This window comes from Tasmannia lanceolata, unplaced genomic scaffold (genome assembly GCF_043159265.1).
Source record: "Tasmannia lanceolata isolate RefF3 unplaced genomic scaffold, GAP_Taslan_0.1 ptg000013l, whole genome shotgun sequence".
Taxonomy (NCBI): Eukaryota; Viridiplantae; Streptophyta; class Magnoliopsida; order Canellales; family Winteraceae; genus Tasmannia; species Tasmannia lanceolata.
In genome coordinates, this window is record NW_027518690.1 from 12,279,801 (window position 1) to 12,551,358 (window position 271,558).

The 271,558-nt window shown below is 38.7% G+C and overlaps 12 protein-coding genes, 4 long non-coding RNA genes, 1 other non-coding gene and 2 pseudogenes across 37 annotated transcripts; 10 read left to right on the top strand and 9 right to left on the bottom strand.

Moving 5' to 3' along the window:
- Window positions 1-6,819: 6,819 nt before the first annotated feature.
- LOC143889800 (uncharacterized) lies at window positions 6,820-35,245 on the top strand. Of its 2 annotated transcripts, none has more exons than XR_013254937.1 (4): window positions 6,820-7,680; window positions 33,144-33,207; window positions 34,099-34,177; window positions 34,292-35,245. It is a non-coding gene; the product is annotated as an uncharacterized LOC143889800 (long non-coding RNA). The 2 variants fall into 2 exon arrangements; XR_013254936.1 differs by having other exon boundaries at window positions 34,297-35,245.
- A 2,529-nt stretch (window positions 35,246-37,774) lies between these two features.
- On the bottom strand, window positions 37,775-39,945 carry LOC143890815 (CRIB domain-containing protein RIC4-like). Of its 2 annotated transcripts, XM_077395497.1 has the most exons (4): window positions 39,617-39,945; window positions 39,209-39,337; window positions 38,975-39,115; window positions 37,775-38,156 (listed from the first exon to the last, which is right to left on the bottom strand). In XM_077395497.1, the coding sequence occupies exons 2-4, from the start codon at window positions 39,333-39,335 to the stop codon at window positions 37,909-37,911; spliced, it is 516 nt and encodes a 171-aa protein (XP_077251612.1). In that variant the 5' UTR covers window positions 39,336-39,337; window positions 39,617-39,945; the 3' UTR covers window positions 37,775-37,908. The 2 variants fall into 2 exon arrangements, with proteins under 2 accessions (XP_077251612.1, XP_077251613.1); XM_077395498.1 differs by lacking the exon at window positions 39,617-39,945 and having other exon boundaries at window positions 38,975-39,091; window positions 39,209-39,579.
- Window positions 39,946-46,922: 6,977 nt separating this feature from the next.
- On the bottom strand, window positions 46,923-59,515 carry LOC143889801 (GDT1-like protein 4). Its single transcript, XM_077394155.1, has 10 exons — window positions 59,359-59,515; window positions 58,773-58,899; window positions 58,571-58,639; window positions 57,405-57,554; window positions 57,208-57,306; window positions 56,881-56,953; window positions 53,279-53,364; window positions 51,166-51,249; window positions 50,816-50,875; window positions 46,923-47,388 (listed from the first exon to the last, which is right to left on the bottom strand). The coding sequence occupies exons 2-10, from the start codon at window positions 58,884-58,886 to the stop codon at window positions 47,200-47,202; spliced, it is 924 nt and encodes a 307-aa protein (XP_077250270.1). The 5' UTR covers window positions 58,887-58,899; window positions 59,359-59,515; the 3' UTR covers window positions 46,923-47,199.
- Window positions 59,516-60,917: 1,402 nt separating this feature from the next.
- On the bottom strand, window positions 60,918-79,797 carry LOC143889803 (MICOS complex subunit MIC10-like). 4 transcript variants are annotated; one of them, XM_077394157.1, is made up of 4 exons: window positions 79,598-79,797; window positions 66,440-66,588; window positions 61,106-61,158; window positions 60,918-61,004 (listed from the first exon to the last, which is right to left on the bottom strand). In XM_077394157.1, the coding sequence occupies exons 1-3, from the start codon at window positions 79,725-79,727 to the stop codon at window positions 61,144-61,146; spliced, it is 294 nt and encodes a 97-aa protein (XP_077250272.1). In that variant the 5' UTR covers window positions 79,728-79,797; the 3' UTR covers window positions 60,918-61,004; window positions 61,106-61,143. The 4 variants fall into 4 exon arrangements, with proteins under 4 accessions (XP_077250272.1, XP_077250274.1, XP_077250271.1 ...); XM_077394159.1 differs by having other exon boundaries at window positions 66,455-66,588; window positions 79,598-79,796; XM_077394156.1 differs by having other exon boundaries at window positions 60,918-61,158.
- A 4,292-nt stretch (window positions 79,798-84,089) lies between these two features.
- Window positions 84,090-105,448, bottom strand: LOC143889805 (DNA-directed RNA polymerases I and III subunit RPAC2-like). Of its 2 annotated transcripts, none has more exons than XM_077394164.1 (4): window positions 105,317-105,448; window positions 93,758-93,872; window positions 88,536-88,612; window positions 84,090-84,434 (listed from the first exon to the last, which is right to left on the bottom strand). In XM_077394164.1, the coding sequence occupies exons 2-4, from the start codon at window positions 93,856-93,858 to the stop codon at window positions 84,295-84,297; spliced, it is 318 nt and encodes a 105-aa protein (XP_077250279.1). In that variant the 5' UTR covers window positions 93,859-93,872; window positions 105,317-105,448; the 3' UTR covers window positions 84,090-84,294. The 2 variants fall into 2 exon arrangements, with proteins under 2 accessions (XP_077250279.1, XP_077250278.1); XM_077394163.1 differs by lacking the exon at window positions 105,317-105,448 and adding an exon at window positions 104,152-104,587.
- LOC143889804 (vacuolar protein sorting-associated protein 45 homolog) lies at window positions 105,182-129,805 on the bottom strand. 3 transcript variants are annotated; one of them, XR_013254938.1, is made up of 14 exons: window positions 129,550-129,805; window positions 126,707-126,902; window positions 126,473-126,552; window positions 122,184-122,411; window positions 121,851-121,976; window positions 121,663-121,743; window positions 121,424-121,565; window positions 121,115-121,293; window positions 113,213-113,368; window positions 111,092-111,199; window positions 110,892-111,013; window positions 109,877-110,008; window positions 105,438-105,649; window positions 105,182-105,347 (listed from the first exon to the last, which is right to left on the bottom strand). XR_013254938.1 is itself a non-coding variant. In XM_077394161.1 (13 exons), exons 1-13 carry the CDS (start codon window positions 129,637-129,639, stop codon window positions 105,592-105,594), a joined length of 1,698 nt encoding a protein of 565 aa, XP_077250276.1. In that variant the 5' UTR covers window positions 129,640-129,805; the 3' UTR covers window positions 105,182-105,591. The 3 variants fall into 3 exon arrangements, 2 of the variants coding, with proteins under 2 accessions (XP_077250276.1, XP_077250277.1); XM_077394161.1 differs by having other exon boundaries at window positions 105,182-105,649; XM_077394162.1 differs by lacking the exon at window positions 113,213-113,368 and having other exon boundaries at window positions 105,182-105,649.
- Window positions 129,806-141,469: 11,664 nt separating this feature from the next.
- Window positions 141,470-164,146, top strand: LOC143889806 (zinc finger CCCH domain-containing protein ZFN-like). 5 transcript variants are annotated; one of them, XR_013254939.1, is made up of 8 exons: window positions 141,470-141,859; window positions 150,226-150,383; window positions 150,790-150,852; window positions 153,896-154,015; window positions 154,301-154,597; window positions 156,834-157,163; window positions 162,492-163,418; window positions 163,602-164,146. XR_013254939.1 is itself a non-coding variant. In XM_077394165.1 (7 exons), exons 1-7 carry the CDS (start codon window positions 141,781-141,783, stop codon window positions 162,816-162,818), a joined length of 1,374 nt encoding a protein of 457 aa, XP_077250280.1. In that variant the 5' UTR covers window positions 141,470-141,780; the 3' UTR covers window positions 162,819-164,146. The 5 variants fall into 5 exon arrangements, 2 of the variants coding, with proteins under 2 accessions (XP_077250280.1, XP_077250281.1); XR_013254940.1 differs by having other exon boundaries at window positions 163,697-164,146; XR_013254941.1 differs by lacking the exon at window positions 163,602-164,146 and adding an exon at window positions 161,672-161,812 and having other exon boundaries at window positions 141,475-141,859; window positions 162,492-162,631.
- A 4,991-nt stretch (window positions 164,147-169,137) lies between these two features.
- On the top strand, window positions 169,138-169,600 carry LOC143890816 (histone H4-like; annotated as a pseudogene).
- A 345-nt stretch (window positions 169,601-169,945) lies between these two features.
- Window positions 169,946-171,476, bottom strand: LOC143890817 (uncharacterized). Its single transcript, XR_013255251.1, has 3 exons — window positions 171,024-171,476; window positions 170,724-170,819; window positions 169,946-170,441 (listed from the first exon to the last, which is right to left on the bottom strand). It is a non-coding gene; the product is annotated as an uncharacterized LOC143890817 (long non-coding RNA).
- Window positions 171,477-173,641: 2,165 nt separating this feature from the next.
- Window positions 173,642-174,745, top strand: LOC143890818 (uncharacterized). The gene is made up of 2 exons (XR_013255252.1): window positions 173,642-174,001; window positions 174,104-174,745. It is a non-coding gene; the product is annotated as an uncharacterized LOC143890818 (long non-coding RNA).
- Window positions 174,746-186,054: 11,309 nt separating this feature from the next.
- Window positions 186,055-188,697, top strand: LOC143890819 (PLASMODESMATA CALLOSE-BINDING PROTEIN 1-like). The gene is made up of 3 exons (XM_077395499.1): window positions 186,055-186,422; window positions 186,561-186,594; window positions 188,135-188,697. Exons 1-3 carry the CDS (start codon window positions 186,125-186,127, stop codon window positions 188,394-188,396), a joined length of 594 nt encoding a protein of 197 aa, XP_077251614.1. The 5' UTR covers window positions 186,055-186,124; the 3' UTR covers window positions 188,397-188,697.
- On the bottom strand, window positions 186,671-186,778 carry LOC143891481 (small nucleolar RNA SNORA17). Its single transcript, XR_013255363.1, has one exon. It is a non-coding gene; the product is annotated as a small nucleolar RNA SNORA17 (small nucleolar RNA).
- A 1,072-nt stretch (window positions 188,698-189,769) lies between the features above and the next one.
- Window positions 189,770-198,883, bottom strand: LOC143889808 (uncharacterized). 5 transcript variants are annotated; one of them, XR_013254943.1, is made up of 10 exons: window positions 197,963-198,233; window positions 197,070-197,191; window positions 193,878-194,019; window positions 193,524-193,787; window positions 192,411-193,422; window positions 192,067-192,302; window positions 191,916-191,969; window positions 190,966-191,074; window positions 190,392-190,462; window positions 189,770-190,032 (listed from the first exon to the last, which is right to left on the bottom strand). XR_013254943.1 is itself a non-coding variant. In XM_077394167.1 (10 exons), exons 2-9 carry the CDS (start codon window positions 197,114-197,116, stop codon window positions 190,430-190,432), a joined length of 1,917 nt encoding a protein of 638 aa, XP_077250282.1. In that variant the 5' UTR covers window positions 197,117-197,191; window positions 197,963-198,231; the 3' UTR covers window positions 189,770-190,032; window positions 190,392-190,429. The 5 variants fall into 5 exon arrangements, 4 of the variants coding, with proteins under 4 accessions (XP_077250282.1, XP_077250284.1, XP_077250285.1 ...); XM_077394167.1 differs by having other exon boundaries at window positions 191,916-191,989; window positions 197,963-198,231; XM_077394169.1 differs by lacking the exon at window positions 189,770-190,032 and having other exon boundaries at window positions 190,111-190,462.
- Window positions 198,884-199,336: 453 nt separating this feature from the next.
- PYR4 (pyrimidin 4) lies at window positions 199,337-214,630 on the top strand. 3 transcript variants are annotated; one of them, XM_077395500.1, is made up of 9 exons: window positions 199,337-199,604; window positions 200,524-200,649; window positions 200,836-200,981; window positions 201,131-201,312; window positions 204,267-204,403; window positions 205,367-205,532; window positions 205,614-205,730; window positions 207,069-207,229; window positions 214,208-214,630. In XM_077395500.1, the coding sequence occupies exons 1-9, from the start codon at window positions 199,575-199,577 to the stop codon at window positions 214,403-214,405; spliced, it is 1,263 nt and encodes a 420-aa protein (XP_077251615.1). In that variant the 5' UTR covers window positions 199,337-199,574; the 3' UTR covers window positions 214,406-214,630. The 3 variants fall into 3 exon arrangements, with proteins under 3 accessions (XP_077251615.1, XP_077251616.1, XP_077251617.1); XM_077395501.1 differs by having other exon boundaries at window positions 200,542-200,649; XM_077395502.1 differs by having other exon boundaries at window positions 207,130-207,229; window positions 214,208-214,379.
- A 7,517-nt stretch (window positions 214,631-222,147) lies between these two features.
- On the top strand, window positions 222,148-233,415 carry LOC143889811 (protein MEI2-like 4; annotated as a pseudogene). Its single transcript, XR_013254945.1, has 9 exons — window positions 222,148-222,366; window positions 223,248-223,523; window positions 223,673-224,087; window positions 224,188-224,346; window positions 225,316-225,432; window positions 225,513-225,645; window positions 227,820-227,918; window positions 230,249-230,692; window positions 231,231-233,415. The product of XR_013254945.1 is annotated as a protein MEI2-like 4 (transcript).
- Window positions 233,416-236,703: 3,288 nt separating this feature from the next.
- On the top strand, window positions 236,704-238,609 carry LOC143889812 (uncharacterized). Its single transcript, XR_013254946.1, has 2 exons — window positions 236,704-237,493; window positions 237,784-238,609. It is a non-coding gene; the product is annotated as an uncharacterized LOC143889812 (long non-coding RNA).
- Window positions 238,610-250,874: 12,265 nt separating this feature from the next.
- Window positions 250,875-253,253, bottom strand: LOC143889810 (Tetratricopeptide repeat (TPR)-like superfamily protein). The gene has a single exon (XM_077394171.1). It carries the CDS (start codon window positions 253,145-253,147, stop codon window positions 251,822-251,824), a length of 1,326 nt encoding a protein of 441 aa, XP_077250286.1. The 5' UTR covers window positions 253,148-253,253; the 3' UTR covers window positions 250,875-251,821.
- A 1,694-nt stretch (window positions 253,254-254,947) lies between these two features.
- Window positions 254,948-265,285, top strand: LOC143889813 (uncharacterized). The gene is made up of 9 exons (XM_077394172.1): window positions 254,948-255,023; window positions 255,534-255,623; window positions 255,744-255,856; window positions 258,711-258,786; window positions 261,094-261,122; window positions 261,477-261,570; window positions 263,877-263,966; window positions 264,136-264,322; window positions 264,568-265,285. The coding sequence occupies exons 5-9, from the start codon at window positions 261,094-261,096 to the stop codon at window positions 264,984-264,986; spliced, it is 819 nt and encodes a 272-aa protein (XP_077250287.1). The 5' UTR covers window positions 254,948-255,023; window positions 255,534-255,623; window positions 255,744-255,856; window positions 258,711-258,786; the 3' UTR covers window positions 264,987-265,285.
- A 4,207-nt stretch (window positions 265,286-269,492) lies between these two features.
- LOC143889631 (uncharacterized) lies at window positions 269,493-270,653 on the top strand. Of its 2 annotated transcripts, XM_077393907.1 has the most exons (5): window positions 269,493-269,648; window positions 269,943-269,978; window positions 270,068-270,145; window positions 270,250-270,320; window positions 270,521-270,653. In XM_077393907.1, exons 1-5 carry the CDS (start codon window positions 269,561-269,563, stop codon window positions 270,599-270,601), a joined length of 354 nt encoding a protein of 117 aa, XP_077250022.1. In that variant the 5' UTR covers window positions 269,493-269,560; the 3' UTR covers window positions 270,602-270,653. The 2 variants fall into 2 exon arrangements, with proteins under 2 accessions (XP_077250022.1, XP_077250023.1); XM_077393908.1 differs by lacking the exon at window positions 269,943-269,978.
- The last annotated feature ends 905 nt before the right edge of the window (window positions 270,654-271,558 follow it).

Below are 271,558 nucleotides of genomic sequence, written 5' to 3' on the forward strand. Positions count from 1 at the left end.
TGCCGCAGAAGGGCTTGGCCTGTTTTTATGGGGAAAGGGCTCCAGGCTGTGTAGGTGGAGGTTTTTTTTTTTTTGGGAGGAATTCTAGACTGAAGGGAGCCCTTACGAAAAAGAGGTGAATGGGCTATCCTATTGGCTACACGTCACTATCACGCATTAACAACGGCTGAAAAGTCAAAACATGACGGTGATGTGCAGCAAATGGGGGAGCCCTTTCACCTCTTTTTGCAAGGGCTTCCTTCAGTTTAGACTTCCTCTTTTTTTGGCATTGATAGGATGTGATGCTCAACTCTAACTCATTTTGACTGTGTTCCCGATTCTGCTATACTTTTGGGTAGGGCTGCAACTCGGGTCGGGCGGGTAGGGTTTTGGAGAACCCAACCCTACCCGAGAAATATCTCGGGTCGGGTCGGGTCGGGTTTTTTTTCGGAAAACCCACGATTCCCAAACCCGGCCCTACCCATGATAAATCTCGGGTCGGTTCGGGTCGGGTCGGGTTTTTTCACGTTGACGCAAATTTTTAAGGAAAATTCTTGTTTGGCAAGGCAACTCAACTCATAGAAGCAGAAATTACACTCACATTACACTTGAATCAAACAATGATGTAATTACACTCACATCACACTTGAATCAAACAATGCTGTAATCAAACAATGTTGTAATTACAATCAAACAATGCTGAATCAAACACTTGAATCAACTCAACTCATAGAAGCAGAAATTACACTCACATACAGTAACAGTGGGTACGTGGGTTTTCACTTTTAACTTTGGGATAATTACATTTACACCCCCTCTAGTTTCTGACACGTCCACTTCCACCCCTATAGTTTAAAACGTGACAAATACACCCCTGTAGTTTCAATTTGTTTAAGGTTTACCCCCTCAGCTGAAGGTTCGTCCATAGATTGAAGGGTTAGGATGATCTGATGGAGCTGATTTTTTGGGCACACCATATCTATGTCAAGACCCATCAAATGAACGCTTTGGATCATCCAAATAATGTGGGCCCCTACCCGAATCCAAACACTACCAAAAAATCATCCAAATAATGTGGGCCCACATTGTTTGGATGATCCAAAGCGTTCATTTGATGGGTCTTGACATAGTTAGGGTGTGCCCAAAAAATCAGCTCCATTGAATCATCCTAACCCTTCAATCTATGGACGAACCTTCCGCTGAGGGGGCCTACCTTAAACAAATTGAAACTACAAGGGTGTATTTGTCACGTTTTAAACTATAGGGGTGGAATGATGTGTCAGAAACTAGAGGGGGTGTAAATGTAATTATCCCTTTAACTTTTAACTAACAATAGAAAAAAATATACATACTATAACTTATGTAACTCGGGTCGGGTCGGGTCGGGCCCCTTCAAACCCGGCTCGACCCGAGATTCATGCGGGCTTTTGAATGCTGAACCCGGCTCGACCCGAAACCCATGAAACCTGAACCCGACCCAGGCTATTTTCGGGTCGGGTCGATGCGGGTCGGGTTTTACCCGGCTCGAGTTGCAGCCCTACTTTTGGGGCTGCACATGAATTTCGTTAACGATGAAATATTTTAGAAGTGGAAATTTGACCCAAATAAATTTTGATATTAATAACAATTTATAAAGATATACGGTGACATTGGCATGCAAGGAAACACACCCTACTCACTAAAACTCCACTCAATTGCATTTGAGTGGGCTTTTATTTAATTTGGATTTGGGGGATCAATACATATGTTCACGGTTATTCCATAAAATCAACAATTTACTGTTTGCACTTGCATGCAAAATAAAAAACAAAACAAAAATCTGTTTTTTTTAGGCAAATGATATTGGCAGAACCATATTTGGATAATTGCACTAACTCATCATTTTGTGTTTTATTATTTAAAGTTATTACATTTAAATTTGTACAACTATTAAAACATAGTACTGCCTCGTCACCTTTTCCACCCTTAAGGCAACATCTTCACCTTTCCACCTACCTTTTAGGGTGAGATTTTTTCCCTTAGGCAACATCACTTTCATCACCTTGCGGTGTCCTTTCTGATGTCACCTCTTTTTTTACTCTTCTGCAACTTGAACCCTAGTCACAATTCCTGCAAGTCCACAACATTCAACAACCCGAGTTGCACCCTTCTCCAAGTGGCTAAAAAAGAGGAAATAAAAACTCTACTCAAACTAGGATCAACCGGAATAAAATCGGAATCTGGCCGGAAATGGTCAGATTTCGATCGGAAAAGATGAATAAAAGAAAAACAAACTTTGAGATCCGGGTGCTCTCTCTCTCTCTCTGCTTTTCACGAGAAAATGAACAGTTTTCTTTATTTCTTTAATTTTTTTATATATATATAAACAGAGGCCGGGATATTGGCACTACCGCAAATTGATGGGCGCGCGGAAATTGATGAGGCGCGCCCACTAATTTTGTCTTATTCGACTTGGGTGCGCCCATCACAGGATAACTCACCCCCCTTCTCACCTGGATACCCCCCTCTGCAGATAACTCACCCCCTTAGACATTCATACCGCACCTCTTTCTTGGCTCGCCCTATTTGTAATATCTGGGCAGATTTTGCCGAAATTTTATGGAGACCTATGGGAGACCTTAAGCTATCGTAGGATTCAATCCGGGATCCCAACTCACTGATTTGATGAGGCCTTGCCCAAACGACACGAACTTGGGTCTGGTCAAAATGGGGTGTCTACAGCCACGTACAGTATATGCAATTCAACGTATTCTGGAAATACGTATATTAGCACAATTCCGTCGAATTACTTTCCGATCACTCTCACATGTGTATATTTTCACATGCTGTGTGAGTACATTCCTGTGTGAGACACATTAACACATGATCCACATGTTTCCTCAAACACATAGAGCCTTCAGTTGTGAGGAGCCGATCCCTTCGAATAGGCCCTAGCGGAACATTTTAAGTACCACGTTTGGGGGTTTAATTCCATCGGCAGGTCTCATGGTCCTATCACCACTGCCCTGTGTATTATGTGATCTTGTCCCGGCACCAATTTGGTCAATACACATTCCTGACACCCTGCTCACCATGGAAATATAGTTCCAAACCGGCTAAGAGGATTTTCAAGATTCCATCATTCACATGATGTACATTAGAGTACAATGGGAGGAAATTAGATTATTGGCAATGAAATGGTCTTACAAGGCCACACAAAATGCCATAAATCCCAACACAAAGGTCACTTTTCATAGAGGAATGTTGCTTGGTTTATCTCACCTGTAGTTGTATGCTTGTCTCAAAGTGTAGGTCATGCATGTTTGTTTGGTATCTTATTAATGGAAGGCATTATTCAATTTTGAATGAATTAGCGACTGGATAATGCAAAATACACCAAAAAAGAGTCTCTCTAGAGCTTGAAAAGTTGTCCCAGTGATTGTTGTACTGCAGGTAAATCCCCAAGGTATCGGTGGTGTAACTTGTGTCATGAGAGAGATCCCTTTGTTACTCTACTTTTTTTTACACAGCGAAAAAAAAAAAAAAAAAAGAAAAAGAAGGAAAAAAGATAGCTTGAATCAACCCTATTTAATTTTTATTTAGAGGGACCTTTGTTTATATCCCTCTAAATTAACCATAATCATATTATTTCCTTCTAAATTTTCATGTGAAAAAAAAAAAATTCACCAAAAATGTTATTCTTGCCACCCAAATTTAGGAATTTCTGTTCTTTTTAACCTTGGAAAAATAGGAGGGACTTGTTTTTAAATCCCGGACTTTTCAAAAAGGGCAGCGATAAATCGACCCCTAATATCTTAAATCGGCCCCCTTGTCTCTCTCTCTCTCCCTCTCTAAGCACTGCCCTATATGGGGTTCGTTTTAAGGTATATGGGGGTCGATTTATCACTGCCCTTCCAAAAATAGTGAACAATCATCTAGTTGTTTTCAAAAGGCTGCAGTGCATTGTTTTGATAATTGGACTAACGCATCTTGTCAAAGCTTATTACAATTTCCAAAAGCTCTCAGAAGCCAATTAAAAAAAGAAAAGCCTAGACTTTGTGCAATTATTAAACTTAAACTATGGTACTACCAATATCATCATCCAATTAGAGTTATAAAAAAAAAGCTAGTAGTGCCATTATCATAACAAGACAGTGCGGATATCAGTCCCCTTTGAATATTCTTGATGCTGTTTGATGCATGTCAAATTGTCAACCTAATCTTCTGCACCATGTACCTATGCTATGCTAGTACGACCACATGAGTGGGCCATAATGGTTACCGGGTCATCTTAACCGTTCATTGAGCGGCCACCAAATGGTTAGTTTGAAAAGATCAGGAGAGCAGACGCGCAAATATCAACATCCATTGCAGTGACACTAAAATCCAGTTTGTTTTTGGATTTTGAGAATTGATTTTGAGTGCAAAACAGATTCTCGGGAAAATTAGATGTTAGGTTCATAGTGTAGAATTGATTTTAGACTCAAATCAATTGTACGTTACAATACAATAATATGTGTGTTTTTATTGAGATTTAGCATTGATCCGTGTATAAAATGATTCTGCTGCCAAGAATCATCTTTCGGCTCAGAATCGATTCTCAAAATCCAAAATAAACATGTGGTTAGGACTTAGGAGCCATTTGATTGTCCTGATTTTAAACTAGACCATCTATGTGGTATTCCCACCCCCTCCCCCAGCATTTCTGCCTCTTTTGTTGGGTGCAAAAGATGAAAAAAGGGGGTGGGAATATCATTTCCCAATAATAGGTTAACGTCAGCCATTACAAACCAGCCCTTAGTTGGAGAAACTCCATTGTTAGGTTACTTCTTTATTATGAGAAGCACTTGTGTGAGAAACACACGGGAAGCTTCATCCGAGCTCACTTAAATGATGTTGTTGAATCTAGATCGTTCATTTGGTGGGGGCCCATCATATAGATGATGGCAAGTTTTTCTACATAGCTTAACTAACAAAAAAAGTAATGAAAAAGACTATGCAGAAAGTCACTTTTATTACCAATGGTAGAAAGTAATTTTTTAGTCCTACAAGTTGCATAGTGGGGAATGTCTTGATAGATCGAGGGCTGAGGATCATTTGATCAAGGTATTCTTCGGTGGCATTTGGCACATGTAAATTTAATTTCTTTTTAACATTTTCCAAAAGTAATATAAACCAAATCTTCTGAGCCGTTTGGTTGCCGGAATTTTTTTAGTTCTTGGGATTTCTTTGGAACAAAAAACTCCCAGGGAGATTGGTGGAAAAAAAAAACTCCCTGGAAGTAACCCGGTAAAATAAAAATCCCATGTTTGGTTGACCGGACTATGGTGGGAAAAAAAACTTTGTTTGGTTACTTCAACTATTGATTCTGCAAGCTTATTTTTGGTTCCTGGGAGTGTATTTTTTTTTCCAGGGTAGGGTTTCGTGCGGGGGTTATTTTGGTAAGCAAAAAAGAGAAGATGCTATTCCTGCGTAGGTCTCATAACTCGTTAATGAATGTGGCTAGTCTCCACAGACCATCACTAACAACACCCGGGCAATATAGTTTTGGCTGAATCATACTACGTAGGGTGCTGTCACCGTTTTGATGTATCAATTATCAGAAGATGCAACATCTTGCTCTCATACATAAGAAGAGTGATCTCTCAGCCTCGCTTACTTGAAACTTCCTCGGTGGTAGTTGATATGAGTGCTCCCAATCACCCAGCAACCAAACATGGGTTTCCTGCGGATATTCCACAAAAGTCCCAAGACCCAAAAAAATTCCGGCAACCAAACGAAGCAGACTCCTGGTTAGGATTGTATAAAGAGTATGCCCCACCAAAAAATGATTGTATAAGAGAATGCCCAACCCTTTGATAAAGGTTTCGGATCAGACCAGATCACGCCAATGTCATGCAGTTGGGCCCACTGCCCTATTTGGATCGTAAGAAAAATAAAATTTGAGGAAATTTTTTACCTAAGAAAATTATTTTGTTTCCACAATTTAGAGGGAAATAATAAATTTTACGGCTATAATTATAAAAGGATACTGATATTGACACCACCATGTCTTAATAATTGCACAAACCAGCTTGTGTTTTCTTTTTTAACTGGCTTCTGCAAGCTGTTTGGGAACTCAGTTTTAGAGCTGTGTAAAAGAGAAAAGACCAGATGTGGGTTTGTGCAATTATTAAAACATGGTAGTGCCAACATCAATAGAGATATAAGTTATAAACTAGGTTTATTGATATTGGTACTACAATGTTTTGATAACTGCACAAACTCACCTTGTCTTTTTTTTTAATTGGCTTCTAAGAGTTTTTTGGGAATTGTAATAAATCTTTGACAGGTGGTTAAGTAGTAAAAGACAGTGTTTTGTTTTGCAATTATCAAAAATGGGTAATTTAAGCCACTATTTTCATAAGGAAAGGATTATAAAAATATGAAAGGGTACTAAAAGGCATAAGGCGGGAGGATAGGACGTTCCGGTACAGTACCCACTGGCCACTTGACCACTTGTACAAACTACAAGGACAACAGTGGGTAATTTATTTTAAATTAGGGGTATTTTCATAATAGACTTTCATTTCTCGAGCACTACGTGACAAAAACAAGTATCGGCATGTGGGTTGGAAGCCCAACCGAAGCTACCCTAGTGTTTCGACACGTAAGCATATAGATAAAGGCATGCTTAAATCAAAGTCATGACCACGGGAAGTAATAATAATATATTCCCCCCCCTAATCTTTACTTGGGACATCCCCAAAATCGCTTAAGCGTCATTTACAAGACAAATAGGAAATAATTTCAAAGGACTATACTTATAACTCCAATCAATAAAAAGTTAATGCTCTTTGTTCCATTAACCCCCCCCTCCCCCCTCTCTCTCTCTCGACTGCCTTTAATTTCAGCACAGTTTCTCTTGTTTTTTCATCCACATCTCTCTTTTTTCTGCTTCTCTCTCTCTCTCTCTTTCTCTCTGAGATTGCTGTTTTGCTTGTGGAAATCTGTTTATTATTTGATTTTTTTTTTTTTTTTTAGCGAAAGAGAACTGTTTTCAGTTTATTTTTTCTTTATTGAAGTCATGGGAATTTGGAATTTGGAATTTTTTTTTTTTTTAGTTTTTAGCTGCGATGAAATCACGAAAGAGAGGAGTTTCTATGTTTAGTTCAGTTCTGATTTGATTTTTAGGTTTTTTTTTTTTTTATGCTTTTGATGAGGGTTTGGTTCTTGTTTTGTTCAAGATCTGCAACTTCTGAGAATTCTTTTACCGGATCTAAACTCAGAATTCGTAATTCCAGTATATTTTCATGATCATCTACTTGAATTTCATTTTCTTTAGATTTTCTTCAGATTATTCGAGGTTATTTTACCAGATCTGAACTCTTAATTCCATTATCTTTTCGTGATTCTTTACTTAAATCTTAATTTCTTTGTCTTATCTTCTTCTTCTTCTTCTTTATTGAGTTTTTTTCATATTCTTCTTTTTGTTGTTTTAATTTTAGTTTACCTAATTTGTTGCTTTGTCTAGGCATGGATTGACAACGAGAGAGAGCACACCTGTTGACATTCATGCAAAGGACATTACTGTGTACAAGAGTGCTGTCTCCCGTTGTCATTCAATTCACCAGGCAAAGCAGTTTGATTCTCGTTCTCTTTGTTTCCTAACACTTTTTCATTTTAATCTTCATGAAATATTGTTCCTGCCGCCTCAAGGAGTTTGTCGTCGGAGCTCGAACGGTACATTCAAAATCATTCTCTTTATTACTTATATCCTGGATTTTGTTCATCTGTTGTTCCTTATTTTTTCTTGCACACAGGATTTTTTGTTACATGCCCTAATAGGCCCTATCACAAATAAACAAAGTAAAGGACCAAAAAAAAAAAAAAAAAGGGGGAGAGAGGTTGATTAAAGGTTCAATTCGAGAGGAACCATGGCTCTCCTTAAACATAAGTTTCTGTTTTGATTGCAAATTCTCTAGCTTTTCATTACAATACAGCTGCTTAAATACAAACACAAAGGTGCATCCCCAACCCATTTACCTACTTACATGACACATAATAAGCAACTAACACTCACAAATCCAAAACATACAATCCTACAATAACTGCTTTGTAACTACACCATAACATCTATGTAACTAAAACATATAATCCGCACAAAGAAAAATTGACTTGTGTGAGTTGTTTCTTTGGGGGAATTGATTAATTTTCAAAAAGGCTTCGCTGATCTTTGTGTAGTCTAGATTTGCGTTGTGATTTCTTTAGCTGTAGTCGCCGCTACCATGGAAAATTTACCCTCAGAAAACATGGTTTGAGGAATTTAACACTTTTTTTGTTAGTTTAAGAAGTTATTATCCATTACTTGGTTCAAGTGTTATACAGAAGGAAAAAAATTGACTGGTTATGTGTAAAATTGACAAGTGTTACCATTAAAAAAATGTTATACAGAAGAAACTTATATTAGATCCGTGTAAAGTTGACTGGTTATACATCCACTTCCATATCAAATTATTTCTCAAACTTCTAATCTTGCATTTTGAGGATTGTCTCTTATTGATAGATTGATTCATGTTTGTCTATCACCAACATTAGATACTCACAAATAATACGCATAGCTATAGAATCATCATCTTGATTGTCTTATTTACTTGCTTCTTTTGCATTGGTTCTTACCAAGCTTTGATGTTTCCATCTTTATCTTGTTTTAAGAAAGGTTAGTTAATGAAAAACTTGTTCTGATTCCCAAAGCCTTTGATACCTACCCTTAGCTGTGTATCCATCTTCATCCTTCTATGTACTTTTCATCTTCTAATGTTAATGCATCCACCTTAGTCAAGTCATGAAATGGATTTCACATTGATATCTTATGTTCACCTTTCATGCTTTTCTCTTGTTCTTTCACTGATTTCCTTTGCACCTGGTATTTGGTTTATGAGATTAGTACTTGGTCGTGAAATTCCTTTGGAATTTGGTGGTGTGATTCTTCATGAAATATGCTTTTCTTTATATTGGAAATTGTTGTTGTTTAGATGCATTGGAATATATGCAGAGATCAAATTTTAGGATGGAGTGCAAATGTAGCACGTTAGAAGATCCTCCAATAGTGCGGCGGATAGCCTTGCAAGGATAGGGATAGATAAGGAAGGGCTCGAGAATCGAGATGTTTGATTTCCTCCCCCCTTGAGTTGTATCTTGTTTTTATTATCCTTGTTGTTTTTACTTTGATCCCTTTATGTTGCTATTGTATATTTTTGGGGGCTGACCATCTCGGTCCTCCCTTTCATTTGGAATGAAAAATTGCTACCATTCAAAAAAAAGAAAAAAAACGAAAGAAAGAAAGAAAAGATACAGGAGTGCACGGTTAGTAAGTAGATAGATGTTAACTGTTGTTATTAGTTGGGAGAAGATAGGAGAGTGCATGGTTATCTTGTTTCAGTTACTTAGATTGAACATGTGTATGCTGCAAACATTATAAGCATCTTATTAAAGATTGAATAAAAATCGTTTCCACCTTTCTTCTTCTTCCACTTTTGCTCTATGAGAATGAGGTTCCAATCGTGGGACTTGTGTGTAAGTTGGGGCCTGCCTAGGTATGGGACAAGGTGGTTTAAAGAGCCTAGCCTAACGCGTTCCATCAGCTCTAGCAATTTTGGCATATTGGTTAGATACTTAACATTGGTGGGACCCGACCGGATGTGAGGCATTTATGTGTGTTTAGAAGCATAGCCTATGCGAAATACACCAATGAAGATCAAGATAAACTGGTGCAAACCTGGAGGCTCGCAACTTCCTACGGGAAATTTTATGAGCTCATGGGAATCACTCTTCTGAATTCATATAACCATATCATGTCCCAGAAAGCAAATAAATAAACAAAAATAACTACTTTCAGCAAAGAAACCAATTTATGTTTGCCTTAAAGATAGAACATCAATACGAAAAGATGCTACCAAAAGCGATATTGTATATAATGGTTTAAATAACACAAAAGGCAAAGATGTGTGGCTCAAATAGCTGAAATTAAGCACTGATTTATTGCTGTCCACAAAATAAAATAGTAATCTAGGGCCCAAATCTACACCAAACAAGGGTAATGATCCTAAGGTGGTCTAGGCCAAGACAACTAAAAGGTTCCTACAGGTGCTAAAGGGCTCAACAAGGGCTGAAAATAAAGGAAAAAACTCGCCCGGAAAATGCAACAGTCTTTGCACCTCAAATCCACGCTAGCAAAGGGTCCAAGAAGGCGTGGGAGAAACTCGTGGGCGCAATCTGTATTTCAGGACAGCAACGTCGTTCCCAAGATAAGAATTTGAAGGAGAAAAGATGAGTAGGGGGAGCATATAGAGGGTTCGAGGGAATGAGAGAAGGTATGAGGGTACGAGAAAGAGAATAGGGAGAAGGTATGAGGGTGCAAGAAAGAGGATAGGGAGAAGGTATGAGTGTGCGAGAAAGAGGATAGGGAGAAGGTATGAGTGTGCGAGAAAGAGAATTGCGAGAAGGTATAAGGATGCGAGAAAGAGATAGAGAAGAGGGAGATAATGAAAGGTATATCTAGATGAGAGAGAGAGAGAGAGAGAGAGAGAGAGAGAGAGAGAGAGAGAGTGAGAAGAGAGAGAAGTCAAAGAGAAGAGAGACGTGAGGAGATGGAGAGAGATACGATAGAAGAGAGAGAGAGACAATTAGAGGGAGAGAAGGAGAAGAAAGAGGTAGGGAGATAACTTACCTTGGCCGTGAGTCATGCGGGAGAGAAGGAGAAGACGCCCTAGGGTGTGGAGGGAGATAGAGAGGGCCGACGACTCTTTTTTTCTTTCTTTCACAAATTAATCAAAGTTAGAGCATTTTCTCCACTAGTTCTCCCTTTTATATTCTCTTTTAGTGGTCCCCTTGCTGGCTCACTTGAATGAGGTTGAAAAGACTCCCATGCCCTTAAACACAAGGAAGAACATATTAGTAGCACAAAGCCATAATAGGAAAAACTAACTAAACTAATAGGAAAAGGGGAAAAACAGTGTGTTAGTGTATGTATATGCCTATGGGAATATTCGTCTTTTGTACATTTATCATTATATATAGATACATAAGTGAGGGGGAGACTCCCTAACTAACAATTTCTTTCTCTCATTCTCTTCCTCAACATGGTATCAGAGCCCTAGGGTTTTGATTCCCTAGGGACCCCATACCAGCCCCTCACCCTCCCTCTTCTTTTCTCCCTTCTCCTCTAACCCTGACCCCAACCCAACATCCCCGCGCCCCACCCTCTTCCTTTCTCTTCCCTTCTCCTCCTCCTCCCACTGCCCCTCTTCCCTTTCCCCTAACCGCCTCCCCTCCCCGCTACAGTAACCCGCCACAGTAGCCGCTACAGTAGCCACTACAGTATCCGCTACAGTACCTGCTACAGTACCCGCTACAGTAACTGCTACAGTACTCTTGAAAAAAAAAACCATTTCTATACCCTAGAAAATCTGCTCTGCAGCCTCACTTTCTCTGTCTATCTTCCCCTAATGGCTTACATCTCTTTTACATACTTTCGTCTTCTTTTCGCGGCTTCGATCTTATATCCCTAGATCTGTGTGTCTTCATCATGTCAGCAAGGGTTTCTTTCATGCCCTATTTATCATTTGTCTCTCCTCAGAGCCGCGATCTCCATTATTGATTTATCTGCTCTCCGTCTCGACATCGTTTTTTTTCGTCAGTTGATTCTCTCTTTGATTATTTACTCATGGATAGCCACGTTATTGAGGATCCCTCTCTTGGGCGGCCTCCTGTGGCTACTGTTCCTACGGCTCACCCATCCTCCTCCTCTTATAACCCTCCGTCTTCTTCGATGGATAGTTCTTTTCCTCCTATGACCACAGTCAGGCTTGATGGTTCCAATTACCTGAATTGAAAATTGGCTGTGGAGACCTATCTCATTGCTAGGGGGAAGATTTCTATTCTTCGTCGTGACCCCCCTCCTTCTAGTGATCCCACTTATGATAAGTGGGAGCAGGATGATGCCCTTATCCGTACTATCTTCTGGCAGAGTATGTTCCCTGAGATTTCCGGGACCATGATACACCTTCCCACTGTTCGCCAGATTTGGGATTATGCTACTACTACCTTCTCCAGGAAAGGCAATCTCTCTCAAATTTGTTCCACATATTCTCAGTGGATGAACCTTCGCCGCGGAGAGATTCCTCTCTCGACCTACTACAATCAGTTTGTTTCCCATTGCCAGCAATTAGATGTTCTTATGCCTCTTATCACTGATTTGACTACGGCCGCGCAGCAGTGTGATCAGATACGTGTCGTTCAGTTTCTCGAGACTTTGGGTCCTGAGTACATGCATCTTCGTCAGCAAATATTTGGATATGGCATGAGGCCCTTTCTTCAGAAGGTTTACTTGCATGTCCAGTAGTGTATTCTTGGTGACTCTGTGTTGGCTCCTTCGGTTGATATTACTGTCACTGCTGCCTATGGTGTAGGTGATCGTGCTCCTCGGGGTGGAGGAACCTTTGGTCATGGCCGTGGCTGTGGCCGTGACTCTGGCTGTGGTGGTCATGGCGGTGGACGTGATCTTCTCGCAGGGCGTGGTGGCCGACCGTGCCCATATTGCTCGCATTATCGTCGTGATGGACACTATATGGAGACTTGCTATGTTTTGCACCATGAGCTTCGTCCTTCCTCTGAGGCTCGTTTTGGCCGCTGTGCACACCTCGCTGCACCAGATTCTTCTGAGCCCTCCTCTGCTTCCGTTCCGCCCAGCACTGGGCCTCGGGCTGATGGTGTTTTTATGTCTCGTGCTGACTATGATGAGTTACAACATCTCAGGTCTACCAACTATCCCCCGACTGCGACTTTTGCTTAGCCAGGTAGCTCCCCTGCATCTCTTCTTACTAGCTCCAGCTCCTGGATCACTGATTTTGGAGCCTCCAATCATATGACAGGTACTTCTTCCACACTTCGTTCATTTCGTCCACTTTCTGATCAGTTCATCACACTGGCTGATGGGAGCTCCACTCCTATCTCTGGTGTTGGTGATATTTCTCCTCGTGTTGGACTTACATTGTCCTCTGTTCTATGTGTACCTAAGTCACCCTTTAATTTACTCTCAGTTAGTCAGCTTACTAAAAATCTTCACTGTTCTGTCTCATTTTATCCCTCTTACTGTTGTTTCAGGATCTCTTGACTGGGAGGACGATTGGCTCGGGCCGTGAGATAGATGGGCTTTATCTTCTGGACTGTAGCCCTTCTTGTTCCATTTTACACAGCTCCAGCGACGCATATCAGTGGCACTGCCGTCTTGGACATCCCAACCTTGATCGTTTGCGATAGACATCTATAGTTTCTTCTTCTGTTACCCTCTTTACGTGCGAGGCCTGTGAACTTGGGAAACACAATAGGGTGTTCTTCCCGTCTAGACCTGTTAGTCGGGCATCGCACCCTTTTGATTTAGTGCATTCCGATGTATGGGGTCCCGCGCGGACTACCTCTGTTTTTGGACATCGTTATTTTGTCATTTTTATTGATGATATTCACGTATGTGTTGGCTTTATTTACTGAAAGATCGCTCAGAAGTATTCTCTGTTTTTCATACTTTTCATTCAGAAATTACTAACCAATTTAATTGCACTGTCAAATGCCTTCGCACTGATAATGCCATGGGATATTTCTCAAAGTCCAATGGTTTTGAGGAATTTCTTTCCACTCTGGTATACTACATCAATCTTCCTATGCTCACACCTCTCAACAGAATGGTGTCGTTGAACGGAAAATGCGATTATTCTTGGATGGAACTCGCACTCTTCTCTTCCAGATGTGAGTTCCCAAATCTTATTGGGGTGATGCAGTTCTTATTGCTAACTATCTGGCCAATTGCTTCCATCCTCGGTTCTAGGCGGCTCATCCCTTTTCTCAATTTTACGTCCTCATCATGAGCCATTTCATCTTCCTCCTCGAGTATTCGGTGTGTTTGTGTAAGCCCAATGGTACATCCCTCTCTTGTTTTGATGATCAACAAACCCAAATTGATTGTAGTTTGCTAATGGCTTCTCTAGTGTTGTGATTCAGACATGTTTCATTCATGTCAACACTTGAAGCTAGAAGAACAAAGGCTAGTCCTAGAGAAAGTCAAGTCTTGGTGGTTATCCTTCAAGCCGCATAGTGTATTGAAGAATCAAGGAAGCCACAAGTACAAGAATGTATTTGAAGACTATCTCAAGACAAAGGAAGACTTATGCAAGCACCCAAGAAGAATGAAGATCAAGAAGACTCAAGGTTTATATGTTTAGAATGCATAGGAGTCATCTTGGTATTTAATGTTTGCATGTTTTGATGTTTTCAAATCATATTTAAAACTATTTTTCTAAGTGTATTAATGTATTTGAAAACACATGTTTAAAGCCCAAAGACCAAGGCCCTAAGTCCCTCTCACAAATATTTTAAAACAAGGTTTTAAAGCAGGGCCAGTCAACCGGGCTAGGCCAGGCGACCGCGGGATGCTACCTGGAATTCCAGGGCATCTCGAAATTTATCGGGTCGGTCGACCGGGACAACTCGGTCGACCGCCGGATGATTTCTCAAATATGAGAAATCATCCAGGTTGGTCTACGCGGATGACCGCGATACCCTCGGTCGACCGCGATATTGTTTTCAAGCCAAAATATTTTTTTTCGAACAGGTAGCCCTCGGCGGGCGACCGCAGCGATAAAAATTTTGAAAATAAAAGTAGGCGCCCGATAAGGGTGGGCGACCGCGGTGGCTCTGTCGACCGAGCCGATACGACGAAAGAGCCGTTTGAACTTGCCAGTGGTAGGTGCAACTACCCCACCAGTTTTATTATGGTTTTGCCATTGAGGTTTTCTAAAATCAACTATGGGTATTTAAACAAGTAGAAAACCCTCATTTCTCACCTTTTGAGCATTTTATCAAACCCTAGAGCTTTACTCTTTGAAATCAAAAGGGTTCTTCTTCAAATCTCTTGAGCATTCAAACTTGCATTCATTTTTGCCAAGAGGATCTCCCTAAGCTTTTAGTTTCAATCATTGGGAGTTGTGTGAACTTTGAGAGTTGTATAATGCCTACAAGAGGCTTGAGTGTTTTTCATTTTTCTTCATCCTTCTTTCATTTGTTGTTGATATTGTAAAGAGGAGTTTCTTGCTTCAAGGCCGGAGTGCAATGAAGAAGAACATCCTTGGAGGTGGATTAGTAATACAAGGGTGTGTCCCCTTGTTGAGGTGGTGAATGTTGTATACGCTATGTGAGGCGGCGTCAATGAGTCTCATCATAGTGGTGAAAATTTCAAGGAAAGGCGAAGTACTTGGGTAGTGGAGTAGGTCAAGTTGTGACCGAACCACTATAAATCATTGTGTGGTCTCCTTACTCTTTCTCCTCTCTTGTGGTGTTGGTAATCTGTTTCCCTTCTATTTTGAATATAACTTGAACAAGGGTTAGAACTAGTTAGGCTAATCTCCCTTGCCCTAGCTTTTCAAATAGAAAAATTTAAAAACACCAATTCACCCCCCTCTTGGCTGTTGCCCTTTGGGATTTCAGTTTGCTTTGTCCACAATCTTGGACCTGGTTTGGATAAATTAGATCATAAATCTGAACGATGCATTTTCCTCGCCTACTCACGCACCCAGAAAGGTTATCGTTGTTATAGCCCTTGGTTGCGTCAATCTTATGTCTCGGCGGATGTTTCATTCTTCGAGACTGAGCCCTTCTTTTTGAGCTCTCCGGATACGACCCCTCTCTCTCATTCTTTAGATCTTCCTCTGCTGATTTCCGTTCTTCCTGACCCGGTAGTCTGTCCATCTCCATCGTCTCCCTTACCTTCTCCTTCTGTGGTTCCTATTCTAGATACCTCTCCTCCCTTACAGGTACCTTCTCGGCCCCCAGCTCCATTAATTAAGAAGACCTATTAGCGTCGTCATACCTCTGCAGCTCATCCATCTCCAGCAACGCCATCGCCTACCCATCAGGAGCCCCATCCTTCCACATCTGAGGTATCTATCGACTCTGGTATTGCCTCCCTCACTCGGTCTCATAGTACTGTTCATTCTATTTCGTCTTTTGTTTCATATGATGCTCTCACGCCTGTTTTCTGCAATTTTGTGTCCTCCCTATCTTCTGTTTCTTTGCCAGAGTCCTTGGCTGCAACACTTGATCACCCGGGGTGGTGCGCTGCTATGGACCTTTAGATGGATGCCTTTTAAGCAAATCAGACTTGAGATTTAGTTCCACTGCCTCCTGGGCACGCCCCGTTGGGTGTCGTTGGGTCTATACTGTGAAATATTTGACTAATGGCTCTGTTGAGCGCCTTAAGGAGCTCTTGGTTGCCAAAGGGTACACTAAGACATTTGGGGTGGACTATGGGGAGACATTTTCTCCTGTGGCGAAGATTTCTTCAGTGCGTGTTCTACTTTCTCTTGCTATTAATCAGGACTGGCCTTTACATCAGTTGGATGTCAAAAATGCTTTTCTTTATGGTGAGCTCACAGAGGAAGTTTACATGGAGCAACCTCCTAGGTATGTTGCTCAGGGGAAGATGTCATCCTCTGTGTGTCAATTAAAGAAAGTCATTTACGGTCTTAAGCAGCCTCCTAGAGCATGGTTTGGAAGGCTCAATGATGCCATTATGCGCTTTGGTATGAAGTATTGTGCAATTGATCATTCTGTCTTCAGTTGTCAATCTACAGTTGGGTGTGTACTCTTGATAGTCTATGTCGATGACATCATCATCAGTGGTAGTGATACAGCTGGGATCCATAAATTGAAGATGAGTTCTCTACCAAGGATTTGGGTCGTCTTAGATACTTCTTGGGTTTTGAAGTTGCATATTCGACAAAGGGGATTTCTCTCTCACAGAGGAAATACGTCTTAGACCTGCTTGAGGAGACAGGTTGTCTTAGAGTGAAACCTGCCTCAGTTCCCATGGACGCAAATGTGAAGCTACTACCTGAAGAGGGAGACTTGTTAGATGACCCAGGCAGATACAAGAGGCTGGTTGGTAAACTTATCTACCTTCCAGTCACACGCCCAGATATCTCCTTTGCTATTGGTGCTGTCAGCCAACATATGAGTTCACCTCGCAGTTAACACTGGGCAGCAGTTTGTCAGATTCTTCGGTATTTAAAAAGTGCTCCAGGTAGAGGGTTGCTATTCAAGAAACATGGACATCTGAAGAGAAAAGGGTACACGGATGCAGATTGGGCAGGATCTCCAACTGATAGGAGATCTACCATAGGTTACTGCACATTTGTGGGAGGTAACCTTGTGTCATGGCGGAGTAAGAAACAAGATGTTATCTCCAAATCTAGTGCAGAGGCAGAGTTTAGAGCTATGGCACACACAAGTGGAGAGCTCATTTGGTTACGTTCTCTCTTTGTCAGAGATCAGTTTCTCCCCATCATCTCCTTCTCAGTTATATTGCGAGAACAAGGTAGCGATTCACATTGCCACAAATCCAGTCTTTCATGAGATAACTAAACATATCGAGGTTGATTGCCACTTCATTCGGCACTGAATTCAAGGAGAAATATGCACAGTGTTCACTAGATCGTTGGACCAATTAGATATGTTTACCAAGCCATTGAACAAAGCTAAATTGAGTGATAATTGTAGCAAGCTAGGAATGTTTGACATATACATTCCAGCTTGAGGGGGAGTGTTAGTGTATGTATATGCCTATGGGCATATCCGTCTTTTGTACATTTCTCATTATATATAAATACATAAGTGAGGGGGAGACTCCCTAACTCTCAATTACTTTCTCTCATTCTCTTCCTCAACAGTGTGCAAGATGGAGAGAGATCATATAGAAGAGAGAGAGAGAGAGAAGAAAGAGGTGGGGAGATAATTCACCTTGGCCGTGAGTCATGGGGGAGAGAAGGAGAAGATGCCCTATAGGGCGTGGAGGGAGATAGAGAGGGCCGACAACTCCTTTTTTCTTTCTTTCACAAATTAATCAAAGTTAGGGCATTTCCTCCACTAGTTCTCCCTTTTATATTCTCTTTTAGTGGTCCCCTTGCTAGCCCACTTGAATGAGGTGGAAAAGACTCCCATGCCCCTAAACACAAGGAAGAACATATTAGTAGCACAAGGCCATAATAGGAAAAACTAAGTAAAGTAATCGGAAAAGGGGAAAAATAGTGTTCAAGAGTGAGTCCTAGATGATGTGGACATTCCCCACATCTAGGTCCACCAAATAAAACTAAATAAGTCTCATAACCATCAAATAAACTAAAATAATCAAGCGCAAAAGTAATAAAATAACGATCCAATGGTCGGATCACATCATAAACTTTATTAAAAGGCTATAAAGTGCATTATGCTCAGAAAAAGTTGATGCTTTGATCCAATCAAACGTATTTATCAAGTTCAAGATGTCGACTTTGATGAGGATTCACAGTGGTGCCTACAGTCTCAACGCCATTCATACTGCATCAAGAAGAAGATGGAGAGTAAGATTAAGAATTCTCTCCAACGAATGAGGAAGCTGCCCTCCCATCCAAGTCTCCTACTGAAATGTGTTGATATTCGGAATGTGAAAGGTATCTTGTAAAACAACTTACATGTTATTATGTTACAAACATGCATTATGTGCACATGATGCATTCCATAAAGTCACATGAACAAAAATGATGAAGAAGCATCAAATGATCCATGATAGCGACATGCAATGGAAGAAGAAGAAATGCAGGCATCGACAAAAAATGCTACATGGGATCTTGTACCTCTCCTAAAAGGAAAGAAAACCATCACTTGTAAATCGATTTATAACATAAAGCATAAATCTGACGGTGAAATCGAAAGTTATAAGGCCCGATAATGGCTAGGGGATTCTCTAAAACCTATGGAGAGGATTATGATGAGACATTTAGTTTGTTGCAAAGATGACAAGTGTCTTTATTATCATATCAATTGTAGCGGCAAAGAAATGAAAACTTCATTAAATGGACATGAAAAATACATTTTTGAATGACGGAATTGATAAAGAACTTTATATGGTCAATCAAGAAGAAGGATTTGAAGATCCCAAGAGGCTAGCCTGGATACATACGTAAACTCACATGATGATCTTATCATTACAGGGAGTAATCTTGAAACTATTGGAAGAGTTAAAATGCCTTCTCCCAAAAGTTTGAGATGAAGGACTTGGTAGAATTTCAATTCTTCCTTGGGGTTGAATTTAATAAGAGGTGATCATGATGTGCTAATCATGCAGAAATAGTTCACTTTAGATCTACTTATGAAATTTGATAGGCTAGATTCAAAGCCAATGACAACGCCGTTAGAGGTGAACCATAGTTTGTCAAAAGATGATGGAACTGTCATAGATGATCCCCGATCTTATTGTGAGATATTTGGCAGTCTTATCTATCTAACAATTTTTTGTCCAGATTTGGCCTACCCCGTAGCCATTGTGAGCCAATTTATGTAGAATCTAAGAAACCTGAACATTGACGTAGTGAAGCGTATCTTAAGATATGTAAATGGAACAATTAGTGAAGCAATACTACAAATATACAAATATGGAATTCCAATCATGCTATCAGGATATTGTGATGCGGATTGATCCACAGATTCATCCACATGTCGTTCAACATTTGGATTTTGTTTCAATTTGGGATTAGGAAGTGTGTCTTGGATAAGTAAAAAGCAACCCGCTGTGGCATTAACTTCTACTGAGCTGAATATAAAGTCGCCATGCTAGCCATGTGTGAAAGTGTGTGGTTAACTCAATTACTAGAATGCTGTGGAGAAAAGGTTAATTATAACATAACTATCAAAAGTGACAACACGTACTATAGAAATTAACTATCACTTTGTCTGTGAGAAGGTCCTAAGCAACGTGATTGATCTGATTTATATTTCAATAGATAATGTAGCAGATATCTTCACCAAAGCCTTGAATTTGAAAATTTTTAAAATCTTCACAACACACTTTAAGATTTTGTTTGGATTTGTGACACAGTCTCAGAGAGTGTTGGAATAAGAAGTCAACAGTGAAGAGACAAGCATTGGATTTGCCCAGAATTACCTTGGAGAATAGTGGTAAATAGTGTTGATTGCGCGGCATAGACTCGGAGAGTAGGGGAATAAGTAGGGGGGGTTTCTTTACCAATATAAAGAGAGAAGAAAGAGAAGGGGGAACAAAGAGAAAGAGAGAAAAAGGCACAATTCCCAAGATTTTTCAAGCAAAATTTCACCTTTTTAAGAGAATTTGGTTAGAAAGCTATAAGGAGAAAGGAATTCCACCACAACAAACATGTGATAATTTCCTTAGACATGCCGAGGAGTCTCTAGGGAGTTCAATGCAATATATATTTTTTTGGAAGGTAAGCTGGGATCAAACCACTGACCTCTTGGTTGATGAAGAGGTCCTTTTACCAATGAGCTAGAGGCTCAATCCCAATTCAATGCAATATTGGCTACCAAACAAGGAATGACATCCCAAATTCAAACAAAATTCCAACAGCTGCCGAGATTTTGTGCAACCAAACACAACCTTAGGAATGAAGGATGCTGGCACAACTAAGCAATGAGGAGTTAATGCATTGCTTATCTTGTATTTCTATGATTATCTATTTGTTAGCGAGATATGGTTGCTTATCAGTAAATAACAGCTTATGTTGTAACCATTCAAAAAAAAAAAAACAGCTTATGTTGTAGTTACGTAGATTTGAATTTATCTCTTTGTTATTGCCTGAGAAAAGATAGGAGAGTAAGTAGCTAGATGTTATTTAATGTTATTAGTTGAGAAGAGATATATAGGAGAGAGTGGTTATCTTGTTTCAGCTACTTAGATTGAATGTATGCATGCTGGAAACATTATGGGCATCTTATTAAAGATTGAATAAAAATAGTTTCCTTCTCCTTATTCCACTCATGCTCCTTTATTCTTTATACTTGCTACAGATACTAGCATTCAAAACCTCTCAATAGTTGCAGGTGTTGGAATTAATAAATAACAATTTATGATGTCTCGGAAAGAGGAATGTCCTTGTATGTTCTTCAGAGTATTCTGATTGCTATGTTGTGTTATCTAATAGACTTATGGGGAATACCAAGTTGTAGGTTGTGTTATCCAAGATTTTTATGGAAAATATAATAATTTGTTTAATGGGTACTTTGAAAAGGATAAAAAGTGTTGAAGATTTTGTTTTTGTCTATAAATATGTAGTATCTGTGAGTCAAAGAAAAGAAAAAGAACAACAAAAGAGCACAAGTTGTATAAGTCAGAGTTCAAGAGAGATAAGACAAATTTTATAGTGCCCATTTCTGTGTTTGGTGTTGTTCTCTACATGGGGCTCTTGGTCGTGTATCTCCTTAGCTCCATCTTATGTTTTTGTGTTTAAGAGTTACATATCTTATGAGTACAATTGGTATCTGAGCTTGGATATTTATATTCGAGGTTGATATGATCATCATAAGTTGGTTTGTAAATATATTTGGAAATGCTGCTAACACTAAGAAAGAAGCTGAAGAAAGTGCTTAGCAAGTCTCTATTCATTTTTCACCATAATTCAATTTCCATCATTTTCGTAGATGCAAATTATCAAATCAAGTTAAAGATTTGAAGAATCACATCAACTTTATTAAAGATGAGAACATCACACACACACACACACACACACACACACATAGATATATATATATATATATATATATATATATATATATATATATATATATATATATATATATATATATATATATATATATAGAGGTGGCTAGTCTGACGTGAGACAACGAGGTGGCTAGTCTGACGTGAGACAGACCTGCCGCGAAAGCCCTTTTGCGATGGACGCTAGCAATTCCCATATATATATATAGAGGAAAAGGATTGTGCGCTCGAGTGTACCTAACCTTAGGTACGCTCGAGTGCCAAATCACATGGGTCCCACATTTTTTTTGGTCATCTAAACCATTCATTTGCAAGGCCCCATCATAGATAGGGTGCATACCAAAAATCAGCTCCATAGGATCATCCTAACCCATCCATTTGTGGAGGTCAAAATGGACAGACACTGTTTGTCCACAAATCTGCCCATTTTGCCCTCCAGTTTTGGAGGGGTTAGGATGATTTAATGGTGCTAATTTTTGGTACACACCCTATCTATGATGGGACCTTGCAAATGAATGGTTTAAATGACCAAAACAAATGTGGGACCCATATATATATATATACATATATATATATATATATATATATATATAGAGGAAAAGGATTGTACACTCGAGCTTAGGTACGCTCGAGTGCCAAATCACATGGGTCCCACATTTTTTGTGCTGATCCAAACCATTCATTTGCAAGGCCCCATCATAGATAGGATGTGTACAAAAATTCAGGTCCATTGAATTATCCTAACCCCTCCAAAAGTGGGGGGCAAAAATGGGCAGATTTGTGGACAAACAGAGTCTGTCCATTTTGACCTCCACAAATGGATGGGGTAGGATGATCCTATGGGGCTAATCTTTGGTACATACCCCATCTATGTAAGGGCCTTTCAAATGAATGCTTTGGACCATTCTAAAAAAGTGGGTCCACATGAGTTTGGGGGACTCGGAGCGTACCTAAGCTTGGTGCGCTCGAGTGTACAATCCTTTTCCTCATATATATTGTTAACAGAGAGATTTGAGAATGAAATGTTGTGTGTTAGCCTACTTGCCCTAGCACACACATATATATTTATTATGAAAAGAATATGAAAAGACTATAATGCCCTTAGGCTACATAAGCTTATTCTAACACTCCCCCTCAAGCTGGAGTATGAATGTCATACATGCCCAGCTTGTTACATAAATCACTCAATCGAACTCCATTCAACGGCTTGGTAAACATGTCTGCAATCTGATCATTCGTTCGAGTGAACTCGGTTTGAATTTGGCCTGTCTGAATCCTGTGACGAATAAAGTGACAATCCACTTCTATATGCTTAGTTCGTTCGTGAAATACCAGATTCATAGCTATGTGAATGGATGGACTTGTTGTCACAGTAGAGGGACGCAGGTGAGGAGTATCAGAATCCAATCTTTGACATAAACGACCGTAGCCAAATTAATTCACAGCTTGTGTAAGCCATAGTCTAGTATTCTGCTTCTGCACTGGATCGTGACACAACGTCCTGCTTCTTACTCTTCTAAGATACTAGATTTCCACCTATGAAGGTACAATAGCCATTAATAGATCACCGGTCAGTAGGAGATCCGGCCCAGTCTGCATCAGAGTATCCCTCAATTCTCAAATGGTTATGCTTCCTGAAGAGAAGACCTTTCGTGGGAGCTTTCTTCAGATACTGCACTATCTGAATCACAGCTGACCAATGTGATGTCTGAGGCGCACTCATATACTGGCTAACCACACCAACAACATATGCAATGTCCGGACGAGTGACTGTGAGATAGATCAACCGTCCTACTAACCGTCTGGATCGACCAGCATCTTCTAGTGGCTCCCCCTGATCAGGTGAAAGCTTGACATTCGGATTCATAGGAGTCTATGCAGGTTTTGCCCCCAGAAGACCTGTTTCTTCCAAAATATCAAGAGCATACTTCCTTTGGGACAAAGATAGCCTCCTTTGTGAATGTGCCACTTCAATGCCTAAGAAGTATCTCAGAACATCATGGTCTTTTGTGCTGAATTCATTCTGAAGGAAATCTTTGAGGCGTTGTATTCCTGCTTTGTCATTCCTTGTAATAACAATGTCATCAACATATAGAGAATCAAACCATCCTTGCTTCGAGAGTTGAACACAGAATGGTCTACAACACATTGTTTCATACCAAATCGTAGGATAGCCTCACTGAATCTCCCAAACCAAGCACGAGGAGACTGTTTAAGACCATAAATCGCCTTTCTAAGCTTACAGACGGTATGCTGCAACTCCCCCTGAGCAACAAACCCTGGTGGTTGCTCCATATACACCTCCTGCAAATCACCATGGAGGAACGCATTCTTGATATCCAACTGATATAGAGGCCAAGACTGATTCACTGCCAAAGAAATCAATACACGGATGGATGGAATCTTTGCCACTGGAGAGAATTTCTCAACATAATCAATCCCATAAGTCTGAGTAAAGCCCTTTGCAACAAGACGGGCTTTTAACCTCTCAACAGAGCCATCAGGTAGGTATTTGATGGTGAACACCCACTTACATCCGACTACTTGAGCACCAGAAGGAAGGGAAGCCAACTGCCATGTCTAGTTTTTTGCAAGCATCCATCTCTGCCTCCATAGCTGCTCGCCATCCTGAATCAAGCATAGCCTCTCGAGCAGAGCGAGGAATAGAAATCGATGACAAAGATGATATAAATGTGGTATACGAAGGAGATAACCGAGCATAACTTACCGTATCAGAAATAGGGTGATGAGTGGTACAAGAATGAGTACGGCTCGCAATGGGGGCATCAAAAGATTCATCAACCTGAGCAGCATCATCAGAGGATGAGGGTAAAGGACCTGCTTGCTGAGAAGAGATGGCAGGACATGAAGGCTCAACTGAAGTAGTAAAACGCTTGCGAGTATATACCTGGAAGGGACGCTGAACCGAATCCGATGGCAATCTTGGAACCAGATCCGGTGGCAAACTGGGAACCGGAACCGGCAATGGCAACGGAGGAGGAGATACCGGTAAAGAAGAGGAAGCAGGAAAGTAGGGACTATCCTAAAAAAAGGAGACATCAGCACTGATAAATTTGCGGCGAAGCTGAGGACTGTAGCATTGGTAACCCTTTTGGGTTCGTGAATAACCCAGGAAAACACACTTGATTGCCCTTGGGGCCAATTTATCAAGTCTTGGGGTGAGATTCTGAACAAAGCAAACACACCTAAACATCTTGGGAGGTAACAGAAACGGATCCCCAGAAGGCTGTAACACCGAAAAATGGGACCGATTGCTAAGAACTGAAGAGGGTAGACGATTAGCTAGAAAGCAGGCTGTAAGCATAGCGTCAGCCCAAAAAGATTTGGGAACATGTATCTGATACAGAATGGTGCGAGCTATATCTACAAAATACCGTATTTTCTGCTCTGCAACACCATTCTGTTGTGAAGTGTGGGCACAAGACCACTGATGAATAATTCCATGCCTAGAAAGAAACTCTTGAAAATCGTGACGATCAGAAAATTACTCACGGGCATTATCAGTACGTAAACATTTAAGGGAACATGAGTATTGATTTGTAATTTCAGCATAAAATAAACAAAATGTAGAAAACACCTTAGAACGATCCTTTATTATATAAAGCCAGGTCATCCTAGAAAAATCATCAACAAAAATAACAAAGTACTTCCCACCAAACATAGACGGAGTACGACATGGACCCCAAACATCAGAATGCACTAACTCAAAAGGACTACTGACACAACTAACAGAACGAGACGGGTAGGAAACATGATGGTGTTTTCCATACTGACAGGACTCACAATGAAAAGGACTAATAACACCAGAAACAACTGAAGAACGCTGCAAACGCTCAGGAGAAGGATGACCGAGCCGGCAGTGCCACATAAAGGAATCTGCTGAGGTACTAAACGTCGTGGGAGTGATAGCATCATCCAGGTAGTATAGGCCATCTGTCTCATGCCCCGAGCCAATCTTCTTCCCAGTCGCAAGGTTCTGAAAAACACAATAAGACGGAAAAAATGTGACTGAACAATTAAGGCGATTAATGACCTAACTAATAGAAAGAAGATTGCAGGGAAAAGTAGGAACATAGAGTACAGATGATAAAGATAAGTGGGATGTGGCTGTAACAGTCCCAGTGCCTAAAATAGGACATCGAGTCCCATTGGCCAAGGTGACTATCTTAGTAGTAGTACAAGAAGTAAATGAACTAAGAAGTGTACTGTTACCAGTCATATGATGAGAGGCATCAGAATCAATGAGCCAGGAAGCAGAGTGGCTAAGGGAGCAAGATGGGTTGCTACCTTCTGTGGCAAGTTGAGCAGCCGATTATTTCCCTTTCTCCTGTAGGCGCAAAAGTGACTCATACTCAGTCCAAGATACGACCATGGTGTCTGAGGTAGCAGGAGTAGGTGCAGCAGGTGTCTCAGAAGCGAGAAGTGGGCAGCTCGAGCGGGACGCAGCTCGGGATGGAGATCATAACAGAAATCAAAAGTGTGACCCTCCATGTCACAATGACTGCAAGAACGTGAGCCACGTCCCCCATAAGTACGGCCTCCCCCTGAATCTCGGCCAAAGCCACGGCCCTGTCTGTGACGACTGCGACCACGACCCCTACCACGAGTGCCCCGAAAGGAACCAGACTGGGCAGCAAAGGCGGACTGGTCACCAGCAACAGAGATAGCTGGATCGATACGTAGAGCGCGTTGAACGCGAGAAAAGATCTCATCCAAAGATGAGAGTGTGCCTAACCCAAGGATTTGCTGCCGAAGAGGGACAAACTCAGGCCCTAAACCATCCAAAAACTGAGTAGTACAGAGCTCTTCTGTTGAGCCAAGACCTTAAGGTCAGTGGATGGTGGGTGATAAATATCAATCTGCTCACAAAGACCAACAAAATCCGAATAGTCCTCAGCGACAGTCTTATCTCCACGCGAGATACGAAAGAAGTCATTGTAAACATCAGTAATCCGCGTGAGATTGTTGCTGCCAGAATAGAGTGTCTCAGCACGCAACCAAACTGCCCGTGATATATCCAGAAATAGCATGTGGCTCGCAATCTTTGGTTCCATACTCTGACAGAGAAGAGACTGAAGCTGAGCATCCTCTTGACTCCACTTATCATACCCAGCATCTTTCGGATTCAGAGGATCCATCGTGATGAAACGTAACTTGCCCTGACCTCGCAGATAGATGTGAACAGAACGACTCCAGGCAGGGTAATTAGCACCATCCAATTTAATGGATGTCATAGAGGTCACCGACACCGGAAATGAACAGGAGGAAGAAGCTGATGGCAAGGCCATAATAAACACCAAAACTCAAATGGGATGTGGGTGAAGCAAACCAGACAAGACACACCACAACAATCACAGACACCCATGGAAAAGGGCAGCCAAATATAGGCAAGCAAATCACCACGAAGATAAACAATCAGAAGGAAAAACCACAAACATCCGCCGGAAGGACCCCGAAAGAACAAGTACGATGCCTCATACTTGTGGAACTACAACGAAATATAGAGACAAAGCTTAAATCATCAAGTAGAAAGCAAAGAAAAATGTAACAAAGCGGAGCCGCGACCAAAAAGGTGAGAAATGTAACGGGAAGATTTAAAGCATGAACACCCGACGGCTAGAAGAGAAGAACGTTATCCTTATAGGTCAAATAAGATGGGGAAAGATGTTACAAAAGAAGGGAGAATGCGCAGGGGGGCAAACAGGGAAGAGTTGGGTTTTCCAGGGGGGCAAACAGGGAAAAGTTGGGTTTCCCAGGGGGCGCGTAGGGGGGGCAACCAGTGAAGAGTTGTGTTTTCCAGGGGAGAGCAACCAGTGAAGATGGACGAAGAAAGAAAAAAGAAGAAGAAGAAGAAGAAGTTAGGGCATGGGCATGGGCTTCAATGGAAGAAGAAGTTGGGGCATGGGCTTCAATGGAAGAAGAAGTTAGGGCATGGGCATGAGCTTCAATGGAGGAAGACAAGAGGTCTTCAATGGAGGTCCCTAGGGCATCGAGGAACCCTAGGGCTTTGATACCATGTTAACAGAGAGATTTGAGAATGAAATGTTGTGTGTTAGCCTACTTGCCCTAACACACATATATATTTATTATGAAAAGACTATAATGCCCTTAGGCTACATAAGCTTATTCTAACACACACACACACACACACACACACACACACATATATATATATATATATATATATATATATATTATTAAATTTTCTTCTCTCTACTTCATTTTTTTCTTTTTCTCGTTCCCTGCGATGCGATTCAATTGATCGTTTTGAAACCTTACTTTTGATCTTTTTCTACTTTGAACAGAAGGGAAGATGCATGTTTTATGTTCGATTGGTGTTTCAAATATCATTTCCCAAAGTTCATGCCTCCGAGGAAATGCATCTTTACTTGAGACTTTAGTTGAGACAACTGGAAACTTTCTATTTCTCTCGAATCCCAAAGCTTCTCTTATTCAATTTCATTCCAACTTTTCCTCGATGAATTTGCGGATTTAAGCTCCGAACTGGATGTCGTCTCTGTGAAACAACCAGTTACTCCAAAAGCTTAAGCTGTTGGAGAAGGCGTTTCTTTTATACTTTAACACTCCCCCTCACGTGTGGCCCCTCTTTCTTTGGCTTGGCCTACTTGTGGGTTGGCCATTGCATGTGGACTTTTGCTCTCAGGGAGGTTTGAACTCAGGACCTTTGGCTCTAATACCAAGTGAAACAACCAGTTACTCCAAAAGCTTAAGCTGTTGGAGAAGGCGTTCTTTTATTCTTTTATACTTTAACAGTCTTGAGCATCAGCGAGATCGTATCGGATACTCTCATTTTCGATGATGCTGAAAGTTAACTCATTTCATCCTGACTCTTTTTTCCATCATCTTTTTCTCTTGCATCCTTGGCAATTCCTTGAACTGTAGGTTTCTGCCAACAATACCACTGTCAACTCTTCATTCGTTCTACGCATTTGCAGCCTTCCAGTTACAAAGTTTAAGGTGAGAGATTCCTTGAACTGTACACGTGTATGAAATTGTATGTGAACAGAGAACTTTGATAGTTTGGTTGCAGAAAATACCCCTTTAAGTGCAGATTTTCTGACCGGTAACAGTAATCTTGATTATGAACAGAGGTAACAAAATTGAACCATTATCATTCAAAAAAAAGTTGAATCATTAATCTGCATATATACATACTACACATAATGAAAGCTTGAAGGAAAGAGTTGTTATGTTAGTGTTATTCATTTTTCTGAGCTGTAATCATAATGGATTATTTCAGCCAGAAACAAGATTGTTCGATGTATTCGAAGTCCCATGGGGTAAAGAGAAAGAGAAGAAGTGAGAGAGAGAAGTTTGCTCCCCCTCTCATAAGATGTATTATATACGTCAGTAGGGATACATGTGGGAAGACAAGAATACCCCTAGTCGGGTATGTAAATTACACTATTCTTCTAACACTCCCCCCCCCCTCCCAAAAAAAAAAAAAAAAGCTGGAGTGTATATGTCATACAACTCCAGCTTGTTACACATCATTCAACTTTACTCTGCCTAGTGGTTTGGTAAATATATCGCTTGCCTGGTCTCCTGGTCTAGCAAAACCGGTACACATTTCTCTTTTTTGAATCTTCTCACGAATGAAATGATAGTCCACCTCGATGTGCGTCGTCCTCTCATGGAAAACTAGATTTGAAGCAATATGAACTGCAGTTGTATTATCACAATACAATGATGCTGGAGACGAGGAAGGTAAGCCAATCTCAATTAGAAAACTTCAACCAGGTCAACTCCCCACATGTATGAGCCATAGCTCGATATTCTGTTTCGGCACTGGACCTAGCCACTTAATCCTGCTTCTTGCTTTTCCAAGACACTAAGGGGCCATTTGGATACACGGATTTTAGACTTGGATTTCCTCAAAATTGTAGATGGGAGACGAGAGAAGAAAGAGACCAACTGTCGTTGATTTCTCGCCTTTCTTTCCAACAGCAAGAGAGCAGGCGACCATCACATGTTTCCAAGTTTTAGAAATCTCAGGATGGGGGAGAGATTTCTAAAACCTGTATTTCTTTCTTAAAATCCAAGAAACACTATCAGAACAGCATACAACAACTTGATAATGAACTGTCTTTTACACTGTTTTCAAACTAAAACCTGGATTTTAAAATCCATGTATCCAAACGGCCCATAAGTTTCCTCCAAAAGTGCAATATCTTGTAGTCAACCTTCTATCTGCAGGAGATTGGGCCTAGTCTGCATCAGTGAACCCTTCAAGGTTCATGTAATCGTGCCTTTTTAAGAATCGAATTGCAACACACAAAGTATTCTAAACCATTATGCTTGAAGATGGGTCCTTGGTCAAGCCAAAAGGAATCACCAGAAACTCGAAGGCACCGTATCGGGTGACAGAAGTAGTCTTTGCCTCGTCGTCCTCAGCGATTCTGACCTGATGACTGAAGATCTAACTTCAAAAAGTTATATATCACAGAGTTAAATGGTTCCTTGGCTACTCTCCTTGCCCAACCCAATGAACAAGGGAAGAAGAATGCACTATTGGTTGCGTTCTTTCGCGTGAAGATTGAGGGCATGCAGACGGTAGAATTAGCGTATATAAGACGAGAGATCAGCAGCAAAAGAAAGAAGAGGAATTTGATGCCCTAGAACAGCAGTCCCCAGATAAGCCTTAACACACACACACACACACGCACACACCCACGCACGCACGCTCTTTTCTCTCTGTTGCCCCTAAGCAGGATACTAGATCCGGATCCGGATGCTGCAAAGGCGTTCTTTCTCTGCGCGGAGCACATTGGCTTGTTCCTGCGTACATCTAGGCTCTCATCTACGGCCCTCTTACATACTAGGTTTACCCTTCGACTTTCCCCATGCTACCCTCCGGTACGTACCGCATTGAAGTGCTGGAGTCTGATTAGACCACGAATTACATATGTCTGGAAAAGTTCTATTGCTATTTCTCTTCAAAACGCATTACTTTTGTTTGCTGCATGGCTTAACTTTTGCATGGGTCACAGGGACCCTGTGATTGAACATCATAGATTCCTTGTCCACTGGCTTGCTCGTTACAATGTTCTGTCACAGTTCAAGGATCCCTTTTTATCCAAAAGTAAATTCAAGTTGAATTCCACTATTCTAGAGAAGAAGAATATCACATGAAATCAAAAATATATACATAGTCAATATGCCAGAAAATCAACCATGAGCAGGTGCAAGTGCAGTGAACGCTTGGCAAGAGTTCCAACATAGGAAGGTGAAATCCCAATAGGCAACACAAAAGGTGGGGTGAATTGGGTTATTAAAATTTTTGCCCTAATTAAGTATAATGTTAAAACCAATTTTAACAATTAGCAATTATAAGTTCAATTAGGATTTTGAAATCAACACAAGTCTAAATCTAACCCTTGTTCAAATAATTATAAACATAAAGAAAGGTTAGATATTACCAATCACCCGAAGGAGGTAAGAAGGAGAGCAAGGAGACCACACAAAGATTTATAGTGGTACGGTCACAAACGGACCTACTCCACTACCCAAGTACTTGGTCTTTCCTTGGGATTTTTCTTCACTATGATGGACCTCTTTAAACGCCGAGTCTCAAGCTTTACAATGTACACCGCCTCCAAGGGAACAAACCCTCTTTGCAAAACGCTTCCAAGGAACAATCCCTCTTCGCAAAATCGCCTCCAAGGAAATCATTCCTCTTCGCAAACCGCCTTCAAGGTAGTGATCCCTCTTCGCAAACCGCCTCAAAGGGAAAAGCTCATCTTCGCCCCGGATTTACCTTTCTTGTTGGGCCGAATCGTAGACCCCAATTACAATGAAAATGTAAGAATATAAAGCTCACTCAATGCCTCTTGATAGGCTAATACAAACAATCAGAAGCTCACACTCTCTCCAAATGATTACACCAATAAAACCCTATGGAGATCCTCTTGTTGAATGTAAATGTACAAATCAAAGCATGAAGAGGAGAAAACTAAAAAATCTTAGATTTACAAGTTTAGGCTCAAAGGATTTAAAAATGATTTACCAAAAGGTTGCTTAGTTGGTCTAGGATAGGGTATAAATAGCTCAACAAGAAATATGACCGTTTGGGGGCAACCGTAATAAACTGGGTTGAAAAAGTCAACCTGCGCAAGCCCCAACGACTCTTTTGCCAGACTGGCGTGGTCGACCGAGCTACGGCGGTTGTCCGCCCCTATCGGGCAAACCTTTTTAATTTTCAAATTTCTATCGTTGCAGTCGACCAGCCCATGGCGGTCGCCCGGCGAGCGCTACCTAGACCATTTTATTTTTTGGCCAGGTTCCTATCCGCGGTCGCCCGGCCCTATTGCGGTCGGCCGGCCCGACCACGATGAAGTGTTTCTGGATTTCCAGGAACACCTCCGCGGTTGACCGGCCCGCTATGTTTCGACAAGTGCTGGATTTCCAGCCACCTTGCAGCAGTCGTCCGGGGAACCCCGGTCGACCGGCCCTGCTTGAAATTTGAGTTTTACATATAAAAATTTTAGGTACTTGGGCCATGGTCTTTGGGCTTTTGTCCAAGGTTTTCAAACACATTTTAGGGTGTGTAGATGGCTTTCAAAGATGTCAAATTTGTTATGAAAAACCATTTGAAAACCTTTGAAAGTGCAAGTACATTTAAAACAAGAGGACTCCAATACAATCTAAAAGTGTAAACCTTGAGTCTTCTTGATGTCTTGGCTCCTCCACACTTTCTTGAACGTCTTTGACTTGCGAGTGAACGCTTCAACTTTCTTCGGATCATGTGGCTTCCTCCATCTCTTGGACATCTTCAATGTTGCATGAGAAGGCCACCAATGCTAGTTCATCTCCAAGCTTCTCTTTGGCACTTGCTAGGCAACTTGTGGGATCTTTGACTTGAGCTCTTGACTTGAGTATCTTCCGAGGATGATCTCTCTCATGTGTGTAGAAGCACTTTGGTCCATTGTGCATGCTAATCCGCAAGCGATGTGTTGAGTTGAGTGAGTTGTGTAATGTCGATTGACATGTGAAATTCCTGTCTAAGGCACAACACTACAAGCCAACACATTAGTCCATAAAGACTAATCAATTTGGGTTTGTTAGCATCAAAACAAGAAGGTAAAAGTGAATGATTGAACCCATGGGAACGCTAGGGCTTACAGAAAGCACCTAGAGGTTTTTATTCCTCTATATATAATGTGATTCCTTCATGTACATAGACTTCTCCTGTCAACAAACAAGAAAACTGATTGGTATGCTGATCATAGACGGAACCGAGACCTTAACAACTTATTAATATGTTGGTTTGGTTGTCCTCCTCGCTAGCCTCAGTATACCACTATTTAGAACCATTTTCAGAGATAAACCGGTTGGAGACAAGGGATGGATGTCGCTAGGCTAGGTCAACTCTATCATTTGTAATCTCCTCGAGAACTCTCAGACCTTACAATTGAAAAGGCATTGGGTGAAATTCCTTTGTGAGATTCTACGTTCTGCTAACTGTCAGACCTTACAATTGAATCAAACCGATATTATGTATGTGCCGGTGTAGTATCATTCTGTTAGAAATAACTTGTCATATGTATTGCAGGGTTTATACTAATCCCTCAGTTTCTACTACTGGATTGGGCTCAGACGAAGTTTTGAAATTTGAGGTAAACATGTTTTGGAAATTATTGCCCTTTTCTTGCGTTAGGAAACAAGTTTAATGATTCTGAATCAAATGCACGCTGTTATGAATAGTCTCCCATGGCATTTCTAGATGCATTTCCCTTATTAATACAGACTGGTGTCCGCCGATTTCAGATATTACACACTAAGCATTATCATGTACCATCTATCATTTATCTATATTATAAAATCATAGCCTACAAATTATGATTTTGCGTGTCTAAATTGATAATTGTCAGCTAAAATGCATTTGGAATGTAGATGTGACCTTATTATCTAGGGAGTGCCTGTTATCAGTTTCCATGTCCTTTGATGTTGTGTTCTGTTTTTCCCTGATGGAGCAAAATTCTCCCGTTTATCTCAATGCACTGTGTATCTCAATTAACATTCTTCATTTTTTTCAGATGCCCGATCAGTCTAAGATTTATTCAGTTACACTCAGTGTGCAGAATTAGAATGTATTGCCACCATGATGTATGGGTGATTTGATGCACAGATGCGGCATTATTTGTTGCTAATCTTAGAGTTTTAGATCAAAATATTACACTGAAATAGACAGGTTTTGAATTTGGGATGATGTGTTCTTTCTACCTTTTTGTCATCCTATGACTGCCATTCAAAGAACAACCTTCTATACTAGGATCCTAGCATTAAGCTAGGCTTCATGACATTAATTTGCATCAAATGCATAACATTGAGTGTTACTTATAGCAATATTATCTTCTTAGAAATATGTTTTTTGATCTTTGGAGAATTTCTAGACCATTTTTTGATGAATGGCTTGGACTTTAATTACACAAATCCAATGGTAGATAAATTGGTGTTATGTTTAGATTCTGGTGGGGTTGATTGCCTGATAATTTTTAATTGAACAGAACCAAGGATGACATCTGTCGCTTTTCTTTGGAGTGTGGAGTCCACACCAGACTCATGCAGTAGCATTCCTTTAGTAAGGTGTAGTCACTACTAAGTATTTTGGATGGTGATCCATTCAAACTGCATTTCTCTTAAAAGTTTGTCTTTTCCAATGAACTTCTCCTTCATATAACACTTGAAATTCCTCTATAGTGCAGTGAGGGATGAAGTCGAGAATGAAGATTTCCCTCATAATAGGTAAAGGCGCCAATTGTACTAGTAAGTTCCATCAAATGTTTCTTTGTAGAATTCTACAAGTGAGATTCTGTCTTATGTTTCTTTCTAGAATTCTACATGTGAGACATTCATATTCATTTCCATGGGAGGCAGACAGAAAGGATTTCAGGAAAGTTTAATTGGCTGGTGATTTTGCATTTTTAGAAATGCGTGTTCTTTGATTTATTTGTTTCAAGATATGTTCCCAACTAGTTTATTGTACACTAATGTTTCATGTATCATTTATCTTTTGAATTTGGGAGGATGTGCCCCCCCCCCCCCCCCCTACACACACGCCCGCGCGCACAAATTTTTCATCATAGGGCTGCCATTCAAAGAACAATCTTTCATCCTACGTTCCTAGCATTAAGTCAGACTCTGGGGAATTAATTTGCAGCAAATCCAGATCCTTGAGCATTTCTTATAGCCAGCCATATTATCAATTTAGAAATTGATTTTGGAGCTTAGGGGAAGGAAAATTGCCGATGAATGGGTGACTTTCTAGATTCTTTTTGATGGATGGCTTGGACTTTCAATCATGAAGACATAACATGAAAAGAGAGAAAGAAAGAGGGGTAGAGATGAATGACAAAGGAGAATTTTTACGTGGGAGAGGTAGAAATTTTGTGCTTCCTTTGGCCCAAGTCTGGATTTATTTGGATAGGACAGATAATTGCTTACTTTGGAAACATCAAACAATGTAGCTATTTTATTTTACATGCTGTTATTTTCTATGCTTTTGTGACAGTTTCTTATTATTGAAGAAGCTTGCTTTTATTTTTTCATTGAATGGCTTGAAAAGAAAACTCCAAAGGTTCTGGTTCTGGTTGGTTATAAACTTCAATTGCTCCCAATTCAAATTCAAACCATCAGAGGACCAAATTTCTAATACCTTTTTGCACTTTAATATTACATTTATTTTGCCATGATACATTCAATACGAATGTGGTTTTTTGGTTGCTCTTTAAAAATCCACGTCTGCTAAACCCAAACAGTAAAGTGCTCAAATCATCAACTTTCTTGCTTTGTGGATAATCTCACAAGTAGAAACAGAAAAGGAAAGTAATCTATGTAGGATGTATACTCCTACTGAGAATCAGGAGGTACTAGAGATCTAGTGTATTTATGACTACTCTTTTACACTAAGGGGTATCCCAAGTAAAAAATGGGACTAACATATCATTTCCTTAATAAATCATTCCTATTCTTATAGGCAATCCTTAGTCCATTCGGACCCACAATAGTGGTAAGCCTTGCCTTTAATCCAAAGGTAGGCCAAAGGGATATCTTGATTAGAATTGGCTTTTCTACTGATGTTGGCACTAACATGTTTTGATAATTGCACTAACTCATCTTGTCTTTTATTATTTAAACAGCCCTCAAAGGTTAGGTTGCTACCCCTCCCAAAATGCTCATAGAAGCCCAATTAAAGAAGAAAAGAAAAGATGATATTTTGCAATTATTAAAACATGGTAGTGCAAATATCAGTGGCCTAACATTAATTAGAAAAGAAAATTGGAGCATTGACGAGTCTCCTTCAATCACTAGATGGGGCCTCCATGTGATATAAGAAGATGCAAATGTCCCTATGAATGTCACAAATATCTACCTTAGAGGCATCAGTAATGTCAAAAGTACCCACGAATGAGTAAATGAGTAAATGACCGTGGTCACGAAAACAGCCTCTTTGCAAAGCAGGGGCAAGGCTGCGTTGGTCACGAGTTCAAGTCACGAAAACAGCCTCTGTGCAAAGTAGGGGCAAGGCTGCGTACATCTTCCCTCTTCCCTCTTCGTGGGACGAAATGGTTTTAAACAAAAGAACCACAATGATCCAAAACAACTCCGCATCACTACGAAAAACAACTTTTTTACTACTTGAAAGACAGGATTTGGAGAAACATAGCACGTTTGCGGAATGCATTCTTCTCATTTTTTTTAATTCTTCACAGAAAAATGATATATTCGACCCTTTTGTTTACTTAGGAAAGCCCCCTCTAAATGTAAAAGAGTAGTCATAAATACAGTAAAAAATAGGGCCAACATATCACTTTCCCAACCCAAAAAAAAAAAAAAAAAAAAAAAAACCCTAGAAGCACTTCAAAGAATGGTTTCCAATGGCACATAGATTGCGGGCCTCTTTGCCCAACAACCACATCATAAGAAAAATCGTGATTTCATTCTTCATTTTTTTATCTACAAATCATGAAAAAACAGGGAATTCCTTTTGTTTTCTTTCATCATACTCTTAACTTTTTCTTGATTTAATATCAATTTAATTGAGGGTCATTTTCTAGAAGCCAACTAACTCCATTGGAGGTTAGGTCAGTTGCCCACCACAGTCGACACGTGGCTGCATTGTTGTATGATCTTGACTGTTCATATGGTGGGCCCCATTTTGGATGGATAACATTACCTGATTATCCAATCAGAAGGTCTTATTATCCCAGTGATGGATTTCTTTTATCTGCAGAATAATGCTTTGTTTTTATATTCATTCATTTTATATCAATCGATCTGACTGCTCCGATTGTTATGATTTTTGCAAGATCGGTGGAAGGGCCCACCTTATGAGTGGTCTGGATCATCTAAATGTAAGCTGGATGATTGACTAATCCATCTGATTTTAGCAGCCTATCCTGCCATCTCCACCATATATTGAATGGATCCCACCATGGGTAAGGAAGTGGTGCAAGATTGCGCTGATTAGATGATTTTAACTGATCAACGGTTAAGATTGTATGATAAATACGAATTTTTTGGTCCATCCAACTGTAGAACCCACTCCACATGTTGCAGAGATGATCAGTCAGATAGAAGCTTCACATTTCTATACGGAGATGCCCGACCGTCAAAATGTAAAGGGCGAGACAAAACCTGCTGCCTTGGTTTTTTAACCAAGGAAAAGTAAAAAACGGTGCTTTACCTTGGATTAAAAATCAAGGGAGAGAGGGTTTGTCTCTCTCCGCCCTTTATTTTGACGGTCGGGCATCATATAATTTCTCTTCTATATGTTCATTACTAATAAAATCATGCTGGAAAAACAGTGGTTCCTAAACAGCCACTTTTTGGGCTCCAAAGTGATCTATTCCGTTGATCCGACCTCGACTTTGATCTCGGCTCATTGGAGGCGGCCTTTCCTCGATCGGATGATCCTATTCCCTTGATCTATCAAGCCTCATTTAGGTTTCTGACAAGAAAATCCGAACCGTTGATTTTTTAGGCCTTTATCTTATGAATGGGATGATTGTTCCATGAGGGAACAAGGCCATATAGATCGTCTCGTGATGTTCTACAAGATCAACGGTCTGGATTACCCATGCATGTCTGCATTTGGGACCTACAAATTGATTATTAGTTATTAGTTATTAGCATTAGTGGTTACAACGATAGAGATTATCATTGGCCATGCAAGCTTTCAAATGTAGCAAGTAGCCCAAAATTTTCTAAAAAATAAAAAGGAAATAAGAAAGGCCATCATAGGATTGTAATCTATACATTTCACATACACCCATCATCATCATCTCCATAATCATCATCATCATATCATCATCATCTCAAGAAAGTCTAATCGCAGAATCAATAGAGAGAGGTACATCTGCCTGTGCAGCCATGACAAGCTCAAACTGCTTGAGAGAGATAGAAGGAAGAGAAATCAATTGATCAGGAGCTTTAAGGCCATCCCAGTTGTTCAAGGTGGTGGTGGTGGTTGTAGACCCATCCCATCCTATATGTGTCACATGCTTCACATCTGTTGGCATTCCTATCTCCATCCCCATCTCTCCATCACCTTCTTCCTTGTACACTACAAAATCAAACACCCAAACACGTATAAAAAGAAGAAAAACACTATTTTTAACAGAAGTTGTTTAGAAAAATCTAACTATGAAAACAATGATAGTTTTAGTCTGAAAATCTAACTATAAAAACAATGATAGTTTTAGTCTGATAGAACAAAATCAAACACCCAAACCCACAAGAAGAAGAAGAAAATAAAAATAAAAACAATGATAGTTTTAGTAAGTGTTTAAAAACGTGGATGTGACGCGTAATGCGGCAAAAAAAATCCTTGTCTACTCGGAGCGGACGCGGCCAAGAACGCAGTTGAAGCGGTCATAACTCGGGAGAGTGAAAGGAATTTATTGACTCTGTAGGGCAAAACACGGAATCTGGATGTGGTGCAACGCGGTACACAGCCTAGGCAAAAAGGAGTCGACTCGGGCAAGTTCCTTGTCGTGTCAAGGAGTTTTTAAACACTGGTTTTAGTCTGATGTAACAAAATCAAACACCCAAACTCACAAAAAAAAAAAGAAAAGAAGAAGAAGAAGTAGAAGAAAACACCCTTTTTAACACAAGTTGTTTAGAAAAAATCTAACATTGAAAACAATGATAGTTTTAATCTGATTGAACAAAATCAAACATCCAAAGCCACAAAAAAAAGAGAGAGAGCGAGAGAGAGAGAGAGAGAGAGAGAGAGAGAGAGAGAGAGAGAGAGGAAGAAGAAAAACATCCATTTTAACAAAGTTTAGAAAAATCTAACTATGAAAACAATGATAGTTTGTCTGATAGAATCATCTGATAAAAAAATTTCAAGGAAATCCAACAAGTTTCAACTCCACTCACCAAATAACTGAGAGAAGCTTTTGATCAATCTATGCAACCCTGCAGAAATGTTGGATTTTGGAAGGGAAAAGAACCCAAATGAATTCTTCATCTTCCCTCCTGATAAACTCTGTCTTTCTTTAGAAACCCATAAAAAGAAAACTCAATTGTCAAAAAAAAAACCCAATTGTCATGTTAAAAGGAAAAGAAGTAGAAAATCAAATACAGGCAGAGAAAAATAAAAGGGAGAATTACTTGTTGAAGATGGGTTTTGTTCTTGTTTGGTTTTCTTTGGATTGTGTTCACTCACGGCGACACTCGTCTGAGAAACACAGCCAATAGTGAAGGGCAGAACCACTAGTCTTTCCATCCTATCTTTCATCCCTTCATGAAAGAATGAGAAATGAGAAACAGTAATAATGCAGAAGCAAAGAGAGGGGGTTTAAGGACTTGAAAAACCATGAAGTGAAGTGGTTTGTTATATTGGTTCCTGTTGGCTTGGTTTGCAAGTGAAAATGATTTGAAAGAGGAATCCAAGTTTGGTGAGAGGAAGAGAAATAGTATGGAGTGGGTCGCAGGGATCAGTTGGGTAAGCATTGAAATTCAACCTAATTTGTAGATTGGATGTCCAATTTGTAGGTCAGTTTGAGCCCACAAACTAACCTTATTTGCTTAAAATTCTTCTCTGATTATAATGTGGGCTCTTGGATTTGTTTTCCTCCCTTGCAGATCAAGCCACCATTCTAAGATATCCCTTTCCTTTTCTCCCTTCTTCCTTGATTTGGACTCCTTCCAAATGAGGAACTCAAGATAGATTGAGGAGTGGAATTCAAGCAAGTTGGCAGATTATGACTTTGAATGGCAAAGATGAAATGGGATCAACTGTTTCTTCATTTTCAAGCTGTGGGTTGTGTAAATTGCTTGAGGATTTCAAGCAGATCCAGTGAGAGAGAGTTTTGTTCTTTGTAGTTAATCTGACACTCTGTTCTCACTTCAATATCAATGTCCTTTGGATTCTATACTTAAAAAGCAATGATTGAACACTGAGAAAATTATTATTTAATGATATATATATATATATATATATATATATATAGAGAGAGAGAGAGAGAGAGAGAGGAGAAGAGAAGGTACTCCCTGGAGTAGATAACTTATCTACTCCCTACCTTAAAATAACAGTTGGGGCCACATTTTTTGGGTGATCCAAAGCATTCATTTGATGGGCCCTCACATAGATAGGGTGTGCCCAAAAAATTAGCTCGATAGGATCATCCTAATCCTATGAACTGTGGAGGCAAAAAATGGACAGATTTGTACAGGCTTATACACATCCATTTTTGCCTCCACAGTTCATAGGGTTAGGATGATCCTATCGAGCTGATTTTTTGGGCACACCCTATCTATGTGAGGGCCCATCAAATAAATGCCTTGGATCACCCAAACAATGTGGCCCCAACTGTTATTTTAAGGTAGGGAGTAGATAAGTTATCTACTCCAGGGAGTACCTTCTCTTTTCTCATATATATATATATATATATATATATATATGAGGAATGATAGATACAAGGGAGCCCTTGCATTAAGAGCCACAAAAGGTCTCTTCATTGGATCCACATCATCAAATGTAACTGATTTTACATTTTCAACCTATTTTAAAATGTAACTGAAAAAGACGTGAATCCAATGAATAGCCCTTTTGCGGCTCTTTATGCAAGGGCTCCCTTGTATCTACACACTAGCTTAAAATACAGTGGAGGGCCTCATTGTTTGCGTGATCCAAACCATTCATTTGATTGGCCCTCACATAAATAGGGTGTCCACAAAAAATCAGCTCCATAGGATCATCTTAACAGTTCAAACTGTGGAGGCAAAAATGGACAGATTTGTGAAGGTTTTATACACGTCTATTTTACTTCAACAAATCTTAGGGTTGGGGTGATCCTATTGAGCTGATCCTATTGAGCTGATTTTTTGTGGACACCCTATCTATGTGAGGGCCAATCAAATGAATGGTTTGGATCACCCAAACAATATGCCCTCCACTATATTTTAAGCTAGTGTGTAGATAACTTATCTACACTTGTGTGTAGAAACCGTTTTCTTATATATATATATATATATATATATATATATATATGAGGAAATGGTTTGTGTGCAGCTGCACAGATAAGCTATCTGTGCATGGCTGCACAAACCATGGGGGGCACATTTTTTGGGGGATCCAAAACATTCATTTAGATGGCCCTTCCATGGATATGATGTGTACGAAAAATCAGCCTTTTAGGATCATCCTAACCCTGCCATTTGTGGAGGAAAAAAATGGGCAGAAACAGCGTCTGTCCATTTTCGCCTCCAACTTTGATTGGGTTAGAATGATCCTATAGAGTTGATTTTTGGTGCACACCCTATTCATGGAAGGGCCTTCCAAATGAATGCTTTGGATCCCCCAAAAAATGTGGCCCCCAGCATGGTTTGTGCAGCCATGCACAGATAGCTTATCTGTGCAGCTGCACACAAACCATTTCCTCATATATATATGAGGAAAGTGTTTCTAGTCTCTCCCCTAGATAAGCTTATCTACTCCTCCCTTTAAAAAAACACAGTGGGCCCACGCTGTTTGGATGATCCAAAGCATTCATTTGATAGGTCCTAACATAGATAGGGTGTGCCCAAAAAATCAGCACCAAAGGGTCATCCTAGAACTTCATTTTGTTGGGCACATCGTGTCCAAAATGGACGCATATAAACGTGGAGTGTCCAAAATGGGTACCACAAGGCACCACAAAACGAAGTTCTAGGATGACCCTTTGGTGCTGATTTTTTGGGCACACCCTATCTATGTTAGGACCTATCAAATGAATGCTTTGGATCATCCAAACAGCATAGGCCCACTGTGTTTTTTTAAAAGGAGGAGTAGATAAGCTTATCTAGGGGAGAGACTAGAGACACTTTCCTCATATATATATATATATATATATATATATATATATATATATATATATATATATATATATATATATATATATTTGTGTGCAGCTGCACAGATAAGCTATCTGTGCATGGCTGCACAAACCATGGGGGGCACATTTTTTGGGGGATCCAAAGCATTCATTTAGATGGCCCTTCCATGGATATGGTGTGTACGAAAAATCAGCCTTTTAGGATCATCCTAACCCTGCCATTTGTGGAGGGAAAAAATGGGCAGAAACAGCGTCTGTCCATTTTCTCCTCCAACTTTGATTGGGTTAGAATGATCCTATAGGGTTGATTTTTGGTGCACACCCTATTCATGGAAGGGCCTTCCAAATGAATGCTTTGGATCCCCCAAAAAATGTGGCCCCCAGCATGGTTTGTGCAGCCATGCACAGATAGCTTCTCTGTGCAGCTGCACACAAATATATATATATATATATATATATATATATATATATATATATATATATAGAGAGAGAGAGAGAGAAAGAGAGAGAGAGAGAGAGAGAGAGAGAGAGAGAGAAAACGGTTCCTACACATATGTGTAGATAAGTTATCTACACACTAGCTTAAAATACATTGGGGGCCACATTATTTGGGTGATCCAAACCATTCATTTTTAAGGCCCTCACATAGATAGGGTGTCCACAAAAAATCAGATCCCTAGGATCATCCTAACCATTCGAACTGTGGAGGCAAAAAATGGACTAATTTGTGAAGGTTTAAAGACATCCATTTTACCTCCACAAATCGTAGGCTTGGGATAATCCTATGGATCTAATTTTTTGTAGACACCCTATCTATGTGAGGGCCTTTAAAATGGATGGCTTGGATCACCCAAACAATGTGGGCCCCCACTCTACACATATGTGTAGGAACCGTTTTCTCATATATATATATATATATATATATATATAGCAAGTGATCTAACTGATGATTTATAGCCACGGGCTTAGGTCAAAAGCTGTATGAATGTTCCAAGAATTTCAGAGGAATTTGTGTGGATTGGGACTGCCAAGGGTGATGGGGTTTATCTTCATTCACTCTTGCAGGGGCATTAATTTTCCTTTATGGTGTTGTCCATCAGTACAATATATTATATCTACCACCCAAAATCTTCCAAAACACTAGGGTATTTTTCTCTCGAATACTCAAGCTTGTAGGGGTTTCTCTATCTCTCTCTTCAATTTTAGTTTAAGTGGGTTTCCATGAACATTTAGGAATTATGAAAGCAGAGTCGATTTGACCCGGTCATGACTCATGCAAAGTAAACTTGAAACTCGGCCAGTCAACTCAGCTTTGAACCAATTAAAGTTAGCTTATTGGTGAGCTTTTTAACTTTTTATTTTATTTTGGCTTGAATTTTGTGGAGTTGGAAGCAAAATTCAGGATTTTAGTTTGGTTGGGTTGGGCGTATTTCAAAAACTGGAATAGAGTTGAAGTTGAGCCGGAGTAGAGTCAACTCAACCTAGACACTTGAAACTCTACAAAACTCAAGGGGACTTTTTTGTTAAAAATACCTGCATTTCTTAAATTTCTGTGTTCCCCATATATTTCATTAGAGAAATAACCCCATTTTCTGTTAAATCAACTCAGCCGAATTTCGATATGACTGATCAGAGTTTTTGGCGCAAGGGCTTAAAGAGACTAGAGTTGGTGTGAGAAAGTTAGAAAAAATGACCAATTACCAATGGGGGACAAACATTAGGCAAAATTATCAACAGGACCCATGTTTTTCAAAAATTATCAACAGGGGACAAAAGAGGTCTTGTCAGTAAAAGCTGGACGAAAATACCCTTTGGCATTTACAACACGTTTTGACCTTATTTTCTCCTTCTTTCCTCTTCTTTTACTTTTCCATTATCACCTTTTTTTTATTTTTTACCCTACTAGTCATCTTCCTCCTTGTTCAGCCACCATTGTTGCTGGCAAATCTTGAAAACTTGAATGTTGAGTTCTTACCATCTATCTCTTTGTATTTAGGTTTTGTTTTTCTTTCTTTTTTAGGGTTTTGCACTATTTTTCATTCCTTTGTTTCTGATTTATCTTGTTTAGAGTTTAAGCGATTTGTTTTTAGGGTGAGTTCTACTTCACTCACTTTTTTGGTAGACAAGTGGTTGTATAAGAAAAAGTTGATGTAATACATGAATGGATGGCTACACATTTTTATATTTACTTAATTATTATTTTTTGTAATACACAAATTGGGATGTAATACAGGAAGCACATTTAATGAAAACAACATCCATTCCTTTTGTTATTTCTATCATGAGCAGAATTATAATGCCATTAGAAGAGTTGCTATAGGCATGGGGTTTTGTAGCAGAAGGGGTTTATCAACTCTCTGGAAGGGGGTTAGTAACTTTCAAAAGTTCAGTTACCAATTTTTGAATGGGCTTATCAAGTGCTTGAAAATTGGCCGAGGGTACTGGAGTTTTGGAAGAGGGTTTTCAAGTCTCTAGGATTTGGGTTATCTAGTATAAAAAATCGGGTCACCAATTTCCGAATGGAGTGATCAAGTCCCTAAAAATTGGCCAAAGGTACTAGAGTTTTGGAAGGGGGTTTTCAAGTCTCTGTGATTGGGGTTATCTAGTATAAAAAATAGGGTTACCAATTTCTGAATGGGCTTATCAAGTCCTTGAAAATTTTGGCCGAGGGTACTAGAGTTTTGGAAGGGGGTTTTCAAGTCTTTAGGATTGGGGTTATCAAGTATCAAAATGAGGTTACCAATTTCCGAATAGGCTTATCAAGTCCCCGAAAATTGGCCGAGGGTACTAGAGTTTTGGAAGGGGGTTTTCAAGTATTTGGGATTGGGATTATCTAGTATCAAAATGGGGTTACCAATTTACGAATGGGCTTATCAAGTCCCTTAAAATTGCCCAAGGGTATTGGAGTTTTGGAAGGGGGTTTTCAAGTCTCTGGGGTTGGGGTTATCCGATATCAAAATGGGGTTACCAAATTCCAAATGGGCTTATCAAGTCCTTTATGAACACGTTTTTACTCGTTCATTTTCATGTTTTTTTTATTTCTACCATACGATTCATCTTCCTCATCTTCCATTGAAAGGGAGAAAGAGAAATGCAAAACCCTAAAACAAATGAAAAACAAAACCTAGATATTGAGAGAGAGATGGGAATGAACTCACGTTTCAAATTTTCGAGTTTTCCCACCTCCAATGGTGGCTAAATGATGAAGAAGATGACTGGTAAGGTAAAAAACAACAAAGTTGAAAATGAAAAAGTTAAAAAAAAAAAAAAAAAAAAGAGGGAAAGAAGAGAGAAGTGGGAAAAGTGGAAAAGCAAAACCTGTTGCTTAAGAAAAGGGCATTTTCATCCAGCTTTTTATTACAAGACCTCTTTTGTCCCTTGTTGATAATTTCTGAAAAGCATGGGTCCTGTTGATAATTCCACCTAATTTTTCTCCCCTATTGGTAATTGATCCTTAAAAGAAGAAAAAAAAAAAGAGGAATGGGGAAAAGGTGATTTTATCTTATCTGCCAAATAGTAAGCTTTGTACCTTCAATCTTTTTGTTGCATTTTCTAAATCCAATCTTTACACGTGCTCCCATGTGTCTGTGTTGGTGTACTACTGTACATAGATTTGCTTTCTAGCTTTGTGGTGGGCTCGTACTCAACATTAACTCTTTGGTGTGTACAACTACAACTTATGATTGAGAAAATACAATCAAGCATTCAGATTCATATTTTTCTCAAGGAAAGTGTTCAGATAAGCTTACCTGAGCTATAGCTCAAAAACACATGTGGTGGCCTCACATGTTTTGGGGGATCCAAATCATTCATTTTGAAGGCACTTCCACAGATAGGGTGTATACCAAAAATCAGCCATGTATGATCATCGTAACCCAATCAAAGGTGGATGGGAAAATGGACAGACAATGTGTGTCCATGTTTCTGCCCATTTTTTCCCTCCACAAATGGGGAAGATCCTATAGGGCTGATTTTTATTAGTACACACCATATCCATGGAAGGGCCTTCCAAATGAATGCTTTGATCCCCCAAAAAATGTGGGGTCACGTGTTTTTGAGTTGTAGCTCAGATAAGCTTATTTGAGGTATAGCTGAGGAACAATTTCCTCAACTTATGACTTTTTTTAAGTTTTGTTTATTTCGATTGTACAGAATTCGACAGATTTGTGTGTTTGGGACCGCCACAAAGACCAAACATTTATGGTGATCAGGGTTGTTTATCTTGTGGACCAGTACTAGGCCGGTTAAGAATCCCAATGCTAGACGTGAGTGGGGACTTTGCACTTGCCAACTGAACTCAAATTGGCATAAAATGCATCATGAAGGGATTTAACCATGAATCCATTGATCCTTTCGAACTTATTCTAATAGGGCATTTAGGGCTGAGCTCTAAAGCTCCCTTTCATTTTGGGCCCTTTTATGTGATGAAGCCAATCTCTCACACCCCATTAGTCTAGCACCCCTGTTAGCCCCATTAGTAAGTGAACAAGTAGTAGGCTGAGATCTCACATTTTGTTCAACTGAATCCAAGAAAGACCAGGGTGCTTTCTAACCCGCATCTCTTGCATCAATTTCCTCACCTCCACACCCTCTGGCCTCTGCCCACTTCTATGGAAAGTGTACAGCGTGTTTGGCAACCATAAAAAAAATCGTGGAATATTAGCTTACCAAGTGTTGAGAGAAGGGTTGGGAGAGAGATGGGAGGAGCAAATTGAGAGGGCAAGAGTGAGGAGACGGTGTGACATGGCTGAAGAATAAGGAAGAAAGACTTTTTTGAATGGAGTTTTTCTTTTCCATGTTTTTCAGCCAGTTCTCACCGTAGTCACACTCATGCTCTCTCAATTCTCTCTATCTCCCACGCTCGTTCCTCTCCCCCCACCTGATAAACTAATATTCCATGGAAAAAACTTTCCTGGCTGCCAAACATGGCCATAAAAGTACATGCAGATGCCAAATAAACATCAAATCTGCGTCCAATACATATCACTGAGTGTGTTCAATACAAATGATCCGCCAAACCTCACTTGCATTAAGAATGTTATTGAGATGAGATACTTTCCACTGTTCGCAATCCTAGTAAAGAAAAAATTTACCTGAGCGGAAGGGGAGATATAGAATACAAAAATGGGCGTACATTCTTTTGGGGTGAAATGGGCACATACTCAAAAAACAAAAAAAACTCTAGAATCAGTTTGTGTCAGTGTCAGCTAAATTCACTAAGGAAAAGAACACCAAAGAGAGAAAGGATGAGCACAAGAAGCTAAAAAAGAATCAAATATAATACAATCACAAAGGGGGGTAAAAGAAAGAAGAAACAGAGAAGCAGAGGAAGAGAAGGCCCCCAATGGTTGCAACAGTGCCTTGGGAGATCCTGGATGCCAGCATGCTTCCTCCCACCACTGCGATTGATGTACAAATTGTGTGCCCTAGTGTTGCTCCCATTGCAACTCCAACTGCGTTTTTGTGGGTTGCCAGCTGCACTCTCAACAATTCCCACTAATCATCATTTCCACATCTCCCAAATAAAATCCGTAAGTAACACTCAAGTTGATGTGTGCATACTTCATTGACATATGATCAAAATGCATGTGTTTGTGTTCTCGACAAGCAAGTGCATCTATGTTGCATTAGTAAGGGTCTAAGTGTTTGAATCCGACGTGGGTATTCATTCCAGTGTCAGATTCAGAATACCTCAAAAGGAACAATTTCGTGGATTCATGAAATTATTTTGATCAATTATCAAATTTTAATTTTTTATAAAATAATATAGTTACAATGAGTAATATATTAAAAATGTTAATAAGTTAAGTAAAAATAATGATTTACTTCCATTTAAGAAACTTCCTATTTGAGAATGATTTATTTCCATTTAAGAAACTTACTATTTGGGAATGATTTATTTCCATTTAAGAAACTTACTATTTGGGTGGCATTTTGATGGAGATTATTCTATGTTCTCGGCACGGAGTGTAATTTTTCTCTCTTTTTTGTTAGATATGATGGGTGGGCAAGGGTGTCAGATTTTGGGATGATGTATGAGTGGGTAGAGTTAGTCTCCAACATGCTTATCCGAGTATTTGTAGTATAGATAGGGAGAAAGTGCCCCGTTTGTGAAATGCTATGAGACGGTGGAGGGTAGGTTCGTTTCGTGGTGGTGTTTTAGGTGTAAGCTTAAGGAGGATGAGATCGAGTCCTTAGAGTACGTGCTGCCCACTAGAATTTTGAGTCGGGATCCTAAGGGGTCATTTTTGGTCCATTATTTTTTCCAAGGGAAAATGCCCAAAAAAACCCTTTTTGCACGAATATCGAAAAAGCAAAGGACTTTTGTTTTGAAAACAACCCAAAAAAGAGTAAATTCCACTGTTCAAATGTTTGAGAAGACAAGATTCCCTCTTAACCTTTCGACTAAAGTGAATTTTTTTACTTTTTTAAACTTACCTCTGTCGACTAAACTATTCACATCTCTCTAAATGTCTCGATGGAAAAAACCTAATCCGTCGCCGGTGAAGCCTGCAGGTGAAGCCCGCCTTAGCTAGTAGGTTTTCTCATCTTCCATATTACAAATGGGTTTTTTGTTTATGGGTTTATAGGTTCATGGGTTTGTTTACAAATTTCAAAGATTCAACAGCAATGGGCTATGCAAGTTAGGGTTTTGCTTTGTTAGGGTTTTTCATTTATGGTTTTACATAGATGTAGGGTCTTGTTAGGGTTTTGCATTTAGGGTTATGATTTTGTTAGGGTTTTTGTCGACGGTGAAGCACGCCGGTGAAGCATGAAAGGAAAAAACCTGCATTTAGTTTTTTCTATCGCCGGTGAAGCACGACTGAAAAAACCTACTCCGTTGCGGGTGAAGCACGTCGTTGAAGCCGTCGGTGAACCACACCTTAGCTATAGTAGGTTTTCTCATCTTCCATATTGCAATTGGGTTTTTTGTTTATGAGTTCATGGGTTTGTTTACAAATTTAAGAGATTCAACAGCGATGGGTTATGAATGTTAGGCTTTTGCAATTAGGGTTTTGTTGTGTTAGGGTTTTTCGTCTATGGTTTTACATAGATGTAGGGTCTTGTTAGGGTTTTGCATTTAGGGTTCTGTTAGGATTTTTCTGTGAGGAGAACCACTATTGAGAACCCTCTAAACCACTAGTAGTGGTTCAAAGTGTCCATATATTTATTCAAAATGTGAAAATAGGTGTCACAATGGTTTATAGTGAGAAATTAGTGGTTGAAATCTATAATTATTGGTTGAAAGTGGTTCAAAGTCCCCAAATAGTGGTTCAAAGTGTCCAAATAGTGGTTCAAAGTAAGTGTAATAATGGTTTACAGTTACAAATTAGTGGTCGAAATCTCTAATTAGTGGTTAAAAGTGGTTAAAAGTAAGGAAGCAGGATTCTTCCCTGGGAGCCTTCGATTCCCGTTTCGATTCCCGCTCTGGCAACCTTGAGTAGGATTCTTCCCTGGGAACCTTCGATTCCCGCTCTCGATTCCCGCTTTCGATTCCCGCTCTGGCAAACTTAAAAGTGTCTATATAGTGGTTCAAAGTGTCCAAATAATGGTTCAAAGTGTCAGTGAAAAATTAGTGGTTAAAATCTGTAATTAGTGGTTGAAAGTGGTTCAAAGTGTCCTATTTAGTAGTTCAAAGTGTCTATAATGTCCCAATAGTGGTTCAAAATGTGAAAGTAAGTTTAATAGTGATTTACAGTTACAAATTAGTGGTTGAAATCTGTACGAGTATTTCAAAGTGGTTCAAAGTGTCTATAATGAGATATTAGTGGTTGAAAACTGTAATTAGTGGTTCAAAGTGTTTATGGTGTCCAAATAGTTGTTTAAACTGTGAATGTAGGTGTAGCAATGGTTTATGTTGACAAATTAGTGGTTTAAACTGTGAATCTGTGACAAATTAGTGTTTATGGTGTCCAAATAGTTGTTTAAACTGTGAATCTGTAATTAGTAGTTCAAAGTGGTTCAGAGTGTCCATATAGTGGTTCAAAATGGTTCAAAGTGTCCAAATAGTGGTTCAAAATGTGAAAATAGGTGTAATTGTGGTTTATAGTGACAAATTAGAGGTTGAAAACGGCTGGCTTCACCGGCGACAGAGTAGGTTTTTTCTGCCGAGATGTCGAGAGAGATGTGAATAGTTTAGTCGACAGAGGTAAGTTTAAAAAAGTAAAAAAAACAAGAGATATGAATAGTTTAGTCAAAAGGTTGAAAGGGCATTTTTGTCCTCAAAAACATATGAACTCTCAAACATATGAACAATGGAATTCACTCTTTTTTGGTCGTTTTTAAAAGTCCCCTGCTTTTTCGATATTCGTGCGAAAAAGGGCTTTTTTTGTCATTTTCCCTTTTTCCAATGTTTGGTGAAAGGGGATCAAAGATCAATACCCAAGACCTATTGAAAAGGAAGCAATTTCATTTAGCTATTCGTTGTTGTTTACTTCAAGGGAAGAAAGTCAAGAAACAAAGGCTAACCATATCTTCATAGCGTCTTTGCTATGCCAACAGGTTCTTACGCTTTTTGATAACCAACAGATTCTTTTATTTGAGGGCCAATCTCTTCCCCATGTGTAGTTTTTGTTGTTTTCTTCTTTCTTAATAAAGTTCTGATTACCATTTAAAAAACAAAAGAAAGAAAGTAAACACAAATATATGGTTAAAACATTGTGTATCACTTTGTTTCATGAACGCGAAGAAACCGTAACACCCAATTTCAGGGTGTATTGTCAATACGTCCGACATATTTTCCAATACCACTGATATTCTGACCGACATGCACACTTTGAACCTTAAGTGTAACAAATAAAATGATGTGCAAGAGATGTCCATATTCTAATTCAACCATGAGTCCAGCATAAGTAGGAAGTACAAGCTAGGAAAAACAAAATAAGGAGAGGGATCAGCTTACAGCAATTGTTGCTATCTGGCTTCGATCCCCCCATTCAGCTAGAAAGGTTAAAATGAATGACTGCAAATAAAGTAAAAGAAGTATATTAAGATATGATGCCATATAAATGATGTTGAAATATGAGTTTCTAGAAATGCTGCCTAGGATTATACATCAGGGAATAATTCTAACAAAAAAGGTCTCAACTCTAATGCTCCATCATGTGAAGCCTTCTGAAAATCGTGGATAATAATAAAAAAGGGTGACACGTATGGGCATCTGCTTCTCATATGCAGCATAAAACATCTAAAGAATGTTACCTTTAGGAACTCTTTGACATTATTGAAATTAATAATTATTAGAAAATCTACCTCCAAAAATATTGGTGTACAAAATCTTGAAAATATGCGGCGAACTGTACTTTTCCCCTGTCCTGCCTCTAGTTTTTCTTCTACCTGCAACAAATTGATCCAGGAATTTTTTTTTACTTTTTGAATCTAGATCAGTCCATGTAACCTGAACACACATCATGGAGTCATGTAAATATCTAACACGATGAACTTGTAAACTACGGCGAAATCGAGGGACAATATGTCTCACGACCACTCCAGATCCACATACCAAAGGCTAGATCAACTCAATGTATTATGTTCTATTTTAATCACGTAAACACACAAAAAAATGTAAGAAAAATAATATAATAGACTCAACTGGGCGTAGAGTTACTGTCTCCATAATGACACACCAAAAGACAACGGCATATCACAGCAGACCATGAGAAATTGGCATGTTACACCATGACTTGCAGTTTAGGGCCTATATTTTTTTAAACAAATGTTCCACTGAGCTACCCTTGTCTGGCCACAGAAAGGTCTGGAAACAAGTCTATCCATTAATTGCAAAACAACCAAGTAGAAACCCTTACAAGAGAAACTAACGATGGATGACAGAAACGTAAATGCCTGGTCCTCTGGAAAGATTATAATGTACTCAAGAAACTAAAACTTGCAGGCATCAAGCAGAAATTGTTGCAACATTTGGTAAAGAAAAAGAAACATGAAGATTAGCTCAAGGTCAACCTGGTGCAAGCAAGCAATTGGACACAAGGCAGAAAGGTCACAATGCAAGCAAAAAGTGTAATACAAGTACGTAGTTGTAGCAGTAAAACTACGCAAACTCAACTATTACATGTACACAGAGAAACTTTAGTATCAACGTACACCGAAATAGAAGTTGCTGAAACAAACACTGGAAAGCTGACCAAGCACATAAAGATCGATAACATAGAATAACCTCCAACAAGATGCACCTTTTGAATCTACCAAAATGATGGTTGGCTCAAATTTGAACAAGAATATGGAAAGTGATATATCCGCCCCTTTTGATTAGTTGGGACACCCAGCAGCAGTGTACATGGCAATCAGCCCCACTGAATCCTTCTGACGTGAAGTCATCAGCCCCTCTGCAGTCATTGATACACTGCTGCTGGGTGTCCCAAGTAATCAAAAGGGGCGGATATATCACTTCCCCAAGAATATTCCTACCATGATTTTACAATACTTCTCCACAAAGCTAGCGAGCAACAAAAAATGCTCATCAACCTAAAGAGATGACAATAAATCCACAAGGAAATTGATATGTTGTACCATACATTTCTGTGTATGTTCAGATATTAAAAAAAAAAAAAATTCAAAAAAAAAAATTCAGCCAAGGGTAAGTACGGTAACGAATCTCTGCTGCCACAACCAATTGTCTTGAAATTTGCAACAAGGCTACGAATATCTCTTTCTTATAAGTTTTTCATTTTAGTATGCTAAGGGCAAGTTCGGTGCTTTAATTTATTATTCCTCATCTTTCTTCTTTATTGTCATCTTCACCCTATCTTTTTGCCACAACATCCAGTTGCCTTGCAATTCACCACAACACTGACTCAAGGCTGTCGCCTCACAATCAGACCACAACTAGGTATACTCCCAAATAGTTGCTGGCCAGACGATAGAGATGGTTTCTTTCTCCCAATGTATCCCTATGTTCTTGGAGCACAGCTACCTTATCTGGGGGAGGGGGAGTTTTTTACTTGCTCCTACTAAGGCTTAAGTTCAATTTTTTTTTTACGAATTCACTTGCTTACATCTGACATGAGATTATTGGCAACCAATAATATGCCTGAATATGATTCATCATATACCATCAGAGTACCTTAGAAGACAAATAATAAAATCAGCAATTCAAAATCAATTAAAAAAGATAGAATCCCCACAAGACAGAGCAACTGTGATTTTGTATCTAGTCAAACTTGGCCAATTGATCAAAATGTGCAATTCCCCTCATTGCTCTAATTCTTCCCAAGGCAAAAAGCATGTTAACATCCATGCAAAAAATTTAAAACCCTTAAAAAGTATATACGTGCTTAAAAGAATGAGTTACAGAAATTACACAAGTAAAAGCATGAAGCAATCTGACGGTGAGAATAGGAACACATACTTCTTCTATTTCCTTTTTCTGTGATGCCTTTGAATCTGATCTCCAAGCAATATAGAGCAGACGGATCCCAAAAAATGCATAAAGGACTGCATATGAATAGCCAAGGTTACCATAGCCAGGAAAAGACTATCAACAACCACACAGACCTCAACTAGATGGTATCACATTATTTTGCTAGCAACAATTAGAAGGGGATATTTAAAAAAACAGAGATTGGTTATGAACTATAAGAAATTCATTGACCTGATGAAATGTAATAACAATGGGTTGTTAGCACCTTGAATCTAGAAAGGAGATCATCTATAATTATCTTATAGAAGTCAAAAAAAGTAACAAAAGAACAACAATGAGCAGGCAGAAAACTTCCAGTGCAGTACAAGAAGTCATTTCAGTGAAACATGTCCATTCATTTGTTATAGGAATTGAAGTCATTAATGGAAAAAAATCACAACACCAGCTTACAGACAAAACTATACGAGGAAGTTCATTATATCAAAAAAAATACAAGAAAGTGCATCATGTCTACCTTTTCAAGTAATACTAACTGACAGAACCAGAAAAAACCTAGACATGAAATTGAGAACTTCAAAAGCAGAGCAAGCCCCCAAACAACACTATGTGCTAACTCAAATGGCACATAAGAAGCACATGTAGTCAAAGGAAAAGACAGTTGAGTACTTTTACTAAGAGGGACTCACAATTGAAAGGCAATGGAAGCCTAGAAATATCAACTTTTAATTCTAAATCAAACCAGTAGTTAAACGTTATTTTGAAAAAGGCGATTCATATTAACAGAAGTTAACATTATTTTGAAAAAGCAATTGATATTAACAGAAAAATAAGAATTACAGGCGGGTAAAGGTGGGCCCTCATACATAGTTTCCCGGACACCAGATTTAGCCAACAAATCCACTAGCTCATTTGCCTAGAAATATCAACTTTTAATTCTAAATCAACAAGTAGTTAAACGTTATTTTGAAAAGGTGATTCATATTAACAGAAAGTTAACATTATTTTGAAAAGGCGATTGATAAACTCAAACTTACTCAACAAAGCCTTTGTCCCAAACTAGTTGGGGTCGGCTAAATGAATCCTTTAGAAAAATTTCATGAACAAGGAATCTACCCGGCTCTAATCCTCACTCTAGTTGGGTTCTTCTACGTGGATCATTTTCTTCCATTCTATCCTATCTAGTTGGGTTCTTCTACGTGGATCATTTTCTTCCATTCTATCCTATCTAAGGTCATATTCTCTGTTATGCTCTAATCAGGCTCTAATCCTGGCAATTGATATTAACAGAAAAATAAGAATTACAGGCGGGCAAAGGTTGGCCCTCATACATAGTGTCCCGGACACCAGATTTAGCCAACAAATCCACTAGCTCATTTACCAATCAAGGAATACAAGAGACATACAACTAATCCTCTACAACTGTCTACAAATTTCATCAATAAATAATGCGAATATCCATGGCCCCACAATACACCCTAAACCAGAAGTAGACATAGTTCCCAATTACTCTTGATGTGAATGGCTTAGACACTATGTTACATGGATCCTTCTAAATGGATAAAGTACCTATGTCACATATCAGATTTCAACACTTTGGTGTGACACTTCTAGATCTCGCCAGCATGAACCATCAAATTCTCACCTCCCCTGGCATTACCTCATGCTCCCCGATCGGATCAACCAACCACGTATGTGCTTCAAGGAGTTTTGCATTAAATAGATTTGTATCTGTGAGTTTTGTATTTGTGAATGTCTTATTCCTTCCCAATACTTTGTCAAAAACAGATCATATAGTTAATTCCACTAATAGTCTTCATCTTCAGAAATTACAAACTCCCTGAAGCACATGCGTGTAATCAATGCGTTTGCTTTTAAAACCTCCATCTTTGTGAAAAATCTTTGAGAAGGAGTTATTCAGACTCCGTTCTTTTCTGTGCTAAAACCAAATTCAGTAGACAGGAATGGAATTCAAACTAGAATTGCCCAAAGGAAAATTAAATTCAAATTTTCTTATTCTGAATTATCATTTCTTCATCAGCCTAAAAAAGTTGTTGAACATAAACAAAAATTTATAAATGGAAGCTCACAAGAAATTCAGCATTAAATCAGATTTTAGAAAGCCCTCTTCTCCTCAGAGGCCATTGCAAACAATGATATCAGAGAGATTAGGTTGTCTCATCATCTATCTTCCCCAATCATTATTATTCTTTAGTTTCTTCTTCATAGGAATCAATAAACAAAACATCATTAGAACCTAATGGGTTTAGCACACATTGGTGTTCTTAGTTTCCATGGAGTATCTGCCCATTTTACAAATACAAAGATATTTACCTCCATCAACCGCACTCTCACAATCAAGAACTTTAGAAAGCCCTCTTCTATGCATTAACTTTTTTTCATTATCATCATTGCTCGATATCCCACACAAAACTTTTAGCACACATTGGTGCTCTTAGTTTCCATGGAGTATCTGCCCATTTTACAAATACAATGATATTTACCTCCAACAACCGCACTCTCGCGATCAAGAACTTTAGAAAGCCCTCTTCTATTCAGGCTTTTCAATTACATCCCACACAAAACTTCCTTATATAACTTTCTAATGATGTCTTGGGCCTTGACCTTTGTTTTGAAACACCTTTTACCTTCCTATTGGTCAAGTTGTTGGACCAACCTCGATACTCTATGCTCTCTATTCCTTCATCATCTGAGCATTTTTTATCTTGCATTAGACCTTTTAATAGTTGGTTGGATCACCTTCTACAAGTGTTGGATCTGCCTCGAGAGGGAAAGTAAACATACTACCATGTAAAACACCTCCATTCTTTAGTCCTCCACTAACCCTAAGTCATATTTCCTAATCTCATTCTTCTACTTCTTATTCTTTTTCACCCTTCACATTCCCCTTGCTACTCTGATTTGAAGTGGACAAATTATCAGTCATGAGATGTCTTGAAATCTAAATCTTCAAATTGATTAGCTCAGCTTGCTCAAAAGAGGCTTCGGTTTGGATAACATATTATTCAACTCTCTTAATATGTTGGTATTCTCAAAGAATAAGATTCTCCCTTAATTACTTGGTACTTTGTGATGGTATAAAATATTATTACCACATGATATTTTAGCAAGAATACAAATTTTTCTATAGATTTTAAATTTTGCATAGTTTATTCTTTTAATTAATTTTTTTTTTTTAATTCTGCAAGATTTTGTCAATAGTATTCCATTTTACAGCTCAAAAGTTAAAAATTTTCTACCGGAATTCCCAAGAATGGTATTTGCTACTAGAATTGCATCCTCAATTCCAGAATAATAATTTTCCACGAGAGCTAGCCAACAAACACAACTCCAATGAATTTGATGCTCAGATATCCCATTTATATCAATTGCAAAATTTGCACAATTAAACATCCAACATGAATAAGAAAACTTTTGCTAAATGTCCAGAAAGCCTAGTAAGTAAATCTACTACTACAAGCATTACCTGGCAGGATGTTTAAAAAAACAGAGAAAGTTCAATTCAAAAAACAATTAGCTTCAGTAGAAAATGATAGTTTGGTAATTTAGAAGCACATTTAGTGACAAGGTACCTGTAGCAGCACTGTTTGTGTGCTTTCTTGAGATCAAATTGGGCACGATTCTTCCAAGTCCAGTTGAAAGTACCTAATGTGAAAGTAAAATATGTTCGAGTTGGATGGCAACATTGAAACAAAGCTTATGAGTCAGTTCCGAGAATGGCTACTACGAGACCTTACAATGGACAGAACCTATCATAGTTACCTACTAGACAGGGAAAAAACATGATAACAGTGGATAAGAATATCACAGATGATAAACACAGAAGTGAAGAGTGGAGACCTAAAGAGAAAAAATATATCATTTAAAAAATATGAACCATGCCAGTTTCACACACTTACCGTCATCACAATAAGGGCAGTGAGTGCACCAGATAGAACAATTGACTTTGGATGGCGCATAGCCATTAGTGCTGCTATTATAAATGTCTCATCCCCAATCTGAAATATTTCCATTTGATGGCATTCATATCAGATCAAGATATAACAAAATATGAAACCAGCAAAATGATCAGTACTTGAAATTTAAGTGTGCGAACCTCGCTGACAATGATCATTGACAAGCTTGCGAAAAATGCATCAAAAAGACCAAGACCCACTTCTTCCGCATTAAGACCTGTGCTCTTAATACTCAATCCCCATTCATCATTTTGACTTGTAGACTTGCCTTTGAGAGAGGACAGATCTATCTGTCCAAAGAAATATATAAACATATACAGCATCTATAGAAAAGGAAATGTTTTTATTTTTCCATTAAAAAAAAGGTGATTCCAGTAAAGTTCACATGGAATTTACAGTCAAGCAGGGGTGTAAACGAGCCGAGCCGTGCTTGGCCAGGCTCGGCTCGGCTCGGGCTCGAACCAGGCTCGGCTCGGCTCGGCTCGGTCAGGCTCGGCCAGGCTCGCGAGCCTTACCGAGCTCAGGTTATATTAAGTTCACACCCTTCTTCTTCCCTGGACAGCCCTATCTAGTGTAATTTGACTACTTTTTTTACACTATGGGGGGTGGTCCAAGTAACAAATGGGGTTCCAAAAATGAAGTGACATATTTTGCCTCCCCCTTTCACTCCCTGGACAACCCTTTTAGCGTATATATTAATATATAATATATATATTTAAATATATTAAATTCTTAACGAGCCTTAACGAGCCGAGCCGAGCCTGGCCTAAATCGGGCTCGGCTCGTTAAGCTTAACGAGCCTGGCGAGCCGGCTCGGCTCGGCTCGTTAAGGATTCGAGCCGAGCTCGAGCGAGCTTCCGAGCCCGAGCCAAAATTGACACCCTTACAGTCAAGTGACCAAACAACCCAGAAACAAACAGAGCAAACCAATAATATACATTCGTGCAGCACACATTTTAATAACAGTTTCATATTCCAGGTGCAAAACACTACGGCCCTGTTTGGATTGCAAGAAAAACATTTTTGAAGGAAATTCTTTTCCTCGGGAAATTTTTTTCTTTCAAAAGTTTAGAGGAAAATAATATGATTATGGTTAATTTAAAGTGATATCAATATAAATTGTTGGTCCCTCTAACTAAAATTTGAATAGGGTCAGTTCAAGTTACCTTGTTTTGCATTTAAAAAGGTAGAAAATTTTAGAAATACCTTTCGTCTCCAAACTTTTCCAAAAAATTCCCACAATCCAAACAAGGCCTAAAAGAAGCAATTTGAAGAAAAAGAAAGAGTGGTACAGAAATTTACTCACTTTACTACGCCGATCAAGGACTCTGACAGATTCTCTAGACGAATTTTCACTGGTCTCATCCCCAATTTCCTACCATTTAAACCAACAATAAGTTAATAAACAAGCAATTCATAGTGGAGCTTTTGAAAAACCAGATCCATCTACACTATACGTCAACGAGAGGGAAACGAATTTTACAAAGAAAAAAAATGAATATATTTACCTGAGCATAAACGGGCAAAACGAGAACTGATGACAATGCGATAATGAGGAGGAAGAGAAGAGCGCGACGAGAAAATCCATCTCTAGGGCTTGTAGATAGATTCATGATACGCATTTTCAAACCCTAGCTTCAGATTCAAAACAGAAACAAGCAAAATTTTCAAACCCTAGCTTCAGATTCAAAACAGACACAAACAAAATCGTCAAACCCTAGATTCAGATTCAAAAAACAAACAAAACTTTCAAACCCTAGCTTCAGATTTAAAACAGAAACAAACAAATGAGCAAGAAGGTTGGTGCATCAGCAGAAGAAGAAGAAATCACAAACCCTAAAGATAACTCGTATGCTAAATCACTTCAATCTAGGGTTTTTTTTTTCAGAAAAAAGTAATACAAGAAGAGGAGAGGAAGCTCAAAGCCTCTAATTTTTTTCACAAAACCCTAAGAAAGTCCTCCATCAATTAAAAAGTCCACCAAAGTCACAGACGTTTTTAATAATCAAGATCAGAGGATTTAGCCTTTAATTTGAAAAGGAGAGAGATTGAGTTCCTGAGAAAGAGAGGGGATTTGGATTTTGGGGAACTTACAGAGAGATAAAGATTTGGTGAGATAGAGAGAGAGACTCCTCATTTTAAGCTTCTTCGAATTTCAGACTCCCAAGAGCTTATTTTAAGATCCTGGTGCTGTATGGAAGATGTGATATTACATAACTAGTCTTATTTAGATAATTAAATAACGAAAGTGCCACTCTGTCGGTACTAATCTTAAATCAAATATCAAGGGCTGTAACGTCAGTACCGATCTACACGCGCATTTACGCGCTATAATAGGTCGGGAAACATGAGGTGAGACGGACGTACTGACCTTCAGGTGACTACTGATTTGAAACAAAAAACAAAAGTGCAAGTTATGAGGAGTTTTTATCCGGTGTGTGTGGGCTTAGAGTCCAGTATTTATAGATGGGATAGTTTTGGATCATTCTATCCTATGGAAAAACTTATTTACTCTGTGTAGATCAGAGGGTTAAGATCAATCATCCTATAGAAATCATTTTTGGGATATAACCTATTTATGTTGTGGACTAACAAATGGATGGTTTGGATCATCATAGGGCCGTACAGTTCCTTTTGAAAAATACTGGACTACAAGGTCACACCATATAAAATCTCAGCTTCTTTAAGAGTCCTCAACTCAATTCTACTTTCAAGATAGTTATACTTGAGAAGAATCTCAATCATGTAAAGCTTTCCTTGTTTGAGAACAATCTCATTCATGTAAACCCAATATCAACAGGGAAATGATATATTCTCCCCTCTTTTTTAATTGAGACACCCCTGCCTAAGTGTAAAAGAGTAGTCATAAAACATGGTTTGAAATTTCGGATTTTGGTCAACACCGACACCGAAACGACCAAAATCCGAAATATCCGAAACGTACAATGTCAACGAAATTTCATAAAAAAAAACATTAATTTTTTATTCCTTTACAAAATTTCAACCGAAATTGAGCCCAAAAAAACGACATTTCGAGCATCTTTACCTAATTTTGGCCAAAATTTCAAGATTTTGGCTGAAATTTCAGTTTCAGCTAAGACCGAAATATATGCCGAAACCGAAAATTCAAACCATGGTCATAAACACTATTGGGGCTGCCCCAAGTAATAAAAGGGGGTAAATATAACGCTTCCTTATCACCCGGGTTGCAACTTGGGTCGGTTTGGGATGGGTTGAGCTTTTGGTAAAAACATGAATTGAAATCAACCTGAACCCAACCCGATTTTAAGGTAAAAGCTCAATCCGAATTCCCAAAAATCGACCCCAGTTGCACCCACGCCAGATAATTCGGTGAGATAGTACAATGAAAGGGCCCATGTAGCTGATTTTTTTTCAAGGCCGCCCTTCAGTTTAAAAAATTTAAAACAATTCTCAAATGCTAATTTTTTAACATAATAATATGGTTATAACAAGTAATATATTGAAAATTAAAATTGTTTGAAATGGGTAAATATAATGTTTTATTTCCACGTAAACAACTTATTATTAGAATGGATAAAACTCAAAACATGTGATATAGAAGTATCACAGAGAGAATCCTGGAGTATTGGAAACCGACACGCACTCATTCAGAAGAATCTATAGAACATGGCTGAAAATCAACAGAAACAAACATTGATTATTTGCTCTAACATCATCTGAAAACCCAAAGGCAAAAGGATACAGTTTACACCATGCATCTGAAAGGAATAACACTATTAAACACGCTGAAAGCTGTCGCATATAAAAAAAGAAGCAACAACATAATCTCAATTCAAAAATTCCGATAAGACGTTGGGACCTTAATTTCTTCTGGATCCCATTCAGCAGAATTCAACATCACTCCTTTTCTTCCTAGGAGAAAGAAAGAATCATAATTAGCTTTTCTCAGAATCATAATCAAATGTATACATAGAACAGTCCCCATTTGATACAGATTTGAAAAGTTCAAAACCAAAAATATCAACCATGAATCAAATTATCTTGGATTAAAAAAGGTTACTCTATGTTTGCTAAGTTTGTCATCAGAGGCACGTGTATTAGGGAAGTCCACTCTGCCTTCGATGCATGTCCAACACTTGGATGCAAGGCATATAAGCAAATACATTCTCTTAGCGGTGCTGTTATAATTTAACTTCATCAGTCATTATCTGGGTTTAAAAACTGGAACTCAACTAAAATGTAAAAATTGAAGATGACCTGAATCTGAGTCACTTGGACCTCGATCAAATGCTCAAGTCGAACTTTAGGAATTCAGTGAGCTTTTACATCACCTGATCAGTGAAGTACTTTAAATACCTCATTTGAGTTATACAAATACTGAGTTGGGTTTTAAGAACTTCAACAGATTGTTCAGGACAATCAATCATGAAGGATCCAACTCTTTCTCGAACAAATAAATTAAAGAAAGGTCTTTAATTAGATTCTCAACACCGTAACAGAATAAGTCATAACCAAATAAGTCATAACCAAATAAGGTGCTGGTATTCAAAATCGTGACTTATCTATTATATTGTTCAATACGGTCACGGATAATATTAATAATTTCGTCGACTCGAAGGGTTACCATTAGTGTCTCTAGTCAACATGAGCTTTGATTGTCAAGTTGACTCTGAGTTTTCAACTATTTTATTGAATTTCAAGTACTGGTTATTAGATATATCTGCATAGTGACCAGCACAATGGTTGATTAGCTTATCGTCAGTAATCAGTAATATTTACTGATATGTGCCGTCCATTCAAAGAAAAGCCAATTACATCCCCGAGAGGACCGCTAGTTACTGTTAGAGTTTGTACACTTTTAGTGATGTTTACATGGGGAATCTCTTATCTTTTACATTTAAGTCCCTCGTTAAGGTCCTCATTGTAATGTCTAAAAGTGTGGTGAATGATAATAAAAGCAGGAAGTCTTCACGCAGGGGATATGTTCTCACGACCTCTAATCCTCTAAAAGTTCTTATTCCCTCTTACTTTATCCTCTCTTCTTTTCTTCTACTATCTTCTCTACGATTACATGGTATCTGAGCCAGAACTCAGAGCCTAAGCAAGTGATGAGAAATGTCTGTACAAGAAAACATGGATAATTTTTCGTTTTCCTTCCTCGGCTAAGATTTAGGAGGCATTAAGTATTTGTTTGGCCTGAATTTTAAGAAGAATTATCTTTCTATGTATTAGGAATTATGTTTCATTTCGTTCTGTGATAGTTTGACTTGGTTTTGAAAAATTCTTATATGGGAAGTTGTTGGATCATTTAAGAAAAAAAATTCTATTTCAGTTTTTTTTTTTGTGGGAGAGAGAAATAATAAGATTTTAATCAAAAGCAAAGGGAAAATGGAAAATTGAGTACTTGATCGAGAGATCGGGAAAAGGAAAACAAAACAGAAAAATAATATACCAATGGTGTCTTCTCCTCAACCAATTGGGGTAAAGGATCACTAACATATTTGGTCCATACACTCGTCAAGCAAAAGAATCAGTCTCCATGTTCCATGGTTTTAATGTCAGAGAAATCTTAGTGAATTAAATTGAGCTTTAGAGAAGGCATAAGCAAGTAATAAGGGTATACATGAGAAAATGGATGAAAATGGGAATATACTTACTCAAAGATAAGCATATACCAACTTTCTTTATGAACATGCAAAAAAGATGGAAAATATGTGTATATTTGAACAAGTCAAGTGAGTTATACTTAGCAAAGGGTAAAAAATGTGTCTTTTTGTTAAATTTGGTTGATGTAATGATTTCTTGTATTTTTAAATATTTTATTATTTTGAATCTTACAACTATTTGTTTTAAAATTATAAAAAAAAACAATGGTCATAGCAACTTTTCCGAAATGAAACACTGAAACAGACAAAACACCAGTACTTCCATTTAGTGAGCAAACTAAAATGTCCATCGGAACAAGATTTTCTCCTACTCGAGGCCATTTGTTTCTTGTTGTATATGTTTCTGTTTTTCTGCTTCTTCTCTTTGTATTGACTATGTTGGTCACGGGGTTTCCCCTCTTCCTTTTCATAATAAAATTCTTTTTTTTGTGAAAGAGAAAAGATTTCATTGATAATGTGAAAGAAACATTGGGGACCAGGGGTCCCATCCTGCTTTACATTAGTATCAATGGGACCAGACCAGGGGCATACCGCTGAGCCAAGGAAAGTAGAACATAAGAGAATATGAGGAAACATTCATGATCGCACCACCTAACATCGAGCCCAATTCTTAACCAGACACTACCGTCCAAGAAAGGAGAGACCTTTTAAACATCCAACACAGACCTCTTTCCACAATCAAACTGAAAAAACAAGCAAAAAAAAACTTCCAGGCAAAAATGCCTCCAAAGCGAGAGACCAAAGTCTCTCAAGCTAACGGAAGATCTATTTCATTTCTTACTCCCCACCTGGATACCAGTAGAGCTTATCGCCTCAGACTCCCACCGGAGAAATGTACTATCCAACACTTCCATCTTCCAGACACGTACAGGGGAAACACAACCCTTCCGCCAGCCATTTTCTTCAAACAACAACAACATCAAGAAGCTGAAAACAACTAATTCCTCCTCCTGAAGACCCAACTAGCAAAAAAACCTCGAACCCCAAAAAACTACAAGCTTACCTTCTAAAACCTAACTAAGAAGCCAACAACTTCCCCCAGGGCATCCAGACTCAAACACCAGACAAACTACAGGACTGATACTCAAAAAGCCCCTAGCCAAAAAACATATTTACATAGGGGAGAATACTCTCTAGTTCTTCTGGGAGGCAGGCTTTCCCATGACCCGACCCAGACTTTTACCTTTTTCCTTCTTCTCGCTCGAATATCTTTCCTCGGCCCCCAAGGAACTCCTCTTTTCCTTCACTGATTCTTCTTCAAAACTTGACCCAAAGACATCACCAATAGCCAACATTTCATTGACTTCGTCAGTTGGGGTGGCATCTTCCTCCAGACTAACCAAACTATCCTTCTCCTTTTTCTTCTCCTCTTCCTCCCATCGCAACCTCCTTTCCTTTCTCTCTTCCTCCAGGGCCCTTTAAAGTGCGGGAGTTTATATACTGGGATGCAAGCACTCTTGACATCTCTTTCTCCTGTTAAGCGAAAGAACTCCTCCACATTCTCTTTGGCTGCTTTTTTGAAATCCTTCCACTCTTTCTTTAGGATTTCCATCTGCCTTTCCTTTGGAGTTGGAGGTCCTTCATATAGCCTTTTCTCCTTTGGACTTAGTTGATTTTTTACTTTCTTCAGTCAGGCCTTCCCATTCTACTTTCCTTTTACCCTTTCTATCAACTCCATCGCCTTCACCAACATCACTTGGATTATTAAGATTATCCATCACCCTTCGAAGCACAGCGACTAATCTTTTCTTTTCTTTTCTTTCTCTTCTCAACCCTTGCTAAACCCTGTAACTTCCTTCCTCTTACTAAACCTTGTAACTTCCTTTTAAAGATGGAAAGACCACCTTTAGAAATCCAAAGCGACAGCAGTTTGTTGCCATGATTATATCCTTTGGGTTTGGGGCCTCCTTGGACGAAGAAAGCTTTCATCTTTAAAGAAACTTTTCAACTTTTGTTCTAGGTTGACAAGTTTCTTGTGATTGTGACTCCTGACAACCTCATCCCAATCAAGTTTCCCAAAATTCTTTTTTAAACTATCCTTATATTTCATTGAGCCAGCCAGGCTTTCTACCTTTCTTCCACTTAATCGATTCCTATTGCCCTTTCTTTGAGCGCCACCTATCCTTAAAATTAATGCTCTCGGATTGCTCTCCAAAGCAAGATGTCCTTTTTTCCTAGGGCTCAACGATCGAGTAACTGCCATCTGAGAATCGCTGAAGGATTTCCTTTTCAATTCAAATTCTTTCAACGGCTCTTTTTTCCTTTTCCTTTACTTTGTCAGGAAATCCCCTTTCCTTTGCTAACCCGGAATAATTTTTCCTTTAGCATTGACCCACAAGAACATTGTTTGTCTTCCTCCTCTCGACGTCTATAACATTAATTTCCTTGTCCACCACCTTAATATTTATTGGATAGCTATTTGATCCCACCTTAAGGCTAATAAATGGAATCTGGTAGTTCCAGTTTGGAGTAAGAATTTTCGATGAAGCATAAGCCATGCAATGGTCATGCCTCCCTGTTAAGCGGACCTCAATCACCTACCCGAAGAATTTTCCCAAAGCCTCAATTGTTGAAGGAGACCGTGCATGTGGCGGAATGTCGTAGAACCTAATCCATTTAGCTCTTATTCCAGTGTTGAGCAATGGACTCCAAGCCTGCAGCGAGGAGAGGTTTCCACCAAGGGCGCCATTTCCTCTATTAAGGATCCCTTTTGCTTGTAGTTCCGGCTCGAAATTAAAAAGGATTCGGTTTTGCTAGCTGAGGTAGCTCCCAAAATATTTTTGCCCATGACCATATCTCTCCCCAAGACCATGAGTTGTTTCTCATGCATCCCACCAAACTTCTTTTTAGGGCCAATTTGTGCTCCTCAACCTGATCCAACGGTATTCTAATCATCGGAGGGCCACTGCTGGTGCTGGTTTCATTATCTTCATCATTTTTGGTGTACATCCTTATCTCCCGAGAGAGTCTGATCTCTTGCTCGTCCCGATCGAGGCACCCGGCACCTCCGACATAGATTGCAACTTCCGAAATTCTTATAACCACAGCCAGGGCATTTCCAATCCCAATGATAAGTGGGTGAACTCCTCCGGCTCCTTTCCTCCCAAGAACCGCTATTACTAACTCTTCCCTGGAATTTCTGAAAGAGGGGCTCCCGCCCTTCCTTATATCCTGCATAAGGATACCTGGTGAGGGGATCCATTGAATCAACAGCACTTTTTCCTACAGAACGTGCTGAACCCATGCGAGGGGCTTCTCTATAGAAGAACCCCATGAGCCCACTCCTTTCAACAAAAAATTTCGTAGGTGGTGATTGTGTTGAATGAAATTTTCATAATAAAATTCTTGATCATTCAAAAAAATAAAATGTCCACCGGAACAAAATTTATAACTATGATCCTCAGACAAAATGATGGCATATTATTCTTTCCCTTCTCCTATTATAGTAGGCAAACCTCAACTAAGTACAAATTACTTTAGTATTGTGTCTTTAAAACCGTGCAGCTCATGTTGAAAAGTAAACAAACCTCCAAGAGTCTTACTTGCGAAGAAGTCGGAGGAGTGCATGAAAGTTTTGGAGGAGACCCATCAAATTTGTAAGAACACTCAGTATATGCTGTTCCAATACCCACACCAGCACCAAAAGCTACAGATGCCCATCGCGTCACAGGAGTCTCTGGGGATGCAAATCAGAAGAAGATGACGAATCAATTACATGAATGTGATAATGCAGATTTAGTAGAATATTCAACATCAAATAAGATGCAGATGCCATGGCTTTTGAGGTGTTAAGAGAAATCATGTCAGAGAATAATTTGCAATCAGAAATCCATAGAAAGCCCACATTTTGTAATGCAAGTCATCTAGTTGCAATTAAATGCTACACAGAATATTGACATTTGTTTGAGAAAAGAAAATTTCAGTTTACAAGATAGCAAATTTAAAATGTATATCAGTCAAAAAAAAAAAGAATGGCAAATTTTAAAAAGCAGCAGAATGCCACCGGGACTGACTAAAATGAAAAAACGAAATAAACACATATCATTTCTTTCAAGTGAATGTTTACTTTCTTAATTCACATAACAGGCCAAAATGTGGAATCACTTCAATTTACGGTGTAATCGGGTTTAATATAATACTGTGCGCAGTAAATCAATGATTATTTTAGTAAAACTCTGTGCAAATCATTCAGATGGCATTTAGAGAAAGTTCTTTCACCAGACTTTGAAGCCTCTGCCTCATTAGCATGAGTTTAAGATCTCAACCATATAAACAAAGAGGACAGGTAACAACAAATAATAAAGCAGGTGAGAGGCAGCTAGAAAAATTAGGTTACTTGGGACAAAAATATATATAAAAAAAAAAAAATATGAGGCATGCATGGATGAAGTATACTAGGATGTTGACTGAGAATAGCCATAACGTGAGTTCGCTGTCTCATGGCGCAAAATTTTAAGGTTCCAGTCAACAAAATTAAATGATTAGGTTGTCGTTTATAGAGAAAACCAGATGATTAACCAGACCCAAGGAAACATGGACCGCAGCACATCATTTAGAGGATATGGGATCCTCAAATCTACATGTTAAAGTTCACTCACCTTTGTTCCCCGGAATTGTGTAAGAAGAAACTTCACAAAATATTTCGAATTAAGAAATTTCATGAATAAGAACTATGGTAGCATTCTTAAGCTTTAATCGAAAGAGATGGAAGAAAATGAAAAAATGTATAGCATGAAATTTTGTGGAATAGAATGACGGCCTCTTTTTCTTTTTTTCTTTTTTGACGACAATAGAAAGTTGACCTCCATGCACATGCATTGCATCAAATTCATTATTTCAAGTGATGTTAAACCCGCTCATATAGCTGCCGGTGCACTATAATCAAGAAGTGCCACGAGACAAGGAACCAAAGAAAACGTTTACCAAGTTCCAAAAATTTATTAAAAATAACTAAATACTCAACTCAACTCAACAAAGGCTTTGTCCCAAACTAGTTGGGGTCGGCTAAATGAATCCTTTAGAAAAATTTCATGAAGAAGGTGAAAGGAATCTACCCGGCTCTAATTCTGGCTCTAGTTGGGTTCTTCTTCGTGGATCATTTTCTTCCATTCTATCCTATCCAAGTAGGGGTGAGCATTATTCGGTTATAACCGAATAACCGAACCGAACCGAATTGGTCCGTTCGGTTCGGTTTTTTTCTTTTCGGTTTTTTTCTTTTCGAAATTCGGTTATTCGGTTTCGGTTTCGGTTTTCTCAAAAAAAAATTCGGTTAACCGAATAACCGAAATTATGGATGGAAACCATTTTTTTCCAAAAAAAAGTGCTATATGTGCACTTCGTAGGATGATCAAAACCGTCCATTTGATTGATCACAACTTAATTAGGTTGTGCTCAAAAAATCATTTCGATCGGATGATCCTAGCCCTCCGATCCAAACCGAGATTTTGATTTTTTCGCTCTTTTTCTCCCACAATTCGGTTATTCGGTTATAACCGAATTTTTATTCGGTTCGGTTTCTGTTCGGTTTCGGATAATTTCGGTTCGGTTTCGGTTACCGAAATTTGGTAACCGAAATTATTTCGATTACCAAATTTCGGTCTATTCGGTTCGGTTTAAACCGAATAACCACCCTTATATCCAAGGTCATTTTCTCTATTATGCTCTTAGCTATCAAGAATTTCCTCACTGTTTCTACCCAAGTTGTTTTCGGTCTGCCCCTACCTATTTTTACTCCATCAACTTGACACGAGTCGCTTCTTCTCACTAGAGCATCCAAAGACTACGTTGGATATGTCCAAACCATCTTAAGCGGTACTCTCTCATCTTCTCCTCAATTGGTGCCACCTCCACCTTTTTACAAATGTCTTCATTTTTAATTCTATCTACTCTTGTGTGGCCGCACATACATCTAAGCATCCGCATCTCCGCTACACTCATCTTATACACATGCTACTTCTTGGTGGCCCAATATTCTGAGCCGTACAGCATGGCTGGCCTCACAGCTGTCTTATAAAACTTTCCCTTCAACTTGATAGGGATTTTACGGTCGCACAAAACTCCTGAGGCAAGCTTCCACTTCAACCAACTTGCTCTTATTCTATGGTTAACATCCTCTAAAATCTCTCCTTAGTTATGTAGAATTGAACCTAGATAGCAACATATATCCCTCTTAGGTACCTCTTGTCAAGTCATATTTACTACATCCTCGTCCCGCCTCCTTACATTACTAAAGTTGCACTCCATATACTCTGTCTTAGTCCTACTCAGTCTAAAACCTTTGGCCTCCAAAGTAGTTCTCCATAACTCTAACTTAGCATTTACTTCTGCCTTTGTTTCATCGATTAATACTATGTCGTCTACAAATAACATACACCACAGCACCTCATCCTGGATAAAGGGCTTAGAGCTGATCCTTGGTGCAGTCCTATTGTAATTGGAAACTCACTAGACGTGACATCCGTGGTTCTAACACTAGTAACTGCTCCATCGTACATATCCTTAATCACATCAACATATTTAGTAGGCACTTTTTTTCCTTTCAAGGACCCACCACATAACACTCCTGAGAACCCTATCATACGCTTTCTACAAATCAATGAAAACCATATGAATGTCCTTTTTTATTTTCTCTAAATCTCTTCATCAACCGCCTAATCAAGAAGATAGTTTCCATAGTCGATCGTCCGGGCATGAAGCCAAACTGATTCTCTGACACCTTAGTCTCTTTTCTTAGTCTATGCTTAATTACCCTCTCCCAAAGCTTCTTGGTATGATTCATTAGCTTAATTCCCCGGTAATTGGTGCAGCTCTGAATATCCCCTTTATTTTTATAAATAACTAAAAAAAACCCTCATTTTCTTTCAAATCACGAAGAGAGAAGAAACCTTGTCTCTGCTTTACCACATGATGTCATTCTTTTCGTCTGATTTGGTTAGCCACTGTGAGCATGGGATGGCGAGTGTCGATGAAGAGCAGAAGCGAGGACATCAGATAGATGGTGGAGGCAAGCAGCAATAGCGAGACAGTAGGGGCAAGTGACAGTTGCAGGTGGCAAGCAAACAGTGCCGACAAGTGGCAACAGCAGCGAGCAGTGCAGCAGACAAAGTATTATTGAGCTATAATAGTGAGCATGATAAAATTACAATAGCTAGAGCAAAGACATACCCTTGCTACTGCATAATGCCCCAAAAAAATATTAAATCCCAAAAGTGAGTTGGATTGGTAGGGGTGTTCTGGGATGGGGGGTTACGGCAATAAGGTAGAGGTTTGGGTGGGCAACGGCACCTTGAGGGGTTTGGGGTGGGTACGACAGCTGGTAAGGGACTTAGCTTGGGTGACTTTGGGGTTGTGTCAAAGGGGGAGGGTTTGGCGTGGGAGACAAAGGGGGTTGGGGTCAAGGTTTCGTTGATTCGACTACATTTCTTGATCAGCTTGCTCTTTGAGATGTTTGGCTTATAGATTTTTTCTTTTTTTTTTATCTTGCCTGTTATTACATTTTTATTGTTGTATTTTCCCATGTCCTTATACTTTCCTGCTTTGTTTTGCTTTTGTATGACCATCTATAGCTAGAGCAAAGACATACCCTTGCTACTGCATAATGCCCCAAAAAAATATTAAATCCCAAAAGTGAGTTGGATTGGTAGGGGTGTTCTGGGATGGGGGGTTACGGCAATAAGGTAGAGGTTTGGGTGGGCAACGGCACCTTGAGGGGTTTGGGGTGGGTACGACAGCTGGTAAGGGACTTAGCTTGGGTGACTTTGGGGTTGTGTCAAAGGGGGAGGGTTTGGCGTGGGAGACAAAGGGGGTTGGGGTCAAGGTTTCGTTGATTCGACTACATTTCTTGATCAGCTTGCTCTTTGAGATGTTTGGCTTATAGATTTTTTCTTTTTTTTTTATCTTGCCTGTTATTACATTTTTATTGTTGTATTTTCCCATGTCCTTATACTTTCCTGCTTTGTTTTGCTTTTGTATGACCATCTCAATCATCGGACCTTTCATGTTTGCATTAATAAAACTTAAATCATTCAAAACACACACACATACACAAATTATGTGGTTCGACGCAACAGTCTACGTCCACGAGTGAATCACATTCTTCCAATATAAGAGAAAAGATTACAAAGGACCTGTTTAGTTAGTAAGAAGGTCAAAGGCCCGTTGGACTCCAATTTCAAATTTGAATTAGGTAATCACGAGGCTGAATCCTCATCGACCGATTTGCTAAGAGCTTGACAGCCTGTTGCAAACGAAGGTCGGCTACATAAGATGACTCAGCATAAGACATTAAATGACTACTCGTAGCATTGCAAGAATGGACACTCAAAGTAGAGGGGAGACGAAACATGGTAGAAAAATCGACAGTATCCCTCTCCGGGTCCCGAGGCAAGATAAGGCTGTCAATTCCCCTACGATTGAAAAAGGATGGCCATCATATGGATCTTCAAAAAGGAAGCCACAGATCTTTTGCTTCACATCCCACTCTTGGAAGACGTGGCAACTTCATTAAGAAGTATACGAAAAGGTTTCGTACTAACCCCGCCTTCAACGTGCACCATGGTTATGGAATCAAGAATAATAATTACTCAAAACACCCACAAGTCAGTCCATTCCTATATAAAAAGAGGGAGAGTAAGCGTTATAGCAAATTCGATATAAAATCAAAAAAGAAAAAGAAAGTTGTTTCTACCCTTCTTGATCTTTTAGAAAACTTTAATATGGATGGAGATTCCAGATCCTCTGCTGAAGGAAGGAGGTTTGAGCACACAGGTAAAAGGCCGGTCGCTAGGGAGGAAGGATTAGGGGTTGAGGAAAAGATGTCCTTCAAAAGACATGGCAAAGGCAAAAGGAGGAAGAGGCAACAATCATCCTCGCGAGGGTAAGTCGTGCAGGCTTTTTTAGAACTTCAGTGGAAGAGACTCCAAGAAGAAGCAAAAGACAAGGAAAATGAGCTAGAAGCCCTCACTGGCAAGAAATTCCTGGGGGAAATTTGCATCCTAACTTCAATGATATGTTTATAATTGTTGGCGATAACATGGTTTCAGGTAGAAGAGCAAGAAGTTGTGGGGAAGCGAATACACACGATAATATTCAAGGCTTAGAATACCTCGACACTCACATTGAATAAAGAAATGATGTGTTAATGATTATGAGATGGAGGAGATAGAATCTTCACCAAATGGTCGTGGTTGGTCGCCTAGACAAAGAACTCATGATGTATTGTCAAGTCCCACAACACAAGTAAAGAAGAAGAAAAGCAATGATGTTATACCCGAAACATTAGTCAATCTGACCAATTCCCTTGATAAGATAACCTCCACTGATAAAAGCTTATTACTAACGAAGGTAGCGAGTGAGCTACAAAATATTAAGAATGACTTAGAGCCTTCGTTTGATATTAAAATTCAATGATTTTTTATGACGAATAATAACGATGCATTATGGTTCTTGAGCCTTGGTAAAGATGAGACATCCATGGATGAAACTCGAGCTTGCAGATTAAGAGAAAGGTATACAGTCTCTAAGGAAAGGTTATTTTTTAGAATTTTTATTGTAAATGAAATGTGAACACCTCTTTCTATTTTTGGTTTAAATATAATCTCAGCAACAAAGGTGTAATGACAGTCTCTCTTACATGAGAGTAACTATTAGTTTTTTGCAAATATTTTGCATTTATATTTGCAACTTATTAGTTTGATATGTTTTAGTTGCCCTTCCATATTAGACCCAATAATATATCAATGATTAGTAACAAGGTGAGTTCACTATTGTATTAATGTTAAGCCCTCTATTGAAGCACCACTAATATATATATATAACTCATTACTATGCATGTAGGGCCCTTTGGCCATTGTCAATCACTCAAATGATGTGCTCCTGTTTCTTTTCGAAACATCATGCATTCAAACGAGAGGAATATCCTTCAAGGAAAAATCGTTCCCTTTCATGTTTGTCACTTTGGTGTACCAAATGACCACAAGGATTCCCTTGAAAGGAAAGGAAAAGGAAAGCCATGGTGGAAAGACCTTTCCTACTAACCAAATAGGCCCTTAAATAATAGTACTAGAATTTTTCTTTTTTCTTCAAATTTATCCTCCTCCAGTACCTGATTGCCGGTGTGTGTGTGTGTTCCTTGAATATTTAAAGGTTTCGACTACCATCTGTCCAACATTTGCCTTGACTAACATTCGCATTGCTTATCCCAGCAAAACTAAAATTTCAAAATTTTCACGTTAAACTTCGAGCAAGAAATTTGCAATTGCCAAACTCAAATCTTTCCAGAGTGTTGAACCCACACTCTCATGAGTCGTGAACAATTTCATTGTATCTACCATATTTTAGCCATGTGATGGGCATGCAAAGATCTTCACTCTCTTATAACACCTTCACCACCATCTACCTAAACAAACTTAAAAATCGCAGGCCTGAATTGGGAAAAACTTCATTCCAACTTAGGCTTAATGGCCCTTCCAAGAAAGAAGACTTTTTTTTTCTTTTTCATCTATTTCACGGGGAGGTCCTTTGCATCATTTCAATCTTTTTTTCTGAAATAGAGACCAACATGTTGGAAAGAATCATATGATTGACCATAATTTTCAAAACATGATTTGATTTAAGTATGTTACAACTCAATCGCAGGAAAGGTTGGGTAACCACCAAGAAGAGAAGGTAACCTTCCTCTTTTTTCTGACTAGGTGGCAGCCTTAAGTTTTGGCAAATTTATCACCACTCATAATCCAAAATCTTCACATTTTCACAAGCCCAAAAAACAATGGGAAAAATAAATGAAGAGCTGACTCAAATGAGAAGCAATGGCCCTAAAAACCCACAAATGCTAACAACCCAAGATTGCATCAAATTATCAACCCTAAATGTCTTTCAGAAATAAAATAAAAACAGATAGAGGGATTCATTTAATTCAAAACCTATTGAAAAGAATGGCATTCAAACATGTGTTCTACATGTGTGTTTCATTTTTCATTACCAGATTAATACATAATAGCATCCACTAAGATTTATTCTACTAATGCTTCTCTATTTCTTTTAAAGCATGGAGTAAGAGATAAACAATGAAACGACGATTCAGACTAATGTAAATCAATTCTAAATAACTCGAAACAAACCAATGCATAACAAAGAAAAAATATTAGTGGATGTGTTAAGGCGATGGGGAATCCAGAGAGTCGGTGGATTGTTCGGATAAGCTCTTTTGTTGCTTGAAGCATTTCTCTCAAAGCATCAAAGTGGAATGCTTGGACAGCTGCCCCCAGCCCCTATTTAAGGATATAAATATTAAAGGGATAAGGAGAGAGGAGGTTATGGGCTTCAGCCCATATGGGCCCAGCACCTGGTCCATTATCTATGGGCTTATATATGTGAACATATATCCAACAATCTCCTCCTTATGTTCTACATATAGCCCGATCCATAGATAGAAAGTGTGATGTTCAAACAATATATTGAACTATCCACATCACATTATCATAAAAGATCTGTAATCCAACTGAAAAAACACAAATTCTTTTATGAACAAAACAAGAGTTTTATATACAATAAACTCAACCAAAATGAAGTTTCATATATACATGAACCCCACTGCTCTTAAGAAGAATTCATTCATGGGGTATGATTCTCATCAAGATCCAAAATAAAGTTTCACATATAAGTGAACTCTATATACATACTGAAAGAAAACACTCATTCTTTACAACTTTAGAAGATTTACTCATCAAGTAAGTCATCTTCATCAAAGTCAAAATCAAGATGCGCTCCTCCTTTTTCGCCAATCCCTGTGAATTACCACAATATGGATTTCATGAGAATGAATCCAACCATTTGTGTAAAACCATAAATTACACACATGAATGGCTGAAAAAGTATCAGTATCACTCTCATCATAAGCATCATTATCAAGTTTCAATAAAGAACAAGACCAAAATAGCTTGTTTTGCAAAGAACTATTGTACCATAATTGTCAAGTTTCAATAAAGAACAAGACCAAAAAACTGGTTTCTTTTGCAAACAACCATTTCATGGTTTCATAAAATGTTAAGTCATCTTATCCATATTTGAGTCAAGTTGAATCATCAGGTGTGGAATGTCCAACCCTTCCCAAACAGGATAACAAAGTTTGAGTTAAATTGTATGATCAAATGTGGAATGTACAACCTATCTCAAAAGAGGGTATATCATCAAGTGTGGAATGATATACAACAACTTTAAACATAAAGAAAACATATCAAGTGCTTATCTAGGGCCATACAAGGAGTATTCGAAAATTCAAGTGAACATGGATAATGTAGATTAGTGTCCATAACATGGATAATGTAAGTTAAGTCTTTTCTACAAAGGCGTTAACTTAAGTTCCTTCTGTCTTTACAGACTTTAATCCCATTTCCTTTACAGTTTTGAATGTTCGATCTTTATTCAATCCTTTTGTGAGAGCATCAGCCATATTATCCTTTGATCTCACATCAATCAAAGTGATAATCCCGTGTTCAATGAGATAATTCAGCATGGCATGTTTCAGCCTAAGATGTCTCCTCTTACCATTAAAGAGTGAGTTCTTTACAATCGTAATTGTAGCTTGATTATCACAGAAGACACTTAAGGAATGAATCCTTAATCTAGTAAGTGGAATGTCCATAATCAGATTCTTTATCCACTCGGCTTCAGCTGCAGCTGAAGCTAGAGCATAAAGTTCTGATTCCATAGACGACAAGGCAATGCAAGTCTGTCTCTTCGACTTCCACGCTACAGCAGCTCCACTCAGGGTAAATACATAACCACTGGTAGACTTACTGTCTCTTAATTCTGAGCCCCATGATGCATCAAAATAACCTTCCAAAACAGGAGGATGGCCACCATAACAAAGAGCATAATTTTGAGTACCCTTAAGGTATCTCATCAGTCTCATAAGGGCATCCCAATGCTCATGGCCAGGATTACTAGTAAAACGACTCAGCATGCCAACTGTAAAGGCTATGTCTGGCCTAGTGCAACTCATAGCATACATGAGACTACCAATCAGTCTAGAATAATCTAACTGATTCACACTGTCTCCTTCATTAGAGATCAGCTTCTTGGTATAATCAAATGGCGTCTCAATCGGTTTGCATTCACTGCATCCCCATATAGAAAGTAGTTTTTCAATATAATGGGCTTGGCTAAGGGAAATTCCTTGCCTCTCAAACCTTACTTTCATACCAAGAATGGTGTCAACAACACCCAGGTCTTTCATGTCGAATTCTTTACTCAAGGTTAGTTTCACATCACTCACTACAGAGAGATCGGAACCAAGAATCAACATGTCATCGACATACAAGCAAATAATTGTGACCTTATTCGACACAAAACGATAATAAAGGCATTTATCTGAGTCACTTGACAGAAACCCAAGGCTCTTTACTACTTTGTCAAATTTCTGATACCACAATTTAGGTGCTTGTTTAAGACCATATAAAGATTTGTTTAATTTACAAACTTTATTCTCAAAACCTTTCATGACAAACCCTTCAGGTTGATTCATGTAGATTTCATCCGACAGTTCTCCATTGAGAAAAGCTGTCTTTACATCCATTTGATGCACAACAAAATGCTCAATAGATGTCAAAGCAAGAAGAATTCTTATCGTAGCCAAATGACAGACCGGTGAGTAGACATCAAAGTAGTCTATCCCACTCACTTGAGTATAGCCCTTAGCTACTAAACGTGCTTTATATCGAGCTATAGATCCGTCAGGATTAAGTTTCTTCTTCAATATCCATCTACAGCCCACAGTCGTGGCCCCTTTTGGCAAATCGACTAGCTGCCAAGTTAGATTTTGTAACAGAGAGCTCATTTCATCATCAATGGCTTCTGCCCACAACAAAGAATCTCTAGATCTCATCGCTTCCTTATAGGATGATGGATCATTCTCCAAATGGTAGGTCAAAAAGTCCTCACCAAAATTTTTGGGTACTCTAATTCTTGTAGAAACTCTTACAGGAACTGACTCAGACATCAATTTGGGACAAGTGTCAGAAGTGACTGGTTCAGACTCAACTGGCAATTCTGTAACCGCCTCTATATCGCCTGGTATGGTCAAACCCTGATCTCTGAGAAATTTATTCTCAAAGAAAACTGCATCTCGAGATTCTATAACCATATTGGTTGATAGATCCAAAAATCGATCAGCAGCACTATCTTCTGCACCTCCTAGGTAAACACAAGTGTTTGTTTTAGATCCCACTTTAGGTCTCCTAGGATCTGGTATCCTTACATAAGCAATACAGCCCCAAGTCTTAAGAGTATCATATCTACAAGGATGTCCATGCCATAACTCATAAGGAGTGGAGGAACAGTTTGAGTGTGGCAATTTATTCAGGATGTGATTTGCAGTCAAAGTTGCTTCTCCCCAATAGCAATTAGGCATGCCGGCTGTCAATAACATGGAGTTTAACATTTCTGTTAACGTCCTGTTCTTACGCTCAGCTACACCATTAGATTGAGGCGAGTAAGGAGCCGTAGTTTCAAGTATTATGCCCTGAGAGGCACAGAATTCCTTGAACTCTGTCGAAGTGTATTCTCCTCCTCTATCACTCCTAACTCTCTTAATTTTCAGGTTCAGTTGCAATTCAACTCGATTCTTGAAAACTTTAAACTTAGCAAAAGCTTCATCCTTTGATTTTAACAAATAAATATGACAATATCTTGACATATCGTCTATAAATGTGATCAAATACTTCCGACCACCTCTAGTAGTAAAACTTTTAAAGTCACAGAGGTCAGAATGTATCAATTCAAGAAGTTGTGTGCTCCTAGAAACCTGACGAAAAGGTTTTCTAGTGATCTTAGTTTGAGCACAAACCTCACACTTTTCAAAATCATTTGACATATCTAAAGGTATACCATAAGTTTTAGCAAGTTGGACCATTTTCTTATAGTTTACATGTCCCAGTCTGTTATGTAACAACTTAGGAGCAATCAAAGGTGAACTCACTTGACTAACAGTCTCATTTGCTAAACTCAATCTATACATACCATCTATCAAGAAAGCACATCCAAAATAATAAGAGTTAACTGTTAAAGTTACTCTACCACCCAAGAAGGATGTACACATGCCAGCATTGTCAAGCAAACCAATGGAAACCAAAAGAGCTTATCCGAACAATCCACCGACTCTCTGGATTCCCCATCGCCTTAACAATAATCTTGAAGCAAATTTCTGTTGTGGATGCTTGTGCTGCTGTCACAAAACCCACTTTGTGGATGTTCTGCCGTGGATGGATTTTCTGCCGTGGATTCCTCTCGCCGATTGAATTTCGGTTGAAGATCTCTACTCTGTTTGTGCGCCTATAATTTAGAGGGTTTTGACGCGATCTTTGTGACAAAGATTCTGAACAATTTTTCTCTGTGTGATATCTGTGTGATACCCAAAAGGGCTTTGCGAGCTCTGTGTGTGATATTCATCGATGGAGGCAAAGCAGCGGCAGAATAAAGGGTGAGAAATTTGGAGAATTATTTCTCACCAACTCATCTGGTCTGAGACAGAAAGCCTCGGTCTTCGCCTTGGCTGATTTTCTGCTGGTTGACCCGTAAACCCCAATAGCTGTTTGGGTTTAGGTTATTACCTTGGTGGTAATCTCTTGTGGCGGGTTTCATCTTAGCAATCTCGGATTCGGGTATTCGATTTGATTCGCGGTTTCTTGGCTTTGGGTTCTCGCGATTCACTAATCAGGTGCACTCTTTCTATTTTATTTTTATTTTGTGATTATAAAATGGAAAAGACTGCTATTCCCTTTGACATGGTCAAGCTTCAATCCTTTGGAGGATCTGAGTTCAGTTCCTGGAAGCGAAAGACTCAGTTCGGTTTGAAATATGTGAATGTTTTCTATACTGTTCTGAGTACCTTTGCTGATACGGGAGAAGATGTTGATGAATCTCAATGGAAAAAGGATGAGGATTTCTGCAAAGACTTCCTATTAAATTGTTTATCAGATCGTCTTGCAGAAACCTACAGCAAATTTGGCACTGCTAAAGAAATGCTTCAAGATTATTGTTAAGGCGATGGGGAATCCAGAGAGTCGGTGGATTGTTCGGATAAGCTCTTTTGTTGCTTGAAGCATTTCTCTCAAAGCATCAAAGTGGAATGCTTGGACAGCTGCCCCCAGCCCCTATTTAAGGATATAAATATTAAAGGGATAAGGAGAGAGGAGGTTATGGGCTTCAGCCCATATGGGCCCAGCACCTGGTCCATTATCTATGGGCTTATATATGTGAACATATATCCAACAGGATGCTATGCCACAAATATGCCATAACAAAGAACAACATCATGATTAATCCCGAAAACCAATCAAATGGATTTCATAAAAATTAAAAAACCCTAATCAGCTTCCATTCCGATTAGAACCATCCAACAAAACAATTCTCAAAATTCAAGAAAGCTATGCCACAAATATCAGAACAATAAAAACAATAACAACGAAAGCATCAATAAACATAATCAACTTTTACAATTAAACTGAAATTTCTTCCAATATTTGAAACAGGCACCACGAATCACCCCAGATTAATATAGAAAACAAACAACCCATCTACAGAAACATGAAAACATTAACAAAAGAGACCCCAAAAAGAAGTAAATTTCGCAATTGAATATCAAATAGAGGATCAAAAAATAAATGGAAAAAGAGGATAAAACTAACTGAAAAGGAGGAGTCCGCCAAAGGCTCCGGCCAAGGATGAATACATGAATCGACGGACGCTAAGATCGAGGCAAGAATCCCATTTCGCACTCAGGTCGTACTGCGGAGGGCTTTGCTTGTCTTCTGCCATGAGAGGGAGCACCTTTAGAAAAGAAATTGAGTGATTTCTTGTCACGATAAAAGGAGGGCCTGAGCCTTTGTTTCAACAATTTCTAGTAATAATAAAAGGAGGGGTGGGGAAATAGTGGGCCCCGCACTATAAATAGGTTTTGGTAGAGATGGTGGGCCCCTCCATTAAAAACATGATTGTAAAATGGTGGGCCCACCCATGCATGAGTTTGGGAGGGGAGATGATGGGCCTACTACATGAGGTGTAAAATGGTGGTCCCCACTCATGTTAGGCATGGTTTTAAATGTTGGGCCCAACCCAATCATAGCATGAGGTGAAAAAATAGTGGGCCCTTCCATATGCATGGGTTTGGGTAGAGATGGTAGACCCCTCCATTAAAAACATGATTGTAAAAAGGTGGGCCCACCCATGCATGAGTTTGGGGGGAGATGATGGGCCTACTACATCAAAACATGAGGTGTAAAATGGTGGTCCCCACTCATGCTAGGCATGGTTTTAAATGTTGGGCCCAACCCAATCATAGCATGAGGTGAAAAAATAGTGGGCATGGGTTTGGGTAGAGATGGCGGACCCTTCTATCAATAACATGATTGTAAAATGGTGGGCCCACCCTATGCATGTGTTTGGGGGGAGATGATGGGCCTACCACATCAAAACATGAGGTGTAAAATGGTGGTCCCCACTCTTGCTATTAAATGTTGGGCCCAATCCAATCATAGCATGAGGTGAAAAATAGTGGGCCCTCGGTGGAGATGGTGGGATCAAGAGATCAATTGTAAATGGTGGCTCATAGCATAGGCTCCCATATATGCTATGCTTTTCTTGGGTATAAAATGTTGAGCCCCATCCTATCAAAACAAAATATGAGGTATGCGTAGGTTCAATCCCAGCTCAACCTAAGAAAGAAAGCCACGACTAAACTCAATTTGTATGGAAATTATTTTTCAAAGAGTGCTGCTACGGGAACCGAGAGTGGAACCGAACCAATACCTCCATTCCACATGTCAAAAGCAATAGTTTTGTCATTTCTAGGTAAAAAATGAAGAAGAAAAAAAATAGGAATCAAGATTGTGTGAAAAAAGCTATTTGTTCAGATCCATATTCGGTTCCCAACTCAGTCATCATATCATTTTTCTTTCAAGAAAAATTGCAAACCAACTACTGATCCAAAATTGAGTTTGGATTTTGAAAAATCTAATGGCTCCATTACCACTTGATCCCGGTATTAGACGGACCAGATCTCTGTTATAGTGCAATGACCCGGATCACAACGCCTATGCCGGAGCCAGCCTCCTCTCCAGCTTCAATTTGGCCTAACCAACACCTCGTATCAAATATCCCTCTACTATAACAATACCAAACACAAACGTATTGCTCTTCTTGGTTTTACCTTAAACAAGGAAAGAAAATGAAGAGAGCCACTACGACATCTCGTCCACTTGTATTTTACAAGCAAACAAAAATAATTACCTATTTGTAATGGGAACTAGGGCTGCACAAAATACCGGCCAAACCGATAAACCGAACCGAACAGCGGTTTTTCTAGGCATTGGTTCGGTCACGGTTTAGAATTTTACCGAACCGATCCCATTGGTTCGGTTCACGGTTTTTGAGTTTTAATCCGAAAATTAACCAAACCGAACCGAGAAATGGAGGAGAAGACGAACTGTTTTTGTGTTATTATTAAATCTAAGGCTAGTTAATATCATTTGCAAAGAGAAGAGGGGTGATTTAAATAAGAGAGGTATGTCTATATCAATTCCATGTACTCAAAAGTAATGATACATTGATACATTCACCCCTTCCCCTTAGACCACCTCGTAGAAGTGTAAAAGAATAGTCATAAATACTTAGAGGAGCTATCCAAGAGAAAAAAAAAAGGGGGTGAATATATCATTCCCTTTATATTTTATAAGTCATCGATTTGGGTTTGTGAGGGGTCTTTTCCTTTTTTTTCGTCAGAGAGAGAGAGAGAGAGACGGGGGGGAGAGGAGGAGAGAGAGAGAGAGCCCCTTCTCCGGCAACTTAGTCGGAGCTCCGACTGTTAGAGTCAAGCAATGGTTGCTTGAAGCATTACACCCTAGGTATCTAATTTGGAATACCTACTTTGTTGCCTCAACCCCTATATGTAGAGATACACTAGGGTTATTGACTGGTTAATGGACTCTAGCCCATGTAGACCTACTGCACCGGTCCATTATCTTATTGGGCTTATATTAGAACATATATAGGGTTATACTATATACCCAACACCGATTGCGCTCATTCATCCTCCCCACCATCTCCACCCTACCCTCTTCCTCAAATCCATCCTCAGAGTCTCACCTTCTCCCTCCGACCGACCTCCATTAAAACCTCTTCCACCGACCACCATCTTCTCCTTCATTGAACTCAAATCCATTAATTCCGACCACCTCCTTCTCCGTCCGGCCACCCCGATCTTCTCCCAGTTCTCCTTGATCACCACCATCAAGCCCAATTTCCCTCAATCACTCTCTTCCTCCCCTACCAACAGATCCAATCACCACTACTGTCTACCCCAACCTCCATTGAATCCGGCAATCACGCCGAATCTGGCCATCACAACTTCACCACCACTTTTCCGACTACCCACCCCATCTTCTCATGCAACAACTCCAAATCCCGATAGCTCTCCACAATCCCCACACCTTGATTTGGATCTATACCGGATAAACTGTGAACCAAACCGAACCGGTCAAAATCGGTTCGATTTGGTTCGGTTATACCCCCATCGGTTCGGTTACGGTTTAAATTTTCTCCAAACCGATGGGATCTGTTCGGTTAAAAAAAAAAACTCCTTAAACCGAACCGGACAGAACCATGTGTAGCCCTAATGGGAACTAGTGCCAAGCCAAGGTTACATAAAACATTTTTAAAGAGGAGAAGAAAAGACCTAGAATAACTCTTCTAGCTAATTTGATAAGCCAAACTAATAGCTTTTGCGTGTAGCATCTTATTAGGTAGTTCCCAAAGTTTTGGAAAAACTCCTCTTGTTGCCATTTTCAATCTCACTAGCTAATGAGATAACCATCAACCAATCATCCACTTTTAGCCACGATCCACCCGGATCATGTACCTTGGACTTTTTTCCCATTTAACATTATTTTCGAGAAATGATAAATGCGTCCCTTTTCATCACTTGGGACACCCGGCAGCAATGTATCAATGACTGCAGAGGGGCTGATGTACTTCACGTCAGAACAATTCAACAGATTTGATTGCCAAGTACACTGCAGTTGGGCGTCCCATGCGATGAAAAGGGGCGCATTTATCATTTCCCTTATTTTCAATGGAATTTTCTATACCTCATGCATAGCATTGGTGGGGCCACCATTTTACATTTCATGTTTTAATGGGCTAGGGCCCACCTCCCCCACTCAAACCTATACGTAGGGTGGGACCCACCATTTTACACCAAGGGGCCACCATGTTCACCCAAACTACTCAAATGTTGGGGCCTACCATTTCACACCTATTGCTTTGATGTGTATGGCCTGCCATTTTACATATCATGTTTATATGCGGTAGGGTCCACCATATGCTCTGAAACCCATGCATAGGGTGGGGCCCACCATTTTACACCCAGGCAACGGCCAGGAATGCTAGTAGCAAAAAGAAACTCTAGTTACAAGACCATCAGACATATAATAGTGGTCATGATGATCGAAACCATTGATTTTGTAGGCCAGCATCATAGCCTACTAAGTATGTCTATTACCATGCAAGGCAAAATTCCTATTTAATTGACCAAGACTTGCAACAATGATTTAATTGTAAACACCTTAAAGAACCTTTTTCTAATGGGAAACGATTATACATGCCATTGGTGGAACAATGGGACGCTAAAGAAGTGAGAATCGTGAGATTGGGCATTGGTGGCATCATTTTCTCACTATTATTTTACATTCAAAATTAAAAAATTTCTGTTTTCAAGGGAATATGCAGAGCTAACCAGTCTTGAACCCTAAACCTCATGGCAACAGAGTACTTATTGGCTCTACCACTAGGGCATGTAGGAGATTGATACAAAGCTACAGGACCTTGAAAGTTTTTTCTCCATGAAATATATTTCTACAGAATTTGTTTTCGTAGATCAAATCATTCCCACAATCTCCACCCAAACCCATGGATAGAGTGAGGCCTAACCATTTTACACCTATGCCTAGCATGGGTGGGGCCCACCATTTTAAACATCATGTTTTGATGGGTGGGGCCCCCATGTCCACCCAAATCCATGCATAGAGTGGGGCCACAATTTTACACTGGGCCCATTATTTTATTCCCATGTTTTGATAGGATGGGCCCCATTGCCTGGTTGACAGGATCATAACTCATCGAGACTTGGAATTCAGTTCTTTCAAATAGAATACCAATAGGGAATAAAAATCAAACAGTCTTGAGGCTATATAGAGCCTTATACAGTGTACAATTCAGCAGTCAATGCCATTTTGTACCTTGAGATCACGGGTGGCATTATCATCTTGAGCTGGAGCTGACCATGGTTAATGTCTGTTCCCAATCATTCTCTACTAGTTCGTATCTCCGTCTATGGTTTGATGTTCATTTGCTTAACAGGCTCTGTTACTCTGAAATCAACACCTGCCTTGTCAAAAGTTTTCCTCACATGCTCACACATCACCATTAAGTCCTGGAGTGCATCCTTCAATACATCCTTAGCAGAATCACCTGCAGAACAGAATAAAGGTGGAAAATAAATTAAGGAAATTTAATGTTTCCATTCTCTTAAATTGCTATGTCCAGCACCACTTGCCCTCTAAAATTTACTCTCATAACCATTGGACTGAATGTCTTGCATTAAAGTCAGTATTTCTTCTTTCACCCAGAGGAAACTACGTAATGAAAAAGCAACCCAAAGGTTTGACCCTACTTTCCCAGTTACACAGATGAATACACCCACAGTGAGGCTCGTACTATTTCTAAATTTTCTACACATACATATGGTTTATGTCAGCTTCCAATGGGAGTGTTTTTGCAAAAAAAGAAAAGAAAAAATACCATAAAAAACCTTGAGTTACGATCATTTAGCAAGGTGTTTTTCTTGCCAACATCTGATGATTCCTTTCTAGCTGTCCGTGGACACGGCAGAAAAATGATGTCTCAACGAAAAGCCCATCTCATGGTCGTAATTATGAGATAACAGAAAACCAGTGAGTATGGGCAAAAAGGATATCTGTATTCTTATAGTGCAATCTCTTTCAAGGGAACTGCTAAGTAAAATTCTGAAGCCATTTGGGTTGTGCGGGATATTTCCTAGCACCCTCAATACACAGTTTGAAGGATGGAATCTAACAGGGTTGGGATCTTTAGGTAACTCCTATGGTCCATGGTTCCTTTCGCTGGGATTTGGACTGTTTGGAAAGCGTAATAACAGAGTTTTTTTATTTCAAGAGGACGCATTTGTTATACATTTCGCTGAAGATCAAGCTAGTGGTTATTAGCTGGGCTAGCTGCAGGAAATAATTATTTTTATTTTTTTGAAAGGTAACTATTTCATTTCATATGTATAACTGTACATATAAACACACGGGACAAGCTGTCCCTGTGGTATACAAAAACAAAGACAATTGAAATAACCCCCATGGCTTTGTTAAAAGATATCTCCATATTTGGACGTATTGCACCCTCCTTTGCTAATATGTCAGCCATGGAATTCGCCGTCCGTCTCCTGAGCCTTAATGAAGATCGGAGGTCTCGAATAAGATCCCTTATCTCTTCCACCGAATTCGCTAACCGCCATGGCCCAGCGCGTTTGTTCCCAGCCCAAGCAATGGCGTTTGTGGAGTCCCCTTCCACAAGCAAAGGACCCATATTATGAGACTTGAACCACTTCAAACCGAATAGCAAGCATTTTGCCTCCGCCTCATTTGCATCACAAAATCCAGCCAGCCCTGAATAAGTCATGATAGTGACACCATTCGCATCCTGCACAACACCCCCAATTCCACCCAGGCCTGGGTCCCCCAGTGAACTCTCGTCAAAATTTAATTTAAAATATCCGGCCGGAGGAGCACTCCATCTAGGACATATGGAGCGTGCTACTTTCCTTTCAGAGAACACAATTAGGCCCTTACGCAATACCTGATCAACCGAATAAGAGAGTTCCCCCTTGCATTTAGCCCACTGGATGATGGCAATCTTGATGGTAAGAGAGATATGAGAGGCCACCATGGATTTGCCATTAAAAACTCTATTGTTCCGTTCAAGCCAAATAAACCAAATAATGGCATAAGGAACAAAAGACCACATTGCTTCGCCTATACAACCCTTGTAAGCTCCACCCCAATTCTTCATAATTTCTGAAATACTATTAAAAGATTACCCAGGCCATTCCACAAAATCTCATTATGTCCATCCAGATAGATAACGAGAAAGGACACAATAGAAGAACGTGATCCAGAGACTCCGAGTTCTTTCGGCATAAAACGCACCAACTAGCTAGGTGAACCTGCCTTCTCTGTAATCTCTCACATGTATTTATACAACGGTGTGAGACCGCGCAAGCAAACGCCGCAATACGTGGAGGGATATGTGATTTCCATAAATTCCGCCACCGAGAGGTATTGGATGGACCCTCGTCCAGCTTTTGAAAAAAAGATTTCACTGAAAAGGATCCCTCGGAATCCGGGGTCCAGATCCACGCATCTTTCACATTAATAGACAGATAAGCGTTGGCCAAAGACTCTAGGAGCACCGTGAAGCTATCAATCTCGTTATCCTCGAGATTTCTGCTCAATCGAATATCCCAGAAGCACTCACCGATGTCAGGATTGCGGATCAAGTAGTCTGATATTTTAGCATCGCGGTCCGATGCGATTCTATATACAATAGGATAAGCATCGCAAAGAGTTGTCTCACCAAGCCATATATCGGACCAGAACTGCACAAAATCTCCGATTCCCACCTTGAATCTGACGTGTCTGCTAGACTGATCCCACACCGAGTGAATGGAACGCCAAGCCCCTGAACCTTTCCGCCCCGAGGGGGCACCGCATACCCAATCGCCCCATCCTCGCCCGTATTTATCCCCAATAATATCATGCCATAAGGCATCCTTCTCAGTCCCAAATCTCCACAACCATTTTCCCATTAGGGATTTGTTACGTAATCTGATCTTCCCTATCCCGAGACCCCCATTTTTCTTGGATTGGCACACCGTTGACCACTTTAATAAATGCCTCAGCCTTTTCTTTCCCCCTCGCTACCTTCCCAAAGAAAGTTACGATGGATTTTTTCTATCCGAGACACCACCTTTACAGGAATTTTAAACATAGACATATAATAAACCGGCATATTGGCTAAAGCCGCTTTGATAAGGGTGATCCTCCCTCCATAAGATAGGTATCTCTTCCTCCAGGTGGCTAATGTTCTCTCAATTCTTTCAATTACGGAATCCCACATTCCTACTTTCGGAACACCCAAGCCCAACGGCAACCCCAGATAGGTTATTGGAAAGGAACTTACAGAGCAGCCAAGAATCTTTGCATGTCCCGTCACATTCTCAGGTGACAGATTTATTCCGGCTATTACACTCTTCGATAGATTGATTTTAAGCCCCGTTGCCATTTCAAACCAGCGGAAAAGCCGCTTCAAGTTCCCCATACATTGATGCCCCTCCCATAAAAAAAAACGGTTATTGAAGGATTCTTCCCCTATTTCTCATCTTCAGTTTGCAGGAAATAATTGTGGGGCATCTAGGTGACAGATCAGCTAAGTAACTGGAAGGATTTCCTATGGACCAAAGTCCTGAGAAAGAAGTTGAACCCTATATGGTCACCTCCCCCTGTAGACTGCATCAAACTGAACTTTGATGGCTACTCGATGGGAAACCAGGGCTATGCATGGCTAAGAGGCAAGTTAGAGTCTCCAATAGAAATATTATTTTGTCTTCTCTGGGCCTATTGGTAGGACTGATTCTAACAAGGCTGAGGTTAGAACATTTCTCACAGGGCTGCACGTATTTCACGATACTAGAGAGAGGGATAGTAAGCTAATGATCGAAGGGAACTCTTCAAACATTATTGCATGGGAAAAAGGATGATATAGGTCCTTGCAGATTGGCATCATATATCGATGAAATAATTGTCAGATACAGGGGAAAGGACCTCTCTTTTAAGACATTCCTATAAGTGCAAATGACCTTGTGGATAGGCTAGATAAGAGTGATGTTGGTAGATCAGAAACTTTTAATAGGAAATCTCTAACTGATGATGATGTTCTGCTGTAATTTTTCTAGTTCTAATAAATTTCATTAGGATTTTAAAAAAAGAAAAGAAGATAAAGCTAAAATAAAAATGCCAGATATATTTGTTACAGTCAATCCAGAGATGAATTTCCTTTATACTCACACCTAAATAGATGATTCAAAGAGCCCACTACTTTCAATGGTGTGTGTGTGTGTTCATGGTTCGTATAAAATATAAGCATTTCTCACTTAAACTAAGAAGAAGATAGGCAGCTGACCATTTTCATAGGTAGTAGGACAGAATTTCTATTCTTTCATACAAACTGTAGAGTGTATACTGTCTATAAACTCACAAACCTTGGGCGTGTCATGTACCGTCATCTTTAAATTTCAGGAACTTTCAGATTTTTTTTACCTCAACATGAAATTTTAGAGCTGGTTATTCTGAGGGTGGGTATCAAACCAACCTTCCACAAAAATTCCATGTGCACATATACAAGTAAATTTAACAGTCAAACCTTCAAATAGGGACAGCACATAAATGAACAATATAATAGATAGATACAAAGGAGGTGGTGGCATACCAGTAGTCTGAACTCTTATGTTAACTCGGTTATCTGATGGATGAGGAATGCTGTAACCGCAGAATACTACTCTTGGGCTGTAAAACATTAAGGAAATGAAAGTAAACATAAAAATAACTGCACCAAGTAGAACCAGTATTCAAGAAAGAACAAAAGTAACGGCCAAGACATCGTGTCAAATAGCAAAACCAGGATGAAAAATATAATAGCTTGTTCTCGAGAAGTTATTTAGGCCTTTTTAATGAGAATCTAATTGAAGACTCGTACCTAAAATTCTGTGAATGATACAGTGCAAAGATTGGGGACATGCATTTCCCTCCAAATGTTGTCACTTTTCATTAAAATTGATGCACCAATCCATCATCGATGATTCAAAGGATTTTAATCGGGAAGTAGAAGGATATAGACCACAATTTCCAAGAATACATCATTTTTTTATGTTAGGTCACCGTAGCACAGGGAGGGGACAATATAACCATGGGAGATTATTTATTTTTTGACATAATGGACTAGTAAAGGTCCTGCCAAACTGCAGCTTACAGACCAAAAAACAAACAAAAAAATTCTAATGCTTTACAACCATGATGAAATTCATAGAAAAGTCGATGGTTGTTTCCCGATATAACCTCTGCTTTAAAACTGCTGAGTTAGATGGCATTAAGAAATAGAACATCATTCAACAAATATGACCCAAATTTGGTGGAATAAGCTTCATTCAAATCAGTGTAAGACGGTGCTAACTCTTGATTCAAGATTTCAACGTGACTCCAATGGAATCTGAAAGCAATGTCCAAAAACTTTAGTCCGCTCCAAGTTTTTGGACATCGGCTGAAAGATCAAATGCTCCAATTCATAGTTGTAAATTCCGTTTCGGTCGCCATTTCGTTTTGGCCACCGAAACGGAATTTCGGTGGGATTTCGGTCATTTCGGTGCATTTCGGTCGAAACTTTTCGTTCACACAAAAAATATATTAAAAAATATGAGAAAAATCCAAAAAAAATAAAAAAATCAATAGAAAAAGATGAAAAACTAATAAATAGTCCAAAATATGTGTCCCAAAAGGCATATTCATTACTTAAACACATAAAGTCTTGCACAAGTGCAACTGATAGTCTGATACATAGAAAAACATTAAAAAAAAAAGATACATGAAAATGAAACATAGACAATAGCTAGTAGCAACAACTCTCAGTCATCATAACCCGGATGATCATACTCAATGTCTTCTTCGTCGTCGTCGTCGTCGTCGCCGCCGTCATTACCACCTGGACCACCAGTATGGACATCTTCTTCAAGAGGCATGAGAAAGTCGTCGTTGTCGTCCCCGGCCCCAACCACAACAGTAGGTGCTTCAAGATTTTCCCACCCAATGTCTTCCGGCGTGAATATGACATCTTCTTCTTCTGCAACCCAATCCATCATGACATCCAGATGGTCTATGCTCAAAGGGTCACTAGTGGTAGATGATTTCCTCAACAAGTCCCTGAAAAGGAAAACATTAAGTTTAATCAATGTCAAAGGTTAAACTTAAAAGCTTAAAGTGATGAGGTGAGAGTTGAAAACATTATATTACGTTGTATACCTTTCTCGAAACTTAAGATTGTAATGGACAAACACCAAGTCATCTAATCTCTGGTGCTCCAACCTATTTCTCTTTGCAGAGTGAATGTGTTCGAAGGTGCTCCAATTCCTTTCACACCCAGTCGCACTGCAGGTCTGACTGAGAATTCTGATCGCAAATGTCTGTAATTCTTCCACGTCACCTCCGAATTGATTCCATCATGCAACTGTAAAGTAACAAATAGTAAATCATTATTTGTTGAGAAACTGAAAGTTAAAATGAATTATACTTAATTAAACAAAAAACTCAAATATACCTGGTCCCAACTTCGTTCAGTTGCGGATTGCAAGCTTCATTCCAAACATACCCTTAGCCTCTCGATAATCCTCAATCTGATTGGTGATGAGGTCTTGTGTACCTTCATCAGGTACCAGTCGAGTGATGCATGCCAACAAGCCTCTGGAGACTTCACTGTGCCTAGAGAAGGTAGGAGTGAAAAAGAGAGCAGGGTTAAGAAAATATCCTGCTGCATGGAGGGGTCTGTGGAGTTGCCTATCCCATCTTTGGTCGATGATCCTCCAGATGGGATTGTAATCTGATTTTCTCTTCAACCTCTCCTTGATGTTCTCTTTGGCCTTATCCATAGCCTCATATAGGTAACCCATCGCCGGTTTGTCCTACCGATCTACCAAGCGCAGCACTCTCACTAAAGGCTCGCTGATGTTTAGAATGTACTTGCATTGGTCCCAAAAAGATTTATCCAACACAGTACTAACTACCCCTTCACTCAGTGGGTGTTGGACAAACCTACTAGTACTATACTCATCAGACACAAACATCTGCTGAAGTGCTTTCCGATTCAACACCAGACTTTGTATGCTAATGAAATTTGTAGCAAATCTGGTTGCAGCAGGGGGGCACAACTCCTTCCCTCCTGTGAACTTCTTCCTCATCAAATTCAAGAGGCTTCCATGGTTGTAGATGAACTTTGTAATCGTTCGAGCCCTCTCAATTGTGGTTGCTATGTGAGGAAATACAGTCGGTTTGCACAGATGCTCCAAGATGAGATCTAAGCAATGAGCTGCGCACGGAGTCCAGAAGAATGTACCAAACGCGGCTTCTAGTCTTTTCCCAGCAGCTTTGTAACTTGGCTCACTGTCAGTTACAAATTGCACCACATATTCCAGATTCACCTCTCCGACAATCTTTGCAAAGATATTGTATAATTCATCGGCATTCTTCACTATGCCAGATGCATCAACGGATTTGAGGAATATGACTCCTTTAGGGCAGTACACCAAAAATGTTGATTAGGGAACGTTGTTTGGTGTCTGTCCATTCATCTGCCATAATGCTACAACCAGTGTATCTCCACGACATCTTAATTTCCTCCAAGTAGTTGTTTACCTCATCCACTGTATTCTTCAAAATGGGACCCCTTAAAGCATGATAAGTAGGTGCCTTATAACCCGAACCCACGGCATTCACAGCGTCAAACATAGGTTGCCAGAAAGGTGAATTGGCAACGTTGAAAGGGAGATTGGCATCGTAGCAAAGCATGCCAACCGCCATGTCTGCTCTATCCATTGTTTCTTTAGTAGCCAAAGCACTTTTAATGCTTGGCTGGGCTCCAGGGGTTGTTCGTGCTGCAAAGAAATTCCTGATCCCTCCTGTGATTCCCTTCTTCTTCCTTTTTTGTACCACTCGGTTCTACAAGAACTTCCTTACCTCTTCGTTGAGGGACTTGAGGCAATTGTGTGCCAAGGTCTTCTTCATCCTGCTCTTCTTCTTCGTCTGGTGTGCCATAAAAACCTCCAACCTCTGCTCTGGATATGCTCATCCTAGCCCTTTCTTTTCTCTTTGCATCTAAAAGGTGCTTCATTCGATATTTTACATCTTCAGTCACTTTTCTGCATGATGCTACTTCACCAGGAACAGCCGCTAAATGTTCTTTCAAGCGGGTTATACCTCCACCCGATATGACTTTGCCACAGAATATGCAAGTTATTTTATTTCTTTGACCCAGAACCAATGTATCGTAAGACCATGCCGGGTCATCCGATCTAGCGGGTGCCGAACCAATAGAGGATGCTCCTGCAGAAGGTCCCGAACCCGACCCACTCATTCTGAAATGAAGTAGAAGAAGGGGAAAAATGAATTAGAAAAAAGAAAATTGAAACAAATTACAAAAAAATGAAGTAGAAGGGGACAAATGAAGTAAGAAATAAAAGAAAGGAAATGGAAAGAAATAAAGAGAACCTTGGGGTTGAACTTGAGTTGAAGAGAAGAAGAAAAAATTAGCCTTCACTCACTTGAAATAAGCCTTTGGAAATAGTTCTTGAATTCTTGTAGTGGTAAGTTGAATGTATGCCTTCCCTTTGCTCCAAAATAGACTTGGATTGAGTTGAAGAAGAGGGTAGATTTGTAGGAAATTTAGTAGGATAGATAGTGTAAGTGAAAGTAGAGAAGAGAAGGAGAATCACTTATGTGAAGGTGGAGGAAAAGAAGGTAGGGAAAATGCTATTTATAGAGTTTTTTATTGATTGTGCATTTAAAAATGACTAAAATACCCTTCCCAACAGTTATAAACGGTCACATTTTGAGGTTAAAATGGTCAAAAACCAAAAAGAGCCGTTGCAGGGGCATTGTCGTAAATTCTGCAAGTCAAACTAGCCGTTATGGACGATTTCGGCCGGAATGGAGAATTTCGTCCATTTCGGACGAAATTCCGGATTTCAGAAAATTTCGTCCGGAATGGACGAAATGGAACGAAATTTCGTCCGAAACGAAATTTTGTCAATTTCATTCCGGAATTTGAACGAAACCGGTTCGTTTCGTCCATTCCGGACGAAACGAAACGGTATTTACAACTATGCTCCAATTCAATCCTTGATAATATATTGAATTAGTAAAGTGAGTTAGATAGCACTGCATAGGACAGATCATAGTAGCCAGAAACTCCTTGGGGAGGTGGGAAACTCGTTTCCCCTACAACACATTTCAGAAAGGTGGGAAACTTGTTTCTCCTAAAAGGTGGGAAACTCGCTTTCGAAATGCACGAGAAACATAAAAGAAACTTATATGAAACAAGTTAGAAATGTATGGAAAACCTGTAGAAAACGTATGTGATACATGTGGGAAATATGTGTGAAACTTATGAAAATCATATTTAAAAAAAACACACAAAAAAATCGAGGAATAGATATTAAAAAGGAAAACAACAGCGTATACCGTAATAAAAAGTAAAAGTAAAAAATATCCAAATAGAAATTTGAACTTAACAAAATTTAAATCTACAAAACCTTATATTTCATGTTTTCCTTGTGTTTCACTTGTGTTTTCAGTAACATTTCTCCATCGTTTATGAAACGTTTCTAATGTGTTTCCTAAGATGTTTCTCGTATGATTTTTTATTGTTTTCCTGTTTCTCATTTCCCCTCTATTTTTTTCTTCCGTTTCAGGTTTTCGTTTCCCGTTTAGCTCCCCGAATCCGTTTCCAACCCTGGCAACTATGGGACAGATCAAACAGCCAATACCTTAATAATTAGTTGAAAATGTCAGATAAACAACAATCAATAATTTCAAGGGAAGGACAATAAATCAATCAACACATAATTATAGAATTTGTAGAGCCAAGTTACACCACAAGAGGTTACTGACTCTTTATTCAAGATGAATCTGACGGAATTTGCAAGGGTGTGATCCTCATCAGCAAAGGAAAATGTTGACGAGCTTGGATTTGTGAGGGAACCATGTTCCATTGAAGAAAATATTCCTGAGTCCAAAAGAAGACAGTTTAACACATAGCATCTTTTTTACCAAAAAATGGAATATGATTGAAAATGCCATACACATCTAATTATCAATAACCTAAATTCACCAATTACGTGTAAAATCTTTATTAACAATATAAATATATGCAAGAGCAAGACAGAGAGAGAATTGGTGAACTGATCTGACTTCTCATTTTCACAATATAGCATCACAATGACTTACAAATAAAAAAATGACTGATAATGAAGGGCAGCCGACCACTTCCTAACACTCCCCCTTAAGCTGATATGTTTGTTGGAACATAAGCAGCTTGTTGGTCAATTCAAACTTATGTGATGATGATATATATTGAGTCCCTTTGTGGACACATCTGCGATCTGTTCATGACTAAAAATATGCAAAGAAACCAAAACTTCACTCTCCACCTTTTCTCTGACAAAGTGGTAGTCAATCTCAACATATTACAACCCGACATGATAACTGAATGTTATGACAACTTGATTGCACGATGGTTGTCAGAATAACGAATATGGGGGTCTGATTTGATGTCCTTCTCTTCTTGAAGATGACTAAGCTAGGCTAGCTCTCCAATCGTACTCACGGCCCTGTACTCCACTTTGCAACTGGATCTAACAATCATACATTATTCTGTACTGCTCAGTGGTATAAGACAACCATTGACCACAAAACTATATCTTGTAAAAGATCTTCTTGAATTAGGGTCATCTACCCAATCAACATCTGAACCAGAGTTTCAAAATGCGGTCGAAGAAAATCCTACTCAACTAGCACGACGCGGTCAAGTACTGGGTTGAAGCTATCACAACTCGGGAGAGTCAAAAGAGTTTTTATTGACTCTGTAGGGCAAAAAGGGAATGCGGCCAAGAGAAAAAGGAGTCAACTGGGGGGAGTTGACGATGACGCAGGGTAGTTTTAAAACTGTGATCTGAACATCCGTCAACCTTTAAAATTCCATCCAAGCGTACCACATAAACTAAGCCATTATCAAGAGTGCAGCTGACGTATAAGATGATTCATTTAGGGCATGTTCGGCAACCATCTAAAAAATGGTTTCTCCTGATTTTGTAGGTGCCAAAATGAGTAAAGCGATAAAAATCCCTAGAATCTTGGTCAGAAGCCATGGCCCATCATGACCCGTTTCTAAAATTTCTTATTTTTGCGATGTTATGCGATGAGATTCTACGGATCGACTTGGAGTCGCTCCACAGATTCTCATCAATCCGCTTCTACCGATTCTTTCAGCGAGAATGAGAAGCCTTCCCGAGCACGCCCTTTAGCTTCCTACAAGTGCTCCTTCCTCAGACCATGGAAATGCTGACAGAACTCATTTACTGAATAAGTAATAATAGGTTTGGTAAACATGAGATACTGAGAACCGACAACATAAAGAAAGAGGAGCTACCAACAAAAAGAATAGGCCTAAAAAGTAGAAACGCAGAAACCCTAAGATTACATAGGCTTCCAAAACAAACAAAAAAAATCCCTGCCATAGAACCAATAGAAAGGAAAGCAACTTATCATTGACCCAACATCAATTACACAACCATTAACAGACACTCTTGGCACCCCTAAGCATTCATGTAAGCATAACAACATTGCAGAGTTAGTTAGCCTTCAGACCATCCAAAGATACTGTATGTTATTCATTTTCAGAGATGCTTTTTGGTTCTTCCTCCTTTGTCTCTTACTTTACTACATCATAATCTATGAATGTGGGGGCCTGCCTAGGTATGGGATTAAGTGGGACCCAGCCTTGTATGGGACAGATTTAAAGGGCCTAGTCTAACGTGTTCCACCAGCTCAGAGCTTTTCGCATATTGGTTAGGTACCTAACATTTAGTATTAGAGCAGCCAATACATCCAGTGTTTGAGTCACAGATGTGGCAACTTGTGGAGAGGACTACCTGGAAAGGGCTACCTAGTAAAAACGAGAGTAAAAGCTGCCAAAGTGAAGTTTCCACATAGTGGGCCCCGCAAACGGGGAAACCTGCGGAAAGGGCTACCTGGGAAAAAAGCAAGAGTAAAAGTCGTCACAGAGTGGGCCGCCGAGGACGGCCAATACGTAAGCGTGGTGCAATATTACGGTCCTGAGTGGGGGCTGCCTAGGTATGGGACTAGGTGGGACCCAACCTGGTATGGGACAGGTTTAAAGGGAAACACTTTCAATCATTATTCGGTCACATTTATTGCTCCCACTCATCTTTCAACAAGGACCCTAACAGTGAAATCACAAAACTTAAGAAGAGGTCACGATCGGGCATTAGGTCAGACAGGTTTCGAGCGTATTGAAAACAACCATTCCACTTGCATTTTGTTAAAGGGAAAAATAAAGATAGACCCCCTCAACTATCTGACATTTTTACTTCTAACCCTATAGTTTCGAAGTCACCAACAACACCCCCTGAGGTTTCGTTGGGTTTTTTTTAACATGACGTAATGGACGGAGAGCAGGAAATGACTGTAATGCCCTCATCTTTTTTTTTGAATGGTAACTGATTATATTAAAAGGGAGGACCGAAAAAACCCTCCCGCGCCCCACTGGGCCAAACTTACAAACTGAAGGAAAAGAAAAAGAACGAAACTACAATAAGCAATTAGGGGGGAAGATAATCGAAAAGTTCCAAAGACTGCTTGACCACCCCCGCTTTAGCCAACCTATCAGCGATTTCATTGGCTGATCTTCTCACATGCAGGAAGTCTACCGAGCATCCGGCCGATAAGTCATTTATTTCGTCAAAAATACGAAGAAATCTCCAAGGAGGAGAGACCGAACCCTTAAGCCACCTTATAACGTTGACAGAGTCTCCTTCCACCATGGTGTTCGCTAACCTCTCGCTTCCTAGCATCAAGAATCCTTGATACGCAGCTCTGACTTCGGCTTCGGTAGAATCAGCGACTCCTATAGGCCCAGAAAAAGCCTTCACAACCTCCCCCTCTGAATTCCTTAATACGCCCCCGATCCCTGCTGGACCGGGGTTACCCAAGCTTGATCCGTCAAAATTCAGCTTAGAAAAACCTACAGGAGGTTTGACCCATTGCTGAGAGATTCTAGGAACGGAGACATGGCTGTTGCATACCACTTTCCAACCCGCCCACAAGTCGAAAGTCGAAATAAATTTGAACATCGGCAGCGCCCTTGCCCATGAAATCGAAAAGACAACTACCTTGATATATAAGAAATAGGGAGAATTTGATCGCCCATCGAAAAGCCTATTGTTCCTTTCCGACCATAAAACCCACAGCGTAGCCATTAGTGAAATTGACCACAATACATTGCCTTTTGATTTCCATGGAGAAAAAGCCCACCCCTCAAAAAGATCCTTCAGTTGGGAAGGAAATACCCACTCAATGCCGAATCTTGCCAGGACCCTTCCCCATACCTCACGAGCGACTTTGCAATGTATAAATAAATGCGCGGCGGATTCTCCGTCTTCGATACACATGGCACAATGATTGACTATGATCATATTCCTGTCCCTCAAAAAGTCTACCGTTTGAATACGGCCGAGAATCGCCGTCCACCCGAAAAAACAAATTCTAGGAGGAACCTTCATCTGCCACACTTTTGCCACAGACCGATTTACTGCACACGGATACATTCCTTTGTAAAAAGATTTAACCTAGAAGTAACCCGATGATTCCCACATCCAGATCCTTTTATCGGCCCCCGAAGAACTAATGTAGTTGGCTTCTAAGACCTGAAGAAAAGAGACCAACGAGAGCAATTCCCTGTCGAAGAAATTTCTGCGGAAACACAGCTTCCATATCACCTTATTGGCCCGGAACTCGAAGCAATCTCTGACTAAAGCTTGTTTGTCCCTGGCTACTATATATAAATCAGGGAACATGTCTTTTAAAGGGATGACAGAGCACCAGGCCATATTCCAAAAAGAGATTCTATCCCCCGAGTATATTCTATATCTGATGCCGCGGTCGAAAGATGGACTCAAACGCAAAATATCCCTCCACAGAGTCACTCCTGGTTTCCTAAATCGATTTAGGGATCTCCAATTACCCACGTCTGCTCCATATTTACTGCCTATGACTTTCGACCATAACTGAGACTGCTCTTCGCCGAACCTCCATAGCCATTTCCCCAAAAGGGCGGCATTTACCTGGTTAATTTTACGGATTCTCAAACCTCCGCCGCGTACCGGCTTGCATACATCTTCCCAGGATACCAAGGAGAAACTCTTTTTTCCTGTAGATCCGCCCCACAAAAACCTCCGCTGAATTAGTTCAATTCGCTTTGCAATAGAAACAGGGCACCTGAATAATGATAATTGGTAAATAGGAAGATTCGACAACACTGCTTTAATCAAGGTCAATCTACCTCCTTTTGATACCAAATTCCTTTTCCATGTGTCTAGTCTCCTTTCAATTCTTTCCACAATGGGCGCCCACGATCCTATTTTCGGTCTGCCACCTCCCAGAGGGAGGCCAAGATAAGAAGAAGGAAACTTATCCAAACGACAACCCATTAGATTCGCCAAACACCTTGCTTCCTCCTCCCCCACATTCACGGCATACAGTCTGGATTTTGAGAAGTTCGATCTTTGACCCGTGATGACTTCGTAACACCTCAAAACTGCCTTAAGATTCATTATTTTAGATAAGTGGGGGGAGCTGAATAAAAGAGTATCGTCTGCAAATTGCAAGTGAGACACAGCTAGCCCGCTCGGACCGCATTGGATACCTTCAACTAGACCCACGGTTTTGCCTTTCTCCATTAAGAGACTCAAAACTTCGGCAACGATAACAAACAGGAAAGGAGATAAAGGGTCCCCTTGCCGCAAGCCTCGAGACGATCGAAAAAAGCCTTTAGGAGAGCCATTAATAAGGACGGAGAACCAAGCCGACGATACGCAACTCTGTATCCACCCTCTCCAGCGATTCCCAAACCCCATTTTACCAAGGAAATAGTCCAAACACTGCCATTCAACTCTATCATACGCTTTTTCCATGTCGAGTTTGCATACAACCCCCGCAGATCCCGACTTGATCATCCAATCCACCGTCTCATTGGCCACCAGAGAGCAATCCAAAATCTGCCTCTGGCTTACAAAAGCACACTGATTCAACGAGATAATGGAGGGGAGAACCACCTTTAGTCTGTCAGCCAAAATTTTAAACAGAACTTTATATAGACAACCAACTAGACTAATTGGACGAAAATCCGAGACCTTCACAGCTCCTTTAATTTTTGGCACCAGAGCTATGAACGACGCTCCCGTACCTCTATCCAGCACCATCCCTTCGAAGAAGGCCTTGAAAAAAGAAAAGATGTCTCCTTTAACAAACTCCCAGCAAGATTGGAAGAAAGCCAGACAGAAACCATCCGGTCCAGGAGCTTTGTCGCGATCCATCGAAAAAACGCCAGCCTCTACCTCTTCATCCGAGAAAGGCCGTTCCAGCACACTCATGCTCTGCTCATCTAGGACCTTAAATTGCATGTCGTCTAATACCGGTCTCACAATGTCTTCCGAGGAATATAAAGACTTAAAGAAATCCAGTATTTCCTTGGTGATGACACCCCGATTGAATGATGAGACACTGTCTACCTCAATAGCCGCTATATGATTGTTTCGCCTCCTCGCACTAGCGATGCTGTGAAAATATGCTGTGTTTTTGTCCCCCTCCTTTAACCATACTGCTCTTGATTTCTGACGCCACGATATTTCCTCCTGTAATAGAAGATGTTTATGTTCATCCTTGTGGAGACCCAACTCTGTCAGCTTTTCCTCTGTAGCGATCCCCTCCTCATCCGCCAAAGAGATCTCTCGAATGCGATCCGATAACCACAATTTCCTACCTGACCGTTCCCCCAGACGATTAGAGTTCTAGTCTTTGAGTTTCTTTTTAACCGCTCGGAGCTTTTCCCCTATAACAACATCCGCCGCCCCGTCTGCCTGGTGAGAAACCCACCATTCCCCCATCAACTCCACCATCTTAGGGATTTCCAGCCAAGCCAAGTCGAATCTAAAAGGGGAGGGACCCCAAGAACTCAGACACGGATCCAGCAATAAGGGGCAGCGATCCGAGACCGAGTGAATAAGAGCCTTTTGAAAAGAGTCCGGAAATATGGATAACCACTCTGGACAGAACAAAAACCGATCAATCCAACTCTTCCTGGAGTTTCTAGACCACGTAAATTTAGCCCCTGATAACGGAATATCAATCAATTCATGCCTGGCTATAAAATCTGAAAAGTCACCCATATACTGATTGGATCTGCTACACCCTTTTCTTTCTTCCACCCATCTCACTTCATTAAACCCCCCCCCCCCCCAAACACCACGGGTGATTCCACTTATTCCTGACTACGGATAATTCTTCCCATAACTTGACCTTGTCATGCCTCAAGGTTGGACCGTAAATGGCTGTAAAAGTTACCCAGATAGGTTCCCCCACTTGCCTCAAAACGGTTGAAACTGAAAACTTGCCTAGCCAAGAATCTTGCACTTCCCACCTTGATTGATTCCACATCACTAGAACTCCCCCTGCAGCTCCAATGGCGTCCAAGGCCATGAAGTCCCAATTCGCATTCGCGCCTAAGCTCTTGATGAGAGATCGATTCACCCCCTCCAACTTTGTTTCTTGAATACAGACTACCATTGGTTTATTCACTTTTACAACTGCTTTAACTTGGGCCTGTTTTTCCAAAGACCCCAACCCGTTTACGTTCCAAGAAATTATCTTCATGGACATACCGATTGGATAGGTAACGGACCCCTTGTACTTCCTCTTCTACGGTTTTTCCTACTTGAAGATTTAGTGGTACTGCCGGGAGACCCTTCATAACTCACGTCAGATTTAAGTTTCGCCAGTTCCCTCAACATCTTCTTAATCCCCTCTAAGCTGGAAGGGTCGGAGAACCTGCGATGATCTAACTCTCTGCCCTCTGCAACCCTGAATAGCTCAATTAACTGATCCTCCGATCCGGAGTAAGATAAACCCAAAGCCATGCTTGTAGATATGATGTGGTTTACAAAAACCTCCAAAATCTGATCTTTAGGATCCACCCAGGATATGGGTTTTGGATCAACCTCCGGAGAAATAACCACCGCCAAGTCATTACTCCTGTTTTCGGACCCAATAAAGTCTTCGTGGACCCTAAGATCCTCCCCTCCAATGCCCTCCCGCCAAGCCGGCTGCCCGCAACTAACGGAAGATTCAGTTGAAGAAGGAAGATCCACTATCCCCTCCCCACTTTGCAACAGTAACTGGCCTTGCTTACCCTTTTGCACAACAACATCGCCCGGATCTTCCACCTCGAAGTTACATGCTCCCTTAGAGACTTCTGCGAACTCGTCCAGAAGGTTAGAGATAATATTAAGTTTGCCCAACCTCCCTACTTCTCCTCGGGTCCCCTTACTAGGTGAGAGGCAGGACGAAAAACCCTTGGCTTGCACAGACCAATTGACTAGAAGCAAGGGAGAATAGAAAGAAGGAACTAACAAGTGACTATGGGAAACTTCTGCCCTTTCAAGACAGATCTGATGGTCGATAGAGAGCCCATGGACCGATATATCCATCAAATCCATCAAATCACGTGGGCTTTGGGCCTCCAGACAACTCAGGTTAAAAAGATCCACCCCTCGAGGATCCACCTGCCTTCTCAATGGAGAGGATTCAAAAGGAACTAAAAATTAGGGTTTTTTTTTTTTTTTTGATGGGCAAGCTGGGGTTGGGCAAGACCCCTACCAGATTCATTTAAAGTAATAAGCAGTACAAAAGATTAAGGAGGCTGAAAGGCCAGCAAACAGGGAACAAGCTCCCAGCATAAAAGCAGCCAAAACAGCGGCAATAAGGACATCAAATTACAGAGAGTCTTCATATCAACGATGAATCTTAAACTCCCAATAAGAGATGTCGGAAGAGAGACCATCATGGCATCGAAGGAAGCAAATAGGAGGGAGTACATGGGGGGATGATTACAGCCGAGGGTATAAAGATCCGGAAGAGTCTTTGGCAAGCAACTCTAAAAGGTCATCCGGAGCATCCAAGGGGGGGAGAACTTCTCCTCTGCAAGAGCAATCACCTTTGGAGAGGTAGTCGGCAACGGCATTGGCCTCTCTCTAGATGTGTGAAATTTTCCAAGAGTGAAGGTTAAGTAACTCTTTTTTTATCTTGGAGTGGATGTGGATGGCTCTCCAAGGGCATTGACTTTTGGTTGTTATGATATTTACTGCTAGTAAGGAGTCAAATTCAATCCAAGCGTGGCTGAAATTATGGATTTTTGCGAGGTGAATCCCTTGGAGGATTGCCTGGAGCTCAAGTATGTGAATTGCCCCAGGATCAGCAGGGAGAGAAAACATTGAAAGGCAATCCCCTTCAGAGTTTCTAATGGCTCCTCCAATGCTTCCCTGATCATTTGCGAGAGAAGCGTCTGTGTTGATTTTGACCCAGTGGCTGGGGGGCTTTTCCCAAGAACAAAAGGATTTCGGCTTTACTTTGGGGTTGCAGGGGAGGTTAAACAGGGCAGCGCAACTGATGCTTTCAGCACTCGGAGGGTCACATCTTTGAAGAGCAATTTGCTGTTTGTGCTATCTTTTGTTGTCATGAACTCTGATATTTCTTTCGTGCCAAATGTTATAGATAGCTGCCTGGAATAGAAGTTTAATTGCAGTGCTGAGTTGACCTTTGCCTTTAAACTGGGTTCTGATCCATTCTTCTTCCTGAATAAGACCAACAGATCTTCTTTTGATATTTAGTTTTCTGAGAATAGCTTGCCATATCCATTTGGAGTAAGCACATTCGAAGAACAGGTGGGGAATGGATTCAGAGGATTGAAGGCACAAAGGGCATTCATGAGGAACACGAATTCCTTGCCTAAGAAGCCTATCGCGGGAGGCAAGCCTGAAGTTAATTGCCTGCCAGGATATAAACGAGTGTCTCGGGATATTGCCAGAAAACCAGATGGTTGAGTGCCAGGTTAGAGTTGGATTTTTGACCCTGATGGCTTCCCAGGTAGATTTGATCGAGAACTTTCCATTGGGGCAAGGTTTCCACACTACAGTGTCCTCCCCATCCGGGTCGAACAGAGCTTTGTGCAAAATTTTCTTGAGCTCGGCCAGGTGAGGTAGATCAATGATGCTGTCCCATCCCCCATCAGAGCGCAGATCGTTGACAGTACAGTTGGATGGAATAATTGTTGTAATTGAAGTTTGATGCTGAATTATATCATCCGGGTGCCATGGCTGCTTTCAGAAGTCTATTCCCCTTCCATCAGCGATAATGTAGCACACATGCTCCTGAATCGAATTTCGAGCTGTGAAAATTCCCCTAAAACTCCATGATGGCCGGCTGGGCTGTTTCATTAGCCACACATTTTGATTTCTAATATATTTCTTTTTCACCCATTCAGCCAAGAGAGATTTTTTATCAGAAATGATGTTCCAGAACATCTTCATTTTACTAACTTTATTAAAATCGTGTAACCGACGAATTCCCAGGCTGCCTTCAGTTTTTGGCTGAGAGACTCTTTCCCAAGAGATGGTATAATAGAATTTTTTTGAATCCGAACCCGACCAGAGGAAAGTTCTAAAAAGACGCTCAAGTATGAAAAATTAGGGTTTTCATACTTGAAAACTGAAAATTAGGGTTTGATTGAAACACTCATTTATTTATTAGCACAAACCCTCGATGAAAGGGGTTTTATTTGTCTTCTTCCACATCATCATCATGCTTTGCACATAAACCCTAAATTTTAGGGCTTTTTTTTGTCTTTATCAAAAAAAATTTCTTGAAATGCAGGGTTTGATACTTTGATGTATACATGAAGTGGGGTTTCGTTGTCTGTGATGGGGGATGTCTTAAAGAAGATCCACTTGAGGCCATTGAGGAGGAGGAACTGTCAACTAGGAATAAAAAAAGCTTGGGAGGAAATGGTGTAACCCTAGTCCCTTTGCAAATGGCTTAAAACCAATGAGGAGGGTATTTTTGTCCTCAAAATATTAACCCATGTTACTTTGTCATTCCATAAGGTTAAAGTGATGGACCATCAACGGAGGAGGGGGTCTACTTAAATGTGTCAAAGGTTCAGGGGGTGTCGTTGGTGACTTCGAAACTATAGGTTAGAAGTGAAAATGTCAGATAGTTGAGGGGCTCTATCTATACTTTTCCCTTTGTTATAGCGGCATTGAAGCTATCTGATCGAGAAGCGGTTTCATGGCATGATTTTGGAAGAAGAGACGACCATCTCTACATAATTTTACTAATAGCAAAAAAAAGAAAAAAGAGTACACTAATAAAAATACCTTTAACGAGAGTGCTGGTGAAGCTCCTTCTTAGAGAGAGAGAGTAGCAGGGAGGCCGAAACAGAGAACAGATAAAGTGAGAGGAAGAGTCGACGAAGGATTTTGAGCTTTTGTTACGTGTTAGGATGAAGTACTTCTTGGCTCCAACCAAGTACAAACTCTCTTTCCACCAAGTAATGCCTCCAATGCGGGGCAGGGCGGGGACGGAGATGGGCCCGCCCTCCCGGGCCGGCCCCGTTTCAATATGCAAGCCATTATCAGTTTTAGTGTTTTTTTTGTGAACGTTAAACATTTCTTTTACACTACTGATACTGGCACTACCATATTTTCATAAGTGCAAAAACACAGCTTGTCTTTTCTGCTTCGTGGGCATTAAAAAGCCTTTTTGGAGGCGGGGATTGGGATTAGATATTCCCCGCGGGCGGGGACAGGGATTCCCCCCATTCCCTGAAGAGGGGATGCGGAATTTCCCTTCCGGTGGGAACAGGAACGGGGACATCCAGCCCGCGCTGCCCCCGTTACCAGCCCTACACATGGAGGGACGGGCCCAGCTCCATCCCCATCCCTGCCCAAATCAGGGAATTCTTGCCACACGTGGGGCGGATCCCCATTTTTACAGGTGAAATTGCCTGCCCTACTCCAATGCAAGGCTCAAACAAAGACAGAGAGCTGGATATCATAGGTAGAGTGATGAAGCTTTATATCTATCGACTTTTGCACTAAAATATAGCTCATGGGTATGTTAGATTAACTTTGGGCAACCTTAATGCATTCTTATAAGGAAAAAATATAAGCGGGCAGAAGTACAAGTGGGAGCTACTTGTTCAATGATCCAAACCTTCTACATGGGAGGCTTGCCCCCTACTTAAAGGCCACAAATTGTTCACATATAATTGTCCAATGGTGGTGGAATTTTGCGTGTAACCCATTCATAACAAAGCCTAATAGATAAATGGTTTGGATTATAAGAGGGCCACCACTTTTACTTTTGCCTGCTCATATATTTTCAAGGAAAAATATACACATGTCATACAACAAGTCTATAAACGGTTAGGATCGTTCAATGGACAAGAGTCCTATCAACAGATGAACAGTCTGGATCATTGCAAAAGTGGTCCTACCTGTACCTTTATTTGAATAAATAAGCCCGAACAATATACAATACCTCTTCTTTTTGTAGCATGGGACCCCAGACCCTGTCACCAGTAAAAAAAAGCTTACATTCCTTGATGTGGCAATGAAAGGGATGGAGAACCAAAGGCCATGTACAAACCAAAAAAAATGACCTCTCTCTCTATCTCTCTCCATTCCCATTTCTGTTGAAGTGTGGAAAGTATGAAACTGCACGAGTCTTTGAACCTTATAATGTTACAATAGGGGGTGTATTGAAAGAAACCGCTGCTGGGGAAGGGGGGTTCTCTCCCTCGGGGGATGGTGGTTTCAAACCGTGCTGCTGGACCGAGATATCCTCTGGGCCTCTTCAAGGTCCCTCAAAAACCTGCAATTTGTAACGATTTTAATGGCTCAGCATAGAGAGTACACTAACATCACATTAACAGTCCTAATATTAAAAAGAAAAATACCGAGATGATAACTATGATGCTGAAAGAAAATCATGAAATAAGAGACATGTTTGTACAAGAAATTTATCTACCTATCTATCTATCTATAATATTAACTAAACATGTTTCTTTCCTTTGTCATTCGTTTTCTCTCCGTGGAATTTTGTTGGGAAAACTTTCTCCATGAGAAATTTTTATTGGAATTTTTTTCAAGGGGGTTTTTCATCATTTGGTGGGACCCACCATTTTACACATCAGGTTTTGAAATGGTAGGGCCCATCATCTCTACCCAAACCCATGCATAGGGTGGGGCCACCATTTTACACCTCATGTTTTGATGGGGTGCGGGCCATTATTTTTTACCTTTTAATGGGGCTCATTTGATGGGACCCAATATTTTACACACCTTTGTAGGTGCTGGAGATCAGTCGAGTACATCCATCCAAGTGGTGCTTCTCAATCTAATCCATGCAGGATAGTGAAAAACTGAAGCCCCAAATGCTTGAGAGCTAGCCAATGATTGCTGTCGAAGAAACTTGGTAGAGATCGGAAAGAACACAAACAATAGGAAGGATGTAAAAACACAGGAGGGCTCCCTATTGGGAAAATGCAACTAATGCAGTTGGCGAGGAGGGAAAGACAAGGAGGGATCTGTGTTTTTGGAAGAGGAGCAAATCCAAACACCCCACCTCGAGCAGGAACCAGGTGCTTTAAGGGACTGGTTCTGTAAATCCTGCGGCTACAACAACTTCAAAAGAAGGATGGAATGTAGATGGTGTGGACTCAAGCCGGAGGGTAACAAGCTGTGGAGTAAATAGTAAGTCGGTCTCTGCAGAGGAAGGCGATTACCAGGTAGTAGTCTTGGGCATGGTTTTAAATATCGACCCAAATCCAAAATTTTAAAGAAGTTAGAGATTCCATCTTCAGTATAAACTACGAAGAAGGATGATGGCCCAGGACCCGAAGGATTCCCGATAGCTTTCTATCAGAGGTATTGGCAGTTGATAGATGTACTGGCATTCATGGTTGAATTCCACAGAAGAGGAAAGTTGGGTGAGGAAGTGAACATGACGTTCATTACTATCATTCCAAAGGAGGGGGCCATCAAGCTAAAAGATTTTCGGCCAGTCGGCTTGGTCCATGGTATGTGCAAAGTCTTTGCCTCAGTTCCCGGGAGCTTTTGGGAAGGGAGACATCCTGGATGGTATCCTTATAAAAAGGTGTATGATCTAAACTTTATTTAGGAAAGGAGGGGTTTCAGCATTCTTTGGAGGAAGTGGATAAAGGAGTGCATATCCATGGCCTCCTCCCATCTTGGTTAATGATTCTTCAGCAGGTTTCTTTGGTAGCTCAGGGGCATGAGACAAGGAGACTCCAGTTTTCCGTACTTGTTCATCATGGGGCTTTAAGTCTTCTTCTCTCCAAGGCAGAAGCAAGGGGCTTTATCCGTGTTCGGCAACCGAGTACAAAAACCCAACTGGTGCCACACTTGGGAGTATATTTCCGTACTCCAGTTTGCCGATGAAACTCTTATCTACCTCCAGAAAGACTTGGGAGTATACAAGAAACCTCAAAAGAATTTTTCAGGTCATTTGAAATGGTGTATGAGCTGAAGATTAAGTAGGTGAAAGAAGTGAAGCAGCATGTCCTTACTCTCAGAAGCAGAAGCAAGAAAATGCCCATAAGCTACATGGGGCTGCCATTGGGGTATGGTATTCCCAAAGATGCCCTCTGATGTCCGATGGTAGAAAGATTGGCAAAAAAAATGTTAGCAACATAGAAAAAGCAGTATCTATCCCTAAGGGGTAGAATCACTCTTATTATGGCGGCCCTGGCTAAACTACGGGTATATTACATGTCTACACAAAATCCCAGCAAAGGTATTGAAGAGAATTGAAAACTGCAGAGAGAATTCCTATGAGAAAGGAAGTGAACAGAAAGTTAAAACATTTAATGAGTTGGAAGAAGGTCTGTAGGCTGACAGCTTAGGGCGGGATTGGTATTGGCAAAATAAGGTTAAGAAATTTATCTTTGTTGGGCAAATTGCTCTGAATGTATGGGGAGAAGGCATTATGTCACAAAATCATTGGGGATAAGTATGGGCAGGATTGGGGAATTGGGAGAGTAGGAACTCCGGTCTAGGCAAAGGTTTACATGCATGGAAGTTCAGTTGTGCGTCTAGACCTTTGTACGAGCCTTTCATTAGATTCATAATAGGGAGAGGAGAGGGAACTCATTTTTGGGTAGATCTCTGGCTAGAGGAGTCCTTGTTATGTCATGCATTCCCAGACATATACCAGTTAGCGACTGATAGAAGGCCTACAGAGTGTGGTTATAAGGACAGGAAACGAGATGGAGGTGAATTGAATCAATTGGGTCATGAAAAACCTTAAGGATAGTTCTTTCTTGCCATGACCATAGAATGCGGACCCCTAACACTACAAGATCCTTTTCCGTTCACACTTTTTTCTACAGGTTGGCCAAAGAAGAAGGGGCTGACACCAATTTCTCAATAATTTGGTATTCTTCGCCCCCCACCCCCTCGGGTAGCCGCTTTCGCATGGACTGTGGTAAATAAGAGAATCAAAACATGCAAGCGCCTCAAGAGAAGAATCCTTATTGCTAGCAGGTGTATCCTATGCAAGAGTGAAGAATAATCTCTGGATCATGTCATGTTATATTGCTCCTCCTTTCGGATTTGGAGGTCTATCATCAAAAGATTTGGTTGGTCTTGGGTTTTCCATAGGACCATCAAGCAAGTTATCTTACATTGGAGTAGTGGCCCGTTTGGAAAGGCGGGGCAGAATTTTGGAGATTAGTTCCTTTTGTAGTGATATGGCACATTTGGAAAGAGAGGAACAATTGAATATTTGAAGAAAAAAAGAGAACGGTAGAATAATATTGAAAATAAAAATAATCTCATCATCATATACCATGGGCATATCTTTAGGAATTGGTGGACGGTTATCTTTGAAAAAGGTAAAAATGATATAATTGCCCCTAGATGGCGGCCTCCCCGTTCAGGATGGGTGAAATTTAAGTTTAATGGTTCTAAAGGGAATCCAGGGCGAGCAGGTATTGGAGGCTTATTTTGGGATTCTAGTGGATGCACAATATTCTTACTCTTGTCCAACTGGGGTATGTGATTCAAACGAGGCAAAGCGAGAGCAGTCCTTTGGGGCTTGAGATGGCATGGGAGCCACTCTTCTACTATGTTGATCATTGAAGGGGATTACTCTAATGTGTTGTCATGGGCAAGGAATGTAGCATTGAGTCCATGGAAATTGTCAAATATCATTTCGGCGATTCAAGACTGCTGTAATTTATTTTATTTTTATTTTTATTTTTTATTTTTTTTGTATTATGGTTACATTTTTTTAATAAAATACAGTCACTTTTCCAACCAAAAAAAAAGATTTCATTAACACAGATATTTAAATGTATTTGGAGGAATTACAAAGAAACTTAATGGAAGATGCAAATGAAACCTCTCTGTTAACTTACCAACTTCTCCAAGAGCTTAAGCTGTTAGAGAAAGGCGTTATTTATCTTTTATACTTTAACACTCCCCCGCACGTGTGGCCCACGTCGCAAACACGTGGCACATGTGGTCCCACTTTGGGCCCACCACCGCATGTGGATTTTTGCTATCTGGGAGGTTTGAACTCGAGACCTTTGGCTCTGATACCATGTGAAACAACAAGTTGCTCCAAAAGCTTAAGTTGTTGGAGAAAGGCGTTATTTATCTTTTATACTTTAACACTCTCAATAAATTTCTTTTTTTTTTTTTGAAATGGTGAATCATATTAGAATGGAAAGGGAAGCCCAAGGTGGGACAGCCCAATAGAACAGATTACAAGATAAGAAAGCAGAAACAGAAAAAACACAACTCCTCTCAATAAATTTCTATAGCATTAAAAGTTTGAAAATATTTAGGATTTTTAATTAGCCGTTTGCATCTTTATAAAGGACATTTAATGGTTGTTGTTTTCTTTATGTTAGGTGCATGTAGCTTAGAGTTTTTTTCTTTTGATTGTCTCATGTAGGTGTGTATGTGTAATACCTTTGGGTATATGCCACCTGTGAATTCTGAACTAAAATTCTACACATCTACCAATATATGTATGTAAGAGACTGGATGATGTTGCAGAACAAAAACATACCTCTTAGAATTGAGAACAACAGAACCACCAAGTATGAAACGTGTCCCAGAATTGGTGGCGTTCTGTAGAGCGACAGAGCGTGCCTCTTCGTATGTTGTCCCCCCAACAATGAAGATCACTACTTCCTGAGGCCTGCATAAACATGAAATATTTAGGCTTTAAACATATCAGGAAGAATTAGATTATTAAAAAAAATCAAGAAGAAAACACAAACAAGCCGCATGATGATAATAGTAGCCGTACCAGCAGCACGTGTGTGTTTTACTAATAAGGCTTTGTTTGAAGGAGCCATCAACTCTCTTTTTTAATATAAAAAGATTTTTCTAATGGTATTTTGAATAAAAAATAGATTCCAATTAAAAAAAGTAAAACACAAAGCCACTAACTATTGTCAGCCACAAATACAATACAATTTACAGGGAGCTAATCCCTTGTTTTTATTGGGACCTCTTTTTCCTATTTCAAAGTGAACCTGTTCCCCTTTTTATGCTTTTGATAGTACTCCAGACAAAGACAAGCAAAGGCGGTGCCAATAGAAACAATAGAAAGTGCCACAGCATCGTGAGTTAAAATGGTAGACTAATCCACAGTAGTTTTCAAGTATCAATGAGGGGCTAAAAGGGGGAGAAGAGGAAGAATATGATGGAAAAAGAAAACCATGCCATTGACAACTAATGCAGATTCTTAATTTCTGGAAGTACATCCAATGCCAAAAATTAATTGGAGACCACTTTGATTCTCCCAACATGAAGGATGCTATAAACAACTTTTAAGTTGGGATTGAACCCATGACCTAGAGATTGTGAGTGGTTTTTTTTTTTTTTGGCACTTTAATCATGAACCCAACACCCAAGCCACCAGGTAATCATGATAATCGCAATATCTCCAGTCAAAACATTCCATTAAAAATTATTAATTTGTGGTAAACAAAACCACACAACAAATCCAAAACCACAATAAAGGTGTAACAGAAAAATTTTCAGGTATCAAGCACTCGATATGATTGCTGACAAACCTTCCCTGCTGAAAGTGATTTCCAACAAATGGATAATCGACATCTTTGAGTCTCCACTTGGTGATGCTTTCCATTGTTTGGAACAGTAAAGGTTGGTGCTGTGTGTACACATTCTCAACTCCCTAAAATAAGCCGATAGTCCAACATAAGGCTTCAAGCTTGAGCTTTAAAAGCAAAAAGTACAATTTGAATAAACAAACCTTAAGCCCACGAGCCATGTTACGGGCGATATTCAGGAAATTACGATTGCCATACAGATCACCAGTTCGCTTATCAACACCAGCTTGCTTTAAGAGGAATTGGACAACCTGTAAAGTCAAAAAAATCAGAACGATGTTTTTGAAAAGCGAAGTCCACTGCTGGCTTCAGGGAAGACATGAGAAAAGGTAATTTAGAAATGATGAAGAAAATAGGATATGTTCCCCAAAGCAACTAGAAAGTCTTTACTCCTAACAAAAAAAATCCAAATAAACAAAGAAAGTTACAAAATCAGAGGATAAAAATTACGGAAATCCCAACCTAGACTGAAAACTGGCCCAACCCGTCCTACCAGGGCTATCCTCAATTTTTGGCTTCAGGAGGTTGTTCCCTGAACATAAGGACACATGAAAAGAAAGCATAGACAAGAACTAGAAAGTCTAAGGAACATGGGCACAAAGCAGAAACAAAATGGAGCAACGACCATTTCAAATACAAGAAAATACTCATTTTCCAAAAAAAAAGGGGAAAATACAGTTGCACCCCCTCAACTTTCTAACATTTTCAACTCTAACCGTGACTTTTAAAAGTCACCAACTACACCCCCTGAGGTTTCAATTTCTATAAGGTAGACCCCCTCTTTTGAAGCACTATCAATGCTAAGGAAGACCCTCTCTCTCTCTCTCTCTCTCTCTCTCTCTCTCTCTCTCTCTCTCTCTCTCCAAACCCCATAGCCAAATCCAAACACTACCAAAAACAGAGTTAGCCCACATTGTTTGGATGATCCAAAGAGTTCATTTGATGGGCCCCGACATAGATAGGGTGTGTCCAAAAAATCAGCTCCATAGGATCATCCTAACCCTTCGATCTGTGGGGGAACCGCCAATTGAGGGGGTCTACCTTATACAAATTGAAACCTCAGGGGGTGTAGTTGGTGACTTTTAAAAGTCATGGTTATAGTTGAAAATGTCAGAAAGCTGAGGGGGTGTATCCGACCAATTCAAATACAAGAAAATAATCATTTTCCAAAAAAAAGGGGAAAAATAAAGTTGAACCCCCTCAACTTTCTAACATTTTCAACTCTAACCCTGACTTTTAAAAGTCACCAACTACACCCCCTAAGGTTTCAATTTGTATAAGGTAGACCCCCTCTTTTGAAGCACTATCAATGCTAATGAAGACCCCATAACCCCCCCCCCCCCCCCCCTCTTCCAAACCCCATAGCCAAATCCAAACACTACCAAAAACAGAGTTAGCCCACATTGTTTGGATGATCCAAAGCGTTCATTTGATGGGCCCGGACATAGATAGAGTGTGCCCAAAAAATCAGCTCCATAGGATCATCCTAACCCTTCGATCTGTGGAGGAACCGCCAATTGAGAGGGTCTACCTTATACAAATTGAAACCTCAGGGGGTGTAGTTGGTGATTTTTAAAAGTCAGGGTTACAGATGAAAATGTCAAAAAGTTGAGGGGGTGTATCTGTATTTTTCCCCAAAAAAAAATTACAAGAAATACTTGTACAAAACATATTAATGATAGATCAAAAAATACAAATCAATCATCATGAACTTTTTCACGAAATTAATGTCCTGATTAGACTGGGAAAACATGAGATAGAGGTAGGATCGAAATTAGCAACCAGACACTAGACATGCCACCTATATTCTAGTCATGACGGTGACTGCAATTCACAGGCGAAAGCCTAATTTGCATTCCACAAATAGAGAGCACCATGGTGAAGCGACGAACAAGGTTTTAAATGTCGGTTTCGGTTTCGGTTTCAGCCACCACCGAAAACGAAATATTTTGGCCGAAATCATGTAAAATTTGGTAAAAAAAAATCGGTATTTTTTAAAATTTCAGTGGAAATTTCGGCAATTTCAATGGAAATCTTGTAAACTTCGCCGCAATCCTATAAAAACCCGATTCAATGTAATTTCAGTTTCGGTCCAAACCGACACCGAAATATTTTGGCCGAAATTTCGGATTTCGGTCGAAATTTAAAAATATGGCGAGGAATGCAAGGGCTGGCCGCTTAAAAGCAAGATTGGAAGACAGACAATGCAATAAGTATGCCAAAGGCAAATCTATAAAATGGGAATGTGGGTTTAGTTACATTACACCAGACTTGTACTTCGCAGATCGTGAAGCTAGTTTGTTAAAAAGTTGCATCAGCTGAACTGGGCTTTCCTTCTCATAGCGAAGAGCATATAACATTACTATACGTAAGCGGTCAACATCGGAAACACTTTCATTGTTTAGGAGATTAGTAACAGCCTGCAAAAGGGTACACAGAAAAATAAAGGTTATAAAATAACCACACTTCAAGTTAACATGCTAGTGTGTGCATGCATATATTGTATTATCACTGAGAAGTTACAGCTACATATATTTAGGCTGTTTCTCCTCATCTAATATCTCAGATTAACCGTATATGATCATCTGCAATCAAAACATCTGCGGTTTAGAAAATGAGCATACAGCCTGCCAAGCAGTCACAAATATTTGTCTCGGAAATTTCTAGGGAAGGGTGTATCTCGGGATATTTATAAATTTTTTGTTATTTTTTGGTTTATAATGGGAAAAAACTGGAACAATACTCAACTCAACAAAGCCTTTGTCCCAAACTAGTTGGGGTCGACTAAATGAATCCTTTAGAAAAATATCATGAAGAAGGTGAAAGGAATCTACCCGGCTCTAATCCGGGCTCTTGTTGGGTTCTTCTACGTGGATCATTTTCTTCCATTCTATCATATCCAAGGTCATGTTCTCTATTATGTTCCTAGCTATCAAGTCTTTCCTCACTGTTTCTACCCAAGTTGTTTTCGGTCTACCCCTACCTCTTTTTACTCCATCAATTTGGCACGAGTCGCTTCTTCTCACCGGAGCATCCAAAGGTCTACGTTGGATATGTCCAACCCATCTTAAGCGGTGCTCTCTCATCTTCTCCTCAATTGGTGCCACCCCCACCTTTTTACAAATGTCTTCATTTTTAATTCTATCTAACCTTGTGTGGCCGTACATCCATCTAAGCATTCGCATCTCCGCTACACTCATCTTATGCACATGATGCTTCTTGGTGGGGCAACATTCAGAGCCGTACAGCATGGCTAGCCTCATAGCTGTCTTATAAAACTTTCCCTTCAACTTGGTAGGGATTTTACAGTCGCACAAAACTCCTGAGGCAAGCTTCCACTTCAACCAATCTGCTCTTATTCTATGGTTAACATCCTCTTCAATCTCTCCTTCCTTATGTAGAATTGAACCAAGATAGCGAAAGATATCCCTCTTAGGTAACTCCTGTCCAGTCATATTTACTACATCCTTGTCCCGCCTCCTTACATTACTAAAGTTGCACTCCATATACTCTGTCTTAGTCCTACTCAGTCTAAAACCTTTGGATTCTAAACTAGTTCTCCATAACTCTAACTTAGCATTTACTCCTGCTTTGGTTTCGTCGATTAATACTATGTCATCTGCAAATAACATACAACACGGCACCTCATCCTGGATACCCTCCTTAAGCTAATCCATAACTGGCGTAAAAAGATAAGGGCTTAGAGCTGATCCTTGGAGCATTCCTATTGTAATTGGGAACTCACTAAACGTGTCATCCGTGGTTCTGACACTAGTTACTGCTCCATCATACATATCATTAATCACATCAACATATTTAGTAGGCACTTTTTTTCCTTTCAATGACCCACCACATAATACTCCTGGGAACCCTATCATACGCTTTCTTCAAATCCATGAAAACCATATGGAGGTCCTTTTTATTTTCTCTAAATCTCTCCATTAACCGCCTAATCAAGAAGATAGCTTCCATAGTCGATCTTCCGGGCATGAAGCCAAACTGATTCTCTGACACCTTAGTCTCTTTTTTTAGTCTACGCTCAATTACCCTCTCCCAAAACTTCATGGTGTGACTCATTAGCTTAATTCTCAGGTAATTAGTGCAACTCTGGATATCCCCTTTATTCTTATAAATAGAAACTAATGTACTCTTCCTGCACTCATCAAGCATCTTCTTAGTCTTCAAAATATTGTTAAATAATCTAGTTAATCAAACCAAACCCACATCACCCAAGCATCTCCAAGTCTCAATAGGAATATTGTCATGCCCCCTAGCCTTTCCAAATTTCATATTTTTCATAACTACTATTATCTCTGATGTTCGGATTCTACGAACAAACCTCTGATTTGTATCGTCAAAAGCGTTATGAAAAAAATTGCGAAAATGAAAAAAAATATCATGATTTATTACAATATTTTCGAGATATTTTGGCTGTAAAAATTAAAAAAACATGAAGATGTCACAGTATTTTTTTCCAAGCCTCGGGATAATTTTGAGGTTTCGTTTTTATCAAGAATTGCAAAAAATAAGATGTTTTTATAAAAAGTCGGGGATATTTGCGACTATAATGCCAAGAAATGGAAATCTATTTCGGGTTTAATACACCTTGAGTACTATGCAGTGATTCAGTGAAGTATTGAGTAAGTAAACACAGATTAGAGGTGAATGTAACAGTAATATTGAAAAGGTGGTTCTCCGAGATAGTATCAGCAGATATTCTCACCTCACCACCTCTCTAATGGGACTGATGGGACCAACCCTGTACTTGGCAGTGGTCCCCCTTTGCCGTACCATAGGTCCCAATTGACTACACGAATGAAAGAGACCAGACCAGAAACTCAGATGCGGTTTAAAAAGGGTTGAGGACCACTAAACTGGCTATTAAATACTTCAGAGATATATAGATACTGTTGAATAACATGTTGTAGGGTAGTTTAGTCATTACCTCTAATATAGAGGGTATTGTAGTCTTTGTACTCACTTGCCCTATTTGGGCCTATATATACATTGTATGTGTGTAGAGCTCCCTAGTGGAGTCTTTCCAACCTTCACTCCTCTTCTTCTTCCTCTCTTCTCTAACCCTAGATTACTTCTAACATGGTATGAGAGCCAATGGGCTGATCCTTCAAGAAGGAAATAAGAAGAGTCTATCTCCCTCCACGCCGTTCATCTCTTCCTCTCGTATCTCGTTTTCCTCTCTTTATCTCCCTGTAGTTTCTCTTCAAATCTTCCCTAAGAACTCTCTTCCCTATTGTCTCTCTCGTATTTCTCTATTTTTTGTTTCAAACCCTTAAATCTCTCTCGATATTTTTTTGTTTGTGTGTCGTCATTTCTCTCTCGGCAAACCCATTTTCCTCGGTCGTATTTACTCTCTTTCTCTCATTTGGGTTTTTGTATGGAGTATTGTCTTCTTGTCCTTCATTCTCATCTTTGTTTTTCTCCGTCTATATTTGTTGTGTTTCATGTCTTTTGTCTTCGGCTCCAAGGTGCCCACCAAGTGTTTGGTGAAATGTCCGAAAGAGATTTGGTGCCTTGGATGTCTTATTTTCGTTTCAAGTTTAAGGCCCTTGGCTTCAACTTGAGGGGGAGTGTTGTCTAGTATTGTCATCTCTTTCTTTCCATTGTTTTGTATGTGTTTTGTGTTGATGTCATCTCTTTCTTTACATTGTCTAGTGTTGTCTTATGTCTTTTTTATATCTTTTATGGAGTTCTTCAAGGCGCACACCAAGTGTTTGCTCAAATGTCTAAGAGAGGTGTAGTGTCTTGTTTCTCTTCGTTTCTTTGTCTTCTTCAAAGCGCACACCAAGTGTTGGATGAAATGTCCGAGAGAAGTGTGTTGCCTTGTTTGGCTTCGTTTTTTTTTTAGTTGCAAGTTGAAGGTATTTGACCTTCAACTTGAGGGGGAGTGTTGTCATGTAGCTCTTTGTGTCTTTTCTTTAGAAGGAGTATTGTCCACTTTGTTGTCTTTTCTTGAGGAGAGTGTTGTTAGTGTTGTCTGTCTTCTTGAGGGAATGTTGTCTTGTTTTCATGTCTTGTTTTTCATGTCTCTTCGTGGTGTTCGGCTTTATGCCTTATCCCTTCATGTTGTCTTCTCCTTCATGTCTTCTCTTCACATAGTTTTACGCATTCATCTTTCTTTCCAGCTTTATGCCTTATCTTCACCGGGCGATGGTTCCCTATTGTTGTTCGGTTATCTTCTTCCTTTTATCTTGTTATCTTGAGGCGGTGGTTTTCCCGTCGACCTCTCATTAGGCGACGATGTTCATGCCGTCGACCTTCTTTCTAGACAATGGTTTCCCCATCGTTGGTTGGTTATCTTCTCCCTCCTTTTCCGTGCGATGGCTTCCATATCCATCGTTGGTCGGCTCTCTTACAGGAGACGATCTTTTCCCGTCGACCTATCTTTTCCGGACAATGGTTTCCCTATCGTTGGTCGGCTCTTTTCAGGGGACGATGTTCATGCCGTCGACTTTGTCTCCAGGCGATGGTGTCCCCATCATTGGTTGGTTATCTTCCTCTTCTTATCTTCAGGCGACGATTTTCATGCCGTCGACCTTGTCACCAGACGGTGGTTTCCCATCGTTGTTTGGTTGTCTTCTCTATCTCTTCTTCTCTCTAAGTGACGGTTTCCCCGTCAACCTTCTATCCGATGGTTTCCACATCCATTGTCCTCATTTTTCACATGGCGATGTGCTCCTTCGCCGATGTTCGTTGTGCGCACATTTGGTTTGCTACTTTTGTTTGTTGGATCGTAATTGTTCCTGCCATGGCGCCTCCATTGCTTGTGATATGCAGATGTGATCGTCGTACTCTCATTCAAGGGGAGGCCCTGTTTGTTCGCTCTTGCTGTTGTGCTACTTCAGGGGAGCTGCTCTTTTTTATGGCCATTGATCTCGATGATGTTTATTGTGGCCACTGCTGTCCTTTTAGGTATTATGCTTTCATTATGTGTTCACCACACCAACTTGAGGAGTGTTATACCAAGCTGGATGTGTGTATGGGCTTATTGTACCTTTTTTATTTATGGTCCTCTTCTGTTATTTTTAGTTGTTATAATCTCCTTTGTACCAAGCTGGAGTTCCCTAGTATATACACTCCAACTTGAGGGGGAGTGTTGAATAACATGTTGTAGGGTAGTTTAGTCATTACCTCTAGTATAGACGGTATTGTAGTCTTTGTACTCACTTGCCCTATTTGGGCCTATATATACATTGTATGTGTGTAGAGCTCCCTAGTGGAGTCTTTCCAACCTTCACTCCTCTTCTTCTTCCTCTCTTCTCTAACCCCAGATTACTTCTAACAGATACAATATATGTATGCATACGCATTTACATATGCATATACATATACATATACATATACATATACTTTTTTTTTTGAATGGTATACATATACATGTACTGATATACATATAGATATATGTGTATGTATATGTGTATATAGGGAACCAATACTGAACTCTTTTATTTTGATAATCGCAGTCCTCACTTTATTATACACTTTTTATGGATGCGGGTTGCTTTTCAGGATTTGTAACAGCCTTTAAGAGCTAAGTAACGAGTGCTAAATAGAGGAATCACATTATTGAAACATAAAGACATTTTCACACCTTGGTTATTTCACAGGGTTTATTTTATACCACAAACATCATGTAATTCCAACCAAATAAGTTCTCTTTTTCAGGGGACGTAGTCATGATGAGACACAAAAAATCATTCCACGGAATTGTAAATTGAGAATTCACATGCAAGGATCCATCATGCCTAGTATTCTTTTAGTGCCCAACACTAAGAACATTCTTTTAGAGCCCATCATTAAGAAGTATCTTCGAAATGGTTAATCTATTTGGGACTTCCAGCTTCAAATTGAGATTTTATGGTGAAGGTTCTAAGGGACACCAGTTGCTATGGGGACAGAGCAGGTGAAGTCATAGGTTTGCACTTATGGCCACAGCTCCTCCAACTATATTCCCCTTCAAAGCATCTATCACTTGTTTTTTGCATTTCTTTAATAGACATAATAGAGAATTAGCATGCATTTAGAGAACTTGCTTTGGAACATGGAGAGGAGCATCCTTCACATGTTAAAAAGGAAATATTAGTGTAGTAGTTAGATGTCTACCTTTATTTATGCCACAGAGAGAGGAAAACTTTTTTTTTTTTTAAAAGTAAAGTAAAAAGTAATGAAATATAAAACTCAGTACTTGTTATTACAGTTCATTTCCAATTTTCAAGGTGTAGAAGTAAGCAGATGACTGAAAAAATCAATTGAAAGAACTTAGATCTATTTAAATCATTCACTTCTTTTGTTATAAGGGAAAAACACTGTATGCTAGAATGAATTGGCAAAGAATGCATACTCATCTACACAAACAGAACAATTTTACTTCAAATATTTTTATGTTTTTTCACTCAAAATAATTCCCGTAAGTTTGCATGATGCCAAATAAAAAATCTATGATGTTTGACAGCATGGAAAAAGAGCACTCTCCAAGGTATGTAATATGAAGAATTACAAAAGATTGTATCTTGAGAAGCCTGCAATTGATAGTCTCTCTTGCTGGAACTTTCCCAACAGCTGTTAAAAGGAGGAACGGGGCTAGAGAGAAAATGTTCAGGTGCTATTTCCATTTATGCATTCATTTCAATACAATGTATCAATGCACTACAATGATATTTCCAATCAGGAAACGGATTGTTGAGTAGTATTTTGTTCTTGAACTGAGATCTGATAATTAATTAGGGCATCCCAAAACTAGGTCATTGGTGTGTTGTATATGCTCGTGCTTATTTTAGGCCAACATTGAAAACCAGTTTTAGCGATATACCACAAGTTAACAAGCAGACCGAGCTGGCCATATACCAAATGACAGAATTCCACCAGGAGCAATTGGTGTTTCCTCTAAACTAGTCTTGAGTCTACAAAGAAGTAAAAAAAAATTAAAACCGAAAAAAAGAATGGAAAGTCATACCTCGATTAGTATGTTGTCTTCTGATTTTTTTTTTTAATTGGCTGGTTCTCTTCTTATCTTCTTTCCATCTTCCATGAACCAGTCTTTTTTTTATAGGTTTCCGTCTTCCATGAATAATAGTCTGCTGATGAATACTTATTGAAGAGATAGGTTTAAATAAATTTGATTCCTGATCATGATTCCAAAGAATTAAGTCCTTTTTAATTTTTAACTTGTAATTTGAAACTAATTGTTAACTTACCAACTTCTACAAAAGCTTAAGCTGTTGGGAAAGGCGTTATTTATCTTTTATACTTTAACACTCCCCTGCACGTGTGGCCCAATTGGCAAACACGTGGCACATGTGGTCCCACTTTGGGCCGACCATCGCATGTGGATTTTTGCTATCCGGGAGGTTTGAACTCGAGACCTGCTATCCGGGAGGTTTGAACTCGAGACCTTTGGCTCTGATACCATGTTAACTTATCAACTTCTCCAAAAGCTTAAGCTGTTGGAGAAAGGCGTTATTTATCTTTTATACTTTAACACTAATTAGGGAAATGCTAATTAATATCAAATCACTACAGTTATTGCAACCAGAAGAGTGACGTGAATCAGATGGGGGTGCAGCTGGGTTTTTCAAGGGCGCCCTTCACTTTAGCATTCCTCTACTAATTAATAGGCAACACAACAAACTTAATTAGAAAACATAATATGAGTGGTAACTTCGAAGGATTTGATCGATTCACCAAGGCTTAAAAGGATTAAGTTTCGGAAAATGATTGATTTTTTAGATTAACCTCCTCCTAACTATATTTACTAGACTCAACCAAGTTAATCCAAAACTGAGTTGCGTTTAGGAAACCAGTTTTCGTCTTGCATAGAATCAAGTCATTCAAGAACTCGGCCAGGTTTCATTGCCGAAATTGAGTCAACTAAGTGAGATTCAAGTCAGCTCGCTGAGTTTTGGAATTAGTGTGTGCATATATAATTCCAATAGAAATATCAGTTCTCATAATCCAATGTCAACCATCCTCATGGCATAGCATGCTTTAACTACTTGGTATCAAAAATGCATATTGCTTCAGTAACATGTAAATGGACAATCAAGGTAAACAAACAACCTTTACTAATAGATTTAGAGTAAATTTAAACAACAAAATGGCATATCAATGGAGAAATCAAGATTAGTAAACTGTATAGAAAGATAAACTACCTCAAATGCTGCCACCTGTCCACCATTACAAGCTAGCTCCTGTTCTGTTTGTGAAACTAACATGAGCTTCCGCTCATCAACGATTCTGCTCATTTCTGTAACCATTGTTACATGCTTCGAGACATTCCCATGCATTTTCCGATACTCAGGGTAGTTGTCAACAAATTTGGCCATGTCTTCTGTAAAAGATTAGATAAGTAGTTAGCAAGTTAGTTATCTTTAAGAGAGACACTGGAAACCACAAGGCTAAAAATGCTACAATAACACAAATTAGTTCTTCAAGAGATCTATAGATTGCCCAATACGCACCGACAGTTTGTATGTTTTGGTTACTCTTTGCGAGCTGTTGGAACTCATCTACCATCCGCTTGATATTCATTCCAAGATCTCCAAAATTCTCATACATGTTAGCCTTAAAAAAGGCATCTTGTTCCGATGATAGCACCACCTCCTACAAGCAGGTAATAGTATTTGTATTATTCATTGCAAAAAAAGAGCCATGTAGTTAAACTAAGAAAACCAAAGTAGAAGGAGAAGTAAAAGCCAACCTGCTGATCCTTCTGAACTTTTCCAGTATTTCTCAAATCCACTTTGTTATCTTGAATACCTATAAGCTCATGGACCATTGCCTGTGGAAAGTAACGTGCGAGATTAATATCATGTATTCCAAAACAATAAGACGGTCTTTTTCCTGTTTATGGAACAAAATGAGTGGAAAGGATATGATCAATAGTACCTGATATGTCCATTGATTTAACAATGGAGTAACAGGGTCATCCCTCCTATCAATTATTAACAACAGTGGAGAAAACTCGGTTCGTCTGAAATCAAAAAGACCAGGCTCCTTCTCGTACATAACCCTCTGCAATGTTTATTCAAAGAAAAAATAAAAAAAATATGTTCTTAGGGATACAAAACCCTAAATATTGACTGATGAATGAAAACAAAACATTTCTGTAAAAAAGGAACCCCAACATGTGTATCATTTGTGACAATATGAGATATGCAAGTTAAACCCACAACATTTTTATTTACGACAAAATGTGATTTTTAAGAATAAATTGCTCACCGCAGCTTCCTGTGCAATAGTCTTTGCAATATCAGAAGTACGTTGATATCGGATAACAGGCCGGCGTTTTAATGCTAAGAAAACTGCAGAAATACCATCAACCGCTCGCTCACAAAAGGTCTGTGAACTTGGAGGATCCACAACCGCTGGGAGCATGTACATGTGATTCAAATGTGAATTTAAAGTGAAATGGTAAGGATCAATGGCAACAAAATCCAAATAGAACTCCTGCAAAATAAAAACAAACCTGCATACTTCAATATTAAATTTTGAAAAGATAAAAAGAAAATACAAAAGTACCATTCAAAAAAAAAAAAAATACAAAAGTATGGAAGGACGATCTCTATCTGAAAGTGCATCACCACCAAAATAGAAGAATATTTGTAACTTAAATTAGACTTTAAGAACTACTAGGTCAGAAGGCAAAGGAGTAATTATAAAATGGGTGCTAAGATAAAGTTCCCTCTAGAGATCGTGATGTGATTCAACAGTCTTAATCATTAGATTCGGTTGTTTTATATTGGACATGTGTTTATTTTTTCTTTTACACAGGATTTTTTGGATTTAGAAACTTCTATTTTGCCTAAATGTAGGGGATGTCCACATCATCCTATGACCCACCACTACGGCACTACCCATGGCCATTAGCCGAGCTCACTCACATCACTAATTCAAAATGAGGTCTTAGTATTTTTAATTAGTATGAACTTCCTACTTTTAGTAAATACGGACTTGATGTTTTTAATAAGTACGAACTTACAATTTTTAGTAAACTTACAATTTTAGCAAGCGTGGACATGCTATTTTTAGTAAGTGAGGGCTTACTATTTTTAGTAAGTACGAGCCTTGGCAAAAGACCCCTCAACCCCCACATAAAAGACCTAAAGGAAGAAGCCATAGGGGAATTTGGATGCTTTAAAGATAGCTCAATGAGCTCTCCGCCACAAGGAATTCTCTCCCTTCTCTCTTCTAACCCTTTCACCTCCCCTCCTCTATTACTCCTTCCCTTTTTCGCCTTTCTAACATCCTACATTCATTTTTCTCCCCTTTCCATTTCACCCTTGCCAGTTGTGTTTTATAAATCGTTCCCCTTTTCTTGATTTTGATTTTCATAGATCTTGACCTCCTTTTCTTTTCTTCATTTTGATTTGCGGAATTCCTACCTTATCTAACACTTAAATGATATGCTTGCATACCTTACACCATTGACGTATCTAGTACTTTAATTTGTGAATTATGTTGTTGCCCAAATGGATAATTGTTGTTGCTCAAATTTCATGGATAATTGTTCAAAATTTCTATGATATACAATTTTTTAATTTTTAAATAGTTTTTTTACCATGTAGACAAACCCAACTAGTGTCAGGATTAGACTTAGTCAATTTGAGCCAGGTAGATACTTTCACCTTCTTCATGAAAATTTTCTAAAGGATTCATTAGCCGACCCCAACTAGTTTGGGACAAAGGCTTAGTTGAGTTGAGTTGAGTTTAAATAGTTATTTATAAATTAATTTTTAATAAAAAAATTCAAGTCCACAATTGCTCGAATGGATAATTTTATTTTATTTTTTTTGAATGGTAACTGAATATATTAAAAAGGGATAGACCGAAAAAAAGGCCTCCCGCACCCCCCACTAGGCCAGAATTACACACAGGAAGAAAGGAAAATAGGAAAAACAATACAAAAAGAAATTAAGGGGGGAGAAAGTCGTAAAGCTCCAGAGACTGCTTGACCACACCCGCTTTAGCCAAACTATCAGCGATTTCATTGGCTGATCTCCTAACATGAAGGAAATCAACCGAGCATCCAACCGATATATCCTTTATTTCATCGAAAAAACGAAGAAATCTCCAAGGAGGATTCACCGAACCCTAAAGCCACCTAATGACATTTACAGAGTCTCCTTCCACAATAGTGTTCGCTACCCTCTCGCTTCCTAACATCAGAAATCCTTGATAAGCGGTTCTGACTTCAGCTTCGTTAGAATCTGCGACACCTATAGGCCCGGAAAAAGCCTGCACAACATCCCCCTCTGAATTCCTTAAGACACCCCCGATCCCAGCTGGACCAGGGTTACCCAAGCTTGATCCGTCAAAATTCAGCTTAGAAAATCCTACAGGAGGATTGACCCATTGCTGAGAGATTCTAGGAGCGGGAACTTGACTATTGCATACCACTTTCCAACCCGCCCACAGGTCGAAAGCCGAGACAAATTTGAACATGGGCGGTGCCCTCGCCCATGAAATCGATAAGGCTACTACCTTGATATACAGGAAATAGGGAGAATTTGAACGCCCAGCGAAAATCCTATTGTTTCTTTCCGACCACAAAACCCACAGCGTAGCCAATAATGAAATCGACCACAAGACTTTACCTTTTGACCTCCATGGAGTAAACGCCCACCCCTCAAATAGATCCTTCACTTGGGAAGGGAATACCCACTCGATACCGAATCTCGCCAGAACCCTTCCCCATACCTCTCGAGCGACTTTGCAATGGATAAATAAATGCTCCACTGATTCTCCAGCTTCGATACACATAGCACAATGATTGACTATGATCATATTCCTTGCCCTCAGAAAATCTACCATTGGAATACGGCCTTGAATCACCGTCCATCCGAAGAAACAAATTCTTGGAGGAACCTTCATCTTCCACACTTTTGCCACAGACAGATTTGCCGCACACGGATACAGTCCTTTGTAGAAAGATTTTACCGAAAAATAACCCGATGAATCCCACACCCAGATCCTTTTATCCGCCCCTAATGAACTAATGTAGTTGTCGTCCAAGACCTGAAGAAAAGAAACCAACGAGAGCAATTCCCTGTCGAAGAAATTTCTTGCGAAACAGCGGCTTCCATATCACCTTATTGGCCCGAAACTCAAAGCAATCTTTGACTAAAGCTTGTTTGTCCCTGGCCACCACATATAAATCAGGAAACAAATCTTTTAAAGGGATGTCGGAACACCATACCATATTCCAAAAAGAAATTCTATCCCCCAAGTATACTCTATATCTTATGCCGCGGTCAAAATATGGACTCAATCGCAAAATATCCCTCCACAGAGTCACACCTGGTTTGTTGAATCGATTTAGGGATCTCCAATTTCCCACGTCTGCGCCATATTTACCACCAATAACTTTCGCCCATAACTGAGTCTGTTCTTCGCCAAACCTTCACAGCCATTACCCCAAAAGAGCATCATTTACCTGTTTGATCTTACGGATCCCCAAACCTCCGCCGAGTACCGGCTTGCAGACATCTTCCTAGGAGACCAAAGAGAAACTCTTTTGTTCCTTTGAACCTCCCCACAAAAACCTCCGCTGAATCAATTCGATTCGCTTTGTAATAGAAACAGGGCACCTGAATAATGATAATTGGTAAATAGGAATATTCGACAGCACGGCCTTAATCAAGGTCAATCTTCCCCCTTTTGATACCAAATTCCTTTTCCATGTATCTAGTCTCCTTTCAATTCTTTCCACAATGGGCGCCCACGAACCTATTTTTGGTCTGCCACCTCCCAAAGAGAGCCCAAGATAAGAAGGGAACCTATCCAAAAGGCATCCCATTAGATTAGCCAAATTATTTGCTTCCTCCTCCCCCACATTCACAGCATACATTCTGGACTTTGAAAAGTTCGATCTTTGACCAGTGATGATTTCGTAGCACCTCAATACTGCCTTAAGATTCAAAATTTTAGAAATCTGGGGGTGACTAAATAAAAGGGTATCGTCTGCAAATTGCAAATGAGACACTTCGAAGCCGTTCGGGCCGCATTGGATCCCTTCAACTAATCCCACGGATTTGCCTTTCTCCATTAAGAGGCTCAAAGCTTCAGCATGGATAATTGTTGTTGCTCAAATTTCTTGGATAATTGTTCAAAATTTCTAACACTATTTAATTTTTAAATTAATTTTAAAAAATGTCAAATCCATAATTGCTCCAACGGATAATTGTTGTTGCTCAAATTTAATGGATAATTGTTCAAAATTTCTATGATATACAATTTTTAAAATTTTAAATATTTATTTTTAAATTAATTTTTAATAAAAATTGTCAAATCCACAATAATTGTTGTTGCTCAAATTTTGGAATTGAGGATGCTATGATCCTCTTTAATTTTTTGCTTGGGTTAATATATGTTTCCGTTATCATTCAAGGAAAAAAAAAGAAGGCAGCTCAACTAGGATTTTAACCTTACAAAGTTCCAGTCACAAAAAGAAAGGCTATCCAAATAAACGGTAATGATCGAGTGCCATAGATTACTCAATGCAAGGTCACCTGAACTTGCTGGACAACTTCTTGTTCGTCAGAATCAGCAAGAATCTGAAGTTGAGGATGATACACGATATTAGAGAAAACTGCAAAAAGAACATGGCTGGTTACAATCCGGAAAAAGTTCAAAGAATAGTTCATTAGTGATAGTACAAAATAGTTAGGCAATAAATTAATGAATTCTGCAGTCAAAGTCTATCATAAGTTAGCTCAAATGCCAAATCATTAAGAACATCTTACACAAGTGATACTCTCCAAATCTTGGTCTAGCCAACTGGCTTCGCAGATGCTTGATATTCTCTAAAGTTGGGCGAAGAAAGTAAACTGCTTTGAGGTGTGCCATAGATTCTTTGGGCATGGAATCCACCAGTTCTACCAAAAACACCTCCTTCTGAAGTAGCTCCGATTGAGAATATACAACGCTTACAATGCTAACCTGCATATTAGAAAACACATATATATGTGGTTAAAACTTAGCTTGAATACACAATCGAACTTGTAATTAGGGTGGCATAACATCATTATGAAAAGAAGCCAATGCTGAATGTAGCCCAAAACAATCAACATCGAGTTATTTTTCACATTCCGAGGTGTAAAATGTGTGCAAATAAGCATATTAGATGTAAGCAATTATCACCATGTACAAACAATGTATGGCATGAAAGTGTTATCAGTCAAGAGTGCTGAACTTCACCCGTGAACTGAATGCCCATCGCAAACCACTAAAATAGAGATGCTTGCTATTCACTTAAAGGATTGCAAAATAATTAGACTGGGGAAACACCAACCAACCTTGTTAACCTCCCTCTTCAAGGAGGGAAATTTACTTCGTCTAGATGAAAGGTTCCTCCTATACTATGTAGACCTGTACGATTCCTTTTTTTTTTCCTGAATGGCAGACCTGTAAGCTTCCTTATCGTGTCGGATCAGAAAGAAATTTTTCCCAGGTCTTTCCAAAGAGTTCTCCCTCACCCCATTTCAGACCATGTGCCTCTGCTCTTTTGTACGGTGGATGAGTTGAGACAGCCGCGCCTTTTAGGTTTGAGCAGATGTGATTAACTCATAATTAATGAGTTTAAACCTTTTGATAGAAATTGGTGGAAGTCATTCCAATCGGAAGGAAAATCAGCATTTGTTTCTTTCGCAAACTTACTTGCAAGCTGATTGTGTCTGGTTAGGATTTCAAGCCAGAGCGGGTCTTGAGAAGGAAGTGGATAAGTACTTCTCTAAGATGTTCAATTCTGATTGGGGTAGCAAGCCGTGAATTTTTGGTGATTTCTCGCAAGTCCCGGAAGAGGATGTGTCCCTCCTTGAACTTGATTTGCTAAAGATGAGGTGTGTAGGCTGTCTTCAGCTTCAACAAAGACGAGGCCCCGGGTCCCCACGGTTTCTCCCTATGTTTTTTTCAAGAATTTTGTGAGATCATTAAACCTGATTTGATGTTTGATTTGGACAAGTTATTTTTCTATCATGGTACCAACAAAGCTTTTAATGCTTTGCTCATCTCCTTAATCCCTAAAGATAGGAATGTAGAGGATATTAAAGGCATTGGGCCTAATTAATTGACGTAGATGACCATATTCTCCTTACCACTGACTACAGCAATACAACATTCTCTACTAGAAGCAAGATCCAAAAAGCATGTCTCTACCCCTATTTTTTTCCCTACTCTAATAAATTGACAGTAATGTATGTCTGCTACTTGTCATCAATTTTCACCCTAAAACTATTCATTTAAGGATCATCTTTTGTTAAATAGACAGAAATGAGAATTTAGTTTAGAAAGTATAATGGTGTACACAAATTTTCTCCTTGCACAAGTTAACTATCTAATTTTCCGTCATTATTATATCAAACTTTAGCAATCATAAATTAAGAAATTGAGAAACGTTCATATTTTTTAGGGAATTTTTGGGCAAAGAAACATGGGAGATTCTAAGAAAATCTTGGATTTTGGTCGGAACTTGGACCATTTCTGCATTAGAAGTGAATAATCAATCCCCCCATCCTTTGCAAAAATATTGCAATGAGGGAATCTCCCGTATAGGATTTGTTGTAGGGTTTTTTTTAATTCCAAGTTAGGGTATTAATCCTATCTCTAATCGTTGAAGCCAATTGTGAGGCCCAAAACAACATAATTTTGAAAGACATTTAGATATACAGAGTTACAGACTTTAGACCTTTATAGAACTTTGGAACAAGATGTTGAGTGCTGAAAAAAAAAATGTGACCATCAAGTTATATTCTCTAAAAGGTAAAACTAAATTTTAGGATAAAAATCACCCAAGCACAAAATTGTGATCATAACCAAAATTTTACTCTAGAGCTGATGGAACACGTTAGGCTAGGCCCTTTAAACCTATCCCATTCCAGGCCCAAAATCCACATCTACATAATTCAATAGATTAACTAAATCAAGGAGTTGAACTAGAGACTCGAAATGATTCGTAACAGATCCAGCGGCATAATCAGTAGCCGAAAATCTCTGACGCATCAAACGGGGATTCGGATGAAGACCAACATAAATCCACATCAACATAATTCAACAGGTAACTAAATCAATGAGTTGAAATAGAGACTCGAACGATTCGTAGCAGATCAAACAGCATAATTAGTAGCCAAAAATCACCGATGCATCAGAACGGGATTCGAACGAAGAGCGACCTAAAATCCACATCTACATAATTCAACACATTAACTAGATCATGGAGCTGAAATAGAGACTGAAACGATTCGAAATCGCTCCACATCTACATAATTCAACAGATTGACTAAATCAGGGAGTTGAAATAGAGACTCGAACGATTCGTGACAGATCAAATGGCATAATTAATAGCCGAAAATCGCCAATACATCAAAAGGGGATTCGGACGAAGACCAACCTAAATCCACATCTACATTTTTATTGTTATTTTTTTGAAATGGTAAATCCACATCTACATAATTCAACAGATTGACTAAATCAGACATTTGAAATAGAGACTCGAACGATTCGTAACAGATCCAACGGTATAATCAGTAGCCGAAAAACACTGATGCATCAAATCAGAAAATTAGGGTTAGGGTTAAATCTGAGAACGTACCGTCTGATTATCGAGGATGAGAACCTTCATGCCCGAGATGTCCTGCAACATCCGCCCGACATAATCTCGGGCGGCAGATATCAGCACCATCTTCGGATTTAAGAATCTGAAAATTAGGGTTATGGTTTTCCAAATTCGTTCTTCGAGCCTTTGAAAGTTCAGATCGCTGTTGTTCGTTGGGCGGGGCAAGAAGGAAGGAAGAAAAAGGGAGATGATTTTTTCGCCCGGCTGAAGGATTATGCGCCCCGCTTGTAATGTGAACTGGAGGCAGACTTTTAACGCTTTTTAAGTTTTAGGGTGGTGATAAACTCACGCTCTTCTAGGATGAATTCACCTCGTATTTTTTCAAAATGGACTGTACAGCCCACACCATAGGATGATCCAAACCGCCCATTTGATGTACCACAATGTAAATAGTTTGTGCCTCATAAAATCATTTCCATAGGATGATCGCAACCTTCTGATCTATAGAAGCTACCATAATGTGAGTCCCTCTCTAGATGGGAAGGTTATAATCATCCTATGGAAATGATTTTTGGGGCACAACCCAGATCTATAGAAGCTACCATAATGTGAGTCCCTCTCTAGATGGGAAGGTTAGAATCATCCTATGGAAATGATTTTTGGGGCACAACCCATTTACGTCGTGGCCCATCAAATGGTTAGTGTGGATCATACTATGGCCTGGGCTGGATAATCGATTTTGGAAAATACAGGTCACTGCCCAAGTTTTAACGTCGAATCACGTTAACAGGGGGGGCGCATAATCCTATAGCGTGGGCGAAAAAACCAGCCTAGTTAGTTATTAACAACTAATGTTAAAGTACTAAACTAACCCCGATAAATAATACAAAGTACAGCAAATTTTTCGAGTTAAAATTTCAGGAAAAAGACCCAGATATTGCCTGTTAATTCTGTAATTACAGTCACTGCATTTCACGAGTTTTTATATGGTGTCCGACCATCAAGTACCGTCAAAATTGTACCACCCTTGATATTTGATCCAAGAGCAGCGCACTTTTTATGACGCTGTTGTTGGATTAAATATCAAAGGTGATATGTTTGACGGGACTTCACAGTCGGCCACTATAAAAAGACAAAAATGCCCTTCAAGGTTTTAATTGTTTCTTCCTCATTTCTCACATTTTCGATGAACTACAGCTGTTTTTTTTCACTAGTGGCCTTCCTAGTGACCTTCCTAACGATTTATCGACCGTTCGTTCCGTGCTATCGGGCCATTCTTACAAGCACCCTCCGTTGAGATAATGAAACCAGCAACCGTCGATCACCTCAACGGTAAGCCACACCATTCTCCTACTTCAATGATGTTAAAGTATAAAACATTAAAATAACACCTTCTCCAATAGCTTAAGCTTATGGAGTAAATGCTTCTTTAACATGGTATTAGAGCAGTGGTCATGAGTTCAAACCTTCTTGATATGAAAAATCCCCATGTAAAGGCCAAACCCAAAAAAGAGGGGTCACATGTGCCACGTGTAAGCCAACCCTAGACAGAGGGGCCATATGTGAGGGGGAGTGAGTATAAAAAATTAAATAATGCCTTCTCCAATTGCTTAAGCTTTTGGAGTAATTGGTTGTTTCACAAATGAAGCTACGAGAAATGAATTCAATCAGTGATGAAAAGATTTTTAATGCAAAAAAATCGGTATAAGTCATCGATCCAGTATAAAAGTAGAAAATTTTGGGGTCAAATTGAGGTCAACTCGGTGGAAAGGGGTTGTCTCGGTGAAAGTTTGGGTCATGACTCGGTGGAAGTAGGGGTTATCTCGGTGAAAGTTTGGGTCATGCTTGGTGAAATGTCAAGTTGTGTAAAAAAAAAAACACCGAGTCATGCTAATGAATGTCGGGTCATGTCAAAATATGTCAGGTCTTTTCATAAACAAAAATCGGTTGTGACGACCCCACTTTCCTTGACACGATCCTGCTTTTCCCAACACGACCAAACATTTTGCAAACACGATCCTACATTTTACCAGCACGATCTAACATTCCACCTATTTGACCCCATTATTCTTGCAACAACCCAAAATTCCAGCGACTTGACCCCAAAGTTCACCTAATAGACCCTAAATTTCACCAATTCAACCAATTTTTTTGGCACAAATAAATTTTCCCACTAGTTGGCCAAATTTCTTCCCGATTATTACACGACCAGCTTTCTTCGGCCATGATTTCAAATTTTTTCGAGTTTGGTGAGAAGAAAAGTTTAGAAACATACCTTCTTGCACACCAGCAGGCAACAGCCTCTGCCGAGGAGATGTGGAGTTAAGGAACCGTCACTCAGTGGCACTCTCTTGAGGTCACCGACGAGGCAAACACACAACAAAAGGAACCCTCGTTCGAAGAAAATGAAGAAGAAGAAAAAAATTGAATCTATTCTATATGCATGCACTTAAGGGTAAAAGGGGTCTTTTGGATCGTATGACGCCATCCACTAGTGAAAATAGTTGAAACTACCACAACCCGTAAATTAAAAAATAACAAACAATTTGGGTAAATTTGTCTATAGGTTGGCCATGTTTATGTAATTTTCATTTTTCATGAAAATAAAGGATGTCACCCCAACAAATGCAATTTGATTTTTGTGAGAAATAAGAGTGTGTTCAGTTGCTGCCTTAGAAAGGAAAGGGATTTTAACTCATTCACCGCTAACAAGTAAAATTCATATGTTTTTTTTTGGTGCACTTTAGTTGGAAAGGATTCTTCCGTGGATTCCCACTTAGCTGGTGTGGAGCATAGTTAGCAAAACATGATTCGGTAGAAAAACAGGACGGCAAAAATTCGAGTTTAATATAGCACTAGTTCAAACAAAACGTAGTAAAAAAACGGAAACACAAGAAAATGAGTTTAGAATTTTTGTCATTTGCAAAATCAGTTGGGGGTAAAATTGAAAAGTTGGCCAAAGAAATGTGTTTAAAATGTTTGCCTAAAAAAACGGAGTTTTATTCGTTGATTAGGGAGATGAATGGTCAAGATCTCGCATACTTTGTCGCGTGCAACAACTTAGATTCGTTGATTAGGGAGATGAGAAAAGGGGATTTAGGCCAATGGCAGCTCCGAGATAAGATATGAAAGACTGTTTTAAATTATGCTGGACCTCAGATACACAGGAGGTCCCACTACATGCAAATCTCATAGAATCTCTTTGATGAATAATGACTCAATCAAGCAAACTCTTCTATACATGGGACCCACATTGATCATTCTGAATAGTCCCATGATAGGTCCCAACTTGGATTCGCAATTACCTCAAAAGATTGAGCTGGAGGGATGTTCATATCCGTTAGATAAAGGGATGCAAAAGTGGATTAGAACAAGATGGTAAGATCGTGCCCATATAAAAACATGAAAGGGGGTGAATTTATCCTCAAGCAGTGAACCATTACGACATAAACCTTTTTTTTCTGGGCCGGGGGAGGGGATATCATTTCCCTAAATTTACTTTCCTTTCTTTGCATTCTTTCCATGTAAAGTGAGAGTAAAACAAATGCTATGCCCATTTCTTCCCTCACCACGGGTGTAAAATATGTTTTATGTCCATTTTAAGTTTGAAGACACAAATTCTAAGGAAATTAGTTATAGTTCTCCACAGACCCATTACACATGTACGGGGATCGAATCCATGAACATCATTGGCTAATTTCCTCATGCCATGCTTGGCCACCTTGACATTTTTTTTTCATGGAATATTAGCTTCTCAAGTGGTGCGTGAGGGAGAGAAATGATAGGACTCAAAGTGAGACAAGGGTGAGAAGTGGTTGAAAAACAGGGAAACGAAAAAACTATACTCGAAATAGCCACTTCGCACCGTCTCCTTTTTCTCTTAATTCTCTCCCTCTCCCACTCTCCCACTCTCCCTATCCTTCTCTCAACTCTTTAATAATCATAATTGCCAAACATAGCTTTTATCGGGTGATTCTAAGCTTTCGATCGAACATGATGGAGAACAAAAATCAGTTAAGATGTCTTTAAGCCATTGATCATACATGCCTAAATATGGAAAATGAATTTTTCATCTGGAGTTAGACATAAACTTGTAAGGGCCCACTAGATCAATGGTCCCATTCGGTTAGCCCTATAATGGCCCAACCCTATAATGGCCCAACAATTAAACATGTTGGGACCTGGGTAGAACATACAAGCTAGCCGTTAAGGGGAGGGTGTCCATTCCCTTTTAAGCCCATCCACATCTATTACTTCTTCCGATGTGGGATCTTTGCTTTCACGTGGAACCCTCAACACTCAACAGAACAGTCCTAATCACCGAGATCACATGTGCAATGTATGCAAATTCTCTTATCCTCACAGTGATTTCTCTATTCTAGACCTTTCATCAGGGATGATGAAAAAGAAGTTAACGAACGATAACATGTCTTCATCGAGCCACTGATTTTCGCACGATTTGCTCATGACCCATCCTTCAGCATCTTACCCGAGTCCACTAGGCCAAGTACACAAGCTAGTTGATCTTTCAAAAAGCCTAGGGTACATCCGTTATTTCAACAAAAGAAAAGAGCAATTAGTTAGTTTAACAAAGTGGTTTTCTTCTACGCCGAGCCACACGCAGTATTAGAATCTGCCACGTGTCGATCTCCCGTCCGTCCTTTTCACTTACCTGAGCGATTAAAAAAAGTTCCGGGCCCACCAATACTCCACACGCGCGTGGTTCCTATTGTCTTGTCGACACGGATCTTTTTCTTCTTACAAAAAAGAAGGGAAAATTGCCAATGGGAGACACCAAAATACAAGAATTGTGAATGGGGGACACAATTTTGAAAATTTGTTAAAGAGGGTTGATAACCCCATTTAGAGGGTTGATAACCCCCTTTAAGAGAGTTGATAACCCCAATTTCGTCACTCTCTAACAATTTTTCTGAAGTGTGTCCCCCATTCACAATTCCTGTATTTTGGTGTCTCCCATTGGCAATTTTTCCTAAAATAAAGAGGAAAATGACATCACGACACACCAAACAGCCTCCACCATACTGCCACGTGTACGAGTCTCAAACTGTCTCCACACTGCCACATGTATCGAAGTATATGCTTGTCATTTGTTAAGACACAATGGTATTTAAAAAGAAAAATTCTAAGAGGAAAGTCACTTTTATGCTCATTTCTTACCGGGGTACTAGGGCTGCAACTCGAGCCGGGTAAAACCCGACCCGCATCGACCCGACCCGAAAATAACCTGAGTTGGGTTCAGGTTTCATGGGTTTCGGGTCGAGCCGGGTTGAGCATCCAAAAGCCCGCATGAATCTCGGGTCAAGCCGGGTTTGAAGGGGCCCGACCCGACCCGACCCGAGTTTCATAAGTTATAGTATGTACTTTTTTTTTCTATTGTTAGTTAAAAGTTAAAAGTGAAAACCCACGCACCCACTGTTATAGTATGTGAGTGTAATTTCTGCTTCTATGAGTTGAGCTGATTCAAGTGTTTGATTCAACATTGTTTGATTGTAATTACAACATTGTTTGATTACAGCATTGTTTGATTCAAGTGTAATGTGAGTGTAATTACATCATTGTTTGATTCAAGTGTAATGTGAGTGTAATTTATGCTTCTATGAGTTGAGTTGCTTTGCCAAACAAGAGTTTTCGTTAAAAAATTGCGTCAACGTGAAAAAATCCGACCCGACCCGAGATTTATCATGGGTAGGGCCGGGTTTGGGAATCGTGGGTTTTCCGAAAAAAAACTCGACCCGACCCGACCCGAGATATTTCTCGGGTAGGGTTGGGTTCTCCAAAACCCGACCCGCCCGACCCGAGTTGCAGCCCTACGGGGTACCACCTAGCCTCGTTTACAATAAGAACCGGACAAGACCAAATATCCTAGAAAACACCTTGATCCAAGGCATTTGATCCGTTATATCTCATACTAGTAAAAAACCCGTGCGATGCACGGGCCGACAAAGAACTGTACGGATCACGTCATAGGTTGATCCAAACCGTCCATGTGATGGAACACAACATAAATAGGTTGTGCCCCAAAAATCATTTCCATAGGCTGATCCTAGCCCTCCAATCTATAGATGTTTCCATAATTCCTCTTAAATCGGATGGTTAAGATCACCCTATAGATTTTTTATTAAAAAAGGTACGGACCACGTCATAGGTTGATCCAAACCGTCCATGTAATGGAACACAACATAAATAGGTTGTGCCCCAAAAATCATTTCCATACGCCGATCCTAGCCCTCCAATCTATAAATGTTTCCATAATTCCTCTTATCTTAAATCGGATGGCCAGGATCACCCTATAGTTTTTTAATTAAAAAACCATAAAGGAGGGGGGTAAGATCGAAATTATACGGCTTTAATGGGTGCCTTTCTTAAAAGCATAAAGGAGGGGTAGGATTGCAATTATATGATTCAATGGGTGCCTTTGTTAAAAGCATAAAGCAGGGGGGTTAGGATCGAAATTATATGAGTTGAATGGGTGCATTTGTTCAAAAAAGTCAAAAAATGTGAGGTGTAATTCTCACGTAATTTTCAAAAAAATCAAAAAAACTCTCCTCTTTTCATCCTAGCTTATTGTAGTAGATGTTTGGTTGTAGATATTACCTCGTAGACTAGTGGTGTAGGTAGTCAATGTGGAGGAGACGAGCAGGGGCAGAGCCGAGAATTTACACTTGGAGGGGCCGAACTAATTTAAACCGGCCTCCATGGCCCCTCTCATGTAATATGTGCCTCTGCCCCTGCCCCTGGAGACTAGCATTGGGTTTACCTGGAATTTAGCTTGTAGAATAGTGGTAAGTAGTGATCGCCTGTACAGTTGTCAAACTTGTAAAATTAAAGGTAGTCGTGTCAATAGCAATATATATATATATATATATATATATATATATATATATATATATATATATATATATATATATAGAGGAAAAGGATTGTACGCTCGACCGTACCTAAGGTTAGGTACGGTAGAGTGCCAAATCACATGGGTCCCACATTTTTGTTGGTCATCTAAACCATTTATTTGCAAGGCCCCATCATAGATAGGGTGTGTACCAAAAATCAGCACCATTGAATCATCCTAACCCCTCCAAAACTGGAGGGCAAAATGGGCAGATTTGTGGACAAACAGTGTCTGTCCATTTTGACCTCCACAAATGGATGTGTTAGGATGATCCTATGGAGCTGATTTTTGGTATGCACCCTATCTATGATGGGGCCTTGCAAATGAATGGTTTAGATGACTAACAAAAATGTGGGACCCATGTGATTTGGCACTCTACCGTACCTAACCTTAGGTACAGTCGAGCGCACAATCCTTTTCCTCATATATATATATATATATATGAGAAAACGATTCCTACACATATGTGTAGAGAGTTCTCTACACACTAGCTTAAAATACAGTGGGGGCCCACATTGTTTGGGTGATCCAAGCCATCCATTTTAAAGGCCCTCACATAGATAGGGTGTCTACAAAAAATCAGATCCATAGGATCATCCCAACCCTACGATTTGTGGAGGTAAAATAAATGTCTTTAAACCTTCACAAATTAGTCCATTTTTTGCCTCCACAGTTCGAATGGTTAGGATGATCCTATGGATCTGATTTTTTATGGACACCCTATCTATGTGAGGGCCTTAAAAATGAATGGTTTGGATCACCCAAATAATGTGGCCCCTACTGTATTTTAAGCTAGTGTGTAGATAACTTATCTACACATATGTGTAGGAACCGTTTTCTATATATATATATATATATATATGAGAGAGAACATTTCCTACACACCTGTGTAGGTAAGTTACCTACACACTACCTTAAAATACACTGGGGGCCCACATTGTTTGGGTGATCCAAACAATTCATTTGAATGGTCCTCACATAGATAGGGAGTCAACAAAAAATCAGATCCATAGGATCATCCTAACCATTCAAACTATGGAGGCAAAAAAAATGACTAATTTGTGAAGGTTTATACACGTCCATTTTACCTCAACAAATCGTAGGGTTGGGATGATCCTATGGATCTGATTTTTTGTGGACACCCTATCTATGTGAGGACCATTCAAATGAATTGTTTGGATCACCCAAACAATGTGGGCCCCACTATATTTTAAGGTAGTGTGTAGGTAACTTACCTACACAAGTGTGTAGGAAATGTTCTCTATATATATATACTAGCAAAAAAACCCGTGTTCAAAAAAGTCAAAAAAAGTGATGTGTAATTCTCATAGAATTTTTAAATTTTTTTAAAAATTCTCTTATTTTCTCTTCTACTATATAGTATACTAGTAAAAAACCCGCGCGATGCACGGGCCGACAAAGAATTGTACGGACCACGTCATAGGTTGATCCAAACCGTCCATGTGATGGAACACAACATAAATAGGTTGTGCCCCAAAAATCATTTCCATAGGCCGATCCTAGCCCTCCAATCTATAAATGTTTCCATAATTCCTCTTATCTTAAATCGGATGGTCAAGATCACCCTATAATTTTTTAATTAAAAAACCATAAAGGAGGGCGAAAAAACTCTATTCTTTTCATCCCAGCTTATTGTTGTAGATTTTTTTAACAAATGCACCCATTCAACCCACATATTTTCAATCCTACCCCCTCCTTTATACTTTTTAACAAAGGCACCCATTAAAGCCACATAATTTCAATCTTACCCCCTCCTTTATGCTTTTTTTAATAAAAAATCTATAGGGTTATCTTAACCATCCGATTAAAGAGGAATTTTGGAAACCTCTATAGATTGGAGGGCTAGGATCAGCCTATGGAAATGATTTTGGGGGCACAACCTATTTATGTTGTGTTCCATCACATGGACGGTTTAGATCAACCTATGATGTGGTCTATACAATTCTTTGTCGGCCCGTGCATCGCACGGGGTTTTTTTGCTAGTATATATATATAGAGTAATGATAGATGCAAGGGCCCTCTTTATGCAAGGGCTAGAGAAGGGCCCTTGAATAGATCCACGTCATCAAGTGCAACCAAATTCAATTTCTCAGCTGACTTTAAAAATGACGTGGATCTATTCAAGGGCCCTTGAATAGATCCACATCATCGAGTGCAACCGAATTCAATTTCTCAGCTGACTTTAAAAATGACGTGGATCTATTCAAGGGCCCTTGAATAGATCCACGTCATCAAGTGCAACCGAATTCAATTTCTCAGCTGACTTTAAAAATGACGTGGATCTATTCAAGGGCCCTTCTCCGGCCCTTGCATCTATCATTCCTCATATATATATATGAGAATAGAGTTCCTAAGGTGTCACCTCATATAGCTTATATGAGGTGGCGCTTAAAAACATAAGGGTGGCGCTTAAAAACATAAGGGGCCCACTTTGTTTGGATGATCCAAAGCATTCATATGATAGGCCCTCACATAGATAGGGTGTGCCCAAAAAATCAACTTCACAGGATCATCCTAACCCTTCCATTTGTGGAGGTTGAAATGGATGGGTATAAACCTCCATAAATCTGCCCATTTTCAACCTCCATAAATGGAAGGGTTAGGATGATCCTATGGACCTGATTTTTTATAGGCACCATATCCATCTAAGGGCCTTTCAAATGAGTGGTTTCGATCACCCCGAAAATGTGGGCCCCTTATGTTTTGTGAGCGCCACCTCATATAAGCTATATGAGGTGACACCTTAGGAACTCTATTCTCTCTCTATATATATATATATATATATATATATATATATATATATATATAGAGAGAGAGAGAGAGAGAGAGAGAGAGAGAACGGTTCCTACACATATGTGTAGAGAGTTCTCTACACACTAGCTTAAAATACAGTGGGGGCCCACATTGTTTGGGTGATCCAAGCCATCCATTTTAAAGGCCCTCACATAGATAGGGTGTCTACAAAAAATCAGATCCATAGGATCATCCCAACCCTACGATTTGTGGAGATAAAATGGATGTCTTTAAACCTTCACAAATTAGTCCATTTTTTGCCTCCACAGTTCGAATGGTTAGGATGATCCTATGGATCTGATTTTTTGTGGACACCCTATCTATGTGAGGCCCTTAAAAATGAATGGTTTGGATCACCCAAATAATGTGGCCCCCACTGTATTTTAAGCTAGTGTGTAGATAACTTATCTACACATGTGTGTAGGAACCGTTCTGTCTCTCTCTCTCTCTCTATATATATATATATATATATATATAGAGAGAGAGAGAGAGAGAGAGAGAGAGAGAGAGAGAGGAAAGTGAAGCTACACCGCCGGTGTAGCTAACTTAGCTACACCGCCGGCTTAAAATACAATGGGCCCACATTGTTTTGGTGATCCAGAGAATTCATTTGATTGGCCCTCACACAGATAGGGTGTCCACCAAAAATCAGCTCCATAGGATCATCCCAACCCTACGATTTGTGGAGGCAAAAATGAACGTGTAAAAACCTTCACAAATTTGTCCATTTTTGCCTCCACAGTTTGAAGGGTTGGGATGATCCTATGGAGCTAATTTTTGGTGGACACCCTATCTATGTGAGGGCCAATCAAATGAATTCTTTGGATCACCAAAACAATGTGGGCCCATTGTATTTTAAGCCGGCGGTGTACTTCACTTTCCTCATATATATATATATATATATATATATATATATATATATATATAGAGAGAGAGAGAGAGAGAGAGAGAGAGAGAGATTCCACCCTTTTGTAGTTTTTTTGTTTGGATTATATAAGGAGGAGACAAGGGTGACACATAAGTAAGACATGCGGTGATTAACTAGGAGACATCCCTGGTAATCTCTAGGGACTTCGTTGCTGTACATTGCCAGCCAAACAAGAAGTTTTATGATGTGACACCCAAATGCCAAGTAAGATCCTTAATCCATCCTGGCTTTTGTGGGATTTTGCCCAAGAAAGCTAAATTAATGTCCATCGTATGAATGTCCCTAATGTGCATTTAGGATGAGACCAAAACCTTGTGGGTCCTCTCATGATAAAATCTAGAGTGTTTTTGGACACACAAAAGCCAAGATAGTTTAGGGGTTTTGCTTTGCATTTGGGTGCCATGTTAACAAAATCTCTTGTTTGATTGCCAATGTAGCATCGAAATCCCTGTAGACTACCAAACAAGTTTCATATGTAACTATTGCACGTCCGGTGCCGTGTCATCCATGTCCCCTCCTTGTAGTATTCAAGCCAAAATTCTCAAAAATGTGGGATTTGGCTTGGAGAATGTTGCATTTTCTCTTTCTCTAATCTTCCCTCTTATCCCTTCTTATATCTATAATAGTAATGACACCCACTCCCCGCTACTCTTCAAGATTGGCAACCAAACACCACTAATCACTATTAGGTAATTCAAATGTTTGTCTCCTCCCTATTGGGTACTTGTACTCTTAATCTACAAGGTAATTACCTGTTGTATTCAAGTAGAGCGTAAGTCTCCTAATCTAAATGCCCTCCATGTTTGGATATCCACAAGATTTAGATTTGGATTTCTCACATTTGCAGTTGAGTTTTGGAACTGGATCAGATCCTTAGATTTTCAAATCAGCTCCAAGAGTGAAATAAATAAATAAATAAAATAAATGATTTTCAAATTTGTTCTGTTCTACAACACATTATTTGGAAATCAATATTTGTGACTCATGCCGATGCAGATGGTGCTCCTCAACCTTGGTAACAACAGCCAGAAGTCCCTCCCTCCCTCCCTCCCTCGTACAACATGTGCATCAGGATGATTGATGTATTTTGTATCCAAAACTCAAATCCAAATCCAAATACATGAGGTATCCAAACGTGTATTTGGGATGAGACCAAGATCTCATGCCCCCCTTCCTCCCCCCATGAAAAATCCTACAAGATCAAAGGTCTTGATTTCACATACATTGCTCACCATGCTCCTTTGAAAACAAAAATTGCCTTTTACTTGAGTGTCTTTCTTCCTACCCATTTTCTTCGGCGTGTTTCTAGCCGCTATTGAGAAAGAAAAGAGAAGGAAAAAAGCGGTTTTCCCACTGTTCCCGGTGTCCGGTTTATTTCTACAAAGTCGGGGGGTGAAAAAGCAAGAAACGACTGGCTATCAGAGGGATATGGCTGGTTTTTTATGCCTCTCCTTCTCGTTTGTGGAGAGAAGAACGCTTTCTTTCTCCGCCCTCTCTCTCTCATCTCCTCTCCCCTCTCTCTCCTCCTTCTACGATCTCTACCGTCGGGAATTGATCGGAGAATTCCGCCTGAGAATGGAAATTCCGGCTACTGAACCGTAACAGTTATTCTCTGATGGAATACGATGCTAGGATTCAGATGTCTAGGGTGGTTATAACTGAGGGATCATCACTCGCGCCGCACTTGGATGAAGGTTAGGGTTTTTGTTTCAGATTTCCCCAAATTTCTAAATTTCTCCAATTTTTTCTTTTTTATTTGCTGTTTTTTCTCTTTTTGATAGTTGCTGTGGCAATGTTGCATGGGCTAGGGTTTTGATTTTGGGGTTTTGGTCAGAATAGTGCTGAATTGTATTGAGGAGTTTGCACTTGGATTAGGGTTAGGGTCTCTGTCTTGGATTTCCGCAAATTTCTAAATTTCTCCATTTTTTCTGTTTTGTTTGCTGTTTTTCCCTTTTTGATGGTGGGTTCTGTCGCATGTTTTAGAGTTTTTGGGTGGAATAATGCGGAATTGTATTGAGGTGTTTGAGGGCTAGGGTTTGTTGGTTCCGATTGGGGTCTTTTTTGCGGTGAATTTGGAGGCAATTTGTGTCGGTTGTCCCCAAATTTGCGTTTTTCGTTGTTTTGGATTTCATTCCCCAAATTTCTAAATTTCTCCTCTTTTTTTTCTTTTTTTATTGTTTGCTGTTTTTCCATCTTTGATGATTCCTTCGGCAATGTCGCTTGGGTTAGGGTTTTGATTTTTGGGTGGAATAATGCAGAATTGTAGTGAGGAGTTGGAGGGTTATGGTTTGTTGATACCGATTGGGGTCTTCTTTTAAGTGAATTTGAGGCAATTAGTGTCGGTTGTCCTTAACTTTGTGTTTCTTCGTTTTTCTTCGTTGTTTTGGATTTCATTCATGGAATTTGAGACTAAGTTTGGCGGATTTTTTTGTGTTCATGGTTTCATAGGATTATTTTTTGTTTGGCCGTGTATTGATGCTTTTTTAGTTAGATTATTTAATTGTTTAAAACTTTATTTCGTTATCTAATAAATATAATTGATGACCCTACCCTGAATTTCTTTGTTTGGGTCTCTCTTTTTTTTGTCCAAATTTCAGATTTTGGAGAGTGCTAGTTTTGGAAATGTGATGAGTTCTTATCCTTGGTTGGATTTTTTTAATTGGGTTTTGCCAATTCAGACTCTTTCCATGATATGTTTTTTTCTTGTGTGTGAATTATGCCCAGTCAGAAAGAGAACGTTTGTGTGATTATAGTTTTTTAAGTGATTCCAGGGTGCTGCTCATTATCATGTGGGTCATTGCTTCTTATCGGGTGAATTCAGGAAATAAATGGGTTGATGAAAAAATGATGTGATCAAACCATCATCTTAGCCGTTAGATTTAGTTTTCTGACGAGACTATTATGTATGCGTTATTTTTCTTTTTAGTAGTGCCTTATTTAATTTATTAGTATTCTATTTAGCCTAGATACGAGGATGTCCATGACCTACTTCATTCCCTTTTATATGGCTCACTTATCCTTTTAAACCCATCTCTCACTGTCTTTTAGCCCCGATTCACTTATTTCTTATTTCCTATTGGCTAAACCCCAAAATCCACTTTAAACTCTTTTGATCCCCCCGTTTAACCTATTGGTCAAGTATGGGGGACCCACCACTTAAATAAAGTCCTCTATATAAATATCCATGAAGCCCCCTACCAAAGCTCTAATATTGGAAAAAATGTGAAAGAGAATCACCTTGGTCGACTTCTTTCCCCTTTCCTCTCTCCTTTCTTCTTGATTTCTCCACCTTTCTGTCGCCCATCTTCTATCTTTTCTTATTGATGCAGGCGAAAACCACCAAAAACATGCTGTTTATCAATGACTACAGTGCGTGGAACAATTCGCTGATTTTTCAAGTTTTATTTCTATTATATTATTTTTTGCCTACATTTAATGTATCAAATCTTGTTCATCTGACTTAATTTTGGTATCATTAGAAATGTTTTTCGATTACTTATCTAACGAGTCCCATATCGCGTGATTTTTAATTTTAAAAATAAAATAAAATATATAGCATGATTTGGATGTGAATTAAGAAAATTATGGATGATTTATGGACGTAATACATGTCTATGACGGGATTTCTACTTTAGGGTTATTCTAGTTAAGTTTTTAACTTTTATTTAAGTTACACTAGACGAATGACCGTGATTAGTTGCTTAGGGCTTAAGTTAGATTTTAGGGTCATTTTTTTATAAACAGATATTATCAAAGCATTGCTAGGATTAACTCATGCAAGAGTATTTTTCAGTTATGCTATGAGAAACTCGACTTTGTTGGGATAGAAATAAATATCATCCACTTTGATGGTGATTGAAGTATTGTATTCCCTACGACGGTGATCGAAGGGCCCATTTTCTTCTTTATTTTATCTATTTTGGATCTGTTGGGCAACGAAGTTCCTCCGATTTTGAAGATGAAGTTTGGCTCGCATTAGGTGGTATCACAGCAAGCTCTTCCCCTGGGTTGAAGATGAAGTTTGGAAGCGATGTTTGCATGGATCCACCTTGGCTACAAAATACATTTGATTACTTTTGTTAGAAGGGTATTTTGGTCTTTGTATGTAACCCTCGTCGATTCACGTATATATCATATAATGTGAGAGGTCAATCATTAGACTCTCACCTCTTTATTTCTCTCTCTCCTTTTCTTCTCTTCTCTTTGTTCCCATTCTTCTTCCATGGACATTCGGATACATCGAACATGGTATCAGAGCCTTAGGTTCTGTTTTCTAGGGTCCTAGGAACTGCTGGGGTAGCGAAGCAACAAAAAAAATCGAAAAAAAAAACACAAGACCTAAAACCCTAGCTGTCGCCCCACCGTTGCCCTTGCCCCAGCAGCCTCCCACTCCTCTCCTGTCACCCAACCCAAAACCCATTTTTGGGTTTTCTACTAGCCGCCGCCCACCCCTCCTTTTGTTGCTGCCCAACCCAAAGCCCATTTTTGGGTTTTTTGGCTGGCCACAACCCCTTACCATCATTCTCTTCTTGTGTCGTCCAACGCAAACCCCAATGAAATTCATTTTTTGGGATATCTTGTTGTTGCGCCCCCACTAACCCTCTGAAACATAGTTTGGTTTTTTCTGATTGTTGCGCCCCCTCTTTCACCTCTCTGTTTTGCTTTGGTTGCCGCTCAACCTCCTTTGAGTTCTTTTGCTTGCCGATCTTCACTTCGACTAGTATCTGCCCACCGATCGCTGTGTGGTTTATCTATCTATGGTTGTTTGTCGTTTTTTTTTACGGTTGTGTGTGCCGATGGAAATTGGGGTGCCGTGTGATATAGTACCGCCTGCTCCGTTGTGTCTCTGCCTCCTTTGATTTGTGGTTCTTCTGATCAGCTGTATGTTGTGATCTTTGTTGCTGGTTCCTCTGCTTATCTGCACCTCGTGTGTTCATGGTTGCGTTTACCGGTTCCTCTTCGATGGAGATCCCTACCGTTTAGATGACGTCCATCAAGTTGGATGGATCTAATTATCCTCTGTGGCGAATGGCGGTACTTTGACGGATCCAGAACGGGGAATCTTGGGCCAGCCGGGATTGGCAGACTTTTTAGAGACAACAATGTGTCTATGAGATGGGCTTATTCAGGTCTCATTGGCACCACAAACTCTAATGAAGTGGAAGTTAGGGTAGTGCTCCATGGTGTCATGATGATAGAGAAAAGTTTTACCGAGACCTAAGATATACTGGCCAACTCCTCCATTTCTTTTCAACATGTTAGGAGGTTGGCAAATAGCAAAGCTGGCAGGCTTGCTAGGGCAGGGGTGGTGAGGGAGCCCTTAGAGATGTTTGACTATCATCACCCTGATGGTCCTTTAGCATTCCTCCTTAGTAAGGGCAAAATTGACTATATTGAACAGGATGCTCCTTCCGTTGAGGATAAATTATACGCAAAGTGGAGGCAGGAGGATGCTCTTATCAAGACACTTTTGTGGAACAGCATGGAACTGAAAATTGCTGGCCCTATGATGTGTCCTTGATCTTCCAAAGATATCTGGAAACATGCAGAAACTCTGTACTCAGGGGAAATCGGTTTGAGCGCAACTAGTGTTGGTTGTCCACGTGCAGAATATAGTCTATCCAGAAACTCTCTACTTGGGGGACAATTGTTGGCCCTATGTTGCCATGTGATATAGTCTATTCAGAACTCTTAAATCTGAAGTGTGATGATAAATCGGTTTTCGAATTTCCCTACCTTTTTTTTGATAGGTAAGCTGTGATCGAACTCCTGAACTCTTGGTTATCTCTTCCCTCCCTTGATGAGGTCTTTTCCTATGTCCAACGATCTATGAGGGTTGAGGTTCTGAGTAACTCATCGTTTGAGTGCTCTGCTGCGCGGGCTGGTTATGATCGCAGTGGACATGGTGGTCGTCTAGGCAGTGGTAGGGCTCGCGTGGTCGTGGGCTGGTCTAGACTCAGGGGAAGGCCGTGGTTTTGGTGGCCGTGGAACCCGTTTCTGTACTCACTGCTATATGGAAGGCCACATCGTGGATTATTGTTATGAACTTCATCCTGAGTTACGTCATTCTCTGAATGGATGCTTTATGGATGTGAATTAAGAAAATTATGGATGCTTTATGGGCGTAATATATGTCTATGACGGGATTTCTACTTTAGGGTTATTTCAGTTAAGTTTTTAACTTTTATTTAAGTTACATTAGATGAACGCCTGAGATTAATTCCTTTGGTCTTAAGTTAGATTTTAGGGTCACTTTTTTATAAATAGATATTATCAAAGCATTGCTAGGATTAATTCCTGCAAGAGCACTATTTTCCAGTTTTGCTCGGGAGAAACTTGACTTTGATGGGATCGAAATAAATATCATATACTTCAACGGTGATTGAAGTATCGTATTCCCTACGATGGTAATCGAAGGGCCCCTTTTCTTTTTTATTTTATCTATTTTGGCTATGTTGCTAGGCAACGAGGCACTTTCGGTTTTTCAACTACATTAGGTGGTATCGTAGCAAACTCTTTCCTCTGGTTGAAGTTGAAGTTTGGCATAGTTGTTGAATACCAAGAATGGGAGGTAACACCAGACTTGAAATCATTATATTATTACTTTGGACAACAAATTGTAGATTGGGACTCACTGCCAATATATGACGGATATTCTGATGATGGATATCTAATCGTTGCTAATAGTTCAGATAATGAGTCATTGGCTTTTGGTGGTGACAAAGTAATCAACGAATCACTTGGATCAATGGTTGATTCGTTCTATGAAGTCATTAACAAAGAACCAAAAGAAATTAGATATGATAGTATATTAGGCGAACCAATGGAGATTCAAAAAAGATGGGTGAACGGTACATTGATTTCTTCATCAATTTATATTGATCCATTTATATTACATTTTACATTGAAGCCTAAAATGGATATTCATCAATTCAAGTTTGTTCAAGATCGAGACGGATCATATTTTCGTATTGGGGATTATGTAGCAGGGTTTGATCCTCGAGAGTTTGAGCTGATCAACATTATTCGATACTTCAAAACTCGAGAACGAGTTTTTTTTTGAGCAAGGGGAGAATGATGCAGGCGAAAACCACCACGAATGTACTGTTAGTCATTGATTACAAAGCATAGAACAAGTCTTCAAGTTTTATTTGTCATCTTATTTGTGGCATATTTTTTAGATATAAAATCTTATTCATTTGGTTTGATTTTGGTATCATTAGAAAGGTTTTTTGATTGGCTATCTAGCGAGCCCAAGATCACATGATTTGGAGAAGCTATGGCTGATTCACGGATGTAGTATACATCTATATGATGAGATTTCTACTTTATGGTTATTTTAGTCAAATTTTTAGCTTTAATTTAAGTTACTTTAGATGAACAACTGAGGTTAATTGCTTAGGTCTTAAGTTAGCCTTTTGAGGTTTCTTTTTCTTATAAATAAATACTATCAAAGCATTGCGAGGGACTTCTTTGTATAATTGACTGAAACTTGTTATGCTTTTGAGTTCTTTGAGAATTTTTGGGTTACTAAGGTCTTTTTTTTCCCCTTTTTATCTATTTTGGCTCTGTTGCTAGGCAACAGGGAACATCTGATTTTTCAACTGCATCACCTATCTTCTCTTTGCCCATCTTATTTTCATCCCTTCTTTCCTTCTTTATCTCGCTTCTCTAATTCTCTGCGTTTTATTTTCTCTTTCTTTTTTCTTAATCCTTTTCTCACTTTCTTCTTTCTTCTTGTTTTCCTTGCAAGTACCATTTCTCTTTTGCCCTCCTTTTCTCTTTTCTTTTTGCTCCCTATTGGTTGGGGGGGCGGGGGGGTTCATAAACTATTTCCCTTTCCATCTCTATCTTTCCTCTTTTTTTTTTTTTATCTTCATCTCTTTCTTGACTTGATCTCTATTTTTGATCTTGATGTTTCTTCTTGATCTTGACATCTTTTCTTGGTCTTGATTCAGGTTGAGATCAACCCCTTTCTTTTTTACTACTATACTCCGGCAATCCCTCTTCCCCCTCTTGGAGACCATCTGCAGCACGACGACATTAGTTAGTAGATTTGATTTGTTTGATAGACTTATATACATACCTCATTTCATTGATTAACATTTGATTTTCCTTTGATTAGACCATAATATTGGATCTTTATTTGGATGAATTGATTTTCTATTGATGGGTTATTTTAAAAGCTTTGAATCTTCATGAAAATTCTAGTTGCTTTTGGTTATCATGTGCTATCTATTTTTATTTAGGAACGTATATTGCTACTAGCATAAAAAAAATAAAAATGCTACTAGCTTTCTCAGCCCATGCTTTGCGTGGGTACAAAATAATTGGCCACATCCTATCAAATCATGAGGTTTAAAATGGTGGGTCCCACCATATGCATGTGCTTGGCTGGAGATCATGGGACCCATCCCATCAAAATATGAGGTAAAATGGTGGGCCCTGCCAATGCATGTGTTTGAGTTGAGTTGGTGGCACCCACCTTATCAAATCATGGTGTAAAATGGTGGGCTCATCCATATGCATGGTTTGGCTAGAGATGGTGAGCCCTATCATATCAAAACATAGTGTAAAATGGCGGGACCCACCCTTTCTATGCATGGGTGTAAAATGACGGGCCTCACCTCATCAAAACATGTTGTAAAATGATGGGCCCCGCCCATGCTATGACGAGGTGCCTTGCACGCTGGTTGGATTCATAAACCGCTTCTTCTCGGTTGGGTTCATAAATCGCTCTCCTTTCTACCCCTATCTCTTCTCTTTTTCTTTTTTCTTTTTTCTTTTTATCTCTATCTCTTTCTTTACTCTATCACTTCTCTTGATCTTTATCTCTCTTCTTGATCTTGATCTCTCTCCTAGATCTTAATCTCTTTTCTTGATCGTGATCTTAATTTATTTTCTTGTTCTTGATTCACTATTCTTCTTTTTTATCTTGGCTGAGATCAACCCCTTACCTCTATAATCTAACCACCCATCTTTCTCTCTTGGAGACCACCTGCAACAGGCTGATGCCCGGGGCCCAGTACGTAATCCTAAGCATGGATTCTTTATTTATTTTCTTATTAGCCTATCCTTATTTTCCTGAAATTTTCCTCACTATTAACTCCACTCATTCCTATCTTATCACCCCTGCTTCATACCTTGAACCTACTAACCCCCCATTACTTATATCATGCTAGACATCTTTTGGGCCATAGTTAAACATTAGTCAGTAGATCTGATTTGTTTGATAGAATTTTATACAAATCTGTTTTCATTAATTAGCATTTTGATTTCCCTTTGATTAGAACCTAATGTTGGAACTTTTCTTGGCTAAGTTGATTTTATGTCGATGAGTTATTTTTAAAGCCCTGGATCTTATGAACATTATAGCTGCTTTTGGGTATTATGTGCTGTTTATTTTGATTTAGGAATAATATATGTTGATATTAAACTGAATTAGAAACCCTTTCTAAGCTCCAAAGTTCCTAGAAAATGATCTGTGATCCCTAGGGTTGCATAAAAGAAGAAAGAGAGAACCTTGGATTTGCGTGTCAATTACTGTTTATTTGGAATAACTGAATGTAGATGGCTTGAGGCTTCTTGTCCTTGCTGCTGCATATGTTACGAATGCCATTCTTTTCCTCAACCACTTCTATTCAAATTTGTTGTTTCATATCATAGGCTTTGTATTTTTTTTCTGCTTAGAGATGCACAATTCAAGTTTTAATAGGTCATGCCATTCATAGAAAACATTAAATTTGATGCTTTTGTGCATGTAAATTGAGTGACAGAAGTTTCTCCAGTTGTATATGAATTGAGTGTTATCTTTTAATATTGTTCTTGTATTTTCTGCTGACCCCAACTAGTTTGGGACAAAGGCTTAGTTGAGTTGAGTTGAGTTGAGTTGAGTATTGTTCTTGTATTTTCTCTTTCAATGGCATTTTCTCTATTTGCTTTATACTATTCCATGGGTGTTTTCTGTTTTCAATTTCTAATTTGTCATCATTTTTTACATGCAGAGTAGTGTGAGCTTATATATTAATGTCTCATTTTTTTTTTGTTTTTGCTATCACAGATACAATGTGGCAAATTAACTTGAGAACTAATGAAACCATGGAATCTGGACCCTATCCTGAGCGTCCAGGAGAGCCAGACTGTGCTTATTACATCAGGACCGGCCTATGTAGATATGGAATGACATGCCGATTTAATCACCCTCCCAATAGGAAGCTGGTAAGCACTACACCTTTCTAAACTATCTTATTGTATCACAGGCTTTAACTAGATCAACTCAAAGTATTAGTATTTTGCAGCCTGTTTTTGTATCTTTATCTTGCAGGCTGTATTTACATTTTCGCAACAGCACATTAATATAGCTGTTGACGAATTTAATGTTCTTCAAGCACTTAAGCTCCAAGTAACGTGGTATACATAAATGCATGAATGAGGGAATGAGAGAAGAAGGGTGTGTGTGTGGGTGGGTGCGTGGGGGTGGGGGGTGTGGGTGAGTTGGGGGGGGGGGGGGGGCATCTAGCTGTCATGCTTCTCCATTGTTTATTGTCGTCTTCTACTGAAATGTCAAGGCCTTCCTTATTTTTATTAGAAGTGATGAATTGGACTAGGTCCTGTTAATTGTCAGGCTGTTGCTACTGCAAGGATTAAGGGAGGGTACCCTGAAAGAATAGGTCAACCTGAATGCCAGGTATGCTCTCATTCATCTTTATTCTTTCCAAACCAAAAGGTTATCTTAGTTGGCTGCTTTTGCATCTGTGCTGATGGTTCAAATGGTCTTGGTGGTATTCTTGTTTTAATCCGGACTCCTTGTTCTCTATTTTATTAATATGGATAATGAATAGATTGCCTCTGAAGTTTGGAACTTCAAATGGGTACGCAGGATTTTTTTTTTTAAAATATTGCTTGGCTGCTGAGATATGGGCATGCATTGTGGAAATTGATCAGTTGTCGGGTGATGCATGAAGTTCATTGTACAAATGATATACGAGACATTGCAGTGGATTTTTACATGTTTTTTTAAAACATTTTTGGGGTTTTTGCCATACATCAGTGGTTAAGTTGCTGCCCCTCAATAGATCACTAAAACAAAGATATAGATACGTGATCAGAATAGGCAAACCTATTTCATCATTCAAAAAAAAGGGCTAAACTATTTATGAATCTTGTGGCACATTACTGCTACAGCCAGATATGCACGTTTTTTTTCTTTTGCTGACCAAGTGAATCTGTCTCTAGCAAAGCGAAAAAGCTAGAACACAGGAAAAGCTAAGAAAATAGGATGAATCACACAATGCTACTGCATTAAGCATCGGAAATAGCAAAAGCCAACCGCCTCATAGGGGATAAGAGAGGGAGAGAGAGAGGGAGAGAGTGACGGTTTTTTTTCTTTTGCTGACCAAGTGAATCTGTCTCTAGCAAAGCGAAAAAGCTAGAACACAGGAAAAGCTAAGAAAATAGGATGAATCACACAGTGCTACTGCATTAAGCATCGGAAATAGCAAAAGCCAACCGCCTCATAGGGGATAAGAGAGGGAGAGAGTGTTTGGGTGGGGTTGTTATGAAATTTAAGGATGCTTAGGAAAGCCTTGCTTTGGTCCTTCTGGGTTACCTTGTATCGATCATATGGTTTAGCATGGGATGCCAAATAGGAAGGGCTGACTTTGTCCTTTTCCTCTCCTTCATGGTTTTCCATGACTATATGTGTTTTTGTTGCATATCTGGCTGTATCGCACTTATTACTCAAAAAAAAAAAAAAAAAAAAACTGGGCTGTATTGTATTCTTTTATCAATTAACTTACATGTTGAAAAAGTAGACTTGCTTGATCTTGGATGATCATCATAATTGATAGATGGGGGAAAGATTGATTGATTGATTCTTTATAGACATTGGGCCTCCCTTAAGTTTTTGAGCTATTTTCCACGATCATAAGAACCCTAATTCGGTCTTGCCTCCCTTGGGAGTTAATGTATATCTCAAGTTGACATCAATTAATTCCTCACTTGAGCTAGGATCTAAATCATGGATTGATAGAGAGGGCGGAAGGGTCAACCAATAGAGATACTATAGTGGTCTTTCACATCATAAAATCTGATTTCTAGCACAACCAAGAGTGTTTAAAAATGCGGATTTGACGCGGAACACGGCCAAGAAAAATCCTTGTCAACTCGGCATGGACGCGGCCAAGAACATGGTTGACGCGGTCATTACTCGGGAGAGTCAAAGGAGTTTATTGACTCTGTAGGGCAAAACGGGGAATGCGGATGTGGTGCAATGCGGAACATGCCCAAGGCAAAAAGGAGTTGACTCGGGTGAGTTCTGTGTCGAGTCAAGGAGTTTTTAAACACTGGGAATCTAAAAAATAAAGCTTTTGATTAAGGGTTTTTTTTTGGATGGCAATAGCTATTGATTAACAGCTACATGGAGAGGAATTGTTTCCTCCCTCCCCAAATTTCCTTAGAGAAAGCCGAGTATTAAAGGATTCCATAGCTAGAAGTCGTAGGGATGATAACTATAGTTTTTTTTGTTTTTAAAAGTATGATGATCACTATAGTTAATTGTTAACACTAAAAAAAACCAAAAAAGAAAAAAAAGAAAAAAAAAGAGAGAAACCATTGAAGTCACCTCTTAGTTTTCTAGCTGTTGTGCTTGTGCCGACAATCTCGGTCGCGAGGATCTTTCTTTTTTCCTTATTAATATAATTATTTACCATTTAAAAAAAACCTCTTAGTTTTCTTTCGATTATATTTTTACACTGTATTAAGCTTTCGAAGTGACATGCAAAGCCATATTGGTTCCAATTAAATTATCACAAAATCCAGTGTTTCATGCCATAACGAAACACACAGAGATTGATTTCCATTTTTTCAGAGTGTGGAATGTGGTGATCCTCTTTTTGTTCCAAGCAAAGACCAAGTAGCAGATGTTTTTACTGAAGGCCTCACAAGTAATCATCATATCCATTTGTCTGACAAGCTCTACATATTTAAAGACATAATTCAGGTTGAGGGTAAGTGTCGGGAATAATCCACAGGTCACACGTTTAGTTATGGTGCATACATGCGTATTAATGGTGCTTTCGTTATGAGTGGTAGTTCTATAGTTACTATATTAAAGTTGTTATACAAAGGCAATGCAAATGCCACGACTGGTTGGATTCTCTCATCTCTTCTTGTATTCATCTCTCTCTCTCTCTCTCTCTCTCACACACACACACACACACACACACACACACACATAACAATTTATGATAGTTTAGCAACATCAGCCTAATGCCATTTCAAAAAAAAAAAAAACACATCAGCATATTGTATACTAATATAATATAGAACTACCCATAGTCACAATATATGAAGGGATTGTGTTCCAAGGAGGCTGGGATTTCACTCATGGCATGGAGGCACCATACTTCTGAGATGCGCTATACAGGAATCTCTTCCAAGGTTGCAGATCTGTGGCTTGTGGGTGGGTTCACCACCCCTAAGAGAGCAGACTCCTCGTCGAACCACAAGAATACGTATTTATTTAGGAACGCTTGGTTTATGTGAGATATCTTTTGTATTCTGAATTGGATCTATTTCGGTAATGATAGTTTTCAATTTAACCTCTCAGTTTCATTATCTTTATTATTATTTTTTTTTGTAAATTTGTCCCGTCATGAATCTGAAGTTTAACCATTCAAAAAATAAAATAAAATCTGAAGTTTAACCTTTTCCTTGAAACTGTTCTACAGTACTACTTGAAGACAGGAACATGCAAATTTGGAGCCACATGCAAGTTCCATCATCCTAGAGATAAAGCTGGAATTGCTGGAAGAGTTCTATTAAATATTTTAGGCTATCCTCTACGGCCGGTTTGTTCTTGCTATTTACTTGACGAACTTTTTCTCGTGCAATTTTTTTTTTTTGAAAGATTATTCTCGTGCAATTTTGTTTCTCCATTTATTCAACTATTCACCAGTTTCTTGTAAATTCGTGGTTAACTCCTTGCGAAGTTCATTCCAAGATCTGCAATTTTGTTTCTCTGCTTATACAACTATTCATCAGTTTCTTTTAAATTAGTGGTTTACCTCTTGCGACGTTCATTCCAAGATTCCAAGATTTGGGTTGTATGATGCTTTTCTTTTTCTTCCTTGTAGGATGAGAAGGAATGTGCTTATTATTTAAGAACTGGTCAGTGTAAGTTTGGGAACACTTGTAAATTTCACCATCCACAACCATCTAGTCAGACGGTCTCACTGCGTGGCTCTCCAGTTTATCCTTCTGTACATTCTCCCACAACTCCTGGTCAGCAGTCTTATCCAGGAGGATTGACAAACTTACCTTTGTCGAGGGCCTCGTTCATTCCAAGCCCTCGTTGGCAAGGTCCGTCAAGCTATGCTCAATTGATTCTTCCGCAAGGGTTAGTACCAGTTACCAGCTGGAATGCATATCCTGTAAGGCTTGCTCTGCTTCTTTCTTCTTTACATTTCCTTTTGAAAGGTTTTTTTTTTTGAATGGCACATTTCCTTTTTTTTCTTTTTCTTTACATTTCCTTTTGAAAGTCTCTAGTTTCTGCTTAATATCGGCGCTTTCTCTTTATTTACACATTTTAATTAGCTGTTAAAAGGCTGTTATAATCTCCCAAAAACTATCAAAAGCCAATCAGGAAAGTGCTTAGCAAAGTGAGGAGTGCCATCAGAACAAGGGAACGTGGACACAATTTCTCTCATTTTTTTCTGTACTCTTGTTATAATCTCAAATTTTTCTGTACTCTTGTTATTATCTCACTATATCTGGGCTTATGCTGCAAAGCACTAAGCATGACAGCATGGCTAGATTAACATTCTACTGGAGCAGAAAAATAGTTAGGGAAATCTACTGGTTTTTTTCTTTTCCTCGGCTAGCTTGACATTCTACTGGAGCAGAAAAATAGTTAGGGAAATCAACTGTTTTTTTTTCTTTTCCTCCCTTTTGTTCTTTATGTGATGCTATTTTTCTTTCTTAATTATATAAGTTTGTTACAAATAAAAAATGAACAAGATGGTCTCAATTATTATTTATTCTTTCAGCCGGAGATGCATATTTTCTAGTTACCGCGATTGTACATTCCTCAGCCTTTTCATTTGTTATGTCTTAACCAGTGTTTAAAAATGCCCCATGTCAATCGTCAACTTGCCCGAGTCGGCTCTCTTTTACCTTGGTCCAAAATTCCTTTGACCCGCTCGAGCTAATGAAAAATTGACTGCGCCAATCAGGGACTCACCTGAGTTGACTTTCTTTTACCATGGCCAATTCTCGCCCGAGTCTGAGTTTTGAAACACTGGTCTGAACATTTTTCTCGATTATTTTAATCTCTACTGTTTACTAGTGTTGTCTTTAATATTATTGAAGGGTTTTCTTTTGAATCTTCAAATCTATAACAGGATCACTCGGGATTTTGAAATTTTCATGGGAAGGACAAATTATGAACCATAGTACATGAGAGGCTACAAAAACGGCATATCCTACTATTTATTAGGTATTGCCGACATGAATTATACGTTTTTTTGGTCCCACTAGACTTACATTCAGGACCGCGTCAACGGAATAAATCACAAAAAGAACTTGAGGTCGCAGACTCGCAGGTTCGATCCCATCTTACCTATAAAAAAAGATAAAAAAGTCACAAAAAGAAAATATATAGGTGCATCTAATTAGGACCTTAATCTCTAACCAGTCGATGTTAGGCTGCACAGTATGGCACTGGAACAGCATGTTTTGTGCTGAATGTTCAGATTTCTGCACTTCTAAAGCTTTCCTCATGCCCAAAGTTATTACTTATAACTCTATTCAAGTAACATATAATAAAGCCCTCCCAGTTTAGGGGAGGAGTTCAAATCAAGCGAGGGCACTATTTGTTTTCATAGTTTGTCGATGGCAGATTGACCTATTCTGATTTTTAGAGCATGCATTTAATTGTCAGTCTTATTTTTGTGTTTGTCTTTCCTGAATGGAATTTGCTAGCGCCCATCGCAAAAGGTATTTCACGTCTGGTCTGTCGCATGTCAGACCAGCCACCTTGTGAATGAAGACAAAAGCTGTTTGTTTCCATTCACGAGGTGGCTGGTCTGACATGCGACAGACCAGCCACGAAATGCCTTTTGCGATGGACCCTAGCAAATCCCTTCCTGAATACATATGGATTGATGTAGTAAATAGCTTTACTTCAGTTGTGGAACTTATTGTTGTTATTGATATTGTTATAAACTATCTCTAGTTTGAGTTTGATATAAAGGCCCTGTTTGTTTAAGAATGTGGCAACCGATTGTCACCCCCCAAATTTTGACTCAAATAATCGGATTGGGGGGGTGACAATTGGTTGTCATAATCCCAAACGAACTGAGCAAAAGTGTTCATGCTTAATGAAGGGAATTATTTATTTTCATGGTTTGGCTTGATGATGTCAGGTGACCTATTGTGCTGTTTGGTGCATGCATTTAATTGCCGGTCTTATTTTTGTGTCTGTCTTTTCTGAATGCATATGGCTTGATGAAGTAAAATGCTTTTACTTCATTCTGGAATTTATTATTGTTATTGACATTGCCATTGTTCTAAATCTATCTCTTTTTTGAGTTTGTTATAAGATGTTTTTGTGCTGTATGAAAAGTGTGAGCATTGCCAACACGTTTATGTTTGGGGGATCCTTGACAGGGGCAGCTGGGGTCGGGTTCACCATCAGAGAGGCAGCAACACACGTTGGGAACCAGTCAATTTTATGGGACTTCGCAACAAAGTGAAACAACAAGTGCAGGAGGTCAAGGGACATTTCCTTCATATCGCTCTGGCTCTGTCCCCGTGGGGCTTTATGCATTGCAAAGAGAGAATGTATTTCCTGACAGACCTGATCAACCAGAGTGCCAGTTTTACATGAAGACCGGAGATTGTAAATTTGGTGCAGTTTGCAGGTTCCATCACCCTAGAGAGAGGTTGATTCCTGTTCCCAACTGCGTGTTGAGTCCCTTGGGACTTCCACTACGTCCGGTAAGTTACACATAGAGCCTTCATTTTCCATTGATGCTTGGATCTGTGCATATGGAACTAAATGTTGTTACGTTTTTTGTGATACAAGTGAAATATCATTTACAATGGCATTGGACATTTGTATATTGTTTCTCCATATCCCAAATTCCTTTACGCATTTGGATGTTCCTTGGCATGCCTGTTTGTGAGTTTTGACTATGTGGTGAATTAATATAAATCTTGGATATTATCTCCTTAAGCTCAATTTAACATAACTCTTCTTATCCATGAATATGCCTATAATTTAGCTGTGTACGTAATTGAGAACGGAAATAAGTTATTTGTGACCTCAATTACCACAAATTTTCGAGCCTTACCGATTGAGGGCTTGAAGTGTGATGCTCGTGATTGATTGATTATAAGATTTGTCAGATTGAGTCATTTTACTCCTTAGAGGGTGGCACTGTCCTTTCCTCGGATGGGATAGGGATGGCCCCTCAGAAGGAGTTGGAGTTGCAATTTAGGGGGTGGGCGGGAGTTGAAGAAGGCTTCTTTTTTGACGAAAGGATGTTGCATGTCAGGGCAATATGATTTCTGTATGGCGTTTTTTTTTTTTTGAGTATTGGGTGGTGGTGCGATGTGATAGTATGGCATTTTTTAGGGAGTTCTTTGATGATATGTTCTTGGACAGGAGCACTGGCCTGACCGAAACACATACCGAATCCGAAACATGAAACTTTGCTCAATTGCTACATTCTTATTAATGTGTCTCCGACAGGCTTTTTCAAAAGCTCCAGGGGACGGACTCCGTCTGAGGAGATCCTCTGTTGCCATGCCTATTTACGATCTCTGCCAAGCCTTTGAGTCATATGTTTGACAAAGCTCATGTGGGCTGTCTCATTGATGGATTGAGATTGGGGATCTATAGAGGTGGAGATTTCTCACTTGGAGTATGATGATGATAACACCCCCCTCCCTCTTCTTTTAGTAGTGTTTCGAAGGAGTGTGCAAAACCTTAGGGCGGTTTTGAGGGGCTATAAAGTCGTGGCTTGTCAAAGGTCTAATTTCTCTAAGTCTTCAGTCTTTGGTGTTCGTCTGGAGGGTAGGGAGGTTGATCGCTTTGCTGGATTGTTGGGCTGTCTGGCTGGTCTAATCAAATTTCAGTTTTCGGTTTCGGGATGCATTTTGGTCATAACGGAAATAGAAATACGTCGGTTTCGGACGGAAATTTGGGTGGTAATCCTATAAAATCACAGAAACCTATAGAAACATATGCAAATGATGTACATTTAAGATGGGACTTCAAGAAATGCTAGAATAACCACAAATACACACTCGTAAGTCATCACAAAAGCAAAAACATCACCCGTAATAGTTTAACAAAACACCTTGTGACATACGTTGTTGCTCATGTCTGATAATTCTGTACATACCATAGTTTTAAAACCCCCCGCATCCGCATCGACTCCCTTTTACCTTGGCCACGTTCCGCATTGCGCTGCATCCGCGTTTTGCCCTATAGTGCCAATAAAAAATCCTTTGACTCTCCCAAATTATGACTGTGTCAACCGAATACTTAGCCACGTCAACCGAGTACTCGACCACGTCGTGCGGAGTCGACAAGGATTTTCTTCTGCCGCGTTCCGCGCCACATCCTCGTTTTTAAACATTGCTACATACTACATTTCAAATGTAATTTATATACATATTTGTAAGTGATGCATTCACCATATTTCACATGCAATTAATATAAATGTAAGGAAAAACTACCAAGTTGCATAGCAACATTGTCAAAACTACCAAGTTGCCAAGCTTTTAAAGAAACTACCAATACACCAATTTTTGAGGGTGAAAAGACTAAAATACCCATTCTTTATATTCTTGTTATTATTCTTTTTCTTAGTCTATATTTTTATGGTTTTTTTTTTAAATTCAGGGAAGAATAAGAAGAAGAGAAAAAAATGGAAAAACTCCCAAAATAGAACAACAACAACAAGAAGAGTAAAATGGAAAAAAAATTATTGAAAAAATCTCTGAAAAAGGGAGAATAAGGGGGTGGAGGAGGAGGAGAAGAAACACATAAAAACGAAAAAAGAACTCCCAATGTAGGGCAAGAAGAAGATGAATTACGGGAGAAAAAGGAAAAAAAAAACTTTTAAAATAGGGCAATAAGAAGAAGGAACAAAGAAAGAACAAACAGAAAAGGGAAATAATTACACAGTGAAGTCCTTAAAATAGAGGAGGAAGAAGGAAAACAAAAACTTAACCATAAAAAACTATCAAGGTAGGGCAAGAAGGAGAGATGTAATGACCCGCTCCCAACAAGGGCCTATAAAGATACAAATCCTAGTTAAATCTATGCCGTAGATCTTTCGATCAAAGATTAACGGCTAGATTTTCAATTTTGAGTTTTCTGACCGTAGGATATGTAAATTAGATATTGGATCGATCCCTAATATGTAAGATTCTTGTGTATTTCATATCCCTCATTAGATTAACCGATCTTAAAAATCGACGGTCATAGTGTATTTTCGTCACTTTTAGTATAACCTATTTTTGGGGCACCAAATCTTGTCCGTTCGACATGATTTTGGTCTTGGTAGATGGGTATTTCGAATCTCTATCCAACGGACCCAAGATTTAGCGATTTGGACGTGATTTGAGCAAGTTATAACCATTTTTTTATTAGGCTTAGGCATAGTTACGAGTTTTATCTTATTAGGCAACTTTTAGGTTGTTTTATTTAAAAAAATAAAATGTAAAAGTAACCTAATATAACCCAAATACTAATAATATATTAAAATAAGCTAGGAAACCCAATATTGATATTTCCACCCTTAAATTATTATTGGATTATAATTAGGAATCTAATTATTAGAATCCTTCTTGAAATAAAACTCAGGCTAAATTTATAAATAAACCTATCTAGGATTATTTTTAATCACCTAAAAATTTAAGAAAAGGAAAGAGAGAGGGGAGAAGAAAGGAAGAAGAAAAGCTACGATTGGATTTTAACCTTTGAGTAAGTGAGTAAGTGCCCGAAAACGTATTTTTTGTATTTTTGGGTGTAAAATTGATGTATTTTTGCTTTTAGTGTTTTTGGTTGTTCAAATTAGGATTTTAAATGTATTTCATAGAGATCTTGATTTCTTTTGAATCAAGAAAAGAGTTTATGATTTTCTTTTTAGGGATTTTAATGTAGAAATCCTATTTTTCTTATGTGAAACTATTACTAAATCTATTTTAAGGTGTTGGAGGGTTTGTTTATATATGTTTTAACCCATACGTGTGATTTAAAGAAAGTTTTATCACCTCTCTTTACATGCATATTTTTCTCTGTTTTTAGGGCATGAAAACTGCTGATTTTACAGAGTTTTGTAGCATAAAAAAGCTGATTTTTAGAGTTTTACGTCCCTAATTAGTTGCTGATTTTCACTGTTTTATATCCCTAAATCGGTGCTGATTTTGAGTATTTAAGCACATAAATAGGTACTGATTTTTCAGTCTTTAGGGCATAATAAGTGTAGATTTCCATGGTGTTTAGTACATGATTAAGTGCTGATTTTCGTAGTTTTATTTCGTAATTAGTCGTAGGTTTTTATAGTTATTAGGACTGATTTAGTTGCAGATTTTCAAAGTGTTTTGATGAATATATATATATATATATATATATATATATATATATATATATATTTTAGGGTATGGAAAATATAATTTTTGGGACCACAAATAGAGTAGTTGAACAAATAAATAAAAATACATATCATAAGACAATAATAGGCATATGTTAAATAACTTTAACATAAGACTGAAAGAAGAAATTGACACCAAGCTAATTATTAAATTTGGACCTCAGGATCCTCATCTTCATTATCAGTGTGTCAGGACTCCGTGCGATCACCTAGACTTCAATATCAAGGCAAGTGATGACTGACTTATATTATATTAGTTACAATTATGAATTCTGTGATTATATTTATGTTTCCTATGATTATTCGCATTCTTTTTGCACCTATGTCATTGAATTAACTGATTATCCCCATAGAATTTCCTGTGGTATGACTTCTTATTTTTAGGCCATAATCTATATACACGGTGTTTTTTATTTATTAATATTACACCTCGTGCTATAGTACGAGAAGGCCATAGAGCTACGTGTAGCCACTTACCGACGGGTTTGTGATGATTTCCATCGTGTATATACTTATGAGGAGATATATATGACCCATATACCTCGTCGAGATGACATGATACTTCTCGTAGTTTACCTATCTCTGTATGTACTCTGTATGATTGACGCTCTCTTGTATGATTTCATGATTTGCCATCTTTAGTATATTCCCTTGACATTCTCACATGCATATTGATATTCTTTATCCTTAGCAATAAAACTTATAATTCTTATTGCTTTCCCTTATGACATGTGAATGCCATGAGAAATATCTTTATAATGCAGATTTTCATTCTTGTTACTTCTATTATCAAAGCCAGTCACATGAGTTTGCTGTTTGACTTAGATTATTTTCCAGACTTTGTAGGTGGGGAAAGATTATTTTCCAGACTTTGTAGGTGGGGAAAGTGAAGGAGCATTTGCCGACGAACAGGTCTAGGTGGCACTTAGGATGAGAGAGAGCACTCATAGGATTTCTTTTGTGGTTGAGATAAATCATGTAATAGACATTCTGTTAATGGAATTGAATTGTTTAGTTGTTGTTTCCCTTTTTGGGGTAGCGATTCGGATTTTGGGATTTTGAAAAAAAAAATCATGTCTGAAAATTTGCTCCAAATCCGGGTCGTTACAAGAGAGAAAGTAGAAGAAAAACTGAGGAAAAGGCAGGAAAAAGGGGCAAATTAGCGTGACACTCCCACTATTTGTGAATATTGGCAATAATTTATCTTTATTTACATACTTTGTTTCTAATATTTGCTTAACAATTCCATTTTTAATTTCTCCTAGAAATTTTGTTTGTGAAGTCAATTTAGTTTTTTTTTTTTCAAGGATTGAAATGTTGGGCCGAAACCGAAATTTATGATTAAATTTCGGTCATTTCGTCCGAAATTTTAAAATTTGTGCTGAAATTTGTGCCGAAATTTTCAATTTCGGTCCCTACCGGCTGAAATTTAAAACCTTGGTTTTTTTTGCATTCCCTTTTTTGCATCTTCTGCTATTTATGCTTCCATTAATTCATATATATATATATATATATATATATATATATAAAGTCCATAATTTTATTTGATGCTATTTTCTATTTTGAAGAAGATCTTCAACAATTCAGTATTCCACTTTTTGACAGGGTAACCATATAACTGAGTGCTGGTTTTCTTTTTTGATTTTTTTTTCAACAGGGAGAGCCTTTGTGCATCTTTTATTCTCGTTACGGTATATGCAAATTTGGCCCAAATTGCAAATTTGACCATCCTGTGGGAACTTTTGCCTATGGTCTTTCCACATCCTCTTCGGCTGATGTCCCATTCGTTCGGCGTTTATTAGGATCTTCATCAGGAACTGGTGCCTTACATTTGTCATCAGAAGGGCATGTGGAAGCAGGTCAAGTAAAGTCCATGCGACTTTCACTGTCAGAGACACGGCAGATGCCTTCTGGTGATGAAAGCATTGGGTCAGAGGCATCCCATACCAATACAATCATTGGGCCCGTCTCTACTTTTTCTTAACCCTTTGAGGATAAACAATTCATCTGTAAATTGAACCGTAAGATGCATTTTACTTCACAATGAAGTCAAGGCTTCTGAGTTTCACACTGCCACATCTTGTAAATTTGATGGTATCACATTTCAAAACAACCAATACGTAATATCTTTACTGTTCCAAAGGTTCATTGAGAACTAGTTTTTTCCAGGAGTTGAGCTGCTTATATGAAAATATTCCTTCCTGTTGTAACAGTGTCCTCTCATTTCTCTCTCTTTCTCATTGATTCCTTACAGTTGCCATAGTTTGTTGACATTCTTCCTTTCCCAGCTTTCCTTTCTTCAAGGTTGACCATGGTGTCCTTGTATTCCACGTGTATTTATATTGTATCAAGTTTTGTTTCTGTCTATATTTGTGTGGATTTCCCCCGTCCCAGCTATTATTCTGTCGTACAATTTGTCCCTCTATTTTCCTTTTTTTTTTAGATTACCAATACATTGCAGAATTCTACATGGGCTCCTCCTCCTTTCGAACTCTAGATGTTGAAGGCAGCAGAGTGAAACAAAAGGACCTGGCTCATGTCCTCAAGGGATGAAACCCCCCTCAAAAACTTCAGATTCTCTAAGGTGATCTTTTTCTATCTGTACTTCTTCAGAGAAAAATCATCTTTCAGTTGAATTTTCAAATCCTTGAATGCAATAATCTTTCTCAAATCTGGAAATACATCTGTGTGCTGCTACTAATAGGTTGGTTTGATGGTTTTATCATTTATGTGACAAAAAGATTTCAAGATCTGGTCTTTTCCGCAGGCTTTATGAAATAGCAGAGAATATCTCAAAAGAGCCATAGAAAAACCCTACCAACTATTCATTTTCAACATTATAGCCAGAAAGCATTGTAACAGGTACCACGAGAGCATACAAAGCTGTTGGTTCCGGTTGCTGTTCGACGAATAAGAATTGTATCTGTTGAAAACCTGGAGTTGGTTCCGGTTGCTGTCCGACAAATAAGAATTGTACCTGCCCAAAACCTGGAGTTTTGATTTATGTTCACGAACTATTTTGCTGTCTACATTTTGATAATCCAATTTAATTGTCAGACGTATTCCTACTTTATGAAGGGATCACCTGTACTTTTGCTGTTTTACAGTAGTTAATGGCTTATCAAGATTAGGAATAGATTATCAAAATCTCATATGGACAGAGTCCCACTGCTTTTGAAGTGCATTTTGTAGATAATTTTATTTTCCCAGACAGGCTATGGATGATTTCTTGATTTCAGACACACTAGTCTGTTCTAGGAGACTATTTTCTTTATGTGTGATGTTAAGGGCTTGTTCATGTTAACAATTTTACCACCTGAAGGATATTGGTCATTGTCTTTCCCTTGCTAATTTTATTCATAGAAAAGAGCTATTGCCACAGCATCTTCTTTTATTAATGTCATAGGAAAATGCATGTTTAGTGATGCAAATGGATGGTAGGCAACTGTTTTAGCAAAGGTGGTATCTCAATGAATAAAGCAAGGTTCTCGTGTTTTATTTAGCGAAAGACGTCGTGGATCTGCTGTGAAGATTCTCATGTTTATTCTCCTTTGACCCTTCTTTATCATATCTGATACTCTTATTGACTGTCAATAAGGTCTTGTTCGATTCTCTTATTGTTTGAGATGCTGATGAACCTTAACATTAGTAAAGTCAGAGTTCAAAAACGACCGCAGAAGTTCTCGACAAGACAACAGATATTCTTTATTTGATTGGGAAATTGATATTTTGGAAGCAGATGATCAACCTTGTCGGTATTCTCTTCACGGTAAGCTCAGTAAGTTATGATCCCTAGGTTCTCCCAGGCTTGTAGAGATGAACAATGTGTGTGACATTTCACATTCACATTTGTTTTATTAAAGGTTGGTTGTGATATTCTGTGGATGATGAGATGTAAAAGCCTTGGTGTAGGTGGGTCTCAAGAACTTAGATCTCGTGAGGGACTCTGTTATTCAGGATACAGCAAGTAGGTTCATTTGAAAAAGGTTTCTTTCTGGATGCTAGGCTGAAAATCCTTTCATTGACAACACTTTTGAGTAGCTTTTAAGTAGAATCATTGCCATTAATGTTGCAGTAAACTAGTCTACAGATAATGTCAGACAAGCATCATCCATGGATCTCAAAAGGTATTATGGATATATTACTCAGGGCTGGTACTTTCTTTGTATTTCAGAAACTACTACAAAGTATCCCATAAAATGTTTGCATCACTGAAAGAAGTTTGGATCCATCCATTCTCTGTATATGTTTCGGTCAGTGAAGAAAATGAAAAACACCAGTGGCAGGCGGTAGAAACTTAAAAAGGGTATTTTTCCTAGATAATCTAATCAGGGTTAAGAGAATTTTTTTTCTCTAGTTGTGGACAAAGGGATTGCAAATTTTGGAGTACAATAGAGAATTAGAAGTCATCTGTGAGAATTGAAGATTTGGTCAATATCACCATGAGTGGTAGTGAGGCAAGGGATTTACCTTTCGTAGAGAGAAATTATTGTTATAAATGGTGCTTAAATGGGACAAACTATGGGGAAAAAGAGGCTTGGAGAACTAAACAAGGACTGGAAGATGATTTTTGGGATGATTCAAGATGGACCCATGGCGTATTGATAGAAAAAGATTTATGCATTTTTGGGGTATCTTTGGAAATTTCTGCCTTTGGTTCACAGGAATGATGAGAAAATGAAAACAGTGATTGGATCACTGGTTTTGATTATTGAGGAATAAATGTACTATTTCCATGAAGAAAAGAAGTTAGTAGGAGCCATTATAAAAATCAAGGGAGTGTTTTGTTTCTTTTGGTGGTTACATGATAATTGGACTCAAGAAATAGGTGGTTGTGATTTGGGTTTCATGCATTTTTTACTAGTAGTATTATGGCAGCTAGGTGAAGGTCCCAAGAGTCTCTCATCTTCAAGACTAGTTCATGGAAACTGAATTACTGCAATAGATGTAGATTACCCTGTAAAGATTTTTTCTGTGATTGTTCAAATATTTAGATGGGGTTTCAGTAGAAAACATAATGTTCTAAACTAGATGAAACTCCAATAGTACATGCTAATTATAACATTCTTGTCTACTTAGAGCTCCAAAATATTTGCTTTCATCTTGATTCCAAGCACAGGATTTCCCCAATGGTTTGTTTTTTCTTCTTCCAATTGTGGTCCTCCCTTCACCACTCCCATGGGAATGGTCTACCAGGTTCATAGCTACTCTTCTTACTACGAGAAACTCACCTGTCCAACATTAAGGCCCTGTTTGGATTGCAAGAGAAACCTTTCTCACAAATTGTTTTCTGAAGAAATTTTTATGTTATCATGATTTAAAAGGAAATGATATGATTATGACTTATTTAGAGAGATCATTGTTGATTGAAGGTTATCCTGTAGATAGAACTGGAGCTACTGCAGTTTAAGTTACCTTTTTCATGTGTAATCAAACAATGAAAACCCACGAAAATGTCACTTAACTTCTGCACTTCCAGTTTAAAGAAAGTCCAGCCTCATTCCCTCAGCAAAAATTCAAGCATTTTGATACAAAATGTCGACCCTGCCTCTTTGAAAACAAGAGCTCCCTACCTCAGCCTTGAGTTGCACTAAAAGTTTTACTAGACTTATCCCTTTGGCCATAAGAAAATCTTTTAGATATATAAAAAAAAATCCCTAACATGTATATTTGGTGAGAGCAAAGCCTTCAAGACCTGACATGCCTTGCTGTTCATATTTTTGAAGTTTTTGACTTGATGACTTTCTATGAGGAGACACATTCAGGGATCTGGATGACCTTTATGAAGTTGGTCAGCTCAGATGATGAAATTTTGTTTTCCATTGGCTTTGAAATTCAGACATGAATAGGAGACACATTCAGGGATCTGGATGACCTTTTATGAAGTTGGTCAGCACAGATGATGAAATTTTGTTTTCCATTGGCTTTGAAATTCAGACATGAATAGGAGACACATTCAGGGATCTGGATGACCTTTATGAAGTTGGTCAGCACAGATGATGAAATTTTGTTTTCCATTGGCTTTGAAATTCAGACATGAATAGGAGACACATTCAGGGATCTGGATGACCTTTATGAAGTTGGTCAGCTCAGATGATGAAATTTTGTTTTTCATTGGCTCTGAAATTCAGACACTTCATGTCCTCTGTCAAAGGAATTTTGGTGTCTAAAGTGTGTTAATTATCCCTTCTTATAGTATTTAACCCTAGTATTAAAATATTTTTAAAACTTCCCATGATTCTTTAAAATAATCGGCCTCAAAATCCCCTATAAGAATGAAGAACTCCTTCAAAAATGCACCCACTTCACTTGATTTGAATTCACCATTTTTGAAATAACTAAAAATAAAATAAAAATACCAACCAGTTTCATTTGTGCAAATTTAATCAAACTAAATTCATTTTAATTTCAAACCTTTTGTCCCACAACAATTTGGATATTTTTTTTCTCAGATTTTTGCCCTATACATAGAGTTTATTAAATGCACATAGGTAGAACAATTTTTCTTTGATAATTTTGATATTTAAATTTATTTATTTATTTTTTTTTTTTTTTTTTTTATAATAAAGGAATTCTTAGGTCGAACTCAGAATGTTTTCGATTTGGGCTTAATTTTTAGAGAAAACGTGCAAGTGCGTATTATTATTATTATTGTTTTTGAAAGCCTTCTATTGAAATTATGTGTTTAAATAAACAGATATTGGATATTACCAACTAAATCATGCGGAAATAAACATGGTGTTTACAAAGTCGCAGACTCCCAGTTACTTGAAACCCACCCACACGGTTATGTTAGGCTCTTTAAGTTTTGGATTATGAGTCCAAAAGTTAAATACAGTTGAGTCAAATATTCAGTGTAGAAATGAAACTAATTCTCAAAAACTAAAACAAAAAGGGTCAATAAAGAATGAGAGACTTGAAGCTACAAACTTACTCATAGATTGAGACATTGAATACATTGTTATGACGAAAGAAGGGGAGAATGTTATACATAATTGTAAGAGTTTTGAAAGGAAGTGTGATAGGCATGGCTACTATCGCATAAAGTCAAGACCACTGTAATTTCATTTCACGTGCATTTTATATATGGTCACTTGAAATTGGCCTAGAGTGGGCTGATCTTATTTGGGTCAGTTTTGGCCGGCTATAGCAACATAAACCAAACATGGTGTTGGTGTGAGATCAGAGTAGTAGACCCAATTCGCAACACATCCCATTGATATCCAAATTGACTCTAAGGGCCTGTTCAGTTGCGTGAAGGAAACGGAAAAGAAAAGGAAATGACGTGGCAGAAAGAAATGGAAAGGAAAAGAAACTGCTAAGAAAGCAGTATGAGTGCGCATTCAATTGCCAGAAAACGGAAAAGAAACAGTAGGAATGTGCATTCAGTTGCCAGGAAACGGAAAAGAAATAGCACAAAATATGTTCTTTACTAGATATAAAGCAAGTTACGCCCCCTAAGCCCTACCAAATAGTCCACTAACAGAAATAAATACTCAAAAAAACTAAAGAAGCAGATTTCCTCTACCTCCTTAAGAAGTCAATCTTGTTATGGATTTCCTCTACCTCCTTGACAGATTTCCAACCTCAACAGTATGCAAAAGGAGCTTGTTATGGGAATATGTTCACAAGCTTCACAAGTGACAACTGGTCTTCAACAAAATGTAAGTGGCAGCTGGTCTTCAACACATGGCTTGGTAAAAATAATTCCCAAATCCAAACAAAATGTAGAACTGTGGATTCCAAATACTATAGCCATGGAGTTGTGAACCTTGTATCCAAATTGTTTAACAAACCATGCTAATGCAATTAAAGAGGCTATGTTGGTCGTTTGAGCACAATCCTGATTTCCACTCTAATGTTCATCTCTGAGCATCTATCTATTTGGAGTCGGTTCTTGTTATTCAAGATATTAGTGGAACTCATTTAATTTGTTAACGACAAAAGAGACACTTGAGGCTCTTTATTGCATTCGATTCAACTTTATACAATTATACAAGTGGCAGCCATCAGAGACATGCAATTGCCAGGTTGCTAACCAAATCCCCAAGTTACACATGCACAAGCTGTGGACTTATCTACTCACAGAAACTGTTTGGAGATGAGAGATGGGATCAGAAAAGACAAAAATAGATGGCAACATTCATTTAATGGCCATGAAAGCTACGTACTTTGGACTTATCTATACTCACAGCTTTGGACTTATCTAAGCTAAGCTAAGCTAAGCAGTTACACTTGCACAAGCTAAACTGCTGAAGCAAAGCATTTTTCTATTTCCGAGGGTTTTATAGAGTTTGAAAAAAAAAATGTCAGGAAGAGGGAAGGGAGGAAAAGGGCTAGGAAAGGGTGGCGCAAAGCGTCATAGGAAGGTGTTGAGGGTAACATTCAGGGGATTACCAAGCCTGCAATTCGGCGATTGGCTCGTAGAGGTGGTGTGAAGCGTATTAGTGGTCTTATTTATGAAGAAACAAGAGGGGTTCTTAAGATCTTCTTGGAGAACGTTATTCGTGATGCTGTTACTTATACTGAGCATGCTAGGAGGAAGACTGTGACGGCAATGGATGTTGTTTATGCCCTTAAGAGGCAGGGTATGACCCTCTATGGTTTTGGTAGTTAAATTAAAACCCACCCTTATTGTCTATTTTTCCTCCCTTTTGGTCAAGGGTTTTTTTTTATAGTAAGATTGATTTTGGAAAGGAGGAATATGTAATGGGTTTTGGGTAATGAAATATTTCAAGTTTCCAATCTAATCTCTCTGGTTGCTTCGTTAGATTTGGGCGCAATTTCGACGGAAGTCTCGGAAAGGAAAATGAAATCCGACTAAATTTCACAGATTTGAAACGGTGGAAATGGCCTTGCCACGCGAGATAAGTGGGATTCCACGTGAGACGTGCAAAATCCTAGCGCTTTCCGTCTCTCGCCAACAAAACGACCATTTAAGCTCGTTTCCACAGAAAAGGCCTCCCTTTTCCGTTTCTTTTCTCTTTCAAGGGTGCAACTGAACAGGCCCTAAGGGTATTATATTCTTTGAAAATGTCTGAGGAGAAAGAATATCACCCGCAGTTCGACATGATTCATAAGCATTAAAAAACAGTTTTACCAATCACTAAATCAAAAACTTCATACAAAATATTAAGTATTGCACATACTTGAAATTCAAACAGATATAACAATGAAGAGAAATTATCAAAAAATGGAAGCCCGATTAAAATTTAATGGGTGGGAATTTACAATGAGAACCAAAGTTATAATAGGAAACATATCTCTAATTACATCAATGAGGACCAACGCGTATTCATTTCCATATCTCTAATTGCATCTTTCATTTCTTATGGATTTCCCACCCAAAAATATAAATCTAAATTGTAATAAAGCTAGAAAATGAGGCATAAAAACCAGCCACATCTAAAGATCTAAAATAGCCACATGTACTTGGACATGGTACATATAGCATCAGTTTGGGGTGGGTGATAAAACACTTCATTTTGTACAATGAGAATACATAAATCTCCTTCTGGCAACATACTCTAGAGGTCTCCTATAAACTCACCTTTGCCCCAACTTATATGACATAGCCAGTAGAAGCTCTTCCAGATCTACCAAATTCCTGGCCAATTCAAACCAATTCAAAAACAAAAAGGAAATAGAATGTTTTGAAAGGAAGGATCGATAAGCGGACCATAAGGAAGAAGCAAATGATGGAAGATTTAATAGTTATTGGCGGGTTAAAACGTCAAGAAACAGATAAGAAAGAACTCGAGATCTTGTAACAGGAACATCAGAAGCAATAGAGACAGCACAAGGTTGGCCCCTTGTCTTCCAAATAACTTTTTAATTTGGTAGGAAGAATTTAAAAGAAAGATTAAACAAAAGCCAAAATTCCACTAACCCAAGATGCCCTTGTAGTAGAACATGACAATTTGATGTGTTTTCCTGGATCTGGTACATCTTCAGGTTCTATATGTTCTACATTAAATATGTAAACCTGGAAAGAGAAGCATCATATGGAAACAAAAAACGTGAGAGGCGATTCTAGATGGTTTTGAAAAATATGGGGATTATGTATGGGAAAGGCTACTCAACTGCAAAAGAAAACGGAAAAAATGGAAAAAAAACAGGAGAGAGAGAGAGAGAGAGAGAGAGAGAGAGAGAGAGAGAGAGAGAGAGAGAGAAGGGTTTAGGGTAAAACCAAGATTGGACTTTGTAGAAAGGTGATGGTTGATTTTCCTTTTGCATTCCAGCAAATATTTCTTAAATAATAAGAAGCCCACCTGTTAGCCTTAACCAGAAACCCAGAAATTTCACAAATATGAAAGCCACACTATCTAGAGAAAAAAAAAATAAAAAAATTGCCCAATTTCTGCAGCTTCATGGAATACACCCCTGCCAACCTCTAAGAATCAAAGCACCACCCATTATAGAGACAAAAATAGAAATGAAAGTTCTGGAAATTAAATAAAAATCGGTAAGAAGATCATAGAGTTGAGACTTACGGAATAATTCGATGAAGAAAGGAGGTAGAGATATAGGAGGCAGGGAGAGGGCAATAAAAATGGCAGGAGGAAAAGGAGATGGGAAGGAATAAATTGGATGGGTGATGCTGGAAAGCTCACATATTTAGAATGCGAAACCTCTTTTGGAATATGGCATTTGGATGCTATTTATCATAAGTATTAATGGAGTCATTTATATATAGATTATATTATATTTTATTTTATTTCTTAGTTTAATTTCATTTTTAGGGTACTTTCTTAATTAGTTTTAACTAGGAATAATTATTATTTTAGGTTGAGCATAGTAGTTAGTTTAGTAAGAGGTAGGTTACTCAAAAGCCTAGTTTAAAGATTAATATTTCCTTATCAAAGCTTTATTTATAGTAAACAAATATAAAATAAAAATCAAATATAATAATAATAATAATAATAATGAGTAAAGTGTTCCTGAGCTATAACTTAGATAAGCTTATCTGAGCTATAGCTCAAAAACACTTATGGCCCCACATTTTTGGGGGGATTCAAAGCATTCATTTGGAAGGCCTTTCCATGGATATGGTGTGTACCAAAAATCAGCCTTGTAGGATCATCCTAACCCTGCCATTTGTGGAGGGAAAAAATGGGCAGAAACATGGACAGAAACATGGACACATATTGTCTGTCCATTTTCACCTCCATCTTTGATTGGGTTAGAATGATCCTACATGGCTGATTTTTGCTACACACCCTATCTATGGAAGGGCCTTCCAAATGAATGCTTTGGATCCCAAAAAAATGTGGAGCCACATGTGTTTTTGAGCTCGAACTTAGATTAGCTTATCTGAGCTCGAGCTCAGGACACTTTCCTCAATAATAATAATAAAATTTAAATTCTCTTTTATTAATCTCACTTTATGCATCTCATGTTACAGATCGAAATCATCAGAGCCAATTTATGGGGCCTATAACCCTCTTGTATAAGATATTGAGTAGCTATGATGAAATTTGCATTTGTTAGGTATTTAAAAGTTAAAAGTAAACTTTAAATTTATAGGTTTTCCATTGGGAAATGATATTTACGCCCCTTTTATCACCGGGGATACGCATTTGTCAGTGTACTTTGCAATCAAAGCCACTAGACCACTGCGGATGCCACCGGACTCAAGTACGCTCGCTTTTGCGTTCAAGTAAATGTTGATCAATCCCTTCCAGATTCCATCAAGTTGAAGACCTCCAAGGGAGAGATCAACCAACCGATCACTTATGAATGGAAACCGCGAGCTTGCACAAATTGTAGGGACTTTAGTCACTTTTCAGAAAACTGTGATCTTAACACAAGGCAGCCTCAAGCTCCGATCCGTAAAGAATGGAGGGAAATTCAAAAGCACAGTGATGCCACCCTTCCCCATCCCCATCCATCTGTTTCTTCTCTTATAAAGAATATTCCCAAGGGAAGGGAGGATCTCCATCAAATTGCCATCAACAATCCAAATAGATATGCCGCCCTTGCAGCCAAGGAACCTGATCCATCTATCGACAGCACCACCCGGCGTAATGCAATTCAAATGGAGAAATTGAAATCAGTCTCATCCCCCTCTGCTGCGGAAGATGAGGTTTGGCACCTTGTCCAAAAAAAGAGGAACAAAGCCCCTCTATCTTTCCTTTCTCCCACATCCAACGGCCTCCACTTCTTCAACCTCGGGAAAAGGTAGTGATGGTTTTTTGCTTGCTTCGGGTGGTTCTAAGGGCTGTTTGAATCCCCTGGTCGTGTTTTTTCTTTTATTGTTTTTATTTGTGGAATTTTGCTCTCTTGAGCTTTTTTGTGTTTGGGTTGCCCCCCTTCCGACTTGTTTGGGGTTGTCTCGTTAGTTTGTTTTCTGCTCTAGTTTGTTAGAGCTTGTTCTCCTCCTCGTCTCTGTGAGGGGTTGTCTTGATCTTATTGCATACCTTTTCTCTTATTAATATATCTGGTAGAGGTCCGCCTAACCCCAGCTTACCCATAAAAAAAAAGAAGCCACTAGACCAATAAAGTACATTAGCTCACTTTTTGCCATTGATACACTGCGCTAGGTGTCCCTAGTGATCAAAAGGGGCGTAAATGTCACTTCCTTTTCCATTTCCAACCAATACAGATATGCTACTGATATTGGCTGTATCATGTTTTAATAATTGCACAAACTCAGCTTGTCCTTTTTGTTTTAATTAACGTTTGACAGTTGTTTAAAACAGAAAAGGCAAGATGAGTAAGTGCAATTATTAAAACATGGTAGTGCTATAATCACTACCCTAAAGATATATATGGTGTAAGTATTCTCCCATTGAAGGCAATTTTGGTCTTTTAAATTTCCTCTCTAGGAAATTGTCCAGAGGGCTTTGAGCCCTTATTTTCACAATCAATTGAGAGAGGAAATCCACACAAAGACAAAACCTCCCACTGATCCAAACCCCTCCTCCAACCAACTCTTCTTCCCCTCCCAAAAATAAACACTACCCACATAATTGATAATACCACTCCCATTACATACATTGCTAAAAAACCCACAAACCCCCATTTCTCTCCCTTCTGATAAAAGGAGCAAAACCTTTTCCCACCCCTCCTCAAAGCTAGAGCAACATGTCTGGCTTTAGGGTTCTCTCTCACCTCTTCATTCTCTTGATCTTAGCCTCTATTATCGATGGATTAACTCCCTTTCAGGTGAGTTCTTAAAACCTCTTCTCTTTATCTGCATTATTTTTTTTAATTCTGTGGGTTTTCTTTAATGGGAGTTTTTTAATCTTTGCCCCCTTTTTGGATTAGGGTTTATGGAATGGGTCTGAGATGAAGCCTTTGGTAGAGCCAGGGCTTGGGTCTATGGTGCTGAATGAGACCCGTAGAAGGCTTGGGGGCTTTCAGATATGTGCTCTCTGTACTTGTTGTGGTGGGCCCAAGGGTCTTTGCTTGCCTTCTCCTTGCTGTTTTGCCATGAACTGTAATATACCCAATAGACCCTTTGGTTACTGCTCTTTCATACCCAAGACCTGCAATTGCTTTGGATGCCATCTCTAAACCCACATTTTCTTTTTTGTCCTTATAAACCCTAAGCTTCATTTCTTTTCTTCTTAGGGGTTGTGATTCTGTTGCAATTTTTGAACAAAAAAGGAGCTCTTTTACACCCAAGATTTGCAATTGCTTTGGATGCCATCTCTAAACCCATTAGTGCTTACCCATAAAAAAAAAAAAAAACCATTAGTCTCTTTTTTTCTTTTTTTTCTTTTTTGACTTATAACCCTCATTTTCCATTTCTTTTCTTCTACTAGGTGTTGTGATTTTGTTGCAAGTGTGAATGCAAAAGGAATATCTGTTTCTCTGTCTTTGTTTATTTGTCACAGACATTTTTTTTTCTTAATGTGGGTGATCAGACATGGATTGGAAATAAAATAAACACTCTAGTTTGGTGAATGACTAAAGGGTTTTTTGAGAAATCTCCCTATATTGATCTTTTTGTTTATTTTTTCTAGTCTTTTCTACCGACATTTTAATAGTCATATGGATGAATAGGTACATGGTAAACCTTGTAGTTTGATGGGGGTTTTAGGATCTCACAAATTTTATAGGGGTCTATGTTAAATTTTGTTGGAGTGGTGGTGGATTAAATGGTGATGTTTCTGCAAATGAGTGCTAATTCATGGATTGGAAATAAAATAAACACTCCTGTTTGGTAAAGTGTTTTTTGAGAAATCTCACTAAGTTTATTTCTTTCTGTTTATTTGTTGATTTTGTGTACTGTAGTTTGGTAAAGGGTTTTTTTTTTTTTTTTTTTTGAAATCTCACAAAGTTTTTCTCTTTCTGTTTATTTGTCCCAGACATTTTTTTAGTTATACTTATGGGTGAAAAAGTATATAGTAAACCATGTAGTTTGAAGAGTTTTTTAGAAATCTCACAACACTGATAGGGGTCTGTGAAATTTTGTTGTAGGAATGGTCGTGGATAAGATGGTGATGTTGCTTCATTTTAAAAAAATAAAATTGTGGGTGCATGATTGCAGTCTTTGAAAATAAAATAACCTCTTTTTTGATGGGTTTTTGAGAAATGTCACAAAGCTTATAGGGTATTTTTGAAATTTTAGTGTAGGAGCTGTGTTGGCTAAGATGGTGATGTTTCTGCAATTCTTTAATGCTGTCATGTGATCAGAAGACTATTGTTGTGAACTTGTGATAGTGCTGGTTGTACTAATACTAGACCAATAAAGAGAGCTAAAAATAGGGAAATGATATCTGCATTCCCATATTTATATTTTGATAATAACACTCCTCTCCTTATTCCCCACCTTTTCTAAGTAGTTGAATTTGACAATTCACATAGTGCTATCAACAACCAATTGGGACAGTGTTTATTAAAGTGAGTAGTGCCATTATCAAAACAAAGAAGTGAGGATATCATTTCTCATGAGATGTATTTGTTTAAGCTTGTATGAGTTTTGATGTGGTGAGGGAAGGAAAATGTTATCAATACATATTGGCTCAGGCAAACAAAATAGGAAGGTGGGTGGGAGTTGCATGAGGCATTAAAGATCTTTTGCTGGATATAATAATGTTATAGGGTTGTATTCTTGTGGCTCTTTCTCTCTCTGAGGAATGAAATTCAATTCACAATGTGAATGCATGTTAGGTTTCCTCTCTAAGAGGGAAATTTTTGTGTGTAGAGGGGAGACATTTTGAGAACTGATATTCACACTCCCTTGTTTCTATAATGACAATCAAATATTTAATTTACACTTTTTCTGATTTGCTTTTAAAGGCTGTTAAAAGTTACAAAGATACTCTCAATTTCTAATTATGATGCCATTATCAAAATGCCTAAAGGAGATTGTGAATGGGAATTGGGGGTGTTGGACTCACTTTTCTACCTTTCCCATCATTATCAGTTTATCACCCCCCTTTTGTTTGTTAGTTCTCTAAAATGACTTCATATAGCGAGAAAAGACAATCAAAAGGGGTGGAATTGCAGTTATTTTTTGAAAAGACAAACAAAGGGGAAGAAAATACTAGAAAAGAGGGTGTTAATATCATTTCTCATGTTAATGTACATAAAAAACACAAAAAATTCATAAACCCTATGTTGCCACATCATAGAGGAGAATGGAACTTCAAGTTGAGAGATTCTCAAACATTTGATGGTGTGGCAACACATTGTTTATGCAAAGATCAATGGTCTAGAATGCCACATGGAGCCATCTATGTGCAATTGAGACCGTTGCTTTTGGCGCAAATGGGGCCAAAGAGTTTCTTAGGAATGAGCCCAACAACCACCTGTCATTTTAGCATTTTTATAGCCCACTTTGTGGCTATGATCTCAAGTAAGAGTGATAGACCCCTAATCCCTGTTAGCAAAGCATTAGCATGGTTTATTGTTATATTTTTCATTTACGTTTGGATAACCCAAAGATTTAGATTTGGATTTCTCACATTTGCAATTGAGATTTGGAACTGGATCATATCCTTATATTTCCAAGTCAGCTACTACAGTGAAAAAAATATACGATTTTCATCTGTTCTGCAAGACATTATTTGGAAATCAATAATTGTGGTAATTACCTTTACCCTTGCTTCTCTCTCTCTCAACATGAGCATGAGGATGATTGGTGTATTTTGTGTCCGAAACTCAAATCCAAATACAAAATCTTAAAGTTCTGTGTAAAGAGTTTTGAAGAAATCTCATCGACCACTTTTGGACTGAATGTGCCCTAATGTGCATTGTAGAATTGTAGGGAGCATAGGGAGGATATTATATGGGATTTGCTAGCCAATTTTGTGGAAAGCTATTTTGCAGCTGGCTTTTGCATGTGAGCACAGCCACACAGGTTGACTTGTGGCTGTTCTCACACGCACAAGCCAACCCCAAAATGACTTTCCACGAAATTGGCTAGCAAATCTCTTATATTTTACATTTTTGGCTAATTTGAAGCTATTTTGCTTGGTTGAATTATGGTTTATGATATTGGCACTACCTGTTTGATAATTGCACTAACTCACCTCGTCTTTTATTATTTAACCACCTGTCAAAGGTGATTACAATTCCTCAAAATCTCAGAACCCAATTAGAAAAGAAAAGACAAGGTGAGTTAGTGCAATTATCAAAATATGGTAGTGCCAATATCGTCACATAATTCCCTTTACATTCCATTCCTTTCCTAGCATCCAAACAGACCCAAGGTGAATTGTGGAAAATGAACCCCAAAAAGAAAATGTATGCAATCAAAGATTTTTTTTTTTTTTTTTTTTTTTTTTCTTTCTGATGACATAGGGTATCCCCACGCCAATTTTTAGGGCAGGACTATTCCGTACGGATGCACGCAATCACCCGTAAACCTCGCGCATCAGGTAAGCTTTGGGGGATTTGAACTCGCATCAATGGGGAGCATACCCATGATTTTAAGCCAAAGAGCCACATCCCCGGGTTGCAATCAAAGAATTTTGACGCTAATAGAATAGGAGAGAAAAAACTCAATAGAAAAATAAAACTCAATTTTGTTAAGAGCGACTTGTCACCGTACTGTGGGGGTATCATTTTAAGAATCAGAATTGATATCAGAATCCAATTCCTATTCCTATTCCTATTAACTTGGAAAGGTATAAAAAAATTAGAATAAAAAAATTTCATTTTTTTGAACCAAATGCTGGAATCAGAATAGGATATCGATTCCAGCTCTAATTCCGGCAATCCAAACGCACCCACAGGAGATATCTCTATCTTCAAATGGACATATCTCCCTCGTCTCATATTAGATTGAGTAATTCTTGTGCGTTGGAAAGATCTCGACCACCACTTCTACATCATTTAGATTACCAGAACCAGGAATCAGAATCAGTATCATAATTCAATTCCTATTCCTTTTAAACTTGGATAAGGCATGGAAAAAAAATTTAACTCAAAAAAATTTCATTCAGGCAGGAGCAAAATTAGAATACCACCTATTGGGGCGGGAAACAGATTCCAGCATTTCCCCCTATTTAATTCCACCCCAAAGTCATTTCCACCCCTTTCATTCTGTTCATTTTTATTTTTTTTTCGAACCAAACGTTGGAATCAGAATAGGATATCGATTCCAGCTCTGATTCCGGCAATCCAAATGCACCCATTGGAGATATCTTCAAATAGAAATATCATCATCAACATCAGTGAAACTTGTCTTCTATTCCGTTTCCTCATTAAGTTTTATTTTATATTTGGACTCAAGAAGTTAGGCTATTAATTAATAGGGATTTGCTAGGGAACTTCGTAAAAGGCATTTTGGCATTTTGCGGTTGGGCTGTTGCATGTGAGAGCAGCCACACAGCCTCAGATTTTGTCTTACTCATTTAATTCACGAAGGCCGAAGTGCCTGCTCTCACATGCAACAGCCCTGCCGCGAAATGCCTTCCACGAGGGTCCCTAGCAAATCTCCATGACCTCCACACTCCCTTGTTTTAATAACACCACACCTCTCTTATTATTGCACTTTTCACATTAGCCATTCATGTGTATTAAAAGTTAAAACTCCCTATCAAAAACAATATCGGAACTCTTTAATAAACTGAGTTGCTACTATTATCAAAAGGGAGTGTTGAACTAAATTCCCTATAATAAATAAAGGAAAAATCTCCAATGGGGGACACCAAAATACAAGAATTGTGAATGGGGGACACACTTTTGAGAACTTGTTAAAAGAGGGTTGATAAACACCTTTTGAGAGTTTGATAACCCCATTTAGAGGGTTGATAACCCCCTTTTAGAGACTTGATAACCCCATTTTCGTCCCTCTCTAACAATTTTTCAAAGTGTGTCCCCGGTTCACAATTCTTATATTTTGGTGTCCCCAATCGGCAATTTTTCCATAAATAAAAATTAAAAGTATAAATCTAATTTACTTAATTACTGATTTAAAACTAAAATTTAATTAAAAGTAGAATATTGGAGGATTTTCTTACCCTATTATCGATTCTATGTGAGCCCAACAAATATTCCATGGAATACTTTTTCACGCTGGCCAAACATGACCTAAATCTCTTATTTTTTTTTAAAGAATCCTTTATTTTGAGATGCTCATTTCATTCCTCATCGGACAATGGATCGCGTTATAATGGTCTACAAGATCAACGGTCAGGATTACACATATGGTTCCGGACCCATAAATTGATTGGCAGGATTGATCGTCATAAGAGTCACTTTGATAGTATCATGTCAAATTTTTAGAAACTCGCTCAACTCACAGAGTGGACTCACTGGTGGTACAAAATTTTAGAATACTCAACCCGAGCTTCAAATTTTACAACCAGAAGCTAGCCACTTCATAATAAATTAAATTAATAGCAGACCTCTTTAGTATTATTATTTTTTTAAAGGTCAAATGATTAAAAAAATGCAAAGTTTATACTAAATTGTGAATAAAGGGTAGTGATTTGAAATTTATAAAAAATGTGTTGTCAAGTGAGAGAAGAAGGCTTTTAGAACAAATATACCCCTCCTACCTCTTTTTTCTCTTCACCTTTTTGCACTTATCCCTATGCACTTATTACCTTCTCACCTACGACCTTTTTCTTCCTCAGAACTTTTCTAACGTGGAAAACTCCATGGAAGAGTTTTGAAGGTTGCCTTTTACAACAGGGTTTGATAATCATGAGGGTTTATTCATGATAAACTTATCGAATGAGTGTTACAAAATGCAAAGAAAATGAATTTTCAGCTTAAAACTGAATTTTGTTGTTTTCCCCATTTTCAAGATATATCCATTTTCTTTGCATTTTTTTATTCTAAAACATCAAAATCAAGCTTCAATTTATGGTTGCCTGCATGACACTAAGATCACAATGTATATCCCTATTATCCTTCGAATTTTTACTCAATTTGAAAATAATTTTTTTTGAAATTATCCCTATTCTACTGGCTTCCGTCGGAAGTCCGAACAAAACTTCGGACTTCCGAATATAAGCCAGTATACATAACCAAAATATTGGTTCCATTCGGAAGTCCGAAGGTTTGTTCGGACTTCCGACGGAAGCCAGTCAAACTTTGTAGTTCGGTAATTGTCATATGTTAGTGCATCATTTTGGTATTTTTTTTCGTAATTTTAATACTTTGCTTCCATTTTTTCATAATTTTTCATTTAAAACTTAGCACTTCAGCCACAAATCCGTAATGATTACTATTTTTTGCAATTATGCTTTTGCTAGCCACCTTTGCACCCATATTAATTCTGCATATCTTTGTATCAAAGGATGGGCCACAAGCCGAGAAGTTGCCTCGGCAAAGGTGGCTAGCAAATTCCCATACAAAAAAAGGGAAATGTTATCCACACTACTGTATTTTGATGAGGGCACTCCTCATTTAATTAAAAGTACGGTATGGCCCCCCATAGGATGATCCAAAGCGTCAATTAGATGGGCCACAGCCTAAATTGGTTGTGTCCCCAAAATCATTTCCATTGGTTGATCCTAACCCTCCGATCTATAGAGGGTTAGGACGAACCCTCTAACATTCTAATCAGAGGGTTAGGATAAACCTACGGAAATGCTTTTTGGGGCACAACCTATTTAGGCTGTGGCCCATCTAATGGACGGTTTGGATCATCCTATGGTGCGGGCCATACCGTACTTTTAATAAAGTGAGGAGTGTCGGTAGTGCGGATAACATTTCCCAACAACATCTTAAAAAATACGGCAAAAATCCGGGCGACATGCGGGTCGACCCGGCCCGTACGGGCCCGACGTGAGAACTACATTTTGTACCCCGGAACCACTAGGGAACCAAATTTTATACCTCGGAACCACTAGGGAACCACATTTTATACCCGGGAACCACTAGGGAACCACATTTTATACCTCGGAACCACATTTTATACCCCAGAACCATTACGGAACCACATTTATACCTCAGAACCACATTTTATACCTCGGAACCACTACGGAAACACACTCTATACTCCGGAACCACATTTTATACCCTGGAACCACTAGGGAACCACATTTTATACATCGGAACTACAAGGGAACCATATTTTATACCCCGGAACCATTACGGAACCACATTTTATACGCCGGAAACACTAGGGAACCACATTTTCTACTCCGGAACCACTCCGGAACCACATTTTATACCCCGGAACCACTACAGAACCACATTTTATACCCCAAAACCACTAGGGAACCACATTTTATACTCTGGAACCACTAGGGAACCACATTTTCTACTCCAGGACCACCAGGGAACCACATTTTCTACCCCGGAACCACTAGGGAACCACATTTTATACCCCAGAACCATTAGGGAACCACATTTTATACCTTGGAACCACTACGGAAACACATTCTATACTCCGGAACCACATTTTATACCCCGGAACCACTAGGGAACCACATTTTATACCTCGGAACTACTAGGGAACCATATTTTAAACCCCGGAACCATTACGGAACCACATTTTATACGCTGGAAACACTAGGGAACCACATTTTCTACTCCGGAACCACTACGGAACCACTACGGAACCACATTTTATACCCCGGAACCACTACAAAACCACATTTTATACCCCAAAACCACTAGGGAACCACATTTTATACTCTGGAACCACTAGGGAACCACATTTTCTACTCCAGGGCCACCAGGGAACCACATTTTCTACCCCGGAACCACTAGGGAACCACATTTTATACCCCAGAACCACTAGGGAACCACATTTTATACCTCAGAACCACTACGGAAACACATTTTATACTCCGGAACCACATTTTATACCCCGGAACCACTAGGGAACCACATTTTATACCTCGGAAGTACTAGGGAACCATATTTTATACCCCGGAACCATTACGGAACCACATTTTATACGCCGGAAATACTAGAGAACCACATTTTCTACCCTGGAACCACTAGAGAACCACATTTTATACCCCGGAACCACTACGGAACCACATTTTATACCTCGGAACCACTAGGGAACCACATTTTATACCCCAAAACCATAGGGAACCACATTTTCTACTCCGGAACCACTAGGGAACCACATTTTATACCCCGAAACCACTAGGGAACCACATTTTCTACTCCGGAACCACTAGGGAACCACATTTTATACACCGGAACCACTAGGGAACCACATTTTCTACCCCGGAACCACTATGAAACCACATTTTATACCTCGGAACCACTAGGAAACCACATTTTATACCCCAAAACCACTAGGGAAGCACATTTTCTACTCCGGAACCACTAGGGAACCACATTTTATACCCCGAAACAACTATGGAACCACATTTTCTACTCTGGAACCAGTAGGGAACCACATTTTATACCCCGAACCCACTAGGGAACCACATTTTATACCCCAGAACTACTAGGGAACCACATTTTATACCCCGGAACTACTAGGGAACCACATTTTCTACCCGGAAACCACTACGGAACCACATTTTATACCTCGGAACCACTACGGAACCACATTTTCTACCTCGGAACCATTAGGGAACCACATTTTATACCCCAGAATCACTAGAGAACCACAATTTATACCTCGGAACCACTAGGGAACCACATTTTATACCCCGGAACCACTAGGGGGAACCACATTTTATACCCCAGAACCACTAGGGAACCAGATTTTCTACCCTTGAACCACGACGGAACCACATTTTATACCTCGGAACCATTAGGGAACCACATTTTCTACCCTGGAACCACTAGGGAACCACATTTTCTACCCCGGAACCACTAAAGAACCACAATTTATACCTTGGAACCACTAGGGAACCACATTTTATACCTCGGAACCACTAGGGAACCAGATTTTCTACCCTTGAACCACTACGGAACCACATTTTATACCTCGGAACCACTAGGGAACCACATTTTCTACCCCGGAACCACTTCGGAATCACATTTTATACCCCGAAACCACTAGATTCTAACATGTAACCAAACATGATTGTATGCATAGAGAGAGATAGAGAGAGGTCAAGATAAACATTGCAACCAAACAAAGAGTCTTATAAATAGGGTGAAAAAAATCAAAGCACAAAAAATATGAAAACATGAAGAGAAGATGTTAAACCTAATCGAAGCTATGTTTAGCACTCAAATAAGCAATGGAGATTTTTTTTCCAATCTACAATGGCAATGGAGCTATATCACGTTGGCAATGGGCTTTTTTCCAAAAGTACAATGGCAATGGACCTTTATCACGTTGCAAATGAAGTTTTTTTTTCAACACTACAATGGTAATAGAGCTTGGAAACATTGACAATGGAGCTTGGAAACGTTGGCAATGGAGTTTTTTTCCAAAACTACAATGGCAATGGCAAGCTTCAAAAACCTTCCATGAAGCCTTGAGGAAGAAGAAGGTGGTAGGTAAATGGCAACCTTCAAAACCCTCTCATGGAGTTTTCCACGTTAGAAATGCCTTGAGGAAGAAGGCGGTAGGTGAGAAGGTAATAGTGTATAGGGATAGGTGAAATAGTGGAGGGAAAAAAGAGGTAGGAGGGGTATATTTGTCTTCAAACACATTTCCTCTCACCTCACACCCCTTATTTTATAATTTTCAAATCACTACCCTTTATTAACAATTTCCATTAAACTTTGCATTTTTTTAATCATTTGCCCTTTTTTAAATATACCCCTAGGAGGATGTTGGGAGCTACCCTGACACAAGCGTGTCTTCCAAACACTTCCCTAATTTTTATAAGTTTTATGTGTTGTTTTAAGAATTTTTATATGTTGGACGGTTGTGCATGCATGTTCAAGAAGAAGAAGAAAAAAATACTGTGGGCCATAAAATTGTGTGATCTAAACCATTCATTTGTTGGGGCCCGACCTATATCGACACCTTGAAAACCTTCTTCATAAGCCTAATCCTCCGATCGGTGGAGCTTTGTATACCATGCTATCCGTTTTAAACCTTCAAAAATTAGAGGGTTAAGATCTCTTTAGAGCCATGGCTTATCAAAGTCGGATTCTCAAAAAATTGAATGGCTGAGATCACCCAATTACGTGGGCTCCACTATAAATTTTAATAATTTTATATGGACATTTTTTTGCAAAAAATATAGTATCCAAGCCAATCACTTGTTGGGTTACAATGTAAATAAATATTTCTTCGAAAATCATTCTAACCGTCCAATTTGTGGAGGTACTCAACAGATCGGAGGGTTAGGATCATCCTATGGAGATGATCTCTGGGGCACGGTCTATTTATGTAGAGCCAGAACTGATGGTTCGGATCATCAAATGGAGTAGGCCCAATTGTATTTTAGCCTCTACAGATCGGAGAGTTAGGATCAACCTATGGAGGTGATTTCTGGGGCATGTTCTATCTGTTGACTCTAAGCGAAGTATGTTCTCATCTTGATGCTCCAGAAATCATAATTCTCACCGGCAAAAACCGGAACAGGAACGAATGATTGGGTAGAACCGAGGCTAGATATGTAGAAAAAATTGAAGTATTAGGACATAAAGGATGAACCCTACGCCTAATATTGACTGACCTAGATTGTTAAATATATGGTTCTAGATTGTTACATATATATGGTTCTAGAACCAAGGCTAGCAAAATGGGATCCTGTGCTAAAAAAAGCATGAAAAAAAAAGGTAAAGATGGCCCTACTTTATTTTCAGCAATGAATCCCATTTTAGAAGTGTTTTCCTTTTTTTCATATCCATGGGACACGATTTTCACAGAATGTTCTCTGTGGCTGAGGAGAAGGGAGGTGGTTCTCTCTAGAAAAAGTATTATGAGAAATGGCTTTTTTGTGGAAGGAAAATGATATGGAAACCTAGAGTAGGACGCCATGTGTTAAAGAAAATTTTTCTTTTTGATAATTTTCCTAAACTTAAGGGATTGCTCATGTCGTGGGGTGAAACAATTTGTTCGGTCCCCTTTTAGGTCCTACTCTCGGTTTCCTTAGCATTACTCTTTGTGGAATTGTCTAGCAAATCCTTACAAAAAATCGTAAAGACGGAGAATGGGCTATTCATGTAAGAAGAGAGTGTGCCCATATGGCCTTCCCTAAAGAAATGATAAATGCGCCCCTTTTCTTTACGTGGGACAGCCAGATGCAATGTACATGACAATCAGGTCTCTGAATCCTTGCCAACCCTTTTTATTAATAAATCCTTGAATCCTTGCAATGTGCTACTATCTCTAGTGTCAAAAAAAGGGATCCATATATCACTTCCCAAGTTCCCAACCCTTTTTATTAATAAATAGGTGCATTGAAAAAGAAACTTAAAACAGCTCTCTTATTCTATTGTGGATTTTTTTACACCTCATGCATAGCAATTGGTAAGGCCCACCATTTTACATCTCTATGTTTGGCAATGCCCACCAATAGTGCTACTCAAACCCATGCATATAGTGTGGCCCACCATTTTACCCCTGGGCCTACTTTCTCCACCCCAATACATACATAGTGCGGGGCCCATAATTTTACACTGTTTTGATAGCACCACTAAATCCGGCTGGGGCCCACAAATTTAAATCATGTTCTGATGAGGTGGGCCCCAAGATCTCCACCCAATCCATGCATATAAGTTGGACCCCACCATTTTACACCTGTAAAAACCGGTAAAGACAGAATGAGTTGAGTAAAGAAGAGACACCGTGTGCCCATATCACCTCCCCTTGAAAGAAACCTCTTTTTATTAATAAAAAACTGTCCCAAATTCAATCGGTGCCTAGAAAAAAGAAATATTAGACACATCTCTCCCTCTCTCAATGCTTTTCCTTTATTCTTCTTTTACTTTTTTCTCTTTCAAACTCTTTTTCTTTCCCCCTATTTTCTCTTCTTGTACCGGACCCATTAGTGCACCATGGGTTGGGCTACGGTGGTGGTGGTGGTGGTGTTATCATTATTTGTAAGCGTGCGAGGGGGGAGTTGGTGCGTGTCACTGAGCAACGTGGGAGACCAAGCTCTTCAGGCCGCGCTTGACTATGCGTGTGGGGCTGGTGCCGATTGCAGCCCCATCCAATCCAACGGTCTATGTTACCTCCCAAACACACTCCAAGCACACGCTTCTTATGCTTTCAATAGTTATTATCAGAGGAAGGCTATGGGTCCTGGTTCTTGTGATTTTGCTGGCACTGCTTCTGTTTCTATGACCGACCCAAGTATGTTGTTTGAGGTTTTATGTTGTTTTGAGACATAATAAATAAACTAAACTTACTCTTCTTCTTCTTTGATTCTTGTCTTTATAACTTTTTTTTTCTGCGGTTATATGGGCTGAAATATTATGTTTTTTTTTTTAGGCTATGGATCTTGTGTGTACCCATCATCTCTAAGGTATGTGTTTTTTCTTTCTTTTTATTATTATTTTTTGGGATTTGCTAGGGTCCATCGCAAAAGGCATTTCGCAGCTAGTATGTTGCATGTCATACCAGCCACCTCGTGAATGGAGACAACAGCTTTTTTCTCCATTCACTTCTGACATGCGGCAGACCAGCCGCAAAATGCCTTTTGCAATGGACGATAGCAATTTCCTTATTTTTAACTGAAAATACTCTCTCACACTCATTAATATTATTTTCCTTCACTCATCATAAATAAAATGTGTTCTCTCTTCTTCTTTTTTCCTTTTCTGATAATATGGAGCTAAGAAATGATTTCTTTAACCCAATGATCTTAGCGCTACAGCTTGTCTTTCCTTTTTTTAATTGGCTTCTGAGAGCATTTTTTGAGAACCGTAATAATCTTCGACAGTTGTTTAAATAATAATAAAAGAAAAGATAGGTTAGTGCAATTATAAAAACGTGGAAGTGCGAATATCAGTACCCAAATTAGAATGGGTTGTCACATAACATGGAGCTAAAAACTCTCTCTCTGTCTCTGTCTCTCTCTCTCTATGTGTGGGTGGGTGGGTGTTTCCTTTAAATAAATAAAAATACTTTGGGATATGCCACTGTGGCCATTCGATCGAATAATGTATTACTTTTGCAAAGATGGCAGAAAATGGTGGGGCTTACTTAACAGAGAATCCTTCAGTAGTAAGCTTCTTCAAGCTTTTCCCTACTTTTTTAGGGGAGTGATAAATCGACTCCCCAAATTGATAAATCGACTCCCCATGTGTCTTTCTCTCTCCTAGACACATGGGGAGTCGATTTATCACTGCCCCTTTTTTATATTTGAAAATAATTTCAGATGTAGTTTTCAATTTCCTCTCTACACATTCCTTGAAAACCTCTCCACTGTTGAGAATGAACCACTTTTTAACACCTATTCCCAAATATTCTAATAGATAGTAGCTAATCTAAGCTCTCTCTTTCTCATATTATTTGATTGCTTCTTGCTTAAAAATCCAATGGGTCCTTCAAAAACACACCACATCAAAATGGAAAAGTGCAGCTTATATAACAGAAGTTAGATACTTAGATCACCAGCAATCTCGAAACATTTTGCAAACCAATTCAATAATGAGAACTCCGCCAAGTTAAAATGAGTCATTCGGAAAGCCAATGATCAACACTGTTAATTTTTCATTAAATTCGGAGTCTTTGATTAGCTTGGTAATACAAAACTCGGATTTAGGTAGAACAGAGTCAACTCGGGCTGAGGAGTATTTTTTGTGTGTGTGTGTGTGAAACTCCAAAAGCTAAAGCTGTTATAGTTGGTCTTATTGAATCATTTATACTTCAACATTCCCCCTCACGTGTGGCTCCTTTTTTTTGGAGGGTTTTGGGTCGGCTCGTGCACGTGAATTTTTTAATATCAAGGAGTTGTTGGGTTTTGTACCAATGTGAAACAAGCAGCGATGGGGGACACATTTTCTCCTAATAGATTTTTAATTTCATGGCTAATGATTTGATACTGCCACTCAAATTTGCAGCAATGCTGGAGGGTTGGTGCCCCCGACGCCACCCAATACTACGATTTCTAACTATCCAGACACGCCGAATACAGCCGGTTTTGGCGGCGGTGTTGGTGGCACCATTGGTGGTGGTGGTGGCATTGGTGGAAATGGTGCTGGAGGATTTACTCCTTTGGGCCCAACAGTCCCAGACAACAACTCTAAGGCTCATTCTCCTACATTTTCCGCCTTACACTTATCTCTCATTTTTCTTCTTCCACTTCTGCTTCCACCCATCTAGACTTGGTTTTTTCTTATTGTCTTTCCTCCTGAAACATATATTAGTGATACTGTTGAGAGCTGTCTTGACTTTTATTTATTTATTTTTGTTAGGAGAGGAAAGGGGGAGAAATGAATGCATGTGATAGCTTCTTCGTTTTTTTCTTTTTTGTACAGATCCATTTGAGGCATGTACCATAGACTTAGACTTTTTGAACAATATAAACATGAGAAATTATATAGTGGACAAGCATATTTTGTGAAGGAAAAATGTTGGCAGCAAATATAAAAAAGGGGGTCCACTACTTTGGTGATCCAAACAATTTGGCTTCTGGTCCCCACAATGGGTCGACCATAGATCAACATTTCTGCATCGGACAATTCTAACCTTATGATTTTTGGAGATTTCTTTTTTTTTTTGTCAATTTTTGAACCCAAAATATTCAAAATTTTCACGTTTTGTCCCATACCAAGCTGGGTCCCACCTAGTCCACTGCCTAGATGGGCCCCACTTAGGACCATAACATTCCAGGCCCTGTTTGGATTGCAGGAATTGTAGAAGTTTGTAAGGCCACGTTTGGATACCAACAATATTTAGATTTAGATTTAGTTGATATTTTGAACTGGATCAGGTCCTTAGATTTCCAAATCAACTACAACAGTGTAAAAAATTCCGATTTTCAAATCTGTTCTGCAGGACATTATTTGGAAATCAATATTTGTGGCAACTTCCTTCACCATCACTACTCCTCGACGTTGCTCCGACAGCAGCGAGACCTCTCTCTCTCTCTCTCTCAAAACATGATCACGAAGATGATTGATGTGTTTTGTATCCAAAACTCAAATCCAAATCAAAATACAAATGCATAGAGGTAACCAAACGGGCCCTAAAGGACAAATATTTTAAAATTCCTTACTTTTTTTATATGCAAAAAAATGAGAAATGTTATCAACAGTACTGTATTTTGATGATGACACTCCACACTTTATTAAAAGTACGGTATGGCCCGCATCATGGGATGGGCCACATCCTAAATAGGTTATGACCCAATAACCATTTCCATAGGTTGTTCCTAACCCTCTGATCTCCAGAGGGTTAGGATCAACCTATGGAAATAAATTTTGGGGCACAACCTATTTAGGTTGTGGCCCATCTAATGGACGGTTTGGATCATCCTATGGTGCGGGGAGGGCTAGGAACAACCTATGGAAATAAATTTTGGGGCACAACCTATTTAGGTTGTGCCCATCTAATGGACGGTTTGCATCATCTTATGGTGCGGGCCATACCGTACTTTTAATAAAGTGAGGAGTGCCATCATCAAAATACAGTAGATAACATTTCCCAAAAAGATGACTTGAACAACCCCATTAATTTTTTCACTTAGAGAGACCTTCAATTTATGATAATTTCACTCTAAATTAACCACCAACATATTATTTCTCGTTACATCATGAAAAGAACAAGGAATTTTAAGAAAAAAAAATCATCATATATATTTTTCTTGCAATCAAAACAGGAATGGAGTTAACTGTTTTCACTTTTTTCCAATCCCTCGATAAAAAGATTCATTCTCCTCGAAAAGTGAAGTGCTAGGATTCATAAACATTTCTTCTCTTTATTTGATGATATCATGCATTGGGTCCGCTCGATCCAACTGCAAAAGAGGTGGTTAGATGAATCGCGATCACCAAAAAAATTAAAAAAGAATAAATAAATAAAATAGAGAGAGCAATAGAACTGATTAAGATCTTTTTTTTTTCATTTGAATTTTTAATAGAACTGATTAAGATCATCCACTTATCTCTGAATATGATACACTTTATTTGCTTCACTTTCTTGCAATGTACAAGAGATACATAAAATGTTTAGTATATACATAATATATAATTAAAATTTTCTTTTTTCTTATTTACAATAAATCCCATTCAAAATACTTATACACATAGAAACTGATAATTACACTCCAAACTCCAAAGAACCTTTTGTTAACTGGTTTTCTAGCTTTTGCAATACCTGGTGTTTAGTATACAGTTCCAGGCCTCAATCTCTCTTTATTTACAACGATCACATCCCTTAGAATCCATCTGAATATCAAACAAAACACATTGTTCTTATATCAGTAGCTGCAATATACATTAATCAAAATTCCGTCATCAATGATAATTGATAACTTTCCGCCACTCTTAGTGGATCCCAAAGGAATAATACAGCTTTTCTGATCTCCTGTTTTTATCATGGTCCTAAGGCCATGTTCAGCATCCATGAAAGTTTTTCACATGGAAAATTAGTATACCAATAAGTGGGAGAGGGAAAAAATTGTGAGGGCATGAGTGGGGGAGAGGGTGAGAAATGGCGGGAAAACGGGGAAAAGAAAAACTCTACTCAAAACAGAGTTTTTGTTTTCCTTATTTTTCATCAACTTTGCACCATTCCCTCTCTCACTATGCCCTCTCTCAACACTTGGTAAGATAATATTCCAAGAAAAAAATCATGGTTGTCAATCATGGCCTAAGGAATGGCGTAATACAGCTTTTTTGATCTCTTTTGCTTTTATCACAAAAAGAATGCATGATGCTAGAGAAATTACCTTATGATGTTGTTCCATCCTTGATGTTTGCCAACACGGACATGGAAATGGGGCCACACGGGGAATGCTGTAGAGCTGGTGGATGAATGCTCTCATGTGATTGTAGATACTGCATTACCATTGTGTAATCATTAGAATTGATGAAAGATATACCTAACTTACAGGATTTGAATATAATAATGCTCAACTGAAAGAAGCAAATAATATGTTAAAACTGCCAATCCACTGATTTCTATTGGGAAGATCAAATGGCGATATTTATTTCTTGGGTTCAAATTGTCTGATTGGGAGGTTTACAACCTTAATCATAGCTTCTAGATCAAAGCTAAAAGAACACATGTCAAATGCACTGGAATTGGGATGTCCTGTGTACGACAATTAGTTTACACCCACGATCTCCCCTCTGTCGTTGTGAAGGCATAAAATAAACTTGGCCCCAATGAAAGTAGGTGATGGGCAAGACAAGAATATAGGAATAATCTGGTGCTAAAAAGTAAAAAACACACAACAATAATTACTAGTGCGTGAATTCCGTCATGGTCTAACCAAGATCGGACATTGATCAGATGTGGGTCCCACCATAAATCCCATCATCTGCTAAAAATTCAGTTGCAGGTGGGTCTCACTTCACATAAGATCAAGGAGATTTACGCACAACAGACTTTTGGTGCCCCTGTTGCCAACAGGACCACCCCTCATTACCAAGCATATTGCGGTGTTACACTGAAGAAAAAGAACCTACTGGCAGCTTAAATCTTCAAGGAGAAAAAAACAACTCTATTTCCTTGTTATCTGATAGTGTTAAGGGTTATGACAATCTAACTTTGGTAATTGCATTCTAGTAAATTGGTATATTAGTGGGACTCGTGAAGAAAGCAATGAAGCCCTTTATTTATTCTGACAGAATAATCCAAAGAACTGCAAAGCCAGATGCATGAATTCTTTCATACCTTAACCTGTGCCTGTTGCAGGCCGTGAAGAAAGCAATGAAACCCTTTATAATGCTTCGGATGGCACGAAAAGCCTGTGAATTTTACCATGTCAATTTGCACAAATAAATACAGAGCACCAAACAATGTAGCATATAATAAAGCTCTAAACCTGTGAGAAGAGATCTTTCCAAAGAGATTGCCAGATCGATAATCCATATCCACCGGGTGTCACCTCTGAAAAAGATGAAAGATGTGTGACGCTGCTCGCCGACTGCCAAACATCTTTCAGCAAAACGTAGATGTTGGAGGATAGAGTGGCCGCATAGTTTCCCAATGTGAGACCAAATTGAAGAGGAACAAGAAATAGTTCCCAGATGGAACAAAGTATTGGATAAATTGATGACACTGGATTGAAGCAGTAGGTAAAAATCAAAACCATTAAAAATCTTAAGATAAAATAAGGAAAACTTAGATAATTTACAAATTTTGGGACAGAGAAGATGCGAAATTTACCAATAGTCCGTGTAAATGAATAAAGAAGCTCGAATGGTGAGAGTAAAAACTTGACCAAGTCAACAATGGTGCTGTATGAGGATTCAATCACAATCCAAGCAGTGGAAAAATACAGCTCTCCTGTCTCAACAAAAATGTTCCACATAGGAGAGATGAGTTCTACGGCCTCCAAAAGTGGCTCTACTAATGGTTTTGTTAGCAGCGACACTACTGGTCTGATAACACGCATCACCATCAGACACCACTTTAAGGCTTTCTCAAGATTCTGAAGGAACAGCATAGTCCCAAGATACCTAATCCTAGAAATCATCTCCCACGCTTCTATCCAGTCAAATAGTGGACCACAAAGCCTCGCGGCGGTTACCTTCAGAAGGGGTACATTCTTATACAGATCATAAAACCCAATGATAACAGTAACAAGAGAAATCAAGATGTAAAGTGTCCTTGCAAGAGGACACATCCATGGGCGATAGAATTGGCAGAATATGGGATATGATTGGAAGAAAATAACCCAACTTGGAAGCCCTGATTCAAGCAAAGTAAGAAGCCTCAGATCAGGCGTTATTATCTGCTTTAATTTGAATGGAAGGTTTCTGTCGCTGAACTTAAACAAAAGCAAAGTATCCATGTATAGAGTGGAAGAGATACTAGGTTCCTCACTTGTACCCACACAACCTATATTAGATTTCTTCATTGAGTTTTCCTCATTATACAATTGTGTATCATCAACATTATTATTTATTTTAACGGGGTGTTCTCGGACGTCAAAAAATACATCTTCTGGAAAAGCCTCTGTATCGTGAAACAACACTTCTTTAGAAGCAACAGACAGATCCTGAGGGCAGTCTGAAAGAGAGTCCATATCAGACAACTTTTTTAAGTTGCACCGGAGCGATAGAATTTCAGATGCCGTGCCCGAGAACCATGAAGATATACAACTCAAGGCCTGGTCAATGCCATTGAAGTCCCATTTTTTCAGGGATCGCACTTCCAAAGCAACGGATGTATCTGTCTGAAAGTAACATAGAAGGCTTTTGAACACAATTGCACATGAATTACAGATATAACTATGATTATATGGATGGTAATGGTATGATGATCATGCATGGATACCTGTAGCTCATTCAAATAGTTGATACCACGCACATCCTTCCAAGCAACTTCAAATACTATGAAACCATGAAGAGCTTTTGACAAATCCATCACAGGGAACAGTGATTTCTTTTGCCATATTGTGGCGTCTATGACAGAGAACCATCTATATAACTTCTCGGGTTTAGTACAGGCGGATTTAAGCGAGCCATTTGTTGCAGCATGGCTAACCGAATCTGGAAGCCTAACCAGTGTCCTAGAATTTGTAAAAGGAGACATTCTGTACTGCAAATAAACATAACTATAAACAAGTCAGAAAGCTCCACACATTATTAACTTCAAGAAAGAAAGATATCCAAATGATCCAAAAATGACCTTGGTCACCATTAGTTGCCATATCCGTGTTGATTTTGGATGCTTGCTCATCAACCATGGTCGGTTATCAACCAGGATGAAAATTCTATGACTCACGGGGGTAAAATATAAGAATGCTCGTGAAAGGTAGGATTGTATGTCCCTGTAAAAGTGTGTCATAAAATGCTTTAAGCATATTCACCTTTCTCTATAAGAATGCTACAAAGTGTGAACATTAAATCATACAATCTGGGTTCAAATTTGAACAAAATTTTGAACACATGTAGCTATAATCAGTATCACACATGCACATATGTAGCATTTCTCATGGAGATGAAACCAACTTATGTAGCAACTAGACGAAGAATCTTTGACCATGTCTTTGTCCAGATATTTACAAGCAGTGAAATACTGATCAACTCATAATTTTTTCAGAATGGTGGGTAAAGTACTTTCTTAAAAATATGGTTAGTAATTGTTACCATCAAGAAAAAAAAATGGTTAGTAATTGTTAGTTAATAGATGATCTCTAATACTGGTTTTAGATACCTTTATATAAAGAGAATAGAGTTCCTAAGGTGTCACCTCATATCGCTTATATGAGATGGCGCTCACAAAACATAAGGGGCCCACATTTTTGGGGTGATCCAAACCACTCATTTGAAAGGCCCTTAGATGAATATGGTGCCTACAAAAAATCAGGTCCATAGGATCATCCTAACCCTTCCATTTATGGAGGTTAAAAATGGGCAAATATATGGAGGTTTATACCCATCCATTTCAACCTCCACAAATGGAAGGGTTAGGATGATCCTATGAAGTTCATTTTTTGGGCACACCCTATCTATGTGAGGGCCTATCAAATGAATGCTTTGGATCATCCAAACAAAGTAGGCCCCTTATGTTTTTAAGCGCCACCTCATATAAGTTATATGAGGTGACACCTTAGGAACTCTATTCTCTTATGAGAATAGAGTTCCTAAGGTGTCACCTCATATCGCTTATATGAGATGGCGCTCACAAAACATAAGGGGCCCACATTTTTGGGGTGATCCAAACCACTCATTTGAAAGGCCCTTAGATGAAGATGGTGCCTACAAAAAATCAGGTCCATAGCATCATCCTAACCCTTCCATTTATGGAGGTTAAAAATGGGCAAATTTATGGAGGTTTATACCCATCCATTTCAACCTCCACAAATGGAAGGGTTAGGATGATCCTATGAAGTTCATTTTTTGGGCACACCCTATCTATGTGAGGGCCTATCAAATGAATGCTTTGGATCATCCAAACAAAGTAGGCCCCTTATGTTTTTAAGCGCCACCTCATATAAGTTATATGAGGTGACACCTTAGGAACTCTATTCTCTTATATAAATTCTGGTGAATACTATGCCCACTCTCTTGTCCAATATCCAATTATCAGTGTATCCATGGCATGGAATCAAGCCAGTTCATCATTCCAGCACGACAAGACCATATGGTTATTTTGCATAACCCAACAAAGGTATGGACTGTCGAACTTTGCAAACCCCGAAAGAGTTGGATTTGTGGATTCAGCAGTCAACTCAACTCAACTCAACAAAGCCTTTGTCCCAAACTAGTTGGGGTCGGCTAAATCAATCCTTTAGAAAAAATTCATGAAGAAGGTAAAAGGAATCTAGATCTAATCCTGGTTCTAGTTGGGTTCTTCTACATGGATCATTTTCTTCCATTTTATCCTATCCAAGGTCATGTTCTTTGTTATGTTCCTAGTTATCAAGTCTTTCCTCAATGTTTCTACACAAGTTGTTTTCGGTCTGCCCCTACCTCTTTTTACTCCATCAATTTGGCACGAGTCGCCTCTTCTCACCGGAGCATCCAAAGGCCTACGTTGGATATGTCCAAACCATCTTAAGCGGTGCTCTCTCATCTTCTCCTCAATTGGAGCCACCCCCACCTTTTTACGAATGTCTTCATTTTTAATTCTATCTAGCCTTGTGTGGCTACACATCCATCTAAGCATTCGCATCTCCACTACACTCATCTTATGCACATGCTGCTTCTTCGTGGTCCAACATTCTGAGCTGTACAGCACGACTGACCTCACAGTTGTCTTATAAAACTTTCCCTTCAACTTGGTAGGGACTTTACGGTCGCAAAGAACTCCTGAGGCAAGCTTCCACTTCAACCAACTTGCTCTTATTCTATGGTTAACATCCTCTTCAATCTCTCCTTCCTTATGTAGAATTAAACCAGGATAGCGAAAGATAACCCTCTTAGGTAAATCCTGTCCAGTCATATTTACTACATCCTCGTCCCGCCTCCTTACATTACTAAAGTTGCATTCCATATATTCTGTCTTAGTCCTACTCAGTCTAAAACCTTTAGATTCCAAAGTAGTTCTCCATAACTCTAATTTAGCATTTACTTCTGCTTTGGTTTCGTTGGTTAATACTATGTCATCTGCAAATAACATATAGTTGAAAAGAATGGAAAGGGGATAGTAGGTAGAGCTATACTCGTAGGGGACCTCGGACTCCCCCGTGGCGCTTTCTTAAATTCTTTGACGAGATTACAGATATCTTACAGGGGCGGCAGGTAACTTTTAATCATGTGAGGCGCTCTGCTAATGAAGTAGCAGATAATTTAGCAAAAGTTGGCGTATCGCTGCAGGCTTTAGAACTCTATGATTTTCTCCCGCCCTAATTGTATTGCCTTAGTTTTGTCTTATTTTTCTGTGTTGTAAGGGGGACACCCTCAGTATTCTTTTAATATAACTGCTACCATTCAAAAAAAAAAAAAGATTATTATAGTATTTCTTTTCTTTTAAAGTAGAGTCAAAAAGAAAAATGAAAGTTCCATTGCAAGATTTTGCCTTTGGTTTTTCTTCTTCTTAACTTCTCTCATTGGAGTTTCATTTGCAAAAATTTTGAATTAGTATGAGAGATAGCCCCCAATCCCCAAGTATACTAGATAAGCAAGTAGAGTAGGAAAGCATCGTTTTAGAAAAATCATTTATAGAAAATGACTGAACCTTTCAAGAGTACACAATCTTCAATAGCATCATTCTAAAACACTCAAGATACATAGAGTTAAAAAGTTCTCCAAGCCTGAAGATTTTTGTATTTCAAGACATATTAACGAGAAAACTGACTCTTTACCTACTCATTTATGATGTTTCTGCGATTATTTAATTCAGCTAGAAGTAACCAAAGAAAAGCCTGTGGCTTACCCAATTTGCAGGCTTGTCAAGGGATACACTTCAGGCAGAGTCTCCATTTTACTATTACAAACTCATAAGCCTCTTACTCCTCTTCTATCTACAGAAGGATTCCCAAATTATCATGGTTGCTCCTGAAAAAAAAAAAAAAAAACTGAATATAGAGAAAATATTCAAACCATAATAAATTATCAAACACTTGAAGACAACCCAATATACAAAATTGAATCTAAAACTGTTCAAGAAAAAGAAAAAATATTTCTCCCTAATACTCAAGCAAGAAGATAATTAAATTCAAGATCAATAACCAGCCAATCAAGACTCGCACAGATAAATAAAGTAACAAAAGATCAATAAAAAAAAACTCACTTGTCCAACAAACTACAAAGAAAACATGCCAGAATGGGGGAAAAAAAATCCCTTCACATCACAATCAGAAAATTCAACTCTTAGGGGCAGTTTGGATAAAAGGATTTTTATAATCTAGGATTGTAAAATCTTGCATTTTACAGGCTAAAACCTGAAATTTATAAGATATAACCCAGATTTTATAAGCTAAAACCTGGATTGTACATTTTCAGGATTATAAAATCAGGGTTTTAGCTTACAAAGTCCAGGTTTTGGATTATAAAATCCAGGATTTTACAATCCCCAATATTTAAAGATTTTAAACACTATCCAAAATAAAAGAACAGCATAAAAAAAAGATGAAAAGCATATGTCAGTAAAAAGAAAAACCAACTCAAAAGACAATAGAATATAACCTAGCTGTTCAGAGAATATAAACCCTAATCTTCAAAAAATCCATTGGAAACAAACAGATTCTTCAAGATAGTAGATTTCTGGGAAACAGAAAAATCAAACAAATACTAGAAAAAACACATATCTTTGGCATGGAATTTCACCTATAATTTTTGGATGGCGTAAATCGAGACAAGAGAAAAGGAAGAAGAAAATCGGCATGGGAGGAGGGGAGAAAAGAAGGGGGATTATGGATTGAAATTTTGTAACAGATTCGAAAAATGGGGAGAGATTTGGAGAAATTAGACAAACCCTAACCACCTAATTTGGAGTTCATAGTTTGTTGTATATTTTTCAATGAAACAGAAAATTCCAATTTTTGGATGTTGCATTCCCGTCCCCGCCCCCGCGGCGAATACCTAATCCCCATCCCCATCCACACCCCGCGCAAAATCCTCACCTCAAAAAAAACTTTTTAACGCCCATAAAAAAGATAAAGACAAGCCGTGTTTGTGCACTTATCAAAATACGGTAGTGCCAGTATCACTAGCACAAAGAAGTTAAAAAAAACACTAAAACAGTACTAAAATAAAATAAGAAGATATTGATAATGGCATGCATATTAAGACGGGGCGGGTCACCCCCACCCCGTTGCCACTTCGAGGGATTTTTTAAGTCCTAGTCCCCGCCCCATCCCTGCTCCAAGTCGGGGAATCCCCGCCCGGTGCGGGACGGGGCAGATCCCCATTTTTCACCGGTGAAATTGCCAACCCTAGCTGCAAATGTAAAATTACTCTCTTAAAAAATGGGGGAATAATAGAATGAAGGGCGCCCTTGTGAAAATCAGCTTCAAGGGTGTTCTGATTGGTTGATTTATGCAGAGTGTGGCACTGAAAAAAGTGGATGGAGCCTAAAAAAGTGCAAACCTTGTTGAGTTTGAAGAAATCACTCAATTGGGGAACCCTCGAAGCTGATGTTTTTGCAAGGGCGCCCTTTATTACATCATCCCACTAAAACATGACTAAAGTATAGTGGTTGTTTCAAGGAAGCAGGATTTTTCCCTGGGAGCTTTCGATTCCCGCTTGATTCCCGTTTCGATTCCCGCTTTCGATTCCCGCTCTGGCAACCTTCAGTAGGATTCTTCCCTAGGAGCCTTCGATTCCCGCTCTAGCAACTTTGGGTTGTTTAACCTCAGTCCCTACAAAGTAACCCACCCGAGCTCTCAGCACTTTACAAAAATGTGAAGGGCTGAGATTAATCTCACTAAAAAACGCAAGTTTTAATCACAGACTTGACAAAAAAAAGTGAACGGCTGAGATCTGGGCCACGTGCACTTAGTGCCGACACGGTTTGCACTTTTTATGAAAGCGAATTGCTAGCGTTCATCTCGAAAGGCATTTCGCAAAGGATAAAAAGACATGACAAAAACATTCTCTCATAGAAAATGACTAAAATACCACTGTATCATAATATACCAAAAATACCCATGACCTAAGACAAAAATACAATAACTCCCTTTGCTAATTCTGACTGTTTGATTCTTCAAATATGAATTTTTAGTTCCTGCAAATGCATTTGGTTTTTATTTTGCTCTTCTTGCTGGATTCTTAAGGTTTTGAATTCTTTGTGGAGGAACACTATGGGGGTTCTTCTTGATTGATTTCTAGGGTTTGGAAATCTATCATTCTCCATTTCAATAGCAACGTTTTTCTTCACAGAGAACAAAAAACAAGGTCTTTTTATTAGCAAAGCTTCTCTAGAACACTTCTCTCCACCATGATGAAAACCCTAGTCTCCCCTTGCAAGGTATTTTACATCTCTTATTCTTCTCATTTTTTTTTCTTCTTACAAGGTATGCACATTTCTTTTGTTTGGATTGCAAGATAAAAAATTTCTGACTGAAACTCATTCTTTGAATTTTTCTTTCTTTCCACTGTTTAGAGGGAATTGATATGCTTATAGTTAATTTAGAGGGATGTTATCATAAATTGAAGGTACCTCTAAGTAAAAATTGAATTGGGTTGGTTCAATTTGTGTTTTTCCCTGTGTAAAAATGTAGGAAATTTTAAAAATATTTTTCCTTTCTGGAAAAGAATAGATTGAAGGTACTTCTAAGTAAAAAATGAATAGGGCTGGTTCAATTTGTCTTTTTCCCTGTGTAAAAATGTAGGAAAATTTTAAAAATATTCTTCCTTTCCAAACTTTTCCAGAAAGTTCCTGCAATTCAAACAGGGCCATAGTATTTTTGGAACTCCTTAAGCATGCTATATTTGGAGGAGTAATTTCAGACAATCTCTGGGATTGCATTAGCAAAAATCATACATTTTTACACAATCTTATACAATTATTCTGCTTTTGATTGATTTTAAGTTATGATTCTACATAAAATGGCAACACTACTTCAATATGACTGTTGAAGACCATAGCTTACAATCGTATCTTTGATACTCTTCTTTTACGATATAAAAAATCATACATTTTTACACAATCCTATACAATTCTTCTGCTCTTGATTCATTTAAACCTCTACTTGTACGTAAAAAAGGCAACACTACTTCAATATGACTGTTTTTTTTTAATAGTAATACTTTAATACGACTGTTGAAGACCGTAACTTACATCTTTTAATCTCATTTTCAATATCCTTCTTTTACGTCTGCTCTTGGTTTACTCTTTTATTAGGAATCTGTTTAATTGGTTTCTCTCTTCCCATATGTCAAAACAGATGTTTGTTGCATCACAGGGTTCAATATCTTTTCTGGGTAAGGTCGAAGGACCTCGTTTGATAAAGACTAGGGGAGTAAAGATGCAGATCTCATTAACGCGGCCTGACGATTGGCATCTAAAAATGGTAATGCTTCAATATGACTGTTGAAGACCATAGCTTACATATTTTAATCTCATTTTCAATATGCTTCTTTTACGTCTGCTCGAGGGTAAGTAGGATAGGAAGTGGGGTTTACTCTTTTATTAGGAATCTGTTTAATTGGTTCTTCTCTCTTCGCATACGTCAAAACAGATGTTTGTTGCATTACAGGGTTCAATATCTTTTCTGGGTAAGGTCAAAGGACCTCGTTCGATAAAGACTGGGGGAGTAAAGATGCAGCTCTCATTAACACAGCCTGACGATTGGCATCTTCATCTTCGCGATGGTGACCTTCTTGAAGCTGTTGTCTCTCATAGGTAGTTCTTTTTTTCCATTCCCAGTGACATCATTTTCATTGTTTATTTGGATAATTTCAGGCATATCTGTGAGTGCCTTAAGGTTCATTTTCTTATTGAGTAGTGTTTATCAATATTGTATCTGACACGCCCTGATCTGCCTAGCACAGTGCAAGTCATTTTGGAAGGGCAATTGTAATGCCGAACCTGAAACCTCCCATCACCACTACAGCTGCCGCCATGGCTTATCGAGAGTCAATATTGAAAGCTTTGCCAACCAATTGCAACTTCACTCCTCTTATGACCCTTTACCTGACAGATAGGATGAGTCCTGACGAGATCAAGCTTGCCCGTGAGTCCACTTTCAAATATGCAAATGGGTAGATATGAATTTAATTTGAATATCATTGACCACCCAGAGACGAGTCTTTAAGCTCTCTGATACTTGTTTATCTTTTGTTGCGTGATTTTTTATGGCTCTATCTTACCCATCAGATAATTTATTTTGAACTAATTTGAACACCGTATAATCTACTGATTGTCCAGTTTAACGTAATCCTCTAATTGGCCCGGGTCACATTTTTATTTCTATTGCCTTATTTTGGTTTTATAGAGCAACACCTTTTACTGACTGAATTCTTTTTTGTTTTTATATGATGAAAATGCTTATGAATGTTGCTTTGTACGGGATATACAATGAATGTTCTCCTTCAAAGATACCTTGGGTTTCTGTTTACAGTCATTGAAATGGTAGTCATAGAACAGGGGATACTGTATGTATCGCCTATAAGATTAAATCACAGAAGACCTTTGGGGAAGTGTCTCTAAATGTGGTCCATTTATAAGGATGTAAACATTCTCTAATCAGCTATTATGAAAATTGGATCTTATCGCCTCATTTCGTTGACCAAGATACTGGGGGAGTATAGAACTATTCTTCTTAGGCACTCAATTTAGGATTACAAGGATAGACCGTACTACCTGAGAGGAACGTATGATGTAGTTCTAATCCCGGTACATATGGTTTAGTTATGTATTTCTTGACATAAATGATACTATTTTCCCCACAACAGAAACATGTATGAAAAGTCATAACCTTTACGATACTGACCTCCCATCTGAAATAGATGTGACATTTTTTTTGAAATGGCAATGGATGTAAATTTTTTTTTGAAATAGATGTAACATTAGAAAAATAAAATAGAAAGGAAATGAAAAAATGATCATTAAAAATTATTTAGCACTGTACTGACAGTGGATAGCAAATGGGACAACCATTTAGGCATAAGCTCGGCTTACATTGTTGAGAGAAGCCTTCATGTGTAATTTCTTTCTGCATCAAGGCTTTAGTGAATGGCAGAATTGAGTGCAAAGATGCAGTAAGTATCAGGAGTCCTGCATGGGTGTCTTTCTCTATGAAACCTATAAGGAGACAAAAAGCGATTTATTTTAGGTTCCATGGCTGCCAAAAATAATTTAGACGACATAAGTAGAGGAGTCCAAACGAAGAAGCAAATGTTAGGAACCCTAAACCCAGTGAGCGTGAAAAAATTCTAGCAAGCAAGGGAATGTGATGGGTAGCATCTTTCACATGAATCAAGGAGTTAAATTGGATGATGAGACCTATTATTAGTGTTAACATATCTTTATTTTAGTCAAAGGGTGTTAGTTAAGTACTTAAGTGACTTTAAGTCATTAAGGGGTATGAAGTTTCATTGCTTGCATAGCATACTTGGTTGAGTTGCTCCTTCTGGCTGATGAAGTTCCAGGCTGTTCCAGCCAAATATATTTGTGGAGTTTAAATACGAAGAGCCTGACAACTGCAAACTAGCCTTGGAAGCTTTCTATATTCTGTAGCATATTTTAACTGGTTTGAAGTTCAATCTGCTCTTCATGGTTCACAACTGAGTATATGCTCAGTGAAATTAAGAGAGGGACCTGAAATTCACTCTTTGGATTTGCTTGAATCAGATCAAAGTTCATTATCTATGGGGGTGACGTGGAGGTTGTTGCGAAACTTTGGCAACTATAGTCCACAGTTGAAGCATTGAACAACTAGTTGTGTTTTCTACTTTACTTTTTAAATAGACCACGCAGATTCCTGACGAACACTTTCAATTAGTAGTGCCTGCCCACCTAATTCAAAATGACCACTTTTCCAGTAGTAAAACATCTCCTAATCGAAGTCTGCATTATGTAGAAGACACTCCCTTGGGTGAGTGTCACTCTTCCTGAAATGAACCACCCTTTTAAAAAATCTTTGCAATAACCTAACATATCAATGGTTTTGCTATCATAAGAAAAGGAATATGGGTTGTTAATTGTTATAGGATGAAAAATATATTCATTATTACCAAAACACTAAAACTATGCATGGACATATTCAGTGCTTCTCAATGAAGTATAAATCACCTCATTTATGAGAAGGAAAGACTTAGTACAAACTAATCGTCCTGTAAGCAATGAAAGCCATACTAGCTCCCCTCAGAAACCAATCTATGCTTCTTTATTCCCCGATCTAAATTTATACAGATCCAGGCTTTAGCTATCTCAATACTATTAGACCATATTTCCAGCTAAAAAGTGGTGGTCCAACCATTTGATGTATGTTGCTGGTACTCACCTGTCGTTTCACCAAAGCGAAAACGATAGGAACTATTCTATCTAATAATTTCATAAAATGGAATTCATATGTTTGAAGATGGGGGCATACTTACTAACAAACTTGATCAAAGGAAAGAAAATTTTAAGTGGAATTTTTATAGTGGTGGGATGAGCCTGGATTTTCTTTCACGCTTCTCTCAGATCGCGTGCTGTTAAACTTTGTTGCAATGTATGACTTGTTCTCTACTTGGAAGTTGGAACAGAAGAGCAGGGGTACTGTATCTGAAAACATTCTTGGAATCTAGGCATTGGAAAAGAAACTTTTTTTTTTGGATTAATGTTCTGGCTTTACATTAATTGTTTCTATATTTGTCATGCAACGAGTTCTAATATTAGCTTATGAGATACACATCATCCTCCGTGTTAGGTCCTCTGCTCCTTCCGATTGGAACAAATGATGGGACTTCTGAAAAAAAAACAGGTGGCCCCATATCATAGGAGGCAGGTCCCATCACTTGCCCAAGGAAAAGACGAGAGGACATCCTTCCGCATAGGACTGGACTTCTCCCCTTAATTTATTATTTGACTTGTGAAGCCTCTTTGGTCTAGTTATATGATGAAAGAGTAGGTTTTCTTCCCAGGTTTACTGTTTCAGTAATTTCAATTATAGTAGTTTTATTGAAGACACTAATGGATTGTCAGGAAAAAGTGGGGTGGTTTATGCTGTAAAGTTGTATCCTGCGGGTGCCACTACAAATTCTCAAGATGGTGTTACTGATCTTTTCGGGAAATGCTTACCTGTTCTTGTGGAGATGGTTAACCAGAATATGCCGTTGCTGGTAATTTCCTATGTCTTCTTGACTTAAAGATACAAGTTGTTGTGGTCTTATATCCTGTATACATGGGTTCCAGACATGAGGCATATTTGGAAATTCTCCGCTTTCTATTAGGCTGTGTTTGGTTGCTGCATTTGCAGTAGAAAAGAGGGATATTTTCGGTCAAAATTCCTTTGATGCTGTGTTCAGTTTCCATCCGAGTGCCAGCGTGGTTTCCCACCCTTGTCCGCCGGCTTTCCCCATCTACCTGTGTGGCTTCCTACCCTTTTCCGTCTTTCGTGAGCAGAAAATGTGCGCAATCCTCGTGGAAGGCGTCCGTTGCTGCAATCTCTCTCTCTCTCTCTCTCTCTCTCTCTCTCTCTCTCTCTCTCCACCCTTTGCCTGTTGCCTGTTGCCTTGCCCGCCGTCCTCTGCCCCTCTCCCCTGCCCTCTGCTTTCCCTTTTCTCCTTTTCCTTCACCAACGGATTGCATCCGAACACACTTCTTTTCTTTCTCTGGCTTTCCTTTCCCTTTCTTTCTCTGCTGGTTTCCCTGTCAATACATCATTTCTGATGGGTTACGACTAGCGGATTGCAAACAAACAGAGCCTTAAGGATATATTTGTCACTCCAGCTTTCTACCACTGTTTCATCCCGAGGTACATTATATTGGATGAAAAGGAGTAACATCTGAATTACATCTATTACAAATTTCTGGAAATGTGGTCGGAAACATGAGAACAGTAAAGCAGTCCAAATATAGAAATAGCTTTAAATCCCTATCACCTCTTAAAGGTTCCAACGGGCTTTATTGTATATTTTTTATAGATAAAACTTTTCACCCAGCACATTATTTGCCATTAAATGTATTTGTTAGATCCTTCATTCTTTTTATTCACTGTTTGGATGTCATGGTAATGCCTAACATTGTTTCCAAGGAGGAGATTGTTACTGAGACGGCTTTTTTTCTGTGGGACTCTTTGACAGGTCCATGGGGAAGTAACAGATCCAGAAGTTGACGTATTTGATCGTGAAAAAATCTTCATTGATACCATTTTAAGGCCACTTGTCCAGAAGCTTCCACAGTTGAAGATTGTAATGGAGCACGTTACTACTCTGGATGCTGTCAATTTTGTCCTGTCATGCCCTGAAGGTATATTTTGTCATATGTATTCTTGATAGGAATTCTTCATTTCAAGGTGGATTACCTAAAAAATATTTTCATATTTTGTAGGATCTGTTGCCGCAACTGTGACCCCACAGCATCTTCTTCTCAATAGGAATTCGTTGTTTCAAGGTGGATTACAGCCACATTACTACTGTCTTCCAGTATTGAAAAGAGAGATCCACAGTATGTTCCAATGATCCTTTTCAATATTGTGACAAATAATGTTCTTGGGGATTTAATGCCTCGGGTTTTTAGGATAACTTTAAAATATGAACATAGTTATTATTTTTAGGGATTTGCTAGGGACCATCGCAGAAAGGCATTTCTATATAGTTTTTGAAAGATATTACTTCAATATTATTACTATAATAAAAACTGTGTTTTTTCTCACAGTATGGGTGGTGATATTTTCACCCCCCTGCATTACGCATGCGCCCCCCCTGTAACGTGATTTGACATCAAAAAGCGTTAAAGTTGCCCACTTTTCACATCAAATCACATTTTAAGGGGAGCGCATGCATAATGCAGGGGGAGTGAAAATATTATCTCCCTAAATTTAATTCATCAGAAATTATCACGATAATACTATTATAAATAGAGGAAAGTGTTCCTGAGCTATAGCTTAGATAAAAGCTATAGCTCAAAAACACATGTGGCCCCACATTTTTTGGGGAGATCCAAAGCATTCATTTGGAAGGCCCTTCCACGGATAGGGTGTGTACCAAAAATTAGCCTTGGATGATCATCCTAACCCAATCAAAGGTGGAGGGGAAAATGGACAGACAATGTGTGTCCATGTTTCTGCCCATTTTTTCCCTCCACAAATGGCAGGGTTAGGATGATCTTATAGGGCTGATTTTTGGTACACACCCTATCGAAGGAAGGGCCTTCCAAATGAATGCTTTGGATCCCTGTACACACCATATCCGTGGAAGGGCCTTCCAAATGAATGCTTTGGATCCCCCCAAAATTTGAGGCCACATGTGTTTTTGAGCTATAGCTCAGATAAGCTTATCTGAGCTATAGCTCAGGAACACTTTCCTCTTATAAATAACTATCACAATAAATTGAATTAATCAGGATAATTGTCACTTATCACATTGGAGGTCTATTATATGATTTTCACGTCATTTGAATCATTTCATTGATGGATGTGAGCTTGTGAATTCCTGTGTCAAGGATAGTTTGATTTTATTTTTCAGAAATATGATATTACATTGTGACATAATTGTGCTATTATTTAACAATCATAAAGAAGAATGGTGATTTTGAAGCAACTAATTACTTTATATTTCCGAATGCTGTTAGACATCGGTTACTGATGATTTACCATTTAAAAAAAAAAAAAACTTCAGTTACTAATGATAATGTTGAAAATGGAAACTAGATAGTGAACTTACTAAGAAAAGGAAATTCTTTATATCGACTGGAATTCTTGTAATGCGCTGTCAAATGTTTTCTTCATTTCCCCTATTTAAACTGCTTGTCTTTTCTGATATTACTGGAATGCTTTCAAAATAGGGCAGGCTATTGTATCAGCTGTGATAAGTGGAAGTAAACAGTTTTTTCTTGGAACTGATAGTGCTCCACACGAGAGACGGCGGAAAGAATGTTCTTGTGGATGTGCCGGCATATACAACTCCCCTGTTGCCTTGTCAGTCTATGCCAAGATATTTGAGCAGGTATTCTCAAACATTTTCTATTTCGCAAAGGAATTTGGATTGATCCTCTCTCGTGCATGCTTTCGGCATGCATCTTTTTTGTTCAGCTGATATTTTATAGTTGTTCGCTAACATTGCATAGTTGTTTCTATAACTATAGTTAAATCTCTAAACTTGCTTCTGACAAGGTATCTTAGATTTTCAATTGTAGGACACACTAATCTATCTAAGTTGATGTAGAAGCCTATAATTATAGTTAAATACCTCACCTGCTTTTTACAAGGTACCTCACCTTCTCAATTGTAGGAGGCCTGTACACTTGCACTAAATGCGATGAGATTCACAGAACCTGACTCTGTCACCCTAATTTGATCGTATTTTTATTGCGACCCAACCCCAAAAATCCTATGCAGTTATTTTGTGGTATTCAAGCAGCAGCTCACATTGCCAACAACCTAGTTTTCCATGAACGAGCGAAACACATTGAGAGTGATTGTCACTTCATTAGGGAGAAGGTTGCCTCCAAGATTATATCTACTCCCTTAATAACATCCTCCAGTCAGTGTGCAGTTATGTTCACCAAAGTTCTTCCTAAAGTTCAACTTGAGAAAGTTCCATCCAAGTCATTTTTGATATATATATCTGTGTGTGTGCGCTTCAACTTGAGGGAGAGTGTTGAAAGTGTTGAAGGCTTGGCTTCTGTGGGTGTTTTTATCTTTTATTTATATACTTTATTTAATTAGATATTAAAGTCACTTAGGTTATAACTTAAGTGACCTTTTATTAGAGTGAGTGGGGCCTATTTTCATTAGATAGGGTTTTCCTCTCACTCCATCCTATATAATACAATTTTTGTGGGTTAGGGTTAGCTAACCACACACCTTTCATCTTCTCGCTTCTCCTCTCATCTCTTCATCTTATCTTCCATCTATTCTTCCCTCCTTATTTCTCTTTACTTTGTTTAAATAACCTTCACAGTAGGAAATGATTTCTCAGCCGCTATTTTATCTTACAGCTTTCATTGCTCTTTCATGTTGTTGTAATCTTGGGAAAAGGTTCAAAATTTACCAAGGTTCGTTATATAGAAGTGTATAGAAATATACAGATTGTTCTCTTATAATCATGGTTTTAAATTTCCACCGAAATTCACATGAAACTACCAAAATGGTTTTGTTTTCATCTCCACCGAAACTGAAACCGAAATGCGTTACCCAAAATCAAGTGTAATAGTGGTATACTAGATCAGTATGCATTGCATAATTATATTTATATGTATTGCATGCAAAATGTGGTCCATGTATTCTCAACTCAACAAAGCCTTTGCCCCAAACTAGTTGGGGTCGGCAAAATGTGGTGCATGTATTATGTATAAATATTTATATGAATTATATTTGAAATTTGGTATGCTCTAGATTATCAGACATGTGTGACAGTGCATGTCACTAGGCGTTCAATGTTTTTAAACTCTTATGGATGGTTGCCTTGCTTATGTGATGGTTTCTAATTGTGTACTTGCGATTATTCTAGCATCTCGCAAAGTTTCATCTTTAAATTCTATTATTTGCATATGTTTCCATATGCTTCCTTGATTTTACTGAATTTCCGCTGAAATTTCCAATTGAAACCGAAACGTTTCCCTTTCCGCGGCAACCAAAACCGAAACTGAAATTTAAACCTTGCTTATAATATATGCATTTGATATATCCATGTAATTCTTTAGATGTTTTTTTTATCGGAACTAAACTCTTGATTGCATGCACGATTTCACTCAGGCACACATAATTCATAGTATACATCAACAAATGCACCCCAACCATCAGCTAAATTGATGCTAATGAAACCAAGTGTGTACTTTTGTTTTTTGTCACTTTACCATGGCATTCCAACAACCAGTTTACCATGTTTTTTATTTTGAAAAAAAGCTTACCTTGTACAGTATAGAGTAATATATATTACCATTCTGCTTGATCTTCAATGTATTACCATTCAGGAAAGACTAAGATATATATTACTTACTAGTTTCAATTGTCGAGTGAAGTAGCTGATTATGAAGATGTCCTAGCTTCTATTGACATTCTTAGTATTTATTTAAGACAGAAACTCCTATATTGTTTATGTTGTAGTAAAGACACATTGTGAGGCAAAATGGATGCATGTGGAAATAGTAGAGCCCCTCTTTCTTTATCTTGTGGGGTCATGCACAGTGCAATAACATTAGAAACAAGAGCAAACCATATTCTGCTCAGAGCTTGGGGGATCCAAACTCAAACTAGATATACTCTATACTAAATGGAACACCCCTACATAAATGAAGAATTTATCTAGCACCATTTCCCGACAAATGGTTCATGTAGGGTGGTCCAATGGACTGATCTTCGTGAAATGTAAGTTAATTAGGTTGTATAGCTGTATAAACATCTTCCATTTTAAGTTTAAAGTGAAACTATAACACCCTCAGTTCTCCCCACTATCCACATCTCCTTCAGTTTCATGTCTGTCACCCCCAATTACAAGACTGGCAACTTGCCATAAGTTCCTTTATTTAACATCTTTCCTAACATTCCCTTCTGTAACTTCCCGTTGTTTACATCTCTCTCTCTCTCTCTCTCTCTCTCTCTCTCTCTCTCAATTACAAGATCAGCAAGTTGTCTTTCTTAAGTTCTGTTTTTCTTTTTCTTTTTCTTTTTTTAAGTGTTGTAATTTTAAGTTTTGTAATTTTACATCTTTCCTAAGATACCCTTCTATAACTTCCCTTTGTTTACATCTCTCTCTCTCTCTCTCTCTCTCTCTCTCTCTCTCTCTCTCTCTCTCTCTCTCTCTCTCTTTTAAATATTTAAAGGTCTATTAAGGAATAGACTTTAATACAATGGAGTAGAAATATGGAACAACCAAAGAGAAAAAAAGAGAAAAAGAAAAAAAAAAGAAATATGGAACAACCAAAGACAAAAGAAACCAAATTTGAATATATAAGTTCATCTCTCTCTCTCTCTCTCTCTCTCTCTCTCTCACACACACACACACACACACACACACACACACCAAAATCCACATCCCTTCCTAAGGATGCCCATTGAATATACAAATTCTCTCCTATGCAGTATATAATTATAAACTATGAAAATATGATAATGCACTACATTAGTTTTTAATGATCTTTCCCGGACTTTTCTTTCTTAGTATGGTAATGTGATAATTTAGCTGCTCAAGGAGTTCTTTTTTGGTAATTGATTCATGCGACAAGTTAGTGGACCTAAATATCTTCCTATTTTATTATTTTTGGCTGTAGAAAATTCTAAATACATTCAGTTTTCTAAATTTTTTAAGCTTACAGATATTTGAACTACAATGTTTTGATAATGACACAAACTGACCTTTTTTTCCTTTTTAATTGGCTGCTGAGAGCTTTTGGGGAATTGTAATAGCTTTTGGGGGCTTGTTAAATAATAAAAGACAAGGTGAGTTTGTGTCATTATCAAAACATGGTAGTGCAAATATCAGTAGCTTTCTGAATTATATTATAACTTAGTAAATTTTTAACAAGCAATAATACCAAGGTAGCTTCCATACATATTAAAAAGCCTCTTTTTTTTACCAAATATGAAGTGGAAAGTTTTCATTTTTTTTTTTTGAATGGTAAGAATTTTCATTTTATTATGACACAAAAGTTTCCTGTGCTTACCCATTTTTCCTCATGTGCATGGCACCTCCCTTTTTAGTAGCATAAAGAGAAGGTGCTGATTAACAATTCCCACATGAAGTACGTAGAAACAAGTGATTAGCAAAAGCATGAATGGGTCGTCTTAACATGTTGATACCTATGAGAACGTAGATGAAAGAAGTGCTGAGTTCTTGGAAACCTTCTATCAAGAATTCTATTCCTAGAAACCTGACTAAATCCATCAAAGAACAAAATGGTGCTCTTTTTGGAAGAGTGGATTGATTAAAAGTTTCCACTTGTGAAATATGGAGGAATGAGTGATCAGCTATCTAAATATGTTGATATTTCAGGGAAAACAGCTGAGAGAAATGTTTATGACTATATGTTAGTGCAAATGTTCAATCATTTTACAAGGAGGAACTGATTAAAATTTCCACTTATGAAATATACAGGAATGAGTGATTAGCTAAAATTAAAGAAATGTTGTGTTAGGGCAAACGCTCAATCAAGAACTAAACCTTTGAATATCACTGAAAAAACAAACAAACAACAAAAAAGAGCTAATCCTTGAGAAAAGCGAAGCTAGTGAAGAAAGAAAAAGTTCTACTTAAGGAAACACTCATTCATCAGCAGAGGAATAAGATCCTTGCATTCTTTTTTAGGCTGCAGTGAGTTGAATGTGGCTATCTCATTATCAACCATTCTCTCATGCTTCAAAAGTCTACTACTGGCTACCTCAGCCACTGAAAGGCAATTTTTAACCATACAAATCTCATACAATATACGATTTGCCGTACATATTAAGAAGGCTATGGATACTGAATGTTCAGGACATCTACATGACCTCTCCTATAGACATTGGCTAAACTTTGTCTTTCATCTTCTCAAATTATGTGGTATATCACACTGTTTTCCCCTCTTCCAATCGTGTTTATAAAGGTAAATATAGCTTGTCATATAGGAGTCGTGGACATGCTCTCCAAGGACATACACAAGGGCGCTGACCAACACAGCCACACCAGATTACCAACTCTTCCTCATGCAGGACTTGCCAATGGTGTGGTCTTTTTTCTTTTTGTTTTTTTGAATGCCACCGATGGTCTGGTTATTAGATGACAAAGTTCTTGATTTCTATCAACACTTGGTGATGCAGATAATAGGCCAATAAGTGGCATATTTGCTCATGAGGATTTATATTTCCATGTTATTTAGTTTAGGAATTTATTTTCATGTTATTTAGATCCTAGGATATTTATTTCCATGTTTTTAGTTGTTAGGACTTTTATTTTCCATGGAATTTTATTTCCCTCCCATTGCCTATAAATGGGCCTCATTGTGTTAGGAATTTGAACTTTGATGATTATTGAATAAAGATTGATTGGCTTCTCCCCTCTACAAGTTTCTTCTCCTTCCTCTAATTTCCTCTCTTCTTCTCCATAAATTCCTCTATTCTTCTCTTCTCTTCTTCTCTTCGAAAAACTGTAAGAGGGCAAGCTCAGTCATTTTGGACACACATGGTGACCCAGCGCCGTAACTTAGGCGAACCTCCATACAGTCAATGGGAGGATGTTCGTCATAATTTTCTGAGAGCTTATGCGCCAGTGCCTCTTATCACTACGTGGTGAGGTTGGTACGCGAGAGGCCGCTCGTCGCGAACGAAAAGTCGTAGCCCGTTGTACACAAGAGGCTGAAATTGATGCAGAAAACAGATATTTTGAGCATTAGATGCATGAAAAGGAATTTGCTACCACTACTGCAGAGTCGCATGATGATCCAGCTGGCATTGTGGATGAGACCATTATAGTTGTTGAGCCTCTGATTATGTCAGATGTATAGCCATAGTACAATGACTGATGAGGCTGACGACAATTACATGACGATTCCGAGATTTCCACAGGGCCGATTGTCGAGCATCTAGATAGAGATCTTGGCACTTCCACAGTAGAGGTAGATATTGTGACCGAGCCATGTGATGCTGATCCATTGACAGAGTCGATCGAGCACCGTCATGAGTCAGAGACGAGTGACCTGACTGTTGAGGCATTGCCAGATCATGCAGAGTACGAGCAGTTCATTGATGATACTGATTCCATATCATTACATGAGCAAAGTGACATCATTGCTTCTCCAATAGATGTCTCGATCGAAATGATTGTGGAGATTGAGACGAGGATTTCAGTGTGCTTGCTGATCATCAGAAAGATTGTCAACCTGACATCACTGAGCCTGATACCGTTCTGGCAGATGGTTTTGTTGCTGATTCCTTTGAGCAGGATTCGATTCTGCAGGTGATATCTTTATTGAGGATGGTCATGGATTGGTACTGCCCATAGCTGGTATGCCGATCTCACCGATCCAGGAGGAGTATGTTGCCATTTTCCCAGCTTCATTGATTCTCAGGAAAGGTTCTCATATTTATGATTCTACATGGGCGATTTCTTCCATATTGCTCCGCCAGCATATCAGGCTACTCACGATTATCGCGAGCATTATACATCACGAGCTCTTCCCACGGATTACGACTTCTACTACTTGAGTGGGTCGTCTATTTATTTGATCCAAGCGGATTAGAACTCGAGGACGAGTTCTTTTCAAGTGGGGGAGAATGATGCAGATAATAAGCCAATAAGTGGCATATTTGCCCATTAGGATTTATATTTCCATGTTATTTAGTTTAGGAATTTATTTTCATGTTTAGATTCTAGGATATTTATTTCCATGTTTTTAGTTGTTAGAACTTTTATTTTGCCTATAAATAGGCCTCATTGTATTAGGAATTTGATCTTAGATGATTATTGAATAAAGATTGATTGGCTTCTCCCCTCTACAGGTTTCTTCTCCTCCCTCTAATTTTCTCTTTTCTTCTCCCTAAATTCCTCTATTCTTCTTTTCTCTTCTTCTCTCCTATTCTTCTTCTCTTCTATTCTTCCTGTGTTCTTTTCTTCCCCTATTCTTCTCTCTCTTCTCTTCTTCTCTTCTTCTCTTTTCTCCCCTTTCTTCTACTTCTCTTCCCGGTCCTACATCACTTAGATCCTACTATCAATTGATGGTTGTCTCATAGTTCAGGCTGATATCCCAAATCCACTTCATCCTGCATCATAGATACCGGTGTAGCTCAATGGTTGGGCCTGTAGCTCAATGGTTGACGCTTTGTATCTCAACGTTGAGGGCTGGCCGGAGCCCGGAGGTTCAATCCCAGCTTACCTACGAAGAAAAAAGAAAAGAATGGCCACATGCAAAAATCCTGCTACTTCTATTGTTTTCTAAGATTAACAAATTGCATGTTAATCTGTTTTTTATTAGATTATTTGGTTGATGAACAAATTACACGTTATTTTCAGGCGGGTGCACTTGACAAACTAGAGGCATTTACAAGCTTCAATGGGCCAGATTTCTATGGACTCCCAAGGAACACATCAAAAATCACATTGAGCAAGATCCCATGGAGAGTACCGGAATCTTACACCTTTGCATCTGGAGAGATCATTCCCATGTTTGCCGGCGAAACTCTTGAGTGGCTCCCCTCCACCATGGCATGATCCCATGTTGTTATTGAGTTAATTATTTTCTCTTTTATTTTTTGGTAGGAGTTGGTTATTTTCTTTTTCTTAAATGAACTATAGAGATGAAAATGTGTTCAAAGCTGTATGTAACTAGAGGGTTTTTCTCGGAGTTCAAAACACAACATCTGCAGCTTATGTGGAAACACCGTTTCACATAGTCTTACTATTGAATATATTTGGTCAAGAATGACCCAAAAATCAGCATAAGCTTGCAAGTAGCAGAGAAGAGAGTACACTGTCACTTGGCTGGAAAATGTATTCACTTGTTGCAGACACTATACATAAACATGAGAGCAACTAAGTTTTCTTTCTCAGCCACCCACTAGATGCTTATGAGAAATCAATCTCCAGTGCTGGATTGAGTCTTGCAGAGCCAAGGGTTTTTTTTATTTTTTTTATTTTATTTAATGGTGATTAGGTAGGTGGACATGTCATGTCTAAATATGGGTTGTTGGGATGTGTTTCTGAAATGATTTTATTTTGCAGAGGTTTTGTGGGGTGAATTTCGATTAGAGTTGGGATAAGGTGTGATGGAATTGGAGTGAATCTGGATGGGGTTTGGATATGGGTTTGGGTTTGGTTCCAATTTTAGGCCTTGGGTTTGGGGTTTTTAGGATGTTGGGGTTTGGAGAATAAAAGGAAAGGAGAGTGAAGTGCAGAGATGGAATGGATTTGGTAGGATTGTGACGGTAGTTTTTGGGTATCTTATTGGGTTTTTGTTCATGTTAGGGATTGAAGGAAGAAAAAGAGAATTCAAAGAGTGGTGAAAGAGCAAATGGGGTGGGTTTGTATAAGGGTTTGAAAGAAGGTGGTGAGGAAATAAGAGAACTGAAACGATTACGACAGACCGAAATCATCATATTTCTATTTGAAAAACAAACCAGAGAAGTATATGTGCATGACATGTGAATTTGCACACGCCTTGTATCATCCATTGCTTAAAAAAATCATTCTAGTTTTACTAAAACTAGGAAAAATGATGAGAAAAATGTATTTTCTAGCTAAAATTGTCAGAAAGGGGGGTGATTTCTAAATTCTCAAAAAAGGTTGGAGGGAGAAAACTTAGCCAATTTTCAGACCATTATACCCTTACATGATTTTGAACTTTTTCACCTTTTACTTTTCTTTTTTACCTTCTCCCCCTTCCCGCCGCAAACCCCAACCCGTCCTCTCTTAGTGCAAACCCCAACCCCAACCCGTCCTCTCTCTTCCACCCGTAGGGCTGTACGTTCGAAGAAATCGAACCCTATCGGCAGTGAAGTGAACCCAATAGGTGGGGTTGCACACACTCCATCTTCTCTCTTCCACCACGTTTCGTCGAAGAAATCGAATCCTACCGACGGCGAAGTGAACCCTACCGGTAAGAACAGAAACCCTAATTCCATTTTAATTGTATGTAGGGTTATGTAGGGTTTCTTCTATTAGGGTTTCATGGGTGGAAGGTTTTTTGTGCTTGAAGAAGACCTTTATTGGTAGATTCTGAGTTCAGAACCACTATAGATGCCCTGAAGATGGTTCAATGGTGGTTCTATGCCCTCTATAGATGTAATAGTGTTTCAATAGTGGTTCTGTAATTGTTGAATGCCCTCTGTAGTTGTAATAGTGGTTCAATAGTTGTTCAATGGTGATTCAATGGCCTCTATAGTGGTTTTGAACCCAGAGAGGTTGAGTAGTAGTTCAATAGTTGTTCAATTGCTTCTATAGGGGTTCAATGGTGGCTCAGTAGTGGTTCAATGGCCTCTATAGTAGTTGTAAGGTCGAGTAGTGGTTCAATAGTTGTTCAATGGGCTCTATGGTGGTTCAATGGCGGTTCATTGCCCTTTATAGTAGTTGTAATATTGGTTGAGTAGTGTTTCAATAGTTCAATGGCCTCTATAGTGGTTCAATGGTTGTTCAATGAATGTTGGTTCAATGGTGGTTCAATGGAGGTTCAGTAGTGGTTCAATGGCCTCTATAGTAGTTGTAAGGTTGAGTAGTGGTTCAATAGTTGTTCAGTGGGCTCTATAGTGGTTCAATGGCCTTTATGGTAGTAATATAGGTTCTGGTTCAATAGTTGTTCAATGCCCTCTAGTGTTGTAATAGTGGTTCAATAGTGTTCAATTCCCTCTATAGTAGTTCAATGGTGGTTCAATGGCCTTTATAGTTGTAATAATGGTTCAATAGTTGGATTCCATCTACCTTACTAGTGGATTGGATTCCATCTACCTTACCGGTGGATTGGATTCATTAGATTGGATTTCCATCTACCTTACCGGTGGATTGGATTCATTGGATTGGATTCCATCTACCTTACCGGTGGATTGCATTCACTGGATTGGATTCCATCTACCTTTCCAGTTGATTAGTTTTTTTTATTTTTATGTTTGATACTCTATTATTGAATCTTGCCATCCATAATTTGACATATTTGAGTATTTTACAACGATTTTTTTGCAGATTACTTGTACGGACCTTGTAGCATCTCCCGACATAATGGTTGGCTAAAAGCGTTCTTATTCCGTCAATTTAGAGTTGCAGTGTTTATGCTTTGATAATATTGTGTTTTTTTGCAGGCAAAATATATTACATCTAGATGTTGCCCTTCGAAGTTTCATGAGTGCATCCAGTCGTTGAACCTTAGGGATGGGAAAATTTGAATGTGTTATGTAATGTATTTAGTTAGCTTAATTCTTGTGGGAAGTTCTTTCAACGTACTGATCATTTATCTCTTACCTTGATGTAATGTTGTTGACATGTTCAGCAGGAAAAATGTAAACATGTTCATCAATTTTGGTGTTTGTATGTTCATTGTGGGCAAATTCCGTGTTTGTCGTGACATGTTCATCAGATAATTGTGGTTGTAAGCGAAATGAGAGTATAAGGAGTGGTCAGTGTGGTGATGGTGTTAGAGGTGGTGATTTGAAGATGTATAAACAATCCAAATGAAAGGCGATCTCTAAAGTTTGTTAATTTAAATGTGTGGGACCTATTTGTGGGATCCATTTGTGGCATATATGTCTCCCTTTCATCTTTGTCCATTTGAATTATATGAAATTAAGTGGGACATACCGAACTGGGATTTTTTTCAGGAGAAGTTGACCTACTTCTTATGTCGTCAGGTTGTAAAATGCACTGAAGAATACGACCTACCTACTTCTTATGCCATCAGGAGTAAATTGCACTGAAGAATTCGACCTTCAAGTCGACCTATTTACTTATGTCAACAGGTTGTAAAATGCACTGAAGAAGTCGACATGTTTACTTCTTTTTACAATAGGTTGTAAAATGCACTGAAGAAGTCGACATGTTTACTTCCTTTTACAACAGGTTGTAAAATACAACTTTAGCTCATACACTCCCAATTTTGTTGTGAATTAGGGTCTCCAAGTCTAAGAATTTAATTTTTCGATTCACTATTAGAGGCATCATTTTCCTGCCAATGTAGTATTCGAAGGATATTGCATCATTCAAGCATCCATCAACACATAGGTTAAAGGAAGCCCTTCGCTCTACCATCTTCACAAACCCTGCAAGGATATGATTGGAGCGAAAGAATCACTATTTTAACAATAATAAGCAGTATTTAGTTATTTAGAACCACTATTTAACAATCCAAAGCACTATTTTCAAAAAAAAATAAAAAATCCAAAGCACTATTTTCAGATTAAAAACCACTGAGAACTACTATTTAACACTGGAAACAACTATTTTAACACTTAAAACCGCTATTTAATTAATTACAACCACTATCTAACAATCCCAACCACTATTTAACACTAAGAACCACTAAATACCACTCTGAACCACTATTTAAATACTAAAACCCACTAAATACCACTCTGAACCACTATTTAAACACTAAGAACCACTATTTAGTTAAATAAAATCACTATTTAACACTACGGACCACTGTTTTAAAACTACATAACCACTATTATCACTAAGAACCACTATTTACCCCTATGAACCACTATTTATGACTAAGAACCCATATGAACCACTATTTAACACTCGAAACCAATATTTTAATGCTAAGAACCACTATTTAACACTATTAGCCAGTAGTTCAAATCTACAGAACCACTATTTAGGCCTGCCAACTACTATTTAAACACTAAGAACCTATGTTTATCGCTCCAAGCCACTATTTTAACATTAAAGAACCTATGTTTATCGCTCCAAGCCACTATTTAAATACTAAGAACCACTACATACTACTCTGAGCCACTATTTGAACACTAAGAAACACTAGTATTAGCCAGTAGTTCAAATTTACTGAACCACTATTTCACACTAAGAACCACTATTTAGGCCCCCCAACCACTATTTAAACACTAAAAACCAGTATTTATCACTCTAAACCACTATTTTAACACTAAAGAACCTATGTTTATCACTCCAAACCACTATTTAAACAATAAGAACCACTACATACTACTCCGAGCCACTATTTGAACACTAAGAAATACTATTTAGTTAATCGGGACCACTGTTTGCCGCTCCGAATCATTGTTTTAAGAGTACATAACCTTTTTAACACTAATTAACACTCCGAACCACTATTTCAACAATAAGAACCACTATTTATCACTCTGAACCTTTATTTTCAAAAAACAAAGTTAAGAGGGAGGGGATACCTTAAATTTGATGCGAAATGGAATCATAGATAGCTCGCAAGAACCCAGGTTTCTAGATACAAGGTTTGGCTTTGAAAAGAGATGAGATTGAAGATGAGGTTTTTAAACTATGGCTTTGAGGGTTTTACAAGCCGAAGAGAACTTAGCTAAGATCACAAGGTTTTTATACTATTGATTTAAGAAGAGAAGTGATTGAATAAGCTAAAATGGAATAATGGAAAGTGAAAGTTCTTATGGGACTGTGAGAAGTGGTGTAATGGAAGCTTTTTCATTTGTCTGAGAAGAGAATAGGTTGAAGAAGAAGGTTTTGTTGGGTAGTAATCTTCTATATATAATAAAGAGGAAGGGGGGTCTACTGTTCACCGCTGAGGTGGCAGCCCTCCCCGTCCTCCCTCACGTCTACACGGCGCAAAGGATTCCAACGTCTCAATTCTTCCTATATTTTTCCATAATTTGATATTTAGCATTCCTCTAAATATCAAATAACGTTTCCATATTGAATACGTCTCTAATGAAGCCCGATAAACAACGTTTCCATTAATAATCGCTGTTAAAAGATATATATCATGGCGACCATTTGTTTCCAAAATGCAGTCTCTTATTCCACAAATTCATGAGTAGATCTCTTCATTCCCTAATCTCTCATTTAATACAGTTATTTTATTATTTAACAGTGTAAATTCTGTAGTTACTAGTTAGTATGGAGTAGGAAACAAACAGATGCTTACGATCTACCCTTACCGTATAAATCAAACCAATCTCTCCCATAAAAGATCCCTCCCTCATCTATACGCTTCTCCACCGCTGAATCCCTCCCACCCTGTCAAACCCCATTTGCCTTCCAAATCACTCTCCTCATGGGTTCTCAAAACCAGTAATAGAAAAACGCTTCACCAACACAAATTGAGAACTCTTTCATGGCATGTTGTTTTCATGTTTAGGACAAGGAGTGGATCGGTAATGAGGTTGTTGCTGGATTAGAGATTCCTCCAGAGAGCAAGAGAGAGGTGGGTTTATCTATATGTGGATATAAGATCCTTGAAAAAGATGGCTTGGTAATTGCTATTTTATGTTATTATTTTTAGAGAATTTATATGATGGGTGAAGTCTAAAAAAGTAGGTACGGCCCACTTTTTTTTATGATCCAAACCGTTCATCTGTTTGGGCACAACGTAAATAGGTTGTGCCCCAAAAATTATTTCCGTAGGATGATCCTAACCCTCCGACCTGAACTGATTTGAATATAGAGATTTCCAAAAATCATTTATGAAATCTTCTCCGGTTTAAAAGGCTGTCAGAGGAATATTAAGGAACTCCTTAAATACTACACGACAAAAATGTGGAGCGCATGTTTATCAAAACGTTGGAATGCAGAAATGATTTCCCTTTTTTAAAGGGAAATGATATCACCACTACTGAATTTTGATGAACGCCCTTCTCGCTTTATTAAAAAGTTCGGTATGGCCCGCACCATCGGATGATCCAAGCCGTCCATTAGATGGGCTACATCCTAAATAGGTTGTGCCCCAAAACATATGGCCCGCACCATATGATGATCCAAGCCGTCCATTAGATGGGCTACATCCTAAATAGGTTGTGCCCCAAAACACATTTTGATAGGTTGATCCTAACCCTGCGATCTATAGAGGGATTGAATATTAGAGCGTTAATCCTAACCCTCTACAGATCGAAAGGGTCAGGATCAACCTATGGAAATGATTTTAGGGCTCAACCTATTTAGGCTGTGGCCCATCTAATGGACAGTTTGGATCATCCTATGGTGCGGGCCATACCCTACTTTTTAAAAAAGTGAGGAGTGTTTTCAACAAAATACAGTAGTGCTGATATCATTTCCCTTTTTTAATTGCACTAATCCACCTTGTCGTTTACTGTTTAAAGAGCTGTGGAGGATTATTACAGTTCCCAAAAATGCTCTTACAAACCAATTAAATTAAAAGGGAAAAGACAAGCTGCATTTGTGCAATTATTAAAGAATAGTTGTGCTAATATCATTTCCCTAGAAAAAGGCTATTTACTAGCTCTTCATGTATTCCTTTCACGTCACTGGCTAAAGCATAAAACGATATCCAAAAATCTAATAAAAAACACTAAAACTTACCATAAATCACAGTGACAGCATGCTAATTTCTTGATGAATGAAACCTTGGCGGTGGTCACAATCAATGCTAACATGATGTTTCTTTTGAATATCTTTTGAGCATATTTCTGGTCCTGATTGACCATTTTATTCTCTTAAATCACCTTTACTAAATTTTGGGGTTGCTTATGAACTTTGCTTGTACCATTCATTCTTGTGATGTATGACGCTGAGTGCTATTCATTTCACTTATTTGGTTAAGTTAGAAATCTCTTGTGATATATGAAGCCGAGTGCTATGCATTTCAATTTTATATTTTTTCGTAAGCTAGTTATAGTTAAATTTCATGCAAATGTCTATTACTTGATCGTATCATCTAAAAAGAGCAACTTACCACTAAAACAGTCCTACTAATGAGTAAGATCTTCCCTCCTTTATATTAAATCCCAACTATATCCCATTTGCATTCTGCCTGTCCTTTAAGATAAAGCTTTATGAAATTTCCCGCTTCCTTTACAGTATTTTTGCCATTTTTTGCAACAAATAATACCCTGTGCAAGCGTCCAAAAACAAAATGCCGCTATTTCCTTAACCGTACTTTAGCTTTTTCACACGTAGCATATTTAGGTAGTAAATAAGGAGATGATAAATTCGCACGCCTTCCATTGTGGCAGACTTTAATGCTTTCTGACGTCCAATCATATTACAAGTGGTGTGAATTATCCTTAAGGGAATTCGAATTTATCTAAATTTCATTATGAAAAAGAAAAGAACACTTCTCATATCATTCTAGGATTTTTTTTTTTTTTTTTTTTACTTGGTTTAATCTTTCTTTATTTTTCTTTTTTGTTGTTATCAGGTGCTAATAATGGGGAATATTAAAAAAATTACGGTTTCTTTTAAAATCACCATCAGTCTTTACAATAAGCAAACTTAGCAGTCTTTTACCATATTCATTTAGAAAGTGTTTTATCTTAGCTTTCCGCAGCTTCAACTGCATATGCTTCATGGGCTTCTAGAAACGTACGAAAGTAAAATAGATATGAGGGTCGGCAACTTTCCTCTTTTTCTTATTACCATGTCTGGCTCGTCGCTGCAAGAACGTATTCATTCCCCTTTTAGCCGGGGGAGAGGGAGCCCCATGATAATGGCGGTTTCACTCCTTTATAATTCCTTAAAGACGTATCCAGGGCAGGGATACCACGATCATCGCCGTTTCACACGTAGGACATTTCCTTGATTTCTCTTTTATTTTTATTTTTCTTCCTAGCGATTTTAGGTGAATTGGGCAATTTTATTCTGTTATATCTCATATGATGCTCTGAGCTTCTTTTTTTTTTTTTGTTCTTATGGGGGATTTTTCACTGAGATATGATTATATGTCGGAATGGAATTTGCTAGTATTCATCAAATTCGAATTTTCTGTTTGAATTCAGTGAGAGCTGAATTTGAGTTTCGCTATTCTGACTTAATTTTTGACAGGGCCACAGAAAAAGTTAGTGCAGATTTGAATGTGAAAGTGTGAGATGAGGAAGTTTTGATGTTAGTTCTTTCTTAAGGTTTATGTTGTTTGGATTCCAGAATGCCATAAAAAATTATGGATCAAAGGGTTTCTTCGCTGTATGGATCATCAGTGCAGTCATCCTTCTTCTCTGAGTAAATTCGCTTTCCTATGTATGATTGATTCCTATAGTGGCATTTGATCGCCCGTTGTATTGAAGTGTTTGTGTTGAATTACAATGCATTTTTGATTTTATTTTTCTGAATAAAAAATTTCTGAACTTATCTGTGTTTTTTAATCAAAATTTCTTCATCACCTATTGGCATTTCTTTTTATTTTGCCGCTCAAAAGTCCGGAGCAGTAGATGTTCAAGAATGCCTTATTTACAAGGTTACTTACCTGCGGCCATGTCCTGATTCAGATGCACTGATGTAGTTGTGTTGATTTTTTAACTTGTCACTTTCTTTTTGAATTCTCTCTGTTACAGATTGGGATAACGTTATGTAGTTTATTTTCTCCCTGTTTGAATCATGTTTTCTGAATTTTCCTATTCTTGGTGCACTGGATTTTGTTAATATGAAACTTTTCTTAATTTATATTCAGGAGTAGGAATGGTGGGAGTATCACCAGCGTCCGGCAATAAGTCAGATGCCTCATCTGCTCTGGAAAAGTTTCACCCAGTGGGGGTGCATTCGGCGGGCAGCTTACAAATTCCTCAGACTTATATTGTTAAAGACAAGGAAGCAGGATTCTTCCCTGGGAGCCTTCGATTCCCGCTTCGATTCCCGTTTCGATTCCCGCTCTGGCAACCTTGAGTAGGATTCTTCACTGGGAGCCTTCGATTCCCGCTTTCGATTCCCGCTTTCGCAACCTTGAACAGTTAATAGATAAGGATTATAGATCACTTTGGAGATCTATTAATAGTCTGTTTTCCTTTAGTTGGATTTATTTAGCTGTTTCTTTTACAGCAAAATATCCTGAAAATTGATTAAATTTTGTTTTGCGTATAATCTATATTGTTGGTGCAGTGAGACTATCATCAAATGATTTTCTATTTGGCCAGTCCGTTGATACCTTTACCTCCCACTTTGAAGAAAATGAGCCCTTTGAATCCCTTGAAGAAATTGAGGCTCAAACCATTGGAAACCTCCTTGCTGATGATGATGATGATGATTTGTTTTCCGGAGTCATTGATGAGCTCAAGTACATTGCCCGACCTAATACTGGAGTTGACACTGCGGATTTTGATCTTTTGAGCAGTGCAGGAGGGATGGAACTAGAAGGAGATGATTTAAGTTGCTTTGAAGGCAAAAATTCAGATTTTATAGGGGGATTCCAAATAGCCAGCAAGGAGGACCAAATAACCCTTTCGCAGGAGAGCACCCTTATGGTGAACATGCTTCTAGCAATGTTGAAGATTCTGAGTTGAGGCTTCTTTTTGAGGTATTAATATTTTTTATCTGTTAGTTCTTGGACTTGGCTGGTTTTTATCATATCAGGTGTTGAGTTTCCTGAGCCTGACATTTTTTTTGGTCTGTTTCAGCAATATGGAGATATCCGTACGCTGTACACTGCCTGCAAACATCGCGGTTTTGCTATGATTTCTTATTATGATATAAGGGCAGCAAGCAATGCCATGGATGCACTTCAGGACAAGCCCCTAAGGCAGAGGGAGCTGGACATTCATTTTTCAATTCCTAAGGTATGCCAGTGTGATTCCCCTCTGCCTTTATATTTTGACTTCGAATATATGATGCCAATTTGTTGGAAGTTTTACTTGTCCATCCCTTTTCCACCATTATCAGATGGTGCTAATGATGCATTTCCTTCTGGTTATCTGCAGCTGGTAACAATTTTGCATGTTTACTAGGAAAAGGAGGAGGAAATATGATAATGTTTTCTTGAAAACATGATTGAAACTTCACTTTAGCCTGTTTAAAACTTCAGATCGAACTGTGCTCAACAATCAATATGACCCATGTAATTTAATCATTCAAAAAAAAAGAAAAAGGAATGTTGTAATTTCATTCCAGATCTGATCATCAGATAGTTCTATTTTTCATTTCTTATGCTATCATTTTCTGTGTAAGTAGTTCTGATATATTTCACAAATATTGTTCTCGGGAATTTCTCGGCAAGGGAAAATCTCGGGATATAATATTATTTTTTTATTCTTTTGGGTTTATATCGGGGAAAATGTTAAAATAAAATTATTTACAAATATATAAATTAAGAAAAAATATAAAATATAAAATATAAAATGTCATATAAATATCATGATATTATCGTGGTAAATGAAAATATTGCTATATTATTTAATTTCTTGGGATTATTTTGGGATTTTATCGTTTTTATCAAAGGGAGATGATCCCCCCCCCCCCCCCCCCCCCCCCCCACACACACCCCCCCCTACCTGTAGGATTATGCGCTCCCCTTTTAAAGTGATTTGACATAAAAAAAATGTTGCAGTCTGCCACAATTCACTTTAAATGGGTGGCGCATAATCCTAAGTTGGGGGAGGGGTGGGGGTGAAAAAATCATCTCCCTTTATCAAAATATCGCGATAAAATCATGATATTTTGAAAATATCGGAGATATTTGTGACATAGGTTCTTATGCTCATGCACTGCTTGGGTGGATGGTATTTTTTACTGTGGTTTATTTCTTTCAGGATAATCCCTCGGAGAAAGATGTTAATCAGGGAACACTTGTAGTATTTAATCTTGATTCATCGGTTTCATATGATGACCTTCGGCAGATTTTTGGTGTTTATGGAGAAATTGAAGAGGTGACGTGGACTGGCCTTCGAGGGTTGCAATTACCTTTTAAATTTTGCTTGGTGCTGCTGACTTTTATTAATGATGACAGATCCGTGAAACTCCACACAAGCGTCATCATAAATTCATTGAGTTTTTTTATGTTTTCGTGTGTTGAACAGGAGTGATATTGCAGGGAAGCGGATCAAGCTTGAGCCTAGCCGCACTGGGGGTGCAAGACGGTGGTATTGTCCAACACAATCATTTGGTTACCCCTTCATCTTTTCCGACCATGCTATTGACATAAGTTTTATGCTTTAAAGTTTTTTCAGTTATGGTTTCATTTTATCTGATTTTGTGTATTCTGCCATCCTTTTGTGTTGTGTGGTGCCAAGATATTTGAGTCCTTACGAGCTTTAAGTTTTTCCTTCAGAACTTCTTCCCAAACATCATAATGCCCTTATAGATTTTGGCATCTGTTGTAGCATATGAAAACATGGGAAACTGGTGACAACCTACTTAATAAGAGTTCTAGATACTCATTTTTTACTTAAATTGCCTCTCTGATGCAGCCCACAGGCACAGGCAGCTGTTGATGGGTTAAAATTCTTGCACGATTGTCATGTGATTCTTCTAGCTTAATTAGGATTTAATTTCTGCCAGGGCATTGAGTCATACCATAGGAAATATTTGCTTTCTTCAAGCTTTACGTCTAATTGACTGTCATAAACAATTTTGATGATCAGGTAATTATGCCATTTGAGGAGCATCATTCCAACTACTTATGGATGTCTTTTTATTTTGGTTTTTAATATAAAATTTTAATGGGAAAACTACTAGAAACCCCTAGATCAAAACGTATTCACGAGAATCCCCCTAAAATTTTCTTAATTTCCAATTGTACCGTTTTGTGCATTAAATATCTTTTAATAACCATTTTACCAGTAGTTATAGATAATGTAGGAATCCCTAAAATCTCTCGGGCCACTACGTAAATAGGTTGTGGCCCAAAAATCATTTTCATAGGATGATCCAACCCCCCGATCTATAAAGGTATCAATATCCATAATATGGTGTCTCTCTATAGATTGGAGGTGTAGGATTATCCTATGAGAATGATTTAGGGCCACAGCCTATTTACGTTGTGACCCGTCAAATGGGCGGTTTGGATCATCCTATGGTGTGGCCCAGATAATACTTTTTGAAAAATATTGGACTATATGGAGGTACACTATATGAAATCTTACCTTTATTTGAGAGAGAGATTTTCAAACAATCTGTTGCCTTTAGTGACGAAGTGAGAGATTTTAGGGTTTCTTCATAATCTACATTATCTACAACTAGGGGCAAGGATAAAATAGGTAAAATAACAGATTAAAAGCTATTTAAGGCACAAAAATGTAACCTTGGTACTTTAAAATATCTTGGGGGGATTCTTGTAGATACGTTTTTATTTAGCGGGTCTCTAGTAGTTTTCCCAATTTTAATTAAAGAAAAAAACTAGAAACTCCAGTAAGGGTAAAGGTTTCCCTGTAGTAAAGTATGCCCTTGTGTATCTCTCTATTTAGAGAATTGGTTATGCCATTGACTTCTCTTTAAATATACCAAAAATATGTGTCCATTTATCTACTCAGATCTTGTGTCTCATCCATATTATGTATCTGATTTTCACTAATAACCTTCCTGAACATCTTGTAACTGATTGAGGGGAATGGACTGTCAATGCTTCTCTCCCTGTCGTTATTTGCGAATGTAATTATGTGCATATCAAAGCTGACATTATCCTTCATTTGTGTGAGGACAGCGAATTTAGTGTTACATGGGAGGTCAAACATCCCCGAACTTGATTACACTTGATGCAACTAAATTTTGAGAAGAGATTTTATTTTCGTAAAAGCTTTAGGAGTTTCTCCATACTGATAGGGGGAGGAAAGGGAATGCAGCATATGCACATAAAATCTTCATTGCTTCAATTGGGTGCACAGGAATGCTATTTTTTTTTTTGGAAATGGAGATGCACAGGAATGGTTCTTAGAGTTTTTTGATGAGGGTGTATGATTTTGGAAGTTGATTTCGCTTCTCTGATGAGTGTTTCAGTTGAGTGAGTTTGTGTTAGGTCCATAATAACTTTAACCATCATTGTTTTATTTTCATATGCTGGTTAGATTGGACTGAGGTTTCAAGTCTTCTGCCTCAGTTACATTCATGTTTTCTTTGTTGGTGATTTGTATGAGGAGGTAATTTTGCCTTATGGAATTGGAGATCTGAGTCTCTCTGTTACAGATACCAGCATGTTATATTTCGATTGAAGCTCTGCAGTCTTAGTTTTCTTGTCTATTATCATTTTGTTCTTATCTGTCATGTGTAGGAGCTGTTTTCCTTTTTGCATTAAATTTCTGACAAAATCATTGTTTAGCAGTGTGATGCAACAATTTTCACCAGAGTTGGAACACGAGAGAATCTAGTGGATGCCTGCAACCGGGAAGCCCTCCTAATGGCTCGCCATCAAGGTGTTATGGTATGATGCTTAACTGATACACTCACCTGTCATCAATTTGGTTTTTTTTTTTTTTTTTTTGAAAAATGATAATTTTATTGATACTACGAAAGATACATTGGGAACCAGAGATCCCAACTTGCATTACATAGAATCAATTAGATTAGCCAGGAGCAAACTCCTGACCAAAAAAAGAAGTAAATCTACTAATCAGCCGTACTGCGGAAACCTCCAACCATGCAATATTTATCTATCGAAGAGCAAGTTTCCTTCCCTACTAGCTAAAACCACCACCAAGAAAGATTTAACCACCCCCAAATCGCCAAAAATCAAATCCATCCAAGAATGCCATCTGTGGGGCCTCTCACGCAAGGCTTTCCTTCAAAATAGCGTTGTCATCACCATCTAGATGGTCATTCAGTTTGGTGATCAAGATAAGCCATCAAAATCGGAAGAGTCCCATCCGTGCTATATGAAGACTGGGTCTCTAGCAGCTATACAACCCAAAAAGCCAGACCCTTCAGAGGGTCGCTGGAACCCATATAGTAGACTACCTTCATTCTGTGTTGATTATTGCTCCACCCGAAGACTAAAAAAGACTTCGAAAGCAAGACCTTAGCGAACCTGATTTTCCAGGGATTCATGGCAAACCATTCCTATTTTCCAAAGGAACCTGTTCTCAACACTGGGAGAGGGCCCCCTCAAATAGCACTGGGAGCCTAGGAAAGTTGTGTCTTCTGTCAATACGCCACCCTTGATAGTGACATCCATCAATGTATTCACCAACTCCTAAATGACTACGGCAGTTTCAGCCTCGAGGAATCCAACTATAGATTTAACTATTGATGGGTCCACGCCTAGGGAATCCAAACCACAAGTTAAGAAGTCTAACCGATTTGCTGAATTTTGTCTTTGCGTCCGATTTGGAATCCAGGATAGTCTTTAATTTCTTCATTATATAGCGATCTTGGGAACTCAAACCTCTATCTGGGTCTTTACTACCGCCAGAGATATGATTGACTTTCTGACTGGCGTAAGAGGGAAGTCTCCGCCGTACATAGGATACATGGTTCTTGGGTTTTGCCATTATATCAATTTGGTATTAATTTCTCTGTTCAAGACCCATCAATCCCTTTTCTGAAAAGGACACCAACTCATTCTCGGGCCTCTCAAAATTTGAATTTAAATTTGAAAATCCAGTGGGGCCCGCAGAATTCCCATGCAAGTGGGTCGCCGGAACTTTGTCTACCGGAGGGGAAAGGCCCGCTGCCTCAGATTCGGGAAAAACCTAGGAGAGCACCACCCCAATGAGATAATATTGACCCAAGATTTTAAGCTTAATATCAGAACTAGGGAAGAGCCACCGGGGAGCAAGGATCCTAGCCGAAACAAAGGACATGCAATCCTGGTGGTTGCCCTCCATCTTTGTTTAAAGTACCTTACCAAAAAGGCCCCCCAATGCCTCCACCGTAGAAACAGCCCATGCCTGCAAAGGAATGCCATAGAAACGAACCCAGAGCTCCTCCTCTCCTTGAAAAAAAAATCCTTCCTCCATGGCAGAAGGGAAAGGAGATGATTATCCAAAGCCGCGGACCCTTTTGCCCGAATATTGGAGGCCTGCTCTTCAGAATCAAACATAAAAATAACTTCATCTTTTGCGAGAATAGACGGGCAATGCAGTGTCGGAAGTTCTCAAGAGGACCGTGCCCAATCCCACAAGTCCTGCAAGGATATATTGTGATTCTTTTTCCCCACCAAGCAGGATCTGAGTGAATCTACTCGAACATCTAATTCCTTCCCTGATACAGATAAAGTTGGGATCGGAGATTTGATATTGCGATAGATAGATCCTGAATCCAGCCAAGGTTGGGCCCGCCATCCTTAGATTGTGTCCTAGATCGAGGACTCCATTTAAGAGACGATTTAATCGATTGACACCAACGACACTCGGATCTCCAATTATAATTTGAGTATTGACATGGGGAGCAGAACCATGCCCCAAATCTTTTGTCCTGAACCAAGTTGAATTTCCTAAAAGAAGCCCTATGCTTGCTTCCAAAGGGGGAGGAAGAAGAAGAAGTTAATCTAGTCGCAGAACACTTTCTGCACTTGAATCGCCAGCCAAAATTATAGTATTGGCACTAAGAACATTGCCAATCCTCCTCCTTACCACGCACCCGATCCATCAAACTTAAAAATGCAAAGGATTTTCGTAAGCAGTTGTGCTGTTAATGGGGTTATGTTTTTCTTTCTTCCTTTCTTTCTTTTTTTTTCTTTTTTTTTTTGTGAATGGATCAATTGGATTCTGTTGTTGATTTGCTAAATCCTATACTACGTGGTATCTTTTTCAGGATCAGTTCCCAATGGACTTATTACATCCAGTTGCCTTGAGAACGGAGCAATCCACGGTCTACATTCTGCAATCAGAGCACCTATTAGCTCATTTGTTGAAAGTGCATTTCATGGGCTCTCTTCTACTGTACCTCATATCTTATCCTCTCCAGTTAGAGTTGCCCCTCTGGGCAATCATAGCAATCAACCTGGCCTTGTCGAGGCCAGTCACTCGCTGGGCCAGATGAAATTTGGCTTTCAGTCCATGCCAACTTTTCATCCCGATTCGCTTCCAGAGTATCATGATTGTTTAACCAACGGTGTCCCTTACAACTCTCCGGGCACCATATATGGCGTGGCATCAAGCATAAATTCCAGACCAGCTGAAGGAATTGATAACAGATACATACATAGAGTAGGTTCGGCTGGGCTTAACAATCATTCATTTGAGCTCAATGATGGCGGTAAGTACAATGATATGCCTGTTGCTCATTTCTATTCTGTAATTAGAAGTAGCTACTTTAAATTTGTTAAAAGTAAAAGACATTAAATAACGCCTTCTCCAACAGCTTGAGCTTTTGGAGTAATTGGTTGTTTCACATGGTATTAGAGCAAAAGGTCCCGAGTTCAAACCTCCTTGATATTAAAAATCCACATGCAATAGTTAACCCAAAAACGTGGGGCCACATGTAGTCCAACCGTAAAAAAGAGGGGCCACACGTGAGGGGGAGTGTTAAAGTATAAAAGATTAAATAATGCCTTGCCCAACAGGTTAAGCTTTTGGAGTAATTTGTTGTTTCACTCATACCAGTTCTGTTAGCGTGGACTATTTGGGTCTGAACTGAAAATCTCCTGATTTAATCCGGTATGGCCAGATTGAACCGGGTGACTGAACTTTGGTTGGATCTGGTTGAGTTTCGGTTTAGCATAGAATTACTTGTTGAATTTTCAATTGCTGATGGGATTGTCTGCTATAAAACTAATAGGTCCTCTCTTTCACAGCTTTTGGCTCTTCTGGAAATGGAAGTTACCCTCTTCACGGACATAATTATGCATGGAGCAACTCCAACCCGTATCATCTTCATCCCCCGGGCCTCATGATGTGGACTAACATGAACAGACTTCATCCTCACCCCCCACATCAAATGCACGGACTTCCTAGAGCACCATCTCATATGCTGAACACAAGTTTACCCTTACACCACCACCACCATATGGGTTCAGCACCCACTCATAATCCCTCTCTCTGGGACAGACGACATACCTATTCAGGAGACTCTGTTGAGGCATCTGCATTCCACCCGGGTTCTCTAGGAAGTATGTGTAAGAACCGGTAAAAAAAAATATATATATATAAATATAAAAATGGCCTCATAGGTGGGTAATCATCGGCCATTACTCATTTTCCCCAAGTTAATCGGGCATGAGGACATCTGGCATAATGGGGCGTACACGATTCGAACCCAAGTCTAAGCTAAGATTGAACGGCTTCCTACCACTAAGCCACCGCCCCAGATGTCAACAAAAACGGAATAGATATATATATATGTTAAAAATTTCCAATAGTCACTATTCACAATTACTATTCACAATAGTCACTATGCGAGATTACTATGCAGAAATACTATGCAAGTTCACTATTGAGATACACTATTTAAAAGTATTATTCACAGTAGGACCCACCGAGTACTATTCATAAGCGGGTCCCACATCAGCGGGCCCCATACAAGCAGGCCCCACATAAGCGGATCCAACACCAGTGGGTCCCACATCAGCGGGTCCCACACGAGCGGGCCCCACGACCAGCGGGTCCTACCACCAGCGGGACCCATCCCTAGTGGAAACGAAAATATCATCGCACCGACGAAAATAATAATAAAAAAATGCAAAAATACTATTGACCGACAAAATTAATAATAAAAAAATATTATTAACTATGCAAAATACTGTTAACCGACGAAAATAATAATTTAAAATAGTAAATAGTTTTTACTATGCAAAAGTACTATGCAAAAATACTATTGACCGACAGAAATAATAATTTAAAATAGTAAATAGTCTTTACTATGCAAAAAGTACTATGCAAAAAAATGTCTATAAATAGAGGAGGAGGAGGAGAAGAAAAGGAGAAGAGAAGAGAAGAGAAGAGAAGAGAGAGAGAGAGAGGAAGAGAAGAGAAGAGAGAGAGAAAGAGGAAGAGAGAGAGAGAAGAAGGAAAAAGAAAATCCACTACCAAGTAAGTCTTTTATAATAGTCTCTCTTTCATGGTTGGTTCTACCACCTAAATTATTTAATGATCTCTTTCAATGGTTGGTTCTACCACCTAAATTATTTAATGATCTCTTTCATGGTTGGTTCTACCACCTACCTATATTTTATTTGAAGTAATGGTTGGTTTTACCACCTATATGGATAAAGTAATGGTTGGTTCTACCACCTATATACTTAACGGTGAAATACTAGCATAGTAACCGTAAAGTAAACTTTATCAACTTATGGTGAAATGAATAGTGACATGATGGGGCCCACATAAATAGTGACATGATGGGGCCCACATAAATAGTGACATGCAGGGCCCACATAAATAGTGACATGATGGGGCCCACATGAATAGTAGCATGTGGGGCCCACATGAATAGTGAACACAGGGAACCTTATTTTAGGACATAAATGGACACAGAAAGGACTAGTGTTGTCTGTGTGATATTAAAAGGACCTAGACTAAAATAAGTTGACCTATTTCACTTATTTGCCTACAGGAGCCATCTCGTCCTACTGCGACTATAAGAAAAGGCAGGTGACAGCTAGACCTTGTCTTGTAATGGTGTTCAATATAATTGTCTATGCAATGTAGCTCTGCTTATAAATTGCCTGATAAATACCTGCTTAGTGAATTTATACTCGCTTGCCTGGAATCAAATGAATTGAAATGAATGCTGGAATCAAATGAATTGAAATGAATGCAGGAAGAAAGGCAAAGGTAAGTAATTGCATACATGTTGCATACATGGGGGAAAGTGAAGGGGAACTTAAGGGTGTGGTGGAATCATCCTGGGACCTAAGGTCCAAAGGCCAACGCGAGAAGCGTGTACTGCCTTTCGTTGGCAAACCAACCAAAAAGGGAAAGTATCCCCGAGGGATAGTATCCCCGGCTCGGCAAATGCGAGACCGTAATCCAAGTCCATAACGTCACTACCTTCAGACAGGGGTAGTGGTTAGCCGTGCGGCAAGGACACCGGCAGAAAAAAATAAAAGAAAATGAAAAAGTCAGAAAAGAACTGACAGAAAAATAAATGGGGGAAAAGCCGGATGTACCTGGGGAATGTGCTGTCTCATTTTATAAAATTGTTGCATACATGCATACATAGCATACATTGAAATTATTGTCACTCCTTTGATTTATATTGCCATGGGCATTGTAATCTTTATTCTAGACATTATTGAAATGTGGATTTTATTGTATGCACTGTTATTATTGTCTCTTTTACTTTGCTCGGTCTTTGGATGACCCTGCTTTGACGTTGATTCCTCCACCACAGGGGTTGAGGCATTAGATGGCGGAGCATTTGCAAATGAAGGAACCATGGGATAAGGGACTGTGTGATCAGAGAGTTCGTTCCTGGAGTCCTTGCATTTTGACGTCTTACGTCATGTATCATTTTTAAGTTGTAATAAGATTCTATCGGGATCGTCGTTGATGCTTGTATAAAAAAAAAAAAATATTTCCATGATTTTTACTTTCTTTTGCTCGTAGCGACACGACGGAAATCGGGTCGTTACAGTTGTGGTATCAGAGCCCGGGTTTACGGAAACCCTGGTGCTTGTGGGTTGTGTCGTTAAGTAGGGTTAGATAGCTAATAGGTGACATATGATGTGTCACATTTCAAGGGTAAACTGGAAAAAAAAAAAAAAAAAATTGATAGTGGTCCACCAACAAAGAACTTGTGCCCCCACTGTGGAAGGATTCACGTTGGGCAATGCTGGAGAAGAAGGGATTGCCCTAAGGCACCAGCCTTCATCCAAAACCGCCCACCTTCGCCACAATATCAACCAATGCAAACAAATCAGCAGAACCAGGGAAGAAGAAATCAGTACCGCCCTCTTACCCAAGATAAGAACGCACAGCCAGGAACTGAAAAACTATTTACTATTTTAAATTATTATTTTCGTCGGTTAACAGTATTTTGCATAGTTAATAATATTTTTTTATTATTAATTTTGTCGGTCAATAGTATTTTTGCATTTTTTTATTATTATTTTCGTCGGTGCGATGATATTTTCGTTTCCACTAGGGATGGGTCCCGCTGGTGGTAGGACCCGCTGGTCGTGGGGCCCGCTCGTGTGGGACCCGCTGATGTGGGACCCACTGGTGTTGGATCCGCTTATGTGGGGCCTGCTTGTATGGGGCCCGCTGATGTGGGACCCGCTTATGAATAGTACTCGGTGGGTCCTACTGTGAATAATACTTTTAAATAGTGTATCTCAATAGTGAACTTGCATAGTATTTCTGCATAGTAATCTCGCATAGTGACTATTGTGAATAGTAATTGTGAATAGTGACTATTGGAAATTTTTAACATATATATATATCTATTCCGTTTTTGTTGACATCTGGGGCGGTGGCTTAGTGGTAGGAAGCCGTTCAATCTTAGCTTAGACTTGGGTTCGAATCGTGTACGCCCCATTATGCCAGATGTCCTCATGCCCGATTAACTTGGGGAAAATGAGTAATGGCCGATGATTACCCACCTATGAGGCCATTTTTATATTTATATATATATATTTTTTTTTACCGGTTCTTACATTCTACCCCCCTTAAAAAAAATTTCGTCCCCGAAATTCCTACGCCCATAACCTAGATATCTTGATAATCAGAATCTCGACACATGATAATTTAAGATCATCTCCTTTACTTTGTAAATCTTAATTTTGATTAGAAATTAACGTCTTGTGAAATCCATCATAATCTGCACTGCCTCTTAAATACTACTAATCTTCTATTCTAGGCAGACATTTTACTCCTATGAATTCCCTTGTTTCCCATAATCCAAAATTTATAAATAAGTTTTCTGACCTTCTGTTGCCCCATCCTGTACCTCGTTGTCATCGTTGATTAGGGCGAAGAAACGTTTTTACTATGCAAAAGTACTATGCAAAAATACTATTGACCGACAGAAATAATAATTTAAAATAGTAAATAGTCTTTACTATGCAAAAAGTACTATGCAAAAAAATGTCTATAAATAGAGGAGGAGGAGGAGAAGAAAAGGAGAAGAGAAGAGAAGAGAAGAGAAGAGAGAGAGAGAGAGGAAGAGAAGAGAAGAGAGAGAGAAAGAGGAAGAGAGAGAGAGAAGAAGGAAAAAGAAAATCCACTACCAAGTAAGTCTTTTATAATAGTCTCTCTTTCATGGTTGGTTCTACCACCTAAATTATTTAATGATCTCTTTCAATGGTTGGTTCTACCACCTAAATTATTTAATGATCTCTTTCATGGTTGGTTCTACCACCTACCTATATTTTATTTGAAGTAATGGTTGGTTTTACCACCTATATGGATAAAGTAATGGTTGGTTCTACCACCTATATACTTAACGGTGAAATACTAGCATAGTAACCGTAAAGTAAACTTTATCAACTTATGGTGAAATGAATAGTGACATGATGGGGCCCACATAAATAGTGACATGATGGGGCCCACATAAATAGTGACATGCAGGGCCCACATAAATAGTGACATGATGGGGCCCACATGAATAGTAGCATGTGGGGCCCACATGAATAGTGAACACAGGGAACCTTATTTTAGGACATAAATGGACACAGAAAGGACTAGTGTTGTCTGTGTGATATTAAAAGGACCTAGACTAAAATAAGTTGACCTATTTCACTTATTTGCCTACAGGAGCCATCTCGTCCTACTGCGACTATAAGAAAAGGCAGGTGACAGCTAGACCTTGTCTTGTAATGGTGTTCAATATAATTGTCTATGCAATGTAGCTCTGCTTATAAATTGCCTGATAAATACCTGCTTAGTGAATTTATACTCGCTTGCCTGGAATCAAATGAATTGAAATGAATGCTGGAATCAAATGAATTGAAATGAATGCAGGAAGAAAGGCAAAGGTAAGTAATTGCATACATGTTGCATACATGGGGGAAAGTGAAGGGGAACTTAAGGGTGTGGTGGAATCATCCTGGGACCTAAGGTCCAAAGGCCAACGCGAGAAGCGTGTACTGCCTTTCGTTGGCAAACCAACCAAAAAGGGAAAGTATCCCCGAGGGATAGTATCCCCGGCTCGGCAAATGCGAGACCGTAATCCAAGTCCATAACGTCACTACCTTCAGACAGGGGTAGTGGTTAGCCGTGCGGCAAGGACACCGGCAGAAAAAAATAAAAGAAAATGAAAAAGTCAGAAAAGAACTGACAGAAAAATAAATGGGGGAAAAGCCGGATGTACCTGGGGAATGTGCTGTCTCATTTTATAAAATTGTTGCATACATGCATACATAGCATACATTGAAATTATTGTCACTCCTTTGATTTATATTGCCATGGGCATTGTAATCTTTATTCTAGACATTATTGAAATGTGGATTTTATTGTATGCACTGTTATTATTGTCTCTTTTACTTTGCTCGGTCTTTGGATGACCCTGCTTTGACGTTGATTCCTCCACCACAGGGGTTGAGGCATTAGATGGCGGAGCATTTGCAAATGAAGGAACCATGGGATAAGGGACTGTGTGATCAGAGAGTTCGTTCCTGGAGTCCTTGCATTTTGACGTCTTACGTCATGTATCATTTTTAAGTTGTAATAAGATTCTATCGGGATCGTCGTTGATGCTTGTATAAAAAAAAAAAAATATTTCCATGATTTTTACTTTCTTTTGCTCGTAGCGACACGACGGAAATCGGGTCGTTACAGTATGGGATTTTTCAGCAGCTTTGCATTGCATCCATCCACTGGAGCTTGCCTCTCATAACATCTTTCCTCATACTACCGGTGGAAATTGTATGGACCCTTCAATTTCCTCTCCAAATGTTGGAGTGCCTTCCCCTCAGCCAAGGTGCCACATGTTCCCTAATAGAAACCATTTGATTCTTATGCGTACTTTTGATGCTCCCAATGAGCGGATTAGGAGCCGGAGAAATGAAGTTAATTCTAATCAAGCTGACAACAAGAAATTTATGATCTTGATATTGACCGCATGTTGCGCGGGGAAGACACCAGAACAACCCTTATGATAAAAAAACATTCCTAACAAGTATGTGATTGGTCCACCTTGCTTCTTTGTTCTCTTTTATTGCAATCCTTTTGGAAAATGTAACCATGAATTTATTCTGCTCATTAAATTTATTTTAATATTATGAATCTAGTTTCATTTCTGCCCTTGATAGAAGACATCTTCCAGACTCATGCATAAGTTACTTATTTTTCCATGTTGTCATTTCATTTTGATCTTGGTTTTGTCATAGGTTCACATCAAAGATGCTCTTGGCTGCGATTGATGAACATCATCGTGGAACTTATGACTTCATTTATTTACCCTCACAGGGTCCATACAATTTCCACCGGTATTATGAGAGGCAAGCTCCAGTGGATGCAATGCAGAGCTGCTGAAAAATCCCATACTTCCTAGAGAACCCGGGTGGAATGCAGATGCCTCAACAGAGTCTCCTGAATAGGTATGTCGCCTGTCTCAGAGAGAGGGATTATAAGTGGGTGTTGAACCCATATGGTGGTGGTGGTGGTGGTGGTGTAAGGGTAAACTTGTGTTCAGCATGTGAGATGGTGCTCTAGGAAGTCGGTGCATTTGATACAGGGGGTGAGGATGAAGTCTGTTCATAAATGTTGGCGAGTTAGTCCACATCATGGGGTCCGGGGGATGAAGATGATACGGGTTAGAGTTGCTCCATGCATAATTATGTCTGTGAAGAGGGTAACTTCCATTTCCATAAGAGCCAAAGCTGTGAAAGAGAGGACCTATTAGTTTTATAGCAGACAACCCCATCAGCAATTGAAAATTCAACAAGTAATTCTATGCTAAACCGAAACTCAACCAGATCCAACCAAAGTTTAGTCACTCGGTTCAATCTGGCCATACTGGATTAAATCAGGAGATTTTCAGTTCAGACCCAAATAGTCCACGTTAACAGAACTGGTATGAGTGAAACAACAAATTACTCCAAAAGCTTAAGCTGTTGGACAAGGAATCCATAGTTCTAGGAATCCACAGGAAAAAATGTAAACATGTTCATCAATTTTGGTGTTTGTATGTTCATTGTGGGCAAATTCCGTGTTTGTCGTGACATATTCGTCAGATAATTGTGGTTGTAAATGAAATGAGAGTATAGGGAAACAACTATTTTAACACTTAAAACCGCTATTTAATTAATTACAACCACTATCTAACAATCCCAACCACTATTTAACACTAAGAACCACTAAATACCACTCCAAACCACTATTTAAACACTAAGAACCACTAAATATCACTATTTAAACACTGAGAACCACTAAATACCACTTTGAACCACTATTTAAACATAAGAACCACTATTTATCACTAAGAACCCATATGAAGCACTATTTAACACTCGAAACCAATATTTTAACACTAAGAACCACTATTTAACACTATTAGCCAGTCGTTCAAATCTACAGAACCACTATTTCACACTAAGAACCACTATTTAGGCCCGCCAACCACTATTTAAACACTAAAAACCAGTATTTATCACTCTAAACCACTATTTTAACACTAAAGAACCTATGTTTATCACTCCAAACCACTATTTAAACATTAAGAACCACTACATAGCACTCCGAGCCACTATTTGAACACTAAGAAACACTACTATTAGCCAGTAGTTCAAATCTACAGAACCACTATTTAGGCCCCCCAACTACTATTTAAACACTAAGAACCAGTATTTATCACTCTAAACTACTATTTTAACACTAAAGAACCTATGTTTATCACTCCAAACCACTATTTAAACAATAAGAACCACTACATACCACTCCGAGCCGCTATTTGAACACTAAGAAATACTATTTAGTTAATCAGAACCACTGTTTGCTACTCTGAATCATTGTTTTAAGAGTACAGAACCACTTTTAACACTAATTAACACTCCGAACCACTATTTATCTCTCTGAACCTTTATTTTCAAAAAACAAAGTTAAGAGGGAGGGGATACCTTAAATTTGATCCGAAATGGAATCATAGATAGCTCGCAAGAACCCAGGTTTCTAAATACAAGGTTTGGCTTTGAAAAGAGATGAGATTGAAGAAGAGGGTTTTAAACTATGGCTTTGAGGGTTTTACAAGCCGAAGAGAACTTAGCCAAGGTCACAAGGTTTTTATACTATTGGTTTGAGAAGAAAAGTGATTGAATAAGCTAAAATGGATTAATGGAAAGTGAAAGTTCTTATGGGACTGTGAGAAGTGGTTTAATGGAAGCTTTTTCATTTGTCTGAGAAGAGAATAGGTTGAAGAAGAAGGTTTTGTTGGGTAGTAATCATGAAATAAGGTGAAAAGGTGCCTTTGGAAAACGTGAAAAATGAATGATTGGATGGGTTAACTTCATGAGGTATGTAAGGATATTGTGGTCCCAAAATTGGCTAAGTTTTCTCCCTCCAACCTTTTTTTAGAATTTAGAAATCCCTATTTTAGCTAGAAAGTATATTTTTCTTATCATTTTCCCTTAAAACTAAGATAGTAAGATGTCCCAAAATTTTAATAGCTTTTGCTACTAATTTCATGTGATAGGGATATTTTTTGTCATTTTGTTGAGATGAGTAATCTATCATTTTCCCATGGGAGGGGTTATTTTCATCAATTTTTTGTCGGTTTCTATTAGATAGGGCTATTTTGTTATTTTATAAGTTAGTGGTATTTTGGTCATTTTTCATGAGATGGAATAGGGGGATCATTTTCTACTCACAGGAGAAATTCTTACCGTTTTTCGTGATAGATGTATTTTGGGCTTTTTCATGAGAATTTTTTAGGGAAATGTTATCAGCACTGCTGAAATTTGATGAGGGCACTCCTCACTTTTATTAAAAGTACGGTATGGCCCGCACCATAGGATGATCCAAACCGTCCATTAGATGAGCCACAGCCTAAACAGGTTGTGCATTAAAAATCATTTTCATAGGTTGATCCTAGCCCTCCGATCTGAATGTTAGAGAGTTGATCCTAACCCTCTATAGATCAGAGGGCTAGGATCAACCTATGGAAATAATTTTTGGGGCATAAGCTATTTAGGCTGTGGCCCATATAATGGACGGTTTGGATACTTTTAATAAAGTGACAAGTGCCCTCATCAAAATACAGTAAGCTGAGGTGAGAATTGTGGTGAATTCGGTGTGTTGTTTGCAAGGTTTTAAATTTCGGTTTCAGACTAAATTTCAGACCTTGCCGAAACCGAAATTTCAGCTGAAATTCGGAATAACAATAATAAAAAAAATTTATTTTTCAAAATTTAACCCTAAATTTCCAAAATTTCAACCAAAAAATTGTACGCTTCGGAAGTTTCGGTTTCAGGCCGTTTCAGTTTCGCTCTCAACCGAAATCCGAAATTGAAATTTAAAACCATGATTGTTTGGGAACTGTAAGTAGAAGCCCTCCCTTTCCATATGAATTCGGTTTGTCCCTAATATAAAAATCTTAGGCATGCTACTACCAAACTGGTTCTAGTAGCTCAAGAATATGTTGGCTTTGGTTATTCCCGGTGGAAATTTGTTCAAGTGCTCAGACACTATAATCTGAAAGACACAGCAAATCCAATATCCAATGCTAATTGTTCTTATCTTGGAAAATCATAGCTCTCAAGGGTCCTACCACCTTTTAACCACTCATGGTCTTGAACAGACAAACACAGTTATTCTTAACTCTGTTTTAAAACATGGATGACTGTTCCTCAAAATATTATTTCCTAATGCAAGGCAAAATTGAGGAAGCCCTTGAATTGCTGTTACTTGTTATTTTAATTATTTTCACTCCCATATTTGTTAAGAAGATGTGGTCTTATTAGAACCTTTGATTTGGGCTTTCATTGTGCCCTTGCAATCAGTCATATTCCTTTCGTAAACTCTTTCAAGACTGGGAACAATGTCAATCCGAGAGGGGATTAGAGTGAAATTCCCCCTTGCTAATTGATGAAGAACTCGTTGAGAAATTGGGGAAATTTGGATCCCAATCTGAGAGAAAAATCCACTTAATCGGCTGATTGGCAATACTAGTTCATAAATTCTGCACTAGTGACAAATTATCAGCCCAAATTGCCCAACCCATTGAGGATTCCGCAAATTACCCTGGATCAAAATGATATCAGAGCTCCATCCATGCCACCTTAATCTAAATCAGGGATGCTAGTTTCTGCAGGTAAAAGGGAAAGCCAGATGGCTATTGAATTTTCATTTAAAACTTTATATTTCTATTTACCAATGATGAGCAGAATCTTGATTAAGTGTAGAAAGGAAAATTAATCTTAACCTGGTTTATCCCAAGTAAAGGAGTATACTTGAGTTAGTATGGAGTGCTCAGACCTGTTTCAAGTGAAATGGTAACCCTCTCTGATTTGCAGCTCAGTTTCATGTATGATACTTGACTTCAAGTAAAAGCCCTCAAGATGTCTTGGTCTTGCTTCAAAACCAATATTTGGTACTGCAAATTAACGAATTAACTCCAAAACCTAAATCTGAATCATAGGTTTTCTCTACACTGAAGAAGTTGATTACACCCAGTTTGCTTTTCTTTCTACTGGATTTTCAAATCACCTGATCCCCAATTTGCAAGGGATTTTTACTTTAGAAATCCTAAACCAGAATCTCTGAATTCTAGATATTTGGTGGTAAAAATTACAGATCAGTCTTTTTAATCATAGTAAGTTTTCTTACATCCCTGGTCATAAACATCAAATCATCAAGTGATTTTAAATTATGAACATCAAGCATTTCAAAATTGGGCATTGGGCAAATTGGAAAGGAAATAAACATGAGGATGAATAGAAACAGAAAAAATCTTACAAAAATAACAAGAGAAATGTAGAAATCAAACTACAGATTCACACTTGGGTAAACCACCACCTGGATTTCGTCATTGGTGCCGTTGGAAAGACAAGGCATGGCAAAGTGAAATGGAAGTAAAACTCATGAAGAATAGAAATAAGGGATGAGGAAGCTGGAGAGAGAGAGAGAGAGAGCGCGCCAAACGATAAGTTCTTAGATATTAAGACAGAATATAACTATAAATTAGAACCAAATTATGTCCACTAACTTTAACTTGGAATATGTAGCCGTCAACATCGAAACTTCCTCAACCTCATGGCCCTCATCATTAAACAATGTTAAGGCAAGGTCACATGTTCCGTCAACAACTTATGGTTTTATTACGTAGCTGAATCATCTTTCAAACATCTCAACATAAAATAATGCAAAAATAACAATATAAACCTTATAGGATGTGCTTGAAATGGTGCTTGAAGAAGGTGAATAATGTCTTATACTTCGACATCACAATTCTTCAATCGCACCTACAACTCTTGAGTGTGAGAGTTGTGTTTATTCTAAAATAATCGATCTGCATTTATTCCGAGCATTGTGACATTAATCCAATAATAAGTTGGCTACAGTTAGAAATGCAACAAGACAATAAAAAAAAGTTTGAACAACAACAATGTTGCATTTGTATGACATGAAAAAACAACAGAACAAACTTATTAGAAGACAAGAGTATTATTCGCCATACTTTTAGCAGATCTGGTTCTAGTTATGCTTCCAAATTAAAAATATCGCTGACACATGTCACATTAGCTAGCTAATAAGATGACATTATCCTCATCACCATTGCATGGGCAGTCATATCATACTCTAACTTACGAAGAATAACGTACAACTGTAAAATATAAGTAAAAACAGTTGTAACCAAACCCAAGTACTTTTGGCTACTCATTACCGGGCTAATAGTCTTTCTGAACAACATTGACGAGGGTTAATTGTGACATTGTATCTTGCATTCGATGAGGGGATTCCTATTAAAAACGTCAATCTTAACATACGCATGAGAAAAAAAAAAAGACTACTTTGATACAATAATGACTTCATAAATACTTTGGTACTAAACTACTTTGACAGTCAGCACCATCAGCAGGGTTTTCCATCAGCACGATAAGAAACCCTAGAGGTTCAACTAAACCTTCTATAACTAATTTAGCTAACGGGACAGTACTTGAGATCCAAACATCAAATGAACGTATGAATCATGTCCAATTGTTTTATTAAATATCAAGCGTAACATAGAAAAAAAGAAGAGTACTAACAATCAAACGTTTCATCGATCAATACTAACTTCCTCTTATATGCAAATGAACTGTTTCAAACCCTAATTTGACGCAGTTAACGTAAAGCAATACAATGATTATAACTGCATCAAAGTACCGGCAATCCAAGTCATTTCAAGATCAATATGTAGAATGAGTAAATATGCACAAGTACATGTACCCGAACTTTCTTGTGCTTGTTTGGGTTAGAATTTTTTACATCCCATTTAGGCATAACAATCAAAGTATAACATGTACCAATTAAACATCCTTTTTTTAATGGCGCCAATTAAACATCTTGCATAAGATGTCTGTCAGCATTCCATCTTTGAGGAAACAAACTTAAGACACTTGCGCATTGTTTCTTCAGTAATTGTAGCAATAGCCGTGTACTTTGCCGCCAGCAAAATATACAAATCAGATTCTACCACAATCTGTTCATCAATGTTTGTTGGCCGGATCAAGAGTGTGGAGAAATGGACCGCAGGGTAAGCAGGGTGAATTTTATTTTGCAAGTGGACCGGCCCTAACTCTAGCCAATACATCTTTAACCAAACTTCAGCATAGGGCACGTTACAGGAACCCGTATTAAAGGGAGATCTCTCTGATGGAAGTGTGTATTGGAATTTTGGGGATAGTATTTAAGTTCCATCTACTCCTGAATTTGATTTCCTCTTAAATCACTTTTGGATATCCTTAAGCACATTGAATATTGGCAACTCTAAATCAGAAATTTATGTACTCTGTATAGAAAGTTTGTATTGGTCAAACAGTTCAATGAATTCATTTATGTCTCGAATTTCAAGGCACTAATTTTCATGCGATAAAGTAAACCAATGCGCAAAAAGCTTATAAGTGATGAAGGACCTGCATTGGACTGAACAACAGTGCTAGAAGAGAAACCCAAAGCATAAGTGACTTACAGCCAGTTGATGTTGAAGCTCTAATTACACCCACTTCTTGGACCATAAAAAAATCAGCTCTATAAGGACGACATCAAACTTGCCAACTAATTGGGAGGCAGTTGACTTGGAATCTTTAAAAAAAAAAACAAATAAAAGATTAGACCAATCATAAGAAATTGGGGAGTGAAATTAATATAAAGCCTCAAAAGTTTTCCCCAAAGAAACATAAGCAATGAGCTTATACCCCCAAATAGAAAACAAAGAAGGAAAAAAAAACTCACTATTGAGCATCAAACTGATTGACAATCATCACAAACCCGCTAAGATACTATTCATAATATGCAGTCGGAGAAAGAAAAAGAAACAGAGTTTCCTGTTCTCAAAAGAAATCTCATCTCCAAATTCCTTCACTAAAAACTGAAAGAAGTGACAAAACTGGGAAAGAAAGGAAAAAGTAAACCTCATGAAGCTAGTGAGAGGTCCACCAGATTAGGGAACAGCAAAAAATCCCCTCTTTCACTGACATCTCTGATAAATCAGCAAGGTAACCAGTCAAATAAGTGGTATGATCATCCAAGCAGTCTAAGGAATTTATAGATGAAAATATTATAAAAACTCGTCTCAGATTCTTAAACATTTCAACCAGAAACATAGCACATGATCAGTTACCTTAGCAGCCCTGCTTCTTGTTTTTTGCAATTTTTTGGTGTAATGGTGTTTTTGGACTTCTTTTTTGTGGTTGTTTTTACAAGTTTATACTTGATTTGCTGTTTGACTGTCCTTACAATGATAGAAATGTGGGGCATTTCCATCTTGTCAGTAATCATTGCAAACTTATTTTGAATGCTTATGGGCTAACTTTAACGGTGTTTCTATTCCACTCTTCAACAGATATTACTTGACATTGTTTCAGTATTCAACATGTTATCAGCTCTCTCTCTCTAAAGGAACAGTCGATAAAACTTACACATGAAGGAATTGAGGTCTGTTATAAAATCATTTCATTATGCTTTTCTGCCCCTCTTAAGTCAACCTTAATGATTTACGACAAGGTTTTCCCTATGCCTTGGAAGATGAGTCATTGCTTTAAGGCTATGATGCTCTGCATTGACTGTTTTGGGGATTTGCTCCTCTTTTGTTTCAACTAATGCAGGTTTTCAGAGAGTACCATACTCCAAGTGGGGAAATTCTTACCCTAGAATGTAAATGGGAAGGTGATATGTTTGTATTGAGTGAAGGAACCAGTAAAAGTAAGACTAAGAACCAAGAAGGGGAAGGAAATGCTATTCCAACGGTATCATCAGCTATACAATATCAACGTATTGATGTTTCAAATGAAGTTGATCCACTGTCTTTCTTTCCATTGCAATAATATCATTTGGATTTTCATTCTAAAAAAAAAATGTACATATATATATATATATATATATATATATATATGAGAGAACGGTTCCTACACACATGTGTAGATAAGTTATCTACACACTAGCTTAAAATACAGTGGGGGCCACATTATTTGGGTGATCCAAACCATTCATTTTTAAGGCCCTCTCATAGATAGGGTGTCCACAAAAAATCAGATCCATAGGATCATCCTAACCATTCGAACTGTGGAGGCAAAAAATGGACTAATTTGTGAAGGTTTAAAGACATCCATTTTACCTCCACAAATCGTAGGGTTGGGATGATCCTATGGATCTGATTTTTTGTAGACACCCTATCTATATGAGGGCCTTTAAAATGGATGGCTTGGATCACCCAAACAATGTGGGCCCCCACTGTATTTTAAGCTAGTGTGTAGAGAACTCTCTACACATGTGTAGGAACCGTTTCCTCTCTCTCTCTCTCTCTCTCTCTCTCTCTCTCTCTCTCTCTCTATATATATATATATATATATATATCATTTGGATTTTTTAAGACATGCTTGTTATGCACTCTTTCAACCCTAAACTGATGCATCTCATTCTGTTTCGCTCGATTGTAGTTCAAGATACTACCAATAATCTGTTGTGTAAAATATACTGACAAAATTTCTGCCATATTTCAATCCCATGTCTAGCAGACGAACTTGGTTCTGAGCTGTTCTCCATGGACGACTCCATTGAAGAACTCTCATCTCCTATTGGCACCAAGAGACAGACAACCAGTGCATCTGTAGATCAATATGTCAAGACTGATCATTCTCCGCTTCATGGTCATATGGATGGTGGAAGATCTATCCACAATAACTCTGATGCGGAAGGTGGCAGCAAGGTTACAAATTTAAGCCTATCTTCAAGCCCAAACTCTCCGAAAACTCAAACCGAGTCAAGGAATAAAGTGGCTTTCATTCCAGTTAGAAAATCTAGTGAATCAGGTATGAGTGAAACCAGGCCCCATAAGCGGAAGAAAATCGATTTGTTATCAAACACCGCTGGTGACAATGAAGATCCATTTTTCAGTCTTCTCACTTCTGGGATCACCAAAGATAGTCTCTTAGTTAGATGTGATTTATTAACAAAATCAAATGAGTAGAGAAAATTTGCAGGCGAGTTACAGCTTGATTTGAATTGAAAACAAGAGCTGTAGATGGAGCTGATTCTACAGAGGTTACATGTTCCAACCATGATCTTCCAATTTTGAGAGAAGTTTTACGGCATAATTGTGTAATTTATTTGATTATTAGAAAGGTTGCAACTAGTAATTTCTTGTAAAGCACATTTGAATATTTGTAGCATTTTGTTTTATGGGTATATCAGATCATCCGCACCATATAATGGTGCAACTCTTGCATTTAGATACATGGGCGGCTGGATCAGTTACCTTCTGGTAGGCCTGAGTTTGAGTTGAATCCTAACTGTCAAATAAGAGAACTACATAACATCTTTAAGTCTTCAAAATTTGTACAGATCAGGGGATCCTAATTGTGCTTGCATTTAGATAAATACTGAACTATCATAGGAGTGAGTGTACTAAATTGTGTACTCCTGCACACAACTCTGTTCATCGTACTTCATGATCATCATTCTCAGCTAGTGTGCTTGTGGGTGCTAAAGAAGACCCTCAAAATTGTTCATCATGAACTCTCACCTTAAGAATTCCTTTTCATTTTCTACATTTGGAATCACACCTCGTATATATGTCGAAATAGAGCTCTCCATTATCACAAGGCTTACATGATTTGAACGCTCCCACTTCTCATAGAGGACCTCTACTCCGGTGTGCTAATTGCAATGGACTTAGAGGGTTGCATTCAAAAGTGCAGATTCCAAATTCGTGCAACCAACTTTACTGTATACATGGTCTTTTTACTTGCCGAAGTTTGATCTAGTTAAGTGCTCAGCTCTAGAGAGAGAGAGAGAGAGATCTGAAAATGGACCCGGGGTTGAATACTGTAATCATAACATTATAGTTACTAAAACACTCACTACCAATGACACATTTACTCAATAACTGAGTTTATTAGTTTAATCCACGTCAATTTATTTATATTTATATAATATTAGTTAGATTTCTCTCAAATCATTCAAACTTGTAGTTGCTTTCTTGAGATCCAAACATCAAATGAACCTTCCATAACTAATTTAGCTAACGGGACAGTACTTGAGATCCAAATATCAAATGAACGTATGAATCATGTCCAATTGTTTTATTAAATATCAAGCGTAACATAGAAAAAATGAAGAGTGCTAACAATCAAACGTTTCATCGATCAATACTATCTTCCTCTTATATGCAAATGAACTGTTTCAAACCCTAATTTGACGCAGTTAACGTAAAGCAATACAATGATTATAACGGCATCAAAGTACCGGCAATCCAAGTCATTTCAAGATCAATATGTAGAATGAGTAAATATGCACAAGTACATGTACCCGAACTTTCTTGTGCTTGTTTGGGTTAGAATTTTTTACGTCCCATTTAGGCATAACAATCAAAGTATAACACGTACCAATTAAACATCCTTTTTTTAATGGCGCCAATTAAACATCTTGCATAAGATGTCTGTCAGCATGCCATCTTTGAGAAAACAAACTTAAGACACTTGCGCATTGTTTCTTCAGCAATTGTACCAATAGCCGTGTACTTTGCCGCCAGCAAAATATACAAATCAGATTCTACCACAATCTGCTCATCAATGTTTGTTGGCCGGATCAAGAGTGTGGAGAAATGGACTGCGGGGTAAGCAGGGTGAATTTTATTTTGCAAGTGGACCGGCCCTAACTCTAGCCAATACAACTTTAACCAAACTTCAGCATAGGGCACGTTACAGGAACCCGTATTAAAGGGAGATCTCTCTGATGGAAGTGTGTATTGGAATTTTGGGGATAATATTTAAGTTCCATCTACTCCTGAATTTGATTTCCTCTTAACTCACTTTTGGATATCCTTAAGCACATTGAATATTGGCAACTCTAAATCAGAAATTTATGTACTCCGTATAGAAAGTTTGTATTGGTCAAACGGTTCAATGAATTCATTTATGTCTCGAATTTCAAGGCACTAATTTTCATGCAATAAAGTAAACCAATGCGCAAAAAGCTTATAAGTAATGAAGGATCTGCATTGGACTGAACAACAGTACTAGAAGAGAAACCCAAAGCATAAGTGACTTACAGCCAGTTGATGTTGAAGCTCTAATTACATCCACTTCCTGGACCATAAAAAATCAGCTCTATAAGGACGACATCAAACTTGCAAACTAATTGGGAGGCAGTTGACTTGGAATCTTAAAAAAAAAACAAATAAAAGATTAGACCAATCATAAGAAATTGGGGAGTGAAATTAATATAAAGCCTCAAAAGTTTTCCCCAAAGAAACATAAGCAATGAGCTTATACCCACAAATAGAAAACAAAGAAGGAAAAAAAACTCACTATTGAGCATCAAACTGATTGACAATCATCACAAACCCGCTAAGATACTATTCACAATATGCAGTCGGAGAAAGAAAAAGAAACAGAGTTTCCTGTTCTCAAAAGAAATCTCATCTCCAAATTCCTTCACTAAAAACTGAAAGAAGTGACAAAACAGGGAAAGAAAGGAAAAAGTAAACCTCATGAAGCTAGTGAGAGGTCCACCAGATTAGGGAACATCAAAAAATCCCCTCTTTCACTGATATCTCTGATAAATCAGCAAGGTAACCAGTCAAATAAGTGGTATGATCATCCAAGCAGTCTAAGGAATTTATAGATGAAAATATTATAAAAGCTCGTGTCAGATTCTTAAACATTTCAATCAGAAACATAGCACATGATCAGTTACCTTAGTAGCCCTGCTTCTTGCTATCAGCCAAGGAGAAATGGCTAATTATGGGTTACTGATGTCAAAAAATGGTACAGAACTTCATTTGAGTGTTGTGAAATCTAACGTTCACCTACAATAGGCATTAACAATATAACATTTAAAATGTTGAAGAACAAAAAAACGAGATAAGTATTAAGAGGTGATGCAGAGAAATGGGAGAGACGGGCACGCACGCGCGCACGGGCAAGAATACCCTTTCAAATAATTTCTTACAGAGTTCAAAACATAAACCCTACAGCTTAAGAACAAATACCCTTTCAAATAATCTAGTCTTTGAAGATGTTGGTTTAAGAATTAGCATAAGCTTTTTTCAAAGGGGTCTCTCAGAACCCGGATTTCCTATTCATTAGAGTTCTAGCCCTTACGATCTCTTGGGTGAAGACTGTTCCATCATTTAGGTTTGTCTCTGCCTATGACCTTTGGGCAAGGAGAGTGGTTTGTGGGTCGGCGGTCTTCAGGCAGAATCCGATCCAAGAATGGGCCCCCCATTGTCGGACTTTGCTAAATTCAATTTTGACGGCTCTAGCTTCGGTTACCTGGGCCCGGCCGGCATAGGTGGGGTCCTATGGAATAGTGAAGGAGACGTGTTGTGGGCTTTCGTTGGCCCTATTGGAATTTCTGATGCTACGGAGGCCGAAGTGAGAGTGGTCCATCAAGGATTGAAGTTGTTGGCTAGAGACTGTGTGGAGAAAGTGCTAGTTGAAGGAGACTCTTTGAATGTCATAAGGTGGCTAAAGAAATCCCAAAAACCACTGTGGTGTATTGATCACCTTTTTGACAAAATGTTTGATTGGATAGCTCAGTATTCTTGGACCTTTCATCATGTTCATCACTCCGCTAATCAAGTGGTGGACAATCTAGCGAGAGAGGGAGTCTCAAAGGAAGCTTTAGCTCTTTTTTCTTTTCTTCCCCCTAGCTCTCTCTTTCTCTCGTATCTTGTTTTTCTTTTCTATGTTTTTTGCTTTGTATCTTCTTCTTTTTTTTTTTAAATTGATATTTTATTGATTTCAAATAGGTTTAGTCAGGGATAGGTTGTCCCCCGACTTACATTGTTTTTTGCTTTGTATCTTGACCACCTCGGTCGCTTCTTTCAATAAAATTGGCTATCATTTTCAAAGAAAAGAAAAGAAACAAAAAAAGAATCATCATAACCCTGCAAGTTGCAGAGAAGAGAATACATTCACTTGGCTGGAAAGTTTGTTTCACTTGTTACAAACAACATACATAAACATGTGAGAGCGACAAAGATCTTGTTCTCGGTCACCCACTGGATGATAATGAAAAATCACTCTCAGGTGCTAGATTGAGATCAATCCTTGAAACTGTATGTGAAGCCCAACGAAAAATCCTGGGTTATCTCTACTCTTACATCAATCTTAATGGTAACCATTAGGCCATGGCTTCACAGTATCTTTAACCTTTTATTTTCATCCTGTACAATTGGCAAATTCAGTCTCAATCTGTTAAAGCTTCAGCTTCCAATTCCTAATGATCATAAGATCTCCGCTCCATCAACAAACTCATTTACCCCCAGCTTCCAACACAATGCTCAGGCTCGGACCTTGGTTGCCTGATTTACTCAGTTACATCATCGGCATTCAATTCCGAGTGTAAGATCTCCAATTCCATCGCCAAACTTCTACTCCATAAGCTTTGACCAGTGTTTCAAAATGCAGATACAGGTCAAAATGCAACCAAAGCAGGTCCTAGTCAACTCAGCATGACCCAATTTAGTACTCGGTTGACGCAGCTGAGTACTCAGTTGATGCAATCGTAACTTGGGAGAATCAAAGGAGTTTTGATTGATTTTGTTGGGAAAAACACGGACTCGGACAAGAACGCGCCCAAGGTAAAAGGGAGTCATCTTGGGAATTGGGAGAGTCCAGGATGACGCGGAAGAGTTTTGAAACTATGGCTTTGGCCTCAATGCTTAAGTTTGGGCCTTGAGCACTTGAAGTTCAATCATTTTACTGAGAATCATCAAAGAATCTATCCACATTTATCAGTAGAAGAATTCATTTAACATGGAATAAATACACAAATCCAATTCTCACTTCTCAGAGATGAATACATTTTAACCATCTGAATCACCATAATCATCTTGAAGACCATACAAAAGCTTCTTATAAGTTTGCCCACCCAATAGATCTTTCTCTTGCAACTCCCTCAACAAACTCATAGCATCCCCAACCCTTCCTTGCCTACAAATTGCATCCAACACCGTCCGGTAAGTAATGCAATCTGCCAATCTCCGCTTCTCATTCATCTCCCATAAGATCCTCACAGCCTCCTCAACCTCCCCAACAATAGCCAAACAATTCACAAGTGAATTGTACGCCTTCTGACTAGGAATAAACCCTTTACTCATCATCTCCCTATACAACTCCATAGCATTTTTCGATCGGCCTTGGGCACAAAGCCCGTGGATCAAATAATCATATGAATATGCATTTGGTGAACAGTTATAAACAGAACCCATCTGATGAAATATTCGTAAAGCATCATTGAGATGCAAAGAAAGAACATACCCTTTGATCATGGAATTCAAAGAAAATATATCAGGCCCGATCCCATCGGCCACCATTTGCTTGAAAAGGCATCTGATGGTCTCCATATACATGTGGTTTATATATGAATTAGTCCCCCTACTCAAAAGCGCCGCAAAAAGTAGATTGTATGTTCTAACAGAAGGCCTAGAACTTGGGTCCTTGCTCTTTTTCATGAGCTTGTATACATTGATGGCTTTTGATAGTTTGCGAAATTCGGTATAAAAGTATATAATTGTGTTGAAGAAGGTCTCTGTAGTGGCAATTGGGAGGGCTAGGGCTTGGTTTATGACATAGTCCATTTGGTCTATGAGCCCTGCAGAGCCAAGTTTTTTAATGGTGATTAGGTATGTGGAGATATCATGTCTGAATCTAGGTTGTTGGGAGGCCCAATTGAAGATTTGGAGACAGATTAGAGGGTGTTTTTGAAGGGCTAGGGTTTTGCACAGATCTTGTGGGGTGAATCTAGGTGGGAGTTGGGATAGGGAGAGATGGAATTGGGGTGAGTCTGGAGGGGGGTTTGTGATGGGTTTGGGTTTGGATCTAATTTTATTAGACCTAGGGTTTTGAGTTTTGTGGGTGTTGGGATCTGAATGATAAAAGGAAAGGGAAGAGGAGTTATGGAGATGGGATTGATTTGGGAGGAATTTCAAGGTGGGTTTTGGGTATTTTGATGGGTTGTTGCTTTTGTTGGGGTATGAAGGGAGAAAAGGAGAAATCAAAGTGTGGTGAGAGAGAAAATGGGGTGAATTTGGAGTCGTTTTGGGGAAGGGTGAGATTGATTTGAAGGGTTTAGAAAAAGGTAGGGAAGAAAAAAGAGAAGTGAAACGAGTCTGACGGAGCCAAATCACCATAGTTGTATTTGAAAATCAAACCAGGAGAATTCGCCTAGGAAGAAGCCACAGAGGAAGAAGAAAAGCACAACTTCACGAACGAGCATTCATGGGCCATAGTTCTTCAATGGTGGGCCTCACCCGCCTCACTCTAATGCTTGCGTAGATATGGTGGGCCCCATCGCATCAATAATGTTAAGGAAATGATATATGTGCCCCTTTGTTTTCCCGGCCACCCACTTGTATCATAGAAGACCACTAGACCAGTCATAAAAGCACTAGAGACTTAGAGAGGCATCACCTGAGGAACAAAGGGGGGGTGAATATATTGCTTCCCAACATTGTGGGCCCCACTTTATACATGGGTTTGGGTAGAGATGATGGATCCCATCCCTTCAAAACCAGAGGTGTAAAATGGCCCCACCCCGTAAAAAATATGAGGTGAAAAATGGTTGCCATATCCCATCAATAGGTGTAAAATGGTGGTCCTCGGGCATCAAACATGAAGTGTATTATTTCACACCCCCTGCAGTACCCATGCGCCCTCCTTATAAGTTATAACATGATGGGCAACTGGAACGCTGAAAATATAATCTCCCTATATATTAATTGAATTTCTAGAGGAAGGAGATGATATTTTCACTCCCCTGCATTACGCGCACGCTTCCCTTACAACGTTATGTGACGTCGAAAAACGTTAAAGCTGCCCACTTTTCACTTCAAATCATGTTATAAGGGAAGCGTGCGCGTAATGCAGGGGGTGAAAATATCATCGCCCCAGAAAAAATCCTAGATAGAAAGTGAACGACAATGAAATGAAACATGGTTAGAATTTAGAAAGTATGAGAAACATGTCTTCTTGCTCTATTTGCAAAAGTAGTCTTCAAGTTGGACAATTTGCAAATAGACTCATCAAATTTGAATAAATTTTGCAAATCAGGTGAAGCCATCAATTTGCAACCAATTTGCAAATAGATCATCATATTTTTCTTTCAAAATAAAACCAGATGAGAAGTGAATTGGGTGTGGAGGAGAAAGAGAGTAAAAAGAAAATATGAGGGACCATCCAAAGATGGTCTGGAAGGTCAATCTGATAGGCCATATGTAAGATCTTTAATTGTCAAAAGACTCAAAGCCCCAGCAATAGGACAATCCAAGATCCAAAGTAATATATATTTTTGGGTTGTTGAATGTATAAACTCAACGACTGAATGCATTCAATAGGATGTTAGGGTTGTTAAAGATGAGCTTGATTATTTGAGGTTCTAGGGAATTATAGAAATGTTTTCCTTTGCAAACTTTTCTACAACAAACAGGCCCTAATAAATCTTTTTCTTCTCCTTATTAAAATACCGACCCGAGAAGCTCAGGCTGCAACTCAGGTTGGGTTGGATCAGGTCGAGGCCAACCCGAGATAGCATTCCCTCAACCATAACCTAATCTAACTTGAGCCTTGGGTTAAGGATGGTCAACCCTAAACCAACCATTCTAACCCGAAATGGGGTCGGGTTGGTTAAATACATTAACCTAAATTAATTAAATCAAGATAAAATTATAGGACAGAGATCGGGTCGGTTCCCAATGCCTTATGCCCCTAAGCCCTCAACCCTAACCCAACCCAAAATTTAATCGAGTTGGCTTTTCCAAACCCTAATCCAACCCAAGGAATTCCGACCCGACCCAATATCACCCGAGTTGCACCCCTAGAACCTCTTCGATTCAAATAGTAGAACTAGAAAGGTTCTGGGTGCTCTTCTTCTTTCCTCCCTCGAACCCTAGTCTCTCTCTCTCTCTCTCTCTCTCTTAAGTTCTGACATTCCTTGCTCTTCTAATTCTCCCCTCTCATTGTACTCCTCTGCAACCAATCTCTTCTGCTGCTGGCGATGAATCTCTACTGGTATGCATAATCAACACAGGCCCTGTTCGCTTGAGATTATGAGTTATGACAACCGATGGTGAGCCTCCAAACTGGTTATTGGACACAAATTACATTTATTTTTTAGTCCAATAAGCAGTTTGGGTGCTCACCATCAGTTATCATAATCTCAAACGAACAGGACCTGAATCATTGTTCTTTTGTTTTTCCATGATCAAAGCCACACTCCAGCGCATAGGGAATAAAAAAATAATAATTTAGTTGAGTGCCCCATCCCCGTATCTTCTTGTTTTTGCAGGGGTGGAGTTGTTGTTTAAACCAAGTCTTAATTGGTTTGGAAAATTCACTAGTTCTTTTCTTAATCATGTTTGCACCTTGTTATCTACTTTTTTTTGGGTGTATTTTTTTGTTGTATTTTCCATGTGTAATGCTCGATATATATCTATCCTTATTGATTTTCTCTACATAGATTAGCATATGGGTTCTGAAAGCGTAAATCTGGAAGAGAGATTAAGAAATCTTCTTCTTCAGTTACAAACAGAGTCAGGAATACTTGATAGGCTCATCTACAAGGGCAAGAATCAACACCGACGTTGTCTGTATTTCCAATACGTCTTGAAGGTTTTACTCATTCTCACATTATTTTATATAGATTTGTCGTCTATTTTTAACTGATTTGAAGTGTGTTGGTCCAATTTATTACACATGTATCTAGTTTTACCAGTTTTGTCTTTGTTTAAGGTGAGAAGAGATGTGAGACTTCTACAATCAGCTGGGTTGGAAGAGATTTTGGGTTTCTTCTTTCAAGCTATCAATGGGAAGAAACCTACACAAAAGGTGTATGTCCTTGAAAGGTATAATGTCTATATCCATATGTGAACATAGTATCTTTATACATGCGCTCGAATGACCCCTTCTCATAATGAGAATGTACACAACCCTATTTTGGGTCTTGTCCGGTATGGAATGAACTTATAATCTGACGATCAAGTTGATTCCATGATTATAAGTTCGTAACCCCAGTTCATTCCCATTTTTGGGTAGACCTAGAGCAGATCTACTAATTCTTTTATTCCAGTTATAAGAGGGATCATGAACTAAGAAATCGACTCTAGGAGCTAAGAGAGGGCATTATGAGCAATTGCATTAATTGGGTTCATTAATTTTTTTTCTAAAGGATTTCATTTAGCCGACCCCAACTAGTTTGGGACAAAGGCTTTGTGAGTTGAGTTGAGTATTGATATTCCCGGTATAGTAGATGTTATCACACATTCATACGTTGGTGTATAAAATGAGCATGATATCTATGTAATTTTACTTTCCTCTAGAGTATGTTACTCACAAACTAAAAATGGGTTAGCATGTTTGTCAGTCTTGTGCTCTTTCCTGTCAGAACTCCTGATATTTCTTCAGTGTCATATTTGACCAAAGGTGTGGCCGTTGTTTGGTACTGTTATTGTTTAACAGAGATGGAGGAGGCCTAAGGGAAATTCTGAACTTGGACTTTGTGGATGCTTATTTTGGTGGCTATTTGGGGAATATGGTTATGGAAAAGTAGCAGTGTGTTTAGGGGCCTTCTCAGTAATAATAGGTGTTGGACTTGCTTCTGGTTTGCCCATTTTTCGTAGTTGATGGAAAGGTGAGATTGCTCTTTGATACCGACATTTAATAACCAACCCATTATCTATGATTTGTGGACACGGACACGAGTGTCGCATGTCAACACGGACACGGAGTGTCGGACACCGCGAACTCCCAAAATTTAGAAACGGGGACACTCCTAAAGTAGAAAGTACATATAATCATGGTTTGTGGACACGGATTTGTGTGCCGAGTTTCAACACAGATATGTGGTATCTAACATGGCAGCCCCTAAAAATCTGGAAATAGTGTCACACTCATACACATACATGCATGTAAAGTTACTGACACTTCTAGCAGTACACTTAAAAGTGTCTAAAGGCGTGTCGACACGTGTGTCGTCTATAAATTCAAAGTGTCGGACAAATCATAGCCCATTATCAATCTAGAATTGCAAATCGAAGGAAACATAGAGAAAACATAAGAATTTTATACCGTACACTTCCAATGGAAGCTATGCCTCATAGAAGATGATAAGAGAATTTCCTCTATTGGCAAATTTTTCAAGATACAGGAGAAGCTAATTTCTTCCTTCTCATTCTCTATTTTATCATTTCAAGAAATTCTGTGCTTTTCATGCCAAAACTATTATAGTTCCTCCACCTTCACTGGGTTGGGTCCCAAGTTAATGATGTAGGACCTTAAGGGAAATATAAAAAAACGATTAGGGTTAGGGTTTTGAAGAATTGGGCTTAATAGAATTACGATTTCAATGGACTAAAGGATGGGATGGCAGGGTTTAAGAAATGTGACAATGGGAAAGGGATAGAGTGTGGTCGATTGGGTTAGGTAAGAGTTGCTGGTTTTTTAGCGGACCTTTTGCTAAAGTATGATAGCTGAACAGTAGGGTTGAGAAAAAGGGGGTTCCATTATAGGAAATAGCTAGGGTCTGATGGAAAAAGGGTAATTTAGGGTCCAGGAAATCAGGTTTAGGTTATTGCTGATCGAATGGTAAATATTTTATAAAAACTAAAAAGCCATAAGACAGAGATGCAAAGAAGATTGGAGAAGGGAGAGAAAACGAAAACTAGCTTCATACTAGGTTTCTAAGCTTCATGCCTAGGAGAAATGATGGTGATGTAGGACCAACTAGGAGGACTATAGCTTGGAAATATGGGTACGAATTAAAATTGTAAATTTGGATAATAAAAAAAGGAAAAGCTATTCAGTACCATCAATGCTCTAGACAAGGAAGAGGTCAGAAGTAATCTTTACGCGGAACAAAAGCAATGAGGGTAAATGCCATTGCAGATTTAAAAATCATTTGCAAGAGAGAGGAAACAAAATAGAGACAAAGATCGAAAGCTCTATGGTTGAAGGAGGAGACAATAATACTGCATTTTTTTAGAAGAAGAATGAGATACACTATCTCTTGGTGGACGCCAATGTAATTCAGAACAAGGTTCAAATCGAATTCCATATTGTAGATTTTTACAAGAATCCAAGGGAGAAGAAATGTGGAGACCAAGTCTTGATTGAGTTCTGTTAACTGACGAGGATTCAACAAACTTGTAAAATCAGTTCTTAGAAGAAGTTAGAGCTACTGTTTTTCTACTTATAAGGACAAAGCTCCCTGGTTTGACAACTTCATGCCTGACTGTTAATAATAAATGTGGGAGGAAATCAAAGGCGACTTAATGGAGGATATTCATGGAAGTGCTAGATTCAATAAGAGCTTGAACGCGACTTTCATAGCTCTCATTCCTAAGAAAGAATGTATGACGGAAGTGAAAGACCTTCGTCCCATCAATCTTGTGGGGAGTTTTTATACAGTTATCTCTGTAATCTTAGCCTTGAGACTTAAAAATGCAATGGGAGAGATCATTTATAATTTTCAAGGAGCTTTTGTGGAAAATCGCCAAATATTGGATGAGATCCTCAAAGTGAATATATCTATTGAAACATGGAAGAAGGTAGCTTTTACCATGTAGTCCTGTTTAATTACCTCCCTTATTATTTGTGAAGTTCCTTTGTGTTGGGAACTGCAATGCCAAGCTGTTTGTTTCATGTTGCATAAAGTGAATGGATCTATCTTCTATTCCCCTGATAGCTTTACTGTCTTGGCAGATTGAAGAAAAAACAACTCAATGGGAAGCATAATTTTCAGGACCGACTCTTGGGAGTTGCGCGTTTGTTATCACAGGTGCGGAGATTTTCTTCTTATGCTTTTTAGTGTTTCTTATGCACTTAATGTGTTTTCCTTTTAACATTGAATCAGTGTATCTCACTGCATGGTAAATATGTCCAATTGTTGACAGTGCAAGAGTAATTTCATTGTCTTTGTTGGTATTGAGATTGAAATAAATCTTTGGGACCAGAACTTTATTTCACTTTGAAAACATCCATACTGCTCTAACTCATGGACTCATAAATAGTAAAGTTTTTTTTTCTTTCTTTCTTGGACTTCTACTGACTGATCAAGAGAAGAGAAAATCATGAATTCTTATTCCCTTGTATATGATAATAGTCAGAAAGTGGTGACATTGTGTCATTTGGAATATATTAGAAAGTTCATTTGGAATACCTAGAAAACTTTATTGAGTATTTTTACAATGCCAACAACACTTAGTGTGCTCCCTGCACACCCCTTACGGCATTCTCGACTTGGTCACATTCCTTTGTTTAGTCTTCGTCAATTATTTCAAAAATTTGTATTTAGATATTGTAAGAGAGTTGTGATGTGAGACATGTCAGATGTCGAAGCATTGTAGAACTACTTTTCCCCAAGTATCAATAAAAATATAATTCCTTTACAAATTGTCCATTTAGATGTGTTGGGATCATACTTTGTGATTTTTGTGTTTGGAATTTGGATATAGATATTTTGTGCCTTTTATTGATAATTTCTCTCAAGTTACCTAGACATACTTTACGAAGACTAAAGATGAGGTATCCAACATCTTTAAGGTCTTCTATAAGATGATCCAAAACCAGTTTGAGACCAATATCAAAATCCTTCGATCTGCTGATAACAGTGGTGCGTGTATTTCTCATGACCTGCACGGTTATTTGTTGGAAATTGATAGTCCCAAACCACATGTTTGCACACTCTTCAACAAAATGGTGTTTTATTTTTCTTTTCTTTTTTTTTCTTTTTTTGAAATGGACAAAATGGTGCTTCTGAAAGAAAAAACTGCAATCTTGATGTCACATTGTCTCTTCTGGGAATGAATATTCCAAAAATATATTGGGATGAAGCAATCCTTACGACATCATATCTGATCAATTGCATACCCTCTTGAGCGGGGTGGTAAATCACCAATTCTAGTTCTTTGACCACATTCTCCATTGTTTGCCATCAGTTCTAAGGTGTTTGGGTGTGTATGTTTTGTCCATATTTTTGGTCAATGGAGGAATAAAAGGAGGACAATCATTGCGTTGATGATACATCTCATGATTTCACTTTTTCATTTTCTCCCCTTCTTCTTGGCCAAATACTTGTTTTGGGAGTTAGTCCTGGACCAATCTAAATGTCAATCTTTGCCTTGTCACAGAGGAGTTTATCTTTTTTGTAAATTTGTACGAAGTAATCAACAGTTCAGGTGATGTAGAAGATCTACATGACTGTCTTCCCACATAAAATTTTCTATCTTATCTTATTTGTTGTCAACAATATGGCATCATAAAAGAACTACTCTTCTGTTTATATGTTGTGGCACCAACTTTATCCAAATTTCCTACTATTTTTATTGATCTTGATCAATTTCCGCTTTGTTTTTTTGGACACATCTCTATCCATGCTTGATTATTTTTTTAATGTTTCCTCAAATATCTGTTGCCCTTGCATGTAGGTCTTCTACCCCTCATAGTCATTTTGTTGTCTGAAAGAGCGCAGAAAGCAGTTTAAAGATTGGCTTGCTAAGCCAAGCAAAGAAACATTTCTTTATGTTTCTATAACGAACTGCATTAGATAAACACTTTGTACACTAGGTTACATAATTTAGTGCATTAGCTAGCTTTTCCCATGTAACTAAAATCTCCTTTTTCATTTTTTTTTTTTTTTTTTTTTTGAATGGTCGTTTTTTCTTTTTTTTTGAAAAGGCCTAAAATCTCCTTTTTCAAACCAGATTATTCCAGTTCTTTTGGAAAAATCTTATCCATGTGCTGATGAAGATGGGTAAATTTCACTTGACATTTCTCTGTGATATGATAGGCTATATCATGCCTTCATTCTTTTACTGTTTATTTTCATCTGGTTTTATGCTCATCTTTTGTCTGTCTCAAGAATAAGTAGCAGGAGGCATAGTTCACCTGCCACTGCATATACAGCTTGTCCACTAACTTTGATGATAAATTAGTTAAGTTTGTATATCCAATGCTCAAACTTGCAAATATTTTTAACATCTATAGTCTGAATCTTTTTTGACTTTGAGGACCTCTGTTCGACTTTTCCATTCCATTGGTATCAGCCACTTATCAGTAAATCTAACATCAACTTTCTCGGTTGCAGATGGTTGAACCAATCCTGATGGCAGCGATGTATCCTTTTATTGCCAATTCAATCGTGTAGCTAATCCATTTATGCAATTTGTGTTGCTTCTTGGTGAAAAGGCACTAGTATGTTTCATGGGAATGGTAAGAGGCAGTAGTCCATATGTTTTAGACTCGTTCACAAAGTTTATATAAAATCTTTGATGAATGGATCCGATCATGTACACGAGGCACAAGCGGGGCCCGATAAATGTCTTTCAGGAAGGAGCGTAACAGACCGTCATTTTAGAATTTCCCTGTAGTTTATTAGCTGTTGTTTTTGCAGCTCTTGGAATTATTTAATTTGACATTGTAGGAATTTTTTTGATAATGCATTACGGACTTTCCTTTACTGTTCTTTAGCCAGATATCGTCACTACTTGCTCAATCATTTTTCATGGGATTTTCATTAACAATTTTGGCTCTGCTTGCCCGCCTTCGAGTTTTGGTTCAACAGGTAAAGCAGTAATGCTATTGAACAAATATTCAGCTTTTATTTTCCTCAAGAGTGATTAATTGGGGCATATTATCATGTAGTCATGTACTGATAAAGATACTGGTCACCATTATTTGTTACCGTGTTGATAATATTCTACTTCTTAGTAGCAATTGATAATTTTGACCTCTTCGCACGGGTTTGTGCTCAAAATGTCAGCCCCCTATCACTGGTTTCCTTGCTGCTATTTGCACTTGAGTTTGGGATGTAGTTAATATATTTGGCTGTGTTTGGATTTCAGACATCTTCTGATAATATCTCGATAATCGCTTATTTGTTGCTATATTATTGTTATATGTCTGGCATCCAATGGTAGCCTAAATAGGCTCGACTAAGACATCTTGCTTTGTTGTTCGCTTCATCAATCTTTACTATTTCAAATCCCCCGTCATAGCATCTCTCCAAAAATACATCTTATAAATTTGTCAAAATCTGCATCTCTACTTTCCAATTATGAGGACATTATGCGGACTATTGATATTATCAAATGAGCCCCATTATCCAGCCATTTGTTCCTTAAGCAAGAAGAAACGACTATTTTGAGATTTTCCAGTAACAATCCCCTGCTTAGCAATGTTGACACGCCCTACCGCCACATGTCAATGGTGAGAGAGAATATCTTGGAGGATCTGGACTCTCTCCTCAGATATATTCAAGGATCCAAAATCTGTGTTGCGCCTCAGATGTAGGGCCCTCAATAGGGCGCTTCACGGGAACATCAAATCTCGTCTTAATCGCAGCCAGGTTGATGAAGGTTCAGTGGATAAGGTCATGGATGATGAGCTTGTCGCTATGAATGCTATGGGTCACGATCTCGGCTCGCTGTATAAGAATAATGTTGTTTGCACCCGAAAGACTTCCATGGAGATCGAAAACAGGAGTCGAGCCGGTAAACATAAAGCAAAAAACTTGGGAAAAGGAAAAAGGAAGCACAAAGCCTTACAACGCGCGAAGGTTAGCTGGTATTGTGGGAGGGGCACTCGGTTTCTTAAAAGAAGATCATAATCGGGAAGATTAGGGGTTTGGGGACTGAGAGGAAGAAGAAGATGGCGGCAAAGGACATCTGCCATAGGAGAAAACCTGACATTTTTTTTATATTAGTGAATCTAAATTTCGGGGGTAGCGGAGAATTCTATCAATTAGATTTGGGGTCGAAACAATCATCAATGGTGCTCATAAGATGCAGTCGGATCCGTTGGGGGTATTATTGCTGTCTAGAGGGAGGATTTATTCCGATTAGATAAGCTAATGATTTCGGATATCAAGGACCTTGTTCGCGAAATCAGATCGATGGTAGCACTAGGAGGAGGTCGGCAAATGTGATGGTAGACTGTCTGGCCAAATAAGGTGCTTTTACTGGAGGTCACAAGTGTCTTTATTGCTCCTGACAGGGAGGATCATTGAATTGTTCAGGTGGTTGTAATTATTGAATGGGTATTATTATCATGGATATTGGGGAAAACTTCTAGGAAGGTTGCAGAATTTGAAATTTTAGGGGCCGTTTGGATACACGGATTTTAGAATTCGGGATTTCTTCAAAATTGTAGCTAAGAGACAAGAGAATAAGCTGACCAGCCGTCGTTTTTGACTTCTCGCCCTTCTTTTTGACAGCAAGAGTAGCAGATCCTCCCATTTTTCCAGGTTTTAGAAATCTCAGGATGCAGGAGAGAATTCTAAAACCTGGTTTTCTTACTTAAAATCCAAGAAACGCTGCCAGGACAGCAGTAGCAGCCTGATCATGAACCGTCTTTTACACTGTTTTCAAACTAAAAACCTGGATTCTAAAATCCGCGTACCCAAACATCCCCTTAGTGTTTTTTGTTTTGAACTGGTGAATGTAAAGGGGATGGTAAAGGGGGAATAGTTTTGGATTTTCTTTTAGGGCCCTGGAGTTATCTCCTAGGTCTCATACGATGTAGTTCATGGGGGACTGCTGGTCCCTTCTCCATGTAATTCTCGTATGAATTATCAATATATCTCTATCATTTTTCAAAATAATAAAAAAAAACCCTGCTTAGCTGCACTAATTCCCAAACTGCCTCCATATGATGTCTAGAAGCATGATTTTTGCAAACTTTTTTGTGTATTGGTGTTTTTGGACTTCTTTTTTGTGGTTATTTTTACTAGTTTATACTTGATTTGTTGTTTGACTGACCTTACAGTGATAGTAACGTGTCGGCATAGGCATCTTGTCAGTAATCATTGCAAACTTATCTTGAATGCTTATGGGCTAACTTTAACTGTGTTTCTATTCCACTCTTCAACAGATATTACTTGACATTGTTTCAGTATTCAACATGGTATCGGCTCTCTCTCTAAAGGAGCAGTCTATAAAACTTACACATGAAGGAATTGAGGTCTGTTATAAAATCATTTCATTATGCTTTTCTGCCCCTCTTAAGTCAACCTTAATGATTTACGACAGGTTTTCCCGTTGCCTTGGAAGATGAGTCGTTGCTCTATGGCTATGATGCTCTGCATTGACTGTTTTGGGGATTTGCTCCTCTTTTGTTTCAACTAATGCAGGTTTTCAGAGAGTACCATCCTCCAAGTGGGGAAATCCTTACCCTAGAATGTAAATGGGAAGGAGATAAGTTTGTATTGAGTGAAGGAACCAGTAAAAGTGAGACTAAGAACCAAGACGGGGAAGGAAATGCTATTCCTCCGGGATCATCAGCTATACAATATCAGCGTATTGATGTTTCAAATGAAGGTGATCTACTTTCTTGCTTTCCATTGCAATAATATCATTTGGATTTTCATTCACACACATGCGCGCGCGCGCACACACACACATCATTTGGATTTTTTAAGACCTGCTTGTTATGCACTTTTTCAACCCTAAACTGATGCATCTCATTCTGTTTCGTCCGATTCTAGCTCAAGATACTACCAATAATCTGTTATGTAAAATATACTGTCAAAATTTCTGCCATATTTCAATCCCATGTCTAGCAGACGAACTTGGTTCTGAGATGATCTCCATGGACGACTCCATTGAAGAACTCTCATCTCCTATTGGCACCAATAGACAGACGACCGGTGCATCTGTAGATCAATCTGTCAAGAATGATCATTATCCGCTTGATGGTCATATGGATGGTGGAAGATCTATCCACAATAACTCTGATGCGGAAGGTGGCAGCAAGGTTACAAATTTAAGCCTATGTTCAAGCCCCAACTCTCCGAAAACTCAAACCGAATCAAGGAATAAAGTGGCTTTCATTCCAGTTAGAAAATCTAGTGAATCAGGTATGAGTGAAACCAGGCCCCATAAGCGGAAGAAAATCGATTTGTTATCAAACACTGCTAGTGACAATGAAGATCCATTTTTCAGTCTTCTCACTTCTGGGATCACCAAAGATAGTCTCTTTTAGTTAGATGTGATTTATTAACAAAATCAAAGATGACTAGAGAAAATTTACAGGAGAGTTACAGCTTGATTTGAATTAAAATCAAGAGCTGTAGTCGGAGCTGATTCTACAGAGGTTACAGGTTCTGACCATGATCTTGCAATTTTGAGAGAAATTTTACGGCAGAATTGTGTAATTTATTTGATTATTAGAAAGGTTGAAACTAGTAATTTCTTGTAAAACACATTTGAATATTTGTAGCATTTTGTTTTATGGGTATATCAGATCATCTGCACCATATTATGGTGCAACTCTTGCATTTAGATACATGGATGGCTAGATTAGTTACCTTCTGGTGGGCCCGAGTTTGAAGTGAATCCTACTGTCAAATAATAGACCTACACACCATCTTTAAGTCTTCAAAAATTGTACAGATTAGGTGATCCTAATTGTGCTTGCATTTAGATAAATACTGAACTAACATAGGAGTGAGCTTGTATCTCAGTTTTGAAAATTCTGAAGACCCTCTAAATAGTGTACTCTTGCACACAACTCCGTTCATCGTACTTCATGATTTTTTTTGTGGTCAGCAGGGGTCATTCCCTCGCCCAAAGGCAGTTGCGGAGTTGAGGGCTTCGTCACTTGTATTTGTTTCTGGTTGGTGATTCCTTCTTTCGCAACATGTTTCTCTGGTACTACGCATTCTTTCCTGTCTGGCCCCACTACTCTACTGTACTCTCTAGGCTCATTCTCAGCATGCGAAAAAAAAGACCCGCACTTAACCCGTACCCGTGACCCGCGAGTGGGTCTGGGTCAGGCGTTGGTGCCCACCCGCCATTCGGTTTTCAACATTTTATTCTTAAGGTCTAAACACTAAACAGTAAAAAATAGACTGTGGGTGGGGGCAACAGAACAAGTATGTGGCTAGTATCTTTGGATGTACCAAAACACACACTTATTAAAGTAAATGAAAAATTGTATGATGAATGGGCATGTACTCATCATCCCATCCTTGATATTTGATCCAACAGCAGCTAACTTGTTAAGAAGCTGCTGTTGGATTAGATATTAAGGCTTGTACATCCATCATACCACCTTTATGTGTTCATACACCCATTCATCATATAATTTCTTTTGGTAAATATATATATATTTCTTCTTTAAATTTGCCGGGTTACCTGCGGGTATACCCGTACCCGCCCGGGTGGGTTCCGGGTTCATGCAAGGCTACCCGTACCCGTCGGTACCCGTACCCGCATGGGTTACCCGTTTGCCGGTTCTAGAAAGAATATTGTAGCCATGAGCTAGGATGGCTACACTCACCCCTTTTTTACTTAGGTCAGTCCCCTCTTGTATAAAAGTCATAGCCATGAGTAGTTATATGGTTTTAAATTTCTGTTTTTGTATGCGTTTCAGCCCTCACCGAAACTGAAATTTCAGCCAAAATTCTGAAATTTCGGCCGAAGTCTGACGAAACCTTAAAAAGTAATATTTTATTCAATACAAAATTTGGGCTGAAATTTTGGAAAAAAATTATTTAATTAAAAAATCAAGATTTTTGGGCTGATTTTCCTTAAATTTTGTATGTTCGGAATTTTTTTTAAATGGTCGTCTGTTCGGAATTTTGGCTGAAAAAAGTAACGTTTAGGGTATTAGTCATTTCGGATTTGGGGCTGACTGAATTCTGAAATTTCGGTCGAAATTTGAAACCATGGTTCTAAATTTCTGTTTCGGTATATGTTTCGGCCCTCACCTCAACATTAAAAAACAATATTTTATGGGAAATGATTTTAGCAATTCAATCTTTTGATATGTAGCGAAAAGTCTTTTAGTGTTTAAAGGGCTGTCAAAATGTTATTTACATTTCCCAAAAGGCTCTGACAACACCAATTGAAAACTAAAAGACAAGAAGCTTTCGCGACATATCAAAAGAGTGGGGTGCTAAAATTATGTCCCTATTTTATTTAGGGCAGTGATAAAACGACTCCCAAATATCTTAAATAGACTCCCATGTGTCTTTCTCTCTCCACTGGAAAATTTATGACTCCCCTTTATATATTACGAAATTTCGGACTATACTATATATATTTTTAAAATTTTAGTTTTTTTGGGTTAAAAATCCGTAATTTGGGGGGACATTACCAAAATTTCGGCCAAATAATGTACTGTTTCGTGTATACTTGGTTATAACTTACAAAGCAATGAGTATGCTCCCCAATGATGAGAGATGGAATCCCCAATCCCATGTAGTAAATCCGATGCGCGTGGTTTACGGGTGACTGCTTGCTTCCATAGGGATTAGCCCCGCCATAGAATTGGGTGAGGACACCCCATTTCATTAAAAAAAAAAGTTATAAATACACTAGAGGGAGTTGTCCCAAGTAAAAAAACATGGGTTGAATGTATCAGGATTGAAACCTAAAAAAGGGTGGGGCCATAGACAAAAGTTGTGGGTCCGTCAGTATGTTTCGTTCATGTGGAACATAAACATATGTCATATACTCATATTTAGTTGAATAGCAAAGTGCATGGCACTCCTCTATTCACATATCCAAAGTGATATTTCAAACTTACAAACATAGCCTTCGTTTGTTTTTCTACGTACAAGCTTAACTTATGAGTGAAGTTTCTACGTACTAGCTTATAATACACACACCCTTGTTTTAAGTAATGCCACTCCTCTATTCACTCGTATTCTAAATTTCTAATTAGTATTTAGGATCAATTACTGTTGCATGCTGGAGAGTTGAAAAAATGACGAGAAAATGTTGAGTTTTGAAAAAACACTAACAAATGCTACTTTATTAAAAAAGAACTTTTTAATACGAAAATACCCCTAACCTTACTTTATCTTTCTCTTCTTTGTTTTTACACTTTATCTTTCCGGCGATAGAAGCCTTCTTCTCCGGCGATAAAAGCCTTCTTCTCCGGCGAAACATCTTCATTTCTCCGGCATATGCTCATTTGTCTTGAGAGGTTAGAAGGAGTTCTCTAGAGACGCCCCTTTCTCATTTTCTTATTCTTCCTCCAAATATCTAAAATCTCATTATCTTTGTAAGTATTTTCTCTTTTTTAGTGGCTGTAGCCAAAATCAGTTGCCCAAAGAGCTTTCATTAGGCAAAAGGGTAGTGGAAGCCAAAATGGTACTCGAAGCAAAATGTAAGTTTGGCAAAAATGATAGTCGAAGCCCAAAAAATGCTAGTTGAAGCCAAAAAAAAGTTACTCCAAGCCAAAAATGATAGTCGAATCCAAAAAATGATAGTCAAAGCAAAAAAAAAAATGATAGTCGAAGCCAACAAATATTTCTCGAAGCTAAAATATATTAGTTAAAGACGAAAAAAGTTCCAAATGTTACTGGAATTTAAAAGTTTTAGTCGCAGCCAAAAACATGTTAGTCGAAGCAAAAAAACCAGTTATTCGAAGCCTAAAAAACTTTAGTCGAAGCGAAAAACACAACGGCGAATGTTACAGGAAACACATTTTTCACTTCGACCAAGTAATTTTTGGCTTCGACCAAGTAAATTTTGGCTTCGAATATCCTGTTATGGCTTCGAGTACCTGTTTTTGCCTTGAGAAGAAGAGGGGGAGATCTCTGAAAATAACTAATCATTTGATGTCCATTGGATAGCACGAAAATGATGAACATATGACTTTGCCATAGCATCTCTTTTACAAGTTTAGAAGTTAAGAGAGGTAGTGGTGTTTTCCATTAGCCACAGTAACACAACAAAAAATTATCAAATGGGGTTTCTCAACATTGCCATAATCCAATTTCTCCTTCTCATCTTCCCATTCTATTTTATTCCTCTACTCACATGACGATATAAACACTGATAGATCGGTGCTCTTGGCTTTCAAGAAAGGCATAGTTGTTGATCCTCAGAATCCCTCAGGACAAAGGAGCATCTGCTGCCAGAGAAATGAGATTTTTCGCCGGAGAAGAAGGCTTCTATCGCCGGAAAATCTCGTCGTTTCACACAAAATGCGTCGGAGTAAAACCTAAAAATGAAAGAGTGTAAAACCTGCAAGTAAAAGAGTAAAATGGTAAAAGCAAGAAGAGAAGAGAAAGATTAAAGTAAGTTGGGGGATATGAGTAAAGAGTTCCTGCGGTTACCCGCAGAAACCTTACCTGCGGTGTTGTGTTATAAGCATTCTCAATGGCTGATAGATGTGGGGCATAGGCGATGAAAAGAGTCAAAAGAAACCAACAAAAGATGTTGACTTTCGTAATTGTCATATTTTACTACATCATTTTGGTATTTTTTAGGTAATTTTTCTACTTGTGTCCTTTTTGCGGTAATGTTTAAGTAATTCTGGGAATCTTGCAAACATCCGTAATGATTACTTCTCTTTATTTCTCTTTATTGCTAGTAACCTTTGCCCAGACAGTACTTCACCCAATCTTTGCAGCAAAGGAGGGGCTACAAGCCGAAAAATAGCCCAAGAGAAGGTGGCTAGCAAATCCCTAAACAAATAAAAAAACTCTTAAAATAGATGAATGTGAGATTGAATGGGCACGGTTCTCCCTCTTCCCTCTTCCCTCTTCCCTCATCGTCCACGGTTCTCCCTCTTCCCTCATCGTCCACGGTTCCTCTTCTATGTACGAAGGAGAGCAGAGAGAGGTGATTTTCGGCCGTAGATCTCACTCCCTTTCTTCGTCTTTCGCAATCCAAAACGAAAGCCAAGGTCAGTCCTCTCTTTCCCTACTTCTATTTTGCTATTTTTTCCTCTTTTGTTGAGATTAGGGCTGCTGTTTTCAATCGGTTGGCACTTGCAATAGGTTTGGCCCTTGCAATCGGTTGTAATAATCTTAAACAAACAAGGGCTTAGTAATCTTTGAATTAGCTGGTTATATGAAGATTCATTTTTTTCCCTATTTTGTTTCATCTTTTTTTTTTCTTTGAATTAGCTGGTTATATGAATTAAACCCAAAATTAAAAACCCCAACCATATGGATTTCGATTTTTTCATGGTGAGAAGAAAACAAAGGACAAACAGAAGAGAAAGAAACAAAAGGTTTGGAGTTTTTTTTTTTTCTGTTGATTGTCTTTTTTTATGTGGTAAATTTTGCTTGCATGTGAGTTGATCTTTATCTTTGCCAATAGATGAGTATAAGGGAACGGGAACAGGAACAGGAAGAGGCAGACGAAGATATCACTTTGTGATATTGCTCTTTTCACTAGGTATGTGGTAGTGTCTTTCACTAGGAAGCGAAAGACATCGCTTTGTTAAACACTGGTATTTTGTATATCATTCCTCACTGCTGTGACTTTTTATGCTTTTTCAGCAAGGAGTCAGACAAGGAGTCAGACAGCTCTGGTTTGCATCCAAGCAGAGCCTTTCATAGTTAGATGGCAGGTAATTTAAAAGAACAACTCCTCTCATCCCCATGTTAGAAGAACCAATGATGTGTAGTACATTTTCAATGGCATATATAGCCACCCAAAAATTCACATATCACACACTTTCATGCCACCAATACATCTCATTTAAAAAACGTGTTTGCAGTCCCATTTTTATTGTTTAGGCCTTGATTGTAATTTCTTTCTTTTTTGCAGGTGAAGATAAAGTTACTCCCAACCAACTTGTTGCACCTACTAACTGGAACATGTTGTTTTTTGAAACTTCAGTCTCTATGAAAGTGACAATGTTGGAAATAATGATGTAATAAACTGATTGTTATTAGGTGAAGCGTGAACAAAGATACATTGACTGCTTTCTATTAAATGCTTTTTATTCCACAGATTGTTGTTGGAAAAGTAGTCCTCTTGTAGGATATCTGCTATCCTTGAGACTATGCTGAATGCCAAGCTCACAAGCTGAATGCCAAGCTCACACAAGCTCACAAGCAGGATATCTGTTTATACACTTGCAGAATGCCAAGCTCACAAGCTCACAATTTTGGCAATCTTGATTTTTTTTTATACACTTGCTGAATGCCAAGCAGGATATCTGCAAACACGTTTTGCCAAGCAGGATATCTGCAAACACGTTTTGTTTATACACTTGCTGAATGCGAAGCAGGATATCTGTTTATACACTTGCTGAATGCCAAGCAGGATATCTGGTCCCTTGAGCCGGGGATTGTTGTAGAAACTGGAGTTTAAGAACATGAAGCAAAAAACCTTCTTCAAAAAAAAAGAACATGAAGCAAAAAAATCAGTTGTATCTCAAAGTAACATAGGATTAGCTTCAAACAGAGAGTATTGCTATCAATGCTTTATACACTCATACTGGAAAATTTCTTTACTCTATTACTGATTTTTCTATTATAGTTTCACAGGTAAACTTAGACCTGGCAAACGGGCGGGTCGGGCCGGATTTGACCCGGCCCATACGGGTCCGGGTCAAAGTGACCCGGAAAATTTTACGGGTCATTGACATTGGACCCGCACCCGGCCCGTATGGGCCGGGTCAACCCGCGGGTCACCCGGATTTTTGACGTATTTTTTAAGAGTTTTATTTATTTATTTAGGGATTTGCTAGCCACCTTCTCCTGGGCTATTTTTCGGCTTGTAGCCCCTCCTTTGCTGCAAAGATTGGGTGAAGTACGGTCTGGGCAAAGGTTGCTAGCAATAAAGAGAAATAAAGAGAAG

Excerpts from the sequence above, each read along its gene's own strand:
- LOC143890815 (XM_077395497.1), bottom strand. The coding sequence starts at position 39,335 with ATGAAAGATAGGATGGAAAGACTAGTGGTTCTGCCCTTCACTATTGGC. Across the intron at positions 39,116-39,208 it reads ACAAAACCCATCTTCAACAA|TTTTCTTTTTATGGGTTTCT; the intron begins GTAATTCTCCCT and ends TTGACAATTGAG. Across the intron at positions 38,157-38,974 it reads AAGCTTCTCTCAGTTATTTG|TGTACAAGGAAGAAGGTGAT; the intron begins GTGAGTGGAGTT and ends TTGATTTTGTAG.
- LOC143889801 (XM_077394155.1), bottom strand. The coding sequence starts at position 58,886 with ATGCGTATCATGAATCTATCTACAAGCCCTAGAGATGGATTTTCTCGT. Across the intron at positions 51,250-53,278 it reads AGAAAAAGGAAATAGAAGAA|GTAGAAGAAAAACTAGAGGC; the intron begins GTATGTGTTCCT and ends AATTTGTTGCAG. Across the intron at positions 50,876-51,165 it reads GTACACCAATATTTTTGGAG|TCATTCATTTTAACCTTTCT; the intron begins GTAGATTTTCTA and ends CTTTATTTGCAG.
- LOC143889803 (XM_077394157.1), bottom strand. The coding sequence starts at position 79,727 with ATGGCAGAAGACAAGCAAAGCCCTCCGCAGTACGACCTGAGTGCGAAA. Across the intron at positions 66,589-79,597 it reads TGGCGGACTCCTCCTTTTCA|AGACTCCTGTGACGCGATGG; the intron begins GTTAGTTTTATC and ends TTGCATCCCCAG.
- LOC143889805 (XM_077394163.1), bottom strand. The coding sequence starts at position 104,443 with ATGTTTAACGTTCACAAAAAAAACACTAAAACTGATAATGGCTTGCAT. Across the intron at positions 88,613-93,757 it reads AGATTCATCTTGAATAAAGA|CCCAAGAGTAGTATTCTGCG; the intron begins GTCAGTAACCTC and ends AATGTTTTACAG. Across the intron at positions 84,435-88,535 it reads CATAAGAGTTCAGACTACTG|GTGATTCTGCTAAGGATGTA; the intron begins GTATGCCACCAC and ends TCTGTTCTGCAG.
- LOC143889804 (XM_077394161.1), bottom strand. The coding sequence starts at position 129,639 with ATGGTGCTGATATCTGCCGCCCGAGATTATGTCGGGCGGATGTTGCAG. Across the intron at positions 121,744-121,850 it reads TAAATCAATGGACATATCAG|GCAATGGTCCATGAGCTTAT; the intron begins GTACTATTGATC and ends TACTTTCCACAG. Across the intron at positions 111,200-113,212 it reads CTGCGAAGTACAAGTCTGGT|GTTGTCCAATTCCTCTTAAA; the intron begins GTAATGTAACTA and ends TTGACTTTACAG.
- LOC143889806 (XM_077394165.1), top strand. The coding sequence starts at position 141,781 with ATGGAATACGATGCTAGGATTCAGATGTCTAGGGTGGTTATAACTGAG. Across the intron at positions 154,016-154,300 it reads TAGGCTATCCTCTACGGCCG|GATGAGAAGGAATGTGCTTA; the intron begins GTTTGTTCTTGC and ends TCTTCCTTGTAG. Across the intron at positions 154,598-156,833 it reads CCAGCTGGAATGCATATCCT|GGGCAGCTGGGGTCGGGTTC; the intron begins GTAAGGCTTGCT and ends GATCCTTGACAG.
- LOC143890819 (XM_077395499.1), top strand. The coding sequence starts at position 186,125 with ATGGGTTGGGCTACGGTGGTGGTGGTGGTGGTGTTATCATTATTTGTA. Across the intron at positions 186,423-186,560 it reads TGTTTCTATGACCGACCCAA|GCTATGGATCTTGTGTGTAC; the intron begins GTATGTTGTTTG and ends TTTTTTTTTTAG. Across the intron at positions 186,595-188,134 it reads GTGTACCCATCATCTCTAAG|CAATGCTGGAGGGTTGGTGC; the intron begins GTATGTGTTTTT and ends TCAAATTTGCAG.
- LOC143889808 (XM_077394167.1), bottom strand. The coding sequence starts at position 197,116 with ATGGAGACTCTGCCTGAAGTGTATCCCTTGACAAGCCTGCAAATTGG. Across the intron at positions 193,788-193,877 it reads GGCAACTAATGGTGACCAAG|TACAGAATGTCTCCTTTTAC; the intron begins GTCATTTTTGGA and ends GTTTATTTGCAG. Across the intron at positions 193,423-193,523 it reads ACTATTTGAATGAGCTACAG|ACAGATACATCCGTTGCTTT; the intron begins GTATCCATGCAT and ends TGTTACTTTCAG.
- PYR4 (XM_077395500.1), top strand. The coding sequence starts at position 199,575 with ATGATGAAAACCCTAGTCTCCCCTTGCAAG. Across the intron at positions 199,605-200,523 it reads CCCTAGTCTCCCCTTGCAAG|ATGTTTGTTGCATCACAGGG; the intron begins GTATTTTACATC and ends ATGTCAAAACAG. Across the intron at positions 201,313-204,266 it reads TGACGAGATCAAGCTTGCCC|GAAAAAGTGGGGTGGTTTAT; the intron begins GTGAGTCCACTT and ends ATGGATTGTCAG.
- LOC143889810 (XM_077394171.1), bottom strand. The coding sequence starts at position 253,147 with ATGGTGATTTGGCTCCGTCAGACTCGTTTCACTTCTCTTTTTTCTTCC.
- LOC143889813 (XM_077394172.1), top strand. The coding sequence starts at position 261,094 with ATGGTTGAACCAATCCTGATGGCAGCGAT. Across the intron at positions 263,967-264,135 it reads TTACACATGAAGGAATTGAG|GTTTTCAGAGAGTACCATCC; the intron begins GTCTGTTATAAA and ends CAACTAATGCAG. Across the intron at positions 264,323-264,567 it reads TATTGATGTTTCAAATGAAG|ACGAACTTGGTTCTGAGATG; the intron begins GTGATCTACTTT and ends CATGTCTAGCAG.
- LOC143889631 (XM_077393907.1), top strand. The coding sequence starts at position 269,561 with ATGTACGAAGGAGAGCAGAGAGAGGTGATTTTCGGCCGTAGATCTCAC. Across the intron at positions 270,146-270,249 it reads GATATTGCTCTTTTCACTAG|CAAGGAGTCAGACAAGGAGT; the intron begins GTATGTGGTAGT and ends ATGCTTTTTCAG. Across the intron at positions 270,321-270,520 it reads CTTTCATAGTTAGATGGCAG|GTGAAGATAAAGTTACTCCC; the intron begins GTAATTTAAAAG and ends TCTTTTTTGCAG.